The sequence below is a fragment of the Mixophyes fleayi genome, chromosome 1, assembly GCF_038048845.1.
Source record: "Mixophyes fleayi isolate aMixFle1 chromosome 1, aMixFle1.hap1, whole genome shotgun sequence".
NCBI classification, from domain to species: Eukaryota; Metazoa; Chordata; class Amphibia; order Anura; family Limnodynastidae; genus Mixophyes; species Mixophyes fleayi.
This window is the reverse complement of record NC_134402.1, coordinates 230,626,182-230,914,539: the sequence shown is the minus strand read 5'-3', so window position 1 is coordinate 230,914,539 and position 288,358 is coordinate 230,626,182. Positions and strand designations below refer to the sequence as shown.

Below are 288,358 nucleotides of genomic sequence, written 5' to 3'. Positions count from 1 at the left end.
CTTCCCCACTATAAATAAAATAATTATGGTGGCTCTCTTTAGATGGCAAAAACTAATGATCTCCTGGTTGGCTAGAATAGTTGTCCTCAAGATGAATAACCTGCTCCATCTACTCTACCTCTTTCAGACTCTTTCGATGCAGGTACCCAGGTCCACCCTGATTCAATTATACCGCTGTTTTTCTCAATTCGTATGGCATTATAAACCCCCACATACTAGCTTCACGATTCTGCATAGAGCGACGGTTAGCGGTGCCAGGAGCTTTCCAGACATCCGCCTGTATTATATTGCTACCCATCTAAGCCAGGCTGTGGCCTGGTTTATGATAAGTAAGGGCCTTCGGTGGATTGACCTGGAGTCCTCCTTTTGTTGCGTTTCATTTTTGGGATCAGTTCTGAGGGTCCCAGTGGGCAATAGCCCTTTTTCATTGAGATAGCACCCAGTTGCACTCTTCACTTGTCAAATATGGGACTACTGTAAGCCTCACTTTGAGACTTCCTCCAATCTCTTCCCCATAACGCCTCTCTGGGACAACTCTGCCTTCATTCCGAGGCAATGCCTTTCTCGGTTTAAGGTTTGGCGAGAGAATATCAGGATAGTGGGTGACGTTTTGCACAATGATCAATGTATCATGACGTCGCTGTTCCAGGAGAAATTTGACTTCCCAAATATTAGCCTGTTTGCTTATCTTCAAGTGAGACACTATCAGGGATGGGCTGGCCCAGGGGGGGGGGGGCAGGGGGGCAATGACGCGGCCGCATCCCCTGTCATGTGATGCGGCCGCCTGTCTGCCCCCCCCAGGCTTCCCTCTCCCAGCCCACGCCTGGACACTATGTTGACTCCCTCCCTGAGCCTGATATTACAAGATCCTTAACTCCCTTGGAATCTCTTTGTGTGAACTCACCTCTGCAACGGGGTATCATTTCCAACTTATATAATCTGCTCACATCCTATAAGCAATCTGACACCCCAATTCAGGAACTACGATAGGAAGCTGATTTGGGCAGTCTGCCAGATGAGGATATTTGGACAACATTTAGGGAAAGGGTTTCCAAGACTTTCATTTACTCCCTTGTTAAGGAAAATGCATATAAAATCTACTACCGTTGGTACCTAATTCCTATCCGGCTGAAAAAATCTATGGGTCCTCTTCCAACTTATGTTGGAGGGGCTGACTTAGTTTGGCTGTAAATGGCAGTTTAAATATAAAGCTGGCCTGTATTTGTGTGCTACAAAAGAATCCAGTATCCACCGTTGATTTCGCAAGCCACGGGACAAGTTTGTGGCCACTGCATGTTGTGGACAAAGTCATTGCATAATGGGGGTGTGACCAAACTACACTGTGGCTGTGGATGGGGTTGTGTCTAGCACTTTTGAAGCTCTAGGCTTCCCCATTTTTTTCCCCTCCCCTCCAAACCCATCAGTGCTTAATTGTCCCAGAAAATCTCATGCGCTGTTATCTCTCCCATCTTGTGGTCGGATCACTTGCTACCTTAGCAATTTCATTAGTAAACATGGACTTGAAACTTTTTGCCAAGGTCATTGCGACTAGGCTAGTTCAGGTCATTGCATTTCTAGACAATCTCAGGACTTGGTAATAGTGGTTCAGATAGCCACATGAGCCATGCCAGGAGCTGCTTGTCAGAGCTCCTGTCCAGAAGAATTTATACCTCATAAGTGTGCATACGAACATGGCATAGGAACATGCTCTCCACCCAGTTCCTGCCTACAATCAATCCTCTGTGTTCTGGGGGATATAAGGCTGGAAACCATCTGCACCTCTTGCTTGATTATTGTGCCTTAGCTCATAGTCCAGCCCTTCCATAGTGCTTGTTTTGCTGACTGATCATCTGGATTCTGACCACTCGCTTTGTCTGATGTCCCTGGCTTGTTCCTAACTTTGTCCCTGGATTACTCTTCTGTCTTTGGTATTTTTGGCTTGTTGCTGACTTCATCCCTGGATCACTCTCCTGGATCCAGGGTCTGGTTAAGGTTTCAGACCACCCTTGGCTAATACACTGGAAGCCCCCTCACCTTCCACACCAGGCTAATATGCGGTAGGCAAAAACAAATTTGTCCTTAATTTAAAATCCGGCTTCCTTCACCTTTTTCTTTCCTTTTTGAAATTCAGCTCCACTTGACTTTTTAAACGGGTCACATCGATTTGTGTCACTCATTTAATTTAATTAATAACAAAACTCTATAGTAGAATGGGGGTGTGAACGGGTGCTACAGAGGGTGAGGGTGGAGGGGGGCTGTCACTTGTGCACCTGTCACCATCTCCTACTTGCTTATCCTGAAACACACATCTTAGGATGGCTCATTGTCTTCAGCTGCCACCATGGGAATATTATAACGTTACAGTTTTCTTTCATATATTTTTTTTACTTTGAAGAACAAAAAATATCTTATATTTTAAAATGAATTTCAGCTTATGCCTCTCCCTGTCACTATTTTGCTCTCCCCAAAAATCTTGCGCCCTAGGCTGCAGCCTAGTCAGCCTATTGGATAATCAGGCCCTGCCTGGATCCTTCCCTAACTTTACATACTGTAGTTCTATGTCTTTAGTCGCATGTTGCTGCTGTCAAGCTCATTATTGGCAGCATTTTTAAACTTCTGGTGGCATTGCAGATGTCCAATTTTATGGTGAATATACAGACATCCAAACTTATGGTGGCTATGCAGAACTTGTTAACTTACTACAGAATTCCAAATATGTTATGACATCATATTGAAAACTCCAGATCGTTGGGAGTGATACAATGCAGGACTCTGGTGTGACACATGTACTCTCTGTTTCACTTGATACACTTTTCTCTGGGGAAAGTGCTGGAAAGTCTTCATAACCAAGAGTAGTCCCACCCTGATTGGTGAATACTGACAGCTATTCACTAATCAGAGTGATGGGTGCTCTCAAGCCTAAAGGGTATGACTGCTTTCCTGCACAGTCACAGCAATGTTAGTAGAGGGGATGGCATCTTTGGGATGGGACATGAATGTTGTGATATGCTGAGTTAAGGCTGCTAAGGAAAAGTATTTACGTACTGTTTCTTGAAATATGAGACATTTGGATCTGATCTGTCCTAGAGTAGTTTTAAAAGCTAGAGTCACCCTTCCTGTCGCCACTAGGCTGGGCACCTAAAGAACAAAGTGTTGTTTGCTATTATTTATAACACATTATACTAATATTCTACTATTATTATCCCCTTCATAACTATGAAGGTAGTTTTCAATTAGGTAAGGCTTAAAGTAAATGTAGGGTCAGGAGAATTTTTTGTTGCTTTTAAACTTTTGTTTAATCTTTCTCTTTTTCCTCTAAAAGTATTTTTACATTTTTTTCTTATTTTCCAGATGAGACCTTGAGGAGTCATTTGAGGCTCCAATAGGCTCCCCTCTATTTTCAGAATTCATTAATGCAATGCATATCAGATCTAATAGTTATCAGAGCAACAATTAATATTAGATCTATTTTGCATGGCTGTATTAAAATTGTTTGCATGAATGCTCTGATTCTGGTCTTCCATTGACTTAACAGGACCTTTCTAAACTACATGGAAATCACTTGATGACGTCACTGAATTTCCATTTACTTAAGTGGAGTGGTGGTAGTGTGCCTTGCATAACTCCTACCTCTCCAGTATCATTATGTCAAGCACTTGGATGTAGCTCAATTTCTCCCTTTTCGGGATCCTGATGTTTCTATACATGCAAGTTTGGTAACAGTAGTCTTATGGTACCAATGTTACACTTCCCTAGCACCCTTACTTCAACCACAGCTGAGATTTTCACCTATGACCACTTCTAGGGCTCCTATTTCCTAGGGTTCAGGTCCAAAAATGCCTACTTCAACTACTCTCTACCTACTTACCACCTTGTGGAATTCATCCCCTCCCCTTACCCCTCACTTTGGATCTGGGTTAACTAACCTTTCTCTATTTTTATTCATTAAGTATTTCTCTTATCATAGTTTAGATGGCTGGTCCTCACCCCCACAATGGCAGTGAAGCTAAACTCTACTGTGAATGGCTTGAACTTACCAAACTCTTGAGAGAATGTAGGAGAGGGGGAGTTGCTATATTCTTCCTACAGTAAACTGACAGGTATCCGTTCCCTCCTTCAACGTAAGCAATACACACAAACATTTTTTGCATCAGCAAACTGTAGAAATGAGGAGTGGCAATCTAGATCCAGAAGGTTGCTACTTGATTCTGATATACACCCTCTTCTCTGAATTGGTCAAGCTTTTCTCAATTTATGCCCCAAATCAGTGCCAGGGCCCTTTCTTCAAAGAGGTATATTGAGCAGGTTATGCAGGGCCACGTGGTGATAGGTAGGAATTTTAATACGATCTTAAATCAACCACAACCACCTCCAGGAATCATGTCCCCACCCTTGAGAGTTTCTGGTGTCTCATAAACTCTGATGCCAAAGACTTCACTCATTGCTCTGCCCCACATCAAACCTATTCCTGCATCGACATGGTCTGTGTTGCACACTTTTTCACACAGATGGTTCCAGAAGCCATCTACATATTTTTTGATTTAATTACGTTAACTTCCAGATTTCACAGCTGGTGACTAGATGATTCTCTATAACTCAATCAAACAACATGCAACGAGATATAAATAGCAGCTGCTGCTGCTGATGATGATGATGATGAGATCAAGGGAGCAATCACCTAGTTCTTTGAACTTAATAAATCGGGCAAAGTAGCACCAGGTGTCGTTTGGGAGGCCCATAAGTCTGATAAGACGACGATTAAAGGCCGCTTTATAAGCAAAGCCTCAGCTATGAAGAAGTTGGCAGCTCAGGAGATTGCCTCTCTCAAAGGATAAATTAACTCTTTATTATATCAACATAATGATAACCCTTCTGAAAATCTCCTTGTTCAGATCAACGCTCATAAATGCCAACTAAATACCATTTTCTATTGGATTGTAGCCAATACTCTAAAAAGGTTGCAACATTCTACGATAAAGCTGACTTAATACTTGCAAATAAAAAAGGGCATGCTTTCTGATCATCGAGATTAAAAAGAACCTCAATGGACAATTCATATAATCCTGTTCAAATCGTCCAGCAATTTGAAAAGTATTATATAGATCTATATAATCTACTCGGCCTGCTTCCGCTGCAGAACCCTTGGGAGATAATTCTAACTCCTACATATCATCACTCCCCTAACCATGCCTTACTAATGCTGACCAAACATTTCTGAATGCAGAAATCACACAGGAATAGACTCTGGCAGTGATAAAATCACTAAAGTCTTCATCGGCTCCAGGACCCGACGACCTCACCCCACAAACTCACAAGAAGTTTTCTACCACCCTTGTCCTGGTCATGACAGATCTTTTTAACAAAATTCTAAATGGAACTCCTTTTGATGTTTGGACAACCTTGGCTAATATCGTGGTTATACCTAAACTGGGAAAAGACCCCACTATGTGATATTATAAACCAATTTCACTGCTGATTGTGGATCTAAAAATATATGCAAAAACATTGGCAAAAGGATTAAACTTCTTACTCCTCTCCCTGATACACACTGACAAGGTCGGATTTACCCCAGGCCATCAGGCCTTAGGTAACACAAGGCACACCATTGGCCTAATTCACTCTATCCGTGTACTTAAACAATCTGCACTGTTAATGTCTCTTGATGCCGAAAAAGCCTTTGACCACATTTTGTGGTCCTTCATGTCTAGAGTCCTTGGGTCAATGGGGTTTCCAGGCAAATTTCTTGATGGCATAATGACTTAATACCACTCATTTAGAGCCATGGTATTGGCCAATGAAGTCACTTCATCCACTTTTCAAATCTGAAATGGCATGAGGTAAGGTTTTCCCTTCTTGCCCCCTGACTATTGCTTTACTCATTGAACCCTTAACTGCGAAAATTCACTCAAACACAGCAATTTCAGCAATTAGATGTTATGAGCCACTGCGGCTCATCTGTCTGCATATCATGCCACGTTTTGCCCTGACAGCCAGGATGTCACTTCCACCACCTTCGTCCCAGCTGTCACCAGGGCAACAACTGGGACGCTCTGACGATCACCGTCGGATCACGGCCAGTTTAACTGCTGGGCATGTGCGCAGACGCCCACAATTAATTATACAGCCTGCTTTTGTTAATGAATAGGGCTGAAGGTAGTGAGGCTTAGCCTCCCTGCTGGGTATAGTGTTCTGTGTGCCTCACATTGCTGACCAGCTCCAGTCCTGTGTATACTTTGCTTGTTTACTATTGATTCTTGTTGTGACCCCTGGCTTGTTTTCGGACACTGCTTGAGCTCTGATTGCCCCTGACCTTGGCTTTATTTGGTCTCTCCTTGTCTGCTACCAGCTCTGACCTCTAGCCTGTTCCCGTTATTCTGCTTGCTACAGACCTCTGACCCTAGGACTGACCCTGATTTCACCCTCTGTTTCAGTTGCGGCCTCCTATCTCTGTTAGACGGTACTGTATATAAACTTCTACTACGTTCGAGTTAAGATCTAGGGGCATACAAGTACCTATGAGCGCAACAAGCTCTACGGGAAAGGTGGCTGTTATAGGCAAAGACCTCTTATCACCTGTTCTAGAAGATTATATACAGTACAGAGATAGGAGGCAGTAACCGAAAGAGAGGATGAAGTCAAGGTCGGTCCTAGGGCATAGCCATGTACTTAAACAATCTGCACTGCTAATTGCTGTCAGGGCAACAGCTGGGACACAGTCCGATATACAGACATTTCATGGCGGCAGCTTGTAACATTAAAACTCTAGGATCAGAACATAAATACTCTCTGTATGCAGATGACATTCTCGTGACGCTATCTGACCTATCTATACCCCACCTTCTTAAATAAATTGAAATCTGTAGCTATCTCTCTGGCTATGAAATTAACCCTCGAAAAAACATAGATTCTTGACTTTTACCTAACACAGGCTATCAGAGATGTTTTATCTAAAAAGTTCCCTTTTAAGTGGCACCAAACAAAATTTGAATATTTAGGCATTTACCTTTGTCTGTTTTACCTAGTTTGTTTATTAGTTTACTATGTTTGTCCCCAATTGTAAAGCGCTATGGAATATGTTGGCGCTATATAAATAAATGATGATGATGATGATTTACATCACCCGACACTACAGCCAATTATTTCAGACTAACTATCCCAACTATTAATCCAATTAAAGTCTGACCTTGACACCTGACATCACCAATTATATATCGTGAACAGGACATATAAACTCAGTCAAAATGAATGTTTTACACACATTGCTATATCTTTTTCAAGCCCTCCCGTTTTGCATCCCCCCTATGTGTTCCAATTTCTTCAGCACTATGCCTCTCAATTCATATAGGGTAGGAAACGTCTTAGAGTTAGACTTTGAATTTTACAGAGGCCGGTGTATGGAGGAGGTCTGGGCATCCCTAATTTTAAGCATTATTATTTGGATGCGCAGCTTGCTCAATGAGTCTTATAGAAGACTTCTAACTGAACGATAATTTGGACCCTGATTGAGGCAGAAAGTTTGTTTATATCTTCGACCTCTTCTCCTCTCGCTCGTACGATCTATTCATCTAAAATCAGCTCTTTGTCATTCTGTAATTGCTCACACTCTATTGCTCTGGGACAAAAACAACAGCATTTTCAAGCTGAGACTTAGTATCCTTCAGTTTGATAATCCTAAATTCCCTCCAGGCTACAACTCAGTTTATAGATGGACAGAGATTGGCATTAGATATTTGAACGATCTTACTAAGACTCCTCCTTCCCTTCATTTGATGATATCAAAAACAAGTTAAAACTTTTTAATAAACTCTTTTTTCAATTCCTACAATTGAGAAACATCCATTCCACAATCAAGCCACAAATATGTGCCAGACCTTTATCCTTCTTTGAGTCACTCTCCCTAAGGCAATCATCATCTAAAAGCCTAATAACTTTTGTATTGGGATCTGAAACCCAAACAACTCGGCTCAAGGGACCCACATTAACGTGCTTTGAAGGAGGATTTTGGGGAGACATTCTAGGTAGCGAGAACTGGGGAAAAATAAAAAAATAACACTGCTTCAAGCTCTATTTGTGTAAAAATTAAAGAGAACGCATATAAGCTATTATATCTTTGGTCCCTACTAAATTAAATAAGTTCTTTTCTGACACCTCTCCATTTGGCTGAATCACTTATAAATAACTTATTTGTGGCTGGATCACGTAAAAATAATTTATTGTAGATATTTATTTTAATTAGGAGTGCAATGCACCTCTGTATATCATTGCAAATGTACTTATCTTTTTATATTGGTATGTGTGGAAATGTATTGACTTCTGAGATAGTACGTCATGATTGGGTTTTGCAACTGTCTGGAGACAGATAATTAAACCTTTTCATTGCTGAGTGACCAAAATGTCTGTTGAGCCTAAAAGACAGGAGAAGGTAATTATACTTGCTGGTAGACTCCCTATGCAAATTAGAGAAATGTTATGCCCTGATGGTAAGCATTCAATAGAAAACTTCAGATGTAGTGGTGCCGCTAGCAGCAATGTTAAAAGGTGTTAAACCCCTCTAGGCTGATTTATGGGCAGGCTGCATGAAACACCTGGATTGGTTAGAGGGACAGGAGGCTGGATTACCTCCTGCCAAATTGTATGGGTAAATCTACTGTATATAAAAAGTACACTATTTGACCATATATTAGTATTATTTCATCTGTACTATCTGAATATCACTAGTACCTCAAACTAGTGAGTATGTAACTGTCCTTTTCAGCACTTCCTAAGCTAATAATCATCACTGTGTAAGGAACCTAAACCTTCTTTGACACCTACTTACCTGCTACAATTTCTGTGATCTACAGATTAGACAGAATCTAATCCGTTTTTTGGCTGTTCTGTAGTTGGGACCCAGCATTCTAGTACCAATGCTCTGCATGATACCCTGCAGCTCTGTGATTGGCCCAGGGGCGCCGAGAGGGGGGTATAAATTACCCGGTCCTGGACCTGCCTGGGGGCCCGAGACCCCACTGAAGATCTGTAGTTGAAAGAAAAAATGTTAAAAGTACTCTTTTTGCTTCTGAATGTCGCGTGCGCATGCGCACCTTTGAGTGCAGGGGGGATCAATAGAGTAGTGGCTAAATCCCCTTCAGCTTAGGTACCTTTACACGTCACTATGACATCACAGGGCCATGTGGCAGCTGCGGTCACATGGTACACAGTGTAGGCGTGCTGCATGGAATTCTATGGTAGTCAGTGCAGGAACTGCACCATTTCTTTTTGTTCCTAGAGTCATTGTGTAGAAAAAGATAAGAGGAAGTGGTAATGTGATGGGGAGCTAGCGTGTGTGAGTCAAACATCTGTGATTGAAGCTGAAGTGCATAGGGGGGCATGTGTGATTGAAGCTGCAGGGCATAGGGGGTATGTGTGATTAAAGCTGCTGGGCAGAGAGGGGGCAAATGTGACTATAGCTGCTGGGCATAAAGGGGGCATATGTGACTATAGCTGCTGGGCAGAGATGGAGCATGTGTGACTAGAGCTGTTGGGCAGAGAGGGGACATGTGTGACTAGAGCTGGGGGACATGTGTGATTAAAGCATGTGGGCAGATAAGTGCATGTAAGATTAAAGCAATTGGACAGTGGGGGGTGAGTGGCCGGGTCCCCTGTGTACCGGGGAATCTTGAAATGATCCCCCTGTACTCGGGGGATCATTTTGAAATGAACTCCGTTCATTTTGAAATGGACTCTGCCATCTTGAAATGGACTCCGAAGGAGGGGTTAAATCACTGCTTTATTACTAAAAAAAAAAGTCTAATATATCTAGAGTAAAAGTCTAATATAAATACACTGGTGTAAATGTGTATGTGTTTGTGCTGCAGCGACGGTAAGGAACAGGCGCTCAGCGCTGAATGGGTTAACTCCTGGCACTAGGCGCCGGGAGTGTAACACTGTGTATTAAATGTACAAATGTGGGTTTTAAATGTGAAATGTGTATGTGTAAAATAAAGAAAAGAACTTACCCTGTCCATGCTGCTCCAGAGGCAGCCCTGGATCCTTCACCCCCCAGCAGCCACTAAAGATGGCTGCCGGGACTTCCACGGGAGCCTCCTAGAATCTAATGGATCCAGGAGGTGCAGCACCTCCAGGGGGTCCCAGGAAGCTAAGTCCCTAGCTGGAGCTCAAAGATCTTCAGCTAGTGACAGGCAGAGGTTGCTGCCCCAGGACCTGGTCTCTCCCTTTCTGGTACTGTTTTCGGCCAGGAGGGAGAGCCCGACCCCGAAACAGAATCCCTGTAAGTAACTTTGGGCAGGAGTTTTAAAAGATAAATCTCTCGCCCCAGACAGACAGGCATCAGGGGAGGAGAGTGGGCTGAGCCCCCTTTCCCTGGCAGCTTGTGGACAGGGGGATGTATACTCCACCATGCCACTAGTATCTATGTAAAAAGGTGTTGACCTCTCTGGGTTGATTCATGTGCAGGATGTATGAATCAATCCAGTTTGGTTAAAGGGACAGGAGGACGGATTACCTCCTGCTAAGCTAGTAGTCAAAAACTGTATAAAAAAAAGTACTGTTTTGTATTGAAAAGTGTTCTTCTTGTTTCATCTGACCTGATCTCTGGTACCTTCAACCAGTGTGAGAGCAAATAAACATCACTTGCTTCAAAGACCTGCTTGGAAGCTTCTCTATGCTGAAATTTCTGTGACTTCTGCCCACTTACCAACAGCTCTGGGAAGTGTGACAGGCCAGAGGGGATCCAGGGTGGCATAGGCGGTCCATCCTGTCACAGATTTCTCGTGGCAAGCGGTGGGATAACCCCAGGCTTCTTTTCGTGCACCAGTCAGGAGAGCTGATTTATTCAGGAGAGGAATAACTGCAGCCAGGAAGGCGCACAGGATGGGCAGTAAAATGTCCAAGGCGGACCTCCAGATACTGTTCCAAGCAAAGACGCTAGACATTCCTTATACAGCAAAAAGGAGCAAAATGAGACAGGCGCTGAAAGCCTGGGATGAGCAGCATGGGTCAGCAGATGAGGAAGCTGACAGTGACCAGAGGAAATGGTAACGCAATACCTAGATGCATCGGCAGTAACATCCCAGAACACAGCACTTGTTGTCAGCGACAGTCACCCCCCACAGAGTGAACCAGTGTTGCAAGTTCAACAGCGTGATGAGGGTAACTTTTCTGTATTAATGCAGCAGCTGGGGTCCCTGGGAGACAAAACAACTGAGGCTGAGCTGTTGCTTATCATCAAGTTGTGGGGCCACGTGAACAGTCATCTGCTGCGCCCAGCGTGGCCGGATTTACCACGAGGCAACCCAGGCACCTGCCTAGGGCCCAGTGAGCCCCTCCCAGGTCACCAGTAAGCAAGGTGGGGGGGGGGGTGCCTGCATCCCCTGCTGTCGCTTGTCCATCTGGCCACAAAAAAAATAATAGCGCCCGGAAGCAAAAAAAAATTCACCTGATTTGAGTTCGGAAAGTGCCCGGCAACCTCTCTGCTCCAGTCCACTGAATGTCGGACGGGACATCTTGCCCGACGACATATTCAGAGAGAAGATGCGCGAGTTGTAAAGAAAGAAGCCAGAACAGAACAGAAGACAGAACATAAGGGTAAGTAAACTTAAGGAGGCACAGTGGCGTGTAGAAAAAAAACAATATCCCCATTATAAATGAATTGTGTCATTGTTGTATTGCTAAATGCTACCCGTCTGAGTTGCCTTTTTCCTTTATTTAAACGTGCTTCACAGCATTTGAATTGTTATTTTAGCTGCTTCCAGGACCATGGAAAATGATGCATGCCACACATGAGAAAACACTCATACTGTATCTGTGAATGCTAAACATAATGTGGCCGCAGGCATTGAAATAAACATTAACCCTTTCATTTGATAACCGCCATTTCTCTGGTGTACCATTACTAAGTGTGTTGTCAGTGAAACTCACTCCTATTGCGACATGACAAATAGTTTGATAGTAAGGGGGTTTGGATGAACTATTAGCAATTTCATTAGAACTTTTTTGTTGATTGTCTGCAGACTCTAGGATATTATGTTAGATTGGTATGCCAAGACGTTATAGATGTTTTACATCCTCTTTATTCAAAACTAGTGATGCCCAGGCTCGGTTTTCGGAAAACTGAGCCTACCTGAACTTAGGGAATCCGAGTAGGCTCGCGAGCCGGCTCGCTTACTTTCGCACGTCCTTGGATCTGAATCGAGGCAAAACATCATTGTTGCGTTGTTGGATCTCGCGGGTTTTGGATTCTATAAGTACCTCCCTCGCCAGGAGATCCAGCGGCATTGCTCACAGATACAGGGGTAGCAGTGTTCTTGTCACTCTCCAGTCTCCAGTAACATTGCTCAGTGCCATTGCTCACACAGAAACACACAGAAACAGGGTAACTTTTCTGTCCCTGTGACCTACAAATTAGACCCAACTCTTATCCATACCCAGCTGTTCTAAGGTTTGGATCCAGCTTTCCGGAACCACTGCTCTGCCTGCTACCTGGCAGCTTTGGCCAGTGTGATAGGCCAGGGGAGATCCATCCACAGCAACCCTGATCCATAGTAAAGGTCAGGGGTACCAATCCCAGATACACCAGTAACGGAGTACACTAGCAGCATCAGTTAACCAGAAGAAACCCGGTACTGGATGCCGGTAAAAAGTCCAGTGGTGGCAGCATTTGTAAGCCCCTCCTACTGCGGTTAGTGGGCGCATTTGAGATAATGAAATAAGTTGCTAAGCACCTACAAGCATTTTATTTTCAGATCTTAATACATATGTTGTCATTTATGTGGTACATGTATATAATATAATATATACATCATATATACAAAATAGAAAAGATGAGGCTGCCCTCAATTTAAAGTTACTCAGCACTGTGCATAGTCCTTATTAGAAAAATCTGATCCACAATTGTTCCATAAGTCAGAACAAACCAGCACCAGTCATGAAAAAATCTTTAGAAATTTAATGAAAAAAAGTAGAAAACACATTACAAAGTCATGCCCTGCACAACAATCATATCAGTACATCATTCTTTCATTCCCCTGATAAAAGCATGATGTACTGAAATGATTGTTGTGCAGGGCATGACTTTGTAATGTATTTTCTACTTTTTTCATTAAATTTCTAAAGATTTTTTCATGACTGGTGCTGGTCTGTTCTGACTGAAACAATTGTGGATGTAATCTGTTATATAAATATATTATTATGTATGCCTTTTTGTACAGGTACTATATTTATGATATTAAGCATGACATTTCTGCAATTATTGTTGTTCCAGTTATTAGCATTTTCATTTAAGGAGGGGAGAAAAGTGCCCAAAAAAACCATGTAAAGTTCAACACACAGTTTGCGGTCCAAAGTTCTTCTGTTCCCTGCTGTCAACAAGCAGTAAGAAAATGCACATTCACTCTGTTAGACAGGAGGGGGGGAAAAAACTTAGTAAGATTTAAAAAAAAAAAAAAAAAGATTAACTGCAAATCAGTAGTTTGGGGTCACGCTGTTTTAGCATTAACTGAGTAAGATGAAGTATCAATTAACACCTTTTGATTTATGACCTGTTGCGGTTTAATGTTGTGGTTTGAGCTGTTAGAAAATTTGATTAATTAAAAGGTCAATAAATTTGAGTGAATTTTTTTTTTTCTATTAAACCCCTGTGACAGACCTGCGAGAAGTAACCTGTTAAAAAGGTCAAGAAGTGGTTAATATTCTTTGATAACCGTGACCACATTTTAAAGAAATGTTATTACTCTTGCCAGTGTCTTTAGCACACTTTGGTTCAAGAAGGGAATATACCCTATGGTCTATAATGAATTGATCACCTAGATATTTTCAAATCCGCTATTTTGAACAATCATCCAAAAATTGCACCAGATGGTATTTCATCTTAATGTGCCCGTACATGACTGTATTAGACTAAATTTGCTGCAAATTGTTATGTTTATTAGTTCAAGAAGCTAATCCCAATGAAAATCTTACTGTTATCTGTCTGATGTCCATTGGGACTGTTGGCAAATACTCTGATAACTGGGATATAATTGTGTATATGGTTATCGCTCGAGCGCCATAATTATGCCCCATGGAGTAGGGCCATTTGACATGTTCAGAATGACTAAATCTTTCCAACGCTGCTATACAATTTCCAAATTGTACATAAACATAATTGCTTGGGTTGAGTGTCTGTATGTGTTCATCTTTAGGCAAAAAGGGTTCATACATGCAGGTGGGAAATTGGGAAGTTTGAAATAATGATCATTGATCTCTGTACTCTGAACAGATGAAATTTGCAAAATCACATGATGTAACATGAACACAATGTCACCATTTTTATCTGTTCCTCTTCCGATTTTGCTTTCATTCATTCCATCAAGTTTACGTGTACACCCTCATTTAGCATATAGCTTAATAATCGCTGTTTCAAGCTCTTCATTTACTGAAAAGACAGCTGACAAAACAAGGATGTCAGCCGTGTCATCCAAGATGAGCCTTGCTCTTCCCTGAAAGTGACAGTGTAATTATAGCTTTTATGATCTACCTACTTCATAGGTCTTATGACTAGTTTGACCGGATGGGCTTACTTCGCTACTCGGTCTGTAGGGGGGAAGGAGGAACGGAGGGATGTCCTTCCTGCTCAGTTTATCTTGGTTTTCTTCTCACCGTCAGTAACCGACCATTACTGACCACTCCTACTCGTGTCACCTTATCACCAGACACTCGCCGACTGCGCACTAGTTGTAGGAAAATTCATCTGCCACCACTGGGCTCTTTTGCGGCTTCCTGGTATAACTGCTTGTGACAGGATGTACCGCCTATGCCACCCTGACTGTTGTCGTTGGGAACCTGCTGGGCTTACTTTGCCACTGTCCCCTTTCTTTATCCTAAATATGGCCCTCCTGTTGCAATAGGAGGAGCCTGCTGCCACCACTAGGTTCCTACACTGGCACCTAGAACTGCTTACTTCTGGGTAACTCTCACTGCTAAGGTACCTCCTTGCTGGTACACCTGGGCTGGTATTCCTAACCTCTTGCCTTCAGATCAGGGTTGCTGTGGATGGTTCCCCCCTGGCCTATCACACTGGTTAGAGCTGCAGATAGCAGGCAAAACGTTGGCACTGGAATGCTTGGTCCACCTCACATCAACCGGAGAATGAATTAAATTTGGGTCTAAACTGTAGGTCACAGGAATTTACAGCAGGATAAGTAGTCATCAAAACAGGTTCTTGAAGCAAAAGATGGTTTATTAGCTCAAGTAGTCCTAACAAGGAGAGTTCACATGCCAGTCGGTGGTACTAGCGATCTTTCCAGAAGTATAGATGATACAAGAATGTACAGGCTAAGTTCCCTAACTAACACACACACACACACACACACACACACACATGCACACGCGAATTTTGCCAGTTAGCCTACCAGTCTGTTTTTGGAGTGTGTGAGGAAACACACTTAAACACGGACAGAATTTGCAAACTGCACACAGATAAGGGTGGATTGGGAATTGAACCCCAGCACTGTGAGGCAGAGGTGCTAATGACTGAGCCACCGTGCTGGTATATCAGTCATATTACATTTAAAGACAGTGTGGCCGGGTCCCGAGTGCCGGCCGCCGCGGCCATCTTTTCACCTGCGCTAGGCGCCGCATGAAAAGTTAATCATAAAAAGTATTGTATTAAAATAAAAATGTATTTTAATGTGTGCACTGCAGCGCTACCTGAGTAGCACCCAGCCTGCAGCATGAAAGGGGCGGGGACTGAGTAGTGTGCATATGTGTATTTTTAAATAGAAATGTAGATGTGTAGGCACTGCAGCTTAACTCCCGGTGCCTAAACTATGCATATTTTAAATATATATGTGTATAAAGTGTATGTATATGTGTAAAATAAAGAAAAAGTACTTACCCTGTGCTGTCACTGCAGAGGCAGCCCTGGATTCCCTTCACCCTTCAGTGGCTGTTGGAGGGACTTAACAACCAGCCTCCTGGAAACAAATAGGTCCGGGAGGTGCAGCGCCTCCTGGGAATCCCAGGATGCTAAGTCACTAGTTGGAGCAAAAAAGACCTTCAACTAGCGACAGGGCAAGGACTGCTGCCCCAGGATCTGGCTGTTATCCCCTGGTACTATTTTCTGCCAGGGAGCAGAGCCAGACCCTGGAGCACGGTCCCTGGAAGTAACTTTGGGCAGGGAATTTAAAAGATAAATCTCTCGCCCCAGCCAGAGAGGCACCGGGGGAGGAGAGTGGGCTGAGCTCCCCTCTCCCTAGCAGCTTGTGGACAGGGGGGATGTATACTCCTTCCTGCCACTAGCAGCAATGTTAAAGGTGTTAAACCTCTCTGGGTTGATTCACGTGCAGGCTGCATGAATCAACCCAGATTGGTTAAAGGGACAGGAGGACGGATTACCTCCTGCTAAGACTAGACTCCAAATGTGTATAAAAAAAGGCTCTGTTTTGTATTAAAAGTTGTTCTTCTTTTTTATTCGTTAAAAAAAAGTTGTTCTTCTTATTCCATCTGACCTGAGCATTGGTACCTTCAATCAATGTGACTGCAAATAAACGTCACTTGCTTCAAAGACCTGCTTGAGAACATCTTCAATGCTGAAAATCCTGTGACCTACAGATTAGACCCAAAATCTAATCCGTTCCTGGCTGTCTCTGAGGTTTGGACCCAGCATCCAATACCACCGCTCTGCCACTATCCAGCAGCTCTGGCCAGTGTGATAGGCCAGGGGGATCCATCCACAGCAACCCTGATCCATAGGAAGAGGTCAGGAATACCAGCCCAGGTACACCAGTAAGGAGGTAAACTCGCAGCATCAGTTACTCAGAAGAAACTTTAAGAAGAGCGGTTCAGTAGTTGTGAAGAAGGCTTCAGGGTGCCAAAGAACATCCAGCAAGCGCCAGGACTGTCTCCTAAAGTTGATTCAGCTGCGGGATCGGGGCACCACCAGTGCAGAGCTTGCTCAGGAATGGTAGCAGGCAGGTGTGAGTGCATCTGCACGCACAGTGAGGTGAAGATTTTTGGAGTATGGCCTGGTGTCAAAAAGGCCAGCAAATAAGCCAGTTCTCTACAGGAAAAACATCTGATATTCTGCAAAAGGTACAGGGATTGGACTGCTGAGGACTGGGGTAAAGTAATTTTCTCTGATAAATCCCCTTTCAGATTGTTTTGGGCGTCTGGAAAAACGCTTTTCCGGAGAAGGAAAGGTGAGTGTTACCATCAGTCCTGTGTCATGCCAACAGTAACGCACCATAAGACCATTCATGTGTGGGGTTGCTTCTCAGCCAAGGGAGTCAGCTCACTCACAATTTTGCATAAGAGCACAGCCATGAATAAAGAATGGTACCAAAACATCCTGCAAGAGCAACTTCTCCCAACCATCCAATCACAGTTTGGTGACGAACAATGCCTTTTTGCAACATGATGGAGCACCTTGCCATAAGGCAAAAGTGATAACTAAGTGGCTCAGTGATCAAAACATCAAAATTTTCGGTCTATGGCCAGGAAACTTCCCAGACCTTAATCCCATTGAGAACTTGTGGTCAATCCTCAAGAGGTGGGTGGACAAACAAAAACCCACAAATTATGACAAACTCCAAGTTGTCACTCACCGGACCGTGAGTGCCTCTACGCTGGTGCGTGGCTTCCTAGCCTTCCTGCCGGCACCTGTCCTAAACCGCGGCCGTCCGCCATCCTGATGGTCTGCGCATGCGCAGCACCCAAGAACTCTTGTGACCTTTGCTTTTAATCTAATTGGTTGATCAGGCAACTCTCCCTATTTAAGGCACCTGTGCTCACTACCTCATGGCCTGATCTTGAGTCTCATTCCCTGTGAGTCTCTGAAGGTGTCTCCTGTGTTCTTACTAGTGTCTTCAGTTTCCTGCTGATTCCCCGTGTTACTCATTGCTGGTTTCCATACCCGCTACAGTCTTCTGTGTTCTACTAGTGTCTTCAGTCTCCTGTGGATTCCCTGTGCTACTCATCGCTGGCTTCCATACCTGCTACAGTCTCCTGCTTCCTGCCTGTGTCCTCAGCTGGTCTCTGATTACCGCTTCTACTCACCTGTGGTTCCTATACCCGTTGCTGCCGTTCAGCGTCTCTGCAGTCCCTGCATCTTCCTGTGGACAGACTGTTCTACTGAATAGCGGTATGCCTATTTGTTATTGACTTTCCACGTTTACTATGCATATCCACTAGGACTAGCTTCTCCTCTCGGCAGCGGTATCCATACCCGCTATAAACTGTTGTTGTTTTGCTGCATATCTGTGCTGAGCAAGTCTCTCTACCCAGCAGCGCCACACATACCGTTATAGAATTTGCTGGATACACTGCATATCTGTTGGGATCAAGTTCCTCTGTGCTCTCAGTGTCTTCATCCTATTACCCTTTGTATGCCTCCACTCATCAGCAACTGTACACATCCTCACCTATTAAGCAGTGGTACAACTTGCTGTACGCAGACCACTGACTTCCCCGCTACCTACCTGCACCTGGACAAGTCTTCTCACCATAAGCAGTGGTACAACTTGCTGTACGCAGACCACTGACTTCCCCGCTACCTACCTGCACCTGGACAAGTCTTCTCACCATAAGCAGTGGTACAACTTGCTGTACGCAGACCACTGACTTCCCTGCTACCTTCCTGCATCTCTTCACATCCATCCTGATCTCCGTGTTCAAATCTGCCTTTCTATAACAGCAGCTAATCGCTGACTCATTGACCAAGATAGCTGCAAGTCACTGACTTTCCTATTCTCTATTGGCATCCTCTCTCCATCTTCTGTGATATATGTTCCGCTAGTCACCCTGCTACCAGAGGACCATTGTGTTAACTTCACCGATGTGGTAAGCCCAGTCATCTGGTGAATTCCTGGGCAAGACTCCTAGTGCCCGTGACAGTAAGATCAGGCCATGACAGACCCAGGATCGGAACCAACAGCTAAAGAGATGCTGCAGTATCTGGTCACCCGAATCGAACAACAAGATGTTCGCCAACAACAGTTGTTGTAATATTGTCAGGCTTTAGCCTCCCAAGGAATCCCTGAGCAAAATGTAGCAGCTACTGTTGATCCTCCAGTACCTCCATCTTCTTCCCCAGTGCCATCCCAGGTGTCCATCGCTTCCAGGCTACACCTGCCTACTCCATCTAAATATGATGGAGATCCCAAAACCTGTAGGGGCTTTCTTAATCAATGCTCCGTTCATTTTGAACTTCAACCTCATAACTTTTCTACTCATCGTTCCAAAGTGGCCTACCTCATCTCTTTGTTTTCCGGACAGGCTCTCGCATGGGCCTCCCCTCTGTGGGAAAGAAATGACCCTTTATTGCAAGATAGTGCCATGTTTATTTCTACGTTTCTAAGTATTTTTGACGAACCTGGTCGTGTTATCTCTGCAGCTTCCAGTATCCTCCGACTACGCCAAGGATCTCGGACTGTAGCTCAGTATGTCATTCAATTTCGGATACTTGCCTCTGAACTTCAGTGGAACACTGAGGCACTGATCGCCGCCTTCTGGCAGGGGCTTTCCGATAAGATTAAAGACGCACTGACCTCACAAGAATTACCCTCCTCCTTGGATGATTTGATTTCCCTTTGCCATCATGTAGACATGAGGTTTCGCGAGAGAGATTCCGAGAGTAACTTCCTGCAAAGCGCCTCTTCGCTCAGTATCCCAAGGTTGTCACTCTCCACCTCCAGTAGAACCTATGGAGGTAGGTCGCTCTAAACTAACATCAGAGGAGAGAGAACGAAGAGTGAAAAACAGACTCTGTATCTATTGCGCTGACTCTACTTACATGCTGCACTCATGTCCTAGGAAGTCGGGAAATGCCAGGCCCTAACCAGTTCTGGAGAGGTAAGGTTAGGGTCCCTGGAGTCCTCTCCATGTTCTACGAATGTGAAAGTTTGTGCTTTTGATGTCACTGTTTCCTTTGCTACCAAATCCTTTGTGTCCAAGCACTTACATATTCTGGAGCTGCTGGAAATTTTATCTCTAGTTCCCTAGTGAATCAATGGTCCCTATCAGTGATTTCTTTAAAGGTACCTATTGCTGTTACTGCTATTGATGGATCACGTATAATTAATGGTCTCATTACTCAAAGTACGTCTCCACTGACTCTTCAAATTGGAGCCTTACACCAAGAAAAAATTTCTTTACTGATCCTTCCTGTTACTACCAGTCCCATCGTACTAGGCCTTCCATGGCTCCAACTTCATTCCCCTCAGATTGACTGGAACACTCCTCAAGTCACTTCCTGGGGTCCCGAATGTCGTCATCGTTGTCTCTCTCAAGTTATTCCACTCAAAATACAGCAGTCTTCCATTTCACCGTGTCCACCGGGCCTCCCTCCACAGTATGCTTCCTTTGCGGATGTGTTCGATAAGGTTCAGTCAGAACGCCTTCCTCCTCATCGGGCATGGGATTGTCCGATTGACTTACAACCTGGCAAGAGTCCTCCTAGGGGCCATGTGTATCCACTTTCATTACCTGAGACTCAAGCAACATCTGAGTATATTAAGGAGAACCTCCAGCGAGGATTTATCCGACCTTCTACCTCTCCCACTGGAGCGGGGTTCTTTTTCGTGAAGAAGAAAGATGGATCACTACGTCCCTGTATAGATTTTCGTGGACTCAATTCCATTACCATCAAAAATCGGTATCCTATTCCGTTAATTACCGAGCTCTTCGATAGCATTAAGGGAGCCCGGATCTACACCAAGTTGGATCTTCGAGGTGCCTATAATTTAATCTGGATCAAGTCCGGAGACGCATGGAAGACAGCTTTTAACACCAGGGATGGTCATTATGAATATCTAGTTTTGGCCTTCGGGTTGTGTAACGCCCCTGCTGTCTTCCAGGGTTTCGTGAATGAGATCTTCCGGGACTTGCTGTATGTCTGTGTCGTCGTCTATCTGGACGACATATTAATTTTTTCCCAGGATCTGCCCACTCATCATCAACATGTGGCAGAGGTCCTTTCCAGACTTCGAAGAAATTCTTTATTTTGCAAATTAGAGAAATGTTCATTCGAGTTATCCCAGATTCCATTCCTGGGATATATTGTGTCCGGAGTTGGTCTCAAGATGGATCCAGAGAAGGTGAACGCTGTATTACGTTGGCCCCAGCCAACTACTCTCCGAGCAATCCAACGTCTTTTAGGTTTTGCGAATTGTTACAGACGCTTCATTCAAGGTTTTTCGTCCATTGCCTCTCCTATAGTGTCCCTGACCCGCAAGGGGGCTAACACTAAACAATGGTCCTCTGAGGCTCTTCAAGCTTTCCAGTCTCTCAAGGAGTCCTTCTCTTCCGCTCCTGTTCTTCGACAGCCTGACGTGACGCTTCCCTTCTTCCTAGAGGTAGAAGCCTCTAATGTTGGCCTAGGGGCCATATTATCCCAAAGATCGGAGCAACAAAAATTCCATCCTTGTGCCTTCTATTCCTGAGGTCTTCTACCCGCGGAGAGGAATTATACCATCGGGGACAAGGAGTTGTTGGCCATAAAAGCAGCATTGGAGGAGTGGAGATATCTGCTGGATGGAGCTCATCATCCTGTAACCATTTTTACGGACCACAAAAACCTGTCATATTTACAGTCAGCCCAATGTTTGAATCCCCGTCAAGCAAGATGGTCTCTTTTCTTTTCCCGTTTTGAACTTATTATAACCTTCAAACCGGCTTCCAAGAAAAAAAAAGCAGACGCCCTGTCTCGGGCATTCGTGACGTCCTCAGACGTTGAAGATGGTCCTAACCATTCTATACTAGACCCCAAATGTGTGTCTCTGGCCACTTCGTCCACCAAGGTGCTACCATTTGGGAGAACCCTCGTGCCTCCATCTCTAAGGAGGAAAATTTTGTCTTGGTTTCACGCCTCACGTTTTTCTGGACATTCGGGTGAACGCAAGACCTTAGAAATCCTTTCTCGAAGCTACTGGTGGCCCTCTATGAGGAAAGATGTCAAAGACTTTGTGGCCACTTGTGAGCTATGTTCCCAGTTTAAAACTCCCCGCAGAACACCGGCGGGATTACTTCAACCACTACCCATTCCTTCCAAACCTTGGACCCATATTAGTATGGACTTTGTCACCGATCTTCCTCCGAGTAAAAAGTGTAATACCATCTGGGTAGTGGTAGATAGATTTTCGAAAATGGCACATTTCGTTCCTTTGACCGGTTTACCTTCTTCATCTACTCTGGCTGATGATTTCATCAAGGAGATTTTCCGAATTCATGGATGTCCTTCCGAGATTGTTTTGGATAGGGGAGTGCAATTCGTGTCCAGATTCTGGCGAGCCCTTTGTAAGACCTTGGGTATTCGATTATCACTCTCATCCTCCTACCATCCTCAATCAAACGGACAGACCGAGAGAGTCAACCAAGATCTTGAAACTTTCATAAGGATGTTCTCTTCAGCCAACCAAGACAACTGGGTAGATTTACTTCCATGGGCTGAATTCGCCCATAACGACATGTATCACGAGTCATCTTCAAGAAGTCCATTCTTTGTGGTTTACGGTCACCATCCGTCTTTCCCGCAATTTCCTGCCCTCCCTCCCACCCAAGTTCCTGCAGTGGAGACTGTTTGTCAGACCTTCAAGGATATCTGGTCTCAGGTTAAATCCTGTTTAAAGAAGACATCTGCCAGATACAAGTCTTTTGCGGATAAAAAGAGGCGGGCTAATCCACCACTTAAGATTGGAGACAGCGTATGGCTTTCTACCAAAAATATTCGCTTGAAGGTTCCATCTATGAAGTTCGGTCCTCGTTTCATTGGTCCATATAGGATCACTCAAGTGATAAATCCAGTCTGCTTCAAACTTCTACTACCTAAGAACCTTCGTATCTCCAACGCCTTCCATGTGTCATTACTCAAGCCTCTTATCATCCACCGTTTCTCTGTTCCTCCTTCTGCACCTCGGCCAGTTCAAGTTCATCAAGAGGAGGAGTTTGAGATCACTCATATATTAGATGCAAAAATTTCGCGAGGAGTTCTTCGTTTCCTTGTACATTGGAAGGGCTTTGGCCCAGAGGAGCGTTCGTGGATCCGGGTAGATGATCTTAACGCCCCAGCTCTTCTGAAGAAATTCTATTCCAAGAATCCGGGTAAACCCGGCTCCATGTGTTCTGTGCCCACCTTTAAAAGGGGGGGTACTGTCACTCACCGGACCGTTAGTGCCTCTACGCTGGTGTGTGGCTCCCTAGCCTTCCTGCCGGTACCTGTCCTGAACCGCGGCCGTCCGCCATCCTGATGGTCTGCGCATGCGCAGCATCCAAGAACTCTTGTGACCTTTGCTTTTAATCTAATTGGTTGATCAGGCAACTCTCCCTATTTAAGGCACCTGTGCTCATTACCTCATGGCCTGATCTTGAGTCTCATTCCCTATGAGTCTCTGAAGGTGTCTCCTGTGTTCTACTAGTGTCTTCAGTTTACTGTGGATTCCCTGTGCTACTCATCGCTGGTTTCCATACCCGCTACAGTCTCCTGTGTTCCACTAGTGTCTTCAGTCTCCTGTGGATTCCCTGTGCTACTCATCGCTGGCTTCCATACCTGCTACAGTCTCCTGCTTCCTGCCTGTGTCCTCAGCTGGTCTCTGATTACCGCTTCTACTCACCTGTGGTTCCTATACCCGTTGCTGCCGTTCAGCGTCTCTGCAGTCCCTGCATCTTCCTGTGGACAGATTGTTCTACTGAATAGCGGTATGCCTATTTGTTATTGACTTTCCACGTTTACTATGCATATCCGCTAGGACTAGCTTCTCCTCTTGGCAGCGATATCCATACCCGCTATAGACTGTTGTTGTTACGCTGCATATCTGTGTTGAGCAAGTCTCTCTACCCAGCAGCGCCACACATACCGTTATAGAATTTGCTGGATACACTGCATATCTGTTGGGATCAAGTTCCTCTGTGCTCTCAGTGTCTTCATCCTATTACCCTTTGTATGCCTCCACTCATCGGCACCTGTACACATCCTCACCTATTAAGCAGTGGTACAACTTGCTGTACGCAGACCACTGACTTCCCCGCTACCTACCTGCACCTGGACAAGTCTTCTCACCATAAGCAGTGGTACAACTTGCTGTACGCAGACCACTGACTTCCCCGATACCTACCTGCACCAGTACAAGTCTTCTCACCATAAGCAGTGGTACAACTTGCTGTACGCAGACCACTGACTTCCCCGCTACCTACCTGCACCTGGACAAGTCTTCTCATCATAAGCAGTGGTACAACTTGCTGTACACAGACCACTGACTTCCCTGCTACCTTCCTGCATCTCTTCACGTCCATCCTGATCTCCGTGTTCAAATCTGCCTTTCTATAACAGCAGCTAGTCGCTGACTCATTGACCAAGATAGCTGCATGTCACTGACTTTCCTATTCTCTATTGGCATCCTCTCTCCTTCTGCTGTGATATATGTTCCGCTAGTCACCCCGCTACCAGAGGACCGTTGTGTTAACTTCACTGCTCTGGTAAGTCCAGTCATCTGGTGAATTCCTGGGCAAGACTCCTAGTGCCCGTGACACAAGTGCTGATTAGGCAAGAATGGGCGGCCATCAGTCAGTATGTGGCCCAGAAGTTGATTGACAGCATGCCAGGGCGAAAAGAAGGGTCTTCAAAAAGAAGGGCCAACACCACAAATATTGACTCTTTGCATAAACTTAATGTAATTGTCAATAAAAGCCTTTGACATTTATGAAATGCTTGTAATTTTACTTCAGTATACCATAGCAACATCTGACAAAAAGGTCTAAAAACACTGAAGCAGCAAACTTTGTGAAAACCAATACTCATTCTCAAACTTTTGGCCATGAGTGTAGGGTTTGTGGAAAATGTTATGGGACATTGCGGTATAGATACTGGTCAGCAGAAGCCTACAGGAAGTCAAAAAACAATTTTATATGTACAGCTTCATTCTATTTACCCTGTGGTAAACATATTAGTAAACATTTTAGGTCACACATTTTGGGAAAAATACACAAACAACATGTTTTATTTGCAGAAGGTTCTGCTTTTTTGTTTTATAATTCTTTATTTTGATTGGCCAATGCATAATATAACCATACAGAAATAAAATAAATATACGTGAACAGGCCATGAGTCACATACTGTGTATACCAGCTAGGCATGGTATAAATATGACATTAAATATTTCATAGTTATATTAAGGGTAGTTTGATAGAGGAAGCGGTTAAGTAAAAAGAACGGGTGGGGTAGGGAAGGGCAGAGAGGGGGAGAGTTAGGTTCTGCTTTTCAGTTCTAAATGTGGGGCAAGATTTTTAATCTCATTGACAGTCAATCGGTACATCAGTGTTGCTTTAGATTAAAGCTGGGTACACACTACAATATACCAACGACAGAATAAATTAAAAAAATCCCGATCAGCATACCGATTGACGTGTACACACTATACACGATTATCATCAGATCTCTGCTCTTCATCTGTCAAAATTATCGGCTGCAAGGTAGTCCATAAAAGGCAAGTGACAGCTCAGGTCTTAATTCATTGAGAGATGTTCAGCGGAGCCCGGCAATTGTATTGGGCAGCCTGTCTTGACACAGCACTGTGTTAAGTGCCGAACTTTAAACTGGCCGTAAATTCTGTGTGACAGCTTTATCTCCGGCAGCTGAAGTTTAACCCCAGGAACAGACAGACGCTGCTCTAATCTTCTCATGCTGCACTAATCTTATCCGTTCCAGCCAGCACACAGAGGGTTAAGACTACATGTGCAGGGGGTGAGAGAGGGGGGAGCAGCCCGTACCATCCATATCAGTCTCTTCTCGTACAACAACAGTCGCAGACAGTTGACAGAGACTATGGATGATGACAAGATCAGCAGCAGGCAGACTGAGACCTGTCACTCTGAGATTTATTATTGGCCGATAGTCGGGTGAATTCATACACACTGCGGGATTGGAAGGTGATTGGTCGGCAAAAATTAAACCGTACGACCAACCAAACAACACGATGATCGACACTTTGGGGCGACTTTAGATTATTGTGTAAGTATACACACTACACGATATCTGATCAAACAGTCGGATGTCGGCTGATTTGTCCAATTATTGGATGAAAAACCTGTAGTGTGTACCCAGCTTTACTTAATGGACTTGGAAACCAACCAACTACCAACAGTAGTCTGTCTCCCTATCAACACCATGTATTTTGTAGTCACTTTCTTCAGAGAAATGCATGATGCATATTTCAAGTGTCAGTTATGTTCAATTCACCAGGTGGTATATAGAGCTTAGACTGAATATACCATAGGCACGTGAAAGTGCTACTGAGTCCAAACTATTACAGTGAACATTTGCATGTTGTTTCTTCTTTATATACATATATACACACCAATCAGCTGCAGCATTAAAACCACCTAACCAATATTGTGTAGGTCCCCATTGTGCTGCCAAAACAGCTCTGATCCATCAAGGCATGGACTCCACAAGACCTCTGAAGGTGTCCTGTGGTATCTGGCACCAAGATGCTAGCAGCAGATCCTTTATGTCTTGTAAGTCAATGGGAAAAGAGGGTGGGTGAAAGGAAAAACCGCTCTGCACAAGATAGTTACCAACCTCACTAACAAATTAAACTAAATTGATTAATGTGTGGGGGTGCTAAGGTCACTACTCATTAGCATATGGTTCCAAGGAAGGAAAGAAAAAAATGGACCAAGATAGCACTCCAGGTAGCAAAAAATAATTAATACATAAATTTTATTGGTATTTTTAAAATTAATTAATGGGGATAACCTGTGTTGGTAAGGGGCAAATTGTCAGTTTCTTGGGGATCAATCTATTTGAAGGACTGTTCATCTTTTCTGCCTACCCCAAGGCATACATATTATTATATGTAACACCCCCTTGTGTATTAAGCGTTGTGAGGGTATATATATATATTGAACCACGCAGATGCTTCTCACCTTGGTACTTGGTTTTCAGTGCCTCCACCCGAATCTCTGCTTTCTCTTCTGGGGGGTGTTCAAAAGATACACCAGGGGGAGATTCGGGAAACCCCCTGCCCAGTATTAACACTCTGTGACAAAATGTGTGCTGCAAAAGCCAGCCAGGCACATTTATTTAAATGGAAATCCTAAATGCAGCTTTGTAATTTTATAGAAAAATATACTTTGGTATAATTTGAAATAATAGTGCAAACAATACAATACAGTAATAAAACAGTGTGGATGAAAGTGGCGCACCACTTCTTACTATGCACACCAAGTTAACACAAAAACTCGCAATAAATCAATAACAGCATACAATATAATATAATATATAACAATATAACCATTAACTGTCACAGCTTTATACACATGAAAAAATATATCAGATATCTTACTTGCTCCTGATACTGTGAATATCTTGCAGGGTGAATTTATATATTTTCCCTTATAGCCCTACAATGTACTGCCAAACACACACAGCAGTATTCAAACACACCACACAAATAGAGCAGTACACTGCAAGTTGGGGCCCTTCTGTATGTATGCAGCATGGCATGGAAACATCATGTGTCCAGTTTGCAGATTTTGGAGGTCTTTAAATCACTTGCAGTGAGGTACAGCAGTCACAGTATGCAGACCCTCCTCTAGCAACAACTGTAAAATCCTTTTTAATTTGTATCCTGGGACTTGTAGTTCCACAAGTGCTGATTAGACACACACTTGGTGCATATTTACCTGCCCACCCATCTATCCCTAACTCTTCAGCCCTTGTGGCCAGATATAGTCCAAACCCCACTTGAACAACAACAGATAGATAAAAATAACCAGTAACTTATCTGCACCAGTGTGTCACAGGTCTGAACTTGATTATCTCCAAAATGGCTGACTTGTAAAATGTCCTTCTTCAGAGATGCATGCAAACCTCCTCCTACAGCTTCAAACTGTGGCTTCCAGCAGGTTCTGTTCAGAACTGCACCGAGCTTTGATATCTCTGCAGACTGCTCTCTCTGCTCAGATCACTCATCCAGTGCCCTTCTGCCTAGGGTCACCTATCTGAACTGGTCACACAGCTCAGTCTCTCCCAGGATGCTCCTCTCTCCCTCTCTCTCTCCGCCCTCAGGTTTCTCAGTCTTCTTAGGCTCCGCCCCCTCTTCATAACAGCTTTCTGGGAGATGTAGTTCCTTCTCCTTGACTGGTAAATAGCTATATGCATCTCTTTTCTTACTGATGCAATTGTGATTATTAGCCCCTGGGTGCTCAAGTCCAACTGCAGCATCCCCAGGGGTTACACACTCCTCCTGTGGGGCAAGTCCACAATGAACAAATGATGAGGCTTGTCCCACATCCTGCAAATTTAAAGGGGTTAAGACATCCTGTCTAAATACACTTTCACATCCATACACAACAGGCCCTGGCATAACAGATATGGGAGTCAGATATGGCCACTGATAGACCCAGCTAGGATGAATCACCTTAGGAATCTCAGTCATATGACCTAGACTATCATAAGTCAACATCATTGGGGCTCTAGGGGTCCTTTTAGGCCGACCCTGGACTGGTGGGTTCCCTTCCTCTCCCCCCAACACCCTGTTGGGGCGTTCAGTGCATCCTCCATCTGGATCAACGACGTCCCCATCCATGTCAACTTCCTGGTTAGAGCCTTCCTCTACTGAACACTGAGAATCCAACCGTCCAGCTACTCTTGGGTTGACACTTTCATCTGAAATGGCAGGCATAGTTCTCCTTTCTTCTACTTGTGGAGGTCTTACAGCGGCCCCCTCGGTAGACCTAGTGAGCCTTCTGATATCTTGTCTCCAATCTATTTCTCCCAATTTACCTGGAGCATCATACCCCCAATCATCTCCATCATCTTCTTCTGTGGTCGGTTCTCTGATTCGCCGTGATCTTCTGGGTGTGGACACTTTTGGCTCATCTGTTTCAGGCTCCTCCCAAAACCGGACACCATCTCTGATGGGAAGCAAATGTTGTCGATGGTATGTCTTTATAGGGCCTGTTAGCCCCTTGGGCCTAATTCGATAGGCTGGGATGTCTGGCAATTTTGCAACCACAACATGAGGATCCTTTCGCCAACGATTGGCTAACTTGTGTTTCCCCGGGAGGCCCAAGTGTCTAAGTAAAACCCTGTCACCTGGCTCCAGAATATGCTCCTTGACCTGTAGATCATAACGACCCTTGTTTCGTTGTCCAGCTTTTGATGCAGCTGCTTCCGCTAGTCTGTAGGCCTCCTTTAGTTCTTGTTTCAGCTGCTCCACATATTTCAAATGGGGCTTTTCTTGGGGATCAGCAGTGTCCATTCCAAAACAGATATCGATTGGTAATCTAGCCTCCCTTCCAAACATTAAGAGATATGGGGAGTACCCCGTGGACTCGTTTTTCGTGCAATTGTAGGCGTGGACCAAATGGCTGATGTGCCTACTCCAATGTGCCTTTTTTTTAGTGTCCAAAGTGCCCATCATGCTGAGAAGGGTCCGATTAAATCTCTCCGGCTGCGGATCTCCTTGGGGATGGAAAGGAGTAGTCCTGGACTTCTTTATCCCGCAGACCTCGCACAGTTCTTTTATTAGCTTGCTCTCAAAATCCCGACCCTGATCTGAATGAATGCGGGCAGGCAGTAAATAGTGGACAAAGAACTTTTCCCATAGGATTTTTGCCACGGTCACAGCTCTCTGGTCTTTTGTCTGGTAGGTTTGAGCATAACGGGTGTAATGATCTGTCACCACTAGAATGTTACACTTGTTGCTTTCATCCGGTTCCACTGATAGAAAGTCAATACAGACTAACTCTAAAGGCCCATTGCTGGATATATTCTTTAAGGGGGCAGCCTTTTCTGGGAGGGATTTTCGAAGTATGCATGTCCCACAAGATTTACAATAACTCTCAATGTCTATCTCCATTTTCGGCCAGTAGAATCTATCTGAAATTAAACTCATGGTCTTCTCTATTCCCAGGTGGCCGTGTTTATCATGCAACGCACGGAGAACCATGGGACGGTGCTTCTTTGGCAATACTAGCTGTTTCCTCTCTCTGCCATCTTTGCGGCTGGTTTCTCTATACAGTAGCCCCTGCTTCACCACCAATGACTCTCTCTGTCTGCTTAGCAAAATAGCTTCCTCCGTTTTCAAACTACTCGGGTGGATTCTTTGTCTGTGTTTAACAGACCACCTAACTGCTGCTATAGAGGAGTCATTCTGCTGATCTTCTTTGACTTGGCTTGAACTCAACTTCTGAAGATCACTGAGCTCCATTTGACTCAGCCAGCAATATTGTCTTGGTAGTGCATCTGTCGTTGCCCCTAGAGCTGTTAAGCATTCTTTGACTGGAGGCACGACCACACGTCCCTCGTGACACATCCCCTTCACCTCTGGAGCTGGCAACTCTATCCATTCTTCTTCCTGAGATTCCACAAACCTTCCCGGTAATCTTGACAAAGCATCGGCATCTACATTTCTTCTCCCAGGCCTGTACTTTATTGTGAAATTGTAAAGGGCCAGCGCCGCCAACCATCTGTGCCCAGTTGCATCTAGCTTTGCTGTGGTCTGCACATATGTGAGGGGATTGTTGTCTGTATGCACTTCGAATGGTACTCCATACAAGTAGTCGTGAAGTTTGTCAACAACTGCCCACTTAAGGGCCAGGAACTCCAACTTATGCACCGGGTAGTTCCGTTCACTGGGTGAGAGACCTCGACTGATGTAATAGACTGGTCTTAACCTTCCTTCTTGCACTTGGTATAGCACTCCCCCAAGTCCCTCAAAGGAGGCATCTACATGCAGAATGTATGGTAACTCTGGATCGGCATATGCCAGAACAGGCGCTTGAATCAGGCAGGTTTTCAATCCTTCAAAAGCTTGTTCGCAAGCCTCACTCCACCTTTCCCCGAACGCATCATTTACCCGGAACAATGGTTTCTCTTTCCGATGGGAACCTCTTGGAGCAGGATAACCTCGAGTTAGATCTGTAAGAGGCTTGACAAGTTTACTGTAGTTTGGGACAAACCTTCTGTAATAGCCACAGAACCCCAAAAAAGACCTTAATTCCTTCAGTATTGTTGGTCGAGGCCATTCTTTCACCGCTTCTATCTTCGCTGAATCTGTAGAAATTCCTTCCCGATCCACAACATATCCCACATACTTGACCTGGGTTTTACAGAAGCTACACTTGTCAAGGGACAACTTCAACCCTTTCTTTATTAAGCGATCCAATACCTTGAGGAGTCTTTCGTTGTGCTCATTCAATGTTTGGCCAAATACTATCAAATCATCCAAGTATACCAGCACTTCCCTGAAATTCATGTCACCCACAACATCATCCATGCATCGTTGGAAAGTGGCTGGAGCCCCTGATAATCCTTGTGGCAATCTTTTGAACTGAAAGAATCCAACCGGGCAGATGAAGGCGGTTTTCTCAGCATCCTTCTGACTCATCAATATCTGATAGTACCCGCTGCGTAGATCTAGCACAGAAAACCACTTGCTTCCTTGAAGACAATCAAGGGCTTCGTCTATCCTAGGGACAGTGTACTGATCAGGAATCGTGCGCTTGTTTAATGTCCGGTAGTCCACGCACATCCGTATTTTTCCCGTCTTCTTTCTAGCCACCACAATAGGAGAAGCATAGGGACTCTCAGATCTCTCAATCACATCATTCTCTAGCATCTCCCTTAAATGTTCCCGAATATCATCCAAATCAGCAGGGGCTAGGCGTCTTGACCGTTCTCGGAAAGGTCTGTCGTCCGTTAGCCTTATGTGGTGCTCCACTCCTGTCGCTAGACCTAAATCCCAGTCCCCCGAAGAGAAGGCAGCCTCTCTTTGTAGCATTTGCATAACTAGCCAGTGTCGGTCTTCTTGACTAGCATCACTACCATTAAAGCATTGATCAAAACTTCCTATTTGTAATGTGGTTTCTTTCTGAGATTTTTTTTCCTCTTTCTTCTTATAAGCAGCAAGGCACATAGGATGAATCTTAAGTGTTTTACTATAACTTGCTCCTCCCACCTCTTGGCACCAGTTGGCCAGTATCTCGAACAAATGGGAGTTAGTTCCAATAATCACTGAGACATCTCGAGGTTCTCCTTCGGCCTCAGGACAGACAAGTGCAAGCACGTTCACCTCTTCTTCTATTCCAGCTACTTCCCGTGGGAACTTCAAAGGTACAGTGATGTACCCAAGGTAGGGATAATTCTTGTCACTCAGACCCCAGATGGTCAGTCCACACAATGGCTTTATGGGCAAGTCAGATAGATTATCTCGGTACCACTTCTCGAACACAATGGACACCTGTGAACCACTATCTAGCAAGGCCATACAAGGTCTCCCATTTAGACATGCCGGCACGTGAGGAGAGGGTCCCAGCAATCCTTTGGGCAAAAGACCCCATTCCAGGTGAGAGTTCCCCACAGTGTTAATGTCAGCTTTCTTTAGAGGGCCAGTGTGGGGGTTCCTGGTCCTCCCTTTCAGTTTTCCGAAAGCTTCCTATCCCGGTGGGATGGTGAGGGTGACCACCTTCCTCCCTTCCTCTGAGGACATTGTCTAGCGAGATGCCCAACTTCTCCACAAGTGAAACAATTGTTCTGTTTCCGAGTAGTGTTAGCTTCGAGAACTTGCCGGGGGTGGAGGTTCGGGTGCAGTTGCTCGGTAGTGTGGTATTTCAGCATCTGTGCTTGAATCTGCTTCTGCATCTCCAACAACTGAGCAATCTGCTCACCTTGTTTCTCCACAATCTTCATTAACTCAGTGCTGGGAAGGTCAGCCTCGGGCTTTGACTGTACGACCTTGACTTTCTTGGTCACCCTCTCTCGGGATTTAACTATAGCTTCCTCTTGTTTAACATCTTGTATCAACTGAAGAAAAGTAGGTGATGGTTGTCCCAGTTGAGCATTTCTTATCTTCATCGCTACTGGGTCATGGGACAGAGCACCCCGTAACAACTGTTGCATACGCCTGTCGTCTACTTCTGCTAGGGGTATTCCTTTCTTTGACACAATAAGGTGGATCAGCTTGTCCAGCCGATAGATATAATTGGACAATGTCTCCCCTGACTCCTGATAGGTGTGGCGTAGCTGATAGAGCAGATCTGTTGCATCCTCTGCCATTCCATATTCCTGATCTAGAGTCGCTAAGTAGTGTCGTGCAGTGGCTTGGGGGTCACTTCTCCGTACAGCTTGGATTAGTTCTCCAGCGGGACCTCGCAGACTTTCAACGATCCGCTGTCTCTTATAGGGTTCGGAGCAATGCCATTCCTCCAGGTATTGGGAAGCCATCTCTTTCCATGCCTCGTAAGTTTCTTCCCCAGTAGGGACTGGTTTTATTCCTGAGAAGAGCCGGAGCCTTCTGTAGCCCCCTTCATGCTGTGACTTTCCTAACTGGTCTACCAGTTTCTGTACAGCAGTGAGGAACAGTTCGCTTTGATCCTCATCAGTTTTCCTAGTACTGGAGGGTGACTGAGAATTCTCTTCCCTGGCCTGAGGGAATACTTGTCGGTTAATATCTCCATCTGGAAGTTCAGCATTAAGAGGTGCTGCGACTAGCTGTTTTGGCTTTAACGGTATCACAATATGCCATTGTTGTTTTTGTGGCCCAGAAACGAGGGAGGGAAGAAAATCTTTATCCAATTCTGCTTGCGTCTCACAGAGGATCAGACTGGTCTTATGCTGATCTCTACCTTTCCATCCAAGGATTTTAGGATGTTCTACCCCATAAATCCTGTGGAGCACATGCAGGACTTCCTCATCTGTCACTCCCTGAGAGTCACCATAGATCCCTAAACATCGAGTTGGGGCCACAGTCTGTTGTTCACACCACAGAAACACTTCTTCTCTTATACTATCCATGACGTCTGTGCTGATGGGTTTCACTGAGTGTGTCTTCAGTATCTCAGCAGTGCCTCCACTGTAACACCCCCTTGTGTATTAAGCGTTGTGAGGGTATATATATATAATGAACCACGCAGATGCTTCTCACCTTGGTACTTGGTTTTCAGTGCCTCCACCCGAATCTCTGCTTTCTCTTCTGGGGGGTGTTCAAAAGATACACCAGGGGGAGATTCGGGAAACCCCCTGCCCAGTATTAACACTCTGTGACAAAATGTGTGCTGCAAAAGCCAGCCAGGCACATTTATTTAAATGGAAATCCTAAATGCAGCTTTGTAATTTTATAGAAAAATATACTTTGGTATAATTTGAAATAATAGTGCAAACAATACAATACAGTAATAAAACAGTGTGGATGAAAGTGGCGCACCACTTCTTACTATGCACACCAAGTTAACACAAAAACTCGCAATAAATCAATAACAGCATACAATATAATATAATATATAACAATATAACCATTAACTGTCACAGCTTTATACACATGAAAAAATATATCAGATATCTTACTTGCTCCTGATACTGTGAATATCTTGCAGGGTGAATTTATATATTTTCCCTTATAGCCCTACAATGTACTGCCAAACACACACAGCAGTATTCAAACACACCACACAAATAGAGCAGTGCACTGCAAGTTGGGGCCCTTCTGTATGTATGCAGCATGGCATGGAAACATCATGTGTCCAGTTTGCAGATTTTGGAGGTCTTTAAATCACTTGCAGTGAGGTACAGCAGTCACAGTATGCAGACCCTCCTCTAGCAACAACTGTAAAATCCTTTCTAATTTGTATCCTGGGACTTGTAGTTCCACAAGTGCTGATAAGACACACACTTGGTGCATATTTACCTGCCCACCCATCTATCCCTAACTCTTCAGCCCTTGTGGCCAGATATAGTCCAAACCCCACTTGAACAACAACAGATAGATAAAAATAACCAGTAACTTATCTGCACCAGTGTGTCACAGGTCTGAACTTGATTATCTCCAAAATGGCTGACTTGTAAAATGTCCTTCTTCAGAGATGCATGCAAACCTCCTCCTACAGCTTCAAACTGTGGCTTCCAGCAGGTTCTGTTCAGAACTGCACCGAGCTTTGATATCTCTGCAGACTGCTCTCTCTGCTCAGATCACTCATCCAGTGCCCTTCTGCCTAGGGTCACCTATCTGAACTGGTCACACAGCTCAGTCTCTCCCAGGATGCTCCTCTCTCCCTCTCTCTCTCCGCCCTCAGGTTTCTCAGTCTTCTTAGGCTCCGCCCCCTCTTCATAACAGCTTTCTGGGAGATGTAGTTCCTTCTCCTTGACTGGTAAATAGCTATATGCATCTCTTTTCTTACTGATGCAATTGTGATTATTAGCCCCTGGGTGCTCAAGTCCAACTGCAGCATCCCCAGGGGTTACATATATGTAAGTAATTGTTTATACCGGTGGTTCCCAAACTGTGCGCCGCGGCTCCCAGGGGTGCCACGGCGCTGTCACTGGGGTGCCGCGGGCCAGACATAAAAAAAACAAAACACAGAAACTTACCAATCCGTCGGGCGCCGGGACCCAGCAGCCTCCTCTCTCCTGCAGCTGTCACTGAATATCGACGTCAGTAACAAGCTGCAGGAGAGAGGAGGCTGCTGGGTCCCGGCGCTCGACGGATTGGTAAGTTTCTGTGTTTTTTGTTTTTTTTATGGCTGGCGCCTGGCGCAGGGCAGAGTGAGAGGGATCGTGGCAGAGGAGGGGGACAGAGGATGGTGACAGCGGGACAGAGAAGGGGGACAGAGGATGGTGACAGCGGGACAGAGGAGGAGAGCAGAGGATGGTGACAGCGGGACAGAGGTTGGTGACAGGATGGTGACAGCGGGACAGAGGAGGAGAGCAGAGGATGGTGACAGCAGGACAGAGGTTGGTGACAGCGGGACAGAGGAGGAGAGCAGAGGATGGTGACAGCGGGACAGAGGTTGGTGACAGGATGGTGACAGCGGGACAGAGGAGGGGGACAGCGGGACAGAGGAGGAGAGCAGAGGATGGTGACAGAGGGACAGAGGTTGGTGACAGAGGATGGGGACAGCGGGACAGAGGAGGAGAGCAGAGGATGGTGACAGCGGGACAGAGGTTGGTGACAGAGGATGGTGACAGCGGGACAGAGGAGGGGGACAGAGGATGGTGACAGCGGGACAGAGGTTGGTGACAGGATGGTGACAGCGGGACAGAGGAGGAGAGCAGAGGATGGTGACAGTGGGACAGAGGAGGAGAGCAGAGGATTGTGACAGCGGGGCAGAGGAGGAGAGCAGAGGATGGTGACAGCGGGGCAGAGGAGGAGAGCAGAGGATTGTGACAGCGGGACAGAGGTTGGTGACAGAGGATGGTGACAGCGGGACAGAGGAGGAGAGCAGAGGATGGTGACAGCGGGGCAGAGGATGGTGACAGCGGGACAGAGGTTGGTGACAGAGGATGGTGACAGCGGGACAGAGGAGGAGAACAGAGGATGGTGACAGCCGGGCAGAGGAGGAGAGCAGAGGATGGTGACAGCGGGACAGAGGTTGGTGACAGCGAGACAGAGGTTGGTGACAGAGAGCAGAGGATGGGGACAGAGAGCAGAGGATGGGGACAGCGGGGCAGAGAAGGGGGACAGAGAGCAGAGGAGGGGCACAGTGGGGCAGAGGAGGGGGACACAGCGTGAGAGGGGCAGTGGAGGGGGACACAGCGTGAGAGGGGCAGAGGAGGGGACAGCGTGTGAGAAGGCAGAGGAGGGGGACATTGTGAGAGAGGGCAGAGGAGAGGGGACAGCGTGATAGAGGAGGGGGGACAGTGTGACAGAGGGCAGAGGGGGCAGTGTGAGAGAGGGCAGTGTGTCTGGATGCAGAGGGGACATCTTTGCATACAACTAAATAAGTATTTCTGTCCTGACCTAAATACTTATTACAATTTTTTGACCCAACTACTTCTAAAACAGGACTGCTCAATAATTATTTTGGAGGGGTGCCTTGAAAAAATTTGGAGACTCTAAGGGTGCCGTGAACTGCAAAAGTTTGGGAACCACTGGTCTATACTGTTTGGGGCGATTCAGGAAATCTATAGCCTTAGGAAACGAGTGTGAGATTTGGGCTGGAATACGGTGTGTTCCTTTACAGTAAACACTTCCAAGTCACGACTGCGCAAAGTGCGGTTTGTGACTGGTAAAGGCAGTTAGGATAGGTTTTCCTGACAAAATAGAGGTGATATATTGTCTGACTATGTGAATATATGATAAGATATCTAATCAGGGAGTAGCTAGAGGGGCTTATCCCTGACAGCCAGCATAAACTTTTTCAGTAATTTCTGGTGCAGTAGCTCTTCTGTGGGATTGGACCAGAGAGGCTAGGCTTAGCTTCCCAAGCGCATCAATGAGCCTTGGGCACCTATGACCCTGTTGCCAGTTCACTGGTTGGCTTTCCTTGGAACACTTTTGGTAACCACTGCATACCGGCAACTCCCCACAAGACCTGACAATTTGGAGATGCTCTGACCCAATCTAATATTAAGTATAATATAACTTAACTTTATCAGCCCTTCACTTACAAATGCAGCCTAATTGATTTAAAAAATGAACAGACACCAGTTTACAAACATACATAAAATACAAAACTGATTATGAAACCCCTTTAAGCGCAATTGTTATTTTCTAAAGGGAATACTTATATTTCGGTGTGATGGTTTCTCTTAGATGTATGATATCAATATGTCTCTGATGAAAAAGCCACTCAATAGGGTCATATTTACATAAAAAGAGAAGAAAATGTGCAATAGTGTAATACTATAGAGATTCAGGTGATGTAAGCAGTAGTAGGAAGAAAAGGGTTGTAACACAAAAAGTTAATTTAGTGTCCAAAAGAATAAGCGATAATCCCCAACTCGTTGCCCCCCAGTCTCAAGTTACTCATAAGACAGTTATTAAAGTAATTTTATCGTTTTAAAATAAGCATTGCCCAATCAATTGAATGTGTGTCCAAAGCACAAAGTGATTTATTTTAGTAGATGTAAATAGTCAACAATTTCAATACATTATTATATTATGATAAAGTACAGTACAGCACAGCCAATACCAAAAGATAATACATACCAATGCAATCGCTTGCGCAGGCTGCGCAACCACGGGACCCGATGGACAATATTCTGTATAGAATATTGTGTCAGAGCTGACTGAGGCCCCAGTGAGATGCAGCTAATATATATACAGTCAGTGTTTCATTGTGAACAATAGAGATGACGTAGATGGTTTCTATAGGTCCAGACGTTGGGTGGGTCCAGACCAGACAGGTAATAGGTTGATTCAATCTAAGGAATCCAAAGGTGGGGGTCTTCTCTCCAGGGGGGTCTTCTCCTTTTCATAGCCAGTATCATACAAAGGTTTACTCTCTAATATCATAAATACTAAAGTATGCAATGTGCGATCTCTTCGCCGACTGCACCGGACAGCTGCTGATGATTAGGGCTTCAATATGATATCAGGCATGACACCTTTCCTATTACCTAAACCTTTAATAACACTACAATGTACATATAATCACTATATATCTATATATATATATATATATATATATCTATATATATATATATATATATATATATATATATATATATATAGACTAATAATAAACCGAATACTATCTGCTCCTGAATTACAGTGTAACAGAACCAATATGAAATGATATAAATAACTAACTGTTGTAATGCGAGTGTGTGCGTGCGTATTTTACCGTGCGAATGCACAACGTCACGTAACACGTGGCGTACGCTTCGCAATACGCAAGGCAAACCAATATTAAACCAATATACTTTCGTTCATCCAATTATACGACTTCAACAGTCCACCCTTTGATAGTACAATAAACTATCACCTTAAAGATGTTATAAGCAGGATCTCAGTACCACGTTTCATTGTTATGTAATACAAATCCCCCTTGGTGTATGTCCACGCTGTTCGTAGATCTAAACAAGTTATCATAAGAGAGAGTCTTAATCTTCTAAACGACTTCTTCTTTTACTATAAACCGTACACTTCTGGAGCTTGGAGATAACCTTTTGTATGCCCTTCAAGGGTGCAATAAAATACTTAATACATTATTTGGAAAGGTACATGGTACAGTAGAACGTGTATCAGCTATACAGAATTCTCTACTACAGTTCTTCAAGTTTAACAGGTTCTTCTGTCGAACGCATGTCTTTAAGCTCAGAATACATTTAAACACTTCATGTTCATCAATAGCATCATCCTATGTCTATCAATAATGTCATATGCAATCTCCTTCAGCTTGCGTTAATATACACACATCTAATAATGTCACCAGTTCTTTTCATCAACACTTGTGGGCGGGCTATTGTCTGTTCGTTCTTCCCAGTCTCTCAATACTCAGATTTAACAGTGATCGGCTTGCAAAGCATTGGGAGACTTCAGACTAAGGGACCTAGGTGTCCTACTTTTTCCCTTAGTGACCTCCCGCCTATAGTTCGGGTACCTCAAGAATATTTAGTGGAAAGAGAACTAATCCTACTTGATATAATCACTGAGGCACATGTGAGCACGCCCAGCACTTTGTTTGGTCTAAAACCTTACCCTCCCAAGAATGATAATCATTCTCAAGGATGCCTGCTCGAGTCCGGATATTACTGGACTGGCATCGCTGGGTGTATCTCTTTTTAACTATGGGGTCGCCGTACTTACGGACGTAATGCTACTCAGACAATAGCCCCTCGCACTTTTTCCAAGCTCCAAGGTTTCCAAATTTTCCTTTACCCCTGAATTGAATAGAGTAATTGGCCGGACTGATTATGCTACTAACTTCTTCCTCCCCAACACCTCCTTATCATTACCCGAACCAGTCTCTGTCACCTGCCAATAATCAAAAGAATTAACCGTCCTGAGAAGAGAGTGAAATGAGAGAACACAAAACAGGAAAAACTACAACTTCATGCTGGACAACAGTCTTAGCCTTTGGCTCAGGTGCTACTAACTGCATTCGAGGCCTTCCAGTACAAACTCATGAGTGCCCTTGGACCCTTCTCTGAGTGTTGGCCCCTCTGCAGTGGGTGGTATGGGCACCAGTGTGTCTCTGCTACCCTTGAAGCCGTGAGGCTGGTAGCCTACACCTGGTACCTGTCTGGCAAATAACCTAAGTTTAAGAAATTACTGCTCCACAACTTACTCTCCTGATCCAACATCCTGACAGTTAGTGTGACCTTTCAGGAAACAGTGTTTTGGACGTTCTTGGTTACTGTCTCACTATTTACCTTCTCTCAAGGTCTAACCTAGCCTCCCAGTTACAATCTCATCTCACGAGGGGTCAAGAACATTTCAAAAACTGACAGGTTAGGAGTCTGCCCAGGGGTGATCTCTTGGTAGCGGAAAAGGACTAGTGGCACTTCAATCAAGTTCCAACTCTTATTCTATTCAATTCATTCTACCGAGTACCACTACTTTATGTTCACACTGGTTTATGGCTAACTGAAAGTATGTGATTTCTTACCACTACTCATACATTATACATCTATTATCAATAACATGAATACCCCTATCATCTATTATAACTCTAGGACTATCACATTAAATAACAAAAGCTTTGAGTATGATACAGTAATACATTAGACACATTTCAATACACCTCTACCCAGACATATTTCATTGGTACACCTGTGTATACTTGAGGATCCTGCATGGTGGTAATTGGATGACGTGTATTTGTTTTACCTGAAGGAAAACCCATCAGCAGGAGGGATATGGGATGGCTCTATTGGTCTAATTTGGCCGTCTCTCCAGAGTCCACCAGACTCCTCACCACATCTCTTCACCTTCCAGACAGTTTATCCCTCAGGTAACACAAATCTTCCTATATTAACCAATATGTGTATGCGTGCATGTGTGTGTGTGTTCACCTTTTTAAAACTAAAACAATACAACGAAAAACAAACAAAACATAGATTTGTTAGCTGTCACATAAAACCCTGTTGTCTATTTGACAGCTATGTTCTCCCTGGTGTGACAGCCCTGTATGGTTGTGCGTGTAAGTGTGGACCTTACTAGCAGCTACTTCAGTTGGTAACTGTTTCACTGTATAAAGTCGTCTATGTAGTGTCCTAATCATGTGCTGGTATTGCTATAAAACGATTTCTTATTCACCTCAACATCGCCCTCTAGACTAGAAAAATGCTAAAGACCAATGTATATCAATCGATTTTCCCTCTGCCAACTCACATGTCATTCTCAGTACCTCATATTCAGCTACTTGACTAAGTGGGAAAGGCAAAGAGGTCTCTTTCTATAACACTTTCTTCAAATATAACAGTATCCCGTACATGCCTGTCTAACAGTGAAAATTATAAAAACATGAAAATTCTACATTTTCTAGGGTTTCACATTATGTCGTATCTTGTACAGGAGGCACGAACTAAAACAAAAAAAAAAACAAAACAGATATGCAATCTATAAAACATGAATCGTATTTCCACAACAGAACCTTCTGCTTAAAAAAAAAATCAGCAGTTTCTATACACATGAAAACAAAATCCCTGACTGTTTCTGTAACTTATGTCAATCTAGTGTGTGTATCTCTGAATTTGTCTTATGTAAAAACATAAAAATATGTATTAGCCCCATTGTTGAGACTGTGTCTGATTTTATCTCTACCAGAGCAGAGAGAGAGAGGGAGAGAGAGGTAGAGAGAGAGAGAGGGGGAGAGAGAGAGAGAGAGGGAGCAGGAGAGAGAGACAGAGGTAGAGAGAGAGGGAGAGAGGGAGCGGGAGAGAGAGAGAGAGAGAGAGAGAGAGACTAGCGTTTGTGTAAAGAATGAGAAATAGGAAAGCAATGAATGATGGGAATACAAAGGTTTGAATACAAACATACATGTAGAAAGGGAGATTTTTACAACAAAATGACAGCTGGATTGGACTCTGACTCTATGGGGAAATGGCTGTATTCATTCCACTGTTCCCCTTAGCTATTTGCTAACTATGACCCCTCCCCATACTTGACTAGGGCTTCTTAACATTGCAATCCAGTGTCGTCCGTCATTTGTTCATTAAGAACTCGGTATCTCATTGACTACATACCTTTTCAACGGACTTTTCTAACTTATAATAGAGAAATGTAAAAATGTACTCTTAGTGACTCATATTTTCTCTGAAATACATAAAACGATATTTTGGAGCAAAGTATGAACATACTTCATTGTTGGATATGATTCTCAGCCAAACAAATTATCATGAGTCACTGCAGCCTAAAACAAAAGAGTGTTCCAATTGTCTATTGTTAATTAGTCTTTCAAGAGTAATTCTTCTATTTCTCTATCTCACCCCTTTTAAACACTTGTCTATACTTCTTTTGTGTCCCCTTTATCTGTGAAAAGAAAAACAAGATAGTTATCTTAAAACAGCAAACAAAACAAACATCTCTATTCTTTGCCGTCGGCTAGTGATTTAGGAAAACAAACATGTGACAACATAAAACGAACAAACAAAATCAACAAAGATTACTTTTAAAAAAATAAGTTTCTTTCTACATTTTGCACCTTAATGCTCACCACAGATTAACTCTAGAGTCGGCTATATTTCTCCCCCAGAATATTAGTTGTTATAGAGTGTGCAATCAATTAAAGGGGAACCTCTGAGAGAAGTGTACGCCTCCGTTGTGGATGTCTATGTGATTTCCAACCCAGGTATTCATTCTTCTCTCTACACAGTTCCTACTCATGTGTCCCTTCTTATGGCAGTAGAAGCACGTCCCTGTCATGTCTGCACAATGTTTTGCTAGGTGTCCTATTTTATTGCCTTGAAAACACTTCCTCAACTCGTGTTGTTTCTCTTCCTTTTTACAATCTTTCCTAATGTGTCCTTCTTCTCTGCAATTGTAACATCTCACTATTCTGGGTTTCCTGTTATGTGGGTTGTATTCTGGTGGTCATGTGTGCAGTCCCTCTAGTGCTGGGATACTTATCATCATTACCCTATCACTTAGTGTCTCTTTCTGTTTGTTTATACTTTTATCATGTTCTATAGCTGACTCCCTGAGAGCACTTACAGTGGTTCCTTTCCAGTATGGTAATGAAGTTTGCACCCTTCTTTTCAAGTTTTCCCTGAGGCCATCCATTAGAACTTTAACAGCAACCTCTCTGTAATATGGATTATCTTTTATGTCTGGTACCCCAGTATATTTGCCCATTGCTATCAAAGCTCTGCAAAAATAGTCTGCTGCATTTTCACTATCTTTTTTGCTGGATACTAAAAATTTTACTCCAGTCCACTATCACTGGGAAATATGTGGCCAACCGTGTGATTATTTGTTTAATATTGTCCTGATTATCATCCTTGGTTAAGGATTCATCCTCCTCCAACATACAATCATTAATGAACTTTTGTATATCAGTATTGAGAGGAAGACAGGCCTTCAATAATACTCGCCAATCTTTATTAGTTGGCTCATACACATTACCATAATATCTAATAAACTGCTGACATTTGGTCAAATCTTTCCTAGGATCAGGGAAATCAGACAAAATTGAAAATGTTTCAGACCTAGTGCATGGATCATGCTTTGCTACATGTTTTAAGGGAACATCACTATTCCTGTCTGCTTTCCCATTGGGAACTGCTGTTGTGCAGACAGGATGTAAGTCTACCAAATCACTAAAACTAGTTGCTGAAATTGCTGCTGCAGTACAATGGATTTCTCCCCCCATGTTAACCTTTTCATTATTCTCACCACTTTCAGCAGCTGCCCCTGCTGGTGGGACCGTTCCTCTTCTTTTTCCTGAAACATTACTTTTAACGTCACTTAAAACAACATACAACTTACTAGTTACAGTTTTTACATTTTTGGTATTGGCTGTACTTCCCGCCCCAACCGAATTTATCGGGGGCGTGTTTGCGCTCAGTTCGCCACGCTTTGCAACGCACACTTCCGGAATGCTTGTTTCCAGTACGCTTACTTCCGCTGAACACATGTTTTTCCTTATACTCACTTCCGCTGTGCGTTCGCTGCTCTGCCACGTGTTACCTTCCATTTGCCACGATTTTAAACAATGATTATGTGCATTTCTCACTTTCGTTGACTTAATCAACCGTACTTTATCTTTTACGGTATTTAGCACCTCTGCATTAAAACTCCCTGTTGTTGGGAAAGGCCTATCACAATCTTTGGTCATTTCGACCCACGTGTCACAATACACAGTTGCGTATGCACCATATTTTGCACACATGAGAAATCTCGCTGACTCAATAAGACCTTCCTCAGGCAGTAAATTGGCAATCTCTAGCGTATGCCTAGCACCCATGTTGCACAATATACTTTCTACCCGGAACACAGACACACCGCAATGCTCTGTTCCTTCCGGCCAAATGTGAAATACAGACACACCGCAATGCTTTGTTCTTTCCACCAAATAATTTCAACTCTGTTGCTATACTCACCGCTAGAGATCTATTATGCTCGGTGAACGTATTTCCTGTTAGCCGCGTTCACTCGCTTTTCTCGCACCAGGCGAGGATCCCTAATACAGAAATATCACTGTGGGCCCCAAGGGATATCAGCTCCTCGATACCCTGGCTCAACCACAAAAATCTGCTGAGTTTATTATCGCTGGGAGCGCAAGTTAATACAATCAACCTGCCTTTCCAGTATAATTCCTCCTAGCTGCTTCACCAATTCGCACTAACGGTGCGATCGGATCGCACTGCCTACCAATACTAATTATTAGCAAACCTTGCGATCTATTGGTAGCGCTTTTGCAAAAACTTCGTTTTCGCATTCCGTATACCTGCCCTGTATACCGTCCTTCAGTTGGGCAATCCGCCTCGTCAGACAGCAACTGAGCACCTCAACAATAAACAGTGTATCTACGTTACAAAATCGCACACTATACACCTTTTCTGCGCAGAAAATTGAAAATTCCCAACAACCGTAATAATGTCTCAGAGGCTTTCACAAGTAATTATACTATGCATATAATAACTATCAAAACAATTGTTCAACCACGTGGCAAATCTACCGGAAGTTTGTGTACGCACAGCAGGAAGTACACATACGCACAGCAATGCAATACACTTTAAACCATTAAAACGACAATAAAAAGAAACATTTTTCTTTCTTGTCCCTAGATTCTAATTAGCGTTCCTTCAGTCTATGCAACAACGGACATTCGGTTTCGCAACACACAGTGAACCACAGGTATAAGACGCATTACGTTCTTTCCTGCTTTATGCGACGCGTCCGTCAATCCACCCTTTGTTGAGGAACCGAATATCGTAAGCTTTGCATACCTGCCGGTAACGTAACTCCTAACTCAAGAGCCCCCAAATTATTAAAGTAATTTTATCGTTTTAAAATAAGCATTGCCCAATCAATTGAATGTGTGTCCAAAGCACAAAGTGATTTATTTTAGTAGATGTAAATAGTCAACAATTTCAATACATTATTATATTATGATAAAGTACAGTACAGCACAGCCAATACCAAAAGATAATACATACCAATGCAATCGCTTGCGCAGGCTGCGCAACCACGGGACCCGATGGACAATATTCTGTATAGAATATTGTGTCAGAGCTGACTGAGGCCCCAGTGAGATGCAGCTAATATATATACAGTCAGTGTTTCATTGTGAACAATAGAGATGACGTAGATGGTTTCTATAGGTCCAGACGTTGGGTGGGTCCAGGCCAGACAGGTAATAGGTTGATTCAATCTAAGGAATCCAAAGGTGGGGGTCTTCTCTCCAGGGGGTCTTCTCCTTTTCATAGCCAGTATCATACAAAGGTTTACTCTCTAATATCAATAACTAAAGTATGCAATGTGCGATCTCTTCGCCGACTGCACCGGACAGCTGCTGATGATTAGGGCTTCAATATGATATCAGGCATGACACCTTTCCTATTACCTAAACCTTTAATAACACTACAATGTACATATAATCACTATATATATATATATATATATATATATATATATATATATATATATAGACTAATAATAAACCGAATACTATCTGCTCCTGAATTACAGTGTAACAGAACCAATATGAAATGATATAAATAACTAACTGTTGTAATGCGAGTGTGTGCGTGCGTATTTTACCGTGCGAACGCACCACGTCACGTAACACGTGGCGTACGCTTCGCAATACGCACGGCAAACCAATATTAAACCAATATACTTTCGTTCATCCAATTATACGACTTCAACACAGTGGCAAGGTGTGAGTCTTTGAGACAGATCTTTGGACTTCCTCTGTTTGCTTCAATGCTTCATGGTCATAGTATCAAATGTAGTCCCCAATGAGCATCATACGTAAAAAATAGAGAAGGGGTATCCAGCATAATACCATTTAATAAATCAAAAATTATAAAAACACATGTAATGCACTCACATTTACATAGAACATAAAAACAGAAAAAACTCATTGAGGCATATACACTCCTTCCAGAAATTATGTGGGTATATAGCACTGTACAAGGATATATTCACATGGGCCCTGAGATAAGTCCAAGTCAATGGAAGTTTCCCACATCCAAGATGGTAAAGAGGAAGGTTATATCCTGCAGAAAAATGGGTAAAATTGGTATTCAGCTCTCCTGCTCAAACATGTTTTGACTCATTTTGAGTCTTTTTCTAGGTGCATGGAGAGCCTGTAAAATCGCTTCTTTAATGACTGGCACTAGCCAATCACATGTAGGATACCCACAATAAAATAAAAACATCTGTAAAAAATCTTCAAAAATCTACTAGAGGGTTATCAAGTAACTTGGACATACCTCGTTGCACAAATGATAACACCTAAATACAGAATTTAAATATAAAACATCCAATATCAAAACAGGAAATCTCTATCCGCCCGTGGAATTCACTGTGAAGTGCATCATTACTTCTGTTTTTTTGCGTAATGTCACTTCTGGTTTTGGATTCCATAGAGCAAATAATAATCCTAGTTTGTCACTATTGTGTGACATCACTTCCGGTTTCGGTTGTTAGGTGACAAACGGTAGACCAAAAAAAACACCACAGTGGGCTTGATTCATTAAGGAAAGTAAAGCCAAAAAATGAGTAACTTTGCACCTTGGCAAAACCATGTTGCATTGGAGGGTGAGGTAAATTAAAATGTGGGGAAAGATTTATAGTTGCGGAATGGCATGTCCTAGATCAACTTTAAATTTGTGGTTTCCATAGAGCAAACAATAACAATAATACAAACGGTAGACACAAAAAACACCACAGCATGTCTTCACATTTGAATCAGAACCTCTATTTAATAAATTTTACCATTACAGAAGTCTATATCAGATGTAAATAAATTATATTAGGTACCGTTAATGACAGTGCGTGACATCACTTCCAGGTTTCGGTTGTTAAGTGACAGATGGTAAACACAAGAACATCACAGCATGTCTTCACACTTAAATTGGAACCTCTATTTAATAAATATGAATATTTAATAAATTACTTATCTCTGAATAAAAATTGTTGTCTATTTATATTAATAGATCTCTGTTTGGCCGTATTCACCAGTTCTTCATCCTTTTTATAAAATTAATTTTCATAGATTCCATCTGTTCATCCAAAACATCCTGCTCTATACAATTATGTTTGAGCCTTAAAAATTGGCTGAATGATGCTCCATTCAGCCAGTGGCGTGAAGTTGACTATTTCTCTGAATGTAATGTTACAATCTTTTGGTTTTCTATAACACTTACTATGAATCATACCATCCCTAATATAGACTTCCAGATCCAAAAAGATTAACAATGACTTTGCTGACATTGAAACTAAACTGAATATTCCAGGGGGTAAATGTATCAAAGTGCGAGTTTGCCAGCGTGTTTAAATCGCGCCAAATCACTGTATTTACTGTATTACAGCTTACGCAAGTAGCGTTGCGCATGCGCAATGAGCTACGTTACTTGCGTAAGCTCTAGGTACAGTATTGGGTGATTCCCCTACTAGCGTGGGAAAATGCCATAATACTGTACTTTGAACTTACGCAAACAACGTAAGCTCAGTACGAAACGGACCTCCTACTAGGTAGGAGGTGTTTGCGGCGGCTCGAGAACTTTTTTTTTCTGCAATCAAGCACAAAGATTCGGGAAATTACAAATATGGGCCCCTTGTGGGCGAAGTGTTCCAGTTTCTCAAGAATCTTTTATGGAGGTATAAAATGGATGAGACTGGGGCAAGCCGTCAAGATGGAAGTATAAATATTAAGGGACTGGGGCAAGCCAGGACCTCGGTAAGAAGAAAGAAGACAGCATTGGTAAGTATTTGTTTTTTTTTATTTTTATTAAATAGATGTGGTAAAAAAGAGGGTGGGTAGTGTATTTATTGTAGGGTTTTGATTTTTAATAAATATATGGGGTGTTTATGAGGGTGTTGTTATTTATTTAACTTTTTTCTTTGTGGAACTACAGGTCCCAGCAAGCCAGGGATGTCAGGGCATGTTGGCACTTGTGGTTCTCCAAATGCCAACATGCCCTGGTTGCCGTGGGTATGCTGGTGCTTGTAGTTATACAAGCACCAGCATGGCCACACTGTTTTTGGCAACCTGGCTGGCTGGGACTTGTAGTTCCACAAAAAAATTTGGTGTCAGTTTGTTTTTTTAATACTTTATTGCCGTATTACCCTACTACCCACAGCCCCGGGGTAGTAGGAAGAGCCCTAGTGCTATCAGCACTGGGCTGGTTCTTTCTAGGGGGTGGTGCTCATTTTTTTCGGCGGACCCCACTCCCTAGGGAATCCAGCCTAGGGTTGGTTAGTCATTATGGCAGGGGGACCTCTGCTATAGTGCCGCCAACCCTGGCTGGTTTGCCTAGTGCTGGTAAAGTGAAAACCGGGGGGACCCCACGCAAAATTTTTCCCTGATTTTCACGGGACCAGCACTAGTCATGCAGCACTAGGGTTAAGCATGAATAGCGGGGGGACCTCACGCTTTTTTTTTTTTCAACTTTTATCTGTTCTTTAACTTTTTAACACTGCCAGGTCAGTGTAACAGTGATGTGTTGATACAACACGCTGCTATCAAGCAGCGCGTTGTGTCTGGCGTGTTTAGAAGCAAACTCTCCTGAGTTTGCTAACTCGCAGCTTGATACATTGTAGACTTGTATAGCTGCAGTGGCAAACAGTGGTGAGTTTGATGTCTGGCAATTTTGCAAGTAGTGATTTTGACAGAAGCAGAACTCTGGCGATTTTGTATGAAAACTCAGCTTCATAAATCGCCGAGTTTCAACTCTCCCAAGAAAATCGCTGGAGTTGCAAACTCGCACTTGAATACATTTACCCCCAAGTGTTATTATTCAAGTAGGTACAGAATTCCTTGAGAGACTTCTCTTCTCCGTACCCGATAAAGAGAACGTCATATATGTACCTTAGCCAGGATACCAGGCCCGCCCCAATCATACCCACATGGTCAGTATATAGATGTTCCCAATATGCCATGAAAAGATTTGCGTAACTCGGGGCGAACCTGGTACCCATAGCTGTGCCGACTTTCTGCAAATAATAATAATCATCAAAGTAAAAAATAATTATTGAATAAAATAAACCTTACACCTTCTGTCGTGAACATAGAGAGCTTGCAGTTATATATAAGGGATAATTCTTAACTGCAGTGTAAATAGGTGATATCAAATGAATCCACTGATAACTTTAAAGTGTAAAATTTAAAGACAGAGAGTCTGATGTGTGTTTGATGGCTTTGCACATCCCAGTGTGAGGAGATAACCATGTCACTTGTCTTGGCTTCAAAGAGTTTTGGGACACTTGAGTAGACTGTGTGGGGCCGATCACAGCTGGAGATCCTGGTAGGCAGCATGTGAAAGCCTATACAGGTATATATAAATATGACCTTCAAAGGAAAATGTTGTCCTAGTTCATATTTTGGGAAATCTGGGAGTCACTCCATACTGAGGAGCAGAAATCACACCAGGGTGGTGAATGACAGGCTCTGGTAATATCTGGGAACAGCTAAAATCACATATCTTTGGAAAAGGTATCTCACATTGTCATAATTCCAATATGTTTGGTATTTAAATGTGTGGGAGATTATGACCGGTTTATCGAAGGGGGAGTTATTTCTCTTGGAAGTATCTTTGAAGAATTACCCACAGGTCAAGACTTTGGCAATATTTGTGAGAAAAGTATAGTGACACCCAGGGGACATCCCTACGCCCTATTAGCATTAAACACTGCCCCTGTGAAGACCATCCCATTTCATTTGGCTTAAAAACCTGTGTGTTGAAAGGAAAAACTGTCAGCTCTTGGGGAATCAATCTAATTGAAGGACTGTCCATCTTCTCTGCCTGCCCCAGGCATACAGATTATAAGTGAGTTATGCTCTGTACTGTTATCCCTTTTTATTTTAAACTGTTTGTGCTTGTTATGTCATTCTATTAATTGTTTATTCATTATTTTTCTTTATATCTGAATGCCCTGTATTTTTGTATATTAAATCTATAATTTAATAAGTTGCGTCCTTGATACTCTAACAAATCCATTTGCCTATTAAAAGAAGAGATTGCTCGACCAGTTAACCCTTGGAATGCCAGTGTGTGATTTGTTGATACATTTGATTAACAAGCTGTGTGTGCTTGCATTTACATTTGAGTAACAGTCTGGAGGTGTGAAGAGTTAACCCTGTGCGTGCTGGTGTGGGTAATGCTAGTTTGTGGATAGCTAGAAACCTGCGTGCCAGTGTGGAACAGTATATTGGGGTCCTATTGCCCGTTTCCAATAGGTGGTGGCAGAACCTGAAGTCTCTGGGGGTGTGAGAGCGCTGTGTTTGGGGCAATTCCGTAGGTCTATAACCTGTGAGATAGGCAGAGAGAGACTGCGGGCTGAAATTGTGTGTGACCTCATACAGCAAACACCCCAAAGTCACGGCAGCTGGGAGCGTGTTCGTGACACCTTCCAAAATAAAAGATTTCCAAAAATAAAAGAATAACTGCTGAATAACAACAATTATTACTGAGATAATAAATCTAATGATTGATCCTTAACGAGGTCCGATGTACGATTCATTACGAAATTCAGCCACCGTCATAAACAAATGAACGTGTAATATGTAAACACAGACACATCTTAAAAAAGTACAGTATTTTATCTGAAATATTTCCAAAAAACCTCCCTTCATATATAGGCAAGCGACCAACTTGAAAGATAGGTTAGTAAAAGGTACCTTGCCAAGTACCAAATCCATTAGTGGCATTAAGAGCAAAGGTTTTTATAGATGCGGGTCTTGCCAGACCTGTAGAACAGTTAAAAGTGATCGGAGCAAAATTGAAATGTTCTTTGTTCATGACCAAAACTACATGATAGACCACTTTATTACATGTAATTTAAAAAACTTAGTTTATATATTAGGCTGCATGTGTGGATTAGTATATGTGGGTAGAACATCCAGACTCCTTAAGACTAGAGATGCTCAGGCCTTGGGAACTGAACACACCTGAACTTAGGGAATCTGCGCTCGGTGCTTTTGCGCTTTTTCAGAATCGAAAACGAGGCAAAACGTCATTGTTACGTCAGATCTTGCAAATTTTGGAATCTATAAATACCGCCTTCCACGGCGATCTAATGCTATTTGAGAGAGGGACACAGAAGGGGTAGTACAGAGTGTACAGCAGTTGGGTAGGCAAAGTTATAGAATTGAAAGAGGAGGGTGGTAGCAGTGTTCAACAAAGTAATCAGTGACATTCAGGATAGCTCCATTGCAGAAAAATACAAATAATAGTGCTTACAGGGTTGATGTAATTCTACAGTCGAATTCTACTGTGTTATATAAGTAACAAACAGAAAGGAGAGCTCCAGTGTTAAATCTCATTGCAGAAAAATACAAATAATAGTGCTTACAGGGTTGATGTAATTCTGCAGTCCAAATCTACTGTATTATATCGGTAACATACAAATGGAGAGCTGCGTTGGTAATTCTCATTGCAGAAAAATACAAATCTTAGGGCCGTCAGGGTAGGTGTAATTCTGCAGTCAAATTCTACTGTGTCATAACACAAAAAGGAGAGCTGTGTTGCTAATTGTCATTGCAGAAAAACAAATACTAGTCCTTGCAGGCTTTTCTTCTGAATTTGCACCAAAAAGTGTACGGTGTTATATACACTCTAAAAGAAGAGCTCGATTGCTCCATTGTTAATTGTCATTGCTTAAATACAAATACTAGTCCTTGCAGGCTCTTCTTCTAAATTTGCGCCAAAAAGTGTACAGTGTTATATACACCCAAAGAAAAGAGCTCAATTGCTAATTGTCATTGCTGACATACAAATACTAGTCCTTGCAGGCTTTTCTTCTGAATTTGCATTCAAAGTGTACGGTTTTATATAGGTAACACACAAAGAGAAGAGCTTTATTGCTCCATTGCTAATTGTCATTGCTGAAATACAAAAACTAGGCCTTGCAGGCTTTTCTTCTGAATTTGCAGTCAAAATGTACGGTGTTATCAAAATGGATTCACAGCAGTACACAGAAGAGCTGCTGATTTTTTTATTTAGAAAAACTTGCAACAAAATACATACCTCAACAATCTTACAATAACGAAACCCCTCCCATATCCCAATAAAAGAGTCCATGCTCATAATAAATAAAGTCCATAAAAATAGAAAAGTCCATAGGCCTTCATGGCTAACGTAAACTGGTTATATGCACCATAATAAATCTCAACTTTAATGTTAAAACAAAATTTAACTGTAGCAAAACTAAAAACAAGCATAGTGGAACTAAATAGGATGACTAGACATATGCAAGCACTTACTAAAAAAAGGGAACCAATCAAAATCTACTGGGAGGTGAAGAAATAGAAAGCCAACAGATGGAGAGGCCCCAGATTTCCACCACCCACTAAGGGGGTTTCAAGCCACGTCAAAGCCTGGCCCAGCTCGCAGCATCCATCCATTGCCTCTTCATATCCCTTATCTTCCAAACTTCGTGAAGAATATCTCCCACCACCTCTTTGCAAGGGAGGACTTTCTTGCGGATTGTCACTAAACACCACGTGTAATACCTAACCACTAATGTAACTAAAAACAGAGTGACCAAATCAAAAGCCCTAAACCTCTTGAGCGCCCCGTAAACCCACTCAGGGTAACTAAGCCCTGAAAGACTAGGCCTGCCCAAGACACACGAGACCCCATCATAAACCTCTATGTTAAAAGGACCCCTCAACAAGAAATGATCCATTGTCTCCTCCTCCCCTGGACACTCTTCCCGTGGGCAGCCACGATCATCGGCATTCCTTACCTTGAGGTTTCCTCTAACATAGAGTCTCCCATGGAAGGAGAGCCAGGCAATGTCCCTGAGCTTCAGTGGTATCCTCCGATCAGTGATCAGAGCTGTGCCATCTGAGCAGACACTGCCCGGGCAGTCCCTCAGTGACAGAGGCTCCCAGAAGTGAGACGGCAAGACTCTCCTCTCCAACTCCCTTCTAGAGGAGCTGTTGACCTTTCCCACCTTCAGTTGCCATTTCCTTGTCACCTTCAAACCCAGTTTCACGTAGGACGGGAGGTAACCATGTGGAACTCGAAAGCTCTTTACCGCTCCTCCCTCTACCCAGGAATTGAGGAATGGATGCACCCAGGCATGAAAGCCCTCTACCCATCGAGGGGGAGTCTCCAAGATGAGACTGTGCAGATGTAATTTAAGAAAGGTGAGCATAAAGAAGAGCGCTGGGTTTACCATACCCAGGCCCCCCTCCCCCCTCGATCTGTAGGTCACGCTACGCTTAACAGGTTCAGCCTGTTCCCCCAAAGCATCTGGAAGAACACTGCATTCACCTTGGCCCATAAAGATTCTGGCAAAAGGCATACATAGCTGACATACAAAAAGACTGGAATCAGGTAAGTCTTGAGAGTTGACCTCCCTACCCAGTGATGGGAAACAGACGCATACACAATTAGATGTTTAATACATTCAATCCTTCCCTGCAGTGCTAACACTAGCACTATTTAACCCCATCAGTTAAGTACTTACATGTATATATGTCCTCCTTTTCTATAAGATCAGCAGACCATCACTCCACCTTCTCATTCATAACCAGTATTCACATACACTCAATATTTGCTATAAATCACAGCAAATATGAGGTATACATGCCACTTCTATGTATATACATAATTGTTTAACGTATATGTATGTGTACATATCCCCTTTCAGATTATGTTCCATATGAGCATGATAAATGCACTCACTTACATCTGAAAATGCTTCAGATCTGATATCTGCTCTTATACATTTAATATGGCATTTTCCACCTGTAGCTAAATTATAATGTTGATGTATAATGTCATTACATACCGTGTTTTAATACATCCAATTGACTTCCAGGTTTTTTAATGTAACCATAATATTGTTAACCTCATTTGTTATATATTTTTTACATATTGCACATTAGCAATACAAGCCAGACTTTGCCAGATACCCAGGATCAATAACAAACTTGCAATCCTATAACACCAGGCTCAGACTGTCAGTCATTCATGAATACTGTATAAATGATCCGCCCCCCTGCATATACGTCCATCATCGCCTTGAGAAAGTCACCTAGGTGACGAAACGCGTTGGACAATCACCCGCCACTTCCGGTTTGTGCACATCCGGTTTTGGACATCCAGGAAGCGTGCGCTCCACGGCTGGGGCGCACGCCGCTACTTCGTTTTTCACAACAGATCACCAGAACTCTGTGGACTCCCCTGATCGGGCATTCTATCACCCACTGTCAGGATCACTCTTTATCATCTGCATCGCACTCGGCTTTAACTGGATACCTTCAGGACCAGTCACTATATCCGGGACTTCCTACAAGCGCAAGTATCCCTCCATATTTTTTCTGGACAATACCATTAATACGCTGGACAATTCATATGCATAAGGACTGCCTTATTTTGATCTTCAGTTAATTAGATCCCTGTATTGGATCATAGCACTAAACTAGTTATCAGTGCCACACTGTTTTTCGTGACAAATGTCTGTTTGTTTTTTTCATTAATGAAATTGTTTTTATGACATGTGATTTTCTGCCCCTATGTTCCTTTATATTGTTGTGCACCCATCATTTCCAATGATAAAGATCATTTTCTTACATATCTAGGTACATCATCATTATTTAAGTGATAGCGCAGAATATTCTATTTTTGTATATAAGCTTCCAGGTTGGACTTTCCTGTTATTCCGCTGCTGAACTTATCTCCATCCGTAGTGCGCTTCCCCCTTGACGAAGTCTTGATCAAGTCCACCCTTTTCCTAAGAGACAAATGCCATCCTTTTCAACGTACCACTTTAGCAGAAGCTGCTCCCAGCCTAATCTCCCAATTTCGCTTGGCGTAATCACCAAGGCCAAATCGGATACCAAGAATTTTAATCTCCTCGCTCGCCTGGGAAAGGCTGTCCGGAAGGTCAAAATGCCGACCCTCCTCCCCCATCCAGAAAGCTTCACACTTATCTTGATTGATTCTGGACCCTGAGGCCTCAGAATATGTACAGATATCAACCGTCATGTCTTTCACTTCATTCACATCAGAAATCACGATCGTGACATCATCTGCGTAAGCCACCACTTTCAACAGCTTCCCCGGGCTCAGTTGCACCCCTCTCACTGTGTCGCCTTCCACCCTCCTGATGAAGGGATCGATTGCAAACACGTACAAGAGGGGGCTCAGGGGACATCCCTGTCTGACTCCCGAAGTCATCGAGAAAGTAGGACCTACCCAACCATTCACAAGCGGGAAGCTTTCGGCTTGCCTGTAGATCTCTCTAATCCTATTGACCACCCGCTCTGGGAGCCCATACCTGCCAAGTAGACACCAGCGGTACTCATGATTGACCCGATCAAAAGCCTTTGACTGGTCCAGTGTCAGCAAATACTTTCCCCGTTTCTCAGCACGACACCGCTCAACGGCCTCCCGGACACCAAGGACAGCACTAAAGGTGCTATGACCCTTCACGGTGCAATGCTGAGAAGGAGAAAGTACCAGGTCTGTAATCCGAATCAACCTGTTAAACAGCACTTTTGCCAGAATCTTGCGATCCACATTAAGAAGGGTGATGGGGCACCAGTTCTCAATCTTGGATTGGTCAGATCCCTTGGACAATACTATAAGGGCAGATGTCCTCATGAAAGGAGGGAATAAACCCTCACCCAGGCACTCATTAAACACTTCCATAAGGCGAGGGGCCAAGATGTCGACAAAGGTCTTATAAAACTCGAATGTCAGGTCATCCGGTCCTGGGGACTTCTTCATAGACAGACTAACTATGGCAGCCTTGACCTCGTCTACCGTTATATCACCATCCAGGGTGTCAAGCGCAGCATGCAAGTTATTCACACCAGGAGTTTCCTTCAGAAATTGCTTCATCTTCCCTCTGTCAAGTGATTTCTCAGAGAGGAGGCCAGAGTAGAAAGAGCCAATGATGCCAAGAATGCCTTCCCGAGACTTTTGAAAGACACCCTGCTCATCACACAGCCCTCTCACCTCCTTAGCATTGATGGATTTCCTACAGCTCTGGTAGGGGTCTGGCGAGTGATATTGACCATAATCCCTCTCCAGAACTAAGGAAGCATACCGATCATACTGACACTCCTTCAACCGAGCCTTCACCTGGGAGATCTCCCCACCGTCTCCCTCTTCAGAGATCAGGAAAGCAAGTTTCCGCCTCAAAGCTGAGTAGGTATTTATTTTTACCAATTTTCTGTGACTTACGAGTCGGCGGAAGAAGCTCCGAGTTCGCTTCTTGCAAACCTCCCACCACTCTGACCTACTCCAACCTGCCTCCAAAACTGATTCCTGTGTTTCAAAGAAGTCCCTAAAGGACTGTCTAATCTCATCCTCCTTTAGGAGCTCAGGGCTCAGGCGCCACAGGCCCCTGCCTTTCTGAGGGGTTTCTGAGGCATTCAAGCTGACACACAGACAAACGTGATCGGAGAACTCCACAGGCCTCAGCACAGGTGCCAAAGTCGCAGAGCCCTCCTTAACAAAAAACCTGTCTTTCCTAGACCTACCCCTACCTCTAAAAAAGGTGAAACCCGTGAGGTCTGGGGAATGACGAACGTGCACATTCACCAGACCTGCCTGTCTAACCATGCTAACTAGAAAAAGGGAATCGTAGCCCAGCGTAGAATTGGATCCTCCCTTGTCTTTGGGCCTAATAATGGTGTTGAAATCACCTCCAAAAACTACCTGACGGGCTGTAAAAAGGTAAGGCTTTAGCTCTCTGAAATGGCTTTGTGAGAGTCCGACACTCGACCTACCCTAGTCTCTTTCAAGAATAAAAAATAGACCTCAAGCGTGTCGAAAAAACTATAGGCCATGTAGCGAGCTCGTTCGGACATTATAGATGCCACATTAATGGTGGCAAATCTAATAGGTTGGTGAGCCATCATTCTAGGTTATAGAAGTAGGCCCATTCAGTTCCACTTTACACTTTTTGGCTGTGTCCCACAGAAGAGACCAGCTCTTTCCTTGACTCCTTTGAAGGAGGCTTTGAAACCTGAGTCCTCCCTCCAACACTCTTTTTGGAGATGTCAACCATACCTGGCCCACCATCACACTGTTCCTTATCAGGGGGGATGGATTTAGTAATGACTACCTCTTTAGCAGAGGCCTTAAAGGGCTTAGGAACAGCAATTGTACCAAAGGAAATGCCTGAATGAGTATTAACCTCTGGAGTCTCTACATGGGTGGGTACTTCCCCTGGCATTATAGTGTTAAGGGTCAAGGGAACTGGAGCAACTCCAAGAACAGGACCCCATCCTAGATGTCGAAGGGACCACTGAGTAATCTGGCTGCCTCTTCCCCCTACCCTTCCCCTTACCTCCTCTCAGCCTCGGACTGGCCTGCCGGGCAGCCGGACTATCCACCGGTAGGCCCGGCGGGGTTGAAGCTCTGCCCCCTCCTCTGTTGGGGCGGAGCTTACCGGAGTTCAGATGTCAAGTCAGTCATAATTTGGCAGCAGATGGTGGGTGGTTGTAGTGTTTGTCTGGACTCTTTCTCTGCTGTTTGGGGACTAAGAGGAGAAGGATCAGGAAGGATCAGTGCACAGAGAACAAGCAGCTGAGTGAATACAGACAGGTATGTGATCCTTCTGCATGCAGCCCGCTCCTTCCCTCCACTAGCCTGACACCTAGCACAAGGTAATGCCCTATGCCAACAGGCAGCGGACAGCTGGCAACAGTTATCACAAATAGAGACACAGATCCAGAGAGAGAGTAAGTTCCCAGAGAGAGAGTCAGTTCCCAGAGAGAGAGAGTCAGGACCCAGTGAGAGTCAGGACCCAGAGACAGAGTCAGGACCAGAGAGAGAGAGTCAGGACCTAAAGACAGTGTCAGAAGATTGTGCTCTGTCCCATATTACTGTCACAAGCTGCAGATTGATGTATCTGTCACGGGATACAGTTATATTTCTCAGCCTCCATCTTTGCAGGTGTTTATAAAGTATAACTTACATTCTGCAGTTTGCACCCCAAAATCACCCTTATATTTGCCAATTTCCCCTTCCAGTTGTCATACCACACGTGTACAATCTGTGTAGGTACCACGCATCACAACGGTCAACTGTAGCTTCAATTATCCGTTAGTTATAAGTGTATAATGTATGTTATATTCATCAGTTTCTTATTAAATGAACACTGGAAAAGTACTCAGTATCTATGTGTGTGCTATATGTGTGTGCTATATGTGTCAGCAGGCGCGGGCTGGGAGAGGCGTGGCCGGAGGGCACACAGGCGGCCGCATCTCATGAAAAGGGATGCGGCCGCGTCATTGATGACTCGGCCGCATCCCCTGTCATGTGATGCGGCCGCCTGTGCGCTGACGCGGCCGCATCTGATGTCATCAGATGCGGCCGCGGTGGAAAGTATTGTATTTTGCATCCAGGGGGCGGCCGGCCAGCCTACCTCCGGCCCTAATAGCAACCTGAAAGAGCGGCCCGGGGGGCCGCTGCCCCCCGGGCCAGCCCGCCCCTGTGTGTGTCATAATTTGGCGTGCTGCAAGTCATGCAAACTTGTCTTTAGCTATTGGCCGATGTCAGATTATGGGTACATCACACACTTCATCCAATAAGCAGGGGAGCCTCAATGTCACATGACTGCACAGGTGGTGGTGACTGTTTCCTCAGTGACGGTGGGCAGATATCCAATTAAATGCTTCCTGCATCCTCTGGGACAATGCCAGCTACTTAAAGTTATGAAGAGAAATAATGGCCGTGAGTTGTATGAGCTGATTATGATATTAGTGTGCTTGTGGGGGGTGGGGGGTACTGTTACGTGTGTAATTCAAAGACTACAGAAGTTGTGGTACTAGTCCCAGTATGCCAGCACTGAGCTGGGTATTTAACGGGCAGGCATTGCTTGAACTTGTAGTTCTGTGGAAACTGAAAAGGCAGTTATCAGGGTATGCTGTTACTTGTAGTTCCACAGCAGTTGCTTTGCAAACTGTTTGCTTAAGCTGCTAGAGCTATACCCTGAAGCCAGCAAACTTGTTTTTAATAGATAGTGCCTTCATAGTTATATCATCCTCCCTACTTGTGTTCATTGTACATATATGTCTGTGGTTATGGTGCTGTGCAGATGGTCTTTGTTATCTTCAGGGACTGGGATATTATGTTTAGAGTGGCACTTAAGTGTTATAAATTAATGGTAGTTCTTTATTGCATTTTGAAAACACTGTGTAGGTATATTAAAATAAACATTTATCAAGCGACTTATGCCCAATCTGATATTACTGGGGGGCTCCCAATAATATCGGATTGGGCATAAGTCACTTGACAAATGGGGGCCTCGCAGTACCCGTAGCCCAGGGGCCTACAATGTCTTAATCCGGCCCTGGCAGCAGCAGCAGCTTCAGGAAGCAACAAGAAAGTTAGCAGGTGAGTGTCAATTTCACTGTGTAGATTTATACCGATAAAACATAAATATCAAGAAGGCCCTTCACAGCATAGCATGTTTATTGCTCGATTAAATATGTCACCTATAGCAGTGAGAATATATATATATTCTTGCTGCTATAGGTGGCTACATTTGACATATTTAATCAAGCAGTCAAGTAATAATCATGCTATGAAGGGTCTTCTTAAATATATATATACATATGTTTATTTTTTTTATCAGCTACATCTCAATAAATATACACTGAACATTAAAATTAATGTTTCATTAGTAAAGTAATCACATAAACCAGCCACTTTTATTAAAGCTTGAATGAGAATTTAGTGTATATATACAGTGGAGTCATCACCCGCTTTCCCTGTTAATACCCCAGCATAGGACACAAGGGCTGGCCTACCCACAGCACCTGAAGTCCCAGGTTGAGGCTCTAAAGAAGTAACTGGAGGATCAGGGATCTCCCCACCCCCGCCCCTAGGCATAGCAGCAGTCACAGACATAGCAGGAGCCAAAACAGATTCAGCCACACTAATTGCAATATCTTTTACACACTGAGCCCCACTGGGTAATTTTCCAATACTGACAGGCCCAAACACTGATTGCACAGACACAGTACCAGCACTAGGTGAACTAGCAAATGCAAGTCTCTCACCCCTTATCTCAGTGTCCAAAGCACTTGGTGCCTCAGTCTCTGAACTCAGTTTATTTACACCTGTGGTAACACTGGCTGCTGCAGACATTAGTTCTCCAAGAGACTCACTCATTGCAAGATCAATCTGAGCCTCCTCCTGCTGCACAACACAGTTAGCTGCTGACACAGAGGCAAAAGAGTCCATTACAGACTGCGCCATACTTCCGGTTGCAGCCCTCGAACCAAAGCCGCCATCTTGGGTTTAGAATTTTACCACTGGACCACCAGGGAGAGGAGTGACCCCTGACTGAGGTACAACAGGGCCAACTATAGACACTTCAGTGCTCTCAGCTGCCGCTGACAAACCACCATCTTGGACTTCAGGTGACTCTTTTGCTTTAGACACTGTAAGGCCCACTACAGACCCTACTGCACTCACGACAACACTCTACGATGTCACGCCTTCTTCCTATGCCCTTATGGATGAATAAGGAGCATTTTCTCCTTCCATATTTTCCATCTCTGCCACAGGGATATTAGCAGGCAGAGGGACTGATGCAGATTGTGTGGTTTTATTTACAGAGACAGGATCCACACATTTTACAGCTTTGCATGCAGGATCCACAGTCAGCTGTATCATACCTTGGGACGGATCAGTAGTAAAAGCATCAGCTGATGTTAATCGCTGACTACTCTCCCTCAGATTGCTTGCATGTTGCTGGTAATATGCCAATCTCTTATGCAACTCCTCCAGGTGAGATTCTTTATACTTTAGGTTATCCGCCAATTCATCAATAGCCCTCTGCATTTCCACTTTGTCACGGGTAAACAACTTATTTTTCTTTAGCTTCTTTTTAGCAATTCTCTGTTGCAATCTAGCAACTGAGGTCTCTGCCCTTTGCACTTCTTCCTGCAGATTCTCTATTTCCACTCTGTCTCCCCAGGATAGATACTCTCTGGAGTCAGGCACTGACCGGGCATCCCCCAAGGCTTCAGCCTCCTGACCACCCTGACTGGATGAAACAGGCGCTTCCACCCCAGGATCCAACCCACCCCCTGAGCCATTTTCTCCCTCTAATGTGATAAGTTGAAAACAGGGGGTTACCTTTGCTGCAGGTTTCTTTTCTTCCACAGTCTGCAGTGAGCCAGGAGCTTTAACTTCAGCTTTATCCTGATCACAGTCTGTTGTTTTGTCATCCGGAGATGTTGAAGCCGGGGCCTTTCCTGCATTTTCATCAGCAGTAGCACAACTCATCCTCGGAAGCTGATTATCATGGATCCTGGAGGAAACTGGGCCTAGGCCCGGGCCAGGCCCGGTAGGCAGGGGACTTTCCTGGAATGCTGCCCCAGGAGGCTCCATCAAGGCTGGGTTAGGCAAAAAAATCTACCCTGCAGGCTTCTGGAAGTCAGAGTTGAAACAAACACCTCCTATCTTCACAGCTGCTGGCACCAGTCATGATGATAGTTATCCCTGTACGTCATCTGGTAAAGCCTGTGCAAAAGTACATAGTGCTTTTAAGTCAGGGAAACAAAAATAATAAAACACTTTTACCTTGGTCAAGCAAAAAAAGAGCTGTAATCCAGGCAAAGTTATCTGCAGAAAAAAGTAAAATTACCAACAAGCCATTCTACACACGCAGTGGAAAAGAAAGAATGAGGCCTTCACATTTCTCTATGAGTGCGAGGTCTGCAACTGTGACTGAGGCATCTTCTTGTAAGGTCAGTTGTGACCAAGCAAGACCTTGTCACTCCGACTCCAAAAGTGATGTCCAAATATTTTTACATGTAAAAGCCGAGCTGGAAGAAAACAGTAAGGCATTAGAGGAAAATGTATGTTCAGATTCAGAAATGACACAAATCCCTGAGAAGTCTTTCCACGAGTGATATGTGTAATCGTGACCATTCTGATAGTGTACCCATAAAGAAGGCCCCTTTCAGCATTTCTGCAGATGTGTGCCTGAATAGCCCGAGTGTAGCCGGTGATACACCAATTGAGGATGCCACTTTGGAATTGGAAGAGGATGAGGGGGAAATTTGTGTAGCCGACGAGAGTGCTAATGAGGACGTTGATGAGGATGATGTTGCTTGTGTAAGTCCTGCACCGGTGGAAGCAGTTCTGGCACATCATAAGAAGAAGGCCATTGTCATGCCTGGACATAAAACCAAACAATCCACTTCTTATGTCTGGAATTATTTTTACCCAAATCCTGACAACAGTTGTCTAGCCATTTGTAGCATTTGTAAAGCCACAGTAATGTAAGCATGGATTTCTAAATAGACGTGTATATGTATTACCTTCAACTTTGCTGCTGTTTCAAGTGTTTGTAATCTGCACTTTACATCAAAGGTACCTAACTAAATTATAATTTTGTGGGAATTGAGGCTGATTCAAAGCTCACTGATGAACTCTCTTTTTGCTGGGAATTACAATGGCTCTTTTTAGTGCATTGTCTGGCACCCTGGATTGGTGTGCGTCTGATAAAAGCACGCATCCCGGGGGGGGGTCAGCGCTCGTTGCCATGTATTAGCTGTAGAATTACCTCACTTATCCAAGAAACAGGTGGAGCGATCAAATAAATCATAACTGGTTTCATGATTCAAGGACAATTCCATCTTGCATCACTTTTCTTTTCTGCTACTGCTGTGTGCCAATGTGTCCTAGATGTGGTAGGGACTGCCATGTGTTTGAGTCATTGCTCTGTCGCTTACTATCCAGCCAGATCGCTGCAGTATTTGTCCGAAAGTATATGAAAATAATATTGTGACCTGTGAGGTGGTCAAAATTTACTGCAAATGACTTGAAATTAATGTTATTGAGGTTAATAATAATGTAGGATCAAAAAAAGAGCAAAAGTATGTGATATTAGCATATTTTAGCAATTTTTCTAAAAAAAAATACAGATCCAAAACCAAAGCCAAAACACACTGTCAAAGATATTTTATTTTGGATGAAGACAATTTATTAATATGAAAATATTTACATTGTTTTATCTCATTTTAGTATATCATTAATATTTGATGTGGTATTATTATATCAAATGGATCCTTGCATGTGAGCTGATGAGAGGGATATGAACAGGAATGAAGGAGTTATTCAAAGAACAGATGGTTCTAATCACAGGTGTTGGACAAAGAGTTGCAAGAATTTCTTCACAGTCTCCATTGCATCCCGGAGAGCTAAAAGGATCAAGATACGCCTATATACCTTCTCAGTCAATTGTAATATGACATTTGTAAATTGTAGTACAACCTACTTTTATTTGTACTAAACGTAATTGTCTGGAATGTGAACAGACAGAGTTTTCAGATACTGAAAATTTGAGAGTGATACTATCACAGCGCAAGCTTTTCTTTTGTAAATAAACAATGATATACTTTTATTCTTAAAGTTTCTTTTGCTGAAGAAATTAAATTATTACTTTAACAACACAAGTGCGGTTTTGCCAAAACACGAAGCTGATCCAGATCCAAAACCAAAACCACTTCACGTGGGTCAGTGAGCATCTCTACTTAAGATCCATTTGGGTGAACATCTTAGAAACAATAAAAAAGGGATGGTTTCACATGCGTTCTCCCTACATTTAAAAAAAAACACAATAGTCCTGTTTCTGAAATTTTATATTTTATGGGCACTGATACTGTGGTAAGCGAATGGAAGCTAAGAAATATGGATAATAAATTCGCCAAAACTGAGATGTCTTGTATTTTTTTTTAAAGTAATTTTTATTAGGGTTTTTTTCAAAACAAAACAATGAGTTTGAAACATACCAAGAGAATGTATAAACATACTGTATACATATGAAACTCAAGATGTCTTGTATTTTTAAGTTGGATACTCTGAGCTCTAGAGGACTCAAAAAAGATTTCAAACTTAAATGTTTTTTAACTTGATTATTGTGATTATTGGCCACTCATGATGTCTTTTCATTTCCTTTTTCCCAAGCAAAGAATGAACATGTAGTAAAGATGGAATCAGAAAGATAGATGAATATATCTTCTTTTTTATTGAATACACCCTTAATTGTACATTTAATTGTTTTATTCATTGTGTGAATTCATGTAAGTTAGTCTCGATTGTTAGAATGGATAAAGCAGAGAACTTAATGTGGAAGTCGAATAATTGGATGAAGTTGTTTCATATTAACAACCATCAATTTAATTGGCTTTATCAGGAAATATGCGAATAGCACGCTACGGCGTGGAAGTGCGTATTTATCAATAACACGTGCGAACACTTCTGCATACACTTACACTCACACATTCATTTGTAAATAGTTCACCTTAATAAAGTTCCAACAGACTGTCTTTTATAACCAAACGCAATAGATATAAGAGTTTAATATAATAATGTTAAAAGCACTTAATCGATATCTAAGGTTCAGGATATAGGAAACATGTTTAGTGTCATTTTAATCCACTTTTCACCATCAGACATCCGCTACTATCGACTAAGCGATCGCACCTTGCATACACAAGTTATGGACCATTGCCTTATCTGTGTGGAGTTTGTATGTTCTCCCTGTGTTTGCGTGGGTTTCCTCCGGGTGCTCCGGTTTCCTCCCACACTCTAAAAACATACTGGTAGGTTAATAGGCTGCTATCACAGTTGACCCTAGTCTCTCCATCTCTGTCTGTCTGTCTCCCTGTCTGTCTGTGTGTGAGTGTGTGTCTATAGTAGGGAATTTAGACTGTAAGCTCTAATGGGGCAGGGACTGATTGAGTTCTCTGTACAGTGCTGCGGAATTAGTGGTGCTATATGAATAAATGATGATGATGATGATAAAGGATACATGGTCAAAATGAGACTGTGTATGTAATGCATACCAGATTGGACCAGCTTTTCTGAGGTAAAACACATAGGCAGCTGTTGGAGAGTTGACCCCCACACTTGGAGGGCATCGTTTAAACCGACCTATGACCGGCATTATACTGGACTGTCTTTAATACTGAACCAATGAAAAATGCCATGACATCACTACTGTTTTTTATGTACCAGAAACCAGGCAGTGAGTCCATCATACAGTCTACTTTGACCACAGACTTGGATCTAGGGCACTGGGTATGTACCGGCTGCACTTTATATATCGAATTGTCATTTTTTGCATCTTGCTATCAAATCTCTTTGTGCGTTTGAACCACATTGATCGCAGCAGTCAATTTTAATTTATAACGACTAGGCGAATATAACAATTTGGGTGCTCTGAGCGGTAATCACACTACCAGAGGATTCGCAAAGCTTACAGATTTCGGTTCCTTAGCAAAGTGTGGAAGACGCGTCATAACCAGGTAAGAATGCAATGTGTTTGAGGCCTGGTTATCAATCTGTGTTGTGAAACCGAATGACCATTTTGTGTAATCCAAACCTAGGAACAATAAAGGAAAAAGCAGTTTCTTTTATTGTCATTGTGTGATTTAATATGATTTATTTTACATAGCGTATACATAAATTTCCCTGTATTTTTGCCAGGTGTTTAATCAGTCGTTTTGATAGATAGTCCATATGTATTTTATTGTGTAATCAATTGTTAATACCTCTGAAAACCTTTTACAAAAATTTGGGAAAGTATTTTTCTGCGTAGAAAACAAAGGTGTATATGTATGTGAATTGTGTAATTGTGAAGATAAAGTTGATTTACTGTTGAAAGAGACAGGGACAAAGGTTCTGTTGAAAGAAACAAGGTATAAAGAGACCTTTGTGGCATTCTGTTTGAAAGAAAGCAGGGTATAAAGAGACGCTGGAGTATACGTGGTATACTGTGAAATGAAAATGATGGTTTTTCGTCACAATCCCACAAGTAGTCGCAAAGTTTATTGATAGGTAGTATCTCTAAGCGTTGCGATCGGACCGCATGGTTGCACGTGTAGCCGTGATTGTGATTTGGGAATTGTAGGAGGAAATACGCTGGCAAGGCTGGTATTAGTAAATATTTAGTGCTACCAGTTAGACTAGAATACTCAGCAGGTGTGCTGGAAAGGCAGGATATTGAGAAGTTAATATTTTTGTGCTCCCAGTTTCTGTGTTAGGGACCTCGCTGGCTATGCTGACAATCGCGTGTATTGTTTAGTTTTACACAGTGGAAAAGAAGTGAGTGGACGCAGCTTGTGTAATTCATCCATGGCGAATAAAAATCTTTAGTAGGAGTTTTGTGCTGCAAAGCGTTGGAAAATTCCGTTTCCACATAGGTGCTAAGCAAACGTTAGAGATGGTCAACTGGTTAAGGAAGGGCCGATAGGTTCGGCAAGGTATATTATGTGTGTGAAATATGGTCGTGCGCAACGGCGTACTGTGATAAGTGGTTCAAGATGACCAATGTCTATGTGAAACAGTTTCCCAATGTTGGTACTTTCGATTCAGAGGTACTGTTAGAGATAAAATCTGTTTGATTAAATCATTAAAACAAAAAGTTAAATACAATGACTGCTTAAAACTGTGGCAACAGGAAGTGACCATGTGGCAGGGTGGCGCGTACATAGCAGAAGGAAGCATTGAGAAGCGAGAAGGGAGTGCAAGCGATATGCGGACGGGGCAAAAGTACAGCCGATACCAAAAATTATAAAAATAAGTCATTTATATCCTATATTAAGTAATTTCAAAGGTAATGTTTCTGAAGAAGATAATGAACCCACTTTTATTTCAGCCATTGCCCATGCAATTAACATACAAGAGGTGTCACACAGACAAGGAAATGGAGCGCCCACCAGCAGGGGCAGCGGCTGAAATTGGTGAGAGTAGTGTAGATATTAATAGACGGGAGAACATTCACTGTACTGAAACAGTAATTTCAGCAATTAATCCAGAATGTAACAATTTGATAGATTTACATCCTGTCTGCACAATAGCAGTTCCCAATGGAAAAGCGGACAAAGATTATTATTATTATTATCCTTTATTTGTTAGGCGCCACAAGAGGTCCGCAGCGCCGTACACAGCACAAACAGTAGACTATACAGGGTGAGACATAACTGAACAGTAAACAATAAATACCAAAACTTCAGAGGCTCCAGGCAGGCTAATGCAGTACAGACAGAGCAGAAGAACAGGTATGGATGCAGGAGGGAAGAGGGCCCTGCTCAAATGAGCTTACATCCTAAGGGAGGGTGAACAAAACTCAAGCACAAGGGGAGCCAGTTGATGTGTAAGGGAGAGAATAGGGGCAGGTAGGACGGGTTAGGTGGAAGATTGGTAGGCTTTAAGGAACAGTGGGTTTTGAGTGCCCGTTTGAAGGAGCTTAGATTGGGAGAGAGACGGATGGAGCGGGGGAGCTCGTTCCAGTGAAGGGGGGCTGCACGGGAGAAGTCCTGGATTCTGGAGTGGGAAGAGGTGACCAGGGTGGACGAGAGGTGACGGTCATTTGCCGAGCGCAGGAAGCGGGCATTAGTGTGAATGGAGAGGAGGTTAGAGATATAGGGGCAGTAGACTGGGAGAGGGCCTTGTACGTGGTGGTCAGGAGTTTCAACAGGATTCTGAAGGGGATGGGGAGCCAGTGAAGGGCAAGGCAGAGTGGGGAAGCGGAGAAGGAGCGGCGAGAGAGGAAGATTAGTCTAGCCTCCGCATTGAGCGGGGGCTAGGTGGGAAAGAGGGAGGCCAGTAAGGAGGAACTTGCAGTAATGGAGGCGGGAGATAATGAGTGTGTGGATGATAGTTTTGGTGGCATCCTGAGAGAGGAAGGGTCGGATGCGGGCAATGTTGCGAAGTTGGAAGCGACAGGCTTGGGCAAGGGATTGAATGTGCGGGGCGAAAGAGAGGGAGGAGTCAAAGGTGACGCCCAGGCAGCGAAGTTGGGTGACAGAGGAGATAGTGGTGTTGTTGACAGTGATAAAGAGGTCAAAGTGGGAGGGGAGCCTAGCGGGAGTAAATACAATGAGTTCAGTTTTAGAGATGTTAATTTTGAGAAAGCGCGAGAACATCCAGGAGGAGATGGCAGAGAGTCAGTCGGATACACGAGAGAGGAGGGTGGAGGAAAGATCGGGCGAGGAGATGTACAGTTGGATGTCGTCAGCATAGAGGTGATACTGAAGACCGAAGGAGGAGATGAGAGCACCAAGGGAGGAGGTATAGAGCGAAAAGAGTAGAGGGCCGAGAACAGAGCCCTGAGGGACTCCAACAGGGAGAGAGGGGAGTCAGAGGAAAAGCCAGACGTGGATACAGAGAAAGAGCGGTTTGCAAGGTAGGAGGTGAACCAGGAGAGGACAGACCCAGATAGGCCGAGAGAGAAGAGTTTGTAGCAGGAGGGGATGGTCAACGGTGTCAAAGGCCGCAGAGGGGTCAAGGAGGATGAGTAGGGAGAAGTGACCCTTGGATTTGGCTATTAGGAGATCATTGGTGACTTTGGCCAGAGGAGTTTCAGTGCAGTGGAGGGGACGGAAACCTGATTGGAGAGGGTCGAGGAGGGAATGGGCCGAGAGGTGTCATGTGAGGCGGCAGCAGACAATCCTCTCAAGTAGTTTGGAGGCGAAGGGGAGAAGTGAGATAGGGCGATAGTTAGCAGGGGAGGTGGGGTCAAGATTGGTTTTTTTTAGGATGGGGGAGATAAGAGCGTGTTTGTAAGAGGAGGGGACTACGCCAGAGGAGAGTGATAGGTTGAATAGGTGAGCGAGGTAAGAGCAGGCTGTGGGAGAGAGAGAGCGAAGGAGGCGAGAGGGGATAGAATCGAGAGGACAGGTAGAGGGTGGAGAGGATAGAATAAGTGAGCGAACTTCATTCCCCGATGTGGGGCAGAAGTAGCACCAGAGTTGGTTGCTGGGGGGTGGTGTAGGGGAAAGGGAGGATGGAGAGGTATGGGAGGAGGAGATGTTGAGTCTGATGGCCTCAATTTTTGAAGAGAAAAAGGTGGCGAAGTCAGAAGCAGATAGGGAGGGCGGGATGGGAGGGGGGGAGGAGAGAGGAGGGAGTTGAAGGTGGCAAAGAGGCGGCGGGGATTGGAGGACTGAGAAGAGATGAGGGACTTAAAGAAGGATTGTTTGGCAAGGGAGAGGGCGGAGCAGAATGAGGTGAGGATAAACTTAAAGGGAAGGAAGTCGGCCAGGGAGCGGGATTTTCTCCAGATGCGTTCAGCAGTGCGAGAGCACTTTTGGAGAAAGCGGGTGAGTTTGGAGTGCCAGGGTTTGGGAATGAGGCGGCGCTGGTGGATAGAGGAGGCTGGGGCTACCATGGCAGTCCAGGGAGGGGAGAGGTGAGAGGAGAGTTTCGAGAGAGGAGGAGAAAGTAGTGGAGTCAATAGCATCAAGGTTGCGCCTAGTGAAGGTAGATTTAGGCAAGGTGGGAGCCTGGGAAGAGGATAGAGTGAAGGAGAGAAGATGGTGGTCAGAGAGGGAAGGGAGAGTTGGAGAAGTCAGAGAGATCACAGAGATGAGAGAAGACGAGGTCTAGGGAGTGACCAAGACATTGGGTGGGGCAAAAGGTCCACTAAGTGAGGCCTAGGGAGGTGGAAGGGTGAGAAGTTTGATGGTGGCAGGGTCAGAGCGGTTGTCAGCAGGGATATTAAAGTCACCAAGTATGATAGAGGGAAGGTCAGAGGAAAGGTAGTGAGGGAGCCACGCAGCAAAGTTGTCAAGGAAAAGAGTGGTGGGGCCAGGGGGATGGTAGATGACAGAGACGCGGAGGTGGATGGGGGAGAAGAGACGGATGGAGTGAACTTCAAAGGAGGAGAAGGAGAGGGAAGGTATAGTGGGAATGACCCGGTGGGTCTGATGTATTTAGTTGAATAAATAAATCCAATCCTGCCTATAGATCAGTCCAAAGAATTTTATTATGAAATCTTTGTTTTCGTTTTCACTGCACTTCTCATTTTTGTGCTCTTGTACCTAAGCTCATCTTATTATCTGGTGAAATTGGCCTCTGAACACTTGCTAGTAATAGTGACCTGACATAGTGTTGCCTGACCCTACTCTCCCACTGTTCAGTGCCTAACTTCATCTGTTTGACAATATGTCTTTTCTCAGCACTAGTCAAGAGCATGTTTACTCAGTGTGTTTATTAAAAAAAAAAGTTTGAGTTGGTATAAAAAGAATAAAACTAGGGTCTTGTTCCCTACATATAATATATAACAGATGGAATGGATAGCATCTTATCTGGATATAAATAATACAGCACATTCTTTTATAGTACCTTCCCAAACCTCATACATTATTTCTAGGACAGATGGAGCAGACTTATTTGCAGATGATACTAAGTCAGAGCCTGAACCATTTATTGCTTGTCAAATTCTACAACATCTTTACGCTCACATTTGATATTAAATACACAAGGCGTACTTGCTGTTCACATCCTCGTTCCTCCACTATCCGTACTCTTGCAACAAATTATTACAGAAAGTGATTGTAACAACAGGAGTTCTTGGGTTTCAATTCTAATATTTTCAAAGGGGTGTTATCGTACTTTCCAATACATTGCATGTAGAATTTCCTTACAAATTCTAAAATGATTTACCTAACCAACTTCTGTTTTTTTTTTTCATATCACTAAAATATATCCCATATGAATATGCCCAAATTGTTTGCTGCAGGCTGTATTGACTGGGTGAGATGAATTTCTGTTGCCAAGACCAGAAAAAAACATTAACATTTTTTGGTTATTTTTTGGTTTTGGTTATATACATTAACATTTTTTGGTTAATGTTATAACATTTTTTGGTTCTTTTCTACGAGTTCCCTATATTTTTGGGCAATACAGGTTTACAGGGTAGAAACATTCAGGAAGGTGTTCATTACCACAAAACATGCAAGTTATCTAAAGTGTAAGCTTTGACAGGACCATTTAATATCTAATTATCAAGTATTCTGTTTTTTTTCTTTAATGGGCAAACTGCAATTGCCCAACTTCATGTAAGCACCATGGCTGTACATCCGATGAACGATGCTGCCACAGGGAGTGCCATGGGAGCTGTCTGGACTCCAATGACCCATCTAAGTGCGTATCATGCTGCAATTTCCTATTTCAAGGAAAATGTGTAGAGTCTTGCCCACCAGGCTCTTATAGTTTGCAGGGATGGCGTTGTATCAGCTTCTATGAATGCCAGGATCTCCACAATGAGTGTCAAAATTCACAGGACAGTTCCTGCAGCCCATATGTCATTCACAAGGGTGAGTGTATACCGGAGTGCCCATCTGGATATACCACCAACTCCACCACGTAAGTAGCTTTATATGTTTGCAAAATGGCATTTCGTTTTTGGCTGGGATATCCATTTACTGTATGTTTGACACTTTTGAATATCATAGAGAAATTGAGTAACAGGTGTAGTGAGAAGTGCAAGATATACAGAATATTCTGAGTCCACTTAGGCATTTCTTCATTTATTTAGTATATCTGTACCCCTATTCATGTTAATCAATATCATTGTTTTGCTTTAAAAATTAATTTCCATGCATTATTTGTTTTTCATACTATATTTCAACCTTCTAATTTCTTTGAGCAAAATGGTGGTATTCACATTAACGTAGTCTATCATCTTTCAATTGGCTACAATAACTTTACATCTATTGATGCTTCCAAGTCCCCCTGACCAGTGCCCAGAACTACACTTTGGGTGTAAGTCCTGATATCTGTAGTAACATTTGGTAATCTAGTGCGAGACTGTGAGAAATTGTCCTTAAAGATTTAAACGGATGGACTATTATAATTGGTAGATAAATCATTCTAAAAATGTTCATCTGGTAAATTAAGAATTAATTTCCAAATATTTAAACTGTGGCTCTGACCATAGGAATAGCAGGATCTAACAGAGGAGATGTATCTAGCCAGTGGGTATACTACGGATTTGTCCAAATTGCAGTTTATCTGGGGTATATACCAAATTCACCCAACAACTTTAATAAGGCTGCTAATGAAGGACATATAGAATGTTAAAATATAATTGAAAATGCAATATTTGTAGATGATATTATTTATATTAAGTATAAATATAAAGCAAAAATCTCAGATCAATTGAAAGATTGCAGATATATCAATGAAAGGGGAAGACAACATAGACATGATCAAAATACAGATTTTTGACATGCTGGTAATAGGTGAGACACATGTAACCAATGCCTAAGGTGTAGCAATAAGGTTATAGCAATGGTTAGTTGCATGGAATAGATGTAGCCATCTGGAATGAATGATTGGGTGATTATATTAACCATACTTGCAAACTCTCCCGGAATGTCCGGGAGACTCCCGCGTTTTGCAAGAGTCTCACGGACTCCCGGGAGACTGTGGCAATCTCCCCCATCTGGATAATTCTGCCCACTTCCTAGTGAAGTGAGCAGAATTAGGTCCCAAAAGCCGCGATTCCCGGTGAATCGCTGCATTTGGCTCCGCCCCCCGCTGTCAAATGACAAATGTTTGCGTCATTACGTCATGGGGCCGGGTCCAAAATTATGCACATTTTGGAGCCACACCCCCTGTTACGCCCACCTCCTCCGCAGGCTCCCGGAATTGAAGATCAGAAAGTTGGTAAGTATGATATTAACAAATAAATTGTAACATTACCAAGGTTACTTATTATGTTGTACATTTAGCAAAAATATTCAGATGGTATTAATATACTCTTATCAAATGTCCAAGTACCTGCGTCACTTTGTATGACAACTTCCCTTTTTCAAATTTATAAGTTTGATAGATATTTTTACATGTTCACTGTTTAATACTTAAGCTGTCAAAGTCTGTTTCATATTTTAAACTATTTTCTCTTTCTTGTGGTTCCTACAGCCTGACCTGTGCACCGTGCGCAGGACCATGTCCTAAAGTCTGTACAGTCATTGGTAAAGAGAAAGTTATAGATTCTGTCACATCTGCCCAAGAGCTCAGAGGTTGCACAGTGATCAGTGGAAATTTGGCTATCAATATCCGTGGAGGCAGTGAGTATTTTTTTTATGCATACTGATATTTATGTAAATGCAGGACTGCCACAGCAACGGATGTATTGTAAGACATGTGCTCCTACTGACATTTTGTACGCACACTCTACTGCTGATAAATTTATTTGCTAATATGGTGTAACTGTGCTTTACATAAAAAAGCACTGATATTATGGTCATGAGTACATATATATGATGAGTAAGAATAGCATTGCCACCTAGATACTACCCCTAGTACTATTTGTCTCCCAAAAGCATGCTCTTACTATCTCTCCAATTTAGATTGCTTTGGGCTCAGGAGGCTTATATATTGGTCACTCTGCTCTCTTTTGGTTTCTGCAGAAATGTACGGTGTCTGGAGCTATTGCAGAAACCTATACTAAGTCATGTACTCATTTCCTGTTTTGAAAAGATCCAAGAGTATTTTTTCCTTGGAAGAAAATATTGCATCACATGCAACTGAAGAAATATTGAGCCAGAAGTGATTCATTACTTTTATTAAAGGGCTTTCACTTGCAGATCTAATCTATCATTTAGAAACAAAAGTAAAAGTGTGAAAATTTAGCAAAGTGGCTTTGTGTTCTAGTGTTCAGCACATTGCATTTGTTACCCAAGTCTCACAAATCCAGAAGTTTCAACAGTTGTTTTTTTGACAGGAATTAACTAGCCGTTGGGCTTACCTATCCACCCGGTCTGTTGGGGTTGAAGGATGGGTTGCTTTCTCACTGTTAGTAATCGACTGTTACTGACCGCTCCTACTGGTATCACCTGCCACCAGACATTCACCGACTTTAGAATGCTAACTCCGCAGTAGTTGCAGGAGTATTCGGCTCCTACCACCAGGCTACTTCACTGGCACCTAGAAAAGCTTACTTCTGGGTAGCTGATTTAGCTGATACAGCGCCGCTTTGCTCTGTGCTGCCTCCAGACCGCTTACTATGGTTGAGGACTGCAGGGTAGTGGACAGAGTGTTAACACAGACGCTGGATTCAACACAGGACAGCCAAGGAACTGATTAAAGTGTAAGCTCTTATCTGTTCGTCACATAATACATTAGGCAATAGACGTGGGGCAGAATCTTGAATCTTGAAGCAGTGATGTTTATTTGCTCAAGGGGTACTTACAAGGACCATTACACACTAGTTCAAGGTACTCATGATCATCCAGAAGTATTGATGGTATAATACATTACATGGTCAAACAGAGCTCTTTATATACTGCCTGTGACACACATGTTGGTACGGGGTAAATCAGCCCCCATTCCTACCTGGCACCACAGAGTCTGAGTTATTACATTCAATGATTAGCATCAGGATGTAATATGTTCTCTAAACTTGGTTGTAACTACAATTTAAATTGAACAAAATTGACATCAATCAGTGATTTCCTAAATTATTTGCTGTTTCCTATCTCTCTAAGACACAGGGTGAAAGTCTAACAGCCCCCCTACTGTGCATTCAGGCTAAAAGAGGTCATAGTCACTTCATCAATTAAAAGGCCTAATTATCATGGGATTTACTTTCTTTCTTGCAAAAACACATTTCCTCCAACATATGCCTACTACCTCAGAAATCAATACATTTCTAATACAAAAATAATATTTGCAATGATATACATTGGCTTTAGTTTTTTTGTCATTTGTTTTGGAAGCTACATTTTATTAGGGGAGAAACCCTAGAGACAGGGTGAGTGTTTATGTTGGTAAACTAAACATTCTAAAGAGCATTTATGAAAATGCAAAATGTGTGTTTGTGCCATTTGCCCTATATTTGTGTACATTCACTTGTTTTTATGGGAAAATGCATGGATTTGTGTGGCAAAATGCAGATAAGAGTTATATTGCAATATTTAGCATCTGCTAATGCTAGGTCAGGGATAGGCACGTTAATTAGCCCAGTTACTCACCCACATGCAAAATCTAGATTTTGTTTTTGGGAAATTAGATTATTTAGATGGGGTTGAAGGGGTGGAGAATGTGCAGGTAAGGGAGTGTTTTCTGTTTAGCGGCTCCAAGTTTCTTCCTCTTTGCCACCACATTTGCGCAAATAGTAAAACTACGTGCGCACATGTTTTGAAATCTTGGAAATTACCAAGAATACTGCCTGCTGACATCGATGTCATAGAATTAGTTTACTGATAAATTGCTATATTCGTTTTTTTTAGATAGCAGTAGACATAGAAGGCCTGATTCATCTTCGAACGCAAGATAGGATTCCATTTGAATCTAGGTATATGCGCTGCCCAAAGAGTACTATGTTGACAGGACAGACTGCATATATATATTAATATATATAATCTTGTGCAAAGCGTGCAAACAGATGGCTCCTCACGCGTTTTTGAAGCACTTTGACGATTATTTACTTGTCAGGATGGATAAACAGTCTTGGCAGTGTCTTCAGCAATCAAATAAAGCATTCACAGAAATAAACATAGTCCCATAGCCCTAAACACTGCCTATCACAGTTAGGTCCCTAACTAGTCACTGGCCACTTTTGGGCACCAGTCTCCCACCTACAACACTAGATAGCTATTTATGCCTCCTCCCCAGCACTACTCTAGCTGATTCCTTGATTGCTTAGACCCAAGTGCTCCACCTGGTCTCCTGTACTGTGTGTGTGTTTGTGCAGATTTAACCCTCTCTGCACCTATTGGCTGTGGTTTCCCAGGGAAACCATCACTCTTTCTTCTAGTAGAAGGTGGCAAAGTATCCCAATTGCCCCAATATATATATATATATATATATATATATATATATATATATATATATATATATATATTTTATACTCAAGAGTTTTCTCTTGGTCCAGATTTACACAGGCCTTTCAAGGCCCCCTGATCTTCTCCAAGAATCACTGCAAGGTGTGATGGGTTTAGCTGCTAGGAGACTGCAGGATGCAGCCCTTGTTTAGGTCCCCAAAGGAACTCAAGTGGATCATTGCACTGCCATAGTGGGGAAGCCCATGCCACGGCCTGACCCGACAGTAGGGCGATGATATATGCCACTTTAGTCTTGTTAGTAGGGAAGTTTCCAGACTGAAGGTCAAACTGAATAGCACATTGGTTTAGGAAACCCCTGCAAGACTTGGGATCACCGTCAAACTTCGGAGGATATGGAATCCGAAGCTGGGAAGAAGCAGCCAGAGAAGCGACACCCTGGGTTGGAGCGTCTGCAGGTAGCGGATTGACATGGGCGGACAGAGTATTCTGCAGGGTATCCATGCGGGTTGAAAGTCCCCTCAAAAACTGTTGTTGCCTGGTTCTTTTCTTACTCCTCCACACATCCACCTAATAGTCCCAAAAGATCTCGTGCCGAGGGATTGCCAGTTTCCTCCATATCTAATTTTTGGTCAAGAGTGTTCTCTCAGTCTAAATTTACACAGGCCTAGCAAGGCGTGGAGTCTAGCACCCCCTTGGTCTTCTCCAAAAACCACGGCAAGGTGGAATGGGTTTAGCTGCTAGGAGACTGCAGGTCGCAGCCCTTGATTCGGTCCCTAGACGTGAGAGGGATAGGAGAATTGGCAACAAAGCAAATAAACAAAGATAGCACCTTAGGAGATGCTGAAGCGGAGAAATGAGCGGTACAGCTGACACTCTGAAGAGAGGAGATTTAGAAGGGGCGGTCAGAAAACTATCCAAGTCCGGTACACAATTCAGATGGCCGACTTCACACAGGGATGGAGCAAGAGAATAGACAGAAGGGTAGCCGGGTTCGGTACACAGGTCAGATGACTGAACAGAAAAAGGGAGATCCAAGGAGAGTTTAACAGCAGGCAAGATGGGTCTGGTACACAGACAGGATAGAATCAGCAGACTGTAGGATCACAAGGACAAAGAGAACTCACTGAAGTCAGAAGGTAAGTAAACTTTTGATCTGACACAGGTTTAGCGACAAAGCCTCTCTTTTATACAGGAAGGAATTTCAAACTCCCGCCACAGGATCATGTGACCGGCCCCACCACAAACCCGGAAGTGCCATGCGGCTGTCAGAACAGGAGCGCGGTGAAGATAAGAATCCTCACATATATATTTTATTTATTTACATTAAATAAATAAATCGGGATGTTCTTAATGCGTACTGTACATTTTTTAACAGTTTCTCTTACTTGCGTACACATGTTATGTGCTATCTATTTGCACACACAGCTGTAGTTTTTTAATATAAAGATTATGCCATGACAGTCATCACTATCAGTCGCCACTTACACCTGCCCTGGCTAAAAAAAAAAAAAATGTACGTACAAAAGTTTGAATCGGCCACATCCACATTGGCACTCCCTTACTGTACATTGCCAACATTCATACACCCCTTCCCCACCCTTCAAATCGTAGGCAGTAGTGTCATTTGCATTCAGACACGAATTGCATGCAGTTGTGTTCGTTGGTGTAAAGTTCACTTCTGAGCATGCACAGAGCAATTTCACGCAAGATACGGCACGCAAAGGGACTTACATCCAAACATGTATCTGTGCCCGAGAGAGGAAAAAGAAGAGGATTGGATTACTCTGCCACACTGTCTTTTCTCTCAACAGTTTATTTGTGGATTTACTGCTTGTCTTGGGGCTCCCATTTATAATCCATAACCAGCTGTTACTGACCACTTCTACTTGGGCTACTAGGCGGTAAGTGCTAACTGTGCACCAGTTATAGGAAATTAGTCGCTGCGAAAACCAGGCTCATTCACCTTTCCTCCGGGTATTATATATAGATGCTACAGATCTCTTTGCTGGTGACATGTGGTTGGCTCCTCCTGATTGCTTACTTTCGATCAGGACTGCTGGGTGGCAGGCAGAGTGTTGACTTAGGATGCTGGGTTCAACACAGAAGACAGCTGGGAAATGGATTATAGTGTTAGCGCTAATCTGTTGATCCCAGGAACAAAGCAGAATCCTAGCACTTACTGGGCTGAAAGATCTTATCTTTAAATCACTATTCCAAATTGACCTTCAAGACTTGGGGGTATATTTACTAAACAGCAGGTTTGCAAAAGTGGAGATGTTGCCTATAGCAACCAATCAGATTATAGATGTCATTTTGTAGAATATATTAAATAAATTATAGCTAGAATCTGAATGGTTGCTATAGGTAACATCTCCACTTTTTCAAACCCGCAGTTTAGTAAATATACCTGTGACAGGATGGACCACCTATGTCACCCTATCTGTTGTTGCTGGGAACCATCTGGGCTTACTTTGCCAACGTTCCCTTTCATTATCCCAAATGCGCCCTCTTACCACAGTAGGAGGGACTTACAATGTTGCCACCACTGAGCTCCTTCTATGGCACTCAGAACCATGTTCCTTCTGGGTCACTGATGCTGCTAGTGTACCTCGTTGCTGGTGTACCCGGGCTGGTAACTCCAGACCTCTTACTATGCATCCGGGTTGCTGTGAATGGATCCTCTCCTGGCCTATCACATTGACCAGGGCTGCTAGGTAGCAGGCAGAGCGATAGTACTGGAAACGCTTGGGGCCAAACCTCAGACAGCCGGAGAATGGATTAGATTTAGATTTAGATTTAGTTTCTAATCTGTAGATCACAGGAATACAGCAATATTGAAGATGTTTCCAAGCAGGTCTTGAAGCAAGATGTTTATTTGCTCACACTGGTATGAGGTACCAGTGATCAAGTCGTGATCAAGTCAGATGAAAATCAGAAGAACACATTTCAGTGTACAAGACAGCACTTCCTGCTATCAGACTCCAGTTTCTACCCTGGTCTCAGAAATAATGATTTCCTATCGCAGAATATATACAATACAAAAAATAAGTGCATATGCAATTATATAAATAAGCGGGCTGTGCTATTTCCCTTGAATAAATTCATACCAGAAGTTATTTATCAGTGATCCAGTCACATTCCCCCCCTCACCCCTTCCTTGTCCATGCGGGAACCAGGGTGCCATGTCCAACGATTTGGCTTCTGGTCCGCAGTCTCCTAGGGTTACCAGAGGTGATCCGGAGGATCTGGCTCTTTCTGCCGAGACACTCTATCCACATTGCTGTGTAGTGCAAGGCTCCAGCGCAATCAACGGCCATTTTCCCCTGAGGTGTGTTGTAGCCATTTTAAAGGATTATGACCAGTCACCAAAATAAAATGTCGTCCATACAAATAAGGTTGAAGTTTTTTTACTGCCCACACAATGGCCAAACATTCCTTCTGAATTGTGCCATACCCCACCACCCGGTTTAGCAGTTTTCTGCTCAAATAGGCCACAGAGTGCTCCTGCCCATCAGGCCCCACTTGGCTAAGTACTGCTCCCTGTCCATACTGTGACCCGTCAGTTTGCACAATAAAGTCTTTATTAGGCATCAACAGTACTGGAGCATGAACCAGGGCTTCCTTTAATGACTGAAATGCCAGCTCACAGGCAAGTGTCCAGTCAACTACTTTGGGGGGTTTCTTCTTAGTGAAATCTGTCAGGGGTTTCACTACAGTACTCAAGTCTGGGACAGAACGTCTGTAGTCCCCTGCAGTTGTTAAGAATGCCAGTACATTTAACTGGACCGAGGGCTGGGGCCAGTCTCGGATTGTCTCTACCTTAGCTGATTCTGACCTAACCCTACCTCCCTCCACACGATCACCCAGGTACTGTAGCTATGACATCCCCATCTGGCACTTCTCTGCCCTAACAGTCAAACATGCCCACTCAATCTTCCCTAACACTAGCCCTATTTGATCCAGATTATTTTCCCAAATCTTACTGAAATTAGAAATGTCCCGTAGATAACCCTGAACTCTGCCTAACTCATCTACAAAAGCGTTAATACAGGACAAGGGGTAGGTGTCAGACATGGGCACAGGCAGGGGACCTATTACGTTCACAGCCATTTGCTGAATAGGTTCCCCAATTATTGTCAAGGACCTGAGGAGAGCGCGAACACTGGGGCACCCAATACGCCCAAGACACACATCACAGGACTTACAGTAGGCCCGGACATCATCAGACATTCCAGGCCAGAAAAAGTTCTGTGTCAAGCGCTTCAATGCTTGGTCTCTGCCCTAATGTTCCACCATAGGGATTTCATGGGCAACTGACATTAGTTGCGCCCGAAAGCCCCGTGGTACCACCAATGGAACTTATTCCCAGATTGATCTATCCCCATCTACCTTCCTAGCTACACGGTACAACAACCCTTTACGCCAGGTCACACTACCTACCTCCCTCGCTGGAAGGCTGCCGCCAGCCTGGCATGCCTTCTAGTGAGGGATCAGAGAGCTGCACTGCCCTGAACTCTTCCTTGCGGCCCTCACTATCGTCTAAGTCAGGATACGCTGCAGGGGGGTCTATGTTGGGGTGACTAGGGTCAGTCAAAGTGGGGTTAGTCAAAGGGAGGTCCCTGTGGTCAGCTGTACTCACCATTGGAGCTGGCATACTGCTAGGGACAGGAGCATCACCGGGCACCCCCACAAGATCAGGTTGGCAAGAGACAACATCCTCTGTGTTGCTAGGGGACGTAGTCTTTCCAGAGGCAAGGGGCTGGCTGTTTCCTGAAGAAATACCAGATGTGGTCTTTTCCTCTGGACTGACTGAAGCTGTGGTTGCTGGCTGTGTTGTAGCAGCTGTGGTCTTTTCCTCCGGGGCTGGGCTATGCAGGTGTAGATCCTGAAGACTGTAGCTTAGCAGCTTGGCTCCAGGTAACAGAGTTGAGAAATGCTGTCACAATTCCACCCCCAACATCGTTGCCCAAAATCACATCAGTTGGGAGGCCATTCATAAAGGCAACATCTCGAACTCCTGGCCATTTCCCCAGTCCAGATACACTCTTGCGACAGGCACTTCCTTCTCCAGTCCATCTGTCACAGTAACTTTGGCAGTGCGATCCTGCAATACTGCGGCAGGATCAATAAGATGGGGATTCACTACAGTGATTGAGGCCCCTGAGTCTCTTAGTCCTTCACCCTGCAGGGGTCGCAGGGTGAAGGACTTGGACTGGCTGCAGGTTTCTCCACATGTTTTTGGGGGGTCTATTGAACACACAGGTGATTCTCTCCACTGAGTCACCTTCAGACACGCCACACTCCACTGGGCTGGCAGGTGTGGAAACAGTCTCTTATGGCTCACCTTTTCCAGTTAAGCAAGTCAGCCGTGTCCCAGGACTCGGATTAGGGTCACGAGTCTGGGGTGCTGGGGCTGTGGGACAATCCATCCATAAATGACCGATTTTCCCACAGTGGTAGCACTTTCTCTCCATCCTGTGCCCCGATGGTCTCTGATAATTTCCAGGGACAGGGCGGGGCTGTGGCTGGCGAGGGGTACCCGAAGGGTTAGGTACTTGCTTTTGGGGGTGAGTAGAAGAGGGGTGTCCCCCTGATTGTACAGTCCTTTGGGGTTGGCTGTTAACCTGGCACTTCTGCCAGTGTGGCCTCACTGCCACATACTGGTCTGCCAGCTGGGCCATTTTTTTCCAGGGTTGCTGGGCTACGGTCCAATACCCACTCCTCAACCTCTGGCATGCACCGGCGGTGAAGTTGCTCTCTGCAAATTAAGTTCACTAATTCTTCCCGGGACATGGCGTCAGATCCATTAATCCATCTTATTGTCAACTGCCGCAACTGGTTGGCAAATTCCTCAGGGCTGATGTGGGTGCTTTTCAAGTCCTGAAACTTCTGCCGGTAGGTATCCGGGGTAATAACATAGCACTTAAGAAGGGCTCGTTTTACCACGTCGTAGTCCTCTGGGTCCACCACGCGATATATCCTGTGTGTTCTCCTGGCTGCAGTTATTCCTCTCCTGAATAACTCACCTCTCCTGACAAGTGCACGAAAAGCCGCCCGGGGTTTTCCCGCCGCTTGCCACCAGAAATCTGTGACAGGATGGACCGCCTATGCCACCTTGTCTGTTGTTGCTAGGAACCAACTGGGCTTACTTTGCCACCATTCCCTTTCGTTATTCCAAATTAGAGATGAGTGGGCTCGGTTCTCCGAGAGCTGAACCTGCCCGAACTTCCGGAATCCGAGTCCCGAGCCGAGTCGGCTCGGTACTCTCCTGTCTGTTCTGATTGCATATCGTGACGTTGTCGGATCTTGTATCTCGCGATTTTTAGAATGAATAAATAGCCGCCTCCACAGACATCCAGCGCCATTTGAGACAGGGAGAGAGATGGGTTAGGTGACGGTCGCAGTAATTTGAGCAGTAATTGGAGAAGTAATTGGAACAGTAATTGGAGCAGTAATTGGAGCAGTAAAATTAGAGCAGGAAGAGAGTAGTAGGAGGCATTTTTCCTAATTTACACTCCAAGTGTTTGGGGTGTCAAATATTCCCCTCTTTGAAAAAAAGCTATTTTCCGGTGTTGAAATTATTATATACCAGCACTATATATTTCTGAATTTGCACTACAAGTCAGATATTTCCCTCTTTGAAAAAAACTATTTTCTGGTGTTGAAATTATTATATACCAGCACTATATATTTCTGAATTTGCACTACAAGTGTTTTGGGCCTCATTAAAATGGATTCACAGCAGTCCACATATGAGCAGGATCAGCAAGCAGCTGCAGGGCACCAGTCCTGATGGTAGTCTTCCCTGTACATCGTCTGGTAAAGCCTATGTAAAAGTACATAGTCTTTTTAAGTCAGGAAAAAAACACACACAAAAAAACCTTTTACCGTGTTTAAGAGAAAAAGAACTGTAACCGATGAAAAGTTAACTGCCGAAAATTTTTTTTTTTGCCAACATGCCATTCTACACACGCAGTGGCAAAGAAAGAATGAGGCCTTCACCTTTCTCTATGAGTGCTAGTTCTGCAACTGTGACTGAGGCATCTTCTTGTGAGGTCAGTCATGACCAAGCAAGACCTTGTCATTCAGACTCCAAAAGTGGTGTCCAAATACTTTTAGGTGTAAAAGCCGAGCTTGAAGAAAACAGTAAGGCATTAGAGGAAAATGTATGTTCTGATTCAGAAATGACACAAATCCCTGAGTAGATTCTTTCCACAAGTGGAATGTGTAATCGTGACCATTCTGATATTGTATCCATAAAGAAGGGCCCTTTCAGCATTTCTGCTGATGTGTGCCTGAACAACCCGAGTGTAGCCGGCGATACACCAATTGAGGATGCCACTTTGGAATTGGAAGAGGATGAGGGAGAGATTTGTGTAGCCGACGAGGGCGCTAATGAGGAAGTTGATGACGATGAGGTTGTTTGTGCAAGTCCTGCACCAGTGGCAGCAGTGTGGCACCAGTGGCAGCAGTTCTGGCACGTGAGGTTCTGGCACGAAATTGCACTTTCCAAAGAGAAGCAGGAATGACGCAGGTGGCAGCCCACAACAGTTTGACATCTGGGCTGGTTTGAAAGATTTTACCAAAATATGTGTGATCTTGCCCATAACTCCAACCAATCCAACTTTTAACATGCAAACGATGGTGGAGTATTATTTTCAAGAGTTAATTGATATGGAAATGTCAGACAGTCCCTTTCCATACTGGGAAGGAAAACAAGCCATTTGGAAACCCATTGTCAGGTGCCGTCTCTGCGCTCTCCACAGGCGCCGGAGACGGACACCTTCTCTCCGCAATCCACGTCCTGTTGCCTATCAGCAGAACGCTATCTCTCCTCACCTGTCTGCAGCCAGCATGTCTAAACCGCCAAAATCTCCCTAACCCAATCGGGAGGCACTTTAGGGTATATAAAGCAGCCTCTGACACATGTCTGGTGCCAGAATATTGGTTCTTCCAGCTCCAGCATTGTTGTTCCTGTGTTACTCCTGTGTATTGACTCCTTGGCTATAGTTTGACTTCTCTTCCGGATCATCCCTTGTTCTTCGCTGCCCGCACTGGTTTTGACCCTTGGACTGTTCCGGACTATGATTTGCCTTCTCTCCGTTGTACTGCGCTCCTCTGGTTTTGACTCAGCCTGTTTGACTACTCTCCATTCACTGCGCTGGTAACTATCTGGGAGAACCGCGACCTGCATATCACACGCAGCAAAGCCCAAACCTCCTTGCGGGGGTCCCTGGCGAACACGGGTGGTGCGTTAGACTCTGCGCTTCTCAGTTTAGTTGCGCTAATACCAGTCAGTGATATTCTGCTTTGGGCATTTCAATTTTATTGTACAGTCTTTGCAGGCTGCTTCTTTTTCTATTTCAATATTAATCTATGGGAATAATCTAGACCCAAACAGAAAATCTGCTTTGGGCATTTCAATTTTATTGTACAGTCTTTGCAGGCTGCTTTTTTTTCTATTTTAATGTATGGGAATAATCTAGCCCCAAGCAGAAAATCTGCTTTGGCCATTTCTATTGATCGTCCAGTCTTTGCAGGCTGATTTTTTTCCTATTTAACTATAAGTGTAGGGTGTAAAATACAGATAGACACCCAACTGCCTTTTTTGCTATGAATTTCAATAGCTCTTTTTAGTGTGTTGTCTGGCACCCTGGATTGGTGTGTGTCTGATAAAAGCACACATCCCGGGAGTGTCAGCGTTCATTGACATTTATTAGCTGTAGAATTACCTCAATTATCCAAGAAACAGGTGGAGCACTAAATTATGGAATTTTTTAACAAATTGCAAAACAAAACCAAAACAAAACCAAAACATGCAAGGGCGGTTTTGCCAAAACAAAAACACAAAAGGTAATCCAGATCCAAACCCAAAACCAAAACACGGGGGTAGTGGCCATCTCTATTCCAAATGCGCCCTCTTGCCGCAGTAGGAGATGCTTACAAATGCTGCCACCACTGGACCGGCATCCAGAACCAGGTTTCTGGGTAACTGATGCTGCTAGCGTATCTTTGTTACTGGTGTACCTGGGTTGGTACTCCTGACCTCTTGGATAGGGATACTGTGGATGGATCACCCCTGGCCAGGACTGCAGGGTAGCAGCCAGAGTGGTCGTACCGAAAAAGCAGGGTCCAAACTTCAGGACAGCCGGGAACGGATTAGATTTTGGGTCTAATCTGTAGGTGACAGGAATACAGCAATTTTGAAGATGTTTACAAGCAGGTCTTTGAAGCAAGATGTTTATTTGCTCTCACATTGGTTAAAGGTACCAGCGCTAAGGTCAGATGAAATCAGAAGTACAAGTTTTCAGTACAAGCCAGTGCCTTTTATACAGTTTAGACACAGGCTATTTTTAGAATCATTGTGTAATGTGTTTACACAAACATGGATTTACATGCACTGCAAAGCCAACAATATTTACACTTATCTATGAAATTCTAGAGATGCTGGGATGTCATGCATCACATGATGTTCACAATGTTCAGAAAGGTTTGAACACTCTGACAAAAAGGCCACACAGTAACGACCCCCTGCTAGGTGGGCCTTTGACTAGAGCAGGTATTTCCTGCTATCATACTCCCTCCCCACATGCCTAATTGGAGGTTTCCACTAGCAACCTTATAAACCCAAACAATTACACTTCCATACAAAACACATCCCAATACACAAAAGACCTCCATCCACAAAGGCTCACTGCATCAGATATATACATCAGAAATAAGGAATTTGCATTAGAAAGGTTAAAATAGGAAAACAAATTTTCTACCCTGGTCTCAGAAATAACGATTTCCTATTTGAAAATGTACACAATATCAAAAATAAGTGCATGTGCAATTATATAAATAACCACCCTGCGCTATTTCCTTTAAATAAATTTATGCCAGAAGTTATTTATCAGTGATCCAGTCACAAGGATGTTTTGATACCATTCTTTATTCATGGCTGTGTTCTTAGGCAAAATTGTGAGTGAGACCACTCTCTTGGCTGAGAAGCAACCCCACACGTGAATGGTCTCAGGATGCTTTACTGTTGGCATGGCACAGGACTGATGGTAGTTCTCACCTTTCCTTCTTCGGACAAGCTTTTTCCAGATGCCCCAAACAATTTGAAAGGGAATTCATCAGAGAAAATTACTTTACCCCAGTCCTCAGCTGTTCAACACTGCACCTTTTGCAGAATATCAGTCTGTCCCTGATGTTTTTCCTGGAGAGAAATGGCTTCATTGCTGGCCTTCTTGACACCAGGCCATCCTCCAAAAGTCTTCGCCTCACTGTGTGAGCAGTTGCACTCACACCTGCCTGCTGCCAATCCTGACCAAGCTCTACACTGCTGGTGCCCCTATCCCGCAGATGAATCAACTTTAGGAGACGGTCCTGGTGCTTGCTCAATGTTCTTGGTTGCCCTGAAGCCTTCTTCACAACTATTGAACCTCTCTCCTTAAAGTTCTTGATGGTCCGATAAATGGTTGATTTAGGTGCAATCTTACTAGCGGCAATATCCTTGCCTGTGAAGCCCTTTTTGTGCAAATCAATGGTGACTGCACGTGTTTCCTTGCAGATAACCATGGTTAACAGAGGAAAAACAATGATTTCAAGCACCACCCTCCTTTTAAAGCTTCCAGTCTGTTATTCTACCTCAAAAACCATGACAGAGTGATCTCCAGCCTTGTCCTTGTCAACACTCTCACCTGTGTTAAAGAAAGAATCACTGACCTGATGTCAGCTAGTCCTTTTGTGGCAGGGCTGAAATGCTGTGGAAATGTTGTTTTGGGGATAAAGTTCATTGTCATGGCAAAGAGGGACTTTGAAATTAATTGCAATTCATCTTATCACTCTTCATGACATCCTGGAGTATATGCAAATTGCCATCATAAAAACTGAGGCAGCAGACTTAAATAATATAATAATAATGTGTAATTCTCAAAACTTTTGGCCATGACTGTAGTGTAGTGAGGAGGTAATGCGGACAAAGATGTGTGTTGCAGGGAGAGCGAAAGATGGTATAGTTCTAAACTTAAGAACTGCAGCGAAAGAAATACCTAGTTGCAATGTCCCATGCAGAGTCAAGTAGTAGATGACCTTATTTCTGGATGTCTACAGTTCAGTGTTTGTTCCACTGTGTTGTTTAATTGTACATTTGTTACCAATTTGTGAGAGAAACCCACTTAGGTAACCCCAAAAACATCACACCCCACAAGTTTCCCTGTAGACTGAATGCTAAAATATAGTTGGGAAGAATACAAACTAGCTATATCTGCGCTAATTGGTCAGCTGATCATAGAGAAGAAAAGGCAAGTATTGGTCTTCTTCAGGCTTAATGAGTGCCCGACCAGTGTCAAAAGTCAGCAGTCCAACATAGGTTATAGCAATAGATAACAAATTCCTGTCACTTACTTTTAAAAAGCGCAGTTGCCTAGATGAAAACCACAAGTTACAATGAAATCAGGTTCAGTTTATCAGATGATGAGAGTAGTAGTGGTTGGTGTACATCCAGTTGTATTAATGTAAATTTGAAACTATTCACAAAACATTTAGCCCTTAGACTCTGGTCGGTCATAGTTTCTCTAGTTCATGCAAAATAAGTGGGTTTTATGCCTAGCAGACAGGCCTCAGATAACATCAGAAGGACTATCAATTTTATCTATGCAACCAGCTGAATGTCACGCCTGGCTCCAGTGGTTGCCCTTGATGCAGAAATGTTTTTTGTCAGGGTAGCATGGCCCTTTATGCAACAAAACCTAACTGACATAGGTTTTGTACCATAACCCATGAGGATATGTGCTCACCACTGGTTTCCAATCACCATCCTTCCAAATTAAAAACAGCAAAAGGCAGGTGTGCCTGTGACCCGCTTAATCTTTGCTCTAGTCATGGAGATTTTGGCAGCAGGAATATACAATAACCCTGACAGTTCAGGTATGAAGCCTGGCCCAAGAGAGCACAAAATAGCTTTGTACGGATATGTCTTACCACTTACTATAACCAAGTCCCTCATCTGGCTCCATAATTTATTCCAAGAATTTCAGCATATAGCAAAGGTTCAATATATAAGATCAATGCTGAAAAATCAGAAATTCTTGACTGAAATATATCCCCAAGTGGGATGAAAACATCTCTGATTTCATCTTTTAGTGGCAAATCAGAAAATTAAATGTTTAGGAGTTCATCTAACCAGATCATACAATCAACTTTATTCTGTAAATGTCCCTTGCTTGTTAGAATTTCTTAAAGTGAATCTAGAAAACTGGAATAAACCAATCATTTCTTGGTTTGGCTTCATAGAGGCAATGAAAATGAGCGTCCTCCTTAAACTCCTACATTGATGGCAGACTCTCCCAGTAGAAATGCATACTACAATCCTTAAAGATTTATAACACATTCTTTCAAAATGTATCTGGGTTGACAGGGAACCCAGGGTCAAGATGCGCATTCCATGATCTCCTAAAGTATTATCGTGCTACACATATGGTTCAATGTACTCTGTGGCACTCAGCACAGTCACTCAGAAGCTAGACAAACAGAGGCATATTTTACAAGCTTATTCTCCATATACTCACTATTGTGGATCAAACCCCAAAACAGACCATGTTATGTGAGAACAATCGCCACTGTTTCTTTGTCATTATTATTTTGAGACCAAGGCACCCAGGTTACCATTTATGATGCAATCATCCCATGCTGACCCTGTTATGGAATAACCCAACATTCATGCCCAGCATTTATCCCAAAGAATTCTGAAATTGCACAATCATCTGAATCAGCTAGAAATCATTGTTACTGACAAGATTATTTTAAGTTGTCATTTGTCAGGTGGTTCTGAAAATATGAGATGTTGTTTTCATTGTACAGCCTGCATTAAATATTGTTTATATTGCTTCCCCCCTCCACCTCCTCACCCCCTTCTCCCTTTCTGATCGTTCACCCACCACTACTCTTTGAAAAATTATCAAAATTCAATAAAGAATTTATTGGGGGGAAAAAGGCTAAAATCCCCCTTTTTTTATATATATATTTTTTTTATTTTTTTTTATTTTTTTATTTTTTTTATTTATTTTTATTTTTATTTTTATTTATTTTTGTTCATTTCATATATATACCATGTACATCACCAATTAATATTTATGCAACCAGATCTATTTATATATATTTTTCTATATATGTTCAAACATGCTCTTTTTTGTTTTGCAACTAGTGCACTATCGTTTTCTTTTGTTTTTTTCCATCATGCCTGTTGGATTGTTGTGCAATCACCAGTACTCAGATTTATTCACTAATTACTTAATTACTCCATTGCCTCTTGGCTGATTGGCACATCCGGATCTCTTTAAAAACTGGCTAGGAAGACCAGTTGGACATTACTATCCCTGAGGAAGCCCACTGGCCATTGCCACCGGGCGAAACGCGTTGGAGACTGTCCCTCAACTCAGTTTTATTCAACTTACTAGCATGCTAGCATCTTACATTACCATATACAGACATCCACATCGGAGACCAGCCTGTAGCGTGTATGCGCTCATCCGTAGCGGCACTACCGCTTCCCCTGTTTAGCCTCAACTTTATGAGAAAGAGAGAGACTACGTTGGGGATTAGGAGGACTACATTTGGATCATCACCACCTATATTCTGCTGGGTACCTGTCCATTATTGGAGGCATTTTGATATCCATACATTTAATCTCAACACGAAGATATCCCGCAGCGTGCACACGCTATTTGAGCGGGATCATTTTTTCTTTCAACAAGGAGAGGATTTCCCTTTAGGAACTAGAAGAACTTTCTTCCTCATTCTTGTTTTAATAATTGGCATTCTGCTGGGTGCTTTTTATCATTGAAATCAACGTTATATCTAACCTCATCAGCACAGACTCTGGGACCGCTACTAAGTGCCTGTCTGCATTATAGACAGCCAGACATCCCTGCTTCATGTGAGTAACGGCTACCAATTTCATTTTTGCTTGCATTTTTCATCATCACCAACATTTTTATTTTACAACTCTGGACATTATATTTCCTTACATTCCCTTTTTGCGGTTCATACCAATTGTCATTTCATATTTTAGTAGCTTGCAAGTGCACTCTAACCATATTTTCAATCACACTGAGTTTATAGTGTTTTTTACCATTATCATTGTTTTCGGCAGTGTCAATTGATGCATGTTAATTGTTTAACACATCTAAGCTGTCTCGTTCCGGCCGGAGCGTATTGTGGACCTATCCATATTAAATTGATATATCTTTCCTTTACAAGCGCCCAGAACCTGACTATTTTTATACGTATCTAAAATCCCCCTAGCCATAGTCATTAAAATTTGCTTGGGTGTGTGATTCCATGGATAAATATAAAACAGTAAATACATATTTTATTATGATATGTGTTAATGTCGTAATCACTTTGTCCCTAAGGTCAGCATTATCCAAATTTCATATTTCACCCATTATTATTATTATCAGTGATTTCTCAGGTGCCTGGCAGTGGGGTATTATTATTATCTTTTATTTATGAGGCGCCACAAAAGGTCTGCAGTGTCCTACATGACATTTACAGTAGTATATAATAAACAAACAGCAATGATCCAAAACACATTACATAATTTATGAAAAACAAAATAATACATATACCAGACATCCACAGATTGCTTACATAGGGGTAAATAGAGAATACCTAAAACAGGATGTACAAGGTAGACAATATAAGTGCACATGTGAAAACAAAGAGTAGGGACAGTTGCTTTTTTGAAAATATACATTGTATTATAATGCAAAACGTTAACAATCCTTGAATGATTAGACTCTTTAGTTCAAATACAACACTCCATTACAGTCAAACAAAATTATCCCATTGCACATTCATATATACACAATAAAATATATGAAAAATTGTTGTCAAAGAACTATAATCAAATACAAACATACTCTAGCCCCATCTGACTAGTATTTAGCTTTCTAGGGAACACAGAGACCACAGAGAGCAACCTTGTAACTGGCACAAAATACGGAGAACATCCTTGTCCCCCAAAGCAAAGCTGCTCTATTTTTTTAAATGCCCCCCTTAGCCATTTCATCAGCGTCTTGGGCGCCTTCATCAACCCCCCTTCAGATATTTCATCAGCCCCCTTCGGCCATTCATCAGTCCCCTTTGCCCATTTCATCAGCCCACTTAGCTAATTTCATCAGCAGAATTAAGATATTTCATTGACCCACACAGCCATTTAATGGACCACCCAGCACCCATTAATCAAACCCATTCAGACATCCAGACTCACTTACTTGCTGGCATTCAGGAACTGCAGTCTTCATCTTCATCACAGGCAGCCTGGCAACAAATCAGACTGCTGTTAGCTGCCTGTCCATGTGAGCTGCAGTTCTCAGTAGAGATGAGCGCATTTGGATTTCTGAAATCCGAGCCCACCCGAACGTTGCCGATCCGAGTCGGATCCGAGACAGATCCGGGTATTGGCGCCAAATTCAAATCTGAAACTGAGGTTCTGACTCATAATCCCGTTGTCCGATCTCGCGATACTCGGATCCTATAAATTCCCCGCTAGTCGCCGCCATCTTCACTCGGGCATTGATCAGGGTAGAGGGAGGGTGTGTTAGGTGGTCCTCTGTCCTGCTATATCTCGTGCTGTTCAGTTAAATTCTGTGCTGTTCAGTTAAGTTCTGTGCTGTGCTGTGCTCAGTCCAGTGGTGCTGTGTCCTGTGCTCTGTCCTGCTGAGGTCAGTGGTGCTGCTGGGTCCTGTGCTGTGTCCTGTTCAGTCCAGTGGTGCTGTGTCCTGTGCTCTGTGCTTCTAAGGGCATAGTTATTTCCCCAATATTCCAAAGTGTTTCAAAAAATAAAATAAAAGTAAAAAAAAATAAAAAAAATTAAAAATTAAAAAAAAATATATAATTATAACCAAATTTACAAAACCAATCCAGCAGTATAAGCCCATTGGTACTGCAATATTACAAAGTTCACACATTCTGCAGTATCAGTCCAGTGGTGCTGTGTCCTGTGCTCTGTCCTGCTGAGTTCCGTAGTGCTGCTGGGTCCTGTGCTGTGTCCTGTTCAGTCCAGTGGTGCTGTGTCCTGTGCTCTGTGCTTCTAAGGGCATAGTTATTTCCCCATTATTCCCAAGTTTTTTAAAAATAAAAAAAAAGTTATAAAAAATATTAAAATTAAAAATTAAAAAAAAAAAAGTAATTATAACCAAATTTGCAAAACCAATCCAGCAGTATAAGTCCATTGGTACTGCAATATTACCAAGTTCACACATTCTGCAGTATCTTGTGCTACATATAATGGAGACCAAAAATTTGGAGGATAAAGTAGGAAAAGATCAAGACCCACTTCCTCCTAATGCTGAAGCTGCTGCCACTAGTCATGACATAGACGATGAAATGCCATCAACGTCGTCTTCCAAGCCCGATGCCCAATCTCGTAGTACCGGCATGTAAAATCCAAAAAGCCCAAGTTAAGAAAAAGTAGCAAAAAGAGAAACTTAAAATCATCTGAGGAGAAACGTAAAGTTGCCAATATGCCATTTACGACACGGAGTGGCAAGGAACGGCTTAGGCCCTGGCCCGTGTTCATGACTAGTGGTTCAGCTTCACCCACGGATCTTATCCCTCCTCCTCCTCCCCCCCCCCTCCAAAAAATTGAAGAGAGTTATGCTGTCAGCAACAAAACAGCAAACAACTCTGCCTTCTAAAGAGAAATTATCACAAATCCTCAAGGCGAGTCCAAGGGTGTTGGTGGTTGTCAAGCCTGACCTTCCCATCACTGTACGGGAAGAGGTGGCTCGGGAGGAGCCTATTGATGATGTAGCTGGCGCTGTGGAGGAACTTGATGATGAGGATGGTGATGTGGTTATTGTAAATGAGGCACCAGGGGGGGAAACAGCTGATGTCCATGGGATAAAAAAAGCCCATCGTCATGCCTGGTCAGAAGACCAAAAAATGCACCTCTTCGGTCTGGAGTTATTTTTATCCAAATCCAGACAACCAATGTATGGCCATATGTAGCTTATGTAAAGCTCAAATAAGCAGGGGTAAGGATCTTGCCCACCTAGGAACATCCTCCCTTATACGTCACCTGAATAACCTTCATAGTTCAGTGGTTAGTTCAGGAACTGGGGCTAGGACCCTCATCGGTATAGGGACACCTAAATCCCGTGGTCCAGTTGGATACACACCAGCAACACCCTCCTCGTCAACTTCCTCCACAATCTCCATCAGATTCAGTCCTGCAGCCCAAGTCAGCAGCCAGACTGAGTCCTCCTCAATACGGGATTCATCCGAGGAATCCTGCAGCGGTACACCTACTACTGCCACTGCTGCTGCTGTTAGTCGGTCATCTTCCCAGAGGGGAAGTCGTAAGACCGCTAAGTCTTTCACAAAACAATTGACCGTACAACAGTCGTTTGCCATGACCACAAAATACGATAGTAGTCACCCTATTGCAAAGCGTATAACTGTGGCTGTAACTGCAATGTTGGTGTTAGACGTGCGCCCGGTGTCCGCCATCAGTGGAGTGGGATTTAGAGGGTTGATGGAGGTATTGTGTCCCCGGTACCAAATCCCGTCGAGATTCCACTTCACTAGGCAGGCGATACCAAAAATGTACAGAGAAGTACGATCAAGTGTCCTCAGTGCTCTAAAAAATGCGGTTGTACCCACTGTCCACTTAACCACGGACATGTGGACAAGTGGTTCTGGGCAAACGAAGGACTATATGACTGTGACAGCCCACTGGGTAGATGCATCCCCTTCCGCAGCAACAGCAACAGCTGCATCAGTAGCAGCATCTACAAAATGGCTGCTCGTGCAAAGGCAGGCAACATTGTGTATTACAGGCTTTAATAAGAGGCACAACGCTGACAACATATTAGAGAAACTGAGGGAAATTATCTCCCAGTGGCTTACCCCACTTAGACTCTCATGGGGATTTGTGGTGTCAGACAATGCCAGTAACATTGTGCGGGCATTAAATATGGGCAATTGCCAGCACGTCCCATGTTTTGCCCACACCATTAATTTGGTGGTGCAGCATTACCTCAAGAGTGATAGGGGTGTGCAGGAGATGCTTGCGGTGGCGCGCAAAATTGCTGGACACTTTCGGCATTCAGCCAGTGCCTACCGCAGACTAGAGGCACATCAAAAAAGCATGAACCTGCCCTGCCATCACCTCAAACAAGAGGTTGTGACGCGCTGGAACTCCACCCTCTATATGCTGCAGAGGATGGAGGAGCAGCAAAAGGCCATTCAGGCCTACACAGCCACCTACGACATAGGCAAAGGAGTGGGGATGCGCCTCAGTCAAGCGTAGTGGAGACTGATTTCCGTGTTGTGCAAGGTTCTGCAGCCATTTGAACTTGCCACACGAGAAGTCAGTTCCGACACTGCCAGCTTGAGTCAGGTCATTCCCCTGATCAGGCTGTTGCAGAAGCAGCTGGAGAAAGTGAGGGAGGAGCTGGTAAGCCATTGCGATTCCACCAAGCATGTAGCTCTTGTGGATGTAGCCCTTCGTACGCTTTGCCAGGATCAGAGGGTGGTCACTCTTTTAAAGTCAGAGGAATACATTCTGGCCACCGTGCTCGATCCTCGGTTTAAAGCGTATGTTGTGTCTCTGTTTCCGGCGGACACAAGTCTACAGCGGTGCAAAGACCTGCTGGTCAGGAGATTGTCCTCTGAAGAGGACGGTGACATGCCAACAGCTCCACCCTCATTTTCTTCCACATCTATGGCTGCGAGGAAAAAGCTCAGTTTTCCCAAAAGAGGCGCTGGCAGGGATGCTGATAACATCTGGTCCGGACTGAAGGACCTGCCAACCATTGCAGACATGTCTACTCTCGCTGCATTGGATGCTGTCACAATAGAAAAAATTGTGGATGATTACTTTGCTGACACCATCCAAGTAGACATGTCAGACAGTCCATATTGTTACTGGCAGGAAAAAAAGGCAGTTTGGAAGCCCCTGTACAAACTGGCTCTATTTTACCTGAGTTGTCCCCCCTCCAGTGTGTACTCGGAAAGAGTTTTTAGTGCAGCAGGGAACCTGGTCAGTGAGCGGCGAAGGAGGTTGCTTCCTCATAACGTTGAAAAAATGATGTTTATAAAAATGAATAATCAATTCCTCAATGAAGTACAGCACTGGCCTCCAGAGGGACCTGTGGTTGTGGAGTCCAGCGGGGACGAATTGATAATGTGTGATGAGGAGGAAGTACACACTGAAGGGGGAGAGGAATCAGAGGTTGAGGATGAGGACGACATCTTGCCTCAGTAGAGCCTGTTTAGTCTGTACAGGGAGAGATGAATAGCTTTTTTGGTGTGGGGGCCCAAACAAACCAATCATTTCAGCCAAAGTTGTTTGGTAGGCCCTGTCGCTGAAATGATTGGTTTGTTAAAGTGTGCATCTCCTATTTCAACAACATAAGGGTGGGTGTGAGGGCCCAAGGACAACTCCATCTTGGAACTTTTTTTTTTGCATTATATGACCAATCAACAGTCGTTTGCCATGTTCAAAAAGTAAAACCAAATTTAAACAAATTCAAGAAATTAAACCAAAAGTAAAATGCCCTGTCATAATTTAAAACAAGAGGTATTGACGTGCTCTAAAACTACTGTATTGTTGTTTATATTTTATAAACACTACACTTGAAAGCTTGAGTCTTTCAATGAAAAAGTAACTGTCCATTACACGAATATTTGCAACAGGGACAATTTTAGGGTTAAGAAAGTCAACTAATAACACTTCGACGCTGTCTGTCTTTATAAACACTACACTTGGAAGTTGGAGGAGGTATTGTGGCCCCGGCACCAAATTTACTACCGGGGCCACTCCACTGTGCAGTCCATATTTAGGTGTATCAGATATTAAACAACGGTGACAGTTGATGCCCAATTTTTTAATTATATTGTTGGCGCTGTAAAAAATTGTGTTCCGGGCACACCACACTACGCAGTCCATACCCTTTTTTGGTGGAATTCTGACCCGTGGAGGGTTTTTTAATTATATAGTGGCCTCGGTACCAAATTGTGTACCGGGGCCACCACACTACGCAGTCAAGATAGATAGATGCGTATCATAGATAAAGTACATTCAGTGGTGTGGGGCAAATTGAAAAATATTCAAAATGCACTGACATTATCAAAAACAAGAGGTTTTCACACGCTGAAACTCCAACATGTATATGATGGAGAGGATGGAGGAGCAGCCGTATGTGCAGTGTAATGCAGACCTGTTGAAGGTTTTTTTATATATTTTATTGTGGTGCCCAGTGCCCACTACTCTACGCAGTCCAGATACTATTTTTGGGTGTAATTCTGACCTGTTGAAGGTTTTCTATATATTATATTGTGGTGGCCAGTGGCCAGTCCTCTATGCAGTCCAGATACTATTTTTGGGTTTAATTCAGACCTGTTGAAGGTTTTCTATATATTTTTTATTGTGGTGCCCAGTGCCCACTACTCTACGCAGTCCAGATACTATTTTTGGGTGTAATTCTGACCTGTTGAAGGTTTTCTATATATTTTTTATTGTGGTGCCCAGTGCCCACTACTCTACGCAGTCCAGATACTATTTTTGGGTGTAATTCTGACCTGTTGAAGGTTTTCTATATATTTTTTATTGTGGTGCCCAGTGCCCACTACTCTACGCAGTCCAGATACTATTTTTGGGTGTAATTCTGACCTGTTGAAGGTGTTCTATATATTTTTTATTGTGGTGGCCAGTGGCCAGTCCTCTATGCAGTCCAGATACTTGTTTGGTGGAATTCAGACCAGTTGAGGGTGTATTTATTTTATTGTGGCCCCGGTATCAAATTGGGTACCGGGGCCACCCCACTACGCAGTCCAGATACTTGTTTGGTGGAATTCAGACCAGTTGAGGGTTTTATTATTATATTGTGGGGACCACTCTATACCACACTACCACTCTATACCACTCTATTTAATACTTTAATTCTGTTTAATACTTTAATTCTATTACTAATTCCCATAAAGAGGAACTGCCGCTTCTATTTAATACTTTAATTCTATTAGTAGTTACCATAAAGAGGAACAAAATAAACCAATTTTACCAAAAGTATAATATGACTTACAAACACTACACTTGAAAGATGGTGCCTTTAAATGAAAAAGTCAGTCTTCATTGCACGACTATGTGCAACAGGGACAGTTTTTTGGTTTACAAAGTCAACCAATAACACTTCGACCCTGTCTGTCTTTAACATACTTGATGGGATCTCAATGACGAATGGTCTGTACCATGTTTGGAGGAGGTATTGTGGCCCCGGTACCAAATTGGGTACTGGGGCCACTCCACTATGCAGTCCAGATAGAGGTGTATCAGATATTAAACAACGTTGACTGTTGCTGCAAAATTTTTAAATAATATTGTGGGGAACACTACACTATGCAGTCCATAAACTTTTTGGGTGGAATTCAGACCTGTGTAGGGTTTTTTAATAATATTGTGGTGACCCACTCCTCTACGCAGTCCAGGTACATTATTGGAGCAAATCATACAAGTTCAGGGTTTTTAATTTATATTGTGGTGACCCACTCCTCTACGCAGTCCAGGTACATTATTGGTGCAAATCATACAAGTTCAGGGTTTTTAATTTATATTGTGGTGACCCACTCCTCTACGCAGTCCAGGTACATTATTGGTGCGAATCATACAAGTTCAGGGTTTTTAATTTATATTGTGGTGACCCACTCCTCTACGCAGTCCAGGTACATTATTGGTGCGAATCATACAAGTTCAGGGTTTTTAATTTATATTGTGGTGACCCACTCCTCTACGCAGTCCAGGTACATTATTGGTGCGAATCATACAAGTTGATGGTTTTCTTATTATATATATTGTGGTGACCCACTCCTCTACGCAGTCCAGGTACATTATTGGTGCGAATCATACAAGTTCAGGGTTTTTAATTTATATTGTGGTGACCCACTCCTCTACGCAGTCCAGGTACATTATTGGTGCGAATCATACAAGTTCAGGGTTTTTAATTTATATTGTGGTGACCCACTCCTCTACACAGTCCAGATACATTATTGGTGCGAATCATACAAGTTCAGGGTTTTTAATTTATATTGTGGTGACCCACTCCTCTACGCAGTCCAGGTACATTATTGGTGCGAATCATACAAGTTCAGGGTTTTTAATTTATATTGTGGTGACCCACTCCTCTACGCAGTCCAGGTACATTATTGGTGCGAATCATACAAGTTCAGGGTTTTTAATTTATATTGTGGTGACCCACTCCTCTACGCAGTCCAGGAACATTATTCGGTGCGATTCATACCAGTTGATGGTTTTCTTATTATATATATTGTGGTGACCCACTCCTCTACGCAGTCCAGGTACATTATTGGTGCGAATCATACAAGTTCAGGGTTTTTAATTTATATCGTGGTGACCCACTCCTCTACGCAGTCCAGGTACATGTTTTGGTGCGATTAAGACCAGTTGATGGTTTTCTTATTATATTGTGGGGACCACTCCACTACGCAGTCTAGAAAGATAGCTCGTTGCAAAGTTTTGGACTAAGAACTATATTGTGAGGTGTTCAGAATACACGGTAAATTAGTGGAAATGCTTGTTATTGAATGTTATTGAGGTCAATAATTGCGTAGGAGTGAAAATAAGCCCAAAAACTTGATTTTTTAACTTTTTATGCTTTTTTCAAAAAAAACCCGAATCCAAAACCTTAAATCCGAACCAAAACCTTTCGGCAGGTGTTTTGCGAAACAAATCCGAACCCAAAACATCGAGAAAATCCGGATCCAAAACACAAAACACGAGACCTCAAAAGTCGCCCGTGCACATCCCTAGTTCTCAGTTACTTCCAGGATCCAGCGCTCCAGATTGATGAGGCCCTGGATAAGAGATTGGGATAGTAGGAAGAGTGTGCCTGTATGAGTATTATAGGTGGGAGTAGGGTACACTGTAGAAAGAGATTGTTTAAAGATTGAAAGTCTGAGGGAAAGTCTGACTGGGCATGGTAGTGACTTCCACAAGTTAATAGCAGAATGAGATATATATAAAGGGTTATTGTTGTTGAAGGCTTTGTAGGTAAGGGTTAGATTGAAATTGGAAATGGATCCATTATTGATGCACACAGTGTTTCAAAACAGTAGAAGCTCAATGTACCGTATATACTCGAGTATAAGTCGACCCGAATATAAGCCGAGGCACCTAATTTTACCACAAAAAACTGGGAAAACTTATTGACTCGAGTATAAGCCTAAGGTGGGAAATGCAGCAGCTACTGGTAAATTTCAAAAATAAAAATAGATACCAATAAAATTACATTAATTGATGCATCAGTAGGTTGATTAATGAATGAGTATAGATGTATTGGATTCATACAGTATAAAGCAAATATAAACAGTAGACAGTATAAATATGGCACAGTGTTAAACAGAGGTAAATGTTACAGTGTTCAACATGCAGAGCAGTATTTCTAATGGATGCTGTAGGCATTGCACTGATAAGAGTGTCCGTGCCGCTGGTAGATGGATGTAAATAGTGCTTCTACCTGTATTAACTTTGGCAGCCTGGAATGCACAGTAGGGGCTGTAATGGTGAATGTGTATCCCATTCAGAATCAGATGTGACAAAAGTATGCAATTACCTTCTGATGGTAGTCAAACTACCATTATGGTGGATGCCAGGAGTCTTGTGCGCGGTCCCGGGTACGTTGGGTAGACGCTGACCGGTCTGAGCAGGAGCGATGTCGATATGGCTGTGAGGTCAGGCGGGCAGCGGTGTCCTGTCCGGGCGGTGTGTGAGCTGGCACTGAGTGCTGGGTAGTTTCCCCGCTGGTGGCTCCGATCTGTGTTTTTGCCGGGCAGCATCTGTTCCTGACGTGGCTCTGCGCAGTGTGACGTGATGTCAGAGGTCACGCTCTGCTGCATCCTGCATTGCTCTCAGTACGGCACCTTCTCTCCCCACTAGGAATGCCGGTCACTTAGATCACCCTGAGCATCACTCAAGTATAAGCCGAGGGGAGGCTTTTTCAGCACAAAAAATGTGCTGAAAAACTCGGCTTATACTCGAGTATATACGGTACTTTTTTTGGTGGTGGTGGGGGGGGGGGTGAAAAACAACACTTTTTCAGAATTAAAATTTTTGTTGTTGTGAACTAAATTACTTGTTCTTGTGGTTATCACCGAACTGGGATTATTTTCAATCTGTTTACTGTCTGCCTGACCCTATCTCATGAACACTCTGCAAATGTCTTTGTTTCCAAGGACAGTACAAGAACCTGGTCTATCAGCATGTTGTTCCTCAGAGAACCTTCATAGAGATCTCCTGGACCAATATCAAGTGATAACAAAATAATGTTGCTTTGCAAGTCATGGTGTAGCAAACAAATCCAGCTTAATTCAGTTTAACCATTTCAGAACCCATGAAACTAAAAACAATAAACTCTGAAAACCATACATCACATACAATTTCTTGGAGTTATATAAAACACGCTATTAAAATAATAAACATACAATTGTACATGGGGATTTTCAACATATGCCTAGTTGCCCCTTTGCCTGCCTTATAAACAAATTATAACAATTAAAAATATGTATTGTGTACACAATGGAGGTAATATGCTGCCCTAACATATATTTTAGCACTCTGTTCAAAACGTTACCATTATTTAAACTGTGCTGGTGTTCATATGTAGCTTTACCTGGCAAAAGGTATTTGTACCAAAACATTGTGCTAATATTATGTACTCTGCATCATACTTGCCAACCTTTAAAAGGTTAATTCCTGGAGATCCCGGGCAGGGAGCATGGTTGGAGGGCAGGAGGGGCGGGACGCGGTCAATCGTGTCATTTTGCCCCCCCCCCCCCCCCCTCCCAGGGCCGGTACTAGGGTTCTCATCGCCCTAGGCAAAATTTCAAGATACCGCCCCCCCTACACACACCAAATACCTGCCTCACAGACCCTTACCTTTTCGACTGTGTACATTTGCATTTAAAAAAAAAAAATTAGCCTTACCTTCTCCAGCTGTCCAGATGCTGTGATGTTTGATGCATAACGCTGTCCAGACTCCACTGCAGACACAGGATTTCTAGAGGGGAGGTATCCAGGTGTTAGATTTTGGAACACCTGCATCACACCACTGCACCCCGCTCTGCATCACACCACTGGACCCCCCTCTGCATCACTTGCAAACTATGGTGTAGCAATTATACCCCATAGATTGCAAGTCAAATATAGAGCATGAGGTGGCAATTAGTCATTTTTATGTGGTAGAAAAATGACTATTTGCCACCTCATGCTCTTTATTTGACTTGCAAAGTTTGGGGGAGAAAATGACTTTTATTGGCACCTTACGCTCTATTTTTGACTTGCAGCAAATCAAATATAGAGCATGAGGTGGCAATAAAATAATCATTTTCTCCACCATAGTTTGAAAATCAAGTATAGAGCATGAAGTGTCAAATAATAGTAATTTCTCTCCCAAATACCTTGCAAATGAAATATAGAGTATGACGTGGCAATAGTGATTTTTTTGTACCATAGAAAAATGACCATTTGCCACGTCATACTCTATATTTCATTTTCAAGCTATTTGCGAGAGAAATTACTATTTATTTACCACCTCATGCTGTATCTTTGATTTAAAAACTATGGTAGATACAATGATTATTTTATTGGCACCTCATGCTTTATATTTGACTTGCAGCAAGTCAAATATAAAGCATGAGGTGGCAATAAAATAATTATTTTATCCACCATAGTTTTTAAATCAAAGATGCAGCATGGGTAGCCCTTAGAGAAAAAAATAATAATAATAATACAAAAAAATAATACAAAAAAAATAAAATTGGAGATACTCACTTTATCTTATTCCTGAAGCTGGTCAGCAAATGCAGGGGACCTCTTCAATGGCTGCCCGCTCCTCGACTTCTCACATCAAAGAAGGAGGGTGGAGCACAGCTGTGCATGCTGGGACGGGAGGGAGGCATCGGTAAATAACTTTAATCACACTGTCAGTGACAGACAGTGTGAGACTGTTAATGGACCGCCAGACAATGGGAAGGTCACATAATCACTGACATCCTTCTACACAAAGGAATAATCCTTAACAATCCTTACCCTTGGGGATTAAAAATTTAATTCATAAGGGTAATTTATACAACATAATTTATCATTGGTTTTTAGTAATTGTTTAAATGTACTTTGTAATAGAGTTTATTTAAGGGCTTCTTTTTCATCTTTGTCTACAAATTGTTTCTGTAGGAAATCTTTTCAGCCACAAGGGAACAAGAATATATAGCCTGCACCAAGCATTGTGACTTTCTATCAATACTGTGGGGTTAACACAGCGTGTGCCAATAGCTTTCTTCCCTGGGTGTTTAGTGCCAAGTGCTGAGAATGGCGCAGGTGAGACAGTCATATATACATGTTCTCCCACAGGATTGTGTTCCCTGTAGTTCGAATGTCTGTAAAAAGAAACTTCATTGGTCCCTATGGTAAATGTGGTGTCAGTAAACACAAACTGTTAATGAACCAGGGACATTTGTGGCATGTACATACACAGGTAACCCACACAGGTGATGCAGTGAGTGGGTAGTTCCTGAAACAGTTTAAATCCTGATAGCTTAAGAGTCTGTAAAAGATATCTCATGAGTGGCATATTCTTTTCTTTGTAATATGGGATTTATAATATTCTATTGACAACATAAAATCTCAAGTGGTAATAAATGTAAAATATTACAATTTATACAACGATATGAATTTTGAATCTGGTAGCAAGAAGCCACTGTGACCAGTAATGCCTCAGGATATATAAACAGTACAATGTGTGTCACAGTTTGTTTGTTAAACAGCAACTGAACCATTCCACTTTGCAGAATTGCCTCCCTAACCTAATCAAAACAACAAACTAAGCTTAAAATATCATAAAAATCAACTTGTATCTATTTCCCCATAACTTAACCCCTGCAATGCTCAAAGTGTACTGACCTCACCACTACAGCACACCAAGGCAATACTTGCTCTATTTATGAAATTATTAAACTACTTTAGTTGCAGTTTCAATCCAACAACCTCACTGATTATTTAATTATAGATGTGTGTGTGGATATAAATATATACACATACATAGTGTATAGCAATGCAATAACAATGGTGATATAAGTTGTTTTGTGAACAGCTATATATTTTTATTGATATTAATTTATAATTATATTAGTGAATAGAGTCACGTTTATTTGTGGTATTTCTTTTACACTACATAGCATTATATACTTTTTATTGTCTACAATATAGACATTAACAGATCAAATTGTTTGATCGCCTATATTGAAATGGTGCTTTAGAGCATGTTACAAATTAAAAAAGTCTATTCGAACCTTACTGAATCTAGAAAAATAACTTATATGGTGCAAATGCATACTTGTGTGTAATTTAAACAGACGTTATTACAGGACAATTTATTTTTTCCCCCTGATGTTTAACTACGAACAGACATAGGCTGACTTAAATGATTCCCTTTTTTGCACTAACCAAAACGTTCACGATCGTTATTATCTTTCTTCTTTAGCATAAAATCCTTCATTATGGTATAAATAAGAAAACACTGGTATTTACTGAATCCATTCCAGTCTACTGTGCTCCACACCAGGTGTTTTGAAAGTTTTTCCTCATCTGCCAACTGACTAACTTATATATTGGTTTGAAAGGGGGGGGGGGAGAGAGACTTTGCAAGAAGAACTAGTGACATACATGTATACATTTTTATACAAATTTCTCGGTTACAGCACTTTTTGTTTATTTTTATTGTTGCGTGGTTCTTGGGCGAGAGGAAAACTGGAGGACAATAGCCCGGAGACTTTCTACAAAGCAGTCTTACTGATTAATGAATATTTTTCTTGATCTGTCTCCTCTCGGGTGAAGACAGTTTTAAGCGATCAAGTCTTTTAGGGATCATGCAGTGGGCCCCATCTAAGAATGCACACACGGGACAGGGTGTAATGGGGGGTGTGGGGCACCCCTATAATAATCCCGCTCTCAAATCAACCTGGACCGTTCTCCTGGCAATTTTTACCATCATGATTTTGCTCATGTGTGGCCAAAGCAATGGAAAAAGTGAGTACGATGCACGATTTAATAAATGTAACAATATATGCGTTCACTTCCACTAGTCGGTTATAGATCAGCATGCTGGACTACCATAAGATGGACTTTTATGATTGTGTAGTACAACGTACGAATATATACGATGCCGATTTGTTCGTATACTTTATTTAAGAAGGATTGTTCATGACGATAGTTACTTCAATCCCATGTTTGCGTAGCTTGGTGTATCTTTATGGTGTGTTGCAGGGCCATCTTACCAACCTTATGGGCCCCTGGGCAAAGCAGTGCACAGGGCCCTGTGCACTGCTTTGCCCAGGGGCCCATAATATATATATATATATATATATATATATATATAACCACTTTTTTTTTAATGTACTTGCTCTGCCACCTTTGAAGTACAACAACTAAAAAATCAAATCCCCTCTCCACTTACCTTTCAATCGCCGTGTTCTCTGATTGCACCCCTGTTCTCTTCTTTTTTCTTATATTCTGTCTTCTGCTTCTTTGAATTTTGCTTGCTTCTCTGTCCTGTGCTCCTCAATGAAAATGTGACGCCCGACTTTCAGTGCGAGCACGGTGGAGGGGAACAGGGAGGGAACCGCCTGACCTGATCGCGTGACCGCAAAAGGTAAATTCTTTTTTTTTTGCAGGATTATTTATTCTAATTAAGAAAGAGCCCTGTCTATGGGGCCCCCTTGCTTGTGGGGCCCAGTGGAAAGATGACCCTGGTGTGTTGTGTAATGGCCGACCCTTACGTCCTCCTTTCTTTTTTTATATACCACCTGCTACTTCCGATCCTTACTTATGGCTTCCAAATGCATACTGAGTTTCCTGTCTCTGTAGCTTTATTGAGGGATGATTTTGTGACTCAGGCCTAACGAGTGGCCACAGACCACAGCCTTGCATGTCCCGCCTTACCCTGGTATCGATGCGGGAAGTGGGGGAGGGGACAGGGCTGTGACTGGATCAATTATAAATAACTTATGGTATCAATTTATTGAAGGGAAATAGCGCAGGGCGCATATTTATATAATTGCATAGGCACTTACTTTTTTGTGTGCAGCATGTAGCAACCGCAGGAACAATGATTGCAATGAAAACAGGTTGGTGTTACGAGCCATGGCGACCGCGGGCACTGCCGCGACTCACTCCCCTCTGTCCCTCGAATCCCTGCCATCTCCATGACCGGGATGTCACTACCGGTTCTCGGCCCGACCGTTGCTATGGCAACGGACGGACGTCGAGCTGTCAGTTTTTTCCGTCCCGGGAACACAGGGAAGCCGGGCGTGTGCGCCAGGACTCCTACTAAGCCTGCGGGGTATTAGCATTTATTACATTCATTAAGCCACACATGGGGGGCTTATTATGCCATTTCATTCTCTGTTCCTGATTGGTTGTCTTGAGTATTTAAGGCAGGGAGGGCTTAGCCTCCCTGCCGGTTATAGCGTGGATACTGTCTGTTGCTGACCTGCTCCTGTCCTGTTCCTGTTTGTCCCTGTGGATACTCTGCCCCTCTGCTATTGGACCTCCTGTTGTGACCCTTTGCTCTGTTTCTGGACTCTGCTTTTGTGCTGGTGACCCTGACCTTTTGGCATGTTATTTGACTACTCTGTTTGCTTCGGACCCCTGACCTCGGCTTACGTCTGACCATCCATTGCCATCTGTAATGCCTCCTCTGGCCCTGCCGCTGTGGTGGTGGTAATAAACTTGCACTACATCTAGAGTTAAGACCTGTGGGCATCCGAGTACCTGTGAGCGCATAAATCTCTACGGGAAAGGCGGCTGCTATAAGTGAAGACCTCTTCCGCAAGTTCTGCAAATTTATTATCAGACTAGCAGTTGGTCTGGGTATTTACAGCCAAAATGCTTATTTTTCCCTCAGTTGCAATCAATTCCGAACAGTGTCTTCTAATGTGCTGGTTACTTATCTATTTTGTCTTCAGTGCTGGGTATGTCCCAGAATGGATTTACTTTAAAACAGAGAAGGTCAGTGTCTAAGGCTGGCCTTCACCTGCGCCCCTAGCTTCTTTCTGCTTTATTGTCACATTTGTTTGATTTAATGTCTATTGACATGTCATTACATATAGGTGTATCTTTCTGAGATTAAATGTATTGTTTTAATGCAGTGGTTCCCAAACTTTTGCAGTTCGCGGCACCCTTAGAGTCTCCAAATTTTTTCAAGGCACCCCTCCAAAATAATTATTGAGCAGTCCTGTTTTAGAAGTAGTTGGGTTAAAAAATTGTAATAAGTATTTAGGTCAGGACAGAAATACTTATTTAGTTGTATGCAAAAATGCCCCCTCTGCATCCAGACACTCTGCCCTCTCTCACGCTGCCCCAGCTCCTCTGCCTACTGTCCCCCTCCTCTGCCCTCTGTCACGCTGTCTCCCTCCTGTCACGCTGTCCCCCTCCACTGCCCCTTTCACTCTGTCCCAGCTCCTCTGTCCTCTGTCACAGCTCCTCTGCCACGCTGTCCCCTCCTGTTACTCTGCTCTGTCCCCTCCTGTCAAGCTGTCACTCTGCTCTGTCCCCTCCTGTCACGCTGTCACTCTGCTCTGTCCCCTCCTGTCACACTGTCACTCTGCTCTGTCCCCTCTGCCGCGCGCCAGCCATAAAAAAATCAAACAGAAACACTTACCAATCCGGGTGGCGCCAGGACCCAGCATCCTCCTCTCTCACGCAGCAGCTGTCACTGATATGACAGCTGTCCTGTCCCCTCCTGTCACACTGTCACTCTGCTCTGTCCCCTCCTGTCACACTGTCCCCCTCCTCTGCCCTCTCACGCTGTCCCCCCCCTCTGCATGCAGACACTCTGCCCTCAGGCACTCTGCCCCCTCTGCATCCAGACACACTGCCCCCTCTGCCCTCTCTCCCCCCGCCTCTGCTCTGTCACGCTGTCCCCTCATCTGCCCTCTCACACGCTGTCCCCTCCTCTGCCCTCTCACACGCTGTCCCCTCATCTGCCCTCTCACACGCTGTCCCCTCCTCTGCCCTCTCACACGCTGTCCCCTCCTCTGCCCTCTCACACACTGTCCCCTCCTCTGCCCTCTCACACGCTGTCCCCTCCTCTGCCCTCTCACACGCTGTCCCCTCCTCTGCCCTCTCACACGCTGTCCCCTCCTCTGCCCCTTTCACGCTGTGTCCCCCTCCTCTGCACCGCTGTCCCCATCCTCTGCTCTCTGTCCCCATCCTCTGCTCTCTGTCCCCCTTCTCTGCCCCGCTGTCACCATCCTCTGCTCTCTGTCCCCCTCCTCTGCCCTCTTTCCCCCATCTCTGCCCCGCTGTCACCATCCTCTGCTCTCTGTCCCCCTCCTCTGCTCTCTGTCCCCATCCTCTGCCCCGCTGTCCCCATCCTCTGCTCTCTGTCCCCATCCTCTGCTCTCTGTCCCCATCCTCTGCCCCTCCTCTGTCCCCATCCTCTGCTTTCTGTCCCCCTCCACTGTCCCGCTGTCACGATCCCTCTCACTCTGCCCCGCGCCAGGCGCCGCACATGAAAAAAAAAAAAAGAACACAGAAACTTACCAATCCGCCGGGCGCCGGGACAAGTGATGGGTAGTTCACGAATGATTAGTTCAAATGAACTAATCTTCAAGTGAACTAAATCATTTAGTTCACAGCTCTGGCAAAGATTAGTTCACCAGGAACTAAAACAAGTGGGAGGAGTTAGAGATAAAGCCGAGCAGCTCCAGCAGCCTCACTCACTGTCTCATTCACACTGGCTCTTTTGTTTCTATTCAGCTCTCTCATTTAATACTCATGAGTCAGTACCTCTAAACTACCAAAGGTGGCACTGCTGTGCTCAGACATTGTGTGAGACTCTGGAGCTGATCACTGACTATGAGTCATGAGTCATTCTCCTCACTCAGGAGTTCAATAGTTCATCTAGTTCATTTCACTCTTCGAATCTTTCAAATCATTACACTCTTCAAATCTTTCCACTCACCAAATCATTTCACTCATTTAGATCATTTAGCTCATGAGTCACAGGATACATTCCCTTCCCTGTCAGCTCAAGACACACTGCACTGCTGCATGTTATATACTGTAGTACTGTTTACTGCACCATATAAACAGGGGAGATGTATTAATCCTTCAAGAGAGATAAAGTGGAAGCGTTGCCCATAGCAACTAATCAGTTTCTGTAATTGTATAGACTCTGCTAGATAAATGACAGAAGCTGATTAGTCATAATTGCCAACATTATGTTGGTTACGTCTAGGAGTTCCTGGAGCGGGGTATTGGCAAAGGGGGCGGTGCTTCACAAATTGCACAATTTTGGCCCCACCCCCAGTGATGTGATGCCTATTTGGGGTCTTTTTACAGCTGTAAAAATCCCCCCCTAAGGTTTGATACATCTCCCCTATATCCTGATTGCACTGATCTCAATTTTAAAAGCAAAAAAGTGACACTTTTTTTTATAATACTCTGAATTTGGGTCTTTTTCATTTGCATATTATGGAAATAAAAAATAAAAATGAAAATGTAATTAACTTTGCAGAGCTCAACATGTCACTACTAGTTTTTGTATAAGTGATTGCCCTTTTTAAAATATTAAAAATGATCTGACATATTAAACTTATCTGATCATTTTAACAGGACTACAACTCATCTAATGAGATGTAGTATATATGCCTACAGTATGTGTAATAGACTAGATCTATGTCTTCAATCACTTCTCTCAGCAGTGTTCCAGAGCCAGTGATCTAACTGAACTAACTGAGCTAAATGAACTAAATGAACTACTGAGTAAAATGAGTGAAATGAACTACTGAGTGAAATGAGTGAAATGAACTACTGAGTGAAATGAGTGAAATTAACTAATCTTTTGAACTAATCTTTTGTGTGAACTAGATCAGAATGAACTAATCTTCAAAATGAACTAGATTTCCCATCACTAGCCGGGACCCAGCAGCCTCCTCTCTCCCGCAGCTTGTTACTGACGTCGATATTCAGTGACAGCTGCTGGGAGAGAGGAAGCTGCTGGGTCCCGGCACCCGACGGATTGGTAAGTTTCTGTGTTCTTTTTTTTTTTTATGGCTGGGCCGCGGCACCCCAGTAACAGCGCCGCGGCACCCCTGGGAGCCGCGGCACACAGTTTGGGAACCGCCGTTTTAATGTATTACTAAGATTACGGGTAATGTGCAGCCCTTTTGAAGATTAGATAGCCACCCATATGGCCCCTGAACTGTATCAGGTTGCCCATCACTTATTATAGATTGCACATACGAGCTAGAATAATGCATCAGCTTTAAATTCACATATAAAAATGGAAAGCCAGAAGTATTGATCAGTTTAGCTGACCATCACCTTACATGAGTTTAACTTAATTGACTGTCACATATGTGTACCTTTTCTCCACATGCTAAGGACCTGCGAGTATCAGGCTTCTGGGCCTTGGCATCACATCTCTTCCTGCCCATACTCCCCATCCACATCATCACTTACATATTCTGTCTAGTCCTGTTTCATATATTTCTTCTTTCCTAGAATGCACAGGCTTCTGATCTACTTAATCTTGAATTATTCTGGATGCTTACGCCCACAACTATGTATCTCTTGTTTGCTTTGTGACTTTCTTAGATGCCTGTACAACTGATTTCACCTTGTGTACTGGTAATTGTTGTTGTATTGCATTTGAAAATATTAATAAAGTTTTGTTTTTCTTTTATAAATGGAAAGCCAGCAACAGAGAAGGAGGCAGCAGTAGTGACTCAGGGGAAGGTAGAAATTGCAGGATAAAGGTTTGGCGTCATTGTTGCTAGTGCACTTGGGGCACGATAGGCTGGTATATGTGGAGGCTGATATTTGTTGATATATACTGTTTAAATTAACACTTGATTTAGTACAAGAAAACTGTTATTAAAAAATATTTCAGGTGATTGCTATCTTTTCATGTATGAGGATCTGGCAAACATCCCATTCTTCCTCATTCAAGGCCATCACAAAGACTGACTACATTTAAATGATTTGTTATTATTAACTCTATCCGAGAACTATGTTGATTTATGCAACCTCATGGTGCTAATGAGGTTATTGCATTTATTGTGGCTCACCAAGTATATTTGGTGGCTTTGTGTAATCTCTATATTTGAAGGTAATACAAAAGATAGTCCTCCTTTTCTCACAAAAAAATATCTCTTTAACTTTCTCATACTATTAATCATGGTGTGTAACTAAATCATAAACATGTTTTATTCTCAGGAAATCTTTGTATTTTCCCTTGGACCCTTGTGTTGACAGTCTACCTTTTCTTGCAGATCTTGTAATGAAGCATTGTTTATTAATGGTAATATTTTTTGAGCGCGGGTATTTCACCCGTCTCGCTAACAATTGAATACCCACCTTAGGGGCATATTCAATTGTCGGCGGAAACGCCAAAAATCTTGCGCTCATTGCACTATTACCGTTACTACGGTAATAGTGAGCATAAAAACAGTTAATACGGTAATTTTCTCACTGGATTTCAGCTCGCAGCTCCCTGAGCAAGTAAATTACCGTATTAACGGTATTTACGCGCAAATTACCGTATTAACGGTAATATTTTTCGAGCGTGGGTATTTCACCCGTCTCGCTAACAATTGAATACCCCCCTAAGAGTTCTCTGGCCCTATTTCTTTCATTATCTTTTAGATTTCTGCCTTTTTTTGTGTGAAAAAAATAAATAAAATAAAAATATATATAATAAAGGAAAGCTACCTAATTGTCCCACTTGTTAAATGGGAGACTCTCACAATCACGCTCCATACAGGATTTCCATTTTTTTTTTTTTTTTATGAAAGCCAAATATGATTTGCAGTTAGGTGCATGATCATACAATATCTTGTTTCTGGTGTGGAAATATAGCAACAGGTTTGCTATACACTTATTTATTACTGTTAATTGGAAATAATTTATTACAAACAACTAAAATCAATGCTTCATTCTATACCTTTAAAATTGTATCTTTTTGCATGCAAGCCGAATGTTTTATTTACTGTACTCATTTGTTTCTCTCTTTTTTTAATCCAGTTTGCTCCAGTATGGATATCCGAAATAACCTGACCAAGTTTTATGATCTGGAGGACTGTACTGTGATTGAAGGTCACCTACAAATTTTGCTCATGTTTACCACCAAACCGGAAAACTTCCAAGCCTTGAGTTTTCCCAAGCTTACTATGATAACTGACTACCTCCTTCTTTTTCGAGTTTACGGCCTGGAAAGTCTCAAAGACCTTTTTCCAAATCTCACAGTCATCCGTGGTACTCGACTCTTTTACAACTATGCCCTTGTAATTTTTGAGATGGTTCATCTAAGGGAGATTGGGTTACATAGCCTTATGCACATAAGCAGGGGCTCGGTCAGGATTGAGAAGAACAATGAATTATGTTACCTTTCAACTATTGATTGGTCCAAAATTCTTGACTCCGTAGAGGCCAACTTCATTCGCCTTAACAAAGATAAGGAGGAATGTGACGATGTTTGCCCGGGTGCTACAAAGGAAAAGAATAATTGTCCATCAACTGTAATTAATTCAGTGTGTGGTGCACGCTGCTGGACACAGGATCATTGTCAGAAAAGTAAGATTTTTCTATCTCTACTCTTGTTTATTAAACTGCTATGAGAGTGCTGCAGTCAATAGCCAGTGGCCAGTGTGCCTCACATTACATATACTCCATATAACAGGCATGATTTTAAATGTAGTTGCATCCTAGCTGCAACAGGGTCAAAATTATAAACATAGATGAACTTTCAGATGCAAAACATACATACTACAAATCTTCTAAATGTGTTGGGGGAGGAGACAAATTGAAATACTGAAGAAAGTAATGTATTTTTTCTTTAATCATAAACCCTCTGGTGCATAATATACACCAGACGACTTATGACCAAAAAATTGGCCAAAAAGGACTGTCCACTTGGTGCCTCAATCGCTAGATAGCTTCCCTAGTGGTTACAGTGGATGACCGCTGAACACCTTTTTTTCGTTTTAGATATTTAAAGATATAATAGATTACCATCTTTAAATTTAATTTGGTAATGGTTCTGTGTATGCGTTATTTGGTCTATTATATACTATAAAATCTAATTTTCCACAGGGAATCCCCAGTGTCTCTATGTGGAATACCATCAAAGCAAAAATTGCCACACACAGGCCATGTCAATCAAAGTGTCAAAGATCACTGGAAACTGTCTATCCATTGACATAGAAACATATAAGAGCTACAACATAGCTAGAAAACTCAAATAGTAAATGGATATCAGTGGTGCTCCTAAAAGGGTGCAGCCTGTATTATATAACTGGAACTTCACTGAGTCCCAAAACAATAGATCAAAATATAGCACAATTTATATATGACTCAAGCACTGGTATGAATGCATAGAATACAAATTTTTGTTTCACAATGAAGTGTAGTCAAAACTGCTCCCACAAATTCTTCTAATCGAAGATAACTAGAACAAACTCAGCATGGAAGTACATAGGCGAACAAACACTCCACCAAAAAGTGTGGAGAAATGAAATCTTGTCCAAATGGTGTGTATCCTTCACCCATGCAGAATAGGCTTTATGTGAACACACAGTTGTCTTCAATTAGAAGAGTTTATGGGAGCTGATTTGACCACGCTTCATTGTGAAACAAGATCTTGTATTCTATGTATTCATGTGAGCGTTTGATTTATATACAACTAGCAAACTGCTACATTTAAACTGGTTACAGTAACATTGTTACAATAATGCAAACAAACATTTGTTAAACAGAAAATGTAAGATTTAAGAAAATTTAGATTTTGGTCAAGTGTAACTTGCATCCAATACAATTCAGATAGTTAAAATAGCCATAGTTTAGATGAGCCTACTGAACAAGTTAGAGAAAGCATTTTTAATATTGATAGCGTATATTCAGTTTGCAATTTCTTTGTCCATAATAAATGTTTTTGTAGCAAGTTGTTCCTGCTCAGCTCAGAGACTTCACTTCAACTATTTCTCAATAAAGTAGAGATACGGAATGTATAGCCCCATGATGGCTAACCTATGACACTCGTGACACGCGGAGGCAGTTTGACTGACACGCCAGGTGATTCATTCAAACTGCCTGTTTTAAACATACCAAATATTTGGACGCTTCTTTGACTGCTGTACATCTCCCGTCGGCGAAATGGAGCTGCTGCGCACGTGCGGTCGCAGCAGCTCCTCCCTTGTGTATATCTCCCGGCATTACTTCAATTGCGCGCTTCCCTGGAGCACGGTAGGGCTTGTAAAGGCTATTTATAATATTTAATAGTAAAATAGCCTCAGATACTGGCCAACAGCAATGTTATGTAGTGTTTTTATTTGTAGACAAAAGACTCCATTTCTGGTGAGCCTGCAGGGTATGCAGAGCTGTCTGATTATATATAAATATTGTATTATAGGATTAAAAAAGTTTTCTTTTATCCTATAATACAATATTTATATATAATCAGACAGCTCTGCATACCCTGCAGGCTCACCAGAAATGAAGTCTTTTGTCTATTAATAAAAACACTACATAAGATTGCTGGTGGCCAGTATCTGGTTTCACCCTGTAGCCCAATGATAAATTATATATATATATATATATATATATATATATATATATATATATATATATATATATATAATTTGTCATTGGGCTACAGGGTGAAACCAGATACTGGCCACCAGCAATCTTATGTAGTGTTGTTTTATATTTATATTTTTATTAAATTATATATATATATATATATATATATATATATATATATATTTTTTTTTTTTTAAGTGACACGCGACCCGAGGAAGGCTACACTTTCTGATTTTTGACACACCAAGCCGAAAAGGTTAGCCATCACTGGTATAGCCTGTACAAAATGTCTAGAAATAGTAGGGATGTTTCTTGTGTTTGGGGCAAAGTTCCTTACATTCCTTACATATCTCTCTGTATATGGGTCCTTACTGATCATGTTGCCTTCACATTATATTCTATGTGAATTTGTCTCTCATAGAGGCTCATGATCTTTGAGACCTTGGTTGCCTTATTTTAGGTTCTCACTGATAGGAGATTCAAGTAGCCGCAGTGTGCTCAGGAACTGCTGCTGCTCTTTTTTACTGGTATTATAGTAAAATTAAACGCTCATTTTTGCTCATAACTCTATGGGGCGCGACCAAAAACCAGAGGAGATTTCACACAAAAAATACGCACGTGGTGTCTCTGCGGCCGTTCCGGAGACAAATAGCGCATATATTTTTCTAATTGAATCTGCCCTTTAGTGTTGGGGTTTAATAAAATACCGTGTACACACTATACCTGACAATGCCTGAAATATGTAATATCTTTCTGCATGAATAATACAATTAGTCAGCCATTCTCTTCTCTGTATGTTCTTTATAGATTTGACCCATGATACGCTGTCTGAGATACTGGACACCTCACCTCAAATTTAACAGAGGGGAATCTCACCTAGAAGTTTTATTTTCCACGGGGTTAGTCAAACTGACCAACATTTAATTATTTTGTCATTAATAGAAGGTTACATTGTGATTCTGCTTTATTGCTCCCTGTGGGTTTCTAGGAAACAGCAGACTGTAAATATAATGTAAGGCAATGAAACGGTATAGCTAGTATGTTATGTCAGTTTCCTGTTTGGGTTTTTTGATCTCCTGTTAATTATTTCCTATCCAGGTCTTATGCCGTTTGAAAATTAATTCAAAAATGGAAAAAATGGATTGTCTAGTTCCACAGTAGGTCTGGACACTGTTTAATATAAAGTTGGCACTAATTATATTTAAACATTGATTGAATGCCTTACTTGCCAGAGTGGGAACAAATATTTGCATAGAAATTATCATTACAATGTCGATCAGTTCAAGCTCCGTCACGATATGATTTATTTTACATATACATTTGGTAGTGTTACAAGATGCATTTTAATATGGAATTGACTTGCATTTTGGTTTAGCATTTTATTTTAATCAGTCAAAATTGCTGGTGTGACTGGATCAATTATAAATAACTTATGGTATCAATTTATTGAAGGGAAATAGCGCAGGATGTATAGTTTTATAACTGCATAGGCACTTATTTTTTTGTATATTGTAATATAGGAAATCATTATCTCTGAGACCAGGGTAGAAAAGTTGGTCTTTCCTGTTTTCACCTTACTAAAGGATATGCCTTATTTCTGATGCATATATCTGATACAATAGGCCTTTGTGGATGGAGGTCTTGTGTGTATTGGGCTGTATTTAGTATAGAAGTGCCATTGTTTAGGATTTGTAAGGTTGCTAGTGGAAACCTCCAATTAGGCATATGTGCAAGGAAGTCTAATAGAAGAAAGTGCTAACGAAGTTTTGTGATGACGTGTCATGCCTGCTCTGGCCAAAGGCCAAGCAGGGGGTTGTTACTGTGTGACCTTTTGCCAGAGTGAATTTCATAGATAAGAGTAAATTTTGTTAGCCTTGAAATGCATGTAAATTCATGTTTGTGTCAATAGAGTATATCCTGTTTCTAAAAATAGACTATTTCTGAACTGTATAAAAGATGAGCTTTGTGAGCATGTAAGTGTTCTTCTGATTTTTCATCTGACCTGATCACACTGGTATCTTCCACCAGTGTGTGTGAGCAAATAAACCATCTTGCTTCAAAGACCTGCTTGGAACCATCTTCAATATCGTTGTATTCCTGTGATCTACATATTAGACCCTAAACCTAATCCGTTCTCCGGCTGTCTCTGAGGTTTTAGACCCAAGCGTTTCCAGTACCACCACTCTGTCTGCTACCCAGCAGCCCTGGTCCGTGTGATGGGCCAGGGGGGTTCCATTCACAGCATCCCTTATCCATAGTAAGAGGTCAGGAGGACCAGCCCAGGTACACCAGCAACGAGACACGCTAACAGCGTCAGTGACCCAGAGGGAACATGGTTCTGAGTGCCATATAAGGAGCTCAGTGGGGACAGCAGGCCCCTCCCACTGCGGCAGGAGGGGCGTATTCGTGATAACGACAGGGAACGGTGGCAAAGTAAGCCCAGCCAGTTTCCAGCAACAGCAGACAGAGTGGCATAGGCGGTCCATCCTGTCACAGATTTCTGGTGGCAAGCGGCTGGATAAACCAGGGTGGATTTTTGTGCAGCAGTCAGGAGAGCCGAGTTATTCAAGAGGGGAATAACTGCAGCTAGGAGAACGCACAGGATGTCAAAGTACAGTAAAGTGTCGTACAGGGTGGACCTAGAGATACTGTGCCAAGCAAAGAAGTTGGAAATTTCTTACACAGCAACAAGGAGCAAAATGAAAAAGGCACTGAGAGCCTGGGATGCGCAGTACGGGTCAGCAGATGAGGAAGCTGACAGTGACCTGGAGGAGACATTAACTTCACACCCAGAGGTATCTGCAGTAACATCCCAGAACACAGCACCTGTTTTCAGCAACAATCCTCTCCCACAGAGTGATCCAGTGATGCAAGTTCAATAGCCTGATGAGGGTAACTTTTCTGTACTAATGCAGCAGCTGGAGTCCCTGGGAGACAAAGCAACTGAGGCGGAGAGGTTGCTTATCATCAAGTTGTGGGGCAATCGGTGGGGACCACCTCCTCCAGCAACCCTGGAAAAAGCGGCGGATTAGTATGTGGCAGTGAGGCCACATACAGTGAGGCAGAAGCGCCGGGTTAACAGCCAACCTCAAAGGACTGGACAATCAGGGGGACACCCCTCTTCTTCTACTCACCCCCAATTCAAGTACCTAACCCTTCAGTTACCCCTTGCCAGCCACTACCCCGCCCTGTCCCTGGGTGTTATCAGAGACCTCCGGAGCCCAGACTGGAGAGAAAGTGCTACAACTGTGGGAAAACCGGTCATTTAAGGATGGACTGTCTCACAACCCCAGCACCCCAGACTCGTGCCCCTAATCCGAGTCCTGGGGCCCGGCTAACTTGCTTAACTGCTGAATGTGAGCCATTAGAGACTGTTTCCACCCCTGCCAGCCCAATGGAGTGTGGCGTATCTGAAGGTGACTCAGCGGAGAGAGTCACCTGTGTGTTCAAAAGACCCCCCAAAAATATGTGGAGAAACCTGCAGCCGGTCCAAGAGGGACCCCTGCAGGGTGAAGGACTGAGAGACTCAGGGGCCTCAATTACTGTTGTGAGTCCCCATCTTATTGATCCTGCTCCAGTATTGCAGGATCACACTGCCAAAGTTACTGTGGCAGATGGTCTGGGAGAAGAAGTGCCTGTAGCAAGGGTGTATCTGGACTGTGGAGATGGTCAGGAGTTGCGAGATGTTGCCGTTATGGATAGCCTCCCAACTGATATGATTGTGGGCAACGATGTTGGGGGTGGAATTGTGACCACATTTCTGAACTCTCCTACCTGGAGCCAAGCTGCTAAGCTACAGTCTTCAGGATCTATACCTGCACAGCCCAGCCCAGAGGAAAAGACCACAGCTGCTACAACACAGCCGTCACCTGCAACCACAACTTCAGCCAGCCCAGAGGAAAAGACCACATCTGCTATTTCTTCAGGAAACAGCCAGCCCTTTGCCTCTGTAAAGACCACGTCCCCTAGCTGCGCAGAGGATGTTGTCTCTTGCCAACCTGATCTTCTGGGGGTACCCCGTGATGCTCCTGTCCCTAGCAGTGTGCCAGCTCCAGTGGTGAGTACAGCTGACCACAGTGACCCCCCCTTTGACTGACCCCACTTTGACTGAATTGTTATGTGCGTATTGTCGCTAACCAATAACGATTGTCGAACCTCGAGTTGTGTTTCCAAAGCACAAAGATTTATTCGCAATAAGTAGAATAATATGCTCAAGCGAAGTAATAATAAATACAGCCGTTACTTATCGCAGGCGCTCTGGATCCAGTGCAGTCATTCAATCCTGAAGTCTGGGGACAAGATGTCTGAACACTGGATGTGAAGCTGCTGCTTATATACACAATGAAATACAGTAATACAATGAAGATGGTATAGCTTGCATCTATTGGTCCAGGTTTCAAGAAGGTCCAAGGGGTTGTCAATCATTGGCTAGTTCATCCTAAGGAATCCAAAGGAGGGGGTCACCTCCTCAGGGGGTATGCTCGGCTCTTCCCGCCAAGATTCCTTAGTCTTAAGTAGTTCATAATTCCCTATCATTCATAACTTGTGTATGCACTCTGCGATTCCCTCGCAGAGTAAACCAAACAGTAGGATATGTAACGAGGTTCATTATGATACCACTCATGATGTGATTCCTTCAACCTGTTCCGTGTATTTCACTAATATGCATGTAACTCTAATATAACATATAAATACTACTATATTTCGACATAACTGACTATGTGTTGCAACTACCATTAATGTATACTATTTTATAAGTATGCGTGTTTGTGCGAATGTATGGTAAAAGACCAATTACTGTTGCTGCCACGTGTAGTGGATGCGTACGCCCTTTCACGCAGTAGCATGCCCTTGTACGTCGATGCGTACCGTACGCATCTTTTCAGACAAAGACAACCAAGTTTGCTAGACTTTAATTGAAATGATTTTATCCAATTTGCTGACTTCGACAGCTCCACCCTTTAATAGTGTACTAAACTATCACCCAATCACCGTATCAAGTTCAGGTTTATACAATACTTCTTCACAGACCATGATCTCGGTATCTGGTACCACCCTTTCAGTCTCTTTCTCAGTGTTACTCCTATGAGACCGTTTTCCACACTTCAACACAGTAGGAACACATTTGACAACTAAACCAATTGCTAAGATGACACCCAGTATAAGGAGAAGGAGCTTACCTACACTAGCAACCATTTCCTGTACCCACTCCCCCAGACCGGAGAACCATTTCACAGGGTTCAACTACGAGAACATCCCGCCACCTTTTCCCCGACCTCATATAACAAAGAATTATGGTTCTTTCGAAATTCCCATTTCAGCTGCAAAATTTCATCCATCTTCCGGTCTATAACCTCTTTAGGGTCATCCGTATTATTGGTGAAGTACGTGCAACATTTGACACCGAACTGGGTGGCCAGTGTCTCACAGTACCCACCAGCAATAGAGGTGAGATAATTTAGTACCAGTCTATGTTGCACCAACTCCTTCTTGTACGCTTGTAGCTCCCTTCCAGTATACCTGAAAGTGTCATCATACATCTCGGTGATATTATCTATTAATTTAGCTAGGTCTTGGATATATTTAAAGTTTAATGTTCCCCGAGCGGTCCTGGTGAGATCTAGAGCAACCATAACTTGGAAACCAGCAGTTTCACTAATCAATTTTGTAGCTATGGGTTCCTCACCAGGAATCATATTTCTCTTGCCACGGTGTTCATACTGTGTGTGTATGTATGGTGGTGATTTTGTCTTGTGAATACCAACCATTTCTTCATGAGTAATAGTCATGATTTCAGGAACCAGTTTAGCTAAGAAACACAAGCCCTTGGAACTCGGAGTCACCCAGGAATAAGCTTTCCTTCCACAAACAAAATACACATCATCAGGGAGAACATAAGAACAGTATGCCTATGAATTATATCACACAGAGTTTTGATAAAACTACCCATGCCCAGTGTCTCCATTTGTTCTAGACACGTTTCGGCATAAATGACATTTTTACATTTATCTGTAGAGACTTTTCCAATGGATACCTTCTTATGTTTGGCTATACGCCCTAATCTGTGACTTCCATCAACATTCCTGCCTAGTAGTGACCTTGTGAGTCTCCCTCTAAAATGAGTGTGGCGAGCCATTGTCTGGTCTGATAGGTCAGCCTCCCAATTCTCCAGGCGCTTTGCATGAGATATGTTTAGGCACAGCAAAGATCTGCCTATGGAGTATTGTCGAAGCGTCAGACTAGGGGACCTAGTGTTATTGTACCTCCCGTCTATGGGCCTCCCACCCCTCAATTCGAGTACTTCAGATATGTTTAGAGGGAATGGCACTAGTCCTATATTATGCTGCCCTTGCGGCACGTGAGAGCACACCCAACACTCGGTTTGGTTTAGCACCTTACCCACCAGGGAGTGATAATCCTCCAAAGGATGCCCGCATATATTTAGAGTACTGGGGGACTGGCATCGTTGGATGCATCTCTCTTCAACTAGGGAGTCGCAGAACTTGCAGATACAATACTCATCAGACAATAGCCCCTCACACTGCCTCCGAGTTCCTGAGCTAGCAGACCTTTTCATAACCCCTGGACCAAGTTTGATAATGGGCTGCTCTGAGTATCCTATTAACTTTTCTTCTGCCTCCATTTCATCCGTATCATTCCCAGAACCTTCCTCCGTCCTCCATCCTCCTTCACAAAAATAGAATGTCCTAGAAAGAGTAAAAACAAGGAAAATCCTGGAACAAAAGAAAAACAAAAACCGCCACTCCATCGCTGGAAAGATAGTTCTGAGGCAACGACTCTGGTTCAGGTGTCTCGACTGCAGGCTTTATGTCTCCCGGAACAGGCTCACAAGTGACAGCTCTATGTCGTCGGTCTTAGTTTTATCTTGCACTTTCTCCGGAATATGGACTCTCCAGCAGTGGGTGGAATGGACCCAAGTGTCTCTCTCTGCAACCTTCAGTGATGTAGTACTGGTCAGCAGCACTTGGTACGGGCCTTCGCAACGGTCTGTTAAACAACTTGAACGTAAGAAATTGCGGATCATAACATAGTCTCCAGGTTCAACATCATGACAGTTCGTTTCTGGCATACCAGGTGACAGCATTTTTAGTTTTTGTTGTTGTTGTTTTAGCTGTCTACTCATTCTTATAAGATATTGTACAGTCACTTCATTATTACACTTCAAGTCGTCTCGTGGACTCACGATCAAATGAGGTTGTCGTCCGAACAGTATCTCAAAGGGGGACAGTTTAAAAGAAGGTCTAAGAGTGGTTCGAATGCTATGGAGGACCAATGGCAGAGCCTCAGGCCATGCCAACCCAGTTTCAGCCATTATCTTACCAAGCTTGTTCTTTATAGTACCGTTTACTCTCTCCACCTTACCACTGGCTTGTGGTCGGTAAGGGGTGTGAAGTCTGCTACCGATTCCCATGAGTTTACACATATTTTGGAAGATATCACCAGTAAAATGGGTACCCCTATCACTTTCAATGATTCTAGGGATACCGAACCTACACACAAAGTCTTGTACAATTTTCTTTGCAGTGAACACAGCAGTATTAGTGGCTGCCGGATATGCTTCTACCCAACCGGAAAACACATCAATACACACTAACACATACTTTAAATTCCTGCACGGTGGTAATTGGATATAGTCAATTTGTATTACCTGAAAAGGTCCGTCTGTAGGAGGGATGTGGGATGGCTCAGTTGGAATAGTTTTCCCAACATTTTTCCTCAAACAAGTAAGACATGACATTGCTTTCTTACCAGCCTGAGAGGAAAATCCAGGAGCACACCAGTATGCTCTCACCAGTTTGCACATACCTTCTTTACCCAGGTGAGTCAGACCGTGTGCTGCTTCAGCCAGGCTTGGATAGTATGTTCGGGGAGCTACAGGCTTACCTTGTCCATCCCTCCAGAGTCCTGAGGACTCTTGACCACATCCCTTCGCCTTCCAGACCGCCTTCTCCTGCAGGGAACACAAATCTTGCATTTCAATTAATTTCTGCATGTCTAATGTCTGAAAAACCATCATAGTCTCGGTCGATACAGTCATAGGGTTGTCCTGCTGCCCATTTAGCAGCTTCGTCTGCCCTGTTGTTGCCCAATGACACTGGGTCTTCTTCAAAGGTATGGGCTTTGCACTTTATGACGGCTACTGTTCTGGGCAACTGTATCGCTGTCAGAAGTCCTTTTATGTGTTGTGAGTGTGCCACTGGTGTACCTGCTGCTGTCGTAAAGTTTCTAAGACGCCAAAGGGCCCCAAAATCGTGCACTACCCCGAAGGCGTACCTAGAGTCAGTATATATATTGGCTGATTTACCCTCTGCCAATTCACACGCTCTCCTTAGTGCTACTAGTTCCGCCACCTGGGCTGAGTGAGGTGGGCCAAGGGGTTCAGCTTCTACCACATCCTGATCGTCTACAACAGCGTAACCAGTACATAGCTCTACTGTCTCTGTCTATGGCAACTTCCGTCTGTATAAAACGTAAAATCTACATTTTCTAAGGGGGTGTCACGTATGTCGGGCCTTGCAGTAAAGGTCTGATTCAGGTGTTCCATACAGTCATGCATGTCAGTATTCTTGTCTAACTCATCATCAACCAGGGTCTCCTCACCTCCCACCCTTTGTGTCTATAGAGACACATACGGAAGGTATGTCACTGGATTTAAGGTGCTACATCGTTTGATGGTGATGTTTGAGGGTGCCATCAGGGCTAGTTCCCACTTTGTGAATCTAGCTGAAGAAACATGTCTGGTTTGGGCTGAATTTAACAGAGCTGTTACAGCATGGGGTGTATAGATAGTTGAATTATGTCCTAATACTACGTCCTCGCTCTTACTTACCAGAAGAGCCGTTGCTGCTACACTTCTGAAACATGTTGGGAGTGATCTTGCAACATTGTCTAATTGTGCACTGTAGTATGTTACCGGCCTGCTAGCGTCACCATGTTTCTGTGCGAGGACACCTGCTGCACAACCATCAGCTTCTGTACAAAATAGCTCAAAAGGCTTTTCATAATCAGGTATTCCCAATGCAGGTGCTCTTGTCAGACTATCTTTAAGATTAAAGAACGCTTGCTCTGACTCTTCTGTGTGTACAACACGTTCTGGTTTTGTGGAAGAGACTAGCTCCTGCAATGGTAATGCCAAAATAAAAAAACCTGGGATCCAGGATCTACAGTATCCACACATCCCCAAGAAAGTACGAATCTGCTTCTGGCTCTGCGGCAGAGTCATGTGTTGTATGGCCTCAATTCTGTCGGTTGTCAGGTGTCTTAGCCCCTTAGTGAAGCAGTGTCCTAAGTATTTGACCTTAGTCTGACATGGCTGTAATTTGTCCTTTGCCACCTTGTGCCCTGTTTGTGAAAGATGAAGCAACAACAATTTAGTATCATGTAAACATGACATAAAAGAATCAGAGCACAACAACAAATCGTCCACATATTGAATTAGAACAGACCCATTGTGGGGTTGAAAGGATTGCAAACAGTCATGTAAGGCTTGGGAGAAAATACTGGGGCTGTCAATGAACCCCTGGGGTAGTCTGGTCCATGTGTATTGCACTCCCCTGTAGGAGAATGCAAAAAGGTATTGGCAGTCAGGGTGAAGAGGGACTGAGAAGAAAGCAGAACATAGATCAATGACAGTAAAATGACTGGCAGACGGTGGAATCTGCATGAGGATGACAGCTGGATCGGCACTACGGGGAATTGGCTCTCAACAACTTTATTAATTCCCCTTAAGTCCTGGACTAATCTATAGCCCCTCCCACATTCTTCTTTACAGGGAAAATGGGACTATTTGCTGTACTGGCTGTACGAATTAAAATCCCTTGTTGTAACAGCCTCTCAATAACAGGATATACCCCTAGTTCCACCTCCGGTTTTAATGGATACTGTGGGATTTTTGGAGCTATCCTACCACTTTTTAGATTGACCATGACAGGGGCTATGTTTGCCATCAGTCCAGTGTCCTGTCCATCTCTGGTCCATAGGGAACCTGGTATTTCCAGCAACATCCCCTCTACTTGAGATGGACTGTGTTTTATAACAGTAGAGTGTAACATTAACCTTTGAGGTGTGTCCAATATATCCTGTACCTCATGTGCGACCTTCTCGGGTATATCTAGGAACACACCATCTGAAGTACAGTTTATGACACATCCCATTTTACATAGCAAGTCTCTCCCTAGCAAGTTAGTAGGAGCCGCTGCAGCTAAGAGAAACGAATGCTTAGTATGCAGAGGCCCGATAGTAACTTCAGCGGGTTTAGTTAGAGGATAATGTAACACTTTTCCCGTTACCCCCATAGCTGGAATAGTCTTACTGGTCATCTGTAGATTGAAAGGAGAGGTTATCACAGATCGGGCCCCCCCTGTATCTACAAGATAAGTTTGTTTCCTACCAGCTATGTCAACTATCATTTTTGGTTCTTCACTCTGACTCTCAGTTAACCTCACTGGTTGTAGACTACAGGTATGACCTGACCCCTAGCGCTGACTATCATTTTCCCGCGCAATATTTGTGGTTATAATATGTGCGGGTAGATGTGAGTCTTCGATGTTATGTGAATTTTTACTTGGAGGATATCTATGTGTCCCACCTCTAGGGCTGTATCTGTCTTTTTTACAATCCCTCCTCATGTGTCCTTCTTCATTACAATTGAAACATCTGATCACTCTATGTTTCTTATTATGTGGGTTGTATGCTGGTGGTCGTGTATGCATCCCCTCTAGAGCCTGTATACTCACCGTCATTAACCTATCACCTTTCTCCTCCTTTTGTCTAAAAAGGTTTTTGTCATGCTCCACAGCAGACTCCCTGAGAGAATCTACTGTGATGCCTCTCCAATTAGGTAATGTGGTTTGTACTCTGGTTTTTAAATTTTCTCTAAGGCCATCCATTAATACTCCTACAGCTACTTCCCTATGATGTGGGTCCTCCCCTATGTTGGATATCCCAGTAAACCGCTGCTATAGCTCTAGCAAAGTAATCTGAGGCTGTTTCACTATCCTTTTTGTTTTATGGTGAAAATCTTAACAACAAACAATCTTCAATAAATTTTTGTATGTTAGTATTGGAGGAAGACACGCCCTCAACACTACACGCCAATCCTTATTGGTTGGTTCGTGGGCATTTCCTAAGTCTTTAACAAATTTCTGACATTTAGCTAACTCCTTTCTAGGATCTGGGAATTCAGTCATAATGGAACGTAATTCTGATCTAGTCCAGGGACAATGCATTGTAACATTTCTTAAAGGAACTACACCATCCTTATCCGGTTTCCCATTGGGAACTGATATTGTGCGGACTGGGTACGCACCCTCTGGTTTACTGACTTCAGGGGACACTACAGGATTTGCTGGTTCAAGATTTAGAACGCTTTCACTCCTAGTGATCACACTACTCTCACCTATCTCAGCCATTTTCTCATACTTGCGCTGAGCCTCTAGTACACTAACAGCATGGGCAATGGCCGAAATCACAGTGGGTTCATCTTCATCTTCAGATACACTTGATTTAAACTGGCTTATAACAGGATACAACATAGTAATTTTTCTTTTTTCAGTTTTAATACCGGCTGTACTTACCGCTCCCGCCACATAAGGTGGCGGGGGCGCGCTTGCGCTGAGTTCGCCACGCTTCCCAACGGCTACTTCCGTTGTGCGCGCGCTTTTAGCCACGCCTACTTCTGCTTTGCATTCGCTGCTCTGCCACATGTTACCTTCCATTTGCCACAATTTTAAAACAATCATTATGTTTATTCCTCACTTTCGTTGAAGTAATCAACCATACTTTATCTTTTACAGTATTTAGTACCTCTGCATTAAAACTCCCTATTGTTGGGAAAGGCCTATCACAATCTTTGGTTATCTTGACCCACGTGTCACAATACACAGTTGCGTATGCACCATATTTCTTACACATAAGAAATCTCGCTGAACCAATAGGCCCTTCCTTAGGCAGTACAATGGCCATCTCTAGCGTATGCTTAGCACCCATGTTGAACAACACCAATCTATGCAGAACGCTTTCAACAATTTGCTACAAACACTCTACCGCTAGAGATCTCTTACTGGCCGTGGACGTATTTGCTCAAGTCGCGTCCACTCACTTCCTCTTGTATTAAACAAGGACCCCTAACACAGACAATATCACTGTGGGACCCAAGGGCTATCAGCTCCTCGATACCCTGGCTAAATCACAAAATCTGTTGAGTTTATTATAACTGGTAACTGGGAGAACAAAGTCGATACAATCAACCAGCCTTTCCAATATAATTCCTCCTAGCTGCTTCACCAATTCGCACTAACGGTGCGGTTAGATCGCACTGCCTACCAATACTAATTATTAGCAAACCTTGCGATCTATTGGTAGCGCTTTGCGAAAACTCTGTTTTCGCATTCGGTATACCTGCCCTGTATACCGTCTTTCAGTTGGGCAATCCGCCTCGTCAGACAGCAACTGAGCACAATGAATAATAAACAGTGTATCTACATTACAAAATCACACACTATACACCTTTTCTGCGCAGAAAATCAAAAGTTCCCAACAACAGTAATAATATCTCAGAGGTTTTCACAAGTAATTATACTATGCATGTATAATAACTATCAAAACGATTGTTTAACCCAGGGGCCAAATCTACCGGAAGTTTGCGTATGCACAGCAGGAAATACACATTCGTTAAGCAATGCAATACAGTTAAAACGCACAATGACAGAAAAAAGAAACAGTTTTCTCTTTTGTTCCTAGGTTCTAGTTAGCGTGCCTTAGACGATGCAAAACGGACATTCGGTTTCACAACACAGAGTAAAATTCAGGTTTTGAACACAATGCGTTCTTACCCGTATATGACGCGTCTTCACCCTTTGTTGCGGAACCGAAATCCGTTGGTCTTGCGTATCATCGGCAACGAAACCTCCAAAGCTCACGAGCCCCCAAATTGTTATGTGCGTATTGTCGCTAACCAATAACGATTGTCGAACCTCGAGTTGTGTTTCCAAAGCACAAAGATTTATTCGCAATAAGTAGAATAATATGCTCAAGCGAAGTAATAATAAATACAGCCGTTACTTATCGCAGGCGCTCTGGATCCAGTGCAGTCATTCAATCCTGAAGTCTGGGGACAAGATGCCTGAACACTGGATGTGACTCTGCTGCTTATATACACAATGAAATACAGTAATACAATGAAGATGGTATAGCTTGCATCTATTGGTCCAGGTCTCAGGAAGGTCCAAGGGGTTGTCAATCATTGGCTAGTTCATCCTAAGGAATCCAAAGGAGGGGGTCACCTCCTCAGGGGGTATGCTCGGCTCTTCCCGCCAAGATTCCTTAGTCTTAAGTAGTTCATAATTCCCTATCATTCATAACTTGTGTATGCACTCTGCGATTCCCTTGCAGAGTGAACCAAATAGTAGGATATGTAACGAGGTTCATTATGATACCACTCATGATGTGATTCCTTCAACCTGTTCCGTGTATTTTACTAATATGCATGTAACTCTAATATAACATATAAATACTACTATATTTCGACATAACTGACTATGTGTTGCAACTACCATTAATGTATACTATTTTATAAGTATGCGTGTTTGTGCGAATGTATGGTAAAAGACCAATTACTGTTGCTGCCACGTGTAGTGGATGTGTACGCCCTTTCACGCCGTAGCATGCCCTTGTACGTCGATGCGTACTGTACGCATCTTTTCAGACAAAGACAACCAAGTTTGCTAGACTTTAATTGAAATGATTTTATCCAATTTGCTGACTTCGACAGACCCTAGTCAACCCAGCATAGACCCAGCTGCAGCGTATCCTGACTTAGACGATAGTGAGGGCCGCAAAGAAGAGTTCAGGGCAGCAAAGCTCTCGGATCCCTCCCTGGAAGGCATGAGGCGCCAGGCTGGCGGCAGCCTTCCAGCGATGGAAGTAGGGAGTGTGACCTGGTGTAAAAGGTTGTTGTACTGTGTAGCTAGGAAGGTAGATGGGGTTAGACCAGTCTGGGAACAAGTTCAACTGGTGGTACCACGGGGGTTTTGTGCTCAACTAATGGCAGTTGCTTATGAAATCCTTATGTAGGGACACCAGGGCAGAGACCAAACACTGAAGCGCCTGACGCAGAACTTTTCTGGCCTGGATTGTCTGATGACATCCTGGCCTACTGCAAGTCCTGTGATGTGTGTCAGCGTCTCGGGCGCCCCAGTGTTCGTGCTCCCCTCAGGTCCTTACCAATAATTGGGGAACCTTTTCAGCAAGTGGCTGTGGATATAGTAAGTCCCCTGACTGTGCCCATGTCTGACACCTACCCCTTGCCCTGTACTAATGCTTCTGTAGATAAGCTAGGCAGAGTTCAGGGTTACCTAGAGGACATTTCCAATTTCAGTAAGATTTGGGAAGATAATCTGGAGGAAATAGGGCTGGTGTTAGGGAAGATGAGGTGGGCAGGTTGGACTGTTAGGACAGGGAAGTGCCAGATGGGGATGTCGGAAGTACAGTACCTGGGTGATCGTTTGGGGGGAGGAAGGGTTAGGTCAGAACCAGCTAAGGTAGAGACAATCTGAGCCTGGCCCCAGGCCACGACCCAGTTACATGTACTAACATTCTTAACGACTGCAGGGGACTACAGATTCTCTGTCCAGACTTTAGTACTGTAGCGAAGCCCCTGACAGATCACACTAAGAATAAACTCCCCAAAATAGTTGACTGGAAACCCACTTGTGAGCTGGCATTTCAGTCATTAAAGGAAGTTCTTGCTCCAGTACTGTTGGCGCCTAATTATGACATGGATTTTTTTGTGCAAACTGACGCGTCACAGTATGGACTGGGAGCAGTACTTAGCCAGGTGGGGCCTGATGGGCAGGAGCACCCCATGGCCTATTTGAGCGGAAAACTGCTGAACTGGGAAGTGGGGTATGCCACAATTGATAAGGAATGTTTGGCCATTTTGCGGGCAGTGAAAAAACTACAACCTTATTTGTATGGACAATGTTTTACTGTGGTGACTGATCATAATCCTTTAAAGTGGCTGTAACACACCTCAGGGGAAAATGGCCGTTTGTTGCTCTGGAGCCTTGCACTTCAAATTTATGACTTTGACATAATTCACAAGCAGGGAAAGGCTCACAGCAATGCGCTCGGACTGTCTCGGCAGGAAGAGCCAGAACCTCCAGGTCACATTCGATATCCCTAGGAGACGGCGGACCAGGAGCCAAATCGTTTGGACATGGCACCCTGGTTACTGCATGGACAAGGGGGGGAGGAGTGTGACTGGTAAATAACTTATGGTATCAATCTATTGAAGGGAAATAGCGCAGGGTGCATATTTTAATATGGAATTGACTTGCATTTTGGTTTAGCATTTTATTTTAATCAGTCAAAATTGCTGGTGTGACTGGATCAATTATAAATAACTTATGGTATCAATTTATTGAAGGGAAATAGCGCAGGATGTATAGTTTTATAACTGCATAGGCACTTATTTTTTTGTATATTGTAATATAGGAAATTGTTATCTCTGAGACCAGGGTAGAAAAGTTGGTCTTTCCTGTTTTCACCTTACTAAAGGATATGCCTTATGTCTGATGCATATATCTGATACAATAGGCCTTTGTGGATGGAAGTCTTATGTGTATTGGGATGTATTTAGTATGGAAGTGTCATTGTTTAGGATTTGTAAGGTTGCTAGTGGAAACCTCCAATTAGGCATGTGCAAGGAAGTCTGATAGCAGAAAATGCTAACGAAGTTTTGTGATGAAGTGTCATGCCTGCTCTGGCCAAAGGCCCAGCAGGGGGTCGTTACTGTGTGACCTTTTGCCAGAGTGAATTTCATAGATAAGTGTAAATTTTGTTAGCCTTGAAATGCATGTAAATTCATGTTTGTGTCAATAGAGTATATCCTGTTTCTAAAAATAGACTATTTCTGAACTGTATAAAAGATGAGCTCTGTGAGCATGTAAGTGTTATTCTGATTTTTCATCTGACCTGATCATACTGGTATCTTCCTAAACTGTGTGTGAGCAAATAAACCATCTTGCTTCAAAGACCTGCTTGGAACCATCTTCAATATCGTTGTATTCCTGTGATCTACAGATTAGACCCTAAACCTAATCCGTTCTCCGGCTGTCTCTGAGGTTTTGGACCCAAGCGTTTCCCATACCACAGCTCTGTCAACTACCCAGCAGCCCTGGTCCATGTGATAGGCCAGGGGGGATCCATTCACAGCATCCCTGATCTATAGTAAGAGGTCAGGAGGACCAGCTCAAGTACACAATTGTTAAGTGCGTATTGTCGCTAACCAATAACGATTGTTGAACCTCGATTTGTGTTTTCAACGCACAACGCACAAAGATTTATTCGCAAAAAAGTAGTATAATATATTCAAGCAAAGGGATACTGTGGAAGGCAGTTCAGAATTGGTAGAGTTGGATGAGACTGCTTCCTCTAGCAACCAGGGGAATGGTCTCTCAAGCACAGAGGGGACCAAAGTTACTCAGGGACCCAGGCAGATTGTGGTGGTAGGGGATTCAATTATTAGGAAGGTAGATAGGGCAATCTGTTACCGGGACCGTGCATGCCGAACAGTGTGTTGTCTCCCAGGTGCTCGGGCTCGGCATATTGCGGATCGGGTGGACAGATTGTTGGGAGGTGCTGGGAATGACCCAGCGGTTTTGGTGCATGTTGGCACCAATGACCGAGTTAGAGGAAGAAGAGGTGTCCTAAAGAATGATTTCAGGGACATAGGTCGCAAACTTAAGGCAAGGACATCCAAGGTAGTATTTTCGGAAATACTACCTGTGCCACGCGCTAGTCCAGGGAGGCAGCGGAAGATTAGGGAGGTTAATGCGTGGCTAAAAGATTGGTGTAAGAAGGAGGGTTTTGGATTCTTAGAGCACTGGGCTGATTTCTCGGTCAGTTGCCATCTTTATTGTCGTGATGGATTGCACCTGAATGAGGAGGGGGCTGCAGTGCTAGGGGAGAGGATGGTTAGAAGGTTGGAGGAGATTTTAAACTAGGCTCTGGGGGGGAGGGGCAAGCAAGTATTTATGGGATAGACATTAAAAGTAGTAAGGAGGAATTTAACAAGAGTAAAGGGGGTGGAGAGGGGGGAAAGGGAAGCAAAGCCGATAAGGAGCGGCCCTTTTTAAAGCAAAAAGAAATACCTAAGGGAGGCAATAGACTTAAGTGTATGCTTGCAAATGCAAGAAGCCTGACAGGTAAAATGGGGGAGTTAGAACTAGTAGCAATGAATGAGCAGTATGATATTATAGGTATTACTGAGACCTGGTGGGATGATACACATGACTGGGCAGTCAACTTGGAAGGCTATTCTCTCTTCAGTAGGGATAGGGTAAATAAAAGGGGAGGAGGAGTATGTCTTTATATTAAGCCAGAATTAAAACCAAGTATTCAGGAAGTTATATACGAGAATATTGGTGATAATATAGAGGCATTGTGGGTGGAAATATCCAGCGGAGGAAAAAGTTCAGAGAAGTTTCTGATAGGGATATGCTATAAACCGCCAGATATTAGTACGATTGAGAAAGCCCAACTTCTACAGCAAATTGAATAGGCTACACAACTAGGTCAAATTTAAATTATGGGGGATTTTAATTATCCGGACATTGATTGAAGTACTGAGACCTGCGGTACAGCTAGGGGAAATAGGTTTCTGAGCACGCTAAAAGACCATTACATGTCCCAATTAGTTGAGGAACCAACTAGGAACCGGACTATACTGGACCTAGTAATAACAAACAATGTAAACGTAATATCAAATATTCAAGTAAAGGAGTACTTGGGAAACAGTGATCATAATATGGTCTCATTTGAAATTAGTTTCCAGAAACAACAGTATAAGGGATCAACTAGGACTTTAAACTTTAAAAAGGCAAATTTTAGTATGCTAAAGGAGTCTATAAAGAGCATAGACTGGGACAAAGCCTTTGAAGGAATAAATACGGAAGAAATGTGGGCTGTCTTTAAAATGTTGTTGGAAACATACACGTATAAGTTCATTCCTATGGGAAATAAATGTAAAAGAATTAAGTCTAAACCAATGTGGCTAAATAAAAAGGTAAGGGAAGAAATGCAAAGGAAGAAGCGTGCATTTAAATTGTTTAAGTCTGAAGGGTCAGAGGAGTCCTTCCATAGGTACAAGGAATGTAATAAAACATGCAAAAAGGAAATTAGATTGGCTAAATTAGAAAATGAAAGGCACGTTGCAAAAGAAAGTAAGACAAACCCCAAAAAGTTTTTTAAGTATATAAATGGTAAAAGGATTAAAAAAGATAATATAGGACCCCTAAGAAGTGAGATGGGTGAATTGATAAATGATACTAAGGAAAAAGCAGAGATATTAAACACATTCTTTTCTTCAGTATTTACCAGAGAGGAACAAATGGCAGGAGTAATACATAAAAATGGAAATGAAACCATGCCATTAATTAATACTTGGTTGTCAGAGGAAGAAGTCCAAAGGCGACTAAAGAATATTAAGATAAATAAAGCTCCAGGTCCAGATGGCATACACCCAAGGGTCCTTATGGAGTTAAACTCGGAAATAGGTAGACCGCTATTCTTAATTTTCAGAGATTTAATCTGATCAGGCTCAGTACCAAGGGATTGGCGAATAGCAGATGTGGTGCCGTTGTTTAAAAAGGGGACGAGATGGGGGGCGTGGCCTGACAGCCATACTGTGCAGACGTGCAGTCTTATAGCTCTCACCTGAACCTCTAAAATTAAGACAATTCCGCAGCTGTTTGCCTCCATAAAGGCTTGCAAATTTTGCCTCCGTGGGGGTAGCCTCCCCTAGAGAAATTTGGGGGTTCATACTGCCCTCCCAGTCCTATTGAGCCGTCTTAACGCAGCCTGGGCCTAGAGGAAAGGAGAGACCCGGCCGGGTGTGACCCGCATTTGGACCTGCTGCTGTTTGCTCCTGGGCGACCTCCAGCCCACTCTCTGTGGCCATCTGCTAACTATATCAAGTGCCCGGCCAGCCTGGAGGCTTTGGTGCGAGTGTGGAGCCCAGACCCATCTAGCTGTGTTGGATGCGCCCCCGCCCCCCTGGGAGGCTTCACTCACCTCTCGCGAGCTTCAGCCTTGCAGCGGGGCCCTGGCTGTCCCATCGGAGCCTCTTCAATCTTCAACTCTCCCTCATCCCCGCAGCGCTAACCGGAAGTCCCCGACTTTCGAACTTCCGGTTCGCGGGTGGCACTCGCACCGGAGTCTAGAAGCACAGCGCCTCTCCCTCGTTGTGGACCTGGGTCAGGGCAATATACAGCTATGTCCCATTGAGGCCCTCCGGACACCGCTTCTCCCGGCAGCGACAACCAGAAGTCCCTGGCTCCCGCACTTCCGGTTTACAGGTGGCGCTTGGGCTGGAGTAGCGACGAGCAGCACACCTAGCATCCACTGTGGAACTTGTCCAGTGCCCCCCTCTCAGGTCAGTGCACGGCTGTGCTCCATTGGGGGTGTCTGCGGGGAGCCCACACTAAATATTAATCAGGGTCCCTTGGGATCAATATATAAATGTGCCAGTGTGGAATATACTGAAAGGGCATACAAGTTGTCTTCTTGCCTTAGCCCACGATAGAGAGCCTGACTACAGTGTCATCTACAGTGTTCGCTACAACTGCTACTATCACTGACGCAATAATACCATAAGAGGGAGACCGCTTATTGAGGTCCCTGTCGGGCGTTTCCGGTTGCAGGTTTGCTGTTGCTTATCATACTGGTGAGGGCTGGTCCCCATCTGTCTGGAGAGTAAAAGGTTACGATCCTGCTAAGCCTTTCAACTACACGCCTATCTAGGTTCTATATAGAGGCACTGTCACGGAGGTGACTTTAGTACCTGCAAGTATTGGCTCAGCTATGCCAGGAGGCGCGGAGTCTAACACGCCGCCGGTATTCACCAGGGACCCCCACAAGGGAGTTTGGACTTCGCGGCGAACGACGTGCAGGTCGCGGCCCTCCCAGGTAGCTACTTGCGAGGTAAGGGCAAATCCGTGGAGGTACAGGCCGAGTCAGAACCAAGCGGGCAGGTAAGGTACAAAATCAGAAGGCAGAGGATAGTCAGCAGGCCGAGGTCAGAACCGAAGTATAAATGCAGGACACGGAGAATCCAAAGGCAAGGTCAGGAAGCTGGGTCAATAACAGGAATCAATGGAGAAATACACTAAGGATGGCTGAAACGCTGGAGGCTAGGAAACTAGTTGCTCTGGCATCCTAGTGATGTCAGAGCAGGATATAAATAGCAAGAGCTAAACCCCCATTGGTGGGCAGTGATTCGGTGGCCAGCTGTCTGGCCGCCGACAGGAAATCATAGCAGCGCGTCCCGTTGTCATGGCGACGGGCGCGCATGCGCACACCGCCGCCGGAAGGTGTGTCTCCGTTGCCTAGCAACGGGACGCTGAAGGAGAGTCAGACGTCCGTCCCTGCTTAGCGTGGAGGCGCGGGGACGGCGTCTGACAGTACCCCCCTCCTCACAATCGGAAGACCTATCTGGTAAGGAGTGCCGTTTAAGAAAGGCGGATAGTAATCCTGGAGCATGCAAATCTTCTTTAAAAACCCAAGACCTCTCCTCTGGACCAAAGCCTTTCCAATGTACCAGGTACTGTAAACGTTCTCGAAATTTACGTTCCTCCAGGATTTGACTAACCTCATATTCGTCCCCCATAGTGGTGGGAATAGCATGAGGAACAGGGGTGACGTGGGAAAACTTGTTGAGTATCAGCGGTTTAAGGAGGGAAATATGGAAGGTGTTATGGATCTTCAGTGCCCGAGGAAGTTGGAGTCTAACCGTAACTGGGTTAATAATTTGAGTAACTGAGAAGGGTCCAATGAAGCGGGGTGCCAGTTTCATGGAGTGAACCTGAAGTCTCAAATTCCTAGTGGACAACCAGACCTTGTCCCCGACCTGGAGGGCTGATACGACTCTTCTATGAATATCAGCGGAGGATTTATAATGATGTCCAGACTTGAGAAGATTCTGTTTGGTGGAAACCCATAGTTTAGCCATATCTTGAGTCATGGCGTGGGCGGCAGGGACCGTGGGGGGTGGGAAAGAAAACGAGGGAAGCATGGGATGGGTCCCATATACAGTAAAGAATGGGGAATAACCAGAAGAAGAATGATTGTGGTTGTTATGGGCAAATTCGGCCCAAGGTAGCAGAAGACTCCAATTGGATTGGTTGTGTGAAGAAAAGCAACGAAGAAATAATTCTAAATCTTGATTAACTCGCTCCGTCTGACCGTTGGTTTGTGGGTGGTACCCAGAGGAGAATTTAAGACTGATACCTAAGTCCTTGCAGAAGGCTCTCCAGAAGCGAGAAACAAACTGGACGCCACGGTCTGAGATTATCTCCAGAGGACAACCATGTAGGCGGAAGATCTCTTTCATAAAGACTTGTGCTAGTTTAGTTGCAGTAGGAAGGCCCTTGAGGGGAACGAAGTGGGCCATTTTAGAAAATCTGTCGACAGTGACCCAGATGGTGTTGTAGCCGTTGCTGGGTGGTAAGTCGGTGATGAAATCCATTGAGATGCTCGACCAAGGGTGGTCAGGAATTGGAAGGGGTTGTAACAGTCCAGCGGGAGGTTGTCTAGGTACTTTATTCTGAGCACAAGTAGTGCATGAGGCTACAAACTCCCGGACGTCAGTACGGATGGTGGGCCACCAGTATTTCCGAGAGAGTAGTGAAAGAGTCTTCTCTGATCCGGCATGTCCAGCAAACTTGGAAGTATGTGCCCAACGGAGCGCCTTCAGGCGAAGGTGTGGTTCCAGAAAGGAGCAACCGACAGGCGGTGTCCGAGTGACAGCCACAATGCAAGAAGGTTCTAAGACCGGTGGAGGTTCTACCGAGTGAGGAGTATCAGAGGTGTCGAAGGAACGGGACAGAGCATCAGCCTTGGAGTTTAGTGAACCAGCACGGTAGGTGAGTTTGAGATTGAACCGAGCAAAGAACGAGGACCATCTGGCTTGACGGGGATTCAAGCACCGAGCCTCCCGAAGGTAGATTAGATTCTTGTGATCGGTAAGTACGGTGACCGGGTGGAGAGCACCTTCCAGGAGGTGACGCCATTCCTCGAGTGCAGATTTTACAGCTAATAACTCTTTATCCCCGATGCCGTAATTAGATTCAGAAGGGGAAAATCTCCTAGAGAAGAACCCGCAGGGTATTAGTCTCCCAGAATCAGTCTCTTGCGACAAGACTGCCCCGACACCAACCGAGGAGGTATCAACTTCGACTAGAAATGGTTTGTTCTGATCAGGTTGAGCAATCACTGAAGCGGAAGAGAAGGCTTTTTTGAGGAGTTCAAAAGCGGTAATGGCTTCCGGAGACCAAACTTGGGAATTAGCTGTTTTTCTGGTCAGATGGGTAATGGGTGCAATGATGGAAGAAAAGTGAGGTATAAACTGTCGATAGTAGTTGGCGAATCCGACAAATCTCTGAATTGCTTTTAGTCCCACTGGTCTGGGCCATTCGAGTATAGCAGATAATTTCACCGGATCCATCTGCAGTCCGACTCCAGATACAATGTAACCCAGGAAGGGGATCTGGGATACCTCAAAAACACACTTCTCGGGTTTGCAGTATAATTTATTTGTTCTTAACCGAGAAAGAACCTCTGCAACATGAGCACGATGGGTGACCAAATCTGGAGAGAAGATTAAAATATCGTCAAGATAAGCTACAACAGAAACGTAGAGAAGGTCTTGAAAAATCTCGTTAATAAAAGACTGAAACACAGCAGGGGCGTTGCACAATTCAAAGGGCATCACGAGATACTCAAAGTGACCCTCTTTAGTGCAAAAGGCAGTCTTCCACTCGTCACCAGAGCGTATCCGGATGAGGTTGTATGCTCCTCTCAAATCTAATTTAGTAAAGATCTTAGAACCAGAGATCCTATCAAATAGTTCCGAGATGAGAGGCAACGGGTATCTGTTTTTCACAGTGATGGCATTCAATCGCCGGTAATCTATACAAGGCCGTAAGGTCCCGTCTTTTTTTTTGACAAAGAAGAATCCCGCCCCTGCGGGAGAGGTAGATTTCCTGATAAATCCACGCTGGAGATTTTCAGATATATAAGTAGACATGGCAGCAGTCTCGGGAAGAGATAATGGGTAAATCCTGCCCTTGGGAAGCGGCTTATCAGGAAGAAGTTCAATGGAGCAATCCCAGGCCCGATGAGGAGGTAGGGCCTCGGCTGCAGTTTTGCAGAACACATCTCGGTAGGAGTTATATGCAGAAGGTAATTCAATCTGAGGAGATGTCCAACGACAAGGAAGAGTAGAGTGGCCAGACTTTAGACCAGACAGGCAGGACTTAGAACATTGTGGGCCCCAGGAGGTGACCATAGCACGATTCCAATCAAATTGGGGTGAGTGAAGCTTGAGCCAAGGTAATCCTAAAATGACAGTGTTGACTGAACGAGGAAGAACCAAAAACTCGATAAGTTCAGAATGTAGCACCCCTACCGTCAGCCGAATAGGAGAACAGATGTGGGACACCGACCCGTTGGAGATCCGAGTCCCATCCACTGCGGTAAGAAATAACGGCTGAGGCAATTTTAGAGTATTTAATTGGAGTTGCGATGCCAGAGTGGCAGATATAAAATTCCCGGCAGAGCTGGAATCCACAAAGGCTAGGGTCTCAAAGGGGCCGACAGCTGAGTCCAAGGAGATGGGCATGAGGCAATCTGTGCTAGTAGTAGTGTAGGGAGTGGTAACTCCAACTCCTAAGTCGGCCTCCCTGCCACCGACTAGGAGGGGGCGTTTCCCGGTCTTTTAGTGCAAGAGGATATGGTATGACCAGGATCCCCGCAGTATAAGCACAGATTCTGTTTAAAACGTCGCTGGCGTTCCTCAGCGGAAAGTCGAGATCGGCCAATCTGCATCGGTTCCTCCTGAAGTATCGGATTTTGGAACATGGGAGCTAGGCGAGTAGGGACCCGTCTGGAGGCGAAACGTTCCTGTGTACGTTCTCGAAATCGTAGATCAATGCGGTTGCATAGGGTGATTAATAAATCCAAATCAGTAGGAAGCTCCCGAGACGTTAACTCGTCCTTAACTCGATCAGACAGGCCTTGCCAGAATGCCGCTACTAGGGCTTCGTTGTTCCAGCTGAGTTCAGGGGACAGGGTGCGGAACTGAATGGCGTACTGTCCGACTGTCATGGACCCTTGACGGAGGTAAAGGAGGCTGGAGGCAGCAGAGGATACACGGCCTGGCTCATCGAAGACCTTACGGAAGGTCTCAATAAAGGTAGAAGAGTTAGCAAGCAGTGCTTCATTTCGCTCCCACAAGGGAGAAGCCCAAGCGAGTGCCTGTCCGGATAATAGAGAGATGATAAAAGCCACTTTGATGCGTTCTGAGGAGAACGAGGCAGGATTACACTCGAAGTGAATAAGACACTGGTTTAGGAACCCCCTGCATTTCTTAGGCTCTCCATCAAACTTCTCCGGCGGGGAAAGTCTCAAAACAGCAGTGGATGCCACGGCAGGAGAGGAGGAAGTTGCTGCAGCCGCAGGAGTAGTCACGGGAACATTCTGAGCTGCGGTCATGGAGGTCTGGAGGGCCTCGAGACGTGAGGCGACTCCTTGAACACAATGAAGCAACTGTGCTTGCTCAGCTTCTTGTTTCTCCACTCTGTGCGCCAAATGGAGTAGTAGATCACGTGCAGAAGGTTCGTTAGACGACTCGGTAGACATGGCCAGAGCAAACTGTCACGGAGGTGACTTTAGTACCTGCAAGTATTGGCTCAGCTATGCCAGGAGGCGCGGAGTCTAACACGCCGCCGGTATTCACCAGGGACCCCCGCAAGGGAGTTTGGACTTCGCGGCGAACGACGTGCAGGTCGCGGCCCTCCCAGGTAGCTACTTGCGAGGTAAGGGCAAATCCGTGGAGGTACAGGCCTAGTCAGAACCAAGCGGGCAGGTAAGGTACAAAATCAGAAGGCAGAGGATAGTCAACAGGCCGAGGTCAGAACCGAAGTATAAATGCAGGACACAGGGAGAATCCAAAGGCAAGGTCAGGAAGCCGGGTCAATAACAGGAATCAATGGAGAAATACACTAAGGATGGCTGAAACGCTGGAGGCTAGGAAACTAGTTGCTCTGGCATCCTAGTGATGTCAGAGCAGGATATAAATAGCAAGAGCTAAACCCCCATTGGTGGGCAGTGATTCGGTGGCCAGCTGTCTGGCCGCCGACAGGAAATCATAGCAGCGCGTCCCGTTGTCATGGCAACGGGCGCGCATGCGCACACCGCCGCCGGAAGGTGCGTCTCCGTTGCCTAGCAACGGGACGCTGAATGAGAGTCAGACGTCCGTCCCTGCTTAGCGTGGAGGCGCGGGGACGGCGTCTGACAGGCACCAGGTCTGCAAACACGATATACATGGAGATGTATTAAATGAGACCGTGAGATGGATCACCCACCCGGGACCCCGTAAGCCTTTTACCACCCGTATTGTTTCTAACACGATCATGCCTGATTAGCTTCTCACAACATTCAACTGCCGAAAAAATCTCCAGCGCGATCTTCTGAACTACCTAGACTATCCAGTCCCACCTCCACGCTTCTTGAGACTTGCTTTCGCGATGGCTCCTAAAAGACACAGATCCACAAAGACGCCTTCTGCAGTACAGTTCTTTAAACCCCAGTCCTCCCCATCTCCAGGGGCACTTCCCAAACACAGAGGTCCAGAAGACCCGGGATTTAGAGCAACCTCGCCAGATCCAACTCAGTCCCCATCTTCCTCAGCCCTGGCACAAATGGACCAAGATGCCCCAGCTACCATTAAGTCTATGCAATTATTATTCGACTCGTTTAAAACTGAGGTCCTATCCGAAATGCGCTCCTTGATCCGAGAAGTTAAGGCGCAAGTGACGGAAATGGGAGGGAGAACTTCTCACATTGAAGACAAGATGGAGGAGTTTGCAGCTTCCCATAATGCGCTCATCACGTCTCATGAGAAACTTGAAAATGATGTCTTTGGGATGGCTGATAAGATGGCTGACGTCGAGGATCGCTCCCGGAGGAATAATCTAAAGCTGCGGGGTGTTCCTGAATCTGTCTCCATTTCAGAACTTCCAGACTTTGCTAAAAACCTGTTCAAAAAACTCCTCCCTGAAGCCTCTGATCACGATCTGCTGCTGGACCGTATCCACAGACTCCCGAAACCGAGAGCGGGACTGGAATCCTCACCTCGCGACACACTTATGAGGGTCCACTTCTACCATATTAAAGAAAAGATCCTACGTGCAGCCAGATCGCAGGCAGCGGAAGAGGTCCTGCAAAACTTGCAACTGTTCCCGGATTTCTCCCTGGCCACTGTAGCCAAGCGTCGCTCCTTTCAACCTATCACGAGAGCACTGCGCGAACACCAAATTCAGTACCGCTGGGGCTTTCCAGTCAAACTCATTATTCAGCGCAATAACTCCACCCACGTGATAGCTACGGTAGAAGATGGCAGTCAGTTATTGCAGTCCTGGGACATTCAAACTTCTATGGCAGCGACAACTTCTTCGTCTTGATCCCAAGTTGTCTAGTCAGCTGGGATTGGAAAAGGCTAGGTGAACTCTTCACTTCTGATACTGCTTTTACTTAATGACCGACTGCATCCTGGAGTGTCTCAGCTCTACGCTAGGCCCTTTAGGCTCTTGGGCCACTACTACTGTGAACTATGGACCTTACTTACCTTATGAGTGAGACTCCTGCAGGAGGTTGGATCGTGGATCTCTGGTCGGTGAGCAGTTCCAGCGCTGATTGGGATTTTTCGAATGTTGTTATATGGTATTTCTTGCTGATACCTTATACCTATTTACAGTTAGTTGATATCTTTATATGATGATTACATTTAGACTCTGTATACCTTCTTCAAAGTTATAGCAAGATTTCCTATGTTTCTAGTAAATGTTAACTTTACGGGTGATAACCTTTGACTTTTTATTTATGTTTTGTTTAGGTTTCTCTTTGCTGATTATTTGCATAATATTCAATTGTGTTGTGGTTTTGGGTGGGTGCTTCATTCCTAGGGCCATGTCCCCATAGTTACTGATTTTGCCAGATGACTTCCCCCTCTGGCAACTACTTTAATCCCAATTTTGGGGTTATTTATGTTTGTTTTTGTGTCTTGTTATCCTCCCCCCCCCCCCTTCTCTTCCTCTCCTTTCCCTCGCCGCCCCCTCCCCTTCTTAGGCAAGTACTTTTCTCTCCTTACTAATCCTGAAGTCTGCTTGAGGTTTTCAGAGTCTTTCAGTAAGCCAAAATGGTTAAGTTCCTATCTTTGAATGTAAGGGGACTGAACTCCCCGACTAAAAGACGTTTAGCACTTTCCTTTTTCTATAAGCAAAAGGCGGATATTCTCGTAGTCCAAGAGACACATTTTTTGGCTAGAGCCCCCCCTACCTTTAAAGACCACAGATTCCCGCTGTGCTTCACAGCAAATGCCCCTTTCAAACGCAATGGGGTTGCCCTTCTGGTTAGCTCCAAAGTTAACTTCGTCCCTAAGTCTAGTTTCGAAGATAAAAATGGAAGATATCTTATTGTAGTGGGTATGCTAGATGGTAAGCTAGTCACGCTTGTCTCTTTATACGCTCCCAATTCAAGGCAAATTCCTTTCCTTAGAACCACACTACGAGATATTGAAAAGCATAAACAGGGTACTCTTATCCTTATGGGAGATTTTAACATTGTAACTGATCCTAAACTAGATAGATCATCGCAACCATCTACCCGTACAATGGACAATATAACTGGCCCCTCAGCTGCCTTTGCTAAGCTCCTGGCAGAGTTCGGACTTTACGATGTGTGGAGGACTTATGCCCCAATGGAGCGAGATTATACGTATTACTCCTCTGTGCACAATTCTTATTCCAGAATTGATCTGATTTTGTCAGATAAATGGTCTCTTCAGAATACCAGATCAATTAAGATCCTCCCCATATCGTGGTCTGATCATGCCCCGGTAGTCTGGACCTGGCGATATCCTCAGCAGGTAATTCCCCCTGGCTCATGGCGTATGGCCCCATACCTTTTGACGTCACCTGAAGCAAAGATTGCTCTTAAAGAAATGCTTGACATGTTTATTGACACTAACTCACCTGAGGACACATCCGTGTTTAACTTTTGGTGCACGCTCAAAGCGGTAATGCGTGGCACAGCCATTCTGACTGGAGCCAGACTTAAGCGGGCGTATCTGAGTAATCAGATGAGGTTGGAGGCGGAGTTGTCCTCTCTTGAGTCTCAAAATAAAACCCATCCCTCAGAAGACCTTAAGGCCCGTCTATCTCAAACCAAGAATCAATTACAAAAATTATTACTCCTCCGCACCCAGCAGGCCTTAAGTAGATTACGCCAGAAATATTATGTATCAGGAAATAGAGCAGGGAGACTGCTTGCTAGAAAACTGCGAGGTCAGAGGGCTCAAAACCACATTAAATATTTAACTGACGAATCGGGTATTAGAACATCTAATCCGAGGGATATAGCTAATAAATTAGCGGCCTACTATTCTAAATTGTATAATCTCTGTGACTGTGATTCCTTTTCCCAACCGACTTCGATTTTGATTGAAGAATTTTTAAGTGAGTTAAAACTACCATCTCTGGACACTGATTCGTTAACCACTTTAAATGCACCTTGGACGCAGTCTGAGATTGTGCATATTGTAAAATCCCTTCCTAAAGCTAAAGCTCCAGGACCAGATGGATTCATCAACAATTTTTATGCTACATTTCAGACTGAACTCACTCCACTCTTAGAACAGTTATATAACGCAGGCACTCGCCAAGGGAATTTTCCGCCAGAGATGCTAGAGTCACGCATTGTCACGATTCCCAAGCCGGGCAAGGACCCAACCCAATGCCAGAACTATAGACCAATCGCCCTTCTTAATACAGATATAAAAATCTATGCTAAACTAATCGCTAATAGGCTTAGCCCCCTCATTCCGACCTTGATCCATCCAGATCAAGTAGGCTTTGTCCTCGGTCGACAAGCATCGGACAAAACCCGTGGAACTATCAATATTATAGAACAGGCCAATAAATATCACCATGAATTCTTAGTTATGAAGGTCCTTGCTCGATTTGGTTTATGCGGTGAAATATTTCAATCTATATTAGCTTTGTATAGGGGCCCCTCTGCAGCGGTCTATAGCAATGGTTTTACATCAGATAAATTCACACTCTCTAACGGTACTAGGCAGGGCTGCCCCCTTTCGCCTCTCATTTTCCTTTTAGCTATTGAACCCCTGGCTGAGCAAATTAGACAACACTCTCAACTCCCAGGCATCACTTTAGCCGCAACCACCCATAAACTATGTCTATTTGCAGATGACATTTTGCTATATGTGACTAGTCCGGAGACCTCTCTGCCACTCTTACATGATTTGCTACAGAAATTCGGAAGAGTCTCCTTTTACAAACTGAACACGTCCAAAACAGACACCCTCCCTATCAATATAGAAGATTCTCTCCTGGTACGACTGAAGGCGGCCTATCCATATTCCTGGAGGTCCCTCTCTATGCCCTATCTAGGGATTATGATCACTCCCCTCCTAGACTCCCTGGTTGAGGCTAATTACACTCCACTGCTGGTACAACTAAATGCTTTAGTAAAATCGTGGCAATATCATGAGATCTCCTGGCTGGGCAGGATAGCCACGTTTAAAATGTCCCTCCTACCCAAAATGATGTATCTATTTAGGACTTTGCCTTTTAAGCTGCCCAAAAGCTACATGGATAAACTACGTGGTCTACTTACCTCCTATGTGTGGAAGGGTAAGCCACCTAAACTTAACCATACTACCATGTCCCGTCCAAAAAAGACAGGGGGTCTTGCCTTACCGGATCTGGTAAAATACCAGGAAGCAGCCATCTTAGCTCAGCTCCGAGATTGGTCTCTTCCAGGTTCCCACAAACCCTGGGTTGACCTGGAGAGAGGCCTTAATCATGCATTCCCATTGGCTGATCTCCTTTGGATCCCCAAGTCCTGGAGACCCACTCAGGCCACCCTACCACGTCTTACGAGCGATGCTCTTATAATTTGGGACAAATTTCTAAAGGCATCTAATTCCGTCTCCCTTCCTACCTCTAATCTCTCTATCCTTGCTTTAGCTAAACTCATACCTAATTTAAATCTATCCCTGTGGTGCTCAAGGGGCATTACTACTGTCAAAAAGCTTCACTCTGACACATCCCTATTATCTTTCTCTGATTTGAGGGAAAAATTCCAAATCCCTAATCAAGATTTCTATAAATATCTCCAAGTGAGGCATTGGTTACATGCAGTCTGCACACAAGACACCCCCTTACAACACCCTCCAGCCCTCTTGTTTTCCAGACTCTCAACTGGAACTAACAAAGCAGCTGTCTCCTTTTGGTACACTCACCTCAACATAAGGCAACAGGCGGTGAAAGCCCCCTCACAATTAGCCTGGGAGAGAGATCTTGGCCGGGAATTTGAACCGGATCAATGGAATAGAATTTATCAGACTGCCCATCGAATGTCGAGGTGTTTGAACCACACGGAGATGCTCTATAAGCTGCTCCACAGACTTTATATGACCCCTGATAGATTGCATAAAATGTGGCCAGCCCAGACTAGGGCCTGTTGGCGTGAATGTGGGGAAATAGGGGACATATTCCACGTCTTCTGGAGTTGTCCCGTGGCACGTGCTCTCTGGGCAGATGTATATATCTTGGTAGCTAAGGTCACCCAAACTCTGATCCCTAATACTCCAGAAGTAGCACTTCTACACTTTTTTCCTCCACAAGTTTTATTGGGGGATCGATATGTCATAGGCCACATTTTTATAGCAACCCGTGCAGTGATAGCCCAAGCATGGAAATCAACTACGTTACCCTCCATATCTAAAATAATCTCTAAGGTCCAGCTAAGCTGTGACATGGAAACCATGGGAATACCCTACACCTCTTCTGCCTCATCTCCCCACATCATAAGGTTTGATTGGAACCGATTTGTCTCCAAAACGTCAGTTTAATAAACCGCTTCAAAGCCCCCTCACAATATGTCACAGTAATATCTGGAAGTGGTTACCCAGGCTATATATTCAACAATTGGTAATTTATGTTGGGATTTGTACATTTATTTATTTATTTTTTTATTATGCTATTGACATGTATCGATTTGTACTGCCTCCCTTCCCCTCCCCTCCCCCCCTACCTTCCCCCTCTCACCCTTTGTTCTTTAAAATGTGTACTTTTTCTTTTATGTGTGTACCCTGTAATTAAAAGCTTTAATAAAAACCATTATTGAAAAAAAAACCAAAAAAAAAACATGCATATCTGTTATCATGGATAATCATTCCAATGTTAGTGTGCATTTAACTGGTATTTTTATACGTATTGTAATTTTAATTTCACTTTCTTTTGACCAAGCATTACCTAGGAGGTTCCCCCAGGAAGTTCATTTTTTGTTACTATAGAAATTCTTTTATTCCAGCACTGTTGCAGATAGGAAGATTTAATGAGAGCACCTTTCTCTGTGGTCACCAAATGATTCAATACCGACGCAGAGGTTCCGTTGCTGCTCTTCCCAGTTCCCTCCAGTCTATTGACAACTACATAATGAAATGTGATTTTTTCATGTCAGATCTGTTCACAAATGTTTATAAATAAATACCAGTTTAAAAACAAAAAAAAACAAAAAAAAAAAAAAAAGGGGACGAGATCACAACCAGAGAATTATAGACCTGTAAGCCTGACATCAATAGTGGGGAAACTACTGGAAGGTATTTTAAGGGACAGTATTCAGGATTACTTGGTACGCAATAAAATTATTAGTGGGAATCAACATGGATTTGTGAGGGATAGGTCATGTCAAACTAATCTAATTAGTTTCTACGAGGAAGTTAGTGGGAACTTAGACCAGGGCAGGACAGTAGATGTGGTCTACTTAGATTTTGCAAAGGCCTTTGATACAGTGCCACACAAGAGGTTGGTTTACAAAATAAGGGAACTGGGTCTAGAAATCAAAATTTGTACTTGGATCGAAAACTGGTTAGAGAATAGGGAACAGAGAGTTGTGATAAATGGAACATTTTCTAATTGGTCAAAGGTCTTAAGTGGAGTACCTCAAGGTTCCATGCTGGGACCACTCCTTTTTAATATATTTATTAATGACCTTGGTGATGATTTAGAGAGTAAAGTTTCTATTTTTGCAGATGACACTAAACTCTGTAAGGTAATAAAATCAGAGCAAGATGTAGCTTCTCTACAGAGGGACTTAAATAAACTGGAGGATTGGGCGGCTAAATGGAATATGAGGTTTAACACAGATAAATGTAAGGTTATGCATTCAGGGATCAAAAACAAGAATGCAATCTATAAATTAAATGGAAATTAGGAGAATCTATAATGGAAAAGGATTTGGGAGTGCTCGTAGACAGTAGACTTAGCAATAGTGCTCAATGTCAAGCAGCAGCTGCAAGGACAAACAAAGTATTGGCATGCATAAAAAGGGGCATAGATGCAAGGGAAGACAGTGTAATTTTGCCACTGTATAAATCGTTGGTAAAACCTCATCTTGAATATGCAGTACAGTTCTGGGCACCACTCTATAAAAAAGATAATTTGGAACTAGAAAGGGTTCAGAGAAGGGTGACAAAATTGATAAAGGGTATGGAGTCATTAAGTTATGAGGAAAGGTTAGCCAGTTTAGGCATGTTTACTTTAGAAAAGAGGCGTCTAAGGGGAGATATGATTACTATGTACAAATACATTAGGGGTCAATACAGAGAGCTTTCATGGGAACTTTTTACCCCAAGGACCATACACAGGACACGTGGTCATCCCCTAAGGTTAGAGGAGAGGAAATTTCACAACCAGCAAAGGAAGGGGTTCTTTACAGTAAGGGCAGTCAAGATATGGAATTCATTGCCAGGGAAGGTTGTGATGGCAGATTCAAAAGATATGTTTAAGAAAGGGTTAGACAAATTTTTAGCGGAAAGGTGTATCCAGGGATACGACCGTTAATTTAAAATAAAGGATAGTAGTGGATATAGGGTAAAAATTGGATTGCAATATTGAGTCTGGGGGGATTTTCAAAATTGAAACAGATGGGCGGTTGCCTACTCTGGATTAATTTCAAATATAAGTGCAGGATCGCAGGAGATCCAAAATAGGTTGAACTTGATGGACTGGTGTCTTTTTTCAACCTCATCAACTATGTTACTATGTTAAGTAGTTCATAATTCCCTATCATTCATAACTTGTGTATGCACTCTGCGATTCCTTCGCAGAGTGAACCGAACAGTAGCAAATGTTAAGAGGTTTATTATGATACCACACATAATATGATTCCTTCAACCTGTTCCATATATTTCACTAATGTGCATATAACTTATAATATAAAACAAAAATACTATTATATTTCGACATAAATGACTATGTGTTGCAACTACCATTAATGTGTACTACTTTACAAGTATGCGTGTTTGTGCGAATGTATGTAAAAGGCTAAATACTGTTGCTGCCACGTGTTGCAGCTGCGTACGCCCTTTTACGCCGTAGCGTGCCCTTTTATGCTGTAGCGTGCCGTACGCATCTTTTCAGACAAAGACAACCAAGTTTGCTCGATTTTAATTGAAATGACTTTATCCAATTTACTGACTTTGACACCAGCAACGAGACACGCTAGCAGCGTCAGTGACCCAGAAGGAACGTGGTTCTGATTGCCATAGAAGGAGCTCAGTGGTGGCAGCAGGCCCCTCCTACTACGGCAGGAGGGGCGTATTCGTGATAACGAAAGGGAACGGTGGCAAAGTAAGCTCAGCTGGTTCCCAGCAACAACAGACAGGGTGGCATAGGCGGTCCATCCTGTCACAGCTAGGTTTTTATTTTTTTGCTATTATTAGTGTGAAATCAAAAATTATCAGTAAATTATTACTGTGTCCACTTTAGCGCAAATGCGCTGATCTTTATGGGAAGACATCTAAAAAGATGGTGATTGCAGGGGTGTTGATAACTAAATACTAGGTTGTACTCCTCTACCTACTTCTTGTTATTCTTAAAAATGTTTTGCCCTGCAAAAGGATTTTTTTTTACAGTTTCGTGGAGGTAGTGTAGTGTAAACTAGGTCTCAGCCTATACTTGGGATGCTTTTGCACCTTCCAAGTGCATTTTATACCACACTAAAGTACACAAGAAAAAAAAGGTCTCCTGTAATTGGGGCACTCTGAAATGCACCTTAATTGGCATTTTATAATACAGAATGCATTTTTACTAGTGTACTAGTAATTGTGCTCAATAACAGCAGGTATCAAACCATGTTCTATATAATATCTTAGGCTCAGTTCTTTTGATAGTCAAACGTGACTATAATGGTGCTTGCAATACTATAAGCTTTTTTGTCTAAAAAAAAATAAAATAAAATAAATACAGAGTAGACTTTTTGTACAACAGTGCGTTTTATATATTAGTTATTTTTTGGATATGTTTTATATAAATGATCAGTAACTAGCCAATTTTTAAAGAAATATTTTGAATGATTGTATTACAGAGCAATCATCATTAAACAATGCAATGTCCAGGAAAAATAGGACTCTTACTTGCAGAAATTTCTACTGCCAATTTGGTTATTTTAATTTGGTTATTTTAGACCAAATTGGCCACAAATAATTGTATTTCCTCTTCAATCCTCTGTGGCTGCCATTACAATCGGTTGGTTCCGTTTTAGCATTCGGTAGAGGTTGGACATTAGAAATGCCCCAGGTAGTATATATTGCAGCTTGTTTCTTTTCCTGTCTCTAGCTGAGGTAGAGAGAACAGGTAGTAATCTGTTATTTTCTGTGTAGGAGCTTTCCTGCTTTCTGGTGATGTACTGATGATGGTGCTAGATAAGGAGGAATGGTTGCTCGGAGACCACTGCTAGCTTAGGTAGCAACTGCATTGCAATAAAATAGGATTGTTTAATTCAAAATTGACACAGGTACTTTACACATACACAATATTTGGATTTTTGTTAATTTAATTTACTCTTCCATCGTTTATGCAACCAAGGAAGTATTCCACCAATCCCCTGAGCAATCTAAAGCGCTTATAGCCTTCATGATGAAATCATTTGTGACTAAAGATAATTTATATGCTATACAAGGGTTGAAGAGAGCAAGGTCCCAGACAAATATGGCATTCGATGACAGGGGTTCACAGTCAGAACTGGACCATTTGGAAGATGTGCATGAACCCTCTAGTAGTGAATCTTGGTACATTTAAGTAGAACCCAGGCTATTTAACTTGGATAAAGTGGAGATTCTGATCAGAAACATATATTCATATATCCATGGAGATTAATGTAGCATCAACCTCCGTTGCAGTTCAGAAGTCCCTGATGATCAAAGTAAATATATAGTTTCCTGTGCACTAGGTGTGAAGGATTTGAGTCATCAAGACTTGGTTTCAAATGGAAAGTCTCAGTCTAACTGGAAATATTAGAATATATATATTCATTCGATGATGAAGAGGCACAGAAATGGAATTACATTCCAAAAGTGGACACAGAAATAGCAAGTTTATCAATCAGGACCACTATTCTTTTAGAAGAGGGTGGTCCTTTAACTTTTAGATCCAAAGATGGAAAGGGTTTGTCTTTTTTAAACTTCATATTTCTTCTGAAACTACCTATAGAATCAGGGATAGCTATGGCTTCAGTGGCTAGAGCACTCAGAATATGGGGAAAGACTCTTCATACAGATGTGCATGCAATTATTAGTAGACACTACTGCTGTAAAACACTGAAGTTATGCAGAGAGGAATTGAATTCCTTAGTGAGGCGTTGTTGGATACTATTACCATCTCAGATAGAACTAGTTTCAATGGCGGTAGCTAGAAGAGCTTCTTCCTTGGGCAGTAATCACTCAGTCTAAAATAGTCTAGCAATATGGGCAGCAGGGTGACTTGGTGGTTAGTACTTCTGCATCAGAGCACTGGGGTCATGAGTTCGATTCACGACCATGGCCTTATTCATGTGGAGTTTGTAAGGTCTCCCCATTTTTGAGTGGGTTTCCTCTGAGTGCACCGGTTTCCTCCTACACGCCATAAACATACTAGTAGGTTAATTGGCTGCTATCAAATTGACCCTAGTCTCTCTCTCTGTGTGTATGTTGGGGAATTTAGGCTGTAAAGGTGTATGTTGGGGGTGGAATTGTGACAGCATTTCTTAATTCTGTTACCCGGAGCCAAGCTGCTAAGCTACAGTCTTCAGGATCTACACCTGCACAACCCAGCCCAGAGGAAAACACCATAGCGCTAGAAAACAGCCATCACCAGCAAACACAGCTTCAGCCAGCCAGGAAAAGACCACGGGGTAAATGTATCAAGCTAAGAGTTTTTCGGCGGGTTTGAAAAGTGGAGATGTTGCCTATAGCAACCAATCAGATTCTAGCTATCATTTTGTAGAATGTACTAAGTAAATGATAGCTAGAATCTGATTGGTTTTTCAAACCCGCCCGGAAAACTCTCAGCTTGATACATTTACCCTCACATCTGCTATTTCTTCAGGAAACAGCCAGCCCTTGGCATCTGGAAATACTACGTTCCTTAGCAACGCAGAAGATGTTGTCTCTTGCCTACCTGATCTTGTGGGGGTACCAGGTGATGCTCCTGTCCCTAGCAGTATGTCGGCTCCAGCGGTGAGTATAGATGACCACAGTGACCTCCCTTTGACTGACCCTAGTCACCCCAACATAGACCCCGTGCAGCGTATCCTGACTTAGACGATAGTGAGGGCCGCTGGGAAGAGTTCAGGGCAGAGCAGCTCTCTGATCCCTCCTTGGAAGGCATGAGGCGCCAGGCTGGCGGCAGCCTTCCAGTGAGGGAGGCAGGTAGTGTGACCTGGCGTAAAGGGATGTTGTACCGTGAAGCTAGGACAATAGATGGGGATAGACCAGTCATGGTACAAGTTCAACTGGTGGTACCACGGGGCTTTCGTGCGCAACTAATGTTAGTTGCCCATGAAATCCCTATAGCAGGACACCAGGGCAGAGACCGAACACTGAAGCACCTGACACACTTTTTCTGGCTGATGATGTCCGGGCCTACTGTAAGTCATGTGATGTGTGTCAGCATCTCGGGCGCCCCAATTGCCAATAATTGGGGAACCTTTTCAGCGGTATCCAGTAGTTGTAGCTCTGTCCTCCATAACTGCGGAAAAGGTAGCGGATGCTCTGCTAGGAGTATTTAGCAGAGTAGGGTTCCCTAGTGAGATCCTAAAAGATCAAGGAACACAGTTCATGAGTGAACTGGTCCAGTGTGTTTGGGTATATATAATGTAGACGCAGAAATAATTCAAAAATAGTAAGTGTATAAAAAAGCAAAGTTATCTTTATTCTTTCATATTGCATATGCAATGGCCTGCATTCAAAGATTGAAACAGACAGCCTTATCCCACGTAAGACCACTGGTTATATTCAAATAATCCCACCCCTCTTTAACATACGTCACTAATCACTTCACATACTTTAAAAGAATATACCTCATAAGGACAAAGTCAGTTATACATGCTTTTTACAATCGCCTCATTGAACAGACTTTTTTATGCCTAAGAGGTCAAGAGACATATGTGACCTCTCACATCCTTAGTTCTTTGTTCAAATATCACCACATCTGGCATAAATTTGTACATCCTATGGAAAATGAGGCCCATTGTAAGGTATAACATACAAAAAGAATTGAACCCATTGCACAGAATACAGAAAGAGATCATAGACCTGATATATTTTAAACACACATATATATATGGAATATCAAACAAATGGGGGCGCTTCCATAGTGCGTTATCCAAATAAATGATTTATTATTTGGATAATGCACTATGGAAGCGCCCCCATTTGTTTGATATTCCAGGAATTGATTGACCCGTGGAGATCGGGTTAGAGAAGGGGAAGACGCGCAGACGAGTGACTGCTAGTGCTGATACTATCCGTGGGAATATTGCTTATGAAGGACTATTCTACTCGGACTTTTTAAAATATTTTAAACCTTGTTCAAGGTGATCTAACAGAATTGTGTTTGAGCGCACTGTATTTGTTGTATTGACACACACACACATATATATATATATATATATATATATATTTATTTAATATTATTTTATCCAACTTATATTTGTACAATAATTTATTCCATTACAGACTGGGAGTGCTACCTGCCGCACCTCCTGTTTGCTTATCGGGAGGTGCCGCAGGAATCTACTGGTTTCTCCCCCTTTGAACTACTACACCCAGGATGTCTCTGTGGTGGAGTATGTGTTGAAGCTCAGAGATCAGTTAGAGAATCTCATGGGGCTAGCGCAGGCTAACCTAGCGGAAGCGCAGGCGAAACAGAAGACTTGGTATGATCAGGCTGCGTGTGCCAGAGTGTTTGAAGTAGGGCAGAAGGTCCTTGTTCTGATGCCCACGCACCAGAACAAGCTCCAGGCTTGAGTGATATCACTTATGTTCAGTAGGAAGGCCGGTTGGACTTCCTTGGTGATGCACCATGTGGACACTGGGGAGCATAGGCCAATTAGGCAACCCGCTTATCGGGTCTCACCAGAGGCCAGGAAAAGTATATACAAGGAGGTACAGGAAATGCTTGAGATAGGGTTGATCCAGCCTCATTCTGGATTCAGCTGCCTTGGAGTGAGGAGGTGTTTTTTGAGCTGTGCTATTACCAGAGTGATGCCTGGGATAAGCCCAGGAGAGATGGAGGATCCTGCGGGAGGTATGGAGGAGACTCCCCAGGCTTCATGGCATAGTCCAGGCCCAAGCCCAGCAAAACAAGACCATGCTGGGCCTTCAGCTGGGGAGAAGCCGGAATGTGTTGGTGTTCAGCCTGTAAATGACGGGGTCCCTCCCTACAAGGAATGGAGTGCTGATTTGGCTAAAAAATCTGCCAGAGACACAAAGGAAGTTCCCCAGGCTTCAGAAATCAAGCCTGGCCTAAGCCCAGCAGAGAAGGATCTAGCTGGGCCATCAGAAGAAGTGAAGCAGGGATGCAGTCATGGTCTGTTAGTGGAGAGAGAGGATCTGACTACCAATAAGCCAGGTACGAGCATGACATTTGATGCCTCTGTAAAGACTGTATGCTTACCTCCGTTGTCTGGTCTGCCTTTGGAAGGGAAAGAGTTAGTGGACTGTGATATGCAGCCTGGCAGCAATGCAAATGTTGCAGTGTCTGATATTTATTTGGCTGATGCTGAATTAATGAGTCAACCCAGATAATGTAGTGGGCCGGCGTCCTCTTCCCCAGCCTCGATTGCGGATATGCAGCCGGCGTTGTGTGATACCCTGAGGGCGGAAGTCGCGGTCACAGCACTTCCGGGTGTCTCGGTCAGTGGGGAGAGCGGCTCTGTTCAGCCTACTCCTGGGTGTGGGGCAATGGCTGAGGTCAGCAGAGGTAACCCTGTGTTGCAATGTAATGTTGTTATTTCAGATTCTGTACCTAATGCTGTTGACCTGGTCAGTGGTAGGACCAAGCCCGATCAGCAGTCTGTCTCTGGGGGGCATAATAAAGCGGGCGGTAGTTTGGGGAGCAGCACTATTAACCCCATGGTCATGAAAATTAACCCCATGTTGCAAGGTGATGTACTTGTTTCAGATTCTGTGCCTACAAATGTGCCTGTGAGTATGTTAGTGTCTAATGCTGTTCTCATGGTTAGGGAGGAGTGTATATCTGATAAACTGTCTGTCTCTGGGGATAGAGTAGAGAATGTCATTAGTAACTCTGCAGCTGTAAAAGTTAACCCCATGTTGCAGAGTAATGTGCATGTCCCTGCTCCTATACCTGTGGATATTACTCCCACAAACACACCAGGGGGTAAATTTATTAACCTCCGGATTCTTGAACTCCCGCGAGTTCGGCGTCTTCAGCGCTTAAATTTAAAGCGGCGCTGCCTTGTAAAGGGAAACTTCTCTTTGCAAGGCAGCGCCGCTTTAAATTTAAGCGCTGAAGACGCCGAACTCGCGGGATTTCAAGAATCCGGAGGTTAATACATTTACCCCCAGGTCTGGATAGAAGTACTTTATCATCAGTACAAATTACAGCGGTTGAATCAATATATGGCCCTCTAAAAGTAGCAGAGGGCACTAGAGAAGCGTTAAAAGCTATAGAAGCTGCAGCAGTTACAATGCCAGGGATGTTTTCCCAGCGAAATGGGGGCTGGCAGTTCAAAATCAGTCAGTGGAGAGGTGGGACAGAATAGTACTCTTCTTAAGCCTGCTGCCCAGTGTTCAGAACAGGTCCCCATAACATCTACAGCAGGGGTAAGTGGTGCAGCGGTAATGGCTCCTGTGTCAGGTAGCATATTTTATGCAAAAGTAGTATCTGGGGGCAAAAATAATAAAGTAAGCACACCACAAGTTTTAGCTCAGCCTCAACCGTCAGTAACTAGGCAACCCTTAAAGCGTAGGAATGTATTGCAAATGAAGTACATTGGTAAAGAATCCCCCCCAAGTCGCACAGATTTCTTAAGTCTGCTATTCTCGCAAGCAATAGACTTATTCGCATGTATCCACCCTGTAAATACCCCAGAGTATGATATAAGTTTTATGTCATATCAGGGGCTTCAGAGCTTCTGGACAAAATGGGCCGGGCTAAAGGGTGACATGATTAAACTTTAAATCCATCCCAGTAACCCGGCAAGAGAGGGCTAAGATCACAATATTGGTTCGCAAGGAGTCTATTTCAGTGGCAGATCTGACATATTGGCTGCATCGTTATGCAGATATAATATCTCCTTTAGAGAAGGTTCCAGACCTCAGCTGCCATGTCTGGGGTGGGGGGTGGTAAGCCGTGGTCCATCTGCGATGCACGGAGGCTGGCCCAAGGCACATTCCATCTGCGGCATTTATAGGTCGTGATCGCATTCAATGCTTTTACCCCAGCCAGCCGAAGATGTGCCATCGCTGCGATGATTTCCGTAACCTCAGCATGAACTGCCCCACCATAAAGTGTGGGCGCTGCGGGGGGCTGGGACACGAGGCCAAGTCCTGTACGATCATACGGTGTAAACTGTGTGGATTGGAGGGCCATCCATTCAGTCGGTGCCTCCAGGCCTTTCACAACAGTCCTGAAATATCGGATAGGAAACTTGTTCAGTTGGCAGATCAGATGGAAGCAGAGAAAAGTGTACCAATAGCCGCCCCCCCTTTTCCCTCAGTATCTGGTCTTGCCTTGGAATTGGCTTAACCAGACCTCACAGCAACTATTCCATTAGGTCAGGCAAGTGAGGAAAATTTTGAATTTCAGAAGAGAAAGCATAAGAAGGGTGGCACAAGGAAAGAGAAAAACGATGAGCTACTGTTGGTTAATCGCTTCTTGGGATTTTCAAGCAATGAGAAGATGGCGGGGGATGTTGTAAGGGATGATGTGGGCAACTTGGTCTATAGGCCTAGGAGTGAGAGGAGCAGAAAAAGATCAAAAACGTTAGTTTCCTGTGAGCCACAAATAACATACAAGAAGCCTAAGGTTAAGAAGGGTAAGGATTCATCGGAGGTAATTTCAGGGAAAGACCTTCTTAAAGTCCCGCTAGATTCTGCTTCTAGCTCCTTATATATAGAAGAGTTGTCCCCGCCCCTCCCTGTAACCTCTTCCCCTCTTCTATCTTCGAGTCTTCCTTCCCCCTCGGTTCCCTCTTACCGAAGTCTTACTACCTCTTTGGATGCATTGGTTTCCACTCTTGACCCGCCTCTAATCCCTCCCCCGTCAGTACCGGATCCAACCTCTGGTACTCCAGTCCTATCGCCTCTTGTTTCTTCAGGTCAGGTCCCATTTTGTACATCAGTTGGTGATTTAAGTTCTCCCCCTGGGGGTAAGAAAGTTATAGATTCATCTGGTTTAGATTTGGGTAAAAGTATTAACCTTTCTTCCAAGGGGAAGGTAGAATCTGCCCCAGCATCAGAGGAGGCTAACCTTGTTGGTGAGGAAGTTCTCCTTTCGGATGAAGAGTCCATCCCAGTTGGTGTCAGTGTAAAAAGGTGGGGTTCATCTGATGAGGACTCCACCAGGCAAGTGAAGAAGACGTAATCAGGGTCCTACTTTTATAACTCTGAAGGATGGATTCCCAGCCCATAAGATTTACCACCATTAATGTGGCATCCATTCTGTCTGAACGTGCTCGTCACATTTCCTTTAATTTTTTCAGGTTGAGGCTGATTTTTTATTTTTGCAAGAGACCAGAATAGATCGGTTAGCTGACCTACATAAAGTCAAGAGAGAGTGGAGGCGTGGGCCTTCATACTGGTCTCTTGCGGCCGAGCCATACGGTGGGGTGGCGGTCCTTTTTACCGACATGATAACTGTCCAAAGAGTTAGAGCTCCAAGTGGGTAGATGTATGGTTTTGGATGTCAACCTGATATTGATCAACATCTATGGTCCACAAACCAAATGGGAAAGGAAGTGTCATTTCAGGGAGATAAAGCCATAACTTTTTTCAGCCCGGCAAATAGTCTTTGGTGGTGATTTTAACACCATTATTAGGACCAAAGACAGGGAAGGTTCAAGGGCTTCTCTGGGCTATGACTCCATTTTTCTAGTTAGTATGGTAAGACAGGCGGGTCTGGTGGATGTGCATGTTCGCCATTTTCCAGACCTCACAGGTTTCACCTATTATAGTCAGCTGGAGGTCTAGAATAGATAGGTTTTTTGTTAAGGAGAGCTCGAAAACTTTGGCTCCTGAGCTACAGCCAGTAGAGTTCTCTGACCACATTTACCTCCGTGTATCCTTGAATGCCTCAGAGACTCTTCAGAAAGGTAGGGGCCTTTGGTGCCTGAACTCTAAGCTCCTAGAGGAAGAGGAGATAAGACAGTCCTTTAGAGACTTCTTTGAATCCCAAGAGATGCTTTTGGAGGCAGGTTGGAGTAGGTCAGAGTGGTGGGAGATATTTAAAAAGAGGACCCGGGGTTTCTTCCGTTACCTGGTAGCTAGAAACAACTTGCTAAGAGAAAATACCTATTCAGCATTAAGAAGGAAACTTGGATTCCTGATCTCTGAAAAAGGAGATGGTGGGGAAAACTCTCGAGTGAAGGCTCAGATGAGAGAGGTGCAATATGACCGGTTTGCTTGCTTGGTTCTGGAGAGGGATTACGGGAAGTACCACTCGCCCGACCTTTACCTTAACTGCAGGAAAACAGTAGATATGAAAGAGGTGAGGGGCCTGTACGATGCTGGGGGTGTCCTCAGAGAAAACAGGGAGGGCATCCTTGGTGTTGTGCAGTCTTTCTACCCTGATCTCTTGTCTGAGAAATCACTAGACAGAGAGAAGATGGACCGTTTCCTGAGGGAGATACCCGGTCTTGAGGATCTCAGCAGTTCGCTTGAGTCTTTGGGCAGCGAGATAACGGTGGATGAAGTCAGAATGGCCATAGACGAGTTGTCTAAAAATAAATCTCCAGGCACGGATGGCTTAACCTCTGAGTTCTTTAAGATCTTTGTGGACATTTTGGCTCCACGCCTCGTGGAGGTTTTTAATGAGAGCCTGGAGAGCGGTTTATTCCCTCCCTCCATATTTTGCTGTCCAAAGGGAAGGATCAGTCGCGTATTGAGAACTGGCGTCCCATAGCCCTTCTCAATACCGACAGAGATTTTGGCAAAGGTACTTTTTAATAGACTGATGCGGATCTCCGGTCAAATGCTTTTCCGCTCACAGCATTGCACTGTGAAAGGCCGAAGTACCTTCAGTGCTGTCCTGGGGGTCCGGGAGGCCATTGAGCAGTGTCGGGCTGAGAAGTGGAGAAAGTATCTTTTAGCTCTGGATCAGTCGAAGGCCTTTGACAGGGTGGATCACGAATACCTGTGGGCTCTACTTCTAAGGTATGGTCTTCCAGTGGGGTGCTGTTAGGTCCGGAGTGGGCTTTGAAGGTGGTGGCCTACACAGACAATGTCACTGTCGTCTTGTCGAGTCCTGCAGAAGCAATGGAGGTAGCAACTGTGGTCTGCAGGTACTCCGAGGCCAGTGGCTCGAAAGTTAACCAGGAAAAGATTGAAGTTTTCTGGATGGGGGAGGAAGGTGGTCAGTTCGACCTTCTGGACAGCCTTCCCCGGGCCAGTAGTAAGATCAAAATTTTAGGAATTCAATTCGGACCTGGTGATTATGTCAAACAAAACTGGGAGATAAAACTGGAGGAAACTTCTCGGAAAGTGGAGAGCTAGAGGAGATGGAAGCTTTCTCTAAGGGAAAGAGTAAACCTTGTGAAGACCTACCTGATCCCGGAGTTTCTGTACATTAGCTATGTGTGCCTTTTGCCACAGTCTTTATGGTCTAGGGCAGGGGTTGGCAGCCTTTTTCTATCGGAGTGCCGGCTAAAATCTAGTCAAGCCCAGGTGTGTATGTGTATATGTATGTGTGTGTATATATATTTTATATATATATATATATATATATATATATATATATATATATATATATATATATATATATATATATACATACACATACATACAGAGCTGCCTAGAGAAATTCATGGCCCCAGTACAGCAACTCCATGGGTCCTCCCTTGTAGTTAAAAAACTTTTTTTTACCATGCAAGTGGTCGTACAATTGGGGGTGTGGCAGTACATCATTGGGGGCATGTCTAGCAGGTGAAAAGCACCAGGCCACCCTCTTACAGAAAAATGCATTACTCACACATGCCCCCTTGCTCAGCAGCTTTGCTCACATATGTCCCCTCTGCCCACATGCTTTAATCACACGTGCCTCCCTATGCCCACATGTTTTAATCACACTTGCCCTACCTCTGCCCAGCACCTTTAGTGACACATGCCCCTCTCCATCACCTTTCATCACAAATGCCCCCTCTCCAGCACACCTTCTTCTTACCTTATTCTCCACTGCACAGCATGGGAAGATATCCAGCAGTCCGCCGAGTACCATGTGATCACTGCAGTCACATGACCTGGCGTCTGAAGGTACCTGAGCTGTAGGGGATTTAGCCACTACCGATCCCCCTGCACTCAAAAAAAAAATTAAAAAAGTACTTTTAAAATATTTATTTTTGTTAAAAAATTAGGTCTCCAGAGGGGACTTGGGCCACCAAGCAGGCCCAAGCAATTTGTAGCCGCCCCCTCCCCTCTCGGCGGCTATATATATATATAATTTTCTCATTTTATGAGGCTAATATATTAACAGTAAGGGACCAGCAAAAAAAAATGTTATGCTGCACAGTAGTGCCCCAGTTCACATCATACCTCATAATTGTGCCCCTAATTCATCTTATGCCACAAAGTTGTGCCCCCAATTCATACTTTGCCACAGTTGCCCCCAGAAATACATAATATGTCACAGTTGCCCACAGAAACTCATAGTATTTCACAGTTGCCCCAGAAACACATAGTATTTCACAGTTGCCCCCAGAAACATAGTATGCCACAGTTGCCCCCAGAAACACATAGTATGCCACAGTTGCCCACAGAAACATAGTATGCCACAGTTGCCCCCAGAAACACATTTTATGCCACAGTAATGTCCCCAATATCTTTTATGCCACAGTAATGTCCCCAATATCTTTTATGTCACAGTAATGCCCCCAATGACTCTTATGGCCTCAGAATTGCATCAAATTTTTTTTTAGGACACTAATAAATGAATAAAAAATTATATAATTTTCTACTTACCTCTTCCAGGCGTAAAACGGTCCGCAAAGGTGCGTAGCTGACACTGAACTGCTGAACAGGTTCAGCCTATTCCCCCAAAAGTAAAAAGGAAGAAAACTGCATAAACCCTAGACCAGGGCAACTGTTCTAAATGACAGCCGGAGAAGAGCTGAAATGCTGCACAAGCGCAGCAGTTCAGCTCTTCTCCGGCTGTCATTTTTAATAAATGACAGCCGGAGAAGTGCTGAACTGTTGTGCTTGCGCAGCAGTTCAGTGTCGGGGAAGGAATGACAGCCGGAGAAGAGCTGAACTGCTGCGCTTGCGCAGCATTTCAGCTCTTCTCCGGCTGTCATTTAGAACAGTTGCCCTGGTCTAGGGTTTATGCAGTTTTCTTCCTTTTTACTTTTGGGGGAATAGGCTGAACCTGTTCAAGCGAACTAGGTGGTTAACCCAGTGCTGTTCTTTCTAACAACTTTTTTAAAGTTGCCCCTCAGTCTCTTTCTTGAGACTACTCCTCAATGGGTAGGTGGCTTTAGGGTCTGGGTGCATCCCTTCCTTAATGTTTGGATGGAAGGTGGCAGGGTGAGGACCTTCCGGGTCCGTCATGGGTTTCTCCCAACCTATGCATCTCTGGGATTGAAAGTGACAAGGCGTTGGGGCCTGGAGGGCGGGGTAAGTTAGGAACTTCTCTAGAAGGGAGTTGGAGAGGAGAGTCCTGCACTCTCATTTCTGGGCTCCGCTGTCACTAAGGGACTGCACAGGTGATGTGTGTTCGGTGGGTCTTTCCTTGGTTAATTCCGGGAGAGTTCCTCTGAAGTTTTGGGACACTGCCTGGCTCTCTTTCCATGAGAGACTCTATGTGAGAGGGAACCTGAAGTATAGAAGTGCCGATGATCGTGGTTGTCCACAGGAGGAGTGTCGGGAAGGAGGAGACCATGGACCACTTCTTGCTTGAGTGCCCCTTTAACATAGCAATTTACAGGAGGGTTTCCAGGTCCTTGGGTAACCCTTGCCTTTCGGGGCTCAGTTACCCTCAATGGGTCTATGGTGCATTCAAGGATAGGGATTTTGATTTTGGCACCCTTTTTCTTTAGTTAGTTTAGTTACTAGATACTTCACTTAAAACGCTAGGTGTCCGGTTTCCATTAGACAAAAAGTACTTCCCTGTGAAGTGGTGGTGGGCGACATTCTCCACGAGGTTTGGAAGTTAAGGCATATGGAGAAGCGCCGGATGAACAATGCAAACTGAGTCAGACTTTGGCAGGGTCTGAGGCTTCCGTAATGGGGCCACAGTCCGGTGGCTTTCTTGTCTAAGGCTTGCTGTCTTTTCACCCCCCCTAGATTTTCTGAATCAAATGTAATTTTTCAATATGACTTTGCATATGCCTTAGTTACTTCTTCTTTGCTTGTATTGGACATTTTTTGGTATAAGGGTTTGTATAGTTTTGATATGATGTTACGATTTGATTTCTGTTGTTTTTTTGGTGTAGGCACCCTCTCTGTTTTATGTTATGTTTTTATTAATTATTTATTATGGACTAAAGCTGGACTTTTAAGGGGCATTTTCCCCTAATATATATTTATATCTTATGCTTTGGGTGCCGCACTTGGTTTAGATTGTCTATGTAAGGTTGTAAGATTTAAGTAATAAAAATATTTCCAGCCTCATTCTGGATTCAGCTGCCTTGTAGTGAGGAGGAGTTTTTCTGAGCTGTGCTATTACCAGAGCAATGCCTGGGATAAGCCCAGGAGAGATGGATGATCCTGGAGGAGAAGGGAAGGAAACTCCCCAGGCGTTGAGACCTTGTCCAGGCCCAAGCCCAGCAAAGCAAGATCATCCTGGATTTTTAGCTGGGAGAAGGCAGGAAAGATCTGATACTCAGTCTGTGGAAGATAAGGTACCTCCGGATAAAGATTTGAGAGGAGAAGTAGTTACTAAATCTGCTACAAAATCAAGTAAAGCAAGCTTGGCTTTACAGGCTAAGCACAGTTTGAATGCAGCAAAATAAGATCATGCTGGGATTTCAATGGAAGTAAAGCAGGGGAATTGTTTCAATTTGAATTTGGAAGGTAAAGATCGTGCTAATGGAAAATTAGGGGCTGTAAAGAGCATGAGAGACGCTGATCTGGCTGTGTGTCCCCCTTTATCATCTGTGTTGCATTTGAGCAAAGTGGAAGGAACAATGGACAGTGAAAAGCAGCTTGTTAGTAAAACTCAGTCTACAGTGTTTGACAGTGATATGGCTGGTGAGGGGTTAACCAGTCTGCCTGTGTGTAATGAAGGGTATCCCCACTGCACTCCCTCTGCATCATGTACTATGTCAGTTATTGAAATTCCCCAGGCTCCTGAGGCAATTCCCCCGTAGCAGGAGTGTCAGACATTGCAGATGTTAACAAAAAATTGGCTACTCACCCTGAAGGGTTTACTGCAAAAATCGAATTGCCAGATTCTGGACAAAGTGAAGCTGAGAAAGTGTTGTTGCCAGAGCTGATTCGTCAACTAGAGTCAGAGGTTGTCAAGCTGCGCAGACAGATTGGCGTGAAAAGGAAAAATACGAATTGTGCTTACATTTCGGTCGGGGCAGTATACAACCGCAAATAGTGGTTATGGAAACTGAATTGTCAGAAAAGATCTGCAGAATGAACTTTCTAAGGGATCAGCATGATCAGTAGAGTAAAAAGAACATTTTTCAGCTCTCTGAGAACTCTGGGCAGTTACCCGCAAATAAGCCTGTTCAGTCGGATGATAGCGTGCCAGTTAACCCATTGTATAACACCATTAGAGCCCTGGAGGGGGAACCGCTGGTGATGGGATCACAAACTGCCGATGCAGAGGTGGAGGGGTTCGCGGACTCAGCAGCAGTCAGTGCGGCTGGGCCGGCGTCCTCTTCTCCGTCCTCGATTGCCGTGGTGAGTGGTGTCCTGGAGGCGGAAGCTGAGTCATCAGCAGGTGCGGCACTTCTGGTTGTTTTGGAGAGAGAGAGCGAGCGGGCTCAGCTGCATACTCCAGTGCAGGAGACTAAAGCTGATGGCAGTGTGAATCGGTGCGCTGGTAACTTAGCAACTGTTGACTGTGACTCTATGTTAAATAATGATCTGCCGGTTTTTCTTGCTTCTGTAATTGCTGCTTTTAATGTTAAACCTAATTTTGACAAAAATGCTTTATCCCCAATACAGGCTAAGGTAATTGAAACAGTGTTTGGTCCATTAAAAATAGCGGAGGGTACCAAGGCTGCCTTTAAAGTAATAGAGGCTGACAGTGTAATGCCAAATATGCTCTCACTGTCAGAAAGTCCTGGTAGCTCAGTGAGTATGGGAGGTGCTGCAAGGCAAAGCTCTCTTTCAATTTGTAAAGCTATTGATTCATGTGTGGTTCAGGCCTCTGCTTCTTTAGGGGTTAATAGTTCAAAGCATATGACAGGCAATAGTGTGGGGCAGGATAACATTTGTTCTAGTGTTGTTTCTCTAAATGAAAATCAGGTTCCCACTACATCCACTGTAATAGTGGGGGATACAGCAGCAGTTGTCCCTGTAGCTGGTAAAATTTACTATGCAAGGGCTGTCTCTGGCAACTAGAGAGAGAGGGCTAATATGTCTCATTTCCACCCTCAGCCACAGCCCCATCTGCAGACAACAGGGCAGCCTTTTAAACGGAGAAATGTTGTGCAATTAAAGTACATAGGGAAAGAGTCTTTTCCAAACTGTACAGACTTTATAAGCTTGTTGTTTTCCTATTTTGGCTTCAATGCATCTGATCTCTTTGCGTGTATTCATTCCATAAGCTCCCCGGAATATGACGTGAGTTTTATGTCTTACTGGGGGCTTCAGATGTTTTGGTCTAAGTGGGCAAATCTTAAAAATACCAACCTGTGGTCAAGCTACAGGGCTGTTCCCATAACTCGGCAGGAAAAAGTAAAGATTACAATTCTTGTCTGGAACAAATCTATCCCAGTAGCAGATCTAGCGTTCTGGCTCAAAAGATATGCGGACATAGTAACCCCATTAGAAAAAGTCCAAGATCCCAGCTGTCATGTCTGGGGTGGCGGGTGGTCAGCTGTAGTCCATCTGCAATGCACAGAGGCTGGCCCAGGGCATATTCCATCCTCGGATTTTATAGGCCGAGATCGCATCCAATGCTTTTACCCTGGGCAGCCGAGGATGTGCCATCGCTGCGGTGACTTTTGTGACCTCAGCGTGAACTGTCCGGTGACTAAGTGTGGGCATTGTGGAGGCCTGGGGCATGAGACGCGGCAATGTAAGATCAGTAGATGTAATCTCTGTAGTGTAATAGGGCACCCCTTTAGCCGTTGTCCCCAGGCTTTCCACAATGAGGGTGAAATTCCGGATAGTGAACTGGCTCGGGTTGCAGAATTAGTAGAGGCAGAGACAAAAACTTATTTTGTTCAACTAGCACCTGATTCTGCTCAGATGAAACCTGTTCCTGCACCGAGGAGAGTACAGTCAGTGACTGTGGTGGAGAAAGCAGTAGAGGAGCCATTTTTAGTCCCAAAGAAGAAGGGTAAGAAAGGGGGTGGAGGGAGCTTAGAAAAAGGGGAATTGATTGTGGAAAATACATTTCTTGTTCTTTCAAGCGATGAGGAAGTGGAAGGGGATGTGGTTAAGCAGGTGCATGGGAGTTTGGTACTTAGACCTAAGGTAATGAGAAGGAAAAGTAAGCTCAAGTTAACAACCCAATGTGAACCAAGTATGATATACAAAAAACCAAAGGACAAAAGTAAAAATAAAAAAGTGGATTCTCAGGTGGGTAAAGATTTATCGAAACCGTCTGCAAGTTTTAAGGTTAATCCGCTAAGTGTGGAAGAGTTAGCTCCTCAGACTTCTTCCCCCCCCCCCCCCCCCGCCGCCCCCTTCTCAGGTATTTCCTTCTTCTTTGGTGGCCCCAATTACTACCTCTCCCCCTGATAAAATTGAATTCCCAGCCCTAACTCCTTCCCCATTAGCCAACCCCTTTTCTGTCCCTGTAGATCCAGGTCCTTCTGATCCTATCCCCTTAGGTAATTTAGGGATAAACAAGGCAATATCTTCTGTAGATGTGGCAAAAGCATCTAATTCAGAGTCAGTAATATGTAAAATAACAAGGAGTAAGATGTCTTATGTTTTTGAGTCTGCTGGAGAGGAGGATGTAGAAATTTCCCTCTCTGACAGTGAGAATGTCCCTTTGGGTGTAAGTGTAAAGAGATGGGGTTCATCAGAAGAGGACTCCGCCAAACATGCGTTAGCAGTTGTGGCGGCCGCGGGCACCGCCGCGACTCTCACCTAGTTCCTGTAGACGTCCCGGTCGTTGCTATGGCAACCGGGACGTCACTTCCTGCCTTTACCGACCGCTGCCAGGGCAACAGTCGGACGCTAATTACAGGGGCGCTGCGTCCCGGCAGCTGGGAACAGCCGGGCGCATGCGCAGAAGCGCCCACAAGCCTGTGGGCTGATTAATGTGGCAGGATTGAGCCTGCCCATGTGATTTCAGAGCTAGGTTCTGATTGGCCACTACTGGTATTTAAGGCAGTGAGGTCTGCAGCCTCACTGCCGGTTATAGCGTTCTGTCCTCAGTCCTGCTGCCTGCTTGTGCTATCTGTTTTGGTTCCTGCTACCTTGGATTTGACTACCCGTGTTTTGACCCCTGCTTGTTCTTGGACCTGTGACCCTTCTCTTCTGACCTCGACCTTTCGCCTGGACTTCGGATTTTGCTTCTCTGCCTGTGTGTTTGACCCTTCGCTTGTCTTTGGATATTGCATCTGTGCCTGTGACCCTTTGACCTAGGATACTACTTAACTACAGCCTGCCAATCACTCCACTTCTGGGAACTCCATTAAGTCAGTATACGTCACTCGACACTCGGTCGGCCCGCAGCCCAGTCTGTCCCCACCACTAGGGGCTCCAGCGAACACCTGGCCTTCTGAGTAGTTCCCGAGTTTCACTGTACTGGCTTGGGAGTTCCTAACAACATGCAAACAAGAAGTAATCTGGGTCCTACTTGTATAACTCTGAAGGATGGATTCCCAGCCCATAAGATTTGCCACCATTAATGTGGCATCCATTCTGTCCGAACGAGCTCGTTACATGGCCTTTGATTTTTTTCAGCACGGTTGGGGCTGATTTTTTTATTTTTGCAAGAGACCAGAATAGGCCGGCTTGTTGACCTACATAAAGCTAAGAGAGAGTGGAGGCGTAGGCCTTCATACTGGTCTCTTGCAGCCGAGCCATATGGTGGGCTGGCGGTCCTTTTTTACCGATATAACTGTCCAACGAGTTATAGAACTCCAAGTAGGTAGATGTATGATTTTGGATGTCAACCTGAGAGGACACGACCTGAGATTGATCAACATCTATGGTCCACAAACCAAATGGGAAAGAAAGTGTCTTTTCAGGGAGATAAAGCCATAACTTTTTTTCGGTCCGGCAGATAGTCTTTTGTGGTGACTTCAATACTATTATTAGGAGCAAAGACAGGGAAGGTTCAAGGGCTTCTCGGGGCTATGATTCCATTTTTCTAGTTAGTATAACGAGGCAGGCGGGTCTGGTGGATGTGCATGTTTGCCATTTCCCAGGCCTCACGGGTTTCACTTATTATAGAGGCAGCTGGAGGTATAGGATAGATAGGTTTTTCGTTAAGTAGAGCTCGAAAACTTTGGCTCCAGAGTTAAAGCTGGTAGAGTTCTCTGATCACGTTTACCTTAGTCTATCCTTGAATGCTTCAGGGACTCTTCAGAGAGGTAGGGGCTTTTGGCGCCTGAACTCTAAGCTTCTAGAGGAAGAGATGATAAGACAGTCCTTTAGGGACTTGTTTCAATCCCAAGAGACGCTTTTGGAGACAGGTTGGAGTAGGTCAGAGTGGTGGGAGATATTTAAAAAGAGGACCCGGGGTTTCTCCCATGACCTGGTAGCTAGAAACAACTTGCTAAGAGAAAATACCTATTCAGCATTGAGAAGGAAACTTGGATTCCTGATCTCTGAACAGGGAGATGGGGGGGAAATCTCCAGAGTGAAGGCTCAGATGAGAGAGGTGCAATATGACCGGTTTGCTTCCTTGGTTCTGGAGAGGGATTACGGGAAGTACCACTCGCCCGACCCTTACCTGACCTACAGGAAATCAATAGATATGAAAGAGGTGAGAGGCCTGTACGATGGGGAGGGTGTACTTAGGGAGGATAAGGAGGGCATCCTTGGTGTTGTGCAGTCTTTCTACCCTGATCTCTTGTCTGAGAAATCACTAGACAGAGAGAAGATGGACCGTTTCCTGAGGGAGATACCCGGTCTTGAGGATCTCAGCAGTTCGCTTGAGTCTTTGGGCAGCGAGATAACGGTGGATGAAGTCAGAATGGCCATAGATGAGTTGTCTAAAAAGAAATCTCCAGGCCTGGATGGCTTAACCTCCGAGTTCAAAACTTTGTGGCTCCACGCCTCGTGGAGGTTTTTAATGAGAGCCTGGAGAGAGGCTTATTGCCTCCCTCCATGAGGGTTTCCGCACTTATTTTGCAGTCCAAAGGGAAGGATCAGTCACTTATTGAGAACTGGCGCCCCATAGCCCTTCTCAATGCTGACAGAAAGATTTTGGCAAAGGTACTTTTTAATAGACTATTAAAGTAATTCTATCGTTTCCAAATAAGCATTGCATAGGCGATTGTATTGTGTTTCCAATGCACAAAGTGATTTATTTTAGCAGATGTAAATAGTTAACAATTCAATACATTATTATATTTAAGATATAGTACAGTACAGCCAATATCAAAAGATACATACATACCATGCGCTAACCACGGGCACCAGTAGACAGTAATTCACCTTTGAATACTGTGATCAGAGTAGACTGAGGCTAGTGGGGGTGCAGCTATGATTATATATACATCAGTGTTACAGAGTGAACAATAGAGATGACGTGGCTTGCTTCTATAGGTCCAGACATCAGATGGGTCCAGGGTAAACAGGTCATAGGCTGGTTCAATCTAAGGAATCCAAAGGTGGGGGTAATCTCTCCAGGGGATCTGCTCCTTTCTTCCCGCCAATGCTCCAGTTACAACTTAGTCCATTAGAATTTCATAGCCAGCATCATACAAAGGTTTATTCCTTAACATCAATAACTAAAGTATGCAATGTGCGATCTCTTCGCCGAATGCACCGGACAGCTGCTGATGAATAGGGGTTTAATATGATACTAGACATGACACCTTTCCTATAACCTGAACCTTAAATATCACTGAAGTGTACATATAATCATATTATATAAACTAATAATAAACCAAATACTATCTACTCATAAATTACAGTGTAACGGAACCAATATGAATTATATAAATAACTAAATGTTGTAATGCGAGTGTGTACGTGCGTATTTACCTTGCCACGTGTAGCATGAGTGCAATCGACCAATAAAGCAATAATAACCAATATACTTTCGTTCATCCAATTATACGACTTCGACAAGACTGATGCAGATCTCCGGTCAAATGCTTTCCCCCTCATAGCATTGCACTGTGAAAAGCCGAAGTACCTTCAGTGCTGTCCTGGGGGTCCTGGAGACCATTGAGCGGTGTAGGGCTGAGAAGTGGGGAAAGTACCGTATTTCCCCATGTATATGACGCTCTACTGTATAAGACGCACCTAAATAAATCATGTGAAAAAATTGAGGATAAACATTATCCTCAATTTTTTCACAGAGTAATTGTGCAGCATATACAGAGGAGAGACAATGCTATAGTCAATTCTGCCTTACCTTGTCAGATGATTCTTGTGTCCGGTAAAGTCTTCTCTCCGTCTGATCCTGATGCTGGAAACCTGATTAAGGTCCTCTTTGCGGTGTCCGGATGTCCTTTCAGGACATCGCAAAGAGGACCTTAATCAGGTTTCCAGCATTAGGATCAGACGGAGAGAAGACTTTACCGGACAGAGGAATCATCTGACAGAGTAAGTGCTACTACCCCTGTATAAGAGGCACCTAGTTATTAGACCCAAATTTTTGGGGAAAAAGGTGCGTCTTATACATGGGGAAATACGGTATCTTTTAGCTCTGGATCAGTAAAAAGCTTTTGACGGGGGGATCACGAGTACCTGTGGGCTCTACTTCTGAGGCATGGTCTTCCAGTGCGGGTGGTGAATTGGCTTTGTACTATTTACAAGCAGGCCAAGAGCTTCCCTCTTGTGAATGGTTGGGTAGGTCCATCCTTTCTGGTCAACTCTGGAGTAAGGCAGGGTTGCCCACTGAGCCCTCTCTTGTATGTGTTTGCAATAGATCCTTTTATTCAATGGATTGAAGGCGGGTCGATAGGAGGGGTGCTATTGGGTCCGGAGTGTCCTTTAAAGGTGGTGGCTTACGCGGACGATGTCACTGTTGTCTTGTCGAGTCCTGCTGAAGCAATAGAGGTGGCAACTCTGGTCTGCAGGTACTCCGAGGCCAGTGGCTCGAAAGTAAACCAGGAAAAGATTGAAGTTTTCTGGATGGGGCAGGAAGGTTGTTAGTTTGACCTTCCGGACAGCCTTCCCCGAGCCAGTAGCAAGATCAACTTTTAGGAATCCAATTTGGTCCTGGCGATAATGCCAAGCAAAACTGGCAGATTAAACTGGAGGAAGCTTCTCGGAAAGTGGAGAGCTGGAGGAGGTGGAAGCTTTCTCCAAGGGAAAGAGTAGACCTTGTGAAGATCTACCTGATCCCGGAGTTTCTGTACATTAGCTATGTGTACCTTTTGCCGCAGTCTTTATGGTCTAGGGCAGTGGTTCCCAAACTTTTGCAGTTCACGGCACCCTTAGAGTCTCCATAATTTTTTTAAGGCACCCCTCCAAAATAATTACTGAGCAGTCCTGTTTTAGAGGTAGTTGGGTCAAAAAAATGTAATAAGTATTTAGGTCAGGACAGAAATGCTTATTTAGTTGTATGCAAAAATGCCCCCTCTGCATCCAGACACTCTGCCCTCTCTCACGCTGCCCCCTCTGTCATGCTGTTCCCCCTCCTCTGCCCTCTGTCACGCTGTCCCAGCTCCTCTGCCCACTGTCCCCCTCCTCTGCCCTCTGTCACGCTGTCTCCCTCCTGTCACGATGTCCCCCTCCACTGCCCCTCTCACGCTGTCCTCCTCCTCTGCCCACTGTCCCCCTCCTCTGCCCTCTGTCACGCTGTCTCCCTCCTGTCACGCTGTCCCCCTCCACTGCCCCTTTCACTCTGTCCCAGCTCCTCTGCCACGCTGTCCCCTCCTGTTACTCTGCTCTGTCCCCTTCTGTCAAGCTGTCACTCTGCTCTGTCCCCTCCTGTCACGCTGTCACTCTGCTCTGTCCCCTCCTGTCACTCTGCTCTGTCCCCTCTGCCGCGCGCCAGCCATAAAAAAATCAAACAGAAACACTTACCAATCCGGGTGGCGCCGGGACCCAGCATCCTCCTCTCTCACGCAGCAGCTGTCACTGATATGACAGCTGTCCTGCCCCCTCCTGTCACACTGTCACTCTGCTCTGTCCCCTCCTGTCACGCTGTCCCCCTCCTCTGCCCTCTCACGCTGTCCCAGCTCCTCTGCCCCCCTCCTCTGCCCTCTGTCACAGCTCCTCTGCCACGCTGTCCCTCTCCTTTGTCCCCCTCCTGTCACACTGTCCCTCTCCTCTGTCCCCCTCCTGTCACGCTGTCACTCTGCTCTGTCCCCTCCTGTTACTCTGCTCTGTCCCCTCCTGTCACGCTGTCACCCTGCTCTGTCCCCTCCTGTCACGCTGTCACTCTGCTCTGTCCCCTCCTGTCACGCTGTCACTCTGCTCTGTCCCCTCCTGTCACGCTGTCACTCTGCTCTGTCCCCTCCTGTCACGCTGTCACTCTGCTCTGTCCCCTCCTGTCACGCTATCACTCTGCTCTGTCCTCTCCTGTCACGCTCCTCTGTCCCTCTCTCACTTTGCCCCCTCTGCCGCGCGCCAGCCATAAAAAAATCAAACAGAAACACTTACCAATCCGGGTGGCGCCGGGACCCAGCATCCTCCTCTCTCACACAGCAGCTGTCACTGATATGACAGCTGTGTGAGAGAGGAGGATGCTGGGTCCCGGCGCCGCCCGGATTGGTAAGTGTTTCTGTTTGATTTTTTTATGGCTGGCCCGCGGCACCCCTGAGACAGCGCCGCGGCACCCCTGGATGCCGCGGCGCATAGTTTGGTAACCGCCGGTCTAGGGTTTATGCAGTTTTCTTTCTTTTACTTTGGGGGAATAGGCTGAACCTGACCAAGCGAACTGTGACTTACAGATTAAGGAGGGATGGTGGCCTGGGTATGGTTAAACCAGTGCTGTTCTTTCTAACAACTTTTTTAAAGTTGGACCTCAGTAGTCTCTTTCTTGAGACTCCTCCTCAATGGGTAGGTGGCTTTAGGGTCTGGGTGCAACCCTTTCTTAATGTTTGGATGGAAGGTGGCAGGGCGAGGGCCTTTCTGGTCCGTCATGGGTATCTCCTGACCTATGTGTCTCCTGGTTTGAAAGTGACAAGGCGTTGGGATCTGGAGGCGGGGGAAGTCAGGAACTTCTCTAGGAGGGAGTTGGAGAAGAGAATCCTGTCCTCTCACTTCTGGGTTCAGATGTCACTAAGGGACTGACCAGGAGATGTGTGTTCGAAGGGTCTTTCCTTGGTTAATTCCGGGAGAGTTTCTCTGAAGTTTTGGGACATTGCCTGGCTCTCTTTCCATGGGAGACTCTATGTGAGAGGGAATCTGAAGTATAGAAGTGCCAATGATCGTGGTTTTCCATGGGAGCAGTGTCAGGGGAACGGGGAGACCATGGAGCACTTCTTGCTTGAGTGCCCCTTTAACATAGCAATTTACAGGAGAGTTTCCAGGTCCTTTGGCACCCCTCTCCTTTCGGGGCTCAGTTACCTGAATGGGACTATGGTGCATTCAAAGATAGGTGACGGGTTTTGATTTTGGCACCCTTTGTTTTTAGTTAGTTTAGTTATTAGATACTTCACTTGAAACGCTAGGTGTCCATTTTCCATCAGACAAAAGGTCCTTCCCTTTGAAGTGGTGGTGGGTGATATTCTCCACGAGGTGTGGAAATTAAGGGATATGGAGAAGCGCCGGATAACCAATGCAAAGTAGGTCAGACTCTGGCGGGGTCTGAGGCCTCCGTAATGGGGTCATAGTCCGGTGGCTTTCTCTGTCTAAGGCTTTCTATTATTTCACCCCTTCTAGATTTTCTGAATCAAATGTAATTTTTCAAATATGGCTTTGCATATGTCTTGGTTACTTCCACTTTGCTTGCGTTGAAATTTTTTTGGTATAAGGGTTTGTATAGGTTTGATATGTTGTTATGATTTGATTTTTGTTTTATGGTGTAGGCACCATTTCTGTTTTATGTTTTGTTTTTATTGATTATTATGGACTCAAGCTGGACTTTTATGGGGAAATTTCCCCTAACATATATTTATGTTTTTATGCTGTGGGTGCCACACTTGGTTCAGATTGTTTATATAAGGTTGCAAGATTTAAATAAAAATTTTTTTCCAGCCATCGCATAATATATGGGCGTTCTCCATTGTATTGGTTCCCAAGAAGGACAAGACAACACGGTTTTGCGTAGACTACCGCCGGTTGCACGATGTGACCTTGTCTGATGCCTATTCTCTGCCCCGAATTGATGCTCTGTTAGACAAGTTAGCTGGCGCAAAGTATATTTGGGGTATTGGCAGATACCGCTGACTCCCGAGGCTCAGGAACGGTCGGCATTCATCACCCTATTTGGTCTGTTCGAATTTAAGTCCATGCCATTTGGGATGAAGAATGTGCCAGCCACCTTCCAGCGTGTGGTTAATTACCTGCTGGAAGGGTGCTCCTAGATTCTCTGTATCTGAAAACCAGATGCAGATCATCATAGCATCTCTAGAATTTAATAGATAAGTGTAAATATTGTTGGCTTTTCAATGCATGTAAATCACTTGCAGCGTCACTTACCCAGAAGAAACCCAGTATTGGAAGCCGGAAAGGAGTCCAGTGGTGGCAGCATTTGTAAGCCCCTCCTACTGCGGTGAGAGGGCGCATTTGTGATAATGAAAGGGAACGGTGTCAAAGTAAGCCCAGCCGGTTCCCAGCAGCAACAGACAGGGTTGCATAGGCGGTCCATCCTGACACAGGCAACATCTCGCAGCTTCTGGCCATCTCCCCTGTCCAGATACACCCATGCTACAGGCACTTCCTTCTCTAGTCCATCTGCCACAGTAACTTTGGCAGTGCGATCCTGCAATTCTGTAGCAGGATCAATAAGGTGGGGACTCACAACAGTAATTGAGGCCTCTAAGTCTCTCAGTCCTTCACCCTGCAGGGGTCCCAATTGGACCGGCTGCTGGTTCCACAACATGTTTTTGGGGGTCTTTTGGACACACAGATGACTCTCTCCGCAGAGTCACATTCAGACACGCCACACTCCATTGGGCTGGCAGGGGTGGAAACAGTCTCTAATGGCTCACCTTCTCCAGTTAAGCAAGTCAGCCGGGCCCCAGGACTTGGATTAGGAGCACCAGTCTAGGGTGCTTGGGCTGTGGGAAAGTCCATCCTTAAATGACCATTTTTCCCGCAGCTGTAGCTGTAGTTCCTCCCCATCCTGGGCTCCGGTGGTCTCTGATAATTTCCAGGTATAGGGCGGGGAGGGGACTATTTGAATTATCTTCTGAAGAAGTCACTTTGTGTGATGAAACGCGTTATGATTGAGCATTAAGAACGTACATTTAGACTGAGAGAGTTTACAAGTGATCATTGGCCACGATTATACATTTGTGAGAGTGCCGATATTGAATGAACATCCATTTACCAGAATCGTGTGATTTGGCTGCATTGGAATGAGTGGGTGTTCAACCTTGAGTACGGTGTTTACAACCAGGTGGAAAAACCTTATCACATGGACATTTATTCCGGCAATCCACTTTGAAACCGTAAGCATTAGAGACTAGTCCTGTCATTTGGACTTTGTGGTGCGGTGCTATAGAGGCTTATCTTATACAGTGGGATATCGGTGGAGAAAGGTCCCGTCACTTGGACTCTGTGGTGTGGCTACATTGGAGTTTGCTCATTACAGTATAAACAATATGTTTTATTTTTGTTATATGTGCACATATATTCATCCCATTGGTGAGAGATCTTAAACCGAACAAACGACGTATGGGAGACCTATTTTTATTTAGCCATATACTAAAGAAAGAAAAGTGATATGTGTCACTAAGTGGATGTTTTTCACTACCGCTTACATTAGCGGTGAGTTAGTGGATCAATTACAAGCCGACCTAAGAGTTGGATTAAAAAAGCTTCACGTGAGACACTTTCTATTGAGGCTGACGAATTGAGAACGGTAATTTGTTTATATATACACACTTCTCATACATAGGGGCATATTCAATTCCGAACCGCGGTAACGCGCGTCACAGCGGAAAATGCGCACTACTGCCGGTAATACGGTATCGCAATAACGCAGATTTTCGTACGCAGCCCTAACGGCTGCGAACGAAAATCCACGTTATTGCGGTACCGCGGATTAGGTTCGTGGCCGTTCCGGCGCGATCCCGCAAATTGGAATTGAATATGCCCCTTAGTGTTGGATGTTTCATGCATCTTTTTTTATACACCTACAATTACTATATTTGTCTATTTATCTATCATTATTAGGAGTCAGAGACTGTTTGTTGAAAGAAGCTATATTGTTTATGTTTTATGAACAGAATAGATCACTGATCATGGGATTAATTGATTCAATATATTGATCGTTGTTTTATATTATATATATTGTGCAATATTATATATTAAATATATCATTTATTTGCAAATATATTTATTATATAAAATAAAATTATAAATTTATTAAATAAATATTATATTTATTTGTAGAGTGAATGCCACTCCCAGCGCTGTGCGTTTTTTTTTTTTTATACAGGGCGGGGAGGTGGCTGGTGAGTGGTACCCGAAGGGTTAGGTACTTGCCTTTGGGGGGGTGAGTAGAAGAGGGGTGTCTTCCTGTTTGTACAGTCCTTTTGCGGTTGACTGTTAACCTTGCTCTTCTGCCAGTGTGGCCTCAGTGCCACATACTGATCCGCCAACTGGGCCGCTTTTTCCAGGGTTGCTGGGCTACGGTCCAGTACCCACTCCTTCACCTCCGGTGCGCACCGGCGGTGAAATTGCTATCTGCAAATTAATTCCACTAATTTTTCCCAGGACTTTGCGTCAGATCCATTAATCCATCTTATTTCCAACTGCCGCAACTGGTTGGCAAATTCCTCATGGCTGATATGGGTGCTTTTAGCCAAGTCCCGAAACTTCTGCCACTAGGTCTCCGAGGTAATAACATAGCGCTTAAGGAGGGCCCATTTTACCACGTAGTCCGAACAGTCCTCTGAGGCCACTCCGCGATAAGCTTCCACTGCACGACCTTGTAGCGTGGGAACTAAATACTTTACCCACTCCTGTTTGGGCAAGTCATGGAGGCTACAAGACATTTCAAACACCTGCAAATGTCCGTCAATATCTCCAACAGTGTCATCAAATTTGGTAAAGTGAAGAGATCCCAATCTGGGCGCAGCAGATGACTATTCACAGGCCGCTGCAGGAGGCGGTGCCCACCGATTGCCGCACAACTGGATGATAAGCAACTGCTCCGCCTCAGTTGCTTTGTCTCTCAGGGACCCCAGCTGAGTACATTAGTACAGAAAATTTACCCTCATCACACTGTTGAACTTACATCACTGGTTTACTCTGTGGGAGGGAACTTTTGCTGGAAACAGGTGCTGTGTTCTAGTATGTTACTGCAGGTGAAGTTAACATCTCCACCAGGTCACTGTCAGCATCCTCATCTGCTGACCCGTACTGCGCATCCCAGGCTCTAAGTGCCTTTTTCATTTCGCTCCTTGTTGCTGTGTAAGGAATTTCTAGCTTATTTGCTTAGCACAGTATCTCAAGGTCCGCCTTAGACATTTTACTGTACTTCGACATCCTGTGCGTTTTCCTGGCTGCAGTTATTCCTCTCCCGAATAACTAGGCTCTCCTGAATGGTGCACGAAAAGCCACATGCGGTTATCCCACCGCTTGCAACCAGAAATCTGTGACAGGATGGACCGCCTATGCCACCCTGACTATTGCCGCTGGGAACCGGCTGGGCTTACTTTGCCACCGTCCCCTTTCGCTATTCCGAATACGCCTCTCCTGCCGCAGTAGGAGGAGCCTGCTGCACTACTGGGCTCCTTTTATGGTGTCAAGAACTATGATCCTTCTGGGTAATTATCACTGCTGGGGTACCCCCTTGCTGGTGTACCTGGGCTTGTATTTCGGACCTCTTACTATGGATCAGGGTTGCTGTGGATGAATCCCCCTGGCCTATCACAGTGACCAGAGCTGCAGGGTAGAAGGCAGAGCAGTGGAACTGGAAAAGCTGGGTCCAACCTCAGAAACAGACGGAGAACAGATTATATTTAGGGCCTAATCTGCAGGTTACAGGATTACAGCAATATTGAAGAAGTCAAGCATGGTCTTGAAGCAGAGTGATGTTTATTTGCTCTCACACTGGTTGAAGGTACCAGGTGATCAGGTCAGATGGAACATCAGAATGATACATTTCAGTGTACAAGACTTTTTATACTGATTTGGACACAGGCTATTTTTAAAATCAGGATGCAATGTATTTACACAAACATGGATTTACATGCATTTCAAAACTAACAATATTTACGCTTATCTGTGCTATTTTAAAACCTTGCTGTGATATCCTGCAGCTTACAGTGGACAGCAAGTTTAATTAAATTTTCCTATGACCCTCACACATGAAAAGGTCTAATTAGCATGAGATTAGCATGAGTCCTTCCAACTTTTGCAGAATACACATTTCCTCCAAAGAAAAGAATTGTAGAAACAGTTGTAAACCCCAATCAAGACATTTCCTTACACCAAGATATAAAAGAGGCTTTCAAACAAAGGCTTATTATATCGGATATATACATCAGAAATAAGGCATTTTCTCTAGTAAGGTTAAAACAGAAAAAAATAATTTTCTATCGTGGTCTCAGAAATAAAGATTTCCTATATGAAAATATACACAATATCAAAAATAAGTGCATTGGCAATTATAGAAATAAGTGCCCTGCACTATTTCTTTAAATAAATTTATACCAGAAGTTATTTATCAGTGATCCAGTCACAGTGGTGTCTTCAAAATTGTAGTGCTCTCTGCGCATAACACCCACCTTATCCCTCCTACCACACAAAGGACAGCTAAAAATAACATTTTTGTTCAGAAAAAGAATGTGCCCTATATATAAATGCTGTAACTTTGCTTGATAGTCATCCAATATATTGCTTTGTCCTCATTCCTGGGTGGCTTTCTTTGTTTAGCCTCATGAGCGTTTGCATTGCATGGGAACTATGACCAAGGAAGGAAGACTCCTATGAATGATGACAGAATAGTATACAGGATGACTCTCTAGCCGAATTCCCACAATCGCTAATAGAACCCACTGCTTTTCTGTGTTCTCCCAGAAGCGGCGGATTCATAGAAAACACCCATTGCTTTTATTCTTACAAATACACTAGGCACTATGTAAGTGAGAGTGTCGTTACCAAACTAATTGTACAGTCATAGGAATGCTTCTGGGAGATTAATCCAGCCTTTAAGCTGTTAGTTCAACACGTGGAATCATTATCTGTACAAATATTTAAAACATGTAATGGTTAAATTATGTACAGTCTAGTAGATAGGCTTTTAGTGCTGTATAATAATCTCTGTAATAAGACAAAAAGATTTGAGTACAAAGGGAATCTTTGCTTGGATACACATTAAATATATTATTCCCATATTGCTCAATAGAACACATTTGTTTTGATCCATAAAATTCTCCTTTTACATTTAAATTTTTCCCATGACATATACTGCTCTCTTATAGTCCCACATAACCTCTCTCTTACTGCTCTACAAAGTACCTTATTATAATTTCTTCTATTGCTTCATATCTCTTCATATAACTTTGAATATAACTGACTTTAGTTACTCTTTTATTCCTGCCGTTGCAATTTAATTCAGTCTTTTCTCCTGTGTGCTTCCCCATTCACTGATATGACAATGATTTCTCACACAGCTAGTAGTGAAAGGGTTCAGGACTAGTTTTAATTACATCAAGGATTTAGTGGATAGGGGAAAGCTATGGAAGAGAGGAGGTTTCAAAAGGGAGGGCAGATCCCAGCCTGTTTGGTCTCCAGCAGTTATATGATTGGGTAAGTGTAAGGGCGGTGCTTTGGTAGCTGTGGAGTCCTGGAGTGCAATGAGTCAGGAGCTGGAAGAGCTAAATGTGTATTGTACTCACAGTGACCTTAGCTGCTCATGTACTCATTATGTGTACTTTAGGTAAATGTGCAGTATCAGCAGTAACATGTGAATGAAGACTTCAATCTTTGTTATTTGTCGATAAATATCTGTTACTTGTATTTTGCAACAGGCCTTTTCTGTACATTTTTAATGATATTTTTATTTATGATAAAAGCTTAATAAATTATTTTTGACTATACGGTGGGTCTGTCTCTCATGCTAGCTTTTTTTATCCAGTTTTGTATTTAGTTGAATAAATCAATCCAATCCTGCCTATAGATTAGTCCAAAGAATTTTATTATGAAATCTTTGTTTTCGTTTTCACTGCACTTCTCATTTTTGTGCTCTTGTACCTAAGCTCATCTTATTATCTGGTGAAATTGAGCTCTGAACACTTGCTAGTAATAGTGACTTCACATAGTGTTGCCTGACCCTACTTTCCCACTGTTCAGTGCCTAACTTCATCTGTTTGGCAAAGTGATTGTAACAACAGGAGTTCTTGGGGTTCAATTCTAATATTTTCAAGGGGGTATTATCGTGCTTTCTAATACATTGCATGCAGAATTTCCATAAAAATTCTAAAACGATTTCCCTCACCAACTTCAGTTTTTTTTGTCATATCACTAAAATATATCCCACATGAATATGCCCAAAGTGTTTGCTGCACACTGTATTGATTGGATGAGATAAATTTCTGTTGCCAAGACAAGAAAAAAAAAAACATTAACATTTTTTGGTTATTTTGTGGTGAGCCTACTATGTAGTTTGGACCTGAGTGTTCTTCTCTATGAGTTCCCTATATTTTTGGGCAATGCAGATTCACAGAGTAGAAACATTCAGGAAGGTGTTCATTACCACAAAACATGCAAGTTATCTAAAGTGTAAGCTTTGATAGGACCATTTAATATTTAATTATCATGTATTCTGTTTTTTTTCTTTAATTTGCAGTTTGCCTGGCTTCATGTAAGCACCATGGCTGTACATCCGATGAGCGATGCTGCCACAGCGAGTGCCTTGGGAACTGTCTAGAGCCTAATGACCCATCTAAGTGCGTAGCATGCCGCAATTTCCTATTCCAAGGAAAATGTGTAGAGTCTTGCCCACCAGGCTCTTATAGTTTGGAGGGATGGCGTTGTATCAGCTTCAATGAATGCCAGGATTTACACAATGAGTGTCAAAATTCACAGGACAGTTCCTGCAGCCCATATGTCATTCACAAGGGTGAGTGTATACCGGAGTGCCCATCTGGATATACCACCAAATCCACCTCGTAAGTAGCCTTATATGCTTTAAAGATGACATTTCGTTTTTGGCTGGGATATCTGTTTACTGTATGTTTGACACTTTTGAATATCATAGAGAAATTGAGTACCAGGTGTAGTGAAAAGTGCAAGATATACAGAATAATCTGAGTCCAGTTAGGCGTTTGTTCATTTATGAAGTATATCTGTACCCCTATTCATGTTAATCAAAATCATTGTTTTGCTTTCAAAATTAATTTCCATGCATTATTTGTTTTACATTCTATATTTCAACCTTCTAATTTCTTTGAGCAAAATGGTGGTATTCCACTGAGCCTAGATCTAGCAACAGACTGGGTATGTTCAGAACACATTAACGTAGTATATCATCTTTCAATTGGCTACAATAACTTTACATCCATTGATGCATCCAAGTCCCCCAGTGTCCAGAACTACACTTTGGGTGAAAGTCCTGATATCTGTAGTAGCATTTGGAAATCTAGTGTGAGACTGTGAGAAATTTTCTTAAAGATTAAAACAGATGGACTATTATATTTGGTAGATAAATCATTCTGAAAATGTTCATCTGGTATATTAAGAATTAATTTCCAAATATTTAAACTGTGTTAGATCCTGCTATTCCTATGGTCAGAGCCAGAGGAGATGTATCTAGCCAGTGGGTATACTACTGATTTGTCCAATTTGCAGTTTATCTGAGGTATATACCAAATTTACCCAACAACTTTAATAAGGCTGCTAATGAAGGACCTGTGTCTGTAAAGTACAGAAGCTAGAAACGTTTTCAAATGTGGAGCCTGTGGAGCATAAGGGGCAGCAGTGGAAGAGGGCATCCCTGTCAAGTACTATGTTGCCAGATACATTGCACAGTCCAATACAAAAATGCTGCAAGATACCTGTGTGGCAGGATCACTATTAAATAGATTTTGGTAAAAATTTATTTAAAGGAAATAGCTCAGGGCGCATATTTATATAATTGCATAGGCACTTATTTTTGTTTATTGTAAGATAGGAAGTCGTTATCTCTGAGACCAGGGTAGAAAAGTTGGTCTTTTCTGTTTTTACCTTACTAAAGGATATGCCTTATTTCTGATGCATATATCTGATACAATAGGCCTTTGTGGATGGAGGTCTTGTGTGTATTGGGATGTATTTAGTATGGAAGTGTCATTGTTTAGGATTTGTAAGGTTGCTAGTGGAAACCTCCAATAAGGCATATGTGTAAGGAAGCCTGATAGCAGAAAGTGCTAACGAAGTTTTGTGATGAAGTGTCATGTCTGCTCTGGCCAAAGGCCCAGCAGGGGGTCATTACTGTGTGGCCTTTTGCCAGAGTGAATTTCATAGATAAGTGTAAATTTTGTTAGCCTTGAAATGCATGTAAATTCATGTTTGTGTCAATAGAGTATATCCTGTTTCTAAAAATAGACTATTTCTGAACTGTATAAAAGATGAGCTCTTTGAGCATGTAAGTGTTCTTCTGATTTTTCATTTGACCTGATCACAGCAAATAAACCATCTTGCTTCAAAGACCTGCTATAACTTTTCTACTCTGGTCTCGGAGATAACGACTTCCTATCTTACAATAAACAAAAAAAAGTGCCTATGCAATTATATAAATATGCGCCATTTTCCTTTTAAATAAGTTTTTACCAAAAGTTATATAATAGTGATTCAGTGACACCCTCCTACTGCGGCAAGAGGGCGCTTTTTGGATAACGAAAGGGAACGGTGGCAAAGTAAGCCCATCCGGTTCCCAGCAACAACAGACAGGGTGGCATAGACGGTCCATCCTGTCACAACCTATAACCAGCAGTTATACGACATGGTATTCCTGTTAATCTAAATGTGTAGAAATAGTCTCACACACTTTCAAAATGGTAGTAAAAAGTATAGATACAACAACCCAGGGGTACACCATCTTCAACGATATGTATTATAGCTAAATTAAATGAAAAATATAACACCACACATAATCTAATCAGATCATAATATGTATAGTGAAACAGTAAGTAAATGGATTTATCAATTCATGTCATTTTTACATAGGCTCCTGTATAAACAAGTTATAATGGGATCACAAGTAATTGTAACACATTGTGCCAATTAGAGAGTGTCTGTATGTTGCAAAATATTGAGATAATAACAGCAAGATCAGTAGATGTTTATTCACTTCCGCTCCCTAATATGGTAATGTCTGCTGCAGTCACAACTCCCTTAGATGCTGGATTCTCAAATGCAGATGTCTGGCTTACTGTAAAGTTCAGACTCTGAAGAACCTGCATTTTCTCAAATTAAACTTAAATATTTAGAATCTGAATTGAAATGAGTGAGTTCCACATGAAGCTGGAATTGGGTGCGCTTCTGTTATGTGGTGTTGCCCCAATCAATTCCTACCCTTCTCTAGTATCAACATAAATTTGACTAGTATCATATCACCAAAAGTCATCCTGCTGGAAATTCATCTTCTGTAATAAATCATTCCTGGTCCTTTTGAGGATCGCAGTAAATGAAGGATCTCCCAGTGGCGTCCAGAGTTTTATTCACGTGTAATAAGACAGCATCATCTAACGGAGCTGTGACTCTTCCCATATATGAAGCCATGAGAGCATGTATCTAGTGATACAGCTGTTTGTTTATCCCATACCTATGCTGCATCAAACACTTTCTAATTTGCACACAACGTTGTACTATCTAAAGTTCTTTATACAAGTTTTTGAAGAGAATATTTTAATTGGTAATTCCCAGTTTTGGCTACTTAGATTACTGATATAATTAGATTATGTGGCATTATATTTCTGATTTTTATTTAATCATGATAAATATAGTTGAAAAGGGGGCTTCTTTAGGTTATTTATAATTATATTTTTCATTATCATTTTAAGTGCGTTTATTGCAATATACCATTTTGTACATTAGGTTATTGTAAAATATAGAGAACTGCACAGTTTGGTTGCATTTATTTTGGTTGCATTTATTTTGGATTGTATAGCTAAAACCTATGTAAACTGAGATTAATTTCATAGTCATTTGCTGTCCTGATGATGCATTTATTGTAACCAATAGTCATAACATTTAATTTTTACTTCTATCTGCATCCAGGGCCGGATGGGACTAAAAATCAGCCCTGGCATTTGAAGCATACAGGCCCACCTCTGTTGATGAGCAGGAAAAAAACCAAGGGCGTAGCCACATTATGTTGGGGCGTGGTCAACATGGGGCATTGCTACATACATTATAATAAAATATTACATTTATCAGACCCTCTCCATCCACATCACGCCACTCCCCACCCCAGAAACACATTACAACACCCTAGTCCACTGTACTTATCTATGCATCTGATGCTGCTGACATCCATCAGGGTGGGAACTTCCTGTAGAGTGAGCAGGGAAGCTCTTAGGGCTAGATTTACTAAGCTGCGGGTTTGAAAAAGTGGGGATGTTGCCTATAGCAACCAATCAGATTCTAGCTTTCATTTATTTAGTACCTTCTACAAAATGACAGCTAGAATCTGATTGGCTGCTATAGGCAACATCCTCACTTTTTCAAACCTGCAGCTTAGTAAATCTAGCCCTTTGTCTCACAAGAGCTCCTCGGTGTGCTCTGCAGGCTGTGCCTTGTCCGGGGACTAGGAGCAACTATCAGATTCCTCCTGCTTTTCAGAGCTGGATTAAGGCTTGGGGAGCCCAGGGCACTTAAGACAGGGGGGCTGCTATGATGTAGTATGGTTATTAGACAAATTTTCAGCAAATACACAGACAATACTGTGAGCACTACTGTTAGGTGCACCCAGTTCTGCCTTCACAAGTAGTACAATGTGAAGCAGGGCATACCTCCCAACTGTCCTCGACAGTCACCCACTAAATTCAGGACAGTTGGCTGACTGTCCTAGTGTCTCCTACCTGTCTTGTCATTGTCACCACTTGTGGCTGCTGGTGTCTTTAGATCAGTTGCTGCTTGTCTGGATCCTGGAATGTTGGGGGCCCTATTTTTTTAAAAAAAAAAAAATGAAATTTAGAAAACTTCAAACAGCACCGCTGTTGAATCAATATAGCATCCACGTTTTAAAATTAGGCCTCACTCCAGCCCCAACATTAAAATAATAGGTTTATTTATTAAATTAGAATACTATTTCCCTCGCTACATACAGCCCCAGCAATAAATTAATAGTATTTACATTTCATAAATATACCTATTTCCTGCAACCATCACTGCCATTAAATTTATAGTCACATTATTAAAGTAATTCTATCGTTTTCAAATATGCATTGCCCAAGTGATTGTATTGCGTTTCCAACGCACAAAGTTATTTATTTTAGCAGATGTAAAAAGTTAACAGTTCAATACATGATTATTATATAATACAGTACAGTACAGCCAATACCAAAAGATACATACATACCGCTGTACTTGCATGTGCTTCGCTGCGCTCCCACAGGTACCAGTGCACAGTAGTTCACCCTTTAATACTGTGGTCAGAGAAGACTGAAGCTAGTGGGAGCGCAGCTATGATATATATACATTCAGTGTTACAGAGTGAACAATGCAGATGACGTGGCTTGCTTCTATAGGTCCAGACTTTGGGTAGGTCCAGGGTAAACAGGTCATAGGCTAGTTCAAACTAAAGAATCCAAAGGTGGGGATCATCTCTCCAGGGGATGTGCTCCTTTCTTCCCGCCAAGACTCCAGTTACAACTAATCTATTAGCATTTTATAGTCCGCATCATATTAAAGGTTTATTCCCTAACATCAATAACTAGAGTGTGCAATGTGTGATCTCTTCGCCGAATGCCCTGGACAGCTGCTGATGTATAGGGGATTAGAATGATATCAGACATGACACATTTCCTATAACCTGAACCTTAAATAACACTGAGGTGTACATAAAATCATAATATATAAACTAATAATAAACTAAATACTATCTGCTCATAAATCACTGTAGAATAGATTCAATATGAATATGAATTATATAAATAACTAAATGTTGTAATGCGAGTGTGTACGTGCGTATTTTACCGTGCGATCGCAGTATGCCACGTGTAGCGTGGCATACTGAGTGCAATCGACCAATAAAACAATATTAACCAATATACTTTCGTTCATCCAATTATACGACTTCGACAGTTCCACCCTTTGATAGTACAATAAACTATCACCTTAAAGATGTTATATGCAGGATCTCAGTACCACGTTTCATTGTTATGTAGTGCAAGTCCCCCTTGGTGTATGACCACGCTGTTTGTAGGTCTAAACAAGTTATCATAAGAGAGAGTCTTAATCCTCAAAACAACTTCTTCTTTTACTATAGACCGTACACTTCTGGAGCTTGGAGAAAAGCTTTTGTATGCCCTTCAATGGTGCAATAAAACACGTAATAAATTATTTGGAAATGTACAGAGTACAATAGAACATGTATCAGTTATACAGAATTCTCTACTACAGTTCTTCAAGTTTAACAGGTTCATCTGTCCAACGCATGTCTTTAAGCTCAGAATACATTTAAACACTTCATGTTCATCAATAGCATCATCCTATGTCTATCAATAATGCCATATATAATCTCCTTCAGCTTGCGTTAATATACACACTTCTAATAATGTCATCAGTTCTTTTCATCAACACTTGTGGGCAGGCTATTGTCTGTTCGTTCTTCCCAGTCTCCCAATACTCTGGTTTCTTTGTGCGTGAAATAGCGGTTGGCTTGCCAAACATTGGGAGACTCCAGATTAAGGGACCTAGGTGTCGTACTTTTCCCCTAGTGGCCTCCCACCCATAATTCGGGTACCTCAAGAATATTTAGTGGAAAGAGAACTAATCCTACTTTATATAATCACTGAGGCTCGTGAGAGCACGCCCAGCACTTTGTTTGGTCTAAAACCTTACCCTCCCAAGAATGATAATCATTCTCAAGGATGCCCGCTAAAGTCCGAATATTACTGGACTGGCATCACTGGATGTACCTCTATTCAACTATGGGGTCACCGTACTTACGGACGTAATGCTACTCAGACAATAGCCCCTCGCACTTTCTCCAAGCTCCAAGGTTTCCAAATTTTCCTTTACCCCTGAATTGAATAGAGTAATTGGCTGGACCGATTGTGCTACTAACTTCTCCTGTTGGCTCCTCTGCAGTGGGTGGAATGGGTACCAGTGTCTCTGCTACTCTTGGTGCTGGTAGCTTACACTTGGTACCTGTCTGTCAAATAACCTGAGCCTAAGAACTTACTGTTCCACAACTTACTCTCCCGGTCCAACATCCTGACAGTTAGTGTAACTTTTCAGGAAACAGTGTTTTGAACGTTCTCGGTTGCTGTCTCACTGTTTACTTTCTCTCTCAAGGTCTAAACTAGTCTCTCAGTTACAAATTCATCCCAAGAGGGGTCAAGAACATTTCAAAAGTCCACAGGTTAACAGGCAGCTCATTAATAGTGTGGAGGACTAGTGGCTAAAGCTATCAGCCACTTCAATCAAGTTCCAACTCTCATTCTATTCAATTCGTTCTAATTAGTACCGTTACTTTATGTTCACACTGGTTTGTGGCTAATCGAAAGCATGTAATTTGTTACCACTACTCATACGTTATAAATTTATCATCAATAACATGAATACCCCTATCACCTATTATAACTCTAGGGCTATCCCATTGAATAACAAAAGCTTTGAGTATGACATAGTAATACATTATTAGACACATTTCAATACACCTTTACCTAGACATATTTTATCGGTACACCAGTGTAAACTTGAGGATCCTGCAAGGTGGTAATTGGATGACGTGGATTTGTTTCACCTAGAGAAATTCTTCAGGTAACCCAAATCTCCATATATTAACTAATATGTGTATGTGTGCATGTGTGTGTGTTCACATTTTAAAACAATACAACAAAAAACAAAACATAGATTTGTCAGCTGTCGCATAAAACCCTGCTGGTCTATTTGACAGCTATGTTTGCCCTGGTGTGACAGCCATGTATAGTCGTGTGTGTAAGTGTGGGCTTTACTGGCAGCTACTTCAGTTGGTCACTGTGTCACTGTATAAAGTCCTCTATGTAGTGTCTTACTCATGTGCTGGTATTGCTATAAAGGATTTCTCAGTGTCACTCACCGGACCGTGAGTGCCTCTGCGCTGGTGCGTGGCTCCCTAGCCTTCCTGCCGGCACCTATCCTAAACCGCGGCCGTCCGCCATCCTAATGGTCTGCGCATGCGCAACTCCCAAGAACTCTTGTGACTGTTGCTTTAAATCCAAATTGGTTGATCAGGCAACTCCCTATTTAATGCACCTGTGTGCATTACCTCATTGCCTGATCTTGGAGTCTCATTCCCTGTGAGTCTCTGAAGGTGTTCCCTGTGTTCTACTAGTGTCTTCAGTTTCCTGCTGTTTCCTGATCTACTCATCACTGGTTTCCATACCCGCTACTATCTCCTGTGTACTACTAGTGTCTTCAGTTCCTGTGGATTCCCTGTGCTACTCATCGCTGGTTTCCATACCTGCTACAGTCTCCTGTTTCCTGCTTGTGTCCTCAGCTGGACTCTGATTACCGGATCTACTCACCTGTGGTTCCTACACTCGTCTCTGCCGTCCAGCGTCTCTGCAGTTCCTGCATCTCCCTGTGGACAGATTGTTCTACTGAATAGCGATATGCCTATCTGTTATTGACTTTCTACGTTTACTCTGCATATCCGCTAGGACAAGTTTTCACGCTCAACAGCGGTATCCATACCGGCTATAGACTGTTATTGTTACGCTGCATACCTGTTTGGAATTAACCGTACTACTCAGTCGTTATATGCATAACTGTGATTGACTATCCATTATTGGCCTGCATATCTGTGCTGAGCAAGTCTCTACCAAGCAGCGCCACACATACCGTTATATAGACTTTGTTGGATACGCTGCATACCTATTGGGATCAAGTTCCTCTGTGCTCTCAGTGTCTGCATCCTATTATCTGTGTATGCTTCCACTCATCAACACTTGTACACATCCTCACCTATTAAGCAGTGGTACAACTTGCTATACGCAGACCACTGACTTCCCCGCTACCTACCTGCACCTGGACAAGTCTCTTCACCATAAGCAGTGGTACAACTTGCTATACGCAGACCACTGACTTCCCCGCTACCTACCTGCACCTGGACAAGTCTCTTCACCATAAGCAGTGGTACAACTTGCTGTACGCAGACCACTGACTTCCCTGCTACCTCCCTGCATCTACTCACGTCCATCCTGATCTCCGTGTTCAAATCTGCCTTTCTATTATATCAGCTAGTCGCTGATTCTTTGACCAAAGATTGCTGCAAGTCACTGACTTTCCTATTGTTTATTGTCATTCTTTCTCCATCTGCTGTGATATTTGTTCCGCTAGTCACCCTGCTACCAGTGGACCGTTGTGTGAACTTCACTACACTGGTAAGCCCAGTCATCTGGTGAAATCCTGGGCAAGACTCCTAGTGCCCGTGACACTCAGTCACCTCAACGTCGCTCCCTAGACTAAAAAAATGCTGAAGACCAATGTATATCAATTGATTTTCCCTCTGCCAGCTCACATATCATTCTCAGTACCTCACATTCAGCTACTTGACTAAGTGAGAAAGGCAAAGGGGTCTATTTCTATAACACTTTCTTCAAATATAACAGTACCCAATACATGTCTGTCTAACAGTGAAAAAATATAAAACATGAAAGTTCTACATTTCCTAGGGTTTCACATTATGTCATATCTTGTGGCAAAAAATCCTACTCCAATGTTCTACACAGAGATGCATATCTGTATGTCTAACCTCCAGCAATCTCCTAACCACCCTTTTCGCATACATATAAAGGCACATTTTTGTACAGGAGGTACGAAACACACAAAAAAAAAAAGATATGCAATCTATAAAACATGAATCGTATTTCCACACAAAAAAAACTTTCTGCTTAACATTAGCAGCTTCTATACACATAACACCAAACCCCTGACTGTTTCTGTAACTCATGTCAATCTAGTGTGTATATCCCTTAGCTTGTCTTATGTAAAAAAAATGTCTTAGCCCCATTAATGAGACTGTGTCTATGTATTTTCGTATCTCTATACAAGAGCAGAGAGAGAGAGAGAGATACTAGCATAGATGTAAAGAATGAGAAATAAGAAAGCAATAAATAATAAGAATACAAAGATTTGAATACAGGGGTTTGAAAACAAACATACATGCAGAAAGGGAGATTTTACAACAAAAATGACAGCTGGATTGGACTCTATGGGAAAATGGCTGTATTCATTTCACTAATCCCCTTAGCTATTTGCTAAACTATGACCCCTCCCCATACTTGACCAGGGGGTCTTACATCAACAGTGCAATCCAGTGTCGTCCGTCATTTGTTCATTAAGAACTCGGTATCACATTAACTACATACCTTTGCAACAGACTTCCTGACTTATGACAGAGAAATGTAAAAAAATTAACTCTTGAGGACTCATCTGAGATACATAAAACGATATTTTGGAGCAAAGTACTTACACATACACTTCATTTACACATACAAGTACACATACTTCGTTTTTGGATAATGATTCCCAACTAAACAAATTATCATGAGTCACTGCAGCCTAAAGCAAAGAGTGTTCCAATGACCCATTGTTAATTTGTCTTTCAAGAGTAATTTTTCTATTTCTATATCCCACCCCTTAAGCACTAAGTCTATGTTTCCTTTGTCTACCCTTATCTGTGAAGAAAAGACAAGATAGTTATCTTTAAACAACAAACAAACAAAATATTTTCATTCTTTACCATCGGCCAGCGATCAGGAAAGCAAACATGTGACAACATAAAACAAACAAGCAAAATCAACAAAATATTACTTTTAAATCAGTTTCTTTCTAAACCTGCACAGTAATACTTACCATTGATTATTATTTGCCTTGCCTGGTTCTAATTTCCTAGCTTTCGCTCTAAGATTTTCTTTGCAATCTTTCCTCAAATGTCCCTTCTTAAGGCAGTTAAAACACTTCAAAGATTTCTGTTTCTTTCGTCCCTTATAGAGGTTTTTATAATTCTGAGGTTGTGAATGTAATCTTTCTAAAGCCTGGATACCCACCATCATTAGCCTATCACTCTGCGCTTTTTCCTTTTTACATATATTTTTATCATGTTCTACAGCATGCTCTCTAATTTCATTTACCGTGAGACCTCTCCAATTAGGAAAAGAGGTTTGTATCCAGGTCCTTAGATCCTCCCAGAGACCATCCATTAGTACTGCAACAGCTACCTCCCTATGATGTGGATTTTCCCTTATATCTGGTATCCCTGTGTACTTAATCATGGCCGCTAGACCCTAGAAAAATAGTCAGTTGTAATCTCACTACCTTTTTGTTTGATAGTGAAATTTTTTTCCCATTCCATTGTCACTGGAAAATATATGGCCAACTGTGTGATTATACGTCCAATATTGTCCTGATTGTCATCCTCGGTTAAGGATTTATCCTTCTCCAACCTACAATCCTTAATGAACTTTTGTATATCAGTATCGAGAGGAAAACAGGCTCTAACCAGCACTCGCCAATCTTTATTAGTAGGCTCATGTGCATTACCTAAATGTCTAATAAATTTCTGACACCTGGCCAAATCTTTTCTAGGATCAGGGAAATCAGACATAATTGTAAACAGTTCCGTCCTAGTCCATGGAAAATGCATTGCTACATGTTTTATGGGAACTACACCATCTCTGTCCGCCGTCCCATTGGAAACTGCTGTTGTGCGGACAGGATGCAGACTTACCTTGTCCGCATATGTTACTGGCATGGGCAATGGCTGAAATGACTGTGGGTACATCTTCTTCTTCTAAAACATTACTCAAGACATCATACAACTTACTCATTACATTTTTAACATTTTTGGTATTGGCTGTTCCAACCACCCCAACCGCATTTGGCGGCGAGGGCGCGCATGCGCTCAGTTCTCCACGCTTTGCAACGCTCACTTCCGTTGTGCACGCGATTTGCGCCACGCCTACTTCCGCTGAGCACGCACTCCCTTGCCACGTGTACCCATGTTGCCACAATTTTAAACAGTCATCATGTTTAAATCTCACTTTTGTTGATTTAATCAACCACAACTTCTCTTTAACATTATTCAGTACCTGTGAATTAAAACTACCTATGTTTGGGAAAGGTTTCACACACTCCCGGGTCATCTTGATCCATTTGTCGCAGTATGCCGTTGCATACGCACCGTATTTATTATACATAACATACTTTTCCGAACCAACCGGCCATTCATTAGGCAGCACACAACTGGCCATGACTTCTTGGCCCTGGATGATTTCAGCAGGTACGTTCCCTTATGCTTTTCCTGGTTTGAGTACTTTACCACTGTTAGCAACTGATATCAATCAAGAATATCAGCGGTTGCAGCGTATTTTCTCCCACATCTCCCAAGTCACAATCACGGCTGAACAAAATCAACCATGCGGTCCGATCGCACCGCTTACAGATACTAACTATCAGTAAGCTTTGCGATTACTATTGGGAAATGCCGCGAAAACCTGTTATTTTCGCTTCGAGTATACCTGCCATGTATACTCTGTGGTGTCTCATTATCCCCTGTTGTTTGTTACAACAGAACACCACACAAAGGTTTCTTTATATCCTGTTCACACCGAGAACAGAACGTTTGTTGTCAGGTCAAAGATACTAGTTATCAGTAAACATCGTAATTAGTATTGGCGCACATGTGCAAAACCCTATATTCCGTTTTCAGTATAATTTTATCTTTATGTATAACATTCACATACACACACACAACCTTTTGTTTTCTGTACAGAAAATAAATTTCCCAAACAATAGTAATATTTTTCAGAGGCTTTTAACAAGTGATTATACTATGCATGTATAACAACTATCAAAACGATTGTTTAACCACGTGGAAACATTACCGGAAGTACACATATGCATGGCAGGAAGTACACATACCCTAGGCAATGCAATACCCTTTAAAACGCAAAAACGACAATAAAAAGAAACATTTTTCTTTCTTGTCCCTAGATTCAAATTAGTGTTCCTTCAGATTATGCAACAACAGACATTCTGTTTCACAACACAGAGTGAACAACAGGTCTTGAACACATTGCGTTCTTTCCCGTATGAGACGCGTCCGTCAATCCACCCTTTGTTGAGAAACCGAAAACCGTAAGCATTGCATACCTGCCGATAACCTAAACTCCAAACTCAGAGCCCTCAAATTATTAAAGTAATTCTATCGTTTTCAAATAAGCATTGCCCAAGCAATTGTATTGTGTTTCCAACGCACAAAGTGATTTATTTTAGCAGATGTAAAAAGTTAACAGTTCAATACATGATTATTATATAGTACAGTGCAGCCAATACCAAAAGATACATACATACCGCTTCGCTGCGCTCCCACGGGTACCAGTGAACAATAGTTCACCCTTGAATACTGTGGTCAGAGAAGACTGAAGCTAGTGGGAGGGCAGCTATGCTATATATACATTCAGTGTTACAGAGTGAACAATGCAGATGATGTGGCTTGCATCTATAGGTCCAGACTTCGGGTGGGTCCAGGGTAAACAGGTCATAGGCTAGTTCAAACTAAAGAATCCAAAGGTGGGGGGTCATCTCTCCAGGGGATGTGCTCCTTTCTTCCCGCCAAGACTCCAGTTACAACTAGTCTATTAGCATTTTAAAGTCAGCATCATATTTAATGTTTATTCCCTAACATCAATAACTAGAGTATGCAATGTGCAATCTCTTCGCCGAATGCACCGGACAGCTGCTGATGTATAGGGGATTAGAATGATATCAGACATGACACATTTCCTATAACCTGAATCTTAAATAACATTGAGGTGTACATATAATCATAATATATAAACTAATAATAAACTAAATACTATCTGCTCATAAATCACTGTAGAATAGATTTAATATGAATATGAATTATATAAATAACTAAATGTTGTAATGCGAGTGTGTACGTGCGTATTTTACCGTGCGATCGCAGTATGCCACGTGTAGCAATCGACCAATAAAACAATATTAACCAATATACTTTCGTTCATCCAATTATACGACTTCGACAACATTTAATAAAGAGACCTCATTCTCCCCAAACTCACACCCACATTCAATAGCCCCAAACCACCCCATCTTAAATTAATAGTGCACACTATTATATTGCCCCACCATTACCCTGCAAACAAAATAGCACCCAACTACCTTTTATTCCCCCCCCCCCTTTTCTTCATCCCCCTGTGCCTTTTATTACCCTGCCTTCCTTCATCCCCCTGTGTCTCTCTACGTTTTTGCAGTCTTTTACTTACCTCTGTATGGCTTTCTTTCATCTTTATTTTCTTTTCTTCTCTTCTGTCTTCTTTCTTCCGTGCGCCGCTCCTCACTGAATGTCATTCAGTGCAAATGGAGGGGGGGAGATGGACGCCGGCGCCGCGATCATGTGAGTATTTGTATACTCACATGATCGCGGCGGCACCGGAGCTCCCCCTCCCCCCCCCCGCTGCGCAAATAAATAAAATGAAAGGTTAAAAAAAATAATTAGAGTGAGGGCGGGGGCGCCACAATCATGTGAGTATACAAATACTCATGATCTCTGCGCAGGGTACCGGACTGGCCCATACGGCCATCGCTAGTCACACTGCTTCTGAGCTTTAAAATATTCTCTTCACTGCATTGCAGCTTCCCTTGGAGAGATTTGCTGGTGTTATTGCTTCAATGCAGGCCTCTGGTCATAAAGCTATACATTTGATATGACTCATTATGGAAAATATATGCTACATTGAATTTTATTTAGTGCTATTATGATATGATATTATGACAGGTGAAGATTAGTTTGCCCAGAATGCCACTAGTAAGTGTATGCAGTGAGCAGTGTCAATATATTTAAATTATCATGAGATAAAATCTAAAAACAACAGCTCACCAAGAACAGAATAGCAAACCAATATAGAATGTTAAAATATAATTGAAAATACAATTATTGTAGATGATATTATTTATACGAAGTATAAATATAAAGCAAAAATCTCAGATCAATTGAAAGATGCCAGATATGTCAATGAAAGGGGAAGACAACATAGACATGATCAAAATACAGATTTTTGACATGCTGGTAATAGGTGAGACACATGTAACCAATGCCTAATGTGTAGCAATGAGATTATAATCAATGGTTAGTTGCATGGAATAGGTGTAGCCACCTGGAATGAATCATTGGGTGATTATATTAACAAATAAATTGTAACATTACCAAGGTTACTTATTGTGTTGTACATTTAGCAAAAATATTCAGATTGTATTAATATACACTTATCAAAGGTCCAAGTACCTGCGTCACTTCGTATGACAACTTCCCTTTTTCAAATTTATAAGTTTGATAGGTTTTTTTTTCATGTTCAATGTTTAATACTTAAGCTGTCAAAATCTGTTTCATATTTTAAACTATTTTCTCTTTCTTGTGGTTCCTACAGCCTGACCTGTGCACTGTGTGGAGGACCATGTCCTAAAGTCTGTACAGTCAATGATAAAGAGAAAGTTATAGATTCTGTCACATCTGCCCAAGAGCTCAGAGGTTGCACAGTGATCAGTGGAAATTTGGCTATCAACATCCGTGGAGGCAGTGAGTATTTTTTATGCATACTGATATTTATGTAAATGCAGGACTGCCACAGTAACGGATGTATTGCAAGACATGTGCTCCTACTGACATTTTGTATTCACAGTCTATTGCTGATGGATTTATTTGCTAATATGGTGTAACTGTGCTTTTATATAAAAAAATAAAGCACTGATGATATGGTCATGAGTACATATATATGATGAGTAAGAATAGCATTTCCACCTAGATACTACCCCTAGTACTATTTGTCTCCCAAAAGCATGCTCTTACTATCTCTCCAATTTAGATTGCTTTGGGCTCAGGAGGCTTATATATTGGTCACTCTGCTCTCTTTTGGTTTCTGCAGAAATGTACGGTGTCTGGAGCTATTGCAGAAACCTATACTAAGTGATGTGCTCATTTCCTGTTTTCAAAAGATCCAAGAGTATTATTTCCTTGGAAGAAAATATTGCATCACATGCAACTGAAGAAATATTGAACCAGAAGTGATTCATTACTTTTATTAAAGGCCTTTCACTTGCAGATCTATTCTGTCATACAGAAACAAAAGTGTGAAAATTTTAGTAAAGTGGCTGTAACAATTATGTAGCAATGTAAGTAATGAAATATGGAGTGCTTGCCTTACTCTAGATTAGCGCTGACCGGCCGGTGGTGCGGAGTCTAACGAACCCCCTGGTGTTCACCAAGAACCGCCGCAATGTGGGATGGGCTTTGCTGCGGAGGATCGCAGGTCGCGGTCCACTGGTCTGCCTCTAGAGGTAAGGATTAGGAGGTAGCCCACGATAACACTGGAACTGGAAGGTAGGGTCAGGATGGCCGAGGTCTGGTACACTTGGAATGGAGATGAATACGTTGTCAGCAAGCCTGGGTCTGTACACTTGGAGTGGAGACAATACATAGTCAGCAAGCCGGAGTCTGGTACACTTGGAGTGGAGATAATACGTAGTCAGCAAGCCGGGGTCTGTTACACTTGGAATGGAGATAATACGTAGTCAGCAAGCCGGGGTCTGGTACACTTGGAATGGAGAGGAATATATTGTCAGCAAGCCGGGGTCTGGTACACTTGGAATGGAGAGGAATACGTTGTCAGCAAGCCTGGGTCTGGTACACGAGGAGTTAATGTCTGAAAAGCCTGTAAGGAGCTGGTGCATGGGAGACACAGGAGAAGCACCTAGTCAGGGTACATAGGAAGTTGCTCTGACGCTGCCCAGGCGTCAGAGCAGGACTTTAGTAGTTTACAGGTTTGAATTCCCCGCCCCGTCTGTCATGTGACAGCGCCGCCGCGACCCAGAAGGAAGAGAGGATCGCGGCGCTGGAGCGAGGACAGGTGAGTTGTAACAGTGGCTTTGTGTTCTAGTGTTCAGCACATTGCTTTTGTTACCCAAGTCTCACAAATCCAGAAGCTTCTGCAAAGTAGTTGTTTTTTGACGGGAATTAACTAGCCGTTGGGCTTACCTATCCACCCGGTCTGTTGGGGTTGAAGGATGGGTTGCTTTTTCACTGTTAGTAATCGACTGTCACTGACCACTACTACTGGTATCACCTGCCACCAGTCATTCGACGACTTTCGAATGCTAACTCCACAACAGTTGTAGGAGTTTTTGGCTCCTTCACTGGCACCTAGAAACGCTTACTTCTGGGTAGCTGATCTAGCTGATGCAGCGAATCTTTGCTGTGGGCTGCCTGGTACCTCCAGACCGCTGACTATGGATCAGGACTGCAAAGTAGTGGACAGAGCGTAACACATAGACGCTGGGTTCAACACAGGACAGCCGAGGAACTGATTATAGAGTGTAAGCTCCTATCTGTTGGTCACAGAATACATTAGGCAATAGGTGTCGGGCAGAATCTTGAAGCAGTGATGTTTATTTGCTCAAGAGGTCCTTACAAGGACCATTACACACTAGTTTGAGGTACTCATAATTATCCAGAAGTACAGATGTATAATACATTACATGGTCAAACAGAGCTCTTTATATACTGTTTGTGACACACATGTTGGTAGGTGGTAAATCGGCCCCCATTCCTACCTGGCATCACAAAGTCTGAGTTATTACATTCAATGATTAGCATCAGGATGTAATATGTTCTCTAAAGTTGGTTGTAACTGCAATTTAAATTTAACAAAATTGACATCAATCTGTGATTTCTGAATTACTTACTGTTATGTTTCCTTTCTCTTTAAGACACAGGATGAAAGTCTAACTGTAATGGAATAAATTATGGTACAAATATAAGTTGGATAAAATATTAATGTATATGTATGTGTTTAAAGTATATTAGGTCAATTGTCTCTTTCTCTATTCTGTGCAATGGGTTAATTCTTTTTGTATATGTTATACTATACAAGGAGCCTGTTTTTCTATAGGATGTTCAAATTGATACCAGATGTGGTGCTATGTGGACAAAGAACTAAAGGATGTGAAATCACATATGCCTCTTGACCTCTTAGCCATTGGATTTGCTGTTCAATGAACTGATTGTAAAAAGCATATATAACTGACTTTGTCCTCATAAGGTATATTATTTTAAAGTATGTGAACTGATTAGTGACATATGTTAAGAGGGGTGTGGTTATTTGAACATAAACCTGTGATCTTACATAGAGAAAACTAGTCTGTATCAGTGTGTTGAATACAGGCCAATGTATTATGAAAGAATAAAGAGAACTTTGCTTTTTCTACACTTACTATTTTTGAATACTTTCTACTTCAACATTTTTGGAGGCCCCACTGATATCCATCTGTAAATAGCATTCAGCCAACAATTCTAGAAGAGGGGAGACAAATTATATACTCAACTGTGGCCACAAAGGTAATATTTTTTTATCTTCTGATTATATACTTCTGTCTCCCACTCTCTGGGTTTGCTGAAAGGGTATTTATAGTTCTCTCTGTAAGTGTGAAATTGCAAACTTATTTTTAATTGTTTGTCTATATGTTTGTATATATGTATAAGTATAGATTTGGAACCAATTAGAATTTCCATTTGCTGCTCATTACTCAGAGACTGTTTTACCTTGTTAACCATAGTACGAATAGTTGCATATATGTGAGTGTGAAAGGGCTTTCTTCACGAGGCCAGACTCTGGTTAGTACTGAATTCAAGTATCACTTCTGGTTAACGGTTGAAGGAGGTAAAAAATAGTTCCAAGTCACAAAAAAGTACACTATAAGGCCTTAGATAGCAGTGCGTGTAACATGTGTGTGATAAGACCAGCATTTATCTGACGAGATAAAGTGTAGTATCCCTAATAACGGTTGAAGCCGGTAAACAGGGAGTTGCATATTAATAGTGGTTGTAGCCCTATTACCATAACGCACATTGACTGGAGTATAAAAACAATAAGCTGCGTCATGGGAGGATATGCAACCACACAGGAAAAGCTTAATAGGTTGGACATTTCCGCTGGTTTTCCAATAGCTGTTATGTTCCATAAATATGGAAAAAAGTCTGTTCAATATGTGCATAAATGGTTAACAAGGTGTCCTGAATTTACAGAAAAAGAAATTTTGATTTAAATGTCTTAAGAAGAAATAGGAAAAGGTGTTTCTAAAAGTAAAGAAGTGCAAGCTTTGCAATTATGTTTAAATGAGGCTACAATTCCGCCTCCATATATTGATCAATATATGCCAGTTAAAACTCCTAGTGCACCAGGAGAGCAGGATGACCCAATATCTGATTTGTTACCTATTGTAATGGGAGCACAAAGAAGGATGTATCCATAAATACCTCTCCATGTGGATCATCAAATAGATATACCACAGGGAGATAAAATTGTGGATAAAACAAAAAGGGGTGATGAAATTGTTGTAAGGTCTGATGAGCATCAAATATTTGATGAGGACAGTGAAGAAGTAAGGGGAGCAGTAGGAGGTCTGGTTACAGAGGTTAAAAAGCCCCTTATGGGTAAAGATTATGCAAATATATCTGTAGACAACATTTCCAGTATTCCAAGATGTGGTAAATCCTCTGAGGTCCGCATGCTTCCCTTAAAAACTATAACTACAGACCAGGGAGCTGAGTGGGTAGCTCATGTCCCTTGGACACGAACTGAATTGAATTCAATTGTTACGGAATGTAAAGATTATAGAACTAAACCTGCAGAGGTAATGATGAAATTGCAGAGATTATACAAAACACATAGTCCCACATTTTGAGATATATTGCAATTGTTTCATGCTCTCTTAACCTCAGATGAACTGATGAACTTACTACTTTAAATATCCACTGTAAGTGGAATGAGGCTAATTTTCAAACCTCTAGAAATGATGCAAGAGCTGAAATTGATACACAGTGGGAATTTGCAATAGCAAAGTTTAAAGAAATGTTTACCCTCAAAGTAGATTCGTCCAAAGTTTTTTTGATTAAACTGGGTGCAACTGAAGGGGTAAGAGAATATAGTGCTAGATTCAAAAGGGAAGTTGTAAATTATTCAGGCGTTTCTGATGTGTTTGCAAAAGCGGATTTTAAAAGTATTTTGACTAGTACTTTTTGTGAAAGGGTTGAAAAATAATTTAAAAGTCAGAGTGCAAATTCATGACCCTCTCTGGGCTGTAAAAGATATTGATGCTTTAGCTGCAATTGCTGCATATCATGAGGATAATATGGTAATTAAAAAATTGCAAGCAGAAACAAAATTGATGAATTTGCAAATGCAAGCAGCTAGACCCATTATTAAGGAGGCTGAACCTAAAGCAAGGGTTAATGTATATCCCGATAGAAGTAACAGATCACAAGTGATTTGCTATAATTGCCAGGAGAGGGGACAATTTGCTAAGTATTGCAAGAAGCCTAGAAAGCAAAGAGACAATCAGGGGAGGCCAGATCAAATAACCACTTCTCAAGAGAATATTGATTGACGGTCTCCAGCAGCACATCTGTCTAGTATTAAGAACGGATGTAAAGGACCCCATTGTAAACATGACAGTTAATGGTAATAAGCATGAATTTCTGATTGATACAGGAGCTGCAAGATCAGTATTAAAAAATTTAATTTAATTGCCAATTACTGACAGAATTGTAAATGCTATAGGAGTCGCTGGTCACATAATTTCTTTAAAAGAAACAGAGCTAGTCCTATCACAGATAAACATTCTTTTTTATTGGCAGCAAATGCTCCTTCTAATTTATTGGGTAGAGATTTGTTGTGTAAATTATGGTGTTCACTATATTGTACTCCGGATGGAGTGTTTTTAGACATACCTGAGAGAAATAGACATGAAGTGCAGATAGCTCAGGACATGGTAATATGCCTTATCACGTCACATATGACATATGACATTCAGCCTGTATGGTGCTACCAACCAGGGCTAAATAAAACGGTAGATGACATGTTAGAAAATGTACCTAGTCAGTTGTGGACTACGGATTTAAATGAGACTGGGAAAATGAAGATTAGTCCAATCTATGTTAAATTGAAACCAAATGTAAGACTTCCCTCAATACATCAATACCCATTGAGGCCAGAAGCTGAACAGGGTATTTTTCCTGTAATATAATCATTATTACAGCAAGGAGTTTTGATTAAAACACAAAGTTTTTGTAATTCTCCTATATATCCCATAAAGTAGCGCGGTTGGTGGAGTTTTAGGCTAGTTCAAGACCTACGGGCTATTAATGCGATAGTTGAACCCCTACATCCTGATGTTCCAAATCCTGTAACTATTCTTATGCAAATACCAGCAGAAGCCCAGGTTTTTTCAGTGATTGATTTAATTTCTTATCAGGGTCAACAGTATACTTGGACTAGAATTCCCCAGGTTTTTGTGAACAGTGGTACTATGTTCAGCCAAGCCTTAGCAGCTGATTTAAAGACACTGAGGGCTAGATTTACTAAGCCGCGGGTTTGAAAAAGTGGGGATGTTGCCTATAGCAACCAATCAGATTCTAGCTGTCATTTTGTAGAAGGTACTAAATAAATGAAAGCTAGAATCTGATTGGTTGCTATAGGCAACATCCCCACTTTTTCAAACCCGCAGCTTAGTAAATCTAGCCCTGAGATTTTTACAACAAAGTACGCTTGTTCAGTATGTTGTTGATTTGTTATGTTCCGGAATTTTTGAAGCATCACTTACAGACACTGGTGAATTGTTAACTCATTTGGCATATTCAGGACACAAAGTGTCACAGGGTAAAATGCAGATGTGCAGTCCACAGATCCTGTACATAGGACACTGTTTAACTAAAGCAGGGTTGTCCAACCCGCGGCCCGCGGCCAGCATGCGGCCCAGCACGCCTGTAAATGTGGCCCAGAAAGAGTTTTGGTTGTGGCAAGGGGGCAGCGCTGTTAATGGGAAAAAAAAATCCTGCAAAAAAAAAAAAGAGAAAAGAAAATACTTACCTTGCGGTCACGCGGTCACATCAGCTGGTACTCCGGCTTCCTCCCTTGTCTCCTCCTCTGTGCGGTGCTCGCAGTGAATGTCATCACACCCAACATCCATTGCGGAGCGCAGCACAGAGGAGACACCCGCGTGAGAAGAACAATCAGCAGCACAGAATTGGAGAAAAGAAGAGAAGAGGACAGAGAACAAGCCGATTAAAAGGTAAGTTAAGGGGGATTTTTTCATTATTTCAAGGGACGCTGACAAGTGAATAAAAGTCACCTGGTCCTGGAGTATCATGGACCTTATCTCCCTGCTACATACTTCTACTTGTAATACTAATGGGGCATTATATATTATTCTCTTTGGCCCATTATAAGTTGTTATCCCTTAACTAACATAGTGGAGTATTTATCAAAACAGGTGACAATTTGGGGTCACAGTGGTGTATATGTCAGGTACCGCAGGCCTGGTCAGGGCACCTTGATATACAATGCCTGGCTTAAATGCACTTTATTGATATTGCATCGAAACAATACAAAAAGTGATTATAGTATAATAACTAGAGGATTTTTTGAACAGGGCGATTGAAAGGTAAGTATAGGGGGATTTGGAAAAAAGTTATATATATATATATATATATATATATATATATATATATATATATATACCGTATATACTCGAGTATAAGTCGACCCGAATATAAGCCGAGGCACCTAATTTTACCACATAAAACTGGGAAAACTTATTGACTCGAGTATAAGCCTAGGTTTAAAACAGCGCTAATTTACAGATACAGCGCTGAGAGTTAATCACCCAAGTGTGTTGTAATTGAACAATTCCAACAGAGATAATCACATGAATGATCTCTTGAAAATGACATAAAATTTATTCAAACATATAGAACATAACAATAAACCACAATACTGAATGCATCAAGGACTTGAATGAAATGGGGTCTGTCATAGGTGATTGACACGACATGAACCATATATGGAGAGATGATGGAAAGATAGCACTGCCTAATAACAATGATGACATGAGTGAAATTGAGACTGACTTCAATTTGATCCAACGATGTAAAGGATCTATATATTATGCCCAATGATAGGTCTGTATAGCTGGGCAGTATATGGTGGACTAATAAAATAACAGTGTGACAGTCAAACTGGAGGAAAAAGACATCAAACTAAAAATGCAAGAAATGCAGGGCACACTTACAAATCTTCATAGGGATTGTGGTCCCGCATAAGTGCCTCCATACTTGCGCTGACAACGTGTCGGCAATGGAATCCGATGTCCGGAAGATGAAACAGGTGCGCACCTGAAAAAAAGTCTGTAGAAACTCACTACCGCAGAAAGGGTTCCTAGCAAGTCCATGGATGATATAACACATCAGCGATCTTAGCGGACTGGATCTCCGTTCATCAGGTGAGTGTGGAAGTTGGTCACAGGAGTATGCAGCAATATGCTGGTGACTTGGAACACAGCAACGAGATTCGTCCACCCCTTGTGGACTTTCTCAATCAGGAAATAGATTGAGAGATGCTAGGCTTACCCCGCAGTGGAACGCATGTGCGTTCCAACAACAGGAAGTTCGGCATTTGGAACGCAAGTTTGCTTTCCAAATGCCGAACTTCCTGTTATTGGAACGAATATGCGTTCCAATGCAGAAGTTAACAGCCGAGGGACCGGACACCAGGTAAGTTCACCCGTGTATAAGCCGAGTGGCCTTTTTCAGCATACAAAAATGTGCTGAAAAACTCGGCTTATACACGAGTATATACGGTATATATATATATATATATATATATATATATATATATATATATATATATATATATATATATATATATATATATATATTACTAGAACAAAGCACAGGCGGGGCGCCTCATAGTGTTATACCAGGACAACAAGGAACAAAATATGTATATATATGCGTACCGTCAGGTAAAGATGTATAATCTAGACTTGAGTGGATCCTCTTAGGAAGTTGTAACACTGGATCTCAACTCAGGAACAATCCAAGGGCGTGGAGATAGGCAAACATAGTACAATATTGTAATGCAAAAGATAGTGCACCACGTGAAACACCACAGGATATAAAAGGGTGTAATGTTCAAAAATGCACCAGGGTATATATATAGAACAACGTAGCCCAGAAAAACACACACCACTTTATGTGTAGGTAATAATTCATATGCGTACCAGAAATATGAGCAAAATAGCCAGAAGATGTTTTCTTTATAAGCAGCTGTATCTCATACAATGGAGGAAGTCTTGTGACCATCAAGACGAAACGCGTCGAGCCTTACTGTTGATCAGCTGTACCTGGTGAACTATATGTGAGTTCAGTATTACTTTGTTTATTAATTTTTTATTGCTCTTTACAATTGTATCCCCTTCCATTTATTATACCGCCGCTGGAAGGGTGTCCATTGTATGAGATACAGCTGCTTATAAAGAAAACATCTTCTGGCTATTTTGCTCATATTTCTGGTACGCATATGAATTATTACCTACACATAAAGTGGTGTGTGTTTTTCTGGGCTACGTTGTTCTATATATATACCCTGGTGCATTTTTGAACATTACACCCTTTTGAATATCCTGTGGTCTTTTGCATTACAATATTATACTATGTTTGCCTTTCTCCACGCCCTTGGATTGTTCCTGAGTTGAGATCCAGTGTTACAACTTCCTAAGAGGATCCACTCAAGTCTAGATTATACATCTTTACCTGACGGTACGCATATATATACATATTTTGTTCCTTGTTGTCCTGGTATAACACTATGAGGTGCCCCGCCTGTGCTTTGTTCTAGTGACTATTTTCTTCTGGATTGACCATCTGGATACAGGCTTATACGTGGCTGCCACTCACACATGAGTGAAGTGATTGTGGACTATTAATTATTATATCTGATACTATATAGTATTGTGAACCTCTATATATAATACTAACTGATGTGGTAGATAGCGCCAGTGTATATTTATTGTTGTGGTTATATATATATATATATATATATATATATATATATGTTAACTATGTTTTCTATGGTTTTTTGGATGATCAGCTATCGTTATTGTTAGTGTATCTTATGTGCGGCCCAAACCAACTCGTCGTCTTCCAATGTGGCCCAGGGAAGCTAAAAGGTTGGACACCCCTGAACTAAAGGGAAAAGACATTTATCCCCAGATCGCATACAAGCTATTCCATACTTGCCAACTCTCCCGGAATGTCCAGGAGACTCCCGAAATTCAGGTAGATCTCCCGGGCACTCGGGAGAGCAGGCAAATATCCCGCAAACGGCCTCTTGCTGTCAAAATGAAGGGATTCGCAGTGAATCGCGTCATTTTCTCGCGGGGGTGGGACAAAAATGACGCGATTCACCGTGCCCCGCCCCTCCCGTCCTCCAACCACGCCCCCCTGCCTGGGATCTCCCGGAAAGAACTTTAAAAAGGTTGGCAAGTATGAGCTATTCATGATTTAACTTTGCCACTAAACAAAAGGAAGTTACGTGGATTTTTAAGGTGTTGTGGATTCTACCGAAGTTTCATATCAAACTATTCAAGTTTATCTGCCCCTTTGTATGAACTTACAACTGATGGTGTTAAAGAACCTCTCATTCATTGTTTTTAGCAGCTTAAACAAGAGCTCTTGATGGCCCCTGCATTGGGTATACCAAATTATGAGTTATTCTGTACTTTGTTTTGTTATGAATATTCAGGTCATGCAGCTAGTGTTTTGACACAGCCCCATGGGAATATCCCCAGACCTGTTGCATACTACAGTAAGCAACTTGATCCCATGGCTAGAGGGCTTCCAAATTGTTTAAAATCTGTTGCAGCCACAGCTATGTTGGTAGACAAATGTGCTGATATAGTTTTGGGAAATCCACTAACTGTACAAGTGCCACATGCCGTAGCAGCACTTTTAAATTGTCATATGACTAGACATGTTACAAATGCCAGACTAACAAAATGGGAATTGATTCTTCTTATGGCTCCAAATATTACACTTGTCAGATGTAAAGTTTTAAACCCTGCTTCCCTGTTGCCTATTACTTCTGATATTGAATCTTATCAGATTCAAAGGGAGGGGAAGGTATATTTGAATACAGATGATAATGATTTGGCATTAAGTGAATCAGAAGAGGAGAATACACATAAAAGTGAACGTCAGACTTTTAAACATTTTGCTCATGAACCACATGATGGTGTTGTATACATGCAGCAAACTACTGCATCACGACCAGATTTAAAAGAAACACCATTGCAAAATCCTGATTTGATTTTCTATGTAGATGGTAGTTGTCATAGGAGAAATGATACAGGAGCATTTCAGTCAGGATTTGCAATAGTGGATGATAATGTGACTGTATATTCTTAAATCTTATCATCTCCACACTCTGCTCAGATCGCCAAATTAAAAGCATTAATTAAAGCTTGTCAATTGGCAGAGGATAAAACAGTAAATATTTACACTGATAGTAAATATAGGTTCGGTGTTGTTCATGATTATGCTGAAATATGGCGACAAAGAAATTTCATCACAGCTAATGGTACACCAGTATCTCATCATGAAATTGTGAATGAATTATTGAATGCTATTCAGTTACCAAAACAGGTAGCAGTTATTAAATGCCAAGCGCATATGACAGGACATGATGAAGTAAGAAAAGGAAATCATAGAGCTGACTTAGCTGCTAAGAAAGCAGCAGAAAGAGACATTGCACAGATTGTTGAAAATACTGAAATTCTAAATGTTGTAATACCTGATCAAACTGAACTAATTGAGATGCAAAAAGGTTGTGTTTCACAGGAAAAGGCCCGATGGGAAATGGCAGGATGTCAAATTGGTAAAGATGGACTGTGGCTTGGAAAGGGAGGTAAGCCTGTAGCTCCCAAAGCACTCTTGCCAGGATTGGCACAAATGAGTCATGGATTAGCCCATGTAGCTGGATTTGCAGCCATAGCTGCCAGGTACTGTGCTTAATGCATTATTTGTCTCCAAAGCAATGCAGGGAAGGCAGTAAAAACAATACCTAATCACCTGCCACCAACTGACGGCCCGATTCAAATAATTCAAATTGATTTTATCCAACTTCCAAAGTGTAGGATGTTAGAATATGTATTAGTATGTGTTGATCAATTTTCTGATTGGGTTGATGGTTATGCAGTTGCAAAAACCACTGCTAGTGTTACAGCTAAAAAGATTGTATAAGAATTTGTATGTAGATATGGCATACCACAGGTAATTTCTTCTGATCGAGGTCCTCATTTTATTGGATCTGTTTTTAAGAAAATGTGTGAATTGCTGGGTATAAAACAACAGCTTCCTGTACCGTACCATCCACAAAGTAGTGGGAAGGTTGAGAGATACAATGGAATTATTAAAAATAAACTGTCTAAAGTATTCAAGGAAACGGGGATAGTATGGCCTGACACATTGCCAATAGTTTTACATGCTATGATTAACCCCTCGAGGTCCTCTCAATTTATCATCATATGAGATTCTGTTTGGAAAAATTCCTAATTTAACTCTGAACTGCAATACCAGTCAAAGCCAAGTTAATGATGTGACTTAACTACATTCTATAGTTTACTAAACAGTTGAGACAGATTCAAGTTGCTGTGATAGGCACACAATCAATTCCGATTGACGGAGTCTGTCATAATTTGAATCCGGGAGATTGGGTGATGATAAGAAGTTTCTTAAGATCCGGATTGTTAACTGATCGGTGGGAGGGTCCATATCTCGTACTACTGACAACGCCAACAGCGATAAAGGTCAAAGAAAAAAGCACTTGAATACACGCTTCCCATTGTAAAAAAGCAGTCGATCCTGAACAAGTGAGATGAAAATTATCACCTTTATGCCACAAGTAAGGGATATTTCTGAGACCATAATAATATCTCAGCCCTTACAAAGGCAAGATGCTCTCCTCTTGATGAAGTCAGGGGATGAAAATCTTGTGAAGAAGAAAAGACAAGAGACGGAAAGAAACTGGTATTCAGAGTTAACTGGTCCACAACCAAATTTGAAATTATGGACATTGCTATTTGTTTTAATATTAATCATGTTTGCAATTGGTATTTTTCTTGATCTGTATGTTGACAGCCCTGTAAATGGACAACAGAACAATAATGAAACGGTTTCGGAAAGGTAAACGAGATACATCACAGGATCATTGTAAAGTTTTATCTCCAACACAAGCATGTATTTGTAAATATTGTGAGCGTCCTATGGAAAAACAATGCGTACAGTGGTGCTTAGATGATCCAAACTATTTTAGTGATCAACATCCAATAGATGTGTTTCATCAGTTAGTAGGAAAAAAACTTAATACTAGTGAGTGTTGGGTTTGTGCACAAGTACCTCGTAGACATCATAATGTTGGTCTTATACCATTTCCTATAAATGAGCGTAAATTAGGTGAAAAAAATGTGGTAATAAAACGAAAGGAGAGTATAGTACTACAATGCCACCACATATAAAGTTGATGAAGTATTATAATGTGATACATGAAAATATAACTGTTATAATAAAACTGCAAATCCTGCGGTTCAACAGAAAGGAGTGAATTATAATGTACCGAAAATATATTTAGGAGCAATAAAGGAATGTTTGAGGATTGTTTAATCATTTAAAAATAATTGAAGAATTGTTTAATATAACATTGAGTGGGAATATAACTAGGTGGACGATACATTCTGTTAATCGGACCACTTGTGAATTGGGCTATAAGTCAGTTCATAGTTTAATGTCTGATATACCATATACAAGTGGTTCCCAAACTTTTGCAGTTTGCGGCACCCTTAGAGTGTCCATAATTTTTTCAAGGCACCCCTCCAAAATAATTACTGAGCAGTCCTGTTTTAGAAGTAGTTGGGTCAAAAAAATGTAATAAGTATTTAGGTCAGGGCAGAAATACTTATTCAGTTGTATGCAAAAATGCCCCCTCTGCATCCAGACACTCTGCCCCCTCTGCATCCAGTCCCCTCTCACGCTGTCCCATCTGCCCCCTCTGCATCCAGTCATGCTGTCCCCTCTGCATCCAGTCACGCTGTCCCCTCTGCCACACTGCCCCCTCTCACCCTGCCCCTTCTGCCCTCTCTCACACTGTCTCCTCTGCCACGCTGCCCTCTCTGCACTCTCATGCTGCCCCCTCTGTCACGTTGTCCCCCCTCCTCTGCCCTCTGTCACGCTGTCCCCCTCCTCTGCCTTCTGCCACGCTCCCTCTCACTCTGCCCCTGTAGGGTTCTTCCAGTAAGCAGCTATTTGACAGGTAGCTGCGCTAATTATATGCCGGAGAAGCTTATGGGTGTGCGTTGGAAGGTCTGGGAGAGGAAGAGGTAACAATACGTGCTTAGGATCGCAGGGCACAGGAGTATCAAGAATAGCTATTGCTAATGCGAGAACTTCTGTCCAGAACAGGCGCAATTTAGGGCAGTCCCACCATGTGTATAAGAAGGTACCAGAGTGGCCACAGTCTCTCCAACATGTTGGACTTGTTTGAGGATATACAATATGGAGCCTAGAAGGAACGTAGTACCATCTATGCAGCAATTTAATGGTGTTTTCTTTAGAGCGGACGTTTATGGAACAATGTGCTGTCCACTCATAGATATCCGACCATTCTTCTGGCTCTAGAGATGCTCCCAAATCTGCCTCCCACTGTGTCTGAAAACGGTCCTTAGCCTCCGTCAAGATGGGGAGTAGAGCATTATATAGCGTTGAGATGAGACCTTTTGAGGATGGTCCCGATAGGCACAAGTTCTCAAACATAGTGGGGGGTCTGAGAATTTGTATTTCATATGTGGAAGGCGAGCATATAAATGGCTACCTCCAAATTCTTAAGGTATATGTTATATTGGAGAATTAATTCCTAGTACAATTATCATGGAACATCAGGATCTGGTTGACATGATCACTCAGAACTTAAACCGCAGAACGAGGAGATCTGTAAAAACTGTGTACTAAATATAAACTTTTTTTTAAAATAGAACATTCAATCAAAGTAAGGGTAGGTTTTGAATTTTTTTTTCACTCATGGACATGTGGGATATTTAAACAATATTGAAGCAATTGAACAATTAGCTGATTTGTTAGATAAAATTACAGAAATTTATGATGACACTATTAGATGTTTCCAAAGAGCTTCAAGCATATAAAACTGAATTAATCCAACATAGATTAATATTAGATTACTTAACTGCACAAAGTAGTGGATATTGTCACACATTAGAAACTGTTTATGGGGTGCACTGTTGTACCTACATTTCGAATGAAACAACAAACCCAGAGGAAGAAATAGATAAATATATGTTACATATTTCACAATTAAAAAATGAATTCAGAATAAGTAATAATAATATTGATACAGAATATAATGACTGGTGGGAGCGTTCCTGGTGGAATCCTTCTACTTGGTTTACAGGTATATTCTCAGGAATATCGTGGTGGTGGAAAGGGCTATTTTGGACATTAGGAAAATGTTATTATTTTTTTTAACAATATGTGCATTAGTTTATCTTCTTTTAAAAAGTATTCCAGGTATGTTAGGAAAGTTGTGCAAGGTTGGGACAAATGCTTTACAAATAAATGTAGTCTCGGAATCACAAGGGAATGTCTCAATTGCATTGAAAAATATCAAGGAGAATAGAATATTTGTACCACAACTTAAATGAACATTTCTCTTTTGATAGTTAGTTTTTATAATAGAGGATATTCATATCCCTCTGCATTGTTTAGATTTTTTTTGTAGTTGAAATGTTTTTTTTAATTAAAGGTTATAGTATGTGAATAGTTTTCACAAAGAGGGGCATGTAATGGAATAAATTATGGTACAAATATAAGTTGTATAAAATATTAATAATGTATATATATGTGTTTAAAATATATTAGGTCAATTGTTTCTTTCTATATTCTGTGCAATGGGTTAAAATCTTTTTGTATATGTTATACGATACAAGGGGACTTTTTTTCTATAGGTTGTTCAAATTCATGCCAGATGTGGACAAAGACCTAAGGATGTGAAAGGTCACATATGTCTCTTGACCTCTTAGGCATAGTATTTTCTGTTCAATGAAGTGATTGTAAAAAGCATATACAACTGACTTTGTCCTTATAAGGTACCGTATATACTCGTGTATAAGCCGAGTTTTTCAGCACATTTTTTGTGCTGAAAAAAGCCCCCCTCGGCTTATACTCGAGTCCCACTTACCTGGTCTCCGTTTTCCAGTCTCCCCCGCTCATCTGCAGGCATCTGCAGCCTCTGTGGATCACTGTCAGCCACCATTTTATTGTAGCCCGTTTTTGTGTGTTCATTGCACATGAAACAATAAAGTTAAATGAAAAGGAGCCTGTCAGTCAAAGCTAAAGACCGGGACATTTCCATCTAGCCCCGCTGGTCAGAGACACATGTGAGTACCCTGACTTGTCCACTGCAATTATTTGCAGCAGTTTTATAAAGTCCAATATTTTCATTTTTTGTCACCTATTAATAAGTGTCTGAAGATTCTTTTGCATAACTGTGAAATCATTGAAAAGTCTAAAAACATCCCAAAATTCAAGTATAATAAGGGTTAAATCACACAAAGCAAATTGTATTGTTGTTAAAATGTTTCTTCCAGCAAACAAAATCAAACTTATCTTTATCTGAGCTATTATATCAAATTCTATTTAGTGTATGTGCAGCATATTTTGCATTACTAAAGCCTAAATTACTGTACTGTTCTGAACACTTAGGAGTAACTGCTCATCACCTTCTAAAGGCGAATAAACTTAACTGGCACATGTATTTAGTATCCACAGACTGTCTCATTGATTTATATATTAATGATCTGAGTTGTCTTTAGTGAATGTTATTTATATCTGTGTTCACCTATTAGGCTTGATACCAAGTGCAGAGGATTTAGTTTAACCATTTGTGTACAATTTATTAGGATATGGGTATATATTATTTACTTATATAATTTTATTGATGTTTCATAACAATAAATTTTGATACATTCATTTACAACCTCACGTTTGTATTATTGGGAGCCCAGTGTTAACGATATCCAGCACTGTTTTTATTTTTGAAACTCACCAGTAGCTGCTGCATTTCCCACCCTAGGCTTATACTCGAGTCAATAAGTTTTCCCAGTTTTTTGTGGTAAATTTAAGTGCCTCGGCTTATATTCGGGTCGACTTATACTCGAGTATATACGGTATATTATTTTAAAGTATGTGAAATGATTAGTGACGTATGTTAAGAGGGGTGGGGTTATTTGAATATAAACCTGTGATTTTACATACAGAAAACTAGTCTGTTTCAGTGTGTTGAATACAGGCCAATGCATATGCATTATGAAAGAATAAAGAGAACTTTGCTTTTTCTACACTTACTATTTTTGAATCATTTCTACTTCAACAGTATCGACCCCCTCCTGTGCAGTCAGGCTAAAAGAGGTCTTGGTTACTCACTCACAAATTAAAAGGCCTAATTATCATGGGATTTCCTTTCTTCCATTCTTACAAAAAACATATTTCCTCCAACATATATCTACTACCTCAGAAATCAATACATTTCCAATAGAAAAATTGTTATATTTGCAATGATATATATTGGCACACTGCATCACTAATTGAAATAAATGTATACAATAAGTGGTCCAGCCACAACTAGAATTTTTTTGTGTTCTCTAGTAGTACAAGTTTATTAATTGTTTTATTTTATTCCAACAGATAACATTGCCGCAGAGCTAGAGGCAAGTCTTGGTCTCATAGAGGAAATTACTGGATATCTAAAGATCAAGCATTCTTATGCTTTAGTCTCTTTGTCATTCTTCCGGAAGCTACATTTAATTAGGGGAGAAACCCTTGAGACAGGGTGAGTGTTTATGTGGGTAAACTAAACCTGCTAAAGAGCATTTATGAAAATGCAAAATGTGCATTTGCCCTATATTTGTGTACGTTCACTTGTTTTTATGGGAAAATGCATTGTGCGCCAAGATGCCGATAAGAGTTATATTGCAATATTTAGCATCTTCTAATGCTAGGTTAGGGATAGGCATGTTAATTAGTCTAGTTATTCACCCACATGCAAAATCTAGATTTTGTTTTGGGAAATTAGATTATTTAGATGAGGTTGAAGGGGTGGAGAATGTGCAAGTAAGAGAATGTTTTCTGTTTAGCAAAAACAAGCTTTTTTGTCTTTGCCACCACATTTGCGCAAATAGTAACACTACGTGCCCACATGTTTTGAAATTTTGTAAATTACCAAGAATACTGCCTGCTGACATCAATGTCATAGAATCAATTTACTGATAAATTGCTATATTCTGGTTTTTCTAGATAGCAGTAGACATAGAGGGCCTGATTTATCTTCGAACGCAATGTGAATGCAAGTTGCTTTTTTAAAATTAGCATAGAACCTAAAGAGTACTATGTGGACAACAGGACAGACTGCAGGATACACACACACACACATAATATATATATATATATTGTTGTTATGTGCGTATTGTCGCTAACCAATAACGATTGTCGAACCTCGATTTGTGTTTCCAACGCACAAAGATTTATTCAGAACAAGTAGAATAATATGCTCACGCGAAGTGATAATAAATACAGCCGTTACTTATCGCAGGCGCTCTGGATCCAGTGTGCAGTCATTCAATCCTGAAGTCTGGGGACAAGATGTCTGAACACTAGATGTGAAGCTGCTGCTTATATACACACAGAAATACAGTAATACAATGAAGATGGTATAGCTTGCTTCTATTGGTCCAGGTCTCAGGAAGGTCCAAGGGGTTGTCAATCATTGGCTAGTTCATCCCAAGGAATCCAAAGGAGGGGGTCATCTCTCCAGGGGGTATGCTCGGCTCTTCCCACCAAGATTCCTTAGTCTTAAGTAGTTCATAATTCCCTATCATTCATAACTTGTGTATGTACTCTGCGATTCCTTCGCAGAGTGAACCAAACAGTAGGAAATGTAAAGAGGTTTATTATGATACCACTCATGATATGATTCCTTCAACCTGTTCCGTATATTTCACTAATATGCATGTATCTTTAATATAACATATAAATACTACTATATTTCGACATAACTGACTGTGTTGCAACTACCATTAATGTGTACTGTTTTATTAGTATGCGTGTTTGTGCGAATGTATGGTAAAAGACCAATTATTGTTGCTGCCACGCGTAGTGAATGCGTACGCTCTTTCACGCCGTAGCGTGCCCTTGTATGTCGTAACGTACCGTACGCATCTTTTCAGACAAAGACAACCAAGTTTGTTCGACTTTAAATGAAATGACTTTATCCAATTTGATGACTTCGACAGCTCCACCCTTTGATAGTGTAACAAACTATCACCCAATCACCGTTTCAAGTTCAGGATTATACAATACTTCTTCACAGACCATGATCTCAGTATCTGGTATCACCCTTTTAGTCTCTTTTTCAGTGTTACTCCTATGAGACCGTTTTCCACACTTCAACACAGTAGGAACACATTTGACAACTAAACCAATTGCTAAGATGACACCCAGTATAAGGAGAAGGAGCTTACCTACACTAGCAACCATTTCCTGTACCCACTCCCCCAGACCGGAGAACCATTTCACAGGGTTCAACCACGAGATCCAACCCGCCACCTTCTCCCCGACCTCATATAATGAAGAATTGTGACTCTTTCGAAATTCCCATTTCAGCTGCAAAATTTCATCCATCTTCCGGTCTATAACCTCTTTAGGGTCATCCGTATTATTATTGATGTACGTGCAACATTTGACACCGAACTGGGTGGCCAGTGTTACACAGTACCCACCAGTAATAGAGGTGAGATAATTTAGTACCAGTCTATGTTGCACCAACTCCTTCTTGTACGCTTGTACCTCCCTTCCAGTATACCTGAAAGTGTCATCATACATCTCGGTGATATTATCTATTAATTTAGCTAGGTCTTGGATATATTTAAAGTTTAATGTTCCCCGAGCGGTCCTGGTGAGATCTAGAGCAACCATAACTTGAAAACCAGCAGTTTCACTAATCAATTTTGTAGCTTTGGGTTCCTCACCAGGAATTATATTTCTCTTGCCACGGTGTTCATACTGTGTGTGTATGTATGGTGGTGATGTAGTCTTGTGAATACCAACCATTTCTTCATGAGTAATAGTCATGATTTCAGGAACCAGTTTAGCTAAGAAACACAAGCCCTTGGAACTCGGAGTCACCCAGGAATAAGCTTTCCTTCCACAAACAAAATACACATCATCAGGGAGAACATAAGGAACAGTATGCCCATGAATTATATCACACAGAGTTTTGATAAAACTACCCATGCCTAGTGTCTTCATTTGCTCTAGACACGTGTCGGCATTAATGACATTTTTACATTTATCTGTAGAGACTTTTCCAATGGATACCTTCTTATGTTTGGTTATATGCCCTAATTTGTGACTTCCGTCAACATTCCTGCCTAGTAGTGACCTTGTGAGTCTCCCTCTAAAATGAGTGTGGCGAGCCATTGTCTAATCTGATAGGTCAGCCTCCCAATTCTCCAGGCGCTTTGCATGAGATATATTTAGGCACAGCAAAGATCTGCCTATGGAGTATTGTCGAAGCGTCAGACTAGGGGACCTAGTGTTATTGTACCTCCCGTCTATATGGGCCTCCCACCCCTCAATTCGAGTACTTCGGATATGTTTAGAGCGAATGGCACTAGTCCTATATTATGCTGCCCTTGCGGCACGTGAGAGCACACCCAACACTCGGTTTGGTTTAGCACCTTACCCACCAGGGAGTGATAATCCTCCAAAGGATGCCCGCCTATATTCAGAGTACTGGGGGACTGGCATCGTTGGATGCATCTCTCTTCAACTAGGGAGTCGCAGAACTTGCAGATACAATACTCATCAGACAATAGCCCCTCACACTGCCTCCGAGTTCCTGAGCTAGCAGACCTTTTCATAACCCCCGGACCAAGTTTGATAATGGGCTGCTCTGAGTATCCTAATAACTTTTCCTCTGCCTCCATCTCATCCGTATCACTCCCAGAACCTTCCTCCGTCCTCCATCCTCCTTCACAAAAATAGAATGTCCTATAAAGAGTAAAAACAAGGAAAATCCTGGAACAAAAGAAAAACAAAAACCGCCACTCCATCGCTGGAAAGATAGTTCTGGGGCAACGTCTCTGGTTCAGGTGTCTTGACTGCAGGCTTTAGGTCTCCCGTCACAGGCTCACAAGTGACAGATCTATGTCGTTGGTCTTAGCTTTATCTTGCACTTTCTCCGGATTATGGACTCTCCTGCAGTGGGTGGAATGGACCCAAGTGTCTCTCTCTGCAACCTTTAGTGATATAGTACTAGTCTCGGTTGATACAGTCATAGGTTGCCCTGCTGCCCATTTAGCAGCTTCGTCTGCCCTGTTGTTGCCCAATGACACTGGGTCTTCTTCAAAGGTATGGGCTTTGCACTTTATGACGGCTACTGTTCTGGGTAACTGTATCGCTGTCAGAAGTCCTTTTATGTGTTGTGAGTGTGCCACTGGTGTACCTGCTGCTGTCGTAAAGTTTCTAAGACGCCAAAGGGCCCCAAAATCGTGCACTACCCCGAAGGCGTACCTAGAATCAGTATATATATTGGCTGATTTACCCTCTGCCAATTCACACGCTCTCCTTAGTGCTACTAGTTCCGCCACCTGGGCTGAGTGAGGTGGGCCAAGGGGTTCAGCTTCTACCACATCCTGATCGTCTACAACAGCGTAACCAGTACATAGCTCTACTGTCTCTGTCTATGACAACTTCCGTCTGTATAAAACGTAAAATCTACATTTTCTAAGGGGGTGTCACGTATGTCGGGCCTTGCAGTAAAGGTCTGATTCAGGTGTTTCATACAGTCACGCGTGTCAGTATTCTTGCCTAACTCATCATCAACCAGGGTCTCCTCACCTCCCACCCTTTGTGTCTCTAGAGACACATACGGAAGGTATGTAGCTGGATTTAAGGTGCTACATCGTTTGATGGTGATGTTTGAGGGTGCCATCAGGGCTAGTTCCCACTTTGTGAATCTAGCTGAAGAAACATGTCTGGTTTGGGCTGAATTTAACATAGCTGATACAGCATGGGGTGTATAGATAGTTGAATTATGTCCTAATACTACGTCCTCGCTCTTACTTACCAGAAAAGCCATTGCTGCTACACTTCTGAGACATGTTGGGAGTGATCTTGCCACATTGTCTAATTGTGCACTGTAGTATGCTACCGGTCTGCTAGCATCACCATGTTTCTGTGCGAGGACACCTGCTGCACAACCATCAGCTTCTGTACAAAATAGCTCAAAAGGCTTTTCATAATCAGGTATTCCCAATGCAGGTGCTCTAGTCAGACTATCTTTAAGATTAAAGAACGCTTGCTCTGACTCTTCTGTGTGTACAACACATTCTGGTTTTGAGGAAGAGACTAGCTCCTGCAATGGTAATGCCAGAATAGAAAAACCTGGGATCCAGGATCTACAGTATCCACACATCCCCAAGAAAGTACGAATCTGCTTCTGGCTCTGCGGCAGAGTCATGTGTTGTATGGCCTCAATCCTGTCGGTTGTCAGGTGTCTTAGCCCCTTAGTGAGGCAGTGTCCAAAGTATTTGACCTTAGTCTGACATGGCTGTAATTTATCCTTTGCCACCTTGTGCCCTGTTTGTGAAAGATGAAGCAACAACAATTTAGTATCATGTAAATATGACATAAAAGAATCAGAGCACAACAACAAATCGTCCACATATTGAATTAGAACAGACCCATTGTGGGGTTGAAAGGATTGCAAACAGTCATGTAAGGCTTAGGAGAAAATACTGGGGCTGTCAATGAACCCCTGGGGTAGTCTGGTCCATGTGTATTGCACTCCCCTGTAGGAGAATGCAAAAAGGTATTGGCAGTCAGGGTGAAGGTTTTAATGGATACTGTGGGATTTTTGGAGCTATCCTACCACTTTTTAGATTGACCATGAAAGGGGCTACGTTTGCCATCAGTCCAGTGTCCTGTCCATCTCTGGTCCATAGTGAACCTGGTATTTCCAGCAATATCCCCTTTACTTGAGATGGACTTTGTTCTATAACAGGAGAGTGTAACATTAACCTTTGAGGGGTGTCCAATATATCCTGCACCTCATGTGCGACCTTCTCCGGTATATCTAAGAACACACCATCAGAAGTACAGTATATGACACATCCCATTTTACATAACAAGTCTCTCCCTAGCAAGTTAGTAGGAGCCGCCGCAGCCAAGAGAAACGAATGCTTGGTATGCAGGGGCCCGATAGTAACCTCAGCTGGTTTAGTTAGTGGATAATGCAACACTTTTCCCGTTACCCCGATGGCTGGAATTGTTTTACTGGTCACCTGTAGATTGAAAGGAGAGGTTATCACAGATCAGGCCGCCCCTGTATCTACAAGAAAAGTTTCTTTCCTACCAGCTATGTCAACTATCATTGTTGGTTCTTCTCTCTGACTCTCAGTTAACCTCACTGGCTGTAGACTACAGGTATGACCTGACCTCTAGCGCTGACTATTGCTTTCCCGCGCAACATTTGCTGCTATAACATGCGCAGGTAACGGTGTGTTCTCTTGCCTATGTGTGTTTCTCCTTGGAGGATACCTATATGATTCCCTATCCATATGTGTATCCTGTCTTGCTTTTTTACAGTCTCTTGCAATATGGCCTTCTTCGTTACACCTGAATCATCTGATCACTTTAGGTTTCTTGTTATATGGGTTGTATGCTGGTGGTCGTGTATGCATCCCCTCTAGAGCCTGTATACTCACCGTCATTAACCTATCACCTTTCTCCTCCTTCTGTCTAAAAAGGTTTTTGTCATGCTCCACAGCAGACTCCCTAAGAGAATCTACTGTGATGCCTCTCCAATTAGGTAATGTGGTTTGTACTCTGGTTTTTAAATTTTAAAAGGCCATCCATTAATACTCCTACAGCTACTTCCCTATGATGTGGGTCCTCCCCTATGTTGGTTATCCCAGAAAACCGTGTTATCGCTGCTATAGCTCTAGCAAAGTAATCTGATGCTGTTTCACTATCCTTTTGTTTAATGGTGAAAATCTTACTCCAATTTACTACCACTGGAAAATAGATGGCTAAGTGTTTGACAATTTGTTCTATATTTTTTTGGTTAATCTCATCAGTCAAGGTGTCATCTTCCTCCAACAAACAATCTTTAATAAATTTTTGCATGTCCGTATTGGGAGGAAGACACGCCCTCAACACTACACGCCAATCCTTATCGGTTGGTTCGTGTGCATTTCCTAAGTCTTTAACAAATTTCTGACACTTTGCCAACTTTTTTCTAGGATCTGGGAATTCAGTCATAATGGAACGCAATTCTGATCTAGTCCAGGGACAATGCATTGTAACATTTCTTAAAGGAACTACACCATCCTTATCCGGTTTCCCATTGGGAACTGATATTGTGCGGACTGGGTACGCACCCACTGGTTCACTGACTTCAGGGGACACTACAGGATTTCCTGTTTCAAGATTTAGAACGCTTTCACTCCTAGTGATCACGCTACTCTCACCTATCTCAGCCATTTTCTCATACTTGCTCTGAGCCTCTAGTACACTAACAGCATGGGCAATGGCCAAAATCACAGTGGGTTCATCTTCAGATACACTTGATTTAAACTGGCTTAAAACAGGATACAACTAAGCAATTTTTCTTTTTTCAGTTTTAATAACGGCTGTAGTTACCGCTCCCGCCACAGTAGGTGGCGGGGGTGCGCTTGCGCTGCGTTCGCCACGCTTCTCAACGGCCACGTCCGTTGTGCGCGCGCTTTTAGCCACGCCTACTTCCGCTGTGCATTCGCTGCTCTGCCACGTGTTACCTTCCATTTGCCACAATTTTAAACAATCATTATTTCTATTTCTCTTTTTCGTTCACTTGATCAACCATACTTTATCTTTTACAGTATTTAGTACCTCTGCATTAAAACTTCCTATTGTTGGGAAAGGCCTATCACAATCTTTGGTCATCTTGACCCACGTGTCACAATACACAGTTGCGTATGCACCATATTTCTTACACATGAGAAACCTTGCTGAACCAATAGGACCTTCCTTGGGCAGTACACTGACCTTCTCTAGCGTATGCTTAGCACCCATGTTGAACAACTCCAATCTACATGGAACACAGACACACTGCAATGCTCTGTTCCTTCCGGCCAACAATACTCTTCTCTGTGGAACACAGACACACCGCAATGCTCTGTTCTTTCCACCCAACAATTTCAATTCTGTTGCTACAATCACTGCTAGAGATCTCTAATGCCCTTGTGAACGTATTTCCAGATAGCCGCGTCCACTCGCTTTCTCTTGTTCCGAACAAGAATTCCCTAACACAGAAATATCACTGTGGGCCCCAAGGGCTATCAGCTCCTCGATACCCTGGCTCACCACAAAATCTGCTGAGTTTATTATCGCTGGGAGCACAAGTTGATAAAATCAACCTGCCTTTCCAGTATAATTCCTCCTAGCTGCTTCACCAATTTGCACTAACGGTGCGGTTAGATCGCACTGCCTACCAATACTAATTATTAGCAAACCTTGCGATCTATTGGTAGCACTTTGCGAAAACCCGGTTTTCGCATTCGGTATACCTGCCCTGTATACCGTCCTTCAGTTGGGCAATCCGCCTTGTCAGACAGCAACTGAGCACAATGAATAGTAAACAGTGTATCTACGTTACAAAATCACACACTATACACCTTTTCTGCGCAGAAAATCAAAAGTTCCAGTAATCAAAAGTAACAGTAATAATGTCTCAGAGGTTTTCACAAGTAATTATACTATATACATATAATAACTATTAAAACGATTGTTTAACCACGTGGCAAATCTACCGGAAGTTCGCGTATGCACAGCAGGAAATACACATACGCTAAGCACTGCAATACAGTTAAAACGCACAATGACAGTAAAAAGAAACAGTTTTCTCTTTTGTCCCTAGGTTCTAGTTAGCATGCCCTAGACAATGCAAAACGGACATTCGGTTTCACAACACAAAGTAAAATTCAGGTTTTGAACACATTGCGTTCTTACCCGTATATGACGCGTCTCCACCCTTTGTTGCGGAACCGAAATCCGTTGGTCTTGCGTATCATCGGCAACGAAACCTCCAAAGCTCACGAGCCCCCAAATTGTTATGTGCGTATTGTCGCTAACCAATAACGATTGTCGAACCTCGATTTGTGTTTCCAACGCACAAAGATTTATTCGCAACAAGTAGAATAATATGTTCACGCGAAGTGATAATAAATACAGCCGTTACTTATCGCAGGCGCTCTGGATCCAGTGTGCAGTCATTCAATCCTGAAGTCTGGGGACAAGATTTCTGAACACTAGATGTGAAGCTGCTGCTTATATACACACAGAAATACAGTAATACAATGAAGATGGTATAGCTTGCATCTATTGGTCCAGGTCTCAGGAAGGTCCAAGGGGTTGTCAATCATTGGCTAGTTCATCCCAAGGAATCCAAAGGAGGGGGTCATCTCTCCAGGGGGTATGCTCGGCTCTTCCCGCCAAGATTCCTTAGTCTTAAGTAGTTCATAATTCCCTATCATTCATAACTTGTGTATGCACTCTGCGATTCCTTCGCAGAGTGAACCAAACAGTAGGAAATGTAAAGAGGTTTATTATGATACCACTCATGATATGATTCCTTCAACCTGTTCCGTATATATTTCACTAATATGCATGTAACTTTAATATAACATATAAATACTACTATATTTCGACATAACTGACTATGTGTTGCAACTACCATTAATGTGTACTGTTTTATTAGTATGCATGTTTGTGCGAATGTATGGTAAAAGACCAATTATTGTTGCTGCCACGTGTAGTGGATGCGTACGCCCTTTCACGCCGTAGCGTGCCCTTGTACGCCGTAGCGTACCGTATGCATCTTTTCAGACAAAGACAACCTAGTTTGCTCGACTTTAATGGAAATGACTTTATCCAATTTGCTGACTTCGACACTATATACACACACACACACAATTATACATGTATCTCTCTCTCTCTATATATAATAGAGAGAGAGAGAGAGAGATATATACACAATTATACATGTATCTATCTATATATATATATATATATATATATATATATATATATATATATATTTACATGCACAATTATACATGTATCTATATAATATATATATATATATATATATGTGTGTGTGTATATATATATATATATATATATATATATATATATATATATATATATATATATATATATTTATTTGTGTGTGTATATATATATATATATATATATATATATATATATATATATATATATAAATATAAATATATATATATATATAAATATATATATATATATATAAATATATATATATATATATATAAATATATATATATATATATATATATATATATATATATATATATATATATATATATATATATCAGAATGGATAAACAGTCTTGGCAATGTCTTCAGCAATCAAATAAACCATTCACAGAAATAAACATAGTCCCATAACCCTAAACACTGGCTATCACAGTTAGGTCCCTTACTAGTCACTGTCCACTTTTTGGCAGCAGTCTCCCACCCACAACACAAGATAGCTATTTATGGATCCACCCCAGCACTACTCCAGCTGATTCCTTGATTGCTTAGATCCAGGTGCTCCACTTAGTCTCCTGTGCTGTGTTTGTGCAGATTTAACCCTCTCTGCACCTATAGGCTGTGGTTTCCCAGGGAAACCACCACTTTTCCTTTAGTAGAAGGTGGCAACGTATCCCAATTGCCACAATATATGTATATGTTATGCTCAAGAGAGTTCTCTTAGACTCTGTGTCTTGCTAGGCCTGTGTAAATCTAGACTAATGCCCCCCTGGTCTTCTCCAAGAACCACCGCAAGATGGGATGGATTTTTCTGCTAGGAGACTGCAGATCACGGACCATGGTTTGGTCCCCAGACGTGACAGGGAAAGGAGAATTGGCAACAAAGCAAATAAACAAAGGTAGTTCCTTAGGAGATGCTGGAGTGAAGAGATTAGGGCTACATCTGACACTCTGCAGGGAGGAGATGCAGAAGGGGTGGTCAGAAAACTGGCCTGGTCCGGTACATGATTCAGATTGCCAACTCCACACAGGGATGGAGCTAGAGAATAGTCATAAGGGTAGCTGGGTTCGGTACACAGGTCAGATGACTGTACAGCAGAAGGGAGATCCAAGGAGAGTTTTACAGCAGGCAAGCGGGTCTGGTACACAAGATGGAATCAGCAGACTGTAGAATCACAAGGACAAACAGAACTCACTGGAGTCAGAAGGTAAGTAACCCGTTGCTCTGACACAAGTTTAGTGTCAGAGCCTCTCTTTTATACAGGAAGGAATTTCAAACTCCCCGGGATGTTCTTAATGCGTACTGTACATTTTTTTTTATAGTTTCTCTTACTTGCATACACATGTTATGTGCTATCTATTTGCACACACAGTTGTAGTTTAATATAGATTATGCCATGACAGTCATCACTATCAGTCGGCACTTACACCTGCCCTATAGCTGGTGCAAATATGGCTAAAAAAAAAAAATGTACGAGTTTGAATCACCCACATCCACATTGGCACTCCCTTACTGTACATTGCCAACATTCATACACCCCTTCCCCACCCTTCAAATCGTAGGCAGTGGTGTCATTTGCATTCAGACATAAATTGCATGTAGTTGCGTTCGTTGGTGTAAAGTCCACTTCTGAGCATGCACAGAGCAATTTCATGCATGATACGGCACGCAAAGGGACTTGCGTCCAAACATGTATCCGTGCCCGAGAGAGGAAAAAGAAGACGAAAAATCAGACCTGTTTTACAGATAACTTAAACTAAAGTGGTGAGACCCAGAGCTAGAAAGACGGGAGGGTCTGACCTCTATACACATCTAATATTATTATTCTCCTTTACTTAGAAACAGTCAGCATATTATGTAGCACTGTGCATTCAGGGGAAATGTAAAACACAAAGGGGCATATTCAATTAGCTTTCCGGTTCGGTAATACGGTACCGCAATAACGCGGATTTTCGTACGCAACCCTATGGGGTGCGAACGAAAATCCACGTTATTGCGGTACCGTGGATTGACTTCGCAGGCCGTTCCGGCGCGATCCTGCAAACCGGAAAGCTAATTGAATATGCCCCAAAATGTCATGCCCTCCACTCACTCACATCTCTGAGGCATAGCTCTACACATAAATACATTGCACTGTACAACACACAGTGAGATTACTTGCACTTTCTTTAGTTCTTGGCCCGATTTCTTAAAATACACAGACTGTACAGTACAACATACAGCTTGATCCCTTGCACCCTCTCTAGCTGACTTTTCAACATTGCACAACATGTAATGTGATCCCAGTCACCTTTTCTATCTTGGAGTTTAATCTCTTCAAATACATTAATTGTACAATACACAAGGTAATCCCCAGAGTTGTAATGACTGGAAACAATAACACTGTGCTATGCCATGTATATATGTATAGATTAGACCCAAAGCTGCATTGAGTGGAAATAATCATATATTGTTGTGTATTGTGTTTATGTAAATAGACCATATCCAGGGCTGTAGTAAGTGCAGGTATCACAAAGCATCTTGCACATCATAGGTAGAGAAAACAAATTATTTTGTGGATACTGAATAATTTCTATTATACATTGCAGTGATTATTCCTTCTATGCTCTGGATAATACCAACCTGCGACAACTATGGGACTGGCAAAAGCACAATTTAACAATTCAAAAAGGAAAGCTTTTTTTTCATTACAACCCGCGACTCTGTCTAAGAGAAATTCTTGACATGGTGAACATCACTGGAGCAGAAGGGCGGCAGGACAAAAATGATATTGCAACCAAGACTAACGGGGACCAGGCATCCTGTGAGTATCCCCTTTTTTTATTCTATTTTTTTATAGCTATATTCTTTATTTTCTATTTTTTTAATGAAGATTTCAAAACAAAATAATATCAGGCAAAATATATGATACAAAATAATATTACTTAGAAATTTCCTTTTTTTCCCTTTAACAAGTACACCATTGCAATAGCTGCTTGGAAAAAAACATGTAAAAAGAAAGTTGAACAGAAGGGAGGTGGGTTGATGACTTGCAGGATAATCAAGGTAACAGAAACGGATGGGAAGGTATGGGATTATGCAGGCTGGAGGTTTGATGGTATCTCACTACACAGTCTGGTGAGTTCATAGTTGCTTTTCCTCAGAAATAAACAACAAGCTGATATCACCTGGCACTAAAATAACTTCATACTAGATGTTGAGTCTCCAAACGCAGCTGTATATAGGATGGTCTTGCATTCCATAAAATAGGAACAATGAGTTAAAAGAGCATACAGTGCTGGAAGGGGACTCACAGAAGTGTATATGAATTAATATAAATAACAATTGATAAATCATAAGTATATATCCAAGGCAATATGTACAAAATTTACACATAAAAAACAAAATTGGCAGTGATCGTATCTAAAACAATAAAATATAATATACCGTATTTTTCGCTCCATAAGACGCACCTAGTTTTTAGAGGAGGAAAACAGGAAAGAAAAATATTCTGAACCAAATCTCAAATATTCTGAACCAAATGGCACTGCTTAATATGGCTATGAGGTGTCAGTCCATGTGTTCAAATGAATAACAATAATAAAGTCTTGTACAGATCCTTAATTGAGAATACCTGGTTGCCATGGGGACGCTCAAGCGTCCTGCTGCCGGGCGGATGTCTCGATTCTGCAGTGGTAAGTGTGTGCATGCGAGTGACGTGGTGCCGCTGACCGAGCGATTGTGAAGTTACCTTTTTGCACCCTCAAAATGCCTGACACCCTAGGCTGCAGCCTGAGCCTACTGGATAATCAGGACCTGGGTGCTAAGCATGTATAAGGAATAAATATATCACTCTTATTTATCTGTGATGTGAATTTTCTTAGGCAGGTGGGTAGGTAACTGTAATGACATATTACAATGATTGGACCTATCTTGATTAGTAGGTCTCACAATATCCCCAGCATGATGTAATAGCTGTCAGCTGCTGTCACACGAAGTTTGCCGGGGAAGGAGGGACCGGCTGGGGGAGGGAGGAGGAGGAGGAAGGCCCATAGGGAGGAGTGAGGACTGCGTGTGTGGCTGGGAGGTGTCGGCTCTCTCCCACTAAGGAGCCCAGAGCTTAGTGCACTTTATGACGGGGGCCTGCTCGGGCTGATCCCGCCTGCCAGCCCTATGGATTAGTCGGAGTTGCGGGGCAGGAAGTTTGGATTCACTGGGAGTTTGGGAACAAGGAGAGGAGGGGTTACCATGAAGAAACAGTTTAATCGGATGCGGCAGCTGGCTACTTCACAACCGCTCGTTCAGCGGCACCACGTCACTCGCATGCGCACACTTACCACTGAAGAATCAAGACATCCGCCCGGCAGCAGGACGCTTGAGCATCCCCACGGCAACCAGGTATTCTCGATTAAGGATCTGTACAAGGCTTTTTTTTTAGTATTCGCTCCATAAGACGCACACACTTTTTCCCCACTTTTTTTTCGGGAAAAAGTGCGTCTTATGGAGCGAAAAATACGGTATGTATCAAAAACAATACTGCAGTATTAATGGAAGGATTAGTGATAATAGAAATTATTCTCCACGTCCGGTAAATGTCCCACATAGAATCATAGTAGTGACTTAAGCATAAGAGCCGTATATCAATCAGATGTGGATGGAAATGATAAGTTAGACAGAGTTCAGGAGATATCTTGGGACCTTTGCTGCAAAAAAGGAGGTTTAGCGTAGATAACTCGCACTTAGTCCCCCCTTCTGGGTCCACTTGTTTAAATAGATTCTCGATTGCTCTCCTCCATGACCGATAGTGTCGGCGTGCTGGCTCCAGCAGACGGGATAGGTGCGCACCTGTAAAAGTTCTGTGTGATGCAGTCCTTCCACAAAAGAGTTCCTATTCCATAGGCTCTATTATGTGATAAGTCACAAGAGTACCTTTAGTGGCAATCCAACAATCTGCAGATAGGTGTGGGGTTAATGGCAACGCGTTTTGTCCACTCGTGTGGACTTTTTCAAGCCTCAATCCCTTTGTCTGATTAACGATCTTTAAATAGCCCCTTCTATATGGGCTTGATTGAATCCTCAATGTCTGTTAATTCTATTCATTGAAGTGTATCACTCTTCAATATCCGAACAACCATAAAAAACAATAAATAAGTATAGTCATATGAATGGCTTTGAACACGTAACATGTAATAACAAATGATTGCCTTGGATATCTCAATAAAATGGAAAAATTAATAAAATGGAAAGAAATATATATGAATATAAAAAAATAAAAACAACATGAATACACCTGGAACAAATATACCAATGGGGGCGCTCATCTCTAAATTGCGCTTCAAAAGCGATCAGATCATAGATGGTTATAGGTTCCATCTCTTTTGCGATCTATCTAATATACCAAACCCCATTTATTGATACCAATCATTGAACTCAATTGTCTCATTGAGACCTTCTGGAAATAGGGTCTGTAACCTAAATATCCACATAGCTTCACCTCGACAGAGATTTTTGTATCTGTTGCCTCCCCTACTAGTTACATCAAATCTTTCTAACCCTATTAAAGTGACAGCCAATGCATCACTTTTATATTTCTCAGCAAAATGTCTCTAGACTCTCCAGGTGTCAGCAGTCCCTTGTTTATATTGATCCAATGTTCTCTAAATCTGTTTTTCAAGGGACAGGTAGTTCTACCCACATATTTAAGGCCACATGGACACTCCAATACGTATATTACAAAGGTCGTACCGCAATTCATAAATTGCAAAATCCTGTTGCAAGATCTTGAAATTATCTGTAATCATTTTAATGGTGTGGTATTTGGTGTTCTATTTTGAAACAAATAACGGAAAATTCCCTTCTTTCCAAACTTTCTTCCTCTCTCTCTCTCTCTCTCTCTGTTCAGTTTTGGAGACTAATAGATAGTCTCTATTCTTACTCAATAAAGACTGTTTAGCTACCTCTACTAGTACTCTAGGATAGCCTCTATCAATAAAAGTTTTTCCCTAAAGAGGTGCTTAACTCTTGAAATCATCAACTTCCGTACAGTTATGGCGATTTCGATACATCTGTCCCTTTGGGATGTTGTCTATCCAGGGACGATGATGACCACTGGCATAGTGGAGATAGGCATTTGAATCCACAGGTTTGCTATAGTTAGTTGATAAGATGTGGTCGTCCTTCACAAAAAAAGTCATATCTAAAAAATTCATCCCAACTGTACTGAATTGATAAGTGAATTTTAATTTAAAACAATTTGAGTTCAAATATGCCACAAACTAAAGTGCTAAATCAAATCCACCTTCCCAGATAATAAATAAATCATTGATGTAACAGCCATAGAGCACCAGATTTGCCCCGAACGGCCCACCCCACAGGTGGCTCTCTTCGAAAACCCCCATATAGTGGTTGGCATATCTCGGGGCAAACCTAGTGCCCATGGCCGTCCCCATAACTTGCAGAAACATGACCGAATTAAATGAAAAATAATTATGCGTCAAAATAAATTGAATTACCTCAAGCAAAAAAATATTGTGTCCAACTAAAGATTGTTCATCATTTCTTAATACATCCTCAATAACTTTTACACCTTCTTTTTTGGGAATATGGGTATAGAGAGCTTGTACATCTAAAGTCAGAAAACCCGGGCTCGGTCTCCACTTGATATTCTTAGTCAATTGAAGAATATGCGTAGTATCTCTAATATAAGATTTTTGGGCAATCACATACTGCTGAGGATAATGATCCACATAGAAAGAAAGATTGGATGTAAGTGATTCTAAACCAGAAATGTTAGGTCTCCCAGGTGGATGGGTGAGTGACTTATGGATCTTTGGCAGATAATAAAAAGTTGGAGTAATAGGATATTTTAGGAAACAGAAACTCATCTTTTGTAATAACATCCTCAAATAATGCCCTCTCTAAGAGAACTCTCACTTGTTCTTGAAATATTTTAGTAGGATCACTCTTTAGAACACAATAAAAAACTGAGTCATTAAGCTGTCGCATTGCCTCCTTGATGTAATCTGATCTATCTAATATCACGACTCCCCCTCCCTTGTCCGCCTGTTTAATGAAAAGGGAGGTGTCATTCTGCAGACTTTGAGAGCTTTCTTTTGATTTGGACAAATTTTTCTTCCCCAAAGTCTTCCTGCTATCATTTATACCATCATTGCATAATGACTTCAAATTTTCCAGAGTGTTTTGATAGAGAACTTGAATGGGGAGACGTTATTGATTGATTGGGTAAAAATCAAATTTCTATTTGAACTTCAATACATCTACTTTATTAATCTGACTGGTGATATTAAACAAGACTTTGTATTGTGGATCTAAATCTTCTACATTACCTTCTTCCCACAAATTGTCTAATAAGGCTAAGCCTTTAGAGTCCCCAGACTCTAACACAATTGGGTTACCATCTTTCAAATCTTTTTTTATAGTCTTAGATGCAAAATAACGTTGTCTACAGAGAGCTCTAAAGGTACTCTTATGACTTATCACCTAATAGAGCCTATGAAATAGGAAATCTTTTGTGGAAGGACTGCATCACACCAGGTGGACCCAGCAGGGAGACTGTAAGTGCGAGATATCTATGCTAAACCTCCTTTTTTGCAGCAAAGGTCCCGAGATATCTCCTGAACTCCATCTAACTTATCATTTCCATCCACATCTGATTGATATATGGCTCTTATGCTCAAGTCACTACTATGATTCTATGTTCGACCAGACGTGGAGAATAATTTCTATTATCACTAATCCTTCCACCAATACTGCAGTATTGTTTTTGATACATATATTATATTTTATTGTTTTGGATACGATCACTGCCAATTTTGGTTTTTATGTGTTATTTTATTAAAGTGAATTTTGTACATATTGCCTTGGATATATACTTATGATTTATATTAATTGATATACACTTCTGTGAGTCCCCTTCCAGCACTGTATGCTCTTTTTCCTCAGAAATAGCAGTCATGCTAATTCCCTTACTTTAGATCAGGACTGCTGGGTAACAGGTAAAGTGCTAAGGCCAAAAGCCGTTCTCAATGCAGGATAGTCGGGAGATGGAGAAGAGTGGTTTATTCCATCTCCCAGGACCGATGCCTTGTTATCCTTGACTTCACCATCGGATTTACCCTCTGATCCGGTCTCTCTTGTTGTCCGGTCACCTCCATCTTATATACATATATCTTTAGAACACGCATTTTTCTTACCCAAGGTGTAACCTAAACTGTTATCCATCCTCTCATCATCACCTGCCTTGCAACGTTGTGAGAGGATGGGATTACTTTGCCACACTGTCTTCTCTCAACAATTTATTTGTGGTTTTACTGCTTGTCTTGGGGTTCCCAATTATAATCCATAACCTGCTGTTACTGACCACTTCTACTAGGGATACTAGGCGGTCAGTGCTAACTGTGCACCAGTTATAGGAAAATAGTCGCTGTCACTACCAGGATCATTCACCTTACCGCTGGGTATTATATATAGATGCTACAGATCTCTTTGCTGGTGACATGTGGTTGGCTCCTCCTGATCTCTTACTTTCGATCAGGACTGCTGGGTGGCAGGCAGAGTATTGACTTAGGATGCTGGGTTCAACACACAAGACATCCGGGAAATGGACTATAGTGTTAGCTCTTATCTGTTGATCACAGGAACAAAGCAGAATCCTAGCACTTATGATGTTTACTGCTCATAAAAGTTTTTACCAACAACTGAAAGGTATAAAAGGCTTCAAGTCCTCTATTACACATTTATAACTAATCCCTTTAACCAATTCAGGTTGTTCCCCTTATTTAACGCTACAATCAACTTGTTTCAACATTGTAATTTTACTGCAGTGATGAGGAGGTCTGTCCATCTGCCTGTCCATGCTGCCAGAGCAAGGGAAGGCTTAGCCCTCTATTGGTACTGACCCAATTAATGCTGGGCAAATTTTTTTTATCTTTAAATCACTATTCCAAATTGACCTTCAAGACTTGGAAGTATATTAACTAAACTGCGGGTTTCAAAAAGTGGAGATGTTGCCTATAGCAATCAAATCATATTCTAGATGTCATTTTGTAGAATGTATTAAATAAATGATAGCTAGAATCTGATTGGTTGCTATAGGCAACATCTCCACTTTTTCAAACCCGCAGTTTAGTAAATATACCCTTTGGTCCCTGAGGTCTAGTGCCAACTCTAAGCTGAATTTGGCTCCAGTCGGCTTAAAACCAGACTCCAGAGTGACAGTCCGCTTGCTGCCACCGCCAGAGCTCTCAGAACTTTGGTGTGACACTTTGCCTTCACAAAGTGAAGAGTGATATGCGCACATACATACCTAAACATGTACATACTCACATACAGACACACACACACACACGGAAGAGAGATATGCATATACATTCTCACACATAAACAAGGAAGGGAGGAGAGGACCAGGGCAAACATGGGGAGACAGATACACATATCAAACAAACTTATCTCTAATGGAAGAAGGGAAGGGGGAAACTGATGTTGGAACATTGTGATGTGGCCATGCCCCCTCTTCCACTGCTGGGGACTGAAATGCCGCATTCCTATATTAACAGAAATGTTTTACTCACCCAGGTAATGATGGGGTGTAGTCTGAGCTCTTCATTGTGGTTGTGTGCTGCCTTCCCTATAGCAATATGGTGCAACCAGCATCAGGAGGTTGGCGACTCAAGCATAGTGGTTTTTCTGGGCAACTGGAAACTCCCCCAAGTACGCACCTGGCTTATATTCCCCCCCAACATGTGTACTAGTAGGGATGAAAGAGGTGTTCCTACCTCCATGTCAATATGGGCTATTATTTTCTATTCTATTTGTTATTTAAATCTTATAGAAATGTAACTGGGGTTTCAGTTATGGCTGATTTATTTTCACTGATTGTGCAGATGGTATACAGTGGTAACTGGGTTCATGGAGAACTACAGACGTGGTGAAGGGTGGCTTGGGGGCACCAGGAAAAAAAAATTACCTAGGAGGATGCAAAACGTAGGTACATATAAGAAGTTTATCTCTAATCCCTGACTTTCTTTTTTATCATTCAGGTGAGAATGATGTTCTGCACTTTAACTACATAAAAACAACCAATGATAAGGTGTTGATTAAATGGAATCCATACTGGCGTTCTGATCACAGGGACTTGTTGAGGTTCATGTTTCATTATAAGGAAGCGTAAGTATTCACTAGTTGGCTGCTTCATATATTTGGAGGAAGCGCAGCCTATCCCTCTTTTTCACTAGTTATTCCCTAGTCATCCTAAATTTTTGGAGCACCTTGTAAATCTCTGATAGTCCCAGCAGCAGTACGCTTTGACTCTCGAAATGAAAAAGTATTACAAATAGCATTTGTAGATAAATATCAAGACCCTAGTATTAAATAGTATAAGACATTAAATGCTTGTTGTCACAAGTAAATGTCATAAAGCTATTAAGATTGGAGTTTTTTTTCTCTTCCTGTGATTTCTCTAGAGTTTACAAAATAAAAATTTCTGTTTTTTTCTATGGGCTACAGCACCTTTTCCAGTTTTCATAAATATCCCCTAACTGTGTTATAAAAATGAGTTTGGAAAACACTAGGGTTATTTTTCTGAAAACTTTTTTTCTATTTGTTGTTTTCACTAGTGATTTTTTTAATTTTAATCCTAAATCCGCTTTCCTTAAATCTATTTTATTGTTACTATAAAATAGCTTAGGTTACACTGCATCGACTACTACTAGCTTCTGGCACAGATTTTCGATAATCTTTTTAACAATTAAACATTTAATGCAAGACACATATATATATTTTTTCTCCCAACTTATAATTATCATCGTTTATTTATATACTGCCATTATATAGCCACAGTGTTGCACAATCTGAGCATTTTACTCAGGCACGTCAGTCCCCACCTGTGGCACTTCCCTACAACAGACACACAAACATGCACTAATTATGGCCTAGTTTAATCAGCTGCCAAGTAACATACCAGTGTGACTTTGGACTGCATGTGGAAACAAAAACACCTGGGGTAAACACATGCAAACACAGGAAGAACATGCAAACTCCACACAGCATTGATGCTAAAGCAGCAATGCTAATCACTGTTTTTCAACACACTGCTATTCACTGCAAAGTTCTTTAGCCAAAGATATCTCAATCCATTCCATGTGTGTAGTAATAATAAATGCTATAATTTTCTGCTAAGCAAGCACAATAATAATGTTAGTAACTATTGAAATAATAATTAATTTTTGCTACTACTAGCAATTACACAGGAAGTATAGGCAAATGATTACCTGTTATTTTAAAAACGTGATTTTTATAAACTGTTGAAAGAGCTGGAAAAAGTCACTCTGCTGTCAACAAGACAGTTTATAAAAAAGTAAACTTATTCTATATTATTTTCTGAATAAATAGAATGGCTCTGGTGGTTATGCAACCACCCCCCTCTACCATGTTGGGACTATGAACCCATGAACTCCCCATTACCTGAATGCTTGTGCCAGATTGCATTGCACCACAGCCTGTCATTGGCTACAATTTCTCGTATCCTCTTCAGTAGATCTCTGTGGATTCTGATTAAGTCTTATGGATGGACTGGGTCCTAAGGAGCTGTGGTCTGGGGTGACCCTCCTTTATTATACTATGTAGGCAGATTTTATGGAAGAAGGTTTGTTCAAAAATGGATAAACTCTTTAAGGCACTGGGAGGACATAATCTGTGAATGACAATTTGGAAAATTATCCCAACTCTTCAGAGCATGCAGTATAGTAATTGACATCAGTGTGCTGTTTATCTAGGATTCTTTGGTTTTATTTCCATGTAAAAAAAATATATTTACTAGTAGTACAATTCAAATTAATTTCTGCTTATAACCCACTGTTTAAATGGTATTGGGTATTTCATAAGTCTCAAAATCTTGCAGTGCATAAATAGTTGAGAAATGTAACAGTCACTGCATCTTTTCTGCTTTGACATTGCAGACCATACCAAAATGTAACAGAGTTTGATGACCAGGATAGTTGGACAGTGGTGGATGTGGATCCCCCAGCGCGTACTACAGATGGCAAGGCAGCCCGCTCTCCAGGGTATCTTTTGCGTAACTTGAAGCCCTGGACACAGTATGCAGTATTTGTGAAGACCCTGATATCTTTACCAGATGAAAGGGGAAGATCATATGGAGCGAAGAGTGATATCATCTATATCTGGACAAATGAAACCAGTGAGTAACTGATAAGGATTGTGGATGCCTTTTTTTGGCCTCTAAGATTCATTTTTGTGTTTGCATTTTTATTTAATTTTTTTTACCTTTGAAATCACACAAGTATATAATGAAGAGGTCCTGTAAGGTTTTGGCCTATATTAGGCATTATAGATATGAAATATAGGGGTGAATAGCATAAGCCCAGAAGGCTTTGCGATAATCCCAAAGGCCTGAAAATTATCTGACCTGCTCCCGATATACAGCAGAACCAACAGTGAAGTTGCAGAGACATAGGGATTCATGTAGCCTTCATGTTTCATATTTCTGGTTTCTTTTTGTTAACCAAATTTTATATTAGATGGTTTAAAAGAAAGTAATGTAATGTCAAATTATGATAGATAACAAAAGGTTTTTATTCTTTTCCTCATAATAGTTTTGAGTCAATCAATGTAAAGACATTCACTACCCTTATTAAACTGTACTATAATCGTCATATACTGTAAATACCTCATGGGTATGGTAATGCATCGATGAGAATTCAATGTTTGTACATAAGTGGAAAAGACTTAAGACTTTATGAGCTATTATCTAGGGATGTGCACCGGCCACTTTTGGTGTCTCGTGTTTTGTGTTTTGGATTCGGATTCGGATTTGCTTGAGATTTTGGGTTCGGATTTGTTTCGCAAAACACCTGACGAAAGGATTTGGTTCGGATTTAAGGTTTTGGATTCGGATTTATTTTGAAAAAAACATAAAAAGTGCTAAAAAACAGTTTTGTGGGTTTTTTTTCACTCCTACGCTATTATTAACCTCAATAACATTCAATAACAATCATTTCCACTAATTTCCAGGCTATTCTGAACACCTCACAATATTGTTTTTAGGCCAAAAGGTTGCACCGAGGTAGCTTGAGCATATAATGCCAAAAAAAGAGGTACAAGATGGAATTGTTCTGGGCCCTCCCTCCCACCCCTCGCGAGATTCGACACGAGACTTGGACGACAGAGCCACGTTTTCAATATTTTGCCCGCCGGAAATATCCGAACAGTGTTCGGATCCGCACTGTTCGGGTGGGCTCGGATTAGCGGAATCCGAGCCCGCTCATCTCTACTATTATCCGTGCTCCTGCATTAGCACTTCTGGATGATAGTAAGCCATTTACACTCTCCACTGAGCAGAACCAAATGTTTAACCAATTTTTTAAGCTGAAGTAACTTCAGCGCCAGCACTGGCTTTGCCAGATTATGACAAGCCTTTCACAATATTTTGTCATGAAGTCAGTGCACATGCACAAGGAGTACTGACACAGATACATGGTCGCAAGCTAAGTTTACTTGCATACTACTCTGCACAATTAGACGCAATCATACGAGCAGCACCAACTTGTGTTAAAAGCAGTAGCAGTAGCTGCAGCTGCTTTAGTGCTTGAAAAGAGTATATATTGTGCTAGGACACCCAGTTACCTTAATGGTACTGCACGCTGTGACAGAAATTTTAAACCAAGCACAAAACATTTGTCACCGGCCAGACTTACTAAATATGAAGTAGTATTATTTTTGCATGTTTTAAAAGATGGGAGGACACGTCAGAGTTCCCTTATTATTATTATTATTATTATTATTATTATTATTATTTATTTATTTATATGATTCCACAAGGTTTCCGCAGCTCCGTACAAAATACAAAAATACAGTACCGACAGTATACAAGGGTATGACAATACAGAGTAAAACGAATATAGCCAAAACTTCAACATCTCCAAGTAAAGTGACAAAGGAGTAGAAGAAATGGAAGTGAGACAGAAGGGAAGAGGGCCCTGCTCATACAAGCTTACATACTAAGGGGAGGGCAAACAGACAGCAAGCACAATGGGAGTCAGTAAAGGGGTTTAAGTACAAGAGGAGACAGGAAAGGGTGAGGTTATAAGAATGATAAGGTTATGTGGATGGTTGGTAGGCCTTAAGGAGCAGATGGGTTTTGAGAGCCCGTTTGATGGAGCCAAGATTAGGGGACAGACAGAGGGAGGGAGGTTGTTCCAGTGAAGGGGAGCACCAACAACTCAAAGGTATAAAGTCTTCAAGTCCTCTTTTACACATTTATAACACAGACAAACTGTAGGGGTAAATTATTAACTTTAACCAATTCAGATTGTTCCCCTTATTTAACGCTACAATGAACTTGTTTCAACATTGTAATTTTACTGCAGTGATGAGGAGGTCTGTCCATCTGCCTGTCCATGCTGCCAGAGCAAGGGAGGGCTTAGCCCTCTATTGGTACTGACCCATCTAATGCTGGGCTAAAAGATTTTATCTTTAAATCACTATTCCAAATTGACCTTCAAGACTTGGGGGTATATTAACTAAAGTGCGGGTTTGAAAAAGTGGAGATGTTGCCTATAGCAATCAATCAGATTCTAGATGTCATTTTGTAGAATGTATTAAATAAATGATAGCTAGAATCTGATTGGTTGCTATAGGCAACATCTCCACTTTTTCAGTCCCGCAGTTTAGTAAATATACCCTTTGGTCCCTGAGGTCTAGTACCAACTCTAAGCTGAATTTGGCTCCAGTCGGCTTAAATCCAGACTCCAGAGTGACAGTCCGCATGCTGCCACCGCCAGAGCTCTCAGAACTTTGGTGTGACACTTTGCCTTCTTGGTTTCTCAGGAGGCAACGCATCTTCTGGTCTCCAATTCGGAAATCGAGCCAGAAGACCTTGGTACTGAAAGGGGAAGCAGGACGTTGTTGTGAATCCCGCTTAATCAGATTCAATGTTAACTTATTAATATTTATACATTATGTATATATCTGTTTAAATGTTTATGCAAAAAGCTGCTTGCAGGGGCAAACAATAGATTTCTAAAGGATTGTCGCCAAATGCTAAGTATCATGACTATCGGTAGCGGTGCACTTCCTGTTCTGTTGCTGCCATCTCAGAATGGTGATATCATTATTAATATAATATCATTAAGAAGATGCTTTATTATTTTATTTTGTTAAAAAATAATCTGTGCCTGCACATTTGTTGATTTCAGTAGGAGGTGGTTGGAGTGCAGAGACACACACAACGCAGAGGCAGAGGCACACACATACAGGAATGAGAGAGACACACACATTAGAAATGAATAAAAGACAGAAACAGAAAAAAGAGCACAGAGAGAGGGACAAATACACAAAGTGGAGAGTGATAGGCGCACATACATATCTAAACATGTACATACTCACATACAGACACACAAAGGGGAGAGAGATATGCATATACATTCTCACACATAAACAAGGATGGGAGGAGAGGGCCAGGGCAAACATGGGGAGACAGATACACATATCAAACAATCTTATCTCTAATGGAAGTGGGAAAGGGGGAAACTGATGTTGGAGCATTGTGGTGTGGCCATGCCCCCTCTCCCACTGCCGGCGACGGAAATGCTGCATTCCTATATTAAAATAAATGTTTCACTCACCCAGTTAATGATGGGGTGTAGTCTGAACTCTTCATTGTGGTTGTGTGCTGCCTTCCCTATAGCAATATGGTGCAACAAGCATCAGGAGGTTGGCGACTCAAGTATAGTGGTTTTTCTGGGCAACTGGAAACTCCCCCAAGTATGCACCTGGCTTATATTCCCCCCAACATGTGTACTAGTAGGGATGAAAGAGGTGTTCTTACCGCCATGTCAATGTGGACCACTATTTTCTATTCTATTTGTTATTTAAATCTTATAAAAATGTAACTGGGGTTTCAGTTATGGTTGATTTATTTTCACTGATTGTGCAGATGGTATACAGTGGTAACTGGGTTCATGGAGAACTACAGACATGGTGAAGGGTGGCTTGGGGGCACCAGAAAAAAAAATTGGCCTAGGAGGATGCAAAACGTAGGTACATATAAGAAGTTTATCTCTAATCCCTGACTTCCTTTTTTATCTTTCAGGTGAGAATGATGTTCTGCGCTTTAACTATATAAAAACAACCCAACATAAGGTGTTGATTAAGTGGGATCCATATTGGCCTCCTGATCACAGGGACTTGTTGGGGTTCATGTTTCATTATAAGAAAGCGTAAGTATTCACTAGTTATTTCCTAGTCTTCCTAAATTTTTGGAGCACATTGTAAATCTCTGATAGTCCCAGCAGCAGTACGCTTTGACTCTCGAAATGAAAAAGTATTACAAATAGCATTTGTAGATAAATATCAAGATCCTAGTATTAAATAATATAAGACAGTGGTGGGCAAACTCAGTCCTCAAGGGCTACCAACAGTTCATGTTTTTAGGATTTCTTTAATAATGCACAGCTGAGTTAATCTATTTGGCTGGGTCTGTAATTATCCCAGCTGTTTCTACAGACAGAAATCCTAAAAACATGAACTGTTGGTAGCACTTGAGGACTGCGCTTGCCCACCACTTGTATAAGACATTATAATGCTTGTTGTCACAAGTAAATGTCATAAAGCTATTAAGATTGGAATTTTTTTCTCTTCTTATGATTTCTCTAGAGTTTAGAAAATAAAAATACATTTCTGTTTGTTTCCATGGGCTACAGCACCTTTTCCAGTTTTCATAAATATCCCCTAACTTTGTTATAAAAACACTAGGGTTGTTTTTCTGAAAACCATTTTCTATTTGTTGTTTTCACTAGTGATTTTTTAATTTTATTCCTAAATCCACTTTTCTTAAATTTATTTTGTTACTATTAAATAGCCAGAACAGAACAGCAATATAGTGCCTATATGAGCTTAGGTTATGCATCGACTACTACTAGCTTCTGGCACCGATTTTCGATAATCTTTTTAACAGTTAAACATTTAATGCCATACTTACCAACTTTGAATAGTTGGTTTCCGGGAGCCTGTCATGGGAGGTGGGCGTGACGGGGGCGGGGCTCCAAAATGCGCGTCATTTTCGACCCGCCCCCGTGACGGCATGACGCAAAATGCGTCATTTGACAGCGGGGGGACGGGGCCAAACTGTGCGATTCCCCGGGAATCGCGGCGTTTCGGAGCTAATTCTGCCCACTTCACTAGGAAGTGGGCAGAATTAGGGAGATTGCCACACTCTCCCGGGAGTCCGGGAGACTCGCAAAATGCGGGAGTCTCCCGGAATGTCGGCAAGTTGGCAAGTATGTTTAATGCAAGACACATACCGTATATACTCGTGTATAAGCCGAGTTTTTCAGCACATTTTTTGTGCTGAAAAAAGCCCCCCTCGGCTTATACTCGAGTCCCACTTACCTGGTCTCCGTTTTCCAGTCTCCCCCGCTCATCTGCAGGCATCTGCAGCCTCTGTGGATCACTGTCAGCCACCATTTTATTGTAGCCCGTTTTTGTGTGTTCATTGCACATGGAACAATAAAGTTAAATGAAAAGGAGCCTGTCAGTCAAAGCTAAAGACCGGGACATTTCCATCTAGCCCCGCTGGTCAGAGACACATGTGAGTACCCTGACTTGTCCACTGCAATTATTTGCAGCAGTTTTATAAAGTCCAATATTTTCATTTTTTGTCACCTATTAATAAGTGTCTGAAGATTCTTTTGCATAACTGTGAAATCATTGAAAAGTCTAAAAACATCCCAAACTTCAAGTATAATAAGGGTTAAATCACACAAAGCAAATTGTATTGTTCTGTTAAAATGTTTCTTCCAGCAAACAAAATCAAACTTATCTTTATCTGAGCTATTATATCAAATTCTATTTAGTGTATGTGCAGCATCTTTTGCATTACTAAAGCCTAAATTACTGTACTGTTCTGAACACTTAGGAGTAACTGCTCATCACCTTCTAAAGGCGAATAAACTTAACTGGCACATGTATTTAGTATCCACAGACTATCTCATTGATTTATATATTAATGATCTGAGTTGTCTTTAGTGAATGTTATTTATATCTGTGTTCACCTATTAGGCTTGATACCAAGTGCAGAGGATTTAGTTTAACCATTTGTGTACAATTTATTAGGATATGGGTATATATTATGTACTTATATAATTTTATTGATGTTTAATAACAATAAATTTTGATATATTCATTTACAACCTCACGTTTCTATTATTGGGAGCCCAGTGTTAACGATATCCAGCACTGTTTTTATTTTTGAAACTTACCAGTAGCTGCTGCATTTCCCACCCTAGGCTTATACTCGAGTCAATAAGTTTTCCTAGTTTTTTGTGGTAAATTTAAGTGCCTCGGCTTATATTCGGGTCGACTTATACTCGAGTATATACGGTATATATATTTTTTCTCCTAACTTATAATTATCATTGTTTATTTATATACTGCCATTATATAACCACAGTGTTGCACAATCTGAGCATTTTACTCAGGCACGTCAGTCCCCACCTGTAGCACTACCCTACAACATGCACTAACTATGGCCTAGTTTAATCAGCTGCCAATTAACATACCAGTGTGACTTTGGACTGCATGTGGAAACAAAAACACCTGGGGTAAACACATGCAAACACAGGAAGAACATGCAAACTCCACACAGCATTGATGCTAAAGCAGCAATGCTAATCACTGTTTTTCAACACACTGCTATTCACTGCAAAGTTCTTTAGCCAAAGATATCTCAATCCATTCCATGTGTGTAGTAATAATAAATGCTATAATTTTCTGCTAAGCAAGCACAATAATAATGTTAGTAACTATTGAAATAATAATTAATTTTTGCTACTACTAGTAATTACACAGGAAGTATAGGCAAATGATTACCTGTTATTTTAAAAACGTGATTTTTATAAACTGTTGAAAGAGCTGGAAAAAGTTACTCTGCTGTCAACAAGACAGTTTATAAATCAGTAAACATATTTTAAATTATTTTCTGAATAAATAGAATGGCTCTGGTGGTAATGCAACCATCCCCCTTTCCCTTGTTGGGACTACGTACCCATGAACTCCCCATTACCTGAATCATTATGCCAGATTCCACCACAGCCTGTTATTGGCTACAATTTGTCGTATTCTCTTCAGTAGATCTCTGTGGATTCTGATTAAGTCTTATGGATGGACTGGGTCCTAAAGAGCTGTGGTCTGGGGTGACCCTACTTTATTATACAATGTGGGCAGATTTTATGGAAGAAGACTTGTCCAAAAATGGATAAACTCTTTAAGGCACTGGGAGGACTTAATCTGTGAACGACAATTTGGAAAATTATCCCAACTCTTCAGAGCATGCAGTATAGTAATTGACATCAGTGTGCTGTTTATCTAGGATTCTTTGGTTTTATTTCCATGTAAAAAAAATATATTTACTAGTAGTACAATTCAAATTAATTTCTGCTTATAACCCACTGTTTAAATGGTATTGGGTATTTCATAAGTCTCAAAATCTTGCAGTGCATAAATAGTTGAGAAATGTAACAGTCACTGCATCTTTTCCGCTTTGACATTGCAGACCATACCAAAATGTAACAGAGTTTGATGACCAGGATAGTTGGACAGTGGTGGATGTGGATCCCCCAGCGCGTACTACAGATGGCAAGGCAGCCCGCTCTCCAGGGTATCTTTTGCGTAACTTGAAGCCCTGGACACAGTATGCAGTATTTGTGAAGACCCTGATATCTTTACCAGATGAAAGGGGAAGATCATATGGAGCGAAGAGTGATATCATCTATATCTGGACAAATGAAACCAGTGAGTGACTGATAAGGATTGTGGATGCCTTTTTGTGTTTGCATTTTTATTTAATTTTTTTTACCTTTGAAATCACGCAAGTATATAATGAAGAGGCCCTGTAAGGTTTTGGCCTATATTATGCATTATAGATATGAAATATAGGGGTGGATTGCATAAGCCCAGAACGCTTTGCGATAATCCCAAAGGTCTAAAAATCATCTGAACTGCTCCCGATATACAGCAGAACCAACAGTGAAGTTGCAGTGACATAGGGATTCATGTAGCCTTCATGTTTCATATTTTTGGTTTGTTTTTGTTAACCAAATGTTATATTAGATGGTTTAAAAGAAAGTAATGAAAGGTCAAATTATGATGGATAACAAAAGGTTTTTATTCTTTTCCTCATAATAGTTTTGAGTCAATCAATGTAAAGACATTCACTGCCCTTATTAAACTGTACTATAATCGTCATATACTGCAAGTACTTCTTTGTATCGTGGGTATGGTAATGTATCGATATGAATTCAATGTTTGTACATAAATGGAAAAGACTTAAGACTTTTTGGGACATATTCAATTCTTAGTTTTCCGTGCCGCGGAAAAACTATTACCGTTAATACGGTAATAGCTGGATTTCAGGGAGCTGCGAGCTGAAATCCAGCGAGTAAATTACCGTATTAACGGTTTTTCCACGCACGATTACTGTAATAACGGTAATCGTGCGCGGACCACGAGATTCTCGGCGTTTCCGCCGAGAATTGAATATGCCCCTATTATCCGTGCTCCTGCATTAGCACTTCTGGATGATAGTAAGCCATTTACACTCTCCGCTGAGCAGAACCAAATGTTTAACCAATTTTAAGCTGAAGTAACTTCGCGCCAGCACTGGCTTTGCCAGATTATGACACGCCTTTGACATTATTTTGTCATGAAGTCAGTGGACATGTACAAGTACTGACACAGATACATGGTCACAAGCTAAGTTGACTTGCATACTACTCTGTACAATTAGACCCAATCATACGAGAAGCACCTAATTGTGTTAAAAGCAGTAGCTGCAGCTGTTTTAGTGCTTGAAAAGAGTATAGATATTGTGCTAGGACACCCAGTTACCTTAATGGTTCCGCACGCTGTGACAGAAATTTTAAACCAAGCACAAAACATTTGTTACCGGCCACACTTACTAAATATGAAGTAGTATTATTTTTGCATGTTTCAAAAGATGGGAGGACACATCAGGGTTCCCCTATTTATTATTATTATTCTTATATGGCGCCACAATGTGTTCGCAGCTCCGTACAAAATACAAAAATACATTACAGACAGTATACAAGGGTACGACAATACAGAGTAAAACGAATATAGCCGAGACTTCAATGTCTCCAAGAATAGCAGGTATAGTTACAAAGTAGTAGAAGAAATGGAAGTGAGACAGAAGGGAAGAGGGCCCTGCTCATACAAGCTTACATACTAAGGGGAGGGGAAACAGACAGCAGGCACAAAGGGAGTCAGTAAAGGGGTTCAAGTACAAGAGGAGACAGGAAAGTGTGAGGTTATAAGAACGATAAGGTTATGTGGATGGTTGGTAGGCCTTAATGAGCAGATGGGTTTTGAGAGCCCGCTTGAAGGAGCCAAGATTAGGGGACAGGCGAAGGGGCACCAACAACTGAAAATAATAAAGTCTTCAAGTCCTCTCTTACACATTTATAACATTTATAACAGAGGAACTGTAGGGGTAAACTAATTCCTTTAACCAATTCAGATTGTTCCCCTTATTTAACGCTACAATCAACTTGTTTCAACATTGTAATTTTACTGCAGTGATGAGGAGGTCTGTCCATCTGCCTGTCCACGCTGCCAGAGCAAGGGAGGTCTTAGCCCTCTATTGGTACTGACCCAACTAATGCTGGGCTGAAAGATCTTATCTTTAAATCACTATTCCAAATTGACCTTCAAGACTTGGCGGTATCTTAACTAAAGTGCGGGTTTGATAAAGTGGAGATGTTGCCTATAGCAATCAATCATATTCTAGATGTCATTTTGTAGAATGTGTTAAATAAATGATAGCTAGAATCTGATTGATTGCTATAGGCAACATCTCCACTGTTTCAAACTCGCAGTTTAGTAAATATACCCTTTGGTCCCTGAGGTCTAGTGCCAACTCTAAGCTGAATTTGGCTCCAGTCAGCTTAAAACCAGACTCCAGAGTGACAGTCCGCTTGCTGCCACCGCCAGAGCTCTCAGAACTTTGGTGTGACACTTTGCCTTCTTGGTTTCTTAGGAGGCAACGCATCTTCTGGTCTCCAATTCGGAAACCGAGCCAGAAGACCTTGGTACTGAAAGGGGCAGCAGGACGTTGTTGTAATTCCGGCTGGATCAGGTTGAATGTTAACTTATTAATATTTATACATTATGTATATATCTGTTTAAATGTTTATGCAAAAAGCTGCTTGCAGGGGCAAACAATAGATTTCTAAAGGATTGTCGCCAAATGCTAAGTATCATGACTGTCTGTGCCGGTGCACTTCCTGTTCTGTTGCTGCCATCTCAGAATGGTGATATTATTATTAAAATTATATCATTAAAAAGATGCTTTATTATTTTATTTTGTTACAATATAATCTGTGCCTGCACATTTGTTGATTTCAGTAGGAGGTGGTTGGCCCCCTCTCCTACTGCCGGGAACTGAAATGCTGCATTCCTATATTAACAGAAATGTTTTACTCACCCAGGTAATGATGGGGTGTAGTCTGAGCTCTTCATTGTGGTTGTGTGCTGCCTTCCCTATAGCAATATGGTGCAGCCAGCATCAGGAGGTTGACGACTCAAGCATAGTGGGTTTTCTGGGCTACTGGAAACTCCCCCAAGTAGGCACCTGGCTTATATTCCCTCCAGCATGTGTACTAGTAGGGATGGAAGAGGTGTGGGCCACTATTTTCTATTCTATTTGTTATTTAAATCTTATAAAAATGTAACTAGGGTTTCAGTTATGGTTGATTTAATTTCATTGATTGTGCAGATGGTATACAGTGGTAACTGGGTCCATGGAGAACTACAGACGTGGTGAAGGGTGGCTTGGGGGACAGAATAAATATAAATTGACCTAAGAGGATGCAAAACTTGGGTACATATAAGAAGTTTATCTCTAATCCCTGACTTCCTTTTTTATCTTTCAGGTGAGAAGGATGTTCTGCGCTTTAACTATATAAACATAAAACATGATAAGGTATTGATTAAATGGAATCCATACTGGCCTCCTGATCAAATTGACTTGTTGGGGTTCATGTTTCATTATAAGGAAGCGTAAGTATTCACTAGTTATTCCCTAGTCATCCTAAATTTTTGGAGCACATTGTAAATCTCTGATAGTCCCAGCAGCAGTACGCTTTGACTCTCGAAAATGAAAAAGTATTACATCTAACATTTGTAGATAAATATCAAGATCCTAGTATTAAATAGTATAAGACATTAAATGCTTGTTGTCACAAGTAAATGTCATTAAGCTATGAAGATTGGAGTTTTTTTCTCTTCTTATGATTTCTCTAAAGTTTAGAAAATAAAAATAAATTTCTGATTGTTTTCGTGGGCTACAGCAGCTTTTCCAGTTTTCATAGATATCCCCTAACTGTGTTATAAAAATGAGTTTGGAAAACACTAGGGTTGTTTTTCTGAAAACCATTTTCTATTTGTTGTTTTCACTAGTGATTTTTTTTAATTGGAATCCTAAATCCACTTTTTTTAAATTTATTTTATTGTTACTATAAAATAGCCAGAAGAGAACAGCAAGATAGTGCCTACATCAGCTAAGGTTACACTGCATCGACTACTACTAGCTTCTGGCACAGATTTTCGAAAATCTTTTTAACAATTAAACATTTAATGCAAGACACACACACACACACATATACATATACATATATATATATATATATATATATATATATATATATATATTATATTTATTTATTGCCTCCCAACTTATAATTATCATTGTTTATTTATATACTGCCATTATATAGCCACAGTGTTGCACCATCTGAGCATTTTACTCAGGCACGTCAATCCCCACCTGTGGCACTTCCCTACAACAGACACACAAACATGCACTAACTATGGCCTAGTTTAATCAGCTGCCAATTAACATACCAGTGTGACTTTGGACTGCAGGTGGAAACAAAAACACCTGGGGTAAACACATGCAAACACAGGAAGATCATGCAAACTCCACACAGCATTGATGCTAAAGCAGCAATGCTAATCACTGTTTTTCAACACACTGCTATTCACTGCAAAGGTCTTTAGCCAAAGATGTCTCAATCCATTCCATGTGTGTAGTAATAATAAATGTAGTCATTTTCTGCTAAGCAAGCACAATAACAATGTTAGTAACTACTGAAATAATAATTACTTTTTGCTACTACTAGCAATTACACAGGAAGTATAGGCAAACGATTACCTGTTATTTTAAAAATGTGATTTTTATAAACTGTTGAAAGAGTTGGAAAAAGTCACTCTGCTGTCAACAAGACAGTTTATAAATCAGTAAACGTATTCTATATTATTTTCTGAATAAATAGAATGGCTCTGGTGGTTATGCAACCACCCCCCTCTACCATGTTGGGACTATGAACCCATGAACTCCCCATTACCTGAATCCTTGTGCCAGATTGCACCACAGCCTGTCATTGGCTACAATTTCTCGTATCCTCTTCAGTAGATCTCTGTGGATTCTGATTAAGTCTTATGGATGGACTGGTTCCTAAGGAGCTGTGGTCTGGGGTGACCCTCCTTTATTATACAATGTGGGCGGATTTTATGGAAGAAGGCTTGTCCAAAAATGGATAAACTCTTTAAGGAACTGGGAGGACTTAATCTGTGAATGACAATTTGGAAATTTATCCCAACTCTTCAGAGCATGCAGTATAGTAATTTACATCAGTGTGCTGTTTATCTAGGATTCTTTGGTTTTATTTCCATGTAAATTTATTTATTTACTAGTAGCACAATTCAAATTAATTTCTGCCTATAACCCACTGTTTAAATGGTATTGGGTATTTCATAAACCTCAAAATCTTGCAGTGCATAAATAGTTGAGAAATGTAACAGTCACTGCATCTTTTCCGCTTTGACATTGCAGACCATACCAAAATGTAACAGAGTTTGATGACCAGGATAGTTGGACAGTGGTGGATGTGGATCCCCCAGCGCGTACTACAGATGGCAAGGCAGCCCGCTCTCCAGGGTATCTTTTGCGTAACTTGAAGCCATGGACACAGTATGCAGCATTTGTGAAGACCCTGATATCTTTACCAGATGAAAGGGAAAGATCATATGGAGCGAAGAGTGATATCATCTATATCTGGACAAATGAAACCAGTGAGTGACTGATAAGGATTGTGGATGCCTTTTTTTGGCCTCTAAGATTCATTTTTGTGTTTGCATTTTTATTTAATTTTTTTGTACATTTGAAACCACACAAGTATATAATGAGGAGGCCCTGTAAGGTTTTGGCCTATATTAGGCATTATAGATATGAAATATAGTGGTGGCTTGCATCAGCCCAGAAGGCTTTGTGATAATCCCAAAGTCCTGAAAATCATCTGAACTGCTCCCGATATACAGCAGAACCAACAGTGAAGTTGCAGTGACATAGGGATTCATGTAGCCTTCATGTTTCATATTTATGGTTTGTTTTTGTTTATCAAATTTTATATTAGATGGTTTAAAAGAAAGTAATGTAATGTCAAATTATGATAGATAACAAAAGGTTTTTATTATTTTCCTCATAATAGTTTTGAGTCAATCAATGTTGTAAAGACATTCACTGCCCTTATTTACTGTACTATAATCGTCATATACTGTAAATACCTTTTTATATCATGGGTATGGTAATGTATCGATGGGAATTCAATGTTTGTACATAAATGAAAAAGCCTTAAGACTTTATGAGCTATTATCCGTGCTCCTGCATTAGCACTTCTGGATGAAAGTAAGCCATTTATACTCTCCTCTGAGCAGAACTAAATGTTTAACCAATTTTAAGCTGAAGTAACTTCAGCGCCAGCACTGGCTTTGCCAGATTATGACAAGCCTTTCACATTATTTTGTCATGAAGTCAGTGCACATGTACAAGCTGTACTGACACAGATATATGGTCCCAAGCTAAGTTGACTTGCATACTACTCTGCACAATTAGACCCAATCATACGAGCAGCACCAACTTGTGTTAAAAGCAGTAGCTGCAGCTGCTTTAGTGCTTGAAAAGAGTATAGATATTGTGCTAGGACACCCAGTTACCTAAATGGTGCCACACGCTGTTACAGAAATTTTAAACCAAGCACAAAACATTTGTCACCGACCAGACTTACTAAATTTGAAGTAGTATTATTTTTGCATGTTTCAAAAGATGGGAGGACATGTCAGGGTTCCCCTATTATTATTATTACTCTTTATTTATATGGCGCCACAAGGTGTCCGCAGCTCCGTATAAAATACAAAAATACAGTACAGACCGTATACAAGGGTACGACAGTACAGAGTAAAACGAATATAGCCAAGACTTCAATATCTCCAAGCATATCAAGTATAGTGAAGAAGGAGTAGAAGAAATAGAAGGGAGAGAGAAGGGAAGAGGGCCCTGCTCATACAAGCTTACATACTAAGGGGAGGGGAAACAGACAGCAGGCACAAGGGGAGTCAGTAAAATACAAGAGGAGACAGGAAAGTGTGAGGTTATAAGAACGATAAGGTTATGTGGATGGTTGGTAGGCCCTAAGGAGCAGATGGGTTTTGAGAGCCTGTTTGAAGGAGCCAAGATTAGGGGACAGGCGGAGGGAGGTTGTTCCAGTGAAGGGGGGCACCAACAACTGAAAATAATAAAGGCTTCTAGTCCTCTTTTACACATTTATAACACAGACAAACTGTAGGGGTAAACTAATCCCTTTAACCAATTCAGATTGTTCCCCTTATTTAACGCTACAATCAGCATGTTTCAATATTGTAATTTTAATGCAGTGATAAGGAGGTCTGTCCATCTGCCTACCCATGCTGACAGAACAAGGGGAGGGCTTAGCCCTCTATTGGTACTGACCCAACTAATGCTGGGCTAAAAGATTTTATCTTTAAATCACTATTCCAAATTGACCTTCAAGACTTGGGGGTATATTAACTAAAGTGCGGGTTTGATAAAGTGGAGATGTTGCCTATAGCAATCAATCATATTCTAGATGTCATTTTGTAGAATGTATTAAATAAATGATAGCTAGAATCTGATTGATTGCTATAGGCACCAGCTCCACTTTTTCAAACCCCCAGTTTAGTAAATATAATCTTTGGTCCCTGAGGTCTAGTGCCAACTCTAAGCTGAATTTGGCTCCAGTCAGCTTAAAACCAGACTCCAGAGTGACAGTCCGCATGCTGCCACCACCAGAGCTCTCAGAACTTTGGTGTGACACTTTGCCTTTTTGGTTTCTCAGGAGGCGACACATCTTCTGGTCTCCAATTCGGAAATCGAGCCAGAAGACCTTGGTACTGAAAGGGGAAGCAGGACGTTGTTGTAATTCCGGCTGGATCAGGTTGAATGTTAACTTATTAATATTTATACATTATGTATATATCTGTTTAAATGTTTATGCAAAAAGCTGCTTGGAGGGGCAAACAATAGATTTCTAAAGGATTGTCGCCAAATGCTAAGTATCATGACTATCGGTACCGGTGCACTTCCTGTTCTGTTGCTGCCATCTCAGAATGGTGATATCATTATTAATATAATATCATTAAAAATATGCTTTATTATTTTATTTTGTTACAATATAATCTGTGCCTGCACATTTGTTGATTTCAGTAGGAGGTGGTTGGGGTGCAGAGACACACACATACAAGAATGAGAGAGAGACACACACATAAGGAAAGAGTAAAAGATAGAAAAAAGAGCACAGAGAGAATGACAGATACACAAAGTGGAGAGTGATATGCGCACATACATACCTAAATATGTACATACTCACATACAGACACACACACACAAAGGGGAGAGAGATATGCATATACATTCTCACACATAAACAAGGACGGGAGGAGAGGGCCAGGGCAAACATGGGGAGACAGATACACATATCAAACAATCTTATCTCTAATGGAAGTGGGGAAGGGGTTAACTGATGTGATGTGACATTGTGATGTGGCCATGCCCCCTAACCCACTGCCGGGGACTGAAATGCTGCATTCATATATTAACAGAAATGTTTCGCTCACCCAGGTAATGATGGGGTGTAGTCTGAGCTCTTCATTGTGGTTGTGTGCTTCCTTCCCTATAGCAATATGGTGCAGCCAGCATCAGAAGGTTGACAACTCTAGCATAGTGGGTTTTCTGGGCCACTGGAAACTCCCCCAAGTACGCACCTGGCTTATATTCCCCCCAGCATGTGTACTACTAGGGATGGAAGAGGTGTAGGCCACTATTTTCTATTCCATTTGTTATTTAAATCTTATAATAATGTAACTGGGGTTTCAGTTATGGTTTGATTTAATTTCATTGATTGTGCAGATGGTATACAGTGGTAACTGGGTCCATGGAGAACTACAGACGTGGTGAAGGGTGGCTTGGGGGCACCAGAAACAAAAAATTAGCCTAGGAGGATGCAAAACTTGGGTACATATAAGAAGTTTATCTCTAATCCCTGACTTCCTTTTTTATCTTTCAGGTGAGAATGCTGTGCTGAGCTTTAACTATATAAACATAAAACATGATAATGTGTTAATTAAATGGGATCCATATTGGCCTCCTGATCACAGGGACTTGTTGAGGTTCATGTTTCATTATAAGGAAGCGTAAGTATTCACTAGTTATTCCCTAGTCATCCTAAATTTCTGGAGCACATTGTAAATCTCTGATAGTCCCAGCAGCAGTACGCGTTGACTCTCAAAATGAAAAAATATTACATCTAACATTTGTAGATAAATATCAAGATCCTAGTATTAAATAGTATAAGCCATTAAATGCTTGTTGTCACAAGTAAATGTCATAAAGCTATTAAGATTGGAGTTTTTTTCTCTTCCTATGATTTCTCTAGAGTTTAGAAAATAAAAATTACAGTTTCAATAAATATCCCCTAACTGTGTTATAAAAATGAGTTTGGAAAACACTAGGGTTGTTTTTCTGAAAACCATTTTCTATTTGTTGTTTTCACTAGTGATTTTTTAATTTTAATCCTAAATCCGCTTTTCTTAAATTTAATTTATTGTTACTATAAAATAGCCAGAACAGAACAGTAAGATAGTGCCTACATCAGCTTAGGTTACACTGCATCGACTACTACTAGCTTCTGGCACAGATTTTCGAAAATCTTTTTAACAATTAAACATTTAATGCAAGACACACATATATATATATATATATATATATATATATATATATATATATATAAGTTAACCCGTGCATGATACTCATGCATTCTAGTCAAATCAAGCTACTTAAGGTGTTAAAAAGGTTCTTGTCATGCATTTGGGGCTAGGCCAGGCCTCCTCAGGGGAAGAGCGTTACTTCCTGACGCAAGCGCCCTTTTTTAACGTGCTTTTGTCCACATGTCACCACCTCATCATTTTTCTCCATCACCTCATCCTTCATCTTTATCGCCACATCTATCCAGATGTCTATCCAGACACAGTGATCTCTCTCAGCGGTCCTGAGTATCACACTCCTCTCGCTCTGTCACCCCTGGCAACCACCAACCACTCCCCACTGTCACCCCCAGCAACCACCAACCACTCCCAACTGTCACTTCTCCTTCAAGAAATATATATATTTTTTTTTAAAATCTTTATAAACACTTTTAACAATTAACAAATTAAATTAACAAATTAAAAACATCTTAGTATACCAAATTTCAGCCCTTTTTGAGTTTTTTTTCCCACACACACTAAGAATTTAGTAGTTCAGTGTATAACTCCGCCCAGCAGGTGGCGCTGCAGCAAATTTCAGCCCTTTCTGAGTTTTTCCCCCCACACATACTAAGAATTTAGTAGGTCAGTGTATAACTTCGCCCAGCAGGTGGCGCTGCAGCTTGGGTTTTTTGTGATTTTTATAAGCTGTTGAAAGAGTTCAATAAAGTTACTCTGCTGTCAACAAGACAGTTTATAAATCAGTAAACATATTCTAAGTTATTTTCTGAATAAATAGAATGGCTCTGGTGGTTATGCAACCACCCCCTCTCCCTTGTTGGGACTATGAACCCATGAACTCCCCATTACCTAAATCCTTGTGCCAGATTGCACCACAGCCTGTCATTGGCTACAATTTGTTGTAACCTCTTCAGTAGATCTCTGTGGGGCAGCACAGTGACCTAGTGGTTAGCACTTCTGCCTCACAGCACTGGGGTCTTCAGTTCGATTTACGACTATGGCCTTATCTGTGTGGAGTTTGTATGTTCTCCCTGTGTTTGCGTGGGTTTCCTCCGGGTGCTCCGGTTTCCTCCCACACTCCAAAAACATAATGGTAGGTTAATTGGCTGCTATCAAAAAAATATTTTACGTATACAATGTGGGCAGATTTTATGGAAAAAGGCTTGTCCAAAAATGGATAAACTCTTTAAGGCACTGGGAGGACTTATTCTGTGAATGACAATTTGGAGATTTATCCCAACTTTTCAGAGCATGCAGTATAGTAATTGACATCAGTGTGCTGTTTTTCTAGGATTTTTTGGTTTTATTTCCATGTAAATTTATTTATTTACTAGTAGCACAATTTAAAATTATTTCTGCCTATAACCCACTGTTTAAATGGTATTGGGTATTTCATAAACCTCAAAAGCCTGCAGTGCATAAATAGTTGAGAAATGTAACAGTCACTGCATCTTTTCCGCTTTGACATTGCAGACCATACCAAAATGTAACAGAGTTTGATTACCAGGATAGTTGGACAGTGGTGGATGTGGATCCCCCAGCCCGTACTACAGATGGCAAGGCAGCCCGCTCTCCAGGGTATCATTTGCGTAACTTGAAGCCCTGGACACAGTATGCAGTATTTGTGAAGGCCCTGATAACTTTTTCAGGTGAAAGGGGAAGATTATATGGAGCGAAGAGTGATATCATCTATATCTAGACACATGAAACCAGTGAGTGACTGATAAGGATTGTGGATTCATTTTTTTGTTTGCATTTTTATTTAATTTTTTTTTTACCTTTGAAATCACACACGTATATAATGAGTAGGCCCTGTAGGGTTTTGTCCTATATTAGGCATTATAGATATGAAATATAGGGGTTGATTGCATAAGCCCAGAAGGCTTTGCGATAATCCCAAGGGACTAAAAATCATCTGAACTGCTCCCGATATACAGACGAACCAACAGTGAAGTTGCAGTGACATAGGGATTCATGTAGCCTTCATTTTTCATATTTTTGGTTTGTTTTTGTTAAACAAATTTTATATTAGATGGTTTAAAAGAAAGTAATGTAAGGTCAAATTATGGTAGATAACAAAATGTTTTTATTCTTTTCCTCATAATACTTTTGAGTCAATCAGTGTTGTAAAGACATTCACTACCCTTATTTACTGTACTATAATCGTCATATACTGCAAGTACTTATTTGTATTGTGGGTATAATAATGCATCGATGGGAATTCAATGTTTGTACATAAATGGAAAAGACTTAAGACTTTATGAGCTATTATCCGTGCTCCTGCATTAGCACTTCTGGATGATAGAAAGCCATTTACACTCTCCACTGAGCAGAACCAAATGTTTAACCAATTTTAAGATGAAGTAACTTCAGCGCCAGCACTGGCTTTGCCAGATTATGACAAGCCTTTCACATTATTTTGTCATGAAGTCAGTGCACATGCACAAGGAGTACTGACACAGATACATGGTCGCAAGCTAAGTTGACTTGCATACTACTCTGCACAATTAGACCCAATCATACGAGCAGCACCAACTTGTGTTAAAAGCAGTAGCTGCAGCTGCTTTAGTGCTTGAAAAGAGTATAGATATTGTGCTAGGACACCCAGTTACCTTAATGGTACCGCACGCTGTGACAGAAATTTTAAACCAAGCACAAAACATTTGTCACCGGCCAGACTTACTAAATATGAAGTAGTATTATTTTTGCATGTTTCAAAACATGGGGGGACACGTCAGGGTTCCCCTATTATTATTATTATTATTATTTATTTTTATGGCACCACAATGTGTCCGCATCTCCGTACAAAATACAAAAATACAGTACAGACAGTATACAAGGGTACGACAGTTCAGAGTAAAACAAATATAGCCAAGACTTCAATATCTCCAACCATAGCAAATATAGTGACGAAGGAGTAGAAGAAATGGTAGTGAGGCAGAAGGGAAGAGGGCCCTGCTTGTACAAGCTTACATACTAAGGGGAGGGGAAACAGACAGCAGGCACAAGGGGAGTCAGTAGAGGGGCTCAAGTACAAGAGGCGACAGGTGATAAGAACGATAAGGTTATGTGGATGGTTGGTAGGCCTTTAAGAACAGATGGGTTTTGAGAGCCCGTTTGAGGGAGCCAAGATTAGGGGACAGGCGGAGGGAGGGAGGTTGTTCCAGTGAAGGGGGGCAGCATGAGCGAAGTCTTGAATTCTGACATGGGATGAGGTGATTAGTGCAATGAAAAGGCGATGGTCATTGGCCGAACGCAGGGAACAGGCGGGATTGTGGATGGAGAGGAGGTTAGAATTATACAGTGGAAAGGAAGAGGGCCTTGTAGGTGATAGTGAGACAATATTCCGTAGCTTGAAGTGACAGGATTGGGCAAGAGATTGAATGTGTGGTGCAAAAGAGACGGAGGAGTCAAGGATGACACCCAGGCATCGGAGTTGGGGAACAGCAGAGATGGTAGTGTTATTAACGGTGCTGGAAAGTTCACGGTGGGTTGAAGATTTAGAAGGAGGGACAACAATGAGTTCAGTTTTCGCAATGTTGATTTTGAGAAAACGTGAAGACATCCAGGAGGAGATAGTGGAAAGGCAGTCGGAAACACAAGAGAGGAAGGGATGGGGGAAAGGTTAGGAGAGGAGATGTAGAGTTGATACTGGAGACCAAAGGAAGAGATGAGATCACCCTGGGAGGTGGTGTACAGTGAGAAAAGAAGAGGGTCGAGAACAGAGCCCAGAGGGACCCCATCGAAGAGGGCGGAAGGGGGTGAGCATGAGTAATAGGTGAACCAAGTGAGGGCAGTGGCAGAGAGGCCAAGAGAGAGCAGGGTCTGCAGAAGGAGGTTGGTGGTCCATGGTGTCAAAGGCCGCAGAGAGGTCCAAGAGAATGAGCAGGGAGCAGAACTGCGATTCCCCCGGGGGGATCCAGTTTGAAAAAGAAGGAAAAAAATATACACACAAATTTTTCTGAATATGATTGTGTAGAACTAATGAGACAAGAATCTCTAGTTTTATCTGACATTAAAGCTACACATCACTCTTTTTGTAGATGGTTCACGCTATTACATAGATGGTCTTCCCTTATACAGGATGTGCTGTAACCACACACACAGAAATAGTGATATAACAGACTCTACCGAGTCACATGTCAGCACAAGAAGCTGAATTAAAGGTTCTGACACTTGCATGCATATATGCAGAAGGACGTAGAGTAAACATTTACACCTATTCAAGGTATGCGTTTGGAATTGAACATGATTATGACTCTATGTGGAAAAGTAGGGACTTTATGGGTTCAGCAGGCAAACCAGTCAAGCATGCAGAACACATTAGGGCACTGTTCACCGCATTCCAGCTGCCCTCCAAACTGTCAGTGATGAAGATGAAGGCACACACCAGAGACACTACCTCTGAAGCTGAGGGAAATAGACTAGTAGACCAGGCTGCATGAGAAACTGGTAAATGCCCAAGTACCGCAAGGATAGTCTATTTACATGGTGACCCCCTGACCCCAAGTTTGACTGAACCACACTCCAAATTATGCAGAGACAAGCAACAGAGAATGAGAAAAAGACTTGGGCAAAACATGGGGCACTAGAAGTGCAAGGAGAGTGGTGTAAAGGTCAGCGTTTGTGTCTGCCAAAAGCACTTTATCCCATTATGGCCAATATAGCACATGGGAAAGTGCATCTGGGGAAAGATGCTATGGTTGTACTCACTAGCAGTTTATGGATAGCACCAGGGTTCACCCAAGCAGCACAGGCATTAGTGGCAGGAGGCCTAATCGGTGCACAGAATAACCCGGGTAAGTCTGTCCCAGCTCCATGGAAAAAGCACACCCCAGACACAGTATCCCTTTCAGAGGATACAGATAGACTTTATACAACTTCCCAAATGCTCGGGCTTTGAGAATGTGCTCATTTGTGTCGACCTCTTTAGTCACTGATTGGAAGCATGGGCATGCAGGACAGCAAATGCTAAAACTAGCCAAGAAAATTACGAGTTAGGTAATCTGCTGATATGGGTTACCAGAGGTCATTGAAAGTGACAGAGGGACACACTTTACGGTGCAAGGATTCCAAGAACTGTTAAAAGACATGGGAATCATATCTGCCCTTCACACCCCCTACAGACCCCAATGTTCGGGATGTGTGGAGTGCCTTAATGGTACTCTGAAATCGAAAATGCAGAAAATAATGACTGAAACAGGTCTGCCATGGATTTCATACCTACCCATGGCCCTGCACTCAGTAAGAAAAACACCCAGAAAGGATACAGGGCTCACACCGTATGAGATTCTGTTTGGCACAGCACACAGGATGGGCTGCTATTTTCTACAGCAACTACAGCATTCACATGGTGATTTGTTGAATTATGTAACCCTGTTGCAAAAACAACTAACTGAAATACATGATCAAGTGTTTTTTTCTATTCCAGATCCTAATTTTGAAAAGGAACCCACAACCTGCAGCCTGGGGACTGGGAGGTCGTGAGAAAGCACGTCAGGGGAAGTCTTGAGCCCAGATACGAGGGTCCTTATCAAGTTCTATTAACAACTCCCACATCAGCAAATTTCGAGTGGAAAGACACCTGGATTCACGCATCCCACTGCAAAATACTAGCACAAAGGAAGTCAGATTCAGAAGTATAAAAAACCTGTATGGCAATAATGATAGGGCTATCATTAATGTCAATATGTATAGGGCTTGCAATATATGCCGCATCCTTAACATGGCAACACACAAAGGGTTCAGACACCTTGCACAGAGCAGTCAGTACACTCCTCTTTTTTGAGACTGAAGTACAAAATTGTTTGTGCCCCTATGAAGCACAGAAACAGGAGGAGTGTGAAACATATTCAATAACAAACAGGGAAAGTATGAAAATGTTTTTTTTTTACAAATGCATAACCTTATTGGTCAGATTTTCAGCAATAGCTCATGCTGGAGATGTATACAAAGCCCACCAAGATCACGGTTGTTCTCATGGGTAGCTGTTCCTTTAACTTTCCAAGAGATGCAACAGCTTCCACAACAATGGTATATAACGTTTCCCAGATAAGTCATTACCTTACTGAACCGCATTATGTTTCAATAAGCCAATTATATCACCCCCTGATGTGTGTTTTCGAGTTAGCGAAACAATGAACCCACTGTTAATTTGACACTGGTTGTGGCTAATACGTCAGCAGGTGATACTGACTGTAGAAAAGCAAAGATGATATAGACTAGAGTGGGGAAGGATGGCAATCACCTCACAGCTATAAAATTCAGAACACCAGGTAACAAAACACAAATGTGTTTAGAGCACTGGCAGAAACATGGTATGAAGGAGGAGTAGAACAGTAAGGAAGGGGTAGAAAACTACCTTCCAACAGGTAATCAGAGCCTCTCTGCTATAAAGTTCACACTTACTGGTACCTGGTCTCAACCACCAGAAGATGTTTATATCATATGTTGGAAGAAGGCATATAAATGGTTGTCTTTTGGGTACACAGGAATATGTACATTAGGGTAAGCTTACTGCACAAACTATATTGATACCACATGAGGAGCTGAAAATGTTGGTTTCTGAGAAACAGTCTTATGCATCACTACCGAGGTAAAAGGGAGATTAATGGTGCCTCATAGAGAAAGAGAAAGTACCAGGACCTTTTTCACACAGGGTTTTGGATGAAAATGGGCCTGTCTATAGGTAACATTGTATTATTTGGTACAGCAGGAAAAGCCTGTTCCCTTAAGCAAATTAAAGATCTAGCACGACTGTTAGATAATGTTACAGAAATTTATGATGAAACATTCAGGTATGTGGGTACAGAGTTAAATAATACATAAGGAGCTTGCACAGCATCGATTGATTTTGGATTATCTTACAGCACATACAGGTGGATATTGCTTAACCCTTTTCACATATACAAGATCTGTCTGCTGCACCTATTTTACTGATAATAGCACTGCAGTTCCGGAAGATGTCATCACATAACATATGGATGAAATTAGAGAATTTAAGAAAAAAAATTCTGAGGAGCATGCAAAACCAGGTTGGGGATTTGATGTTAGTGGCCTATCCTGACTCAATCCCACCACATGGTTTGGGGGGATAGGTGAATGGATATCTAATATATTATCGCTAATTGCAAAAGGCTTAGTTATTTTATTGTTTTATATAGTAGTAAAGCTTGTAATATGGTTGATAAGGAAGTTACTGACACTTAAATGTTGTTCTTTTAAGAAACAAATGACAATGTTGGAATCTGCAGAGTCTCTTAGAATCGCAGATATATGTGAAGATTTGACATCTGAGCAAACTAGCAAATTCTGGATGCTGCAGCTATCTGAAGGATCATCTAGATGCACCATCTGTGAGAAACTATTGCAACCAACAGAGAAAAGGACATGCAGCGGGTGCAAGTCAGTTGTCGACTCATTGACCATCTATTAATATCAGCTAGGAAAAGGATCATGGACTTGCTATTGATGGGGGGATGGGTTGTTCTATATATCCAGTTTTAGGCATCCCTATGCACATGTTCTGTTAGAAGGGTTTATGTGTATAAGTACCGATTAAAAGCAACAGCAAGAATGTGATCTCTCATAGGTAGTGGTAGGGAAATAATGAATAAAAAGATGGGAAATGAGAAATGTGAGTTTGCTAAGCTGACGCCATCTTCTTGCCTTTATAGCCATTTTTTTCTCTTATAGCTCAAAGACAGCTTAGATACAGCTAGATTGTAGGAGTTATTCATTATTATCTTGTAGTTTGCAAGAAACTGCCCATGACCTTGGATATGGCAGACAGGAGATAAACCAACCCCCCTGGGGGGAATTCCTGTGTGAAAATGTGAGACTGTAACAAGATCTGTGTAAAGGAAGCATGAGTGGTTAAAACCTTTTGGGGCGTAGTTTTCTGAAATACGTGATTTTGTGCTATATAAATAACTAATAAATCAGAGCTGATTGCACGCACAGAACTTGCAGTGTCTTTTATCTCTCCACCGATGAGCTCATAAAATGGTAAACTGACACTTACAGATGAACAGACTGTTTAGATCCAACAGTTTCAACTATTTAAACTAGCAGAGGGGGGCAGGGAACTAAACAGAAGTAAAACAATCTGCTCCCCTAACCAAGAGCTATCATTTCTGCAGGCTAATAGTGCAGGAAATATAGCAACAGAAGACAATGCAGATAAAATCAAAATAAACCGAGAGAGAGAGAGAAACATAGAAGATAGGAACAGAAATGCACAGACAAAACTCTTAGAGCCATGTGTGCTAATGCAAGGCACTTAGGAAATAAAATCCCAGAACTATGTGCGATAATATATACATGGAGTAGTGCGCAAACCAGAGTCATAGGGGTATATTTACTAAATTGCGGGTTTGAAAAAGGGGAGATGTTGCCTATAGCAACCAATCAGATTCTAGCTATCATTTTGAAGAATGTACTAAATAAATGATAGCTAGAATCTGATTGGTTGCTATAGACAACATCTCCACTTTTTCTTTTTTTTTACTTCAATAAATTTTCATTGAGTTTTTCAAGTTAAATTAGGTACAGAAAAAAGAAAGGGCGACAATACAAATGAGGGAACAAACAACAAGGAAAAGAAGGGGGAAACCCCCGCGCGGAGGGGGAGGTCACAACATTGAGACAGCATTCTTATAGCATACATATTACTTTCTAAGCAAAAGTAAAACATACACATTGGTCTTACGCATAGCGTACCAAAGGGGAACACAATAAATCCTGAGCAGCTCAAACATCCCACAGGCAGAACTTCGACATTAGGCTGGGGTTCCTCTATAAGGGCTACTGGAGAAGAAGAGGGTGAAAGATTTGAGGCAACACGAACTCTACCGGAGCCATCTGTGACATATTCATGCCAGCTAAACCATTTGAAAATTGGGTTGGAGGCAGATGCTGAATAGGGCACATCTGTTGTCTCCATCTCAAAACTGTATTGAATTTTAGACACAACTTTAGCGATGCTGGGAGGGGTGGGGGACTTACAATTTTGAGCTATCGCTACTCTAGCAGCTATTAGTATGTGTCCTAATAGGTAGCGGTTATGTCTAGGGATCACTGACTGGTATATATGTAGGTGGGCTACACTCGGGTCAAGAGAGATAGAAACTCCCTGGCCCTCTGAGATCAAGGCGGATATCTCACCCCAGAACGCCTGAATCCCCGGGCATGTCCAAAAGACATGATAAACATCTGCTATCTGACCACATTGACGCCAGCAGAATTTAGACTGACTTGGCAATATCTTATGAAGGCGATCCGGGGTGAGATAGAGCCGATTGAGAAGCTTAACGTGCATTTCGGTGTAATTAATGCATCTGGACATGCGGTGTGAACATATGAAGATATTTTCCCACTGTTGGAGAGTGAGAGTTAGGCCAATATCTGTCTCCCATCGTAATTGGGGTCGGGGTCTTGGATGCTGGAATCAGGGACTGGAAATAGCGGTGCCAGAATGTTAGTCCCCCCCTGCCACCCGCCTTTGTTAATCTATCAAGAACCTGAGCCAGTAATGTGAACAGAGCATGGGGGGTTTTGGAAGCCGCACCCACCCAGTGTATAATTTGCATGTCTTTAAACAGCTCGGATTGAGGCAAATTATATTTGTCCCTAAGTACTGCCACAGAAACTATCCCACTGTCTTTCCATAAAGTAATATTAATATCCAGCATAAGTTTCGACAATGCTTGAAGGGAGAGATGACGGGAGGGGAGAACAAAGTCCTTGTGTAGCCTAATATATTTATCCGAAACTCGCAGAGCATCTGAGATAGAGAGTAATTTACAGACACCCAATGGACGATCCGACCTGGAAGTCCAGAGGAGATCCAGCAAGGGGTAACCTTTATATAAGGAACTCTCAATATCAACCCCTGGTTTAGCTGCATGGGGTAATGACCAATCTCTGAGGCAGCTCAATATGCAAGCATCCTGATAATGTGTTAAGCTGGGAAGCAATAGGCCACCTCTCGACTTTGGTAGAGACATGCGCTTGTGTGTAAGGAGGGGGCGTTTCTGCCTCCAGACATATGACATCATTAAGGTGTGAAACCTATCCATCATCCATTTTGGAATGATGTAGGGTATAGTACGGAAGCTGTACATAAGTTTTGGTAGCAACATCATCTTGAAAGCCGCTATACGCCCCAGCCAGGAGACCTCAAAATCAATCCAATTCTTAGCCAGGGAAGAAAGGTGAAGGTAGATCGGGGAAAAATTAGCTACAAACACCGCAGTCATGGGGGGGATATGAATACCTAAATATGACAAAGAATCTTTAACCCACACAAAAGGAAATTTCTTCTGTAGGTTTGAAAAGGAAAATTGCGCTATATTAATAGGGAGGGCCTCAGATTTTGTAATGTTCAATTTATAGAATGATGCTTTGCTATACCTATCAAAGATATGCTTCAAAGTTATCAGCGAGGTCTCTGGGCTGGTTATAAACAAAAAAACATCGTCAGCGAATAAGCATACCTTCTGTCTATGTGAATGGATGGTGATACCTGGAAAATCAGCCGCTTGCCGAATAGTATGGGCCAGGGGTTCTATTGCCTAGACATACATTAGAGGAGAAAGAGGACATCCCTGCCTCGTACCATTAGTAATGGGAAATGAAGGTGATAGAAACCCGTTACTGATGACTTTTGCGGAGGGACCCTGGTATAGGGCTAAAATAGAATGTAGAACCCTACCCTGTAGGCCAAACTTACACAGTACCTCCTTCATGTACCTCCAATGAAGTCTATCAAAAGCCTTTTCTGCGTCTAAAGAAAGCAGAATAACTTCCTCCGGAAGCTCAGAGAGGAGGTTCACGACATTTAATATGTGTCGTGTGTTATCCAAGGCCTGACGGCCTACTACTTAGCCTTCCTGGTCCGGATGGATCAATTGTGGTAATAGGGGATTCTGACTGTCGGCAAGCAATCTGGCGTATATTTTCAGATCAGTATTAAGCAGCACTATTGGTCTATAGTTCTTACAATCTGCCTGATCCTTGCCGGGTTTCGGGATAGTAATAATCTGTGCTTCCAACATTTCTGATGGGAAACCTCCCACTTCCGAAACGGTATTATACAAATTAGTAAGCAGGGGGAGACCTCGGTCCTGAAAACAGTATAAAATGCGTTAATGAAACCATCCGGACCAAAGGTCTAATCTTTTTGGGAGAGATTTAATAACTCCTTCCACCTCCCCTTAAGTCCAAGGAAGATTAAGCGATTCTAGACTATTTGCATCTAACACGGGAAGGTCTAAGTGATGTAGAAATGTGGAGATGGAGGCCTCAGATGGTGTAAAGATATCAACATCATCCTGGAGGTTATAAAGTTTAGTGTACAATTTAGCGAAGTGATTTGCTATGGTCGCCGGGTTGTATATCTTATTACCTCTGGAGCCATGTAATACCATAATGCGGTTCCTAGCTTGCCTACCTCTTAATTTCCGGGCCAAGAGACGACTGGCCCTAATGCCCATTGTATAAAAGTTTTGCCTCAACTTAAGAAAGGAGGATTTCATGCGGGATATGAAAATATTATATAGCTGTTTCCTCACCTCATTTATTTCCCTTTGTAAAGCTTTGGAAGGACGTGTTTGGATTTGGAGCTCTAGACTTGCTAGATCAGACTCAAGTGTTCGTTGGTGTAGGAGGTATTGCCTCTTTTATCGGGCCCCTATTTGGATAGCAACGCCCCTAACAAACGCCTTCAGGGCACACCAATGTGTCGAAAGGGAAGTGTCAGCTGGGTTATTTAACTGTATATATTGTGATAATGCCTCCGAGAGAGCAGCCCTAGCCTCTGGCGAGGAAAGTAGGTAGGCTGGCATACGCCAAGGTCTTGGAGGCGCTCTGGCGAGGCACAGGCTCCAGGACCACTCTATTGGAGCATGATCGGACCACGTGATAGGGAGGATATTGATAGAGTCAGTGTGCTGAAGTGTCCACTTATCTGACAAGATCATATCTATCCTAGAATAGGTATTATGAATCATGGAATGGAAAGTATATTCCAGTGCACCTGGAAACTGCGCCCGCCAGATATCGTAGAGGTCATATTCAACGGAAAGCCATAGAAGGTCCAAGGGTGGGGTCAGGACCAGATAACCTCTGAGGCCTGGACTTATCAACCTTCGGGTCCAAAGTCAGATTAAAATCTCCCAATAGGACAAGATGGCCCTTCCGAACTTTTTGTACCTCCTCATACAAGGCATTCAGGAAAGGAATTTAACGGGAATTAGGCACATACAATGAAACTATAGTTAATGGTTTATCCTCTAGGAGACCTGTCAGAATAATATACCTTCCTGATTTATCCTCTAATTTTGAGTGAAGTTGAAAGTGTACTCGGGCACTTATGAGAACCGGCACTCCATTTCTTTTAAAAGGGCCATTTGAAAAGAATCCTAACGGGTATCTCGAGTCCCTCAGCTGCGGCGGGGCATGAGAGGAAAAATGCGTTTCCTGGAGAGCTACAATGTCTGCTTTATGTTTATGAAAAGTGGTGAGCGCTAATCGCCGCTTGTTAGGGGAGTTAAGACCTTTAGTGTTTAATGTATAGAACTTAACCATACTCTAGTGGGTCATAGTGAGACGATTTACCATACGAGTATACATGTTGTACTTGAGATCTGAGTCTTAGTGGCTGGGTGGAAGAAGAAGGGGCCTAAACGGGGAGGAAAAGGGGGAAAGAAAAAAATGGTGGTGGGATAGACTGACCCGAGAAACTGGGTCAGAGTATTTGCCACATGGGCAAGAGAGTGACAAATTATTTAACATGTGGAGGGGTGGTTGGAGCAAAACCCCCACCTGCGGAACACCCAAAAAACAACAAGAGGGGACACAGAAACATTGCAACAGCCACATCAATAGTTCTAACTCAAACTCCTTGAGACGCAGCCACCACCGGATACCCATAGAGGCAGTCCGCCCCTGACTCATCCCCCGCGAAAAGACCAGCCTCCCGCGAACGGACGGGCGGCCCCGGGCACAACCGGCCCCGGGCATGAACCAAGACCACCACCTCCAAGGGTGCCCCAGCAGCTACGCACCAGGCTAATAAAACCAGCTAAAACATATCTGGTCAAAACAACATAACTGGTATTATTTATGATTATACTTATCAAGTCGGAATTAAGTCCACTGAAACTTCAAAATAGAGAACAGGAATGGAGCTCAGTCTCTGGTAACCTGGGGCCGCTCAGCCTGAGGGAGAGGCCTGCCTGCAGAAGATCCAGCAGCTTTCCTCCATGGAGGAAATAACATAGGTAGAATCTTTGTGGCGAACCAACAGTTTCACCGGGAAGCCCCATCTGTAGGTGATGTTATTCGCTCTCAGTGCCGAGGTGATTGGATGCAGACTTCGTCTTTGATTGATAGTGGTAAGTGAAAGATCCTGGAAAAGCTGAAGGTCACCAAGGGATGCCACGCTGCTGGGATCTCGAGCCTCTCTGAGGATCTCCTCTTTGACATGGTAGAATTGGACCATCAGCAGAGTGTGTCTTGGAACATTCCCTGGAGCAGTACGTGGACGCGGAAGACGATGTATACGATCAATAAGAAAGTCTTTAGCTAACAATAAAAAAACTTTTACTTTATTAATATACTTAAAATATACCTCCTAATTGAATAGCGAAATATTTAAGTGACTAAAGTGAATTAAAATAGCAAATTGAATTGCTATGCCCTGCTACTTATTATCAATATATATAAAGATAATCAGTATATAATAGTCACTCCTATTCTAATTATATTTGACTACCTAAGATACCATTGCAACTGAAAATGTATGCTGTGTGTACTATAGTTATCTTGATTGGAACCAATGGTCATATGATTATAATTGACACAATTTATAAGGTAATGAGCTTATATGTTGACTCAGACCTCTGATGATTATTTGACTGTAAGGAGCATTTTATTATATAAGTATATCCCATATACAGTCACATCAATAAATACTCATATTTATATAAGCTCACACCAAGTTGAGTATTAATATATATTATTATTAAGTAGTATTTCTGGGGCTAAAAGGAACTCTGACTAGTATTGATTAGGTTGTATAATCTAGTAATCCTTTGTCCCTGTAATTTACTACTAAACTGCTGACAAACAGGCGCTTGATATGTCTGCAGTTCTCCTACTAATATTGATAGTGCCGTTTGTGCAGTCCTACACACACTTAGTATACTGCTACCAATCAGGCACCTGATATGTCTGTTAGTTTACCTACTAAGTAGCGGTAGTGCCGTTTGGCAATCATACACACACACACACACATTTAGATTATTAAATGCCCCATACAGGGGTGGGTAATAGTTAGGTTAATGCAGGTAGCAAGGAGTGAATGTTTGCAGCAGCAGGGTAAACGCCAACGCGCGTTTCGCTACATGCTTCTTCAAGGCAACCAGAAATGAGGGAGATTGAGAGTATTTATGCAGCTGTTCACGCCCACTGATCTGACGTGTCACTCTACAATAGGCGGAGACTCCGTGTCTCATGATTTCCGTGATTGATAGTTGAAGTAGCCTATCCTATTGATAGAATTTATGTTTAGCCATTCCCAATGATAGAGGATTGGGGATCTACGTTTTTCCGTTTATCAGCATGTAAACAAACAGTATGTGAATACTGAATTGAGATTTCTTGAACTGTTTCAGTTTATTTAAAATACTACAGCAGTCTAAATAAGGGAATGAATCTCCATATAATATGGTAAGTATATGATGATATTTGATCCTATACCTTGTAAGGATTAAAATTAAAGCTTATTATACATTTGTGTTTAGGTAACACAGTTTATGTAAAGTATGTTGTTGATAATTACTAAACTAGTGACATAATCCTGCAATGCTTAATCCCATTAACTCAATTGATATATTCCCTGTACATATATTTTATAATGTGTGAAGCTCTTATTGTATTTATACATTCTAAATTAAACTAGATTAAGATTTGTCCATATTGAACCCATCGGTTCTTGTCAATGTATATGAATTTAATAAAACGAGCCTTCAACAATGGAATAATATCGAAAATGGACTTTGATTTTCTTGAGGTAGCAAACCCAATTATTCCAACCTTATATGCTCTACCGAAAATTCATAAGAATGACAAGTTTCCACCAGGGAGACCCATAGTCTCAGGGGTTGGAAGTCTGACTGAAAAAGCCAGTCAGTTTGTAGACCAACATTTACGTGAATTTGTAACGAGTTTGCCCTCATATACAAGAGATACTTTGGATGTACTATCCAAAATTAATGATTTATCAGTTAATAGCAAAACCATGTTGGCATCCCTTGATGTGGAATCCCTGTATACAAATATATTACATCAATATGGCATTCAGGCAGTTCGACACTTTCTAGACATGAAGATCCAGAGTGAATTTAATACATTTCTGATTGAACTTCTTGATTTTGTTTTGACAAAGAACTACTTCCTATTTGAGGATAAATTTTATCTTCAGATCAGAGGGACTGCGATGGGCACATCTCGTGCACCGACGTATGCTAACATCTTTCTCGGCTGGTGGGAACAACAATTTGTATTTAATGATGATAATGAACAATATACGAGCCACATATTGTTATGGCTTCGCTATATAGATGACATACTAATATTATGGGATGGTCAGGAAAATATGTTTCAGGAATTCATTGGAATTCTTAATGACAATAATCTCAATTTGAAATTGACTTCAGATATTCATAAAAACACTATAAATTTCCTTGACCTACAAATACAAATTAATAGAGAAGGTAAAATTTGTACTGATGTCTATAGGAAGTCCACAGCCACGAATAGTCTGTTACATTATACCAGCTCCCATTTTCCCCCTGTCCTTAGAGGTCTCCCTAAGGGTGAACTTCTTAGGACTAAACGTAACTGCTCAGATGAGAATACTTTTCAAGTAAGATCTCAGGAATTGCAGACAAGATTAAAACGGCGGGGGTACAGTAATAAAATTATACGGAAAGCAGTACACTCTGTCCAACAAACAAATAGAGAATCATTAATTTATCCATCTGCAAAAAATAAAGTTCAGGACTCTGGAGTTAGAATGATTGGATCATTCTGTAATGAATGGAAGGCTATTTCAGAGATCTTTCAGAAACACTGGAATGTATTATTATTAGATGAGGATCTAAATCAGATTTTGCCTAACAAAATCTCCATGTCTTGGAGAAGATCTAGAAATCTTAAAGACTAGTTGGTGCATAGCCATTTCAGTTCCCACAACAAGATTCCTAAGACAACTATAGGATTCTTTAAATGTGGCACGTGTAAGGCGTGTGAGTATTGTATACAAACTAAAGAATATACTGACCGCTATTCTAAAACTTGGCGAATAACTGAGTTTCTGAATTGTAACTCTATCGGTGTGATATACTGTTTAACTTGCCTGTGTGGGTTGAAATATATTGGTATGACAAGTAGGCCGTTCAAGAAACGCCTCTTAGAACACGTAAACAATATTAAAAATGCCTCTCAGGATAAAGATAAATTTAAACCTTTGACAACTGTGGCAAAACATTTTTTATTACATCATAACAGTAACCCCAAACTATTATCAGGTTTTGCCATGGAAAAGGTCTCATTGGGAATCCGTGGTGGTAATTTTCAACAGGAACTCCTTAAACGAGAAGCAAGACAAATTTTTATGATGAATAGTTTGATCCCAAATGGACTTAATGATTCCAATAACTTTATGGTCTATTTATGAGGATAATTATATTGCTTGTTGTGTGTCTATCTTTTTATATAAGATTTATCCATATTTTCACAAACTGTAGGTATAGTTTCATACCAATCTCCAATCACTTAAAATATTTGTCCACTTAATAAAGTAACCATATTATAGGGACCATATGTAGTCCAATTGTTTCAGCTTAAATGCCCTCCTTTTAGTTTTAACATGGGCTCATCTAATTGTTAATTTCACAATTTATTAATTTTAATAGCTTAATCTTTATGGGCTTCATATTTATCACTTTTATTTTATTTATTTTATTCTCACTATATATCTTTTCCACTTTGATCCATTTAGACCCGATGGGTTCAATATGGACAAATCTTAATCTAGTTTAATTTAGAATGTATAAATACAATAAGAGCTTCACACATTATAAAATATATGTACAGGGAATATATCAATTGAGTTAATGGGATTAAGCATTGCGGGATTATGTCACTAGCTTAGTAATTATCAACAACATACTTTACATAAACTGTGTTACCTAAACACAAATGTATAATAAGCTTTAATTTTAATCCTTACAAGGTATAGGATCAAATATCATCATATACTTACCATATTATATGGAGATTCATTCCCTTATTTAGACTGCTGTAGTATTTTAAATAAACTGAAACAGTTCAAGAAATCTCAATTCAGTATTCACATACTGTTTGTTTACATGCTGATAAACGGAAAAACGTAGATCCCCCAATCCTCTATCATTGGGAATAGCTAAACATAAATTCTATCAATAGGATAGGCTACTTCAACTATCAATCACGGAAATCATGAGACACGGAGTCTCCGCCTATTGTAGAGTGACACGTCAGATCAGTGGGCGTGAACAGCTGCATAAATACTCTCAATCTCCCTCATTTCTGGTTGCCTTGAAGAAGCATGTAGCGAAACGCGCATTGGCGTTTACCCTGCTGCTGCAAACATTCACTCCTTGCTACCCGTATTAACCTAACTATTACCCACCCCTGTATGGGGCATTTAATAATCTAAATGTGTATGTGTGTGTGTGTGTGTGTATGATTGCCAAACGGCACTACCGCTACTTAGTAGGTGAACTAACAGACATATCAGGTGCCTGATTGGTAGCAGTATACTAAGTGTGTGTATGCAGGACTGCACAAACGGCACTATCAATATTAGTAGGAGAACTGCAGACATATCAAGCGCCTGTTTGTCAGCAGTTTAGTAGTAAATTACAGGGACAAAGGATTACTAGATTATACAACCTAATCAATACTAGTCAGAGTTCCTTTTAGCCCCAGAAATACTACTTAATAATAATATATATTAATACTCAACTTGGTGTGAGCTTATATAAATATGAGTATTTATTGATGTGACTGTATATGGGATATACTTATATAATAAAATGCTCCTTACAGTCAAATAATCATCAGAGGTCTGAGTCAACATATAAGCTCATTACCTTATAAATTGTGTCAATTATAATCATATGACCATTGGTTCCAATCAAGATAACTATAGTACACACAGCATACATTTTCAGTTGCAATGGTATCTTAGGTAGTCAAATATAATTAGAATAGGAGTGACTATTATATACTGATTATCTTTATATATATTGATAATAAGTAGCAGGGCATAGCAATTCAATTTGCTATTTTAATTCACTTTAGTCACTTAAATATTTCGCTATTCAATTAGGAGGTATATTTTAAGTATATTAATAAAGTAAAAGTTTTTTTATTGTTAACAAGAAGATCGCTGAGTGCCTTCCAATACACAATTCTTCCTATCCTCTTCATGCTTCAATAATAGCTATCTGTGTAATAGTGCACCACCCAGTAAATTATTCCAACATTTATAATTATATTTTGATACTGGAATAGCGATACCTAGTGCAGTGGTACCCTCCTTTTAGTATAAAGAAAGTCTTTAGCGTCTAGAGATGGTAGTAATCTGCTGAATAGGAAAACAGCGTAGCTCTGGAGGTCAGCATTTGCTATAGATTTCGGTATGCCCCTGATCTTGATATTATTTCTGAGAGAACGGTCCTCCAGATCTGCAACCTTTACTCTTAGAAACAGGACTTCGCTTTGTAGAGAGTTATGCGAAGAGTGAAGGTTGTTGTGTGAGGAATAGAGGTCGTTGTGCGAAGAGACCAGTTCTCCCATCTTTGTCTCCAAATGATCTGTTTGATCCCCCAGTTCCGTCACATCAGCTTTCAAACCGCCAATCGCTGCCTTCATTTTAGAAGTTGGGTCCGCCCTTAGTGCCGTCAGCATCTGATGTAGAGTACGAGCTGTTAGAGGGGTGTCCAGACCTGTGTCAATGCCCTGATCAGACAACGGGGCACCTAGAGAGGGAGCTGCCGGCTCTGATGTCTATCGTGGCGGACACGAGCTTTTTGAGGCAGAGGGCAAACTCGTTGTTGATTTCAGTTTTGGTTGAAATTTGATCGGAGGGGCCAACATCTCCACTTTTTCAAACCCGCGGTTTAGTATCTGATTAGCCAATTACTGAAAACTGTAGGGTTACAGCAGTTAAATATTCAAAAGATTAGGAAATGATTGGATCATATAATATTCTTTGTGTTTAAAACTGAGGGCTGTGAGGACAAATCATACCCCTGATGAAGAGAACAAAACAAGTAGTGTTTTGTGCTAACAATGTCATTTTTTAGAGTGAACTGCCAGTGCAATATTTGTTACACCTGTTGATCCGGACATCTTCAAGTGTTCCTCCTTGGCTTTAACATCACCGTGGATTCAGATAAGCATTGTTTTTATGTTACCTTTTGTAAGGGACTTTAACCTTGTTTAAACTAAATATTGACTGTCTTAAAAGATTTCACACATGGGCACAAACTGTGCCATTGCTAAACTCCTATGCTGCTCTTGTAGGCAGGCGCGGGCTGGGAGAGGGAAGCCCGGAGGGCACACAGGCGGCCGCATCGCGTGTCACGTGATGCGGCTGCCTGTGCGCTGCGGCGGCCGTATCACGTATATTGTGATGCGGCCGCCGGTGAAAAAAGACTATATGGCAGCCTGCCCCTGCTTATAGGGCTGAAATGCACAAATAATATATGTAACACAGAACATGAGGATATGGAGATTTCTACTAGCTATAGGAACAGGAAAATCTGTCTCTGTCTCTTTTGAAATATTGAAATGTACAGAAACACATCTAAGCCATAGAGGTTACACATAGAGGTTATTTTGGATTTTTTAATTAAATACACTGTCTCCAGTTGGCCTAAGCGAATGGATTGATATACTGTGTATATATAGTGTCCTTTTTTAAATGAACTGTGTGTTCTAATTGTAAAGTGTACGTCATTCTCTGAAACATAGAATTTGATGGCAGATAAGAACCGCTTGGCCCATCTAGTCTGCCTATTTTTTTTATTAACCTATGGTACCTTAAACCCCATTTGATCCTTTATTCTTTGTAAGGATATCCTTTTGTTTATCCCAAGCATGTTTAATTTGCTTTATTGCATTAGCCTCTACCGCCTTTGATGGGAGGCTATTCCACTTATCCACTTCTCTTTCTGTGAAGTAGTTTTTCCTCAAATTTCCTCTGAACCTGCTTCCCTCCAGTTTCAGTACATGTCCTTGTGTTCTAGTACTTCTCTTCTTTAGTAAAATGTTTTTCTCCTGTACCTTGTTCAAACTCTTGATATTGTGCAAGTCAAATAATTGGATGAAGTAAACTAAATTAATATTGTTTTATCGTGCAATTACAATTAATATGCCACGTGCTATGATGCAATCGCACTGATTAACAACACACACAATTACATTCACACTTACACTTGTAAATAGTACACATTTATTAAGGTTCCATTCTACATTTATTTATTAGTAAAATGTATTAGAGATTATTTATACATAGATAAAACTTTAGTAAAGGTATTAATGGTTCAGGTCCCCTAAAAGGTAAAGAGTTTGGTCTCATATTAAAGCTTATTTCACCAGCATTTACCCGGTTTCAACAGAGTAGCAATCGCATCTAGCAAGTTATGAACAATATGAGATTAATACTCAAAAATACTTTGTGGGTCAGTTTGATTCGGCGGGAAGACATGTAGACAACAGTTGGGGGAAACTGTCCCCCACCCTTTGTTGAAGATCAAATGAACTGACCTATGACCAGCAGACAACTGGAACATTGTTAACCCTGGACCAATGAAGGCCTCTCTCAGTGTTATCTGTGCATAATTGTAACATCATCACTGTTTATGTTAATTCGAACTGCATATAAGCAAGCTTCTCTGGCCCATTGTTACTCTACCTTCCTGACTGCAGACTACATGGACCTGGGCCCAGGTGAATCGCTAGTGAAAATGTATTGTATTGGGTTTTTATACTTTCCTGTTTATTATAATATCTTTTATGCGTCATAATGGCTTGCTGTAAATCCTGCTATATTCTGCAATTAAATCTCTTTGTGCATTGGAACAATAATCGTGCTGGACAATGTTTATTGGTAGCGATGAAATGAACATAGCAACATATTTGAACGTTTCTATCATGTCCCCCCCCCTTTTCCTTCGCTGTTTCAAACTATACACATGAAGATCTTTTAGTCTTTCCGTGTAAGTTTTTGTGATGTAGGCCATGCACCATTTTAGTTGCCCTTCTTTGTACAGTCTCTAATATATTTATATCATTCTAGAGATATGGCCTCCAGACTGGAACACAGTATTGTAGATGAGGCCGTACCAATGACCTATACAGTGGCATTATTACGTCCTTCTTTCTGCTACTGATTCATCTTCCTATGCAACCAAGCATCTGACTTGCCTTCCATATTGCTTTGTTACATTGCTTACCTGCCTTTAAGTCACCTGACATAGTGACTCCTAGATCCCTTTCTTCCTCAGTAGTTTCCATTATAGTTCCATTTATAACTATCTAATTAGCCTTTGGGTTTTTGAGACCCAAGTGCATGATTATGCATTTTTTGCCATTAAACTGTAGTTGCCACTCTCTTGACCATTCCTTTTTTTGCCAAGTCAAAAATGCAACCCTCTTTTTTATTTTTATTTCCCATCCTTCTACTTTTTCCTTAGCATTAGTACTTGAGCCTGGACTGCTGTGAGTTCTGAAAGGGGGAAATATCCAGAAGGACACAGAAATATCCCGCAAACTGTACCATTGCAAAATCGTATGCTACTGTTGCAGGGCTCAAATGCACAAATAACATAAGTAACACAGGACATGAGGATTTGGGGCCTTCTACTAGCTATAGAAACAGGAAAATAAAATCTCCAAAAAGGACTACACTTCTCTTGGGAGATTCCATTAAAAGAGGCATAGAACTGTGAAAAGCTATTGAAGTAGAGAAGCAAGTAAGGTGCTTACCTGAAGCCACAGCTCCAAGGGATAAAGAGCGCATTTTAAGAATTGTGAAAGCAGAAAGAAAAGGGGAGGTGGATGTCATTGTCCACCTAGGGACAAACAACCTGGTAATGCTGAAGTCATGGCGGTTTTAATACATTGTTGTGTAATGCAAATGTTTCATCTGCCACAAACACAAAATTTAGTCCATATTTGAAGCTATTCCCACTTGGAATCTTAAATTCATTGTTTTTGAGTTTGTCATGGAAGGGAGTCTGCTCCAATGCACCTCCATCAGATACTTTCCCATTTTTTCCAGTGTCCACAAATACGAATTCCTAGTTTGCATCTACTATAGCCATTAAAATTATGCTGAAAAATTCTTTGTAATTATAGTAGAAAGATCCACTTTTTGATGGTGGCATAATTTGGACATGTTACCCATCAATGGCCGTGGCATAGTTTGGAAAATTCCATATCCTCTCAAACTCTTCAGCAATAACTTTCAATTCTGCTTCTGTTGCAGGAAACTGAAACATAAAGATGTTTGAAAATGTTCAATTCTTACAGTCATTTAATTGCATACTCTTATTGTTTCTCTTATTTTCTTTTTCGGTCTGCTCTCCTGTCTGAAGAACTCATTTTGGATGTTGCAGACCAAGAAGAAACAACAACTACTACTGTACATGAGAGCTAGGTGACTGATGATAGCCAGGACGTACCTGAGGTTGCTACATAAGCTAAAAATATTTAGAAGAGGAAAAAAGACTACGGGAGCTAGAGCAAAGTGATGCGCTCATAGAGAAGATGGTGAAATGCGCTAACAGTTTGATGGCCAAAAGACCAGAACAACACACTTTTGATCTTCTGGGAGCGACGCTAGCAAGCAAAATGAAAAGGGTTCTATGAAAACAGCTCACATGAAAAAACCCATGGGAAAATTACTCACAGATAAAACCGTACTAACCTAAATGCCCACAAGAAAAATGCTCACACAGAAAAATTACCACATATAGTTAGGTCATTATCAGGTTATTTCTTAGTGGACAAGTGGGAATTAGAGGGGTGGTTTCTTTCCCCAAACTGATATAGGGAAATATGAGGTGGTTAGTAATGATATAGTTTCATTTGATTTTATCATTCTAATCCAAATCGTCCTTTTCATCACCAATAAGTGTATGAAAGGAAAAAGAAAATTGATAGAATTATACAGACGTTGGTAATTAGTCAATGGAGATAGAAGTTTTCCCTTTCCTATAATAAATAGCAGAATAAATAGCAGTGTTGTAAGCTAATATGTGCTTGAGGCCTCTTCTCTCCTGCAAACTTGCTTCATACTTCAACATATACATGTTCACGTTTTCATCTGTTTTTAAGTTTAGTTTTTTAATATTAAACCCCATGACTGAGAGGGACGCTATTGGAGCTGGAATTTTTTATTAGATAAGACTTGCAACAAAGGTGCAAACAGTAGCATAACTAGATTTGCAGCACCCAAATTAAAATTCACACTTGGAATAAATATTAAGATAATTTTGCCCCAGATCAAGTCCAAATCAAATGTTCAAAGGACAAGGAAAGGCCTATAAAACATCATAAAATATAATGGCTGCAAAAAGATAGAACATATTCAATAACATAACTAACATCAACACATCTTTACATATTAAGCAAAGAGAAACTTATCCAAACCTTTAAGGGTATGCTAACCTGCAAATAAAAAGGAAATGAGTTAATCAAAAAATATTGGGGGGTGCAGGACAGAATAGCCACAGATGGAGAGAACCCCAGACTTTGACCCCCTTACAGAGGCATCAGGTGAAAAGTCCCAAATGTATATTGTCTAAATTGCATGAAATACTCTGTCTATATGTTAAAATATTCCTTATTGGCCGGAGATATTCATGCTAGAAACAGCAAGTGTGAAAAGTAACTGTACCAGCTAATGTGTCTAATCTACTCTATGTTCAAAAAAAAATTTCAGCAGGCCAAAATGAACGGTGATTGGTGCGCCAGAAAATGCAGGAAACTAGAATGTATGCCAAGCATTCCTTGAGGACACCATTACTCAGGAACTTCATTTTATTTGTCCCAGACTTTAGACTTTAGACTTTAGAAAGCAAATAGAAACTTACTAATCCGCGCGGCGCTAGGACCCTGCAGCCTCCTCTCTCGCGCAGTTGTCACTGACGTCGATATTCAGTGACAGCTGCGGGAGAGAGGAGGCTGCTGGGTCCTAGCGCCGCGCGGATTGGTAAGTTTCTGTTTGCTTTCTTTTTTCTAGGGCTGGCCCGCGGCACCCCAGTGTCAGCGCCGCGGCACCCCTGGGAGCCGCGGCGCACACTTTGGGAACCGCTGACCTAACTGATGGTTAGAGGGGATGGTCAGGTGACCGTGCTGCTTGGAGCCACATGAGAAGGTGAGCGCGGGGCTGATTAGTGGAAGAGGGGAGGGGGGGGGAGGTTAAAAAACTGCTTTCTATCTTACAACACTATTTCCAACAGGGAACCCAATGCAGCCTAGATTGTTAATTGCAAACACATCCTCCCCTGGCATGGCAGTTGTTTGGAAATCTATATAAAAACAAACAATTAATTACAGGCTGCACCATCCTTTACAACCATTGTAGAGTGTGATGTCCTTTGATGGTTGTGAAATAATGCAAGCCATGTTAGCAATCTAACTACATATATTCACAGATATCTGTGAGAGGCCGAGAGAGTCACCTACTTTGGTGAAGCACAAAGCTGGGACAGTGAACAGACAAATATAAATAAATATTTAAAACACAAATGCATTAAATTGTGTTCTAAGAATAATGACAACCAGACATTGATATGAATTTAAACAAATTATATTTATTGGAACAATGTTTAAAAATAAATTTTACTTAAAAAAAACCTTTTACAAAAAATAACATTACTAAATACTTCTCTTTACTAATAGTATAAATTCTAAGGGGGGTATTCAATTCACAGCGGGATCTCGGGAAAACGAGCGCTCAAAAAATATTACCATTAATACAGTAATTACTCGGTGAATTTCAGCTCGCAGCTCAGAATCCAGCGAGTAAATTACCGTATTAACGGTTTTTACGAGCATATTACCGTATTAATGGTAATATTTTTCGAGCGCTCGTTTTCCCGAGATCCCGCTGTGAATTGAATACCCCCCTAAGTCTAATAAATCTCTTTTGAAATATTGAAATGTACAGAAACACATCTAAGCCTGTAAACAAGGTAATATAGGTGTATTGTACAGCCCCAGACAGTGTGATAGACAGAAAAACACTGTCTATAGATAACGGAAAATTCCTTGTGGGATAAATTACAAAACATTTTAGTGAAAGAACCTCTTAGGAGCTTACTTCAATCACTTTTTGTTGGACCATATCCCATATTTACAATTCATAATGGACAACAAGAAAAATGTGTAAGTAGAACTGTATTTATCTCTCTATGTCTAAGGCTAGGTACACGCTGGAGCGCTTTCGTCCAATAATCAGGCAAATCAGCCGACATACGGTTGGAAGTCGGGTTAGTGTGTAAAGTGACACAATGGTCGAAAGTCATTCCAAAGTGTTGATTGTTGGCTCATTTGGTTGGTCGTACTGTTTAATATTTTCTGACCAATCACCTAACGATAATGTAGTGTGTATGCTCTCATGCTCATGCTCTCCATAGAGTTTACAGAGTCGTGTTCTTTTAAGCCGATGCTAGCAATGAATGTTCCAGTGAATAAGTGTAGAGAGTGCTGCAGAAGAATTAATTAATTTGTTCGTTCTGAGACAAAATGTTTTGTTAGAGTCACAGAAGCTAACGAAATTCGTTAGTACATGTGAATAGCTATAACAAGGTGGTTGTAATCAGTGCGACAATGTGACAATAATGAATGAATGAATATTGTGCTATCATTCTCTGAAGACTAGAGGACCAGATGAAGAGCACAGATCTGAAGGTAAATTGTGTCAGTGTGTATGCATGAATCGCCAGACTCATCAGACCTTGTCGTAGGTGATAACACGTTGGTCGTAAAACTCTTCGGTGTGTACCTAGCCTTAAGCAGGGTACACACTACATGAAATGCTAATGATTAGCAATTTATTAACGACAAGCAAAAAAAAAAATCACGATCAGCATGCCGATTCATGTGTACACACTGCACACGGTTTACCTTCAGATCTATGCTCTTCATCTGGAGGAGACTTACACACTGATTTACAGCCTGTCACCGTCAGCCTGGAAGATGTTATGGCGAGAAACTGAAGCATGCAAATGGCCTGCAGTGTCGGCTCTGCCCTTAAAGACCACTCTTCATTTAATTAGCTATGCTAGTGAAGCGTACATCAATGACTTATGCTGCAGCAGAATGAATGAATGAAAGGGCCGGCATTTCTCACTATCTGTAGCACTGACCGTGAGCTTGCTCTCTGTCTCCGTTCTCCTTCACTCAGGATGCAGATAGCGCAGATTTACACTGAACTGTCAACAGCAGCTCAGCGTCTCTATGTTCTCTCTGAACTCTTGTGCTCAGGCGCGGGCTGGCAGATGTCAGCCTGTGGGGCACACGCCGCACACGCGGCTGCATCACATGACACGGGATGCGGCCGCGTCATTGATGACGGCCCTAACAGCTGTAATTCTGAGCGGCCCGGGGGGCCGATGACCCCCTGCCCCCCAGCCCAGCCCACCCCTACTTGCGCTGCCTTTGGATGCAGTCAGTGACATTTTACCCAGCTGCAGCATCCCTACATTCCCCATAGGAAGCCGAGGAGTAAATGAAGATCATGCAGGATCATCTGTTTCTTTCCATTTTCACCAGCTGCTAAACGACAAAAATCAAACCGTACGACCCACCAGATGAAGCGATGATCGGCACTTTGGGACGACTTTGGATCATCGGGTAAGTATACACACTCACACGATATCTGGCCGATCAGTAGTTTATCCTCTGATTGGCCCGATAATCTGCTGAAAACAGTGTAGTGTGTACCCAGCTTTAGTGTTCTACAAGTCTGCATTGCATTGTTTTACTACTCAATGTTTTGGAGATAAATGTTTTGTTTCTCCCATCCTCCTCCCAGAGCCTCTGTATTTGGATACTAGCTGTACTAGGAGCTTTACTTGTATATTGTTGTGTTTTGTCACACCTTGTACGGTCTTATTATTTGGTTCTTGTAGCATCTTATAAATAAAGACTAATAATAATAATAATAATAATAATGTTTTCTACTATCAGAATGTGTGTTTCAGTTCATATGAATGTCTGATTTACTTCCAGAATACATGAACATGAAATGTATTTCTGTGTTTAAAGGTTCTTTTAATATTTTTTTTCTGTGTAACTAAGCAGTGGTGTTGCTATGGATGCAGAGCATGGTTATATCTTTATCACTAACATTCATTTCCCTTCACAGTATAAAAAGAACACCTTTGGTCTGTGAATTTTACCCCAAAAATATATAATACAGAGCTCTTTACACATTGTCACGAACGTGCTCCCAGCTGCCGTGACGTTGGGGTGTTTGCTGTATGAGGTCACACACGATTTCAGCCCGCAGTCTCTCTCACCTATCACACAGGTTCTTAGACCTACGGAATCGCCCCCAAACACAGCGCTCTCACACCCCCCAGACACTTCAGGTACAGCCACCACCTATTGGTTATGGGCAATAGGACCCCAATATACTGTCCCACGCTGGCACACAGGCTCCTAGTTCCACAAACTAGCAAGACTCACACCAGCACCCACAGGGTTAACTCTTCACACCTCCAGACTGTTACACAAATGTACATACAAGCACACACAGTTTGTTAATCAAATGTATCAACCAATCACACACTGGGTAACCTGGATAAGCAATCTCTCTTCTACACAGGCTATGGATTCTTTAGAGTATCAAGGACGCAACTTATTAAATTTTAGATTTAATATACAAAAGGTACAGGGCATACAGATATAAAGAAAAATAATGAATAAACAAATAATAAATTTGACATAACAAGCAAAACAGTTTAAAATAAAAGAGATAACGTACAGAGCATTACTTACATATAATAATCTGTATGCCTGGGGCAGGCAGAAATGATGGACAGTCCTTCAATTAGATTGATCCCCAAAAGTCTGACAATTTGTTCCCTCAGAACACAGATTTTTAAGCAACCTCAAATGGGTGCGGCATTCACAGGGGCAGGGTTAATGCTAATCGGGGTTGTGTCCTGGGACACCTTTTCAAACCAAATTTACCTGTTGCCTGATTTATTAACCAATTCTACAATGTGATATATTTGTCCTGGACAGCGTTACATCGATCCAATCTTATCATTAACAAATCCCCTATGACTTTGTTCATCTTTTCATATCAAACATGCCTAAGTACAGGGCATTCACAGAGCTTCCACTCCTTTTCTTCATTTCTCTGTGGGTCAGAATTCTTAATTTACCATATGAGCTGCCCTTCATCATGCTGTTGAGGAATAGGTGGTTGATCTCTGCTTTTATTGATTTTAAGTGGCATATTTTAAAACTGAATTCTTTCTGTCTATACAGTATTACATATAGGCTATGTTATCCCCTGGCCTCATTGAGCCAGGCCACATGCTGAGCGGTACCTACAAGTCTATTCAAGTGTCACAAGCAAACAGTGCTATGTCCTGAAAGCTGCTAAAAGTGACAGGCTTATCTCCTCACACTGGGATGTAAAAACCTCCAAACACCATTACATCAGACGCTGCGTCTTTAACTGTTACACTAGCTTATCAATGGATTCATTTGATACAACCTATTTACCCTGCAGTTATGAATTATCCCTTGTAAATAAATGCAAGCTCTCTAATTTACACCTAGGGGTTAGTTTGTGTTTATACTACCTATTGAAGGGAAGTACTAGCTAGGGAAATACATGATCAAATACAATGGATGTCTGTGATCTGCATATCTAAAGCTGGTCTCTGCACAAAGGGTTTACCTAACTCAATTACATGTTCTTGGCCTCATTTGGTCACACCTTTATCTGAATTGACCATCAGGTTAATTTAGGTATTCATGCAAAGATTTATTTGGGTCCTGACATCCAATATTCTATTTCAGCATATCAGATCTATGCTTTATCCTGACATCTCCCCCCTTCAAGAGATGGCATGGGCATTGACTGACAGGTCAGTGCCCAAGATCATCTCATCTAATTTCCCCCTGGGTCCACTGTAATAGCTGCTAGCTGGCTCTCACTGTCATTATGAGCCTTCAACCGATTATCATGAAAATTTCTCTCTATCATCCTGGCAGGGGAATCATACCACTGCTTCTGGCTGGTCTGGGCCTGCATCACGTTCTCATGTACCAACCCTGTTACAGTGTGCACTTTGTCTCTAATCCTCATGTCTTCTAAGTGAAAGCCTGAGGGAAAAATGGCCAGGAATTCCTGATACTGTACTTCTAAGTGGGAACCCCTTAAGGCTGGCACAGCAGAATACCTACTTCTACTCTGCCCTGCTCCCCAGTTACAACCTTCCCTGTCAGTGGGACACCCTATGCACTTCTTATCTTGGGGCCTACATAACAGGACACTCCCCTCCCCCTTGGACTCATCTATCTGGGGATGTAGAGTAGCCGGGAGTATGGGCCCCTCATCTATCTCCTCTAAGCCGTTAGACGGCTGGCCAAGTGAGTGTGGGCTAGCAACTGACCCCCCTGTCTCAATGGAAAACTCAGATGAATGGTCAGAACTCAGATGTAGATCTGAGTGGTGAACATTCGAACTACAGGTCCCAGCAACAAAGTAAGAATTGCTGTCACTCGCTACTTCCCGTTGGTCAGGACTATGTGTCTCCCCCACATGCTCAATCGCTCTGTATGCAGCTGGTTCAGGCACAGAACACACATCTTCACTCTGCCCTCCCTCCCAGTTACCTGGTACAGCATTTTTCGAGCACATTACCTGGGTAGAAACATTGTCTTTCTCTAGCACAACAGAATTAATCACATTGTCATCTGTCCCATTTCTAGTAAGCATATTATCTACACCAGTATTAATGCCAACATCTGCAATAACAATGTCCGCTGTCCCTATCCCATGACAAGATGTCAGTGTAAAAACAGGTTTGGATTCTAACACAATACTGTTATTGACATTATCCTCATTATAGGCAGTAGGTCCAATAAGACATTCTCTTTCCTTATCACATCCTGGCACCTCGGGTTCTTCCCGTAAATCATCATAATTGCCAGAGTTAACACTGGCACGTATCAGCTTCTCATCATCACATTTCACTCGCACAGCACCAGATGCAAAATGATTACAGAACAGTTCAGGTTCTTTACACAAAGTCACATCATTGGCAGGTTCAGCATTATCCCATACTACCTGGGCTGAGTCACACGGTGTAACAGAATTAGAGATAGTAGGAACAACATTTGCGGGAACATACTGAGAATTTAACCATCCAAGATCAGTAACTACTAAAACATTTGTGGGAATATCTTCAGGCACTTCCATTTTTCCCCCAGAAATAGTCTTCTCAACAATTATGTCCTCTTTAAAATCAGCCTCCTCCAATAGCAAATTCTGTGCAGCATCTGGTAGTATGCTGCTAGCATCATCACCTTCCCCCAGCAGATTAAAAGGGGCCTCTGGATGCAAAATCTCGGTAGCATATTCCATGTTATCTGTAGCTGGCAGGGGTAACTTTTCCTCGTGGGCCACCCCTACAGGCTGGGCGATTACTGCTCCAGCTTGTGAAAGAAGCTGCTGCAGGTGCTGCCTTTCGTCAGCCACCCGGCGACACTGATCTAGCCAGAATGGGGTATGAAGTCTACCCCTGAAAGATACCTCTTCCTGAGCGTATTCAAAACTCTCCTCCAGGTAGTCCAGTCGTTCCATAAGACTCATCGTGTAGCCCGGAATAAGGACCATCATGCGATACTCGCTGAAAGGATGTATCGGGCTTTCCTCTTCCCAGTCGAGGTGTTCGATGATCTCCCTGCGTGTCTTGTTGTGGCAGGAGAAACCTCGCAGCTGAGCTTCTTCAATTAGCTCTGCCATACTCATCATGACAAGTGGATTCTTTGGATTTATGAAAATGTACCTACTTGGATCCTCTGGTTCAGTGACATTATCCACACCTTGATCCTCTGGGTCTGTCTTGCTCCCCAGCTCAGGTTCCATATCACATTGCTTCTTTGCATCATCCTCCAATAATGCGTGAACCAGCTCCTTTTTAGTTTTATCTGTCCAGTCGAGACCTCGCTGCTCACACAGGGCAATTAAAACTTCTTTGGCTTTTTTCTTGTAAGCAGCTGCCATCCTTGCAGTCACTTTGCAAAATAAAAGATAGAAAAGAAAAACGAGAGAAGGGAAGGGAACTGCTTTGCACGTATGTCTTCAAAAATTATAGCCCTGAGTTTCGTCCTTGTAAAACTATTGTATTCCTCGCAAGGTTACAATCAGTTTATAAGTGCAAGGGTTAATTGCTTAAACCATGCACTTAATACTCTAAGAAATTAAATCATCCCACCGCTATGCCACCAATTTGTCACGAACGTGCTCCCAGCTGCCGTGACGGTGGGGTGTTTGCTGTATGAGGTCACACACGATTTCAGCCCGCAGTCTCTCTCACCTATCACACAGGTTCTTAGACCTACGGAATCGCCCCCAAACACAGCGCTCTCACACCCCCCAGACACTTCAGGTACAGCCACCACCTATTGGTTATGGGCAATAGGACCCCAATATACTGTCCCACGCTGGCACACAGGCTCCTAGTTCCACAAACTAGCAAGACTCACACCAGCACCCACAGGGTTAACTCTTCACACCTCCAGACTGTTACACAAATGTACATACAAGCACACACAGTTTGTTAATCAAATGTATCAACCAATCACACACTGGGTAACCTGGATAAGCAATCTCTCTTCTACACAGGCTATGGATTCTTTAGAGTATCAAGGACGCAACTTATTAAATTTTAGATTTAATATACAAAAGGTACAGGGCATACAGATATAAAGAAAAATAATGAATAAACAAATAATAAATTTGACATAACAAGCAAAACAGTTTAAAATAAAAGAGATAACGTACAGAGCATTACTTACATATAATAATCTGTATGCCTGGGGCAGGCAGAAATGATGGACAGTCCTTCAATTAGATTGATCCCCAAAAGTCTGACAATTTGTTCCCTCAGAACACAGATTTTTAAGCAACCTCAAATGGGTGCGGCATTCACAGGGGCAGGGTTAATGCTAATCGGGGTTGTGTCCTGGGACACCTTTTCAAACCAAATTTACCTGTTGCCTGATTTATTAACCAATTCTACAATGTGATATATTTGTCCTGGACAGCGTTACATCGATCCAATCTTATCATTAACAAATCCCCTATGACTTTGTTCATCTTTTCATATCAAACATGCCTAAGTACAGGGCATTCACAGAGCTTCCACTCCTTTTCTTCATTTCTCTGTGGGTCAGAATTCTTAATTTACCATATGAGCTGCCCTTCATCATGCTGTTGAGGAATAGGTGGTTGATCTCTGCTTTTATTGATTTTAAGTGGCATATTTTAAAACTGAATTCTTTCTGTCTATACAGTATTACATATAGGCTATGTTATCCCCTGGCCCCATTGAGCCAGGCCACATGCTGAGCGGTACCTACAAGTCTATTTAAGTGTCACAAGCAAACAGTGCTATGTCCTGAAAGCTGCTAAAAGTGGCGGGTTTATCTCCTCACACTGGGATGTAAAAACCTCCAAACACCATTACATCAGACGCTGCGTCTTTAACTGTTACACTAGCTTATCAATGGATTCATTTGATACAACCTATTTACCCTGCAGTTATGAATTATCCCTTGTAAATAAATGCAAGCTCTCTAATTTACACCTAGGGGTTAGTTTGTGTTTATACTACCTATTGAAGGGAAGTACTAGCTAGGGAAATACATGATCAAATACAATGGATGTCTGTGATCTGCATATGTAAAGCTGGTCTCTGCACAAAGGGTTTACCTAACTCAATTACATGTTCTTGGCCTCATTTGGTCACACCTTTATCTGAATTGACCATCAGGTTAATTTAGGTATTCATGCAAAGATTTATTTGGGTCCTGACATCCAATATTCTATTTCAGCATATCAGATCTATGCTTTATCCTGACACACATCTCCGGAGGAAGTGCAAAAAAGGTGCTTCAACCAGAGAAATTAAAGAAATTTCTGATAAAGCCCTTTGGAGTATGATTTCCTTCCTGAAAAAGGAAGAATTCTGGATTATGAAGAACTATATAGACTACAGGACACTGACGGTTTTGTAGTCTATTTGGAGGCAAAGGGCCACATAGTGAAAAATAAGCCAGTCCTAACAAGATAAGGACAATGTCCATGTAAATCAGACACACTGTTTATAGCTATTTCTACTATATATGAGACAATTCTCTGTAGCAGATGGAATAACTGTAGAGGTGATGGAAGGTTTATGGATAATAATGCCAAAGAGAATGGTTGGAAAGAATCCAAGTGCATAGGTCTGAGAAGTACATTCCTATCAGTGATATATCAGTATCAGATTACATATATGCTGCAGAACACAATAACATTAGTTAGAAGCAGATGAGTTATGGTAGTGCTCCCTATTGGCCGGAGATATTCATGTTAGAAACAGCAAGTGTGAAAAGTAACTGTACCAGCTAATGTGTCTAATCTACTGTATGTTTTAAAAAAAAAAATCAGCAGGCCAAAATGGATGGTGATTGGTGTGCCAGAAAATGCAGGAAACTAGAACATACTTGCCAACTTTTTTTTTTTTTCTTCCGGGAGATGCCGGCTGGGACGTGGGCGTGCAGGGGGCGGGGCTGCGAAATCGCGTCATTTTGGCCCCGCCCCCGTGACGGAATGAAGCAAATCGCGTCATTTTACAGTGGGGGCGGGGCTAAACGCCGCGATTCCGGGTGAATCGCGGCGTTTAAACTAAATTTTTCCCCCTTCCTATCAGGGAGATTGCCACACTCGTCCGGGAGACTCTCGCAAAATGCGGGAGTCTCCCGGACAATGCGGGAGAGTTGGCAAGTATGAACTAGAATGTATGCCAAGCATTCCTTGAGGACACCATTACTCAGGAACTTCATTTTATTTGTCCCAGACTTTAGGAGTATGAAACAATAAACAAGAGGTAATGGCTTATTTAGTATATTTGTTCATGTTATTTCCATTTCCAATTGGACATGCTTGTGATAGTAAGCGTGCATAAATTTTCATTATTTTCCGTTTCTTTCACATTTTCACTCTTTAATCTTTCAAGCTTCAACATTCTTCTCACTTATGTTGTCAATATTGGATGCCCATGATTAGTAGCCTTGATTTCAGAGGACATGAGATAATGAATAAGTTTAACTAATATGTAAGAGGGGATGACAGGATGTTATGACATGTCCTTTCTTCAAGTTATATGCCTTGCATTTTATTTCTCATTTTATAAAGCTCAGTCTCGTAGCATTGTTGTAAGTAATTCTCAACTAAATCAGCAGACTAATATATAAAACTCATATCTCCCTCTCTCTATATACAGGGGGAAAATGTTGCATGCTATTTATATTTCATGGACCCAGTAAAAGCATCCCTGGATTTTGTGGCCAACATCGACAAAACAAATCTGTACTTTATCAAACTAAGAGACATTGGTCTCTATAGTCAAACATTATTTAATCATCTGAAAAATGTGAGATTTCTTCAGTATAACACAACAGCCACCAATCTGGGAGCAAGTGATCCACAGCTCTTCCAAGCCTGCAGACATTATCTTAGCGTAATGGATGCAATTCAGAAAATCTGAGCAAAGGTGTATTAAAGTAAACGGTCGTCAAAAGGTAAGATCAATACATATGAATGACATTTGGATTTTGACTTTACAGTATTCTTGCTACACTAATTTGTGACTTTTCAATTTACTTACATCATTTTTAATCAACATTTTTATTATATGATCTACAGGTACAAAACATTGACGACAGGTTACTTGCGACCAGAGGAATGCTGGCGGCTGCTGGAGGTTGCAAAAGCAGAATTTTTTAATTGCATCCGTGGTGCTTCTACTGGTGAACAACTATTGGTCAAACATAAGCTCAACATTCTATACTACCTTGAGGCTTTGCTCATCCTCAAACATCTGCAAAGACCCGGAGTGGTTGCCAATATGACTGGAAGTACTACTGGACATTCATAACTTGTTAAACTTTAAAATATAAAAGTGATCTTTAATGTTGATGTTATATCTTCATATTCTTAGGTTGAGGAATGGCACGAGAGGGTTCGTCGTACCTTCACATCGGAGGGTACCTTGGAAAACCTTAGCTTTATCCAGTTGCCTGGATAAAGCTAATACAGCGAAACGCGCATCGATGTTATTCCTGTGTAAGACCACCATTATTTAAATTAAATATGTTTCATGGTAGAATAATACCTCCTATGTTAGCTATATAATTTCATAGTGTCCAAATCCTGAGTTAGATCTCAGTTAGGCAGCTAGCAAATCACTCCCTGTCATTTTAATTAATTAATGCAGCTAACAGGATTATGCAACTGAAGAAAATTAGCATACTGGTTTATACTGATTTTGGGAGAAATTAATGGCTACCTGGAATGAGTTCATAACAATATAATTTTTGGAGGCAATGGGATTATTCAATCCCCATATTCAGTTTAAGAATTAATATAAGCAATTGTCAACTAGTCATTGTGATAATTTCTGACGAGATATGGTGACATTTTATGACAGATGAACAGACTATTTGGGATATGACATTTGGAGATGTAATTTTATAGCTACAAAATCATTAATGAGGTATTCTAGCATAGGAAATGGGAATATTGATTGAATTCTAGAACTCTCCCAATTCCGTTACTCAAATTAAATAGAGTAAAAGTTATATGCGACAATTTTTAAATCACTATATTTGTTCACGTTTTTCACTTTATGTATTTCACTGCGATTTTAAATAATCAAAAAAAGTAATATTTTAATATACTAGTGAATTGGTTTATAAAGTAACGAATAGTTTAAATATCGGACTATACTAATGCACCTTAATATATTCCAGCTCTTTGTCTTTTTCTTTTTTGTTTGATGTCAATTTGAGCTGGTTGGTAGAACCTCAATATATATAATTTTAGTTAATGAGTCAAGATTCCTACAAAAAGAATCCAAAAGAAATGAGAAAATCTTTCTAATGGGTATTCTAGTCCTTATAGTTAACTAGTGCGACAATAATCCTAAACCTCTTTAACTTTAACTCAGAAACTCAGTACTCAGAAATTGAGAAGAGTCGCTCTGCCAAATATCTGGCACACACTGATTTGACTGCAGAGAGACATTACAGGCTGAAGACTTTGCAAAATATATGTCTTGGGACAAGACTGGTGAGCGAGATTGGAAAGAGGAGTGAACCAGAGGAGCACAAACCAAACTGTTCGAAGTGAGTTCCTTGTGTTTACTTACATCAGTTCATTCTCCATGCATTTACCATTTTGCTCCTGTGTTTTCGCCTGTGGGATTAACGCCTGTTTTCTGAAATCTTGTGTGTTATAAATAGCTATTTCTTCTATCATATTCATTATACATCTTCGGTTCTGTTTCCAAACAGGGAAGTGCTTCAAGACTCTGTAGGGATACAGAGGGAAGAAGACTTCCAGAAGCTGCTGAGAGTTTCCTGTAAAAGTCAATGGACATGTGCCAAAGTTAAGTGACTGCAGACGCATATCACCATCACATTGGCATCAGTGTAAAAAAGAATGGAGAGACCGCCAGCATAAGAAAAGAATAAAGCATGTGATCAGTAAGTATAGCAACTACTGGACATTATAAGATTTGTAGGTGATCAGCTTCAAACAAATGTATTCTTACCTCCATATATATGTTATTGCATAAACACATGCATGCTTGTCTAACCCATTAGAACACGTACTCCAATAGAAAATGTGAAACTGTCAATTTCATAGGTACAAACTAATGTTTTGGGTTTTTTTTATTATTCAACAGCTTTTCAGGCTAGGAGACCAACAGTTGCCAACTTGACCAAGTACATTCAGGAAAATAAGTTGATACATACAAATACTGAGGTCAAACTCCTGGCAGAGGCAGGGAAGCCAAAGTCGATCAGGCATTGTAAAAACTGCAAGGCCCTTGAAGACAATATCCGCTTGCAACATTGGTAAGGGCTAAAACGTTCCACATATGCAGAAAGCGGAATAACGAAATTCACAACCTGGAGAGCTTTTTTGAAAGGGGAAGTTATCTGTGACTTCCATGGGGAATAAATGAGTGGCAAAAAAGGCAGAAGAATTAAAAAAACTCATGAGGGCTCTCAGGACCTCTTTTTTTACAATGTCCCTGAAGGCAAGTCATGGTGCATCAATCCAGCATATTCATGCCACACAGAGACATTGCTAAAGTTCATGCAGAGATGTAGCTCCGATTTTAATTTCATCCCAACATACACTGACACATTTTGAATTCTCCTGCTAGCTGCAAAAGATATTCCTGCCAAGCAGGAGCTAAAATATAGGGTTGGACAATAATAGTGGACATTGCCCAGCTGCCCCCTTTGTTGTGAATATTTTGATGCTATTCTGTTTGCATATGTTTTTACATTTTTTTATTTTACTCTTATTGTTAATAATCTAAATATTTTTTTATATTTACACACATACTGACTTATCCTTTGTGCAGCTTTCTGTATGATGTGGTTCACATAGCCTACAGTAAAGTAAAAATCTTGACATCCCCCTGCTGGCTACTAAAGATATTGCAGCCCAAATCAGGTTTATTTAAGCTGATATAGTTGTTATTTAACATATCTGAAAAAAACTTCTCTGTCACTGAGAAATCATATAAGATTTAAAATAATCATTTAAGATTGTAAGAAAAAAAATCTCTCTAAACTGTATTTGTGTTTTAGAATCTCCTGGGATGCTGAGACATCACACTAGATCATTCAAGCTGATATAGTTGTTATTTAACATAATGATTTGAAATACTTCTCTGTCACTGAGAAATCATATAAGATTTAAAATAATCATTTAAGATTCTACAAAAATATTCTCTCACTGAACCATTTTTGTGTAATAGAATGTCCTGGGATGCTACGAACTGCCTTTCCTCTTTGCAGTGTCAGTGGAAGTCTTGCTTTCTTCTTCCCTAAAGCAATCCATTTAGTAATCTAATTTCATTACTTCAGAACTCTGCCCCAATGTACAAAAACACAATCTTGACATCCTCCAGCAGGATGCTAAAGATATTGCAGCCAAACATCAGCTTCATTTAAGCTAATGTAGTTGTTAATCTGAAAAAAAAAACTACTCTGTCACTGAGAAATCATATAAAAGTTAAAATAATCATTTAAGATTGTAAAAAGAAATAATCTCTCTAAACTGTATTTGTGTTTTAGGATGTCCAGGGATGCTGAGGCATCGCACAAGATCATTCAAGCTGATATAGTTGTGATATTACATAGGGATTTGAAAAAACCTTCTCTGTCATTGAGAAATCATATAATATTTAAAATAATTAAAGATTCTAAAAAAAAAAATCTCTCTCTAAACCATATTTGTGTTTTAGAATCTCCTGGGATGCTGAGTGTGACAGGATGGACCGCCTATGCCACTCTGTTTGTTGTTGCTGGGAACCGGCTGGGCTTACTTTGCCACCGTTCCCTTTCTTTATCCCAATTGCGGCCTCTAACTGCAGTAGGTGGGGGTAAAGCTGCAGCCACCACTGGACTCTTTAGAGGCATCCAGACCCGCATCCTTCTGGCTAACTGTCACTGCTAGTGTATCACCTGGCTGGTACACTTTGCCTGGTACCCCTGACCTCTTGCCTTCAGATCAGGGCTGCTGTGGATGGTACTCCTGGCCTATCCAATGGCCAGAGCTGCAGGTAGTGAAAAAGCGTTGATACTGGAAAGCTTGGTCCAAACCTTAGAACAGCCAGAAACAGACTAGATTTGGGTCTAATCTGTAGTTCACAGGAAATACAGCAGGGAAGAAGTTGTCAAAGCAGGATCTTGAAGCAAGTGATGTTTATTAGCTCCAGTGTCCTGATAAGGACAGTTCTTACTGGATGAAGGTACCAGTGATCAGAAAGTCAGATGGAACAATAATGATACATTTCAGTACAAACCAGTGCTGTTTTATACAGTTTTGGACACAGCCTAGCAGGGGTAAGCCAGCCCCCTGAACTCTTTGCTGGCCCCAAGAAGTCTGAGTTATTTTTAGTATCCGGATGCAATATGTTTCCCCAAATCTTGAATTTAAAT

At 42.2% G+C, this 288,358-nt stretch overlaps 1 protein-coding gene across 1 annotated transcript; it reads left to right on the top strand.

Annotated features, from left to right (window-relative positions):
• Positions 1 to 103,570: 103,570 nt before the first annotated feature.
• Positions 103,571 to 255,127, top strand: LOC142151386 (insulin receptor-like). The gene is made up of 9 exons (XM_075206980.1): positions 103,571 to 103,966; positions 110,969 to 111,517; positions 178,357 to 178,678; positions 193,151 to 193,299; positions 210,361 to 210,505; positions 222,373 to 222,587; positions 242,746 to 242,872; positions 244,707 to 244,945; positions 254,400 to 255,127. The coding sequence occupies exons 1-9, from the start codon at positions 103,807 to 103,809 to the stop codon at positions 254,453 to 254,455; spliced, it is 1,962 nt and encodes a 653-aa protein (XP_075063081.1). The 5' UTR covers positions 103,571 to 103,806; the 3' UTR covers positions 254,456 to 255,127.
• Positions 255,128 to 288,358: the final 33,231 nt, after the last annotated feature.

Excerpts from the sequence above, each read along its gene's own strand:
- LOC142151386 (XM_075206980.1), top strand. The coding sequence starts at position 103,807 with ATGCAGTGGGCCCCATCTAAGAATGCACACACGGGACAGGGTGTAATG. Across the intron at positions 193,300-210,360 it reads TATCAACATCCGTGGAGGCA|ATAACATTGCCGCAGAGCTA; the intron begins GTGAGTATTTTT and ends TTATTCCAACAG. Across the intron at positions 242,873-244,706 it reads ATGTTTCATTATAAGGAAGC|ACCATACCAAAATGTAACAG; the intron begins GTAAGTATTCAC and ends TTGACATTGCAG.